The sequence below is a fragment of the Squalius cephalus genome, assembly GCF_949319135.1.
Source record: "Squalius cephalus genome assembly, chromosome: 7".
Classification (NCBI taxonomy): Eukaryota; Metazoa; Chordata; class Actinopteri; order Cypriniformes; family Leuciscidae; genus Squalius; species Squalius cephalus.
The window spans coordinates 15,982,291-16,204,499 of record NC_137128.1 but is presented as its reverse complement, the minus strand read 5'-3'; the positions used below and the strand labels follow the sequence as shown (position 1 = coordinate 16,204,499).

General features: G+C 38.3%; 13 protein-coding genes across 28 annotated transcripts; 6 read left to right on the top strand and 7 right to left on the bottom strand.

Annotated features, from left to right (window-relative positions):
- Nucleotides 1–1,423: 1,423 nt before the first annotated feature.
- phb2a (prohibitin 2a) lies at nucleotides 1,424–17,859 on the bottom strand. The gene is made up of 10 exons (XM_079875673.1): nucleotides 17,633–17,859; nucleotides 16,760–16,889; nucleotides 16,490–16,574; nucleotides 11,907–11,986; nucleotides 11,554–11,738; nucleotides 9,972–10,101; nucleotides 7,951–8,054; nucleotides 7,294–7,371; nucleotides 4,120–4,196; nucleotides 1,424–2,859 (listed from the first exon to the last, which is right to left on the bottom strand). Exons 1-10 carry the CDS (start codon nucleotides 17,651–17,653, stop codon nucleotides 2,841–2,843), a joined length of 909 nt encoding a protein of 302 aa, XP_079731799.1. The 5' UTR covers nucleotides 17,654–17,859; the 3' UTR covers nucleotides 1,424–2,840.
- Nucleotides 17,860–24,442: 6,583 nt separating this feature from the next.
- Nucleotides 24,443–77,585, top strand: pex5lb (peroxisomal biogenesis factor 5-like b). 2 transcript variants are annotated; one of them, XM_079876696.1, is made up of 14 exons: nucleotides 24,497–24,816; nucleotides 42,874–42,966; nucleotides 46,300–46,411; nucleotides 46,755–46,967; nucleotides 50,002–50,131; nucleotides 52,575–52,665; nucleotides 56,583–56,669; nucleotides 62,134–62,253; nucleotides 66,474–66,617; nucleotides 69,064–69,134; nucleotides 69,744–69,962; nucleotides 72,450–72,612; nucleotides 74,244–74,401; nucleotides 75,275–77,585. In XM_079876696.1, the coding sequence occupies exons 1-14, from the start codon at nucleotides 24,796–24,798 to the stop codon at nucleotides 75,462–75,464; spliced, it is 1,812 nt and encodes a 603-aa protein (XP_079732822.1). In that variant the 5' UTR covers nucleotides 24,497–24,795; the 3' UTR covers nucleotides 75,465–77,585. The 2 variants fall into 2 exon arrangements, with proteins under 2 accessions (XP_079732823.1, XP_079732822.1); XM_079876697.1 differs by lacking the exon at nucleotides 42,874–42,966 and having other exon boundaries at nucleotides 24,443–24,816.
- A 4,573-nt stretch (nucleotides 77,586–82,158) lies between these two features.
- On the top strand, nucleotides 82,159–103,936 carry gnb4a (guanine nucleotide binding protein (G protein), beta polypeptide 4a). 3 transcript variants are annotated; one of them, XM_079877351.1, is made up of 10 exons: nucleotides 82,159–82,316; nucleotides 85,300–85,397; nucleotides 87,751–87,789; nucleotides 88,158–88,264; nucleotides 88,720–88,783; nucleotides 89,548–89,710; nucleotides 89,799–89,865; nucleotides 96,940–97,141; nucleotides 97,284–97,500; nucleotides 101,769–103,936. In XM_079877351.1, exons 2-10 carry the CDS (start codon nucleotides 85,341–85,343, stop codon nucleotides 101,873–101,875), a joined length of 1,023 nt encoding a protein of 340 aa, XP_079733477.1. In that variant the 5' UTR covers nucleotides 82,159–82,316; nucleotides 85,300–85,340; the 3' UTR covers nucleotides 101,876–103,936. The 3 variants fall into 3 exon arrangements, with proteins under 3 accessions (XP_079733477.1, XP_079733476.1, XP_079733478.1); XM_079877350.1 differs by lacking the exon at nucleotides 82,159–82,316 and adding an exon at nucleotides 83,165–83,338; XM_079877352.1 differs by lacking the exons at nucleotides 82,159–82,316; nucleotides 85,300–85,397 and adding an exon at nucleotides 85,672–85,678.
- A 616-nt stretch (nucleotides 103,937–104,552) lies between these two features.
- Nucleotides 104,553–122,601, bottom strand: mfn1a (mitofusin 1a). Of its 2 annotated transcripts, none has more exons than XM_079877337.1 (18): nucleotides 122,403–122,601; nucleotides 122,175–122,298; nucleotides 118,771–118,906; nucleotides 118,336–118,498; nucleotides 117,443–117,567; nucleotides 116,904–117,012; nucleotides 116,279–116,386; nucleotides 115,539–115,692; nucleotides 115,170–115,237; nucleotides 114,511–114,632; nucleotides 114,116–114,242; nucleotides 112,977–113,081; nucleotides 111,654–111,756; nucleotides 111,320–111,540; nucleotides 111,122–111,238; nucleotides 110,826–111,022; nucleotides 107,874–108,008; nucleotides 104,553–106,249 (listed from the first exon to the last, which is right to left on the bottom strand). In XM_079877337.1, exons 2-18 carry the CDS (start codon nucleotides 122,287–122,289, stop codon nucleotides 106,180–106,182), a joined length of 2,175 nt encoding a protein of 724 aa, XP_079733463.1. In that variant the 5' UTR covers nucleotides 122,290–122,298; nucleotides 122,403–122,601; the 3' UTR covers nucleotides 104,553–106,179. The 2 variants fall into 2 exon arrangements, with proteins under 2 accessions (XP_079733463.1, XP_079733464.1); XM_079877338.1 differs by having other exon boundaries at nucleotides 122,175–122,335; nucleotides 122,403–122,573.
- A 1,542-nt stretch (nucleotides 122,602–124,143) lies between these two features.
- On the top strand, nucleotides 124,144–137,237 carry LOC307161339 (erythroferrone). Of its 2 annotated transcripts, none has more exons than XM_079875978.1 (8): nucleotides 124,144–125,426; nucleotides 126,437–126,553; nucleotides 126,801–126,915; nucleotides 128,070–128,197; nucleotides 128,457–128,568; nucleotides 136,030–136,120; nucleotides 136,242–136,320; nucleotides 136,780–137,237. In XM_079875978.1, the coding sequence occupies exons 1-8, from the start codon at nucleotides 125,280–125,282 to the stop codon at nucleotides 136,876–136,878; spliced, it is 888 nt and encodes a 295-aa protein (XP_079732104.1). In that variant the 5' UTR covers nucleotides 124,144–125,279; the 3' UTR covers nucleotides 136,879–137,237. The 2 variants fall into 2 exon arrangements, with proteins under 2 accessions (XP_079732104.1, XP_079732105.1); XM_079875979.1 differs by having other exon boundaries at nucleotides 128,079–128,197; nucleotides 136,780–137,236.
- Nucleotides 137,238–140,290: 3,053 nt separating this feature from the next.
- On the bottom strand, nucleotides 140,291–148,929 carry LOC307162188 (dual specificity protein phosphatase 18). Of its 4 annotated transcripts, none has more exons than XM_079877363.1 (2): nucleotides 145,896–145,975; nucleotides 140,291–141,141 (listed from the first exon to the last, which is right to left on the bottom strand). In XM_079877363.1, the coding sequence occupies exon 2, from the start codon at nucleotides 141,131–141,133 to the stop codon at nucleotides 140,567–140,569; it is 567 nt and encodes a 188-aa protein (XP_079733489.1). In that variant the 5' UTR covers nucleotides 141,134–141,141; nucleotides 145,896–145,975; the 3' UTR covers nucleotides 140,291–140,566. The 4 variants fall into 4 exon arrangements, with proteins under 4 accessions (XP_079733489.1, XP_079733492.1, XP_079733490.1 ...); XM_079877366.1 differs by lacking the exon at nucleotides 145,896–145,975 and adding an exon at nucleotides 148,738–148,929 and having other exon boundaries at nucleotides 140,315–141,141; XM_079877364.1 differs by lacking the exon at nucleotides 145,896–145,975 and adding an exon at nucleotides 145,655–145,719 and having other exon boundaries at nucleotides 140,315–141,141.
- sft2d3 (SFT2 domain containing 3) lies at nucleotides 147,645–148,731 on the top strand. Its single transcript, XM_079877361.1, has one exon. It carries the CDS (start codon nucleotides 147,804–147,806, stop codon nucleotides 148,479–148,481), a length of 678 nt encoding a protein of 225 aa, XP_079733487.1. The 5' UTR covers nucleotides 147,645–147,803; the 3' UTR covers nucleotides 148,482–148,731.
- Nucleotides 148,930–152,469: 3,540 nt separating the features above from the next.
- Nucleotides 152,470–172,256, bottom strand: wdr33 (WD repeat domain 33). Of its 7 annotated transcripts, none has more exons than XM_079877273.1 (23): nucleotides 171,757–172,256; nucleotides 169,245–169,457; nucleotides 169,090–169,158; nucleotides 168,898–169,002; nucleotides 168,679–168,774; nucleotides 168,416–168,567; nucleotides 166,795–166,892; nucleotides 162,940–163,066; nucleotides 161,093–161,247; nucleotides 160,928–161,006; nucleotides 160,686–160,796; nucleotides 160,314–160,408; nucleotides 160,139–160,225; nucleotides 159,896–160,035; nucleotides 159,636–159,788; nucleotides 158,775–159,512; nucleotides 158,601–158,664; nucleotides 157,661–157,901; nucleotides 157,485–157,556; nucleotides 157,066–157,211; nucleotides 156,876–156,977; nucleotides 155,870–156,064; nucleotides 152,470–153,604 (listed from the first exon to the last, which is right to left on the bottom strand). In XM_079877273.1, exons 2-23 carry the CDS (start codon nucleotides 169,446–169,448, stop codon nucleotides 153,435–153,437), a joined length of 3,399 nt encoding a protein of 1,132 aa, XP_079733399.1. In that variant the 5' UTR covers nucleotides 169,449–169,457; nucleotides 171,757–172,256; the 3' UTR covers nucleotides 152,470–153,434. The 7 variants fall into 7 exon arrangements, with proteins under 7 accessions (XP_079733399.1, XP_079733398.1, XP_079733400.1 ...); XM_079877272.1 differs by having other exon boundaries at nucleotides 172,049–172,256; XM_079877274.1 differs by having other exon boundaries at nucleotides 157,661–157,898; nucleotides 172,049–172,256.
- Nucleotides 172,257–173,037: 781 nt separating this feature from the next.
- Nucleotides 173,038–174,933, top strand: dusp28 (dual specificity phosphatase 28). Its single transcript, XM_079877369.1, has 3 exons — nucleotides 173,038–173,364; nucleotides 173,607–174,207; nucleotides 174,554–174,933. The coding sequence occupies exons 2-3, from the start codon at nucleotides 173,863–173,865 to the stop codon at nucleotides 174,677–174,679; spliced, it is 471 nt and encodes a 156-aa protein (XP_079733495.1). The 5' UTR covers nucleotides 173,038–173,364; nucleotides 173,607–173,862; the 3' UTR covers nucleotides 174,680–174,933.
- Nucleotides 174,934–175,078: 145 nt separating this feature from the next.
- On the bottom strand, nucleotides 175,079–185,506 carry proca (protein C (inactivator of coagulation factors Va and VIIIa), a). The gene is made up of 10 exons (XM_079877346.1): nucleotides 185,408–185,506; nucleotides 185,062–185,117; nucleotides 184,827–184,910; nucleotides 184,292–184,449; nucleotides 184,152–184,176; nucleotides 183,962–184,072; nucleotides 179,236–179,376; nucleotides 178,842–178,963; nucleotides 178,575–178,692; nucleotides 175,079–177,011 (listed from the first exon to the last, which is right to left on the bottom strand). The coding sequence occupies exons 3-10, from the start codon at nucleotides 184,894–184,896 to the stop codon at nucleotides 176,452–176,454; spliced, it is 1,305 nt and encodes a 434-aa protein (XP_079733472.1). The 5' UTR covers nucleotides 184,897–184,910; nucleotides 185,062–185,117; nucleotides 185,408–185,506; the 3' UTR covers nucleotides 175,079–176,451.
- A 3,601-nt stretch (nucleotides 185,507–189,107) lies between these two features.
- LOC307162193 (uncharacterized protein) lies at nucleotides 189,108–190,903 on the top strand. The gene is made up of 4 exons (XM_079877372.1): nucleotides 189,108–189,415; nucleotides 189,510–189,590; nucleotides 189,780–189,860; nucleotides 189,959–190,903. Exons 1-4 carry the CDS (start codon nucleotides 189,262–189,264, stop codon nucleotides 190,882–190,884), a joined length of 1,242 nt encoding a protein of 413 aa, XP_079733498.1. The 5' UTR covers nucleotides 189,108–189,261; the 3' UTR covers nucleotides 190,885–190,903.
- Nucleotides 190,904–192,348: 1,445 nt separating this feature from the next.
- Nucleotides 192,349–201,114, bottom strand: saga (S-antigen; retina and pineal gland (arrestin) a). Of its 2 annotated transcripts, XM_079877349.1 has the most exons (15): nucleotides 200,972–201,114; nucleotides 200,572–200,632; nucleotides 199,208–199,268; nucleotides 199,072–199,116; nucleotides 198,780–198,979; nucleotides 197,396–197,455; nucleotides 197,149–197,216; nucleotides 196,773–196,908; nucleotides 196,515–196,599; nucleotides 194,852–194,924; nucleotides 194,632–194,769; nucleotides 194,454–194,531; nucleotides 194,321–194,335; nucleotides 193,163–193,215; nucleotides 192,349–192,851 (listed from the first exon to the last, which is right to left on the bottom strand). In XM_079877349.1, the coding sequence occupies exons 2-15, from the start codon at nucleotides 200,617–200,619 to the stop codon at nucleotides 192,802–192,804; spliced, it is 1,110 nt and encodes a 369-aa protein (XP_079733475.1). In that variant the 5' UTR covers nucleotides 200,620–200,632; nucleotides 200,972–201,114; the 3' UTR covers nucleotides 192,349–192,801. The 2 variants fall into 2 exon arrangements, 1 of the variants encoding a protein (XP_079733475.1); XR_013821872.1 differs by lacking the exon at nucleotides 194,321–194,335 and having other exon boundaries at nucleotides 193,163–193,251; nucleotides 194,450–194,531.
- A 2,742-nt stretch (nucleotides 201,115–203,856) lies between these two features.
- Nucleotides 203,857–209,122, bottom strand: cldn15la (claudin 15-like a). The gene is made up of 5 exons (XM_079877362.1): nucleotides 208,724–209,122; nucleotides 207,438–207,602; nucleotides 207,244–207,325; nucleotides 206,474–206,587; nucleotides 203,857–204,912 (listed from the first exon to the last, which is right to left on the bottom strand). The coding sequence occupies exons 1-5, from the start codon at nucleotides 208,938–208,940 to the stop codon at nucleotides 204,831–204,833; spliced, it is 660 nt and encodes a 219-aa protein (XP_079733488.1). The 5' UTR covers nucleotides 208,941–209,122; the 3' UTR covers nucleotides 203,857–204,830.
- Between the last annotated feature and the right edge of the window lie 13,087 nt (nucleotides 209,123–222,209).

Here is a 222,209-nt window from a genome sequence, read left to right as displayed (position 1 = left end):
ACAGCATGATCGAAGAACGTTGTGGTGTTGACCTCCAAAAATAGCAGCAAAGCCGCTATTAGGTGCACCTTGCTATAGGTAAGGGAGATCAAGTCTAGTCTCCTGGCGGACAGCCATGGTGACTGGCCCAGATCTCTCGTCCCAGCATGAGGTCAGCGTTTCCATGGAGACGGACCAGCTGAGTGGTAATCTGCTGTTGTTTATGCATAGGCCGGGAGGGGAGGTGCAAGAGACAGGATTGAGGAAAGGGAGGGCTGATCACGTGACCGACATCTCCTCCACTCGCATTTGCATACCAGAGCGTTCACCGCAGCACGTTCGGCAGATCAAACCGGAACCAGTTTGGGATTACACGCGCAAAAATGAGGTCAAAAGAGCAGCGGCACCAGATCCCTCTTGTGGAAGATGTTACAATAACACAGATGCCACGGGGAAGCTATGAGACAAATGCAGCCACTCACTCACTCAAGGCTTTCTGCATTCAAAAAACACCACTGACTTCTATAGGCTGAGGGGAAATGGGGGTTTGGCCTTATGCAGCACTTCACCGGCTCCACCCTTTCCATACTCTCCTCCTCCACATGAATAGAGTGGGATAACGCATTAAGCCCCTGCACACCACTCCTGAAGAGAGCACACTTTAATCCAGAGAGATTTGAACAGTCACAAGAGACTCTATTGCTGAGGATCAGGTTGAAACGTGCTCTCGAGCGTTCAGTAAATCTGAGGTTCAGTGTTGTGTACAGCAGAACACTAGCAGAACAGTCCCTCTCTCTCTACATTACGAATCACCTTCATCTCCATGGATGCAGGATTCCAAGTAAAGGACGAGGAACTACTGGCTTTGTATTTGGTGCCACCCACTGACTAAACATCTGCTTTACTGAAATCAGTCTGTTACTCATAATCCTATTTAGGTTTTCCTATAAAGATTACTCAGTGTTACAACCTCAAAAAGTCCCCAACTTGAGAAAATTTAAAATAAACTATAAAGTAGGAAACAAAGGTCTGAGACTTCTGTTTTTATAGTTTAAAACTGGTAAATAACTGAAAGCACACATTTAAAATCAGTCAATCGAGCATTATTTAATGACAGAACCCAAGTAATTGGAACTAAAACGTGTATGAATGAACCATGTATGAATGAAAACGTATGAATAACGTTATTTTAACAGACCTTTGGACTGGTGGGGGTGGTGCTTGAGACATCTACAAGATTACAAAAACATTTTCCTAAATAGGTTTGTAGGTGACTGCATTTACTTTGAGACTTTAATTCTACATGATATCCAGTATAATATGAGTAAACAGGAAAACGTATATAGTTTGGGTACATGAGCCTTATTGATGGGGCTGCGGAGGCTGGGAAACACTGGCTATAAACAAAATAAACAAGAAGTTAAGGATGACAGAATACTTGCACCAGGCTAGCTTATATAAATTTTATTAGGGCATGATACATTTGTAGAGGTTTATTTCAGGCATTGTTGTCAACACTGCAGTCACCGAATGACAACTAGGTAGGCTACTAATCAAACTATTCAAATAAAATTTAAAGCCTCACAAATAAATTAAAAAAGCTCAACACATCAAAGAGTAAAACAAACAAAACTATTAGCCCTGACTAGCATAGGTCACTCGCTCATTGATTACTCTGCTGCGTCCTTTTTATCTGAATGCCTGTAATCAATCAGTGAGTCTAAACAGCTCAGACGATTTATCATATTACACAAACTATGCATTGTTTTGAAAATGTGAACGGTTGCAGTTGATGCTTAACATTTCTTTTTCGAAATTTTTCGAAAACTTCATTACTTTTTCGAAATAATCCATTAAACAATTTACGATTTGAGGAGAGTGTGCTAATATTTTCAGTTCCGGTCGTTTGCACACTGCGTTGTCTCAAGGACACGCCCACAATAGGGCAAATATCATGAATATTCATGTTTACTCCACCCACTGGAACAGTTTTTCACAGGAACAGAATATTACACAATACCGACAATGTTCTTAAAGGCTGAATAATTCCAAATTAATTTCCTGTTATTTTGACAGGAAAATTCAATAAAGAATATCATTTACATGTACAGCGTCAATTTTATGCAGTGTGTAAGACACTCTCGCTCTAGCGCTCTCTCTATCTTTGCGTGTGCAACTGAGTGCATCATTCATCGCTTGATGGAGAGCCAAATGATAGACATTACTATATTTGCATATAGCATGAAAATGTACGTGCATTGTAGAGGGTTGAATTTATATTTATATATATATTCTGCACTATTTTTGGAACACATACCAAATACTAATAAATTCTGGAAAGTCAAATGAATATATAATATATTTTTGTAATAATAATCAATAAAAGTCCATTTTTCCAAAAGAAATAAATATCCCCACAAATAGTCCTGAAAACACATTATTTAATCAAAATCGCTGCAAGTCCTTTTGTATCAGTCAACACTTTTTAAGTGGAATCCAACAGCAGAAAATATAGATGGTAAACGGGTATAATAATAATAAATGAATAAGTGACCATTAATTGTTTGCAATGTATATTTTTTGTAATCACCATTAGTATTTAAAGCCACCTGATTCCAAAATTCCAATTCTTGAGCTGAAAATAATCCAAAAGTCCTGCTGAATGACAAACAACGGTGTATAAATGGATATGTACGTGTGAATCTGTAAGGTCGCCAGACCCCTGTGTAACCTGAGCCCGAGCAGAACTGTACAGTGAGAGAGGCTCTGCTCAGTCACGTTTAGGAGGAGAACAGAAATATAGTGGCTCGGCAAACACTGCTTACATATGGAATGCATATGTTCTTCATGGATGATGCTCCTCATTTCCCCAGTGACAGCCTGCCAGAGAAGACAAATGCACAGATTAACCGCTGAGGGAACCATGCTGACATATGGGCGTCAATATAAACAGAAAAGAATACTTAGTAACAGGGCTGAGGGCAAAACTTGAAAATGAGTTCTGTGCACTGAGTAATTGTTTAATAATGTTTGAGAGAGAAAAAAAAAACCTGTGAGAATGGTATTCGCACCAAGAACGATTACTATTAACTATAGCTTTGGACTAGTGGTCGACCGCTATTGGTTTTTCAATGGCCGATGTATATATACACTTTATATTTATGTGAATTAATAATTAATAAATTAGACAAATTATTTAAAAACTGAATAAAAAAATAAAATTACAAATAAAGAAATTGATTGAAAAAAATAGGTTATAAATAAAAAGGAAATAACACTGTAACCAACAGGCACTCAAGGCTAATCTGGGGTGCGTTTCTCGAAAGCATCGTTGGCCAACTATGGTCGCAAGTTCCGTCGTTACCAATAGAGTTCAATGGACATTGCGATGAACTTGCGACCATAGTTGGCCAACGATGCTTTCGGGAAACGCACCCCTGGTAAGTTTGTGTGCACTTGGAATCATATTTTTTAAACAAATTTTAATTACAGCACAGTGTTAATTGCATGAATATGATATCGTAGGAAACTGAATATAGCACAGCATAGTTTAAAATCAAGGTTTCAAAGTTTGTCGATTGTGCGTCTCCAGTGAAGCATCTGATTCACACGAATATCTGACAGAATAGAATAATTTGACAGAATAGAATAAGAATAAAGATTTGTTTCAATTATATAAATGCGTATTTGCTGAATGCTGAAGGTAAACATATAATAGTGTTTGCCTTTCTGTTACTAATAATATAAAAGCAAACGCTATAATACTTTTTCATAATACAGTTTACTTTCTTTGTTTAACAGTTCAATCTAGCAACGTATTAGACAAAACTGTTAAACAGAGAATGAAGACAGAGAACGAAGACTGTGTGCTCAGGCCGCTTCCAAACAGAAAAACTTATCGGCCGATGCCGATATTTAAAATCGAAAATCTAAAAATGCCAAATATAGGCTAATATCACATCCTTGTCCTGCACTGCTCTCAGATCACAGAATACAACATTTCATGAGGGGATTTTCCCTTTTCATAACTACAACTGGGAAAGTTTCAGTTAGTTTTGAAGATCATGCTTGATTGAGGAAAGGAGACAAAATGTTTATTGTTTTAGTACATTCAGTATGTGAGGAGTGCTAGGATCTTACTTGTCAAAGTAGTCGTCCTGGAGGTTCAAAACTAGGCTGTCTGCACTCAGGTACACCTTGTTCTGAGAAGTTGCCACCTGGTGCAAAGATATAAGATTATGAGCCAAGGGCTTATATACACATACATACATTATATTAGACACACACATACAAAGTCATGTGAAATAGAAAGTACACCCTCTTTGAATTCCATGGTTTTACATATCAGGACATTATAAAAAAAAAAAAAAATGAGCTGGTCTTGAGCAGGTCTTAAAATGAGCTAAAAACAACCTCAGGGGAACATCAACACATGACATATTACACTGTGTCATTACTTATTTAACAAAAATAAAGCCAAAATGGAGAAGCCACAAGTGGCAAAACAAGTACACCATATGATTCAGTTGCTTGTAGTGTCATGTTTAGCAAATAAATTTGAATTTATCATTTTCTGTATGACTTTATCAGTCTCTCACATCACTGTAGAGGAATTTTGGCCCACTATTCTTTACAACGTTGCTTCAGGTCACTGAGGTTTGCGAGCATCTGTTTAAGCACAGATCCACTCTTAAGGTCCCGCCACAGCATTTCAATCGGCTTGAGGTCTGGACTTTGATTGGGCAATTGCTATAGCTATTCCGTTGTAGATTTGCTGGTGTGCTTGGGATCATTGTCCTGTTGCATGACCCAATTTCGCCCAAGCTTTAGCTGTCGCACAGATGGCCTTTACTCTAGAATACTTTGCCATGAAGAGAAGTTCATGGTCGGCTGAAAAACAAGCCAAAAATCCATCAACCCTCCATCAGTGTGATGGACAGTTGGTGTGAGGTGTTTGTGCCGATATGCTGTGTTTGGTTTTCACCAAATGTGACGCAGTCCATTATGGCCAAACATCTCCACTTTGGTCTCATCCGTCCAAACGACATTGTTCCAGAAGTCTTGTTTTTTTTGTTCAGATGCAACTTTGCAAACCTAAGCCGTGCTGCTGTTCTTTTAGGAGAGAAGAGGCTTTCTCCTGTCATCATGAACGAACATTTTACATGTTAACTGAGGCCTGTGGAGACTGAGGTGTAGCTTTTGGGAATTTCGCAGTTTCTCTGACCAGTGCACAGTCTGACGTTGGGGAGAATTTGCTGGGACGTCCACTCATGGGAAGATTGGCAACTGTCTTAAATGTTTTCCACTTGTGAAAAATCTTCCTCACTGTAGAATGATGGACTTCAGATCGTTTGGAAATGGCCTTATAACCCTTCCCAGATCGATGGCAACAACAACTGCTTTTCTAAGATCATTGCTGATGTCTTTCCTCCTTGGCATTGTGCAAACTGTCAAAACTTCTGCTTTTATAGAGTTGATCAGGCTTGCTAATGATCAATTAATCAAGGGCGTTTGATTAGCAGCGACTGACTGACACTTACCCTCTTAATTCATATGGAAACAGTAAGGGTCAAACTTGGTTTTTCACCCATGGCTTCTCCATTTTGGCCTAGTTTTTGTTAAATAAATAATGACACAGTGTAATATGTCATGTGTTGATGTTTATCTGAGGTTGTATTTACCTAATTTTAAGACCTGCCAAGGACCAGATGTTTTTTCATTATATCCTGATATGTAAAACCATATAATTCAAAGAGGGTGTACCCATGGGTAAGGGTGTAGCAATGCAAAGTGATAGAACAATTTATTAATCATAACCTGCCAAATTGGCAAATGCGTTGATATGCTATACCCGCCACAGTGTATTTTCACCTGCATTTATCAAGTTGGCGGGTGTTAATTGGCCTTTTTATGGCTTTATTAGATAGGACAATGTCGAGATCAGACAGGAAAGTACAGGGAGGAGAGAGAGAGAAACGGGATTGGCAAAGGACCTCGAGCCAGGAATCAAACTCGGGTAGCGCAATGGAGTGCTGCCCACGAGGCTATCGGCTCCTACGCCTTTTTTTATTATTATTGCATACTAACATAGTATATAGTAGTATGTATACTGTGCAGAGCACACATGAAATACCCAATTACCTACTAGGTTGGTTCAACTTGACCTTCCATTACTAGTGAGATCAGATTGATCAGTGATTTTTATCTCTATTTTTAATAGTTATATGACTGGACTTCCAAAAGTGAAGACATTTTGAAAATGTATTTTTAAGATAAAAATACCCTAGTTTTCATGCGTGGCTCATGTAAACTGTGGAACTGCCAGTAAAGTACTAAGCTGTTAGTATGTACCCTACCGTCCAAAAGTTTGGGTCGGTAGTACGTTTTTTTTTTTTTTTTTTATGTTTCTGAAAGTCCCATCCTATAGGCTTCATTTATTTTTTTCAAAAATACATTAAAACAGTAATATTGCGAAATATTACAATTTAAAATAACGGTTTTCTGTTTGAATATAATTTAAAAATGTAATATATTCCTGATGCAATTAAGCAATAAGCCCCGCGAAGCCGTGTTTTACAGTGGATTTAGAACAGTTATTAGGCACGACGCGGAGCGGAGTTTTTTATAAAACGGTTACTCCATAAAAATATTCATTTTAATATTTATTTTATTCATAAAATAAACACCAGCAACAAAAAAATACGCTATAGCACATTTATTCCTCCGCAAAGCAATGTAGTTCCAAAGAGGTTGCTAAGCAAGACATGCAACAAAGCATCACAAATGGCAGTTGCGCAGTAATACTAATGTAATGCGGTCACAGGTGTGTGTTTGTTGAGTAATTTACAACGGCTTCGAACGCGGCTCAACCAATCAGAATCAAGGACTGGAACTATCCGTTTTATAAAGCTGAATTTTCACCAGCTATTACTCCAGTCTTCAGTGTCACATGATCCTTCAGAATCATTCTAATATGCTGATTTGATGCTCAAGAAACATTTCTGATAATTAATGTGCAATATTTGAATATTGCAAATATAAAATATTTGTGCTGCTTAATCTTTTTTTCAGGATTCTTTGAGCTATAGTTCAAGAGAACAGGATTTATTTGAAATAGTAATCTGTTATATTTTGCTAAATCTTTACTGTCAATTTTGATCAATTCAATGCGTCCTTGCTAAATAAAGTATTAATTTTGATTTATTTTGTTATTTCACACTGGCCACAAACTTTTGAATGGTAGCGTATCAACATCTGCTAATGTGAGTCAGTGAAATTCAACCAATGATTTCTTTTGTTTGGAGAGTGTCTTACCGTTTTGGCGATACTTTGGGCTGCTCTGATACGTCTAAGTTTGAGGTATCCAGGGTTCTTCAAAACAGCTTGACCCAACTAGAGAGCACAAACACACAATAAAAACAAAAGCAAATTACTCTGTACCCTTGGTTGAGCCTTTGTTTACCGTCAGCAGACAGCCATTGACCTGCAGCCTGTTTTAGAAACAGAATTGCATCATATCAGCAGAAAACAGTGCAAAAGCAAAGTCATTTCTGAAGACACTACGACTGCAAACACCGGAACATAAACAAATCGAAAGAATGACTGAGAAATGTCCATAATGCACAAACAAAAGAGAATAAATGCTTTCAAGTGTGTTTTGGTTGCGGATAGCTTGTTGAGAATGAGGGGGCATCAGTTCAAAATAGTCTAGATGAATGACTGTGGCTTAATTATTACAGAAGCAGGATTCATTAATTATTTCTGATAATTACAGTCATTTGCCACTCACAGATCTAGAACATAATAACAGGGAATAATAATCATATGAAATGAGGTGCTTGCGGAAGCAAATAGTGAATCTGGGACGTTTGATGGTAACCAAGGAAACCTCTTATAATAATCCTGTATAAAACAGAGACATTGTTTCAATGATTGTCAATATGAGGGATAGAGAAAGCGGCAGTAGTTTACCAGTTTAGCAGCCTCAGCTTCACCCTCAGCCTGGATGATCTTCTGTCTCTGGTCCTGTTTGGCCTTCTCTACGTAGAACTGAGCCCTCTGGGCCTCCTGCTGGGCTACACGGCAACAAGAAAGAAAGCTTAGTGTGTTAGAAAATTGGCTCACACATAAATATTCTCCCTTTTCAGGCCAACCTACATAAACAAAAAATAAACATGCTAGTTCTTACAGAAATGGTTTATGCAAGATGTGTATTGTTGTTTGGTCAATAGGGAACACTGATGAAATAACTAGACCAGAGTGCCCTCTAGTGGAGAGCATTAAGATAAGCACATATTCTTTCAAAGATGCACCACTGTGGGTGATAATGTTCAAAATAATGGAGGGTTTTTTCAACAGCTGCAACTCAGATTTTCACAGGAATATATATTTAAAAATATTTAAACAGAAAACAGTTATTTTAAATGATATTTGTATATTTTAAATATTTCACAATATTACACTTTTTTATTAAATAAATGCATCCTTGGTGAGCATAAGTTGTCTTAACATAAACATAAAATCCTATACCAAACTTTGAATGCATTACTCTACCTTATACATAATTAAGACCATTTCTTCATGTCACGCAGAACATCCATATAAAACCAAAAAAAAAAACAAGAACTTATTGCAGCACAGGTGTCAAACTCAAGGCCTTATGGCCTGCCATGTCTCAGTTAGTGCTTTCCTTGTGAACATTATTTCTATGATGCGTATGATTGATCATACTGGTGCCTTTAGAACGTTCAGTGCGTCAAGTGATCAATGTGATCTGAGATGCATCCGAGCAAGAGACGGACTCAATCAGCGCTTGTTCAGTGTCTTCAACCAGTACTAGTAAAAGTATTTGTAGTTGTAAAAATGTATTGCAGTGTAGGAAACAGAATTGAAAATACACTGAAACCTTTGACCAAAATTTGTTTTTGTTTTTTTACATTTGTTTGTATATATATATATATATATATATATATATATATATATATATATATATATATATATATATATATATATATATATATATACTGCATATATTAGTGCTGTCAATTATTAATGAATTAATCAAAAAAAATCTGTAATTAATCACACCTAACATTAAAGTTTTTTAATATATTTTTATATTGTAATACTTTCACATTAAATCTGCAAAATAATGTAAAACAAGTACATTTTCCATATTTGTTTAATGGCATCTTTTTAACTGCCTTGCTAAAATGCACAAAAAAGATGTAACGCAGTGAGTGATTTTCTTTGATTAACAGTAATGACAGACAGCAGCGGGTTTATTAGGCTGCTGTCACTTAAGAGTCACACATCCAGTTTCCTCACAACTCTTTACGTTCATTGAACACTAACTAATTTAAGACTCTGCTTACGAGCATACTTGACAAAACGGGAATTGTGACAGAATTCTGTACGCGCGTTTCAAGTGTTTGTTCAGAGTCGCTTCATAGCCTACCAGTACAGATCAGAGTTCTTTTTTTTGCATCTTATCGCGTTTTAATGGTTTAAAAGCACTTGAATTATTGAAATATCACTTGATAGTATGATCATATGCAGTAATGCAGTCAGAGGATGACAGAAAATAAATGCATGCTATGTTATTTGCAGTACCGGTAAATACTATTATTATAAACTAAAAAATAAATAATCGCATGCATTAACGTGTTAAATTTGACAGCCCTATATATGTATATCATAAAATGTGCAATATCATATATAACATACAATGTGGCAAAACATCTGGCCCATCTTATTGAGTACTTTTATTTGTTGAAACCAAGACACAGAATGTGGCATTTAGACTTAGAATTATGTAATTATAAGGTATTGTGTGAAACTGACTTTATTACAAAGAGTCTCATATATCCATATATCATATTATAATGTGACTAGGTACAATATTTTTTTTAGCTTAGGCATGCTTAGTTTAGGGTGCTAGATTCACTGAATTCTGTTACGCATTAGAAAAGATGTATTTTGGTACAACTAACCAACTTGTTTGGCCTCCACAGCAGCGGTGTACTCTTTGCTGAAGCTGAGCTCTGTGATGGCCACGTCATCCAGGATGATGTTAAAGTCTTTAGCTCTCTCGATTAGATCTCTCCTTATGAGTAGTGACACCTGGCCACCAAAATAAAATGACACACAAATAAAGGCTAAGCTGATTTTCTCAGTAACTGATCACCTTATTTAAAGCAGCAACAGGCATGCAGATATGATGAGGTCCAAAAGTGAAACTGCTAGTTGCTCTATTTAATACAAAGTATGAATGTCTAAGAATTTGCCATGTCCTTCTTTTGCTTTATTGACAGCAGCATTTGAGCTGACATGAACTCCAGAAGTAAAACTCATGTTACCCAACATGACTTGGTAATGTTCAAAAGAGCATCTTGTGCTTCATTGGAATCCCAGATTTTCAATGTGGATATCTAATAAAACTGTAATACAATTTGGTCACAAGTTAATATGAATTATGTAATCGTGTGTCTGAGCTGTCGTCCCGAAGCATCAGGTGAGAGTGTGTGAAATAACAGCCCGTCGTCTTAAATAGCTCTTTAACTAGACAAAGCCTGAGCTTCTCAGACTTCGCAGTCTCACACCAGGCTTAGACTAGAGAAGCTGCTGGCGGTGTTAAAGTCAAAGGTCAGGGGAAGGTGAATTTAGGGGCTGGGACTGAATCTTATAACAAGATCAAATAGAATCCGCATTAAGATAAATACTTGATGCTATTGATACTATTCATTTGAGAGTATGGTCTCAGGCATCAGGTTATCTCTTCTATAACCACATCTTTCCAAACCTGTATATGACTGACTTCCATTCAAAACAAAGGAGATATTCTGAAGAATGTTCACACGGCTCTTTTGCATGAAAGCAAATAGGGACTGAGATTGCCAAGCTCCAAAAAATAGCACTATTTTTGCACCTTTTCTTCCAGAATTTCTGGAATTCACTGTTATTTACTCAAAATTGTGCCTGTCAGAGGTCTCAAACATTAATGCTTGTGCATATTCAAACTTGGCTCAAATTCAAACTTGGTTCAAGTCAATGACACCAAATGGCATAGCTTCTCATTTCTGCAAAATATCTCCTTCAGTGGTTGAGTAGGAAAAAAAGACAGTCATTCAGGTTTGAAACAACATGACAGAATATTTTGTTTTCAGGTTATTTATTACTTCAATACACTAATAGTACTTCAATCTTAATCTTTAATGCAAACCTGCAAACTCTGGAGTAGCAAAAAATAAAAATCTCCACGCATAGCTGTTTTTAAGTAATTAAACTCACAGCTTCACTATTTGTAAAGAGGCATTGGGCAAACGCAATATACACATGCACAAACTCTCTCTCTTTCTCTTCACTTATTAATTGAAATAAATGCTATATTACCGAAATGCTTTATCTCTGTCTGATTTAAAGCGAGCAGAAAGCTAGATCTAACAAAATAACTTGACTTTGTGAAGCATTTTCTTGCTTTTATGACTATGACTGTGTTTTTCTTCTCGGGCACTGGTTCACCTGAAGGCCGACTGTTGGCTCAGGGTGTCTCAGACTTCAGTCTTCATACTGTACCTGGGCTCTCTGTGTGATCAGTTGGGAGGCGTTGAACTTGGCCACCACGCTCTTGAGCACCTCGTTGACGATGGAAGGAAGCACACGCTCGTCATAGTCTTTCCCCAACTGCTGGTACAAGACAGGCAAGCTTGAGGCAACGGGCCGAGAAAGGACACGAAGACCTATGTTCACCATCTGAAGATCTGTGATGGACAGAGTCACATGAAGGGCACACTCTTAATGTGCTGGTCATTGACAAAGGCAATTGTGAGAGACAGGGTATGTTGCCCTAACAGCAGGCAACCTCTTTCAGGGTTTTATCATGCACATTTTTAACATTTATGACAATAAAACATCTGGTTCAAAGTCACCTTTGCTTCCAGTGAGAGATGAAATCTTCCTTGGCCTGGCTCGAATATCATAGATGATGGGGTACTGGAACCACGGTATCCTAGATGACGTAAGACATAGTTTACTGCAAAATGAAACTTTTGGCATCATTTGCTTTCCCTCATGTTGTTCTGACCAGTATCATCTTCTTTCTCATGTTGTTCTGACCAGTATCATGTTCTTTCTCATGTTGTTCTGACCAGTATCATGTTCTTTCTTTTGTGAAGAATGAAGTAAAATGTTAGGCAGAGTGCCCAAGGTCCTCTATTTCTATACATCTAAAATAGATTTATATTTTTAAAAAGACTTGCTCTGCTGAGCTCCAAAAAAACACATTTAAAGTGTCATAAAAGCAAGTTTCAACAGACCCCATAAAGAGTGTGGTGGGTTTGGTGGGGGGTAATTGAGAATGAATAAGGGAAAAACACATGAGAGGAGGCAATGCCTCCATCAGTGACTGGATATGATTGGTTATGATTGGTTTGTGCGATAAATCATGCCTCTTGTTTTAGTGCGCGTTCACGAATCAGTCTGAATTAACAAAATGAGGGCGTTATTGGGAACATGATTGTATCCAGCTATGAGGTCACCGAGGTCCAGACCTCTGTATTTTTACGAGGTGTATATAATAAAGGCTGTGAAATAATTGCCTAATATAGTATGATCTCTACTTTAGTGCTGCAAGGATAGCACTAAGATCTTCTCACCTGAGCTGCCTCAGCGGTCTGTCTGTCACCGCTAGCCAATGTCAAAATTTGAGATGACCAATCAAATCAAAGTAGGCGGGCTTTATGTTCACAGAAGCTGCTGAGCGTGAATTCCAGCGCAACACTTCAGTTGCGAGATAAGATGTAAGTAGCTAAACTAAACATTTCATATTTGACAGCAGTTTTAGGACAGAAATGTTAAACGACCGACAAAAATAATCATGCAAGCTACACTTTTGTCTTATTTCGCCATTTTGAATTGAAAATAGGCCTAATTTACATGATTCATGTAATGTATAGTAACTGGGGGCAAGAAACATTAATGAAGCCGTTTTCATCATATTATGCATAAGATTAATAATGAATGTGTACATATTGTGAATGAATTTAATAAACTAGCTTTCCTGGTAGCCTTCAGTAAATTCACTAATCTATAATGATTCATAAAACATAAATATCAGTTGACCCTATGTTTACTTTCTTCACTGACAAATGAAAAGACGTCAAAGCTCAGCTTTAGGAGGGGAAGAGATGGGGCAAGATAAGGAGATTGAGAGAAAAAAAAAAGAGTGATGGAGATGAGAAGAGAGAGCAGATATTGACAAATAATGCCCACTGACATGGTTTTAAAGCTATTGTTATCAAAATTTTTGGCCTTCAAACGTCTTAAAAAGCACATGTAGATCAGAGAAATCTACATTTTCTCAGGGGAGCCCCCAAACACCCCTAACTAGCTCATATTTGGGACCTCAGTGGTTATTAAACCCTGCAACGGCCCTGATTGGTAACACTAATTAAAAATAAGTAAACAACTCAGCCACTTGTTAAAATTAAACTTGAAATGGCCTGAAAACATGATGACTGTGTTTTAGTGAGCAATCAAATTAAAGGTGTGACTAGTGTTTACCGAGCATGATGACTGATGATCCAAAAATAAGTTTGTTAAAATAAGACTATTGAAAAAAGAACAGCTGAACATCTGTTCACAAATAAAATGTATTCTTTAAATTATTACTGCCTTTATTTATTAGTTTGGAATACATGTAAAAATGTTTAGAAAGACTAACTTGATGATATTTGTACTTGGGTTTTAATAAATAGAATATTAATAAGATTGTTAATGTAAAAATACAAAATAGAATTGTATCTGTTTTCTCTTTTGTTATGTAATGTTTATTTAACCAGAAATATGTGACACCATTTAGTGTAACTAATTTAATTAGCATTTAATTTACATTTGATTTATATATATATATATATATATATATATATATATATATATATATATATATATATATATATATTTATATGATTTATATATTTAAGACTTTGCACTCCACTGATTTATAATAAGACATCTTTCTTGAGCACCAAATCAGCATATTAGAATGATTTGTGAAGGATCATGTGACACTGCAGAGAAATGGCTGTGGAAAATTCAGCTTTGCCATCACAGAACTTAATTACATAAAATACATGTTAAAATAGAAAAAGAGTTATGTTTAAATTGTAATCAAAATACAGCAACGTGATCAAATAAATGCAGCCTTGGTGAACATAAGAGACAAAAACATTTAAAAAAATCTTTCCGAACCTAAACTTTTGAATGGTAGTAAAAACAGTTACCTTACGGCTTCAAAAGACTTCCAGTGCATGAGTCGTAAAAACTACTTTATGAAGCTTTTTGCCCTTTTTGAAGCTCGGCAGTACATCATCATCCACTTTTTTTGTATGGACAACAGAAGCTTGGATAATCTGCCTAACACCTTTTGGACTTTACAAAATGGAAAAATTTACATGGAGGTGACTAAATAGTGGCAAATTCCCTTTTGTAGTGTACTGTCTCTTTTAGGGAGAACACACAGTAGACACGGTTACCTTGTACCGAGACCGAGCATCAATAAGGTGAGAACCAGACTTGTTATAATATAAACCTAAATGTATTCAAATGAACTGAAAAGTATGCTATCCAAAGAGTAAAAAAAGATGTTTGTTGTTGTAATGGTGACAGTAGCGCACATACAAGTAGTGTTGTCAAACATACCGGTACTACCGGAACCAGTCGGTGAAAAAAAAAAAAAAAAAACTGACGGTACCAGCATTTCTGCAGTAACAGTAGCACAGGTGTATATATATAGTACAGGTAGTACGCTGATAGACGCTGCTTTTCAAATGCTCTTGTTCGCGTGAGCGCTCTGAGCATCAAAGGTTTTTATTCACAGTGTGTTTTTACAAGTGTTGAGTATTGTAGCCAATCGCAATCATATCTGTTAAGCGAATGAACACAATGGCCTATCAGAGGTGCTAGTCAGTAAGTTAGAATTAGAATTAGTCAGAATCCGCTACCGCTAAAAACACACACGCTTTTGCGAATCCTTTCATTGTAACCAACAAAGAGTAAACGTGATGTAAATAAGAGATTCATTCTACAATTAAGACACTTTTTATTATAATATAGGAGTTTTCGTGACTTCAATGAGCTTGTGCTTTAGATTGAAAGCCTTAAGGATGATTTATACTTCTGCGTCGGACCTGCGGCGGAGCCTCTACGCTCTACGCTGTGGCTACGCATTGGTTTTCATTTATACTTCTGCGTCGTTGTCTGCATTGACGTTCAATTACACATGCAGAGGGAGCATGTGAAACCCGAGAGAGGGGTTCTAGCAGACCAATCACAGCGCTTGCGTCCGCGTAGAATTGACGCATCGTTACATTTTTGGAGAGGTGCACGTCAGGGTACGCCGAAGGGTACGCGTGCTACACACAGGCTACGACCCAGAAGTATAAATTGGGCTTTAGCGATTATAAAGGGAGGCTCTTCTATTTTGTTCTGTTTATTACCCATTCACAATCTGAATACAAGTTTAGTTTTTCATGCTGCTAAATATGTACACTGTTTCTGGATTGACAACCATATTTAATATTTAATTGCGCGATTGAATCGGAAACTGACAGCTGACATTGAAAACTAACGAACGAGACAAAATGTGACAACATTTTTTAAAGTACTCAATTACATAGTTTGTGCTCTGGTACCGAAATTGGTACAGAGAACTAATGCTGTCAAAATGTCTGAAAAGCTAAATTCGAATTTCTTTCTTAAATATTAGCAAAATTCAAATTATATTTGATTTCTAAAGACAATACTTAATGTTAAAGGAAAAAAGTTGTCTTATTGTCATATTGTCTCCTATGCCCACAAGAGGACGCAAGCGAGCGCAATAAGCTAATATAATAAAATCAAACATCGCATCTTTTATTGAAATGAAATGACATTCACTTTTTAATGTTTAATGGTCAAGTATGTCGTTTTTTACCACCAACTGAGTGGGTTTTCGTCAGTAAGTAGCCTTTTTCCACTATTTTTCAAATTAACAACGCAGCCTCACTGCGCTGTACTGGATAAGCTAACAAAAACAAACCGCGTCACTTACGTCATAATGTCTCTCGCGCCTCTTGACACACCAAAAATTCAAATGCACAGTTTTTTCATTCGAATGTGGAGTTTTTTTTTTATTCGATGAATATTCGAAATTCAAATTTTATTTGACAGCCCTACAGAGAACTGCAAAATTTGACTGTTATTGGTACCAACTACTGACATTTTGGTACTGTGACAACCCTACGCAAAAGTAGAAGCCGTTCCTTTCTCCGGCACGGTTAGAGATCACACTACATGCCTGTAGATCTGTGCCCGAGCCCATCTATATAAACGGGCCAGGGCATGGTTCAGCATACACAAGTCAAACGAACTAGACTTTGGGGGTCACTAGGTGGTTCAGATGGTCTGGTGTGAGGACACTTATTATTAAAATGAAAGCCCATGGCTTGAATGACAGCCTTCATGTGTAATGTACCTGATGTGCAATCCTTCTGAAAGCACAGTGTCCATCTGCATCCCTCCAATTCTGTTGAAGATAATGGCTCTCTGGCCACCCTCAACTACACACACAAAAAGCAAAACACAATTAGTTATTAAACTCCCAATAAAGCATGCACGAGTTTAGAAAATGTGAGAGAGTAAATAATGACAGAAGAATTATTATTTTTGGGTGAACTTTCATTCATTATTTAATTTGCCCATCCTAACCATGTAATCCTTCTTTAGTTTTCAGTGCGTGTTTTACCTGTGTATGTGGCTTCTTTGACCCCGTAGGCAAGGGCTCCGGCACCGATGAGCAGCTTCACGCCCAGCCCAAGCCCTCGAGGGCCGGACCCCATCCTGCCAGCAATCTGCCTCAGCTGCTGCAAAAAGTTCTGAGACAAACAGACACATAAAGTCAAGACTTTTAAAATACACATTCAAATGGCTATTTATATTTTATGAATGATGTTGTCTTAAATCTAGGCAGCATGATATATCATATTCAACATGCTTGAACCTCCTCCAACTAATGCATAGGGATCATGATTTGAAGAGACTTGAAGCGGCAATGATAGAGGTGGGAACTGTGTAGATTTATAGGTCAAATACTTTAAAGCCATATAACTGATCTCAAGCCAGTTTTATTCAAACTCAGTTTAGAAAGAAAGACTCTTAAAAATGTTTTTTTGTGCAAGATACAAGTAGCCTGTTGAGCAGTGAGAATCCAGTAAATACATGAATGTGGGATACGAGTACAAGTAAGTTAATGCAATTCAAGTGTAACGTACCAAATTGACCTTGTGTAGGACAAATGAGGACCAACTTCAAAATACTGTTATAAATTCACCATATAACTGAGACATATTGTGATTTTAGAGAGAGCTACATCATAATAATTATATTTCAATGAAGGTCACACACATAAAGTTATAAAAGGTGCGTCATAGTGGCATAACTGAACCCTGCAAAGCTAGCACACTACTAGCATTGCTTTTTTAAAGACATAAATAAACCTAGACAATTAAATGCAAACTACTAGAAGCCAGTTATTTAAAATGCAGTTATTACCTGTCAACAAAATGTTCATACACATTTCCAATACGTTCTTTATATTTTTAAATATGATGTAACTTACTCCGGGATCTTTATTCGCCATGCTGCTGCTGTCCTGTTCTCGACTGTACGTCACCTGTGACAGTCCAACCACGTGATGCAGCACTTCCTGGTTTACCCCGTGGCACCATGGGAAATGTATTCTACTGGTGGAACTGTACTGCAGCAGTGAAATGAATGAACGTGATTAAACCGCGAAGATCTTTAACACAGCTTTCTTTAGAGCCCCGTGTAGAACCTTTTGCTCTCGTAGTTGGATTCAGCTTTCATTTTATACCACTTGTGGGTCTGTTTGTGAGAACACACGAGAGTAGCCTAATTAAACGTGTCGGGAGGTGGCAGTAGAGAACTCTTGTTTACGTAGAGAAATGCTCAACAATATTTCACACACATTTCCTTTTATGTCTGTTGATTCGCAGGTAACGTTAAATCTCATGAAAACAACTCTAAAGCTAAATATATTTATTAGATTCACATTATTGGGTAACACAATAGTAAGTACATGTAATTCATTAATATTCAGTACTTGAGTAAGCACTATTTAACTACGTCACCTTAAAATAAAGTGTAACCCATTACTCTAATGCAAATGTTTTAATTGAATGTCATTTTATTTAAATAAGCAAAAAGGCAGTGTGCAATTACTACCATGGATGTTCTTTTTATTTCTTTTTAATCAACATAAAGTCAGTACTGCCATACAGTATACTTGAAGGAGAATGATAAATAATAACCTTATTGGTCCAAATGTAATGTATTATTTCTTTAACATATTTAAAAATAAAATGTTACAGACATCTCAGTGTGTAAGCCCTTACATATTCCAGACATTTCTATCTCTCATTTCGTGTACTGGGCAACCGGCCTCAAAATTGCAGAGAGATCGACGACACATCTGTATCACACAAGTCAGTCAGTCTAATAGGTTTCCCACAGCTTGTGTGCCGTGGCACACAGTGTATTTGTTTCTATGTGTCAGAGATACCTGACATGATTGACTTTCCTGCTCCAAATCCTGTTCTGAATCTGTCACTTTTTATCCCTTCTTGTCACAATGGCAGATGGTGGATGTATGAATTTGACAAGGTGACAATAACACTCTGAACATCCATGTGATGTTCACTGTGCTGTCATTGTGTGACCTTTGACTAGTCTGACATCAGCCCATCTGGCATCTCCTGGGCTGAGGCATTCATTCATTGGCATTTACTTCAATGCATCCATGTCCTGGCCTGTTCACTAGTGTCTAAGCGACCTCAGGTCAAGTGGGTCAATAAAATAAAAAATAAAAAGTAGAGCCAAGATCAGCCGGCACATTAAAGTCCCCCTGTAGTCAATCATTTTTATCCCTTAAAACTCATCTTTGATCACCAAAATGACAAATTGAAATGTTTTTTCCATGAAAAACATTTATTCATACTTTAAAATAGTATGCGTTTCTCTCAATGCGCAACAAAAAACTCACGTGACTTTGCCTCAACAGAAGATGTGATTGGATAGCTGGACTAACCAGCAGACAAATTTCTTTGCAAAGCATCTCAAATGTTGGTTTGATCATTTTGAAATGCCTGAGCCAATATCTGTCATCAGAATGATTTGGTAATATAATGACCTCCCAGAAGTGTCTCACATGATTGCATTCTCAAACACCAGGGATCCAAATGCAAGATAACATGATGACAGCGTTTATTGCGTTACGTCTGCGCGTTCTGAGACGCAAGTCATTTATGATGTAGGGAAAAAAATTAAAACAGTTTCTTCTCCGATTGCAGCAGCTTCCAATTTTTATCAAGATATTTTGCGCCAATTTCCCAGGAAATTATGATTTTGTTCTCTTCAACACTTGAGATGGAAATGCTTTATTCACAATAAAGTATGTTTTCTGCGATATTCCAATTTTGCGCATAAGTTAAATTCGCAACTTTGGATGGAAACATATCTGATAGTCTATGCAGTTGTGGAGTTGTTTGTTACATTGTTTTGGCAGTAGGTGGTGACAAGTAACTGTTTTTTGAGTGAGTCATTGAATTATTAACTCAACTGAACTGATTTGTTCAACGCTGTGACTCATTAAGAAATAAAGAACAGTTAGTTCTGGCATGAAACTCTAGATGGCGCAGGCTGATCTTCTATTTCTATTCTTCTATTTCACCAAGACCAAATACATTAACATTGCCATATCCATTATGCCATTCTCTACTATTACTATACCAATCTCCTGAGAGTTGTCATGACAGAACTACTGTGTGTTGATGCTGAAAACGGTTTTCATTTGGGGAATAGAAAAACACAAAATAACTGGCAATTTCTAAAATGTAAATTACTCAACATTAACTTCTTTGTTTATTGAACTGCTTTATATTACACTCTCACTTCTGCTTTAGTACTGAATGTAATGGATTCCCGCGGTCTCGTGCCTACACCAAATCACAGCCTTTAATATCTGAAACAACAATACCCTTGCTCATATGATATTGCTTAATTACTTGATGCAGACTGGCTTGCCATGCTTTTATGACCATGTGTGCTCTAGAACTAATTTACATTTCAAATAGTGAAATCTTAAGGCATACTTACTCAAAGAGATGCTCATTAATTAAGGTTCATCAGTCTGCTCAGGGACAGAGGCTTCATATATATAATCTTTTCATTTCCAGCTTCAGTCTTGACTCAATTCGCACACAGGAGAACACAAGGACATCTGTGCCAAGAGTGCAGAGAGTTCAGGGTTGACTTTGATGACACATATTCTCCATCTTTGCTGTTCGTCACTTGAGAGTGGGTTGTGAAAAAGCAGATGTTAGGGTCATTAAGCATGAATGTCTGTCTCCAGGACATGGAGATTAGTTTTTGATTGTTTGTTTGTTTTTTTTGTATGATGGTTGTGAGAATGTGAGGTCTGAAACAAGTGACTCTTACAAGCAAGTGGCTTCATTTAAAAAAAAACTTGAAGAATGACGTATGGCGTCATGTCATGACGGATAAGAATTCAATGAAGGTTCACCAATTGTATGTGTGCACTTTTCAAACACAATGTTAAGCAGCACCCTGAAGGCCAGAAATTGTTTAGTAAAATTGATGCCTTTTGGCCTCAATGGAAATGCAAAATATATCAGGTTAAATAGTCGCAAATCTTATGTGTTATAATGACCTGAAATCTATATTTTTGTTATAGAAAACAAATAAATACATATGTTAAGTTTACACATCTTGCATATTATATTTTATTTAAGATATTTTGCATAATATGCAGTGATCTGCAATTTACAATAATTTGCATATCTTCATAATATGTGACAATAATGTGCATTTAATTCATATATTGTCATATATTCTCTGCGTGTACAATAGTCAAATGCATTAAATATAAATTGTAGAAAGCATTACTGTGCATCAGTCTGGTATGGATAAACTGAGGATATCCAGAATTCCCACTGCTAATATCAGGGCACACATGAGTCATTGCGAGGTCAAATCCAGCACAGAGAGCGACTGACCTGAACCGCTCAATCTGTTAACTGAGACCAAATGAGCAAATGCTTAATGGCATTGAATAATATCATAAAAAAAGATTTTCTCACGCAGAAACAGTTCTGCGCCTACAATACATGACCAGAATGAATTCCCAAAGAATTCAAGAATTAAAGGCCCCCTGAAATCAAAATTTTAGTTTTTTAGCTTTTAGTATGAATATGTTAGCCTTAAGGTTATGAATAAGCTGGTGTGTTCCAAAACAATGACAAAATTCACATTTAGGAGTAAAAGTCTCTCGCTTCCGTTAAAACGGATCAAGGATTTTTATGACATCACTGCGGACTTCAGCTTCTCATCACATCTTCTGTCCAATCAAATGCTCTCTAGAATCTAAAGCGCCCCGCCCCCTATGCGATAAACAAAAGCGACCATTGACACTTCAGGGAGCAATATTGGAGATGTGTGTTCGGTTGCTCAAACGTTCGAGATTTATTCTGTTTTCCAACTGTAGTTTGGTTAAGAAAGAAATGGCTAGAATATATTCACACCTCTACTATTGAATCTAACGTATCATCAGCGCTCAGATTTGCTTTCATGGTCCTGAGTGTCAAGTACGACTTGCAGTCTGTGAGGTAAACTAAATGCTGTTGGCTATTTGAAAAGGGGGAGGAGCCATTCAATATGTCCCGCCTTAGCTTCCTGTTTCAGTGGAAATTACGTCAACGCATTCACAGCTGCGCGTTCCAAGGTACTTCAGTGGGCCTGAAGTCAAGGGTTAACTACCATAGTTCAATACATCGTTGAAGAAATCAAGCTAGTCACGACTGTTTCCCTAAACCTTACAGTCACAAATTTGTCGTTCAGCCACATTGGTTAATGATTTCATGCAATGATGTGGAGTAATAACTTCTTTTGAAGAAACCATTTGAGATCGAATTAATGCTAGATTTTTTTGTTTTAAATTACGGACATGGCATCTGAGGACTTCTCTATAATTCTCTATTTTTCTCTGTCATTTTGCTTTATTTCCAGATTCAATCATAGGTTCGTTCTTACGCACGCACACGCACATTTCTGACGTCACAAACTACCTTGTAACCAATCAGGTCCAATCAATGTGTGATGGTCAACGAGTGGAACTCTGAGTGGAGGCGGGGCTAATTTGCATATTGCAAGTTTTCGAAAACAGTCTCCGTGTAAACAACAAGAACGCAAATTTCTGAATATGATGATGTCATGCACATGCGTATTACATTCAATAATGTTTCATCGCCATAGTGTTCTGGCAGCAGGATACAGCGTTTTTAATCGTTTTTGCGGATCCGTGTGAAAGGGGATCTTTTTGACAATGGTTTCGTCTGTATGCGGAAAACTCAAAGGAAAAACGTCTCCGTTTTAAGTATATCGTTGTCGTGTAAACATACCCTCAGTCTAGAACTACAGTTACCATCATGTTCACACAGTGCATAAAAACACCTCTGCACTTACTCACAATTACTCTCAACATGGGGACTGGTGGTGTCAGTCAATACATGGGAAAACAAAGTAACTTGCGTTACTTATTTGAAAAAGTAATTCAGATATTTTGTTGTAAATTTAAAAGTAATGCATTAGGCTACTTTAATCTGATTACTTAACTCACATTACTTGTAATGTGTTACCCCTAACACTGGTAAAAACTTGTTATATTTTATATATGTGCTTTCTTAGTAATGTATTAATTATTACTAGATGTTTGAAGACACCTTTTAGTTACCAAAGAAATTTCAGTTACTTTTTAACCCAAAAAACAATGTTCCTGAATGAGAACTGGCTTAGGTCTGTCCTAAATACTTGAATGTAAATAGGAACAGTTGAGGGCAAATGTAAATGCTTATATTGCACATCAAACACTTAAAGATCTTGATCAAGAAATTATTCAAATATTAAAGATAATGATCAAGAAATGAGATGCAGTCGTACAACAGTGCATTATTGTCACTGGAAAAATAAAGTCTACACGTATAATTATTTGATTTATTTTCTCTTTTTTGTCACATAATACTCACTAGGATGTGGATTTACTGAAACCATTAGAAATTCAGGAAAAAATCATAAGGAAGACTGAGGGTTTGCAGTTATTGAGGATTTCTATGTCCTGACCTTATTTGTCATGACTCAGGGAGGAGATTTGATTACATGTCAGCTCATTAATTTGAAGCTGACATACAGTGTAGACTGGATGACTGTGAGTGAATAGGTTGTTGTGTGTCTCACTTCTGATTAAGCTTGGACTGCTACACTGAACAAGAGACAATCAATCATAATGAATGCCTCCAATGAGACAGTGATGGAAGGAACAGGGGACTACCGCACTCAACAAAAAATCCATAAAAATAGGGCACAATGTACTGTATTAATCTGGAGGAATTTTCCAGAATTTTTTTTTTTTACAGGTATTTTTAATTTTACACTGCATTGCGTTGTGTTTTAGAGCTAACGGAAATGTCTTAAATGGATAATGTCTTAGTAATGAGCTGCCAGTACTTTTTCTGTTTCTTTACAATGTGGTCCAAGCAAGGAAAATATAAATTCATAAAGTATCTATTGAAACATCAAAGAAGAATAAATCAAATGCAGTTAAATAGCAGAATTATCTTTAGTCTATTTGACAATTGTGATTATTTTATTTAAAAAAAATAAGCCATTATTGTAATGCAAAATAATTGAATGAATGAATGAATGAATGAATGAACTTATAAAAATGCCTCTATTTCTCACCCTTTCTGTCTCTCTATTTATAATGATTTTTTTTTATATCATTGGTAATATTTGTAGTACTATAATTAATGCTAATTTAATTTTTTTTTTTTTGAGAATCAGTGACAATAATGGGTAATAAAAAACAATGCATAATAAAAATATAATAATAATAACGATAATAAGAAACGTCCCTAAACCTTGACATCCTAAAATAGGATGAAATGTGGCCTGGAAATGTTTTTGTGAGGTTTGACTTCAATCACAAAGCATTTATTGAGGAGTTCAATATGTCAAACTTTAGATTAGTGTGATTTTAGATTAGTGTACAGTATTGTAACATTTACTTTATTTAGTATATAATAAAGAAGAATGCTTTTGTTAATATCTACTTATTTTGTTGAACTATTTGTAAATACTCTTTGTTAGCTTGTAATAAATAAAATTAGCCTAGGCTATATTTAGAAAGTACATGTATGTGGAAGACTGTATATGGTTTCCAATTTCATCAGATTAACATCCTCTTATCACTCAGCAGTATAAAGTACACTAATAAAGTGTACTGTAGTGTACTTCCTCTTCCTCCAGCATCAGCAGCACATCTTTGAGTGTTGATGTTATTCATGGGAGGTGGCATTCTGCTCAATAAGGCGTTTCCGCGCTCAAGTGGGCTGGGACTCGAACGTTTCCACTGAGGAGTGTGTGGAATAACCCGAGGGGAAAAAAGAGGAAGACCATTCCTGCTTTACGAACCCTCTACCTCGAAGCTAACATGTAACATGAACGTCAGAAACTCGGATGCGCGGTCTCGTGAAAGGTCCTGTACGAGGAACCCTCACGTGGACGTAGCCGGAGCATGAAAACAACATCTCGAGACTCAGGGATTGCTCCGCTCATCTTTCTCCTCCACATTGACAATTTACAGTAGTGGGTACCAACACACGGCGGGTGTTTTCAGCACTTGGACTGAATATGTACCAGGGACATTCACAGGTAAGCTGGCATGCTTCTTAATGTATTATTGGCCAACGGCGCGTGAAGCATCTCTTACCGGCACGTGCGCATGTGAAAACTAAATCATCCTCAAATTGAGGAGTTTATACTATTCTCACCGGTCAAATCGCACTCCTTAAGCTCTATTTTAGCATGTGAGCAATGGGCAAAACACATTTCACGACACAAGCTTTAATTGCATGAGGAGGACGTTAACTCCGAAGAAAAGATCATTTCAAGACATTGTTTTGTCCCATTGAAACGTTTAACGTCTGAACACCATGTTCTGGTTGTATTTGTGTCATGCATTGAAAAAAACACCTTTGTTTTTAAAGGGCCTCAAAAAAAAAGTCCCTGTTAAGTTTTTATGTGTCATATTATTGTAAGATAACTTTTGAAAGGCTTTACTATACTATATGGTCAAATATACTTTCTTTTACTATAGTATTATAATTATATGGTATTTCCTCAATATCCATATGCAAATAGCAAAATGTATTCGTATAAATGTGTTGCACATTTTTTTGAAGAACTTTAAGCAGTTTATGCATTTATTTCCTTTTTCCTTAAAAAAACAAGACATTTCATCAATAAAAAATGGATTAAATGAGCATTGATGTCATTAACCCTTCATGACTGCAGGCTCAACGTCCATGTTTTGGACTTGGAAGGAATTTGACCTTCATAGAGTCAGATGAACTTAGATATTGCCTGCTGCTGTTCACATGACTGATGATGCTGCGCTTGCACTTCGGGGAACTGCCATCAAGTGTGGTTTGCTTCCGAGTCCTCAAGATAAATATGTCTTCTGTCTCACCAAGCTGTAAATCTGAGTAGGATGGTTTTAGACCACAGGTCTGTGTCACATTTCTCATGATCGGACAAAGGAAAATCCGTGTTTGCGATTTACAATTGTGTTTTGTGTTTGCAAGTAATTTGCTGCATCGCAATTTGAGGCTGCTTCTTTTCCTCATCGGTTTCTGTCTGATATTGTAGATGCAAAGGAGGAGGAACAGAGTGATTTTTTTAAAACATGTTTGAATATAAAGGCTTGAGTGGTGCTACTGTGGTTTATGGATGTTACACAATCTTCCCACTGATCTCTGCCACTCACAGCACTGGATTCTCTGAATCTGCATATAAGACTCTGTGATATATGCTTAGTTTAGTGCATTTCAATCATTCGACTACTTTGGTTCTCACTGATATAAGGAAGAACTTCAAATTTTCCTATATTCTCAGAAGAAAGAGAATAATGCCTACCTAAACCTTTTTTGGTAAAGCTATTCCCATGTACGAATAGCTTAGGCTTTGCCTTTTGAAGGAACATTAGTTCAGCCAAGACTAAAAAAGAGAAGGGTGAGAAAGCCCTTTGATGTGTTGTTCCCCTTTTATCATAAAAATTCACCTCCACTAAACTGTTATGTAGAGAATTTTAATACTACTGTTGTCCCATTTAGGTTAGCAGGCTGAGATGGGTGATACACATTTAAGATTAAGCATTTGAAAGGAGTAGAAATCAAGTAAAATATTTTTTTCTTATTTTTAGATATTCAATACATTGAGCTAGGGCTGGGCGGGATGATGGTACATAGCATGACCACGGTATAAAGTGTCTATCGTTAGGGATTTTACTATATTGTTTATTTCGCGGTATGTAAATATATCCGCGTAGCACAGTACTAGGCTATTTAAAGGAGAACTCCGGTCAATTTTAACATTGAGCTCATTTTTTTGTACATTTGGAGTGCTGTCAATACAGAGAACAACGACAAAAATCGGTGTTGCCTACACCGAGTTATTCTATTTTTAAAATTTGCACCCTGTTTACTTCAATGGGGCAAGTACTAAACCTGCTTTTAGCCTCTTAACATCCTTGATGTGTCATTACAAGTGCACAGAAAATGTGAGTGATTCCTTCTGAGTGAACAAGAGTGAGTCTGACTGCAGTAGATGTGAAAGATATGTATAAAAATGATGTTATTTAAGCCAGCGCAAATACCTTTGTTTACATCCTGTTTTTCGGTTGAAGTCGTCCAAAGTAGTCGATTGCCGAGTTCACGCGCGTGATCATAGGTATTAAACCTATGCGTGTGAACTCTGCAATCGACTACTTTGGACTTCAACCGAAAAACAGGATGTAAACAAAGGTATTTGCGCTGGCTTAAATAACATCATTTTTATACATTTCTTTCACATCTACTGCAGTCAGACTCACTCGTGTTCACTCAGAAGGAATCACTCACATTTTCTGTGCACTTGTAATGACACATCAAGGATGTTAAGGGGCTAAAAGCAGGTTTAGTACTTGCCCCATTGAAGTCAACAGGGTGCAAATTTTAAAAATAGAATAACTCGGTGTAGGCAACACCGATTTTTGTCGTTGTTCTCTGTATTGACAGCACTCCAAATGTACAAAAAAATGAGCTCAATGTTAAAATTGACCGGAGTTCTCCTTTAAAGTTATTTACACGTAAGAGTGATTACAAAACATGCATGAAAGAGAAAATAAAGAGTGATAAAGAACTCAATGCGGTTGGAAAGCCGCCTCTCTTAGACAGCATGCAATCACGAATTCGGAACGTGTATGATGTTTAATAAAGTTATTAAGCGCAATAAGGTGAAAAAGAGAAGTCAGCTGACAGGCTTTCTGTAAGAACTCCCAGAAAGCCGCCTCTCTTAGACAGCATGTGATCGCGAATTCAGTTCTCTTTCGCGTCTCATTGCGCTTGAATGGTCAGATAGACACAAAATAATGTCAAAATGCCCGTTGTGGGAAGTATTCACGTAAACATAGTCGGTTATGTCTTAAATGAATGTGAACATTTGGGTGAAAATTGGATGTTTGTCAGTAAATTGGATCTTAGCAGCATGATAAAATGTTAAACAAATCTACTGTAGCTGAAATATGTAAAGAATATTTACGAATATTTAATTCATATCTTTGTTCTATTGTATTTGTCCTATTGTTTATATTTTGTTTTTTTGTTCTTATTTTTAATAAGAAAAATAAAATAAAAACAGCTATATCAAGATATAGATAGTTATCGTGAAATAAAAATTTTCATACCGTGAAATAAGATTTATTGCCCACCCCTACATTGAGACACTCAGGGGTGCAATTCCCATACAACAACATAACTCGCTGCTTAAACTCTGAAGTGCGATGCATCATAAGATAAATGAACTAGCTTGTTTTGACTGTTTCCTGAAACTGTAGAAACATTAATGCATCTCCATCAAAAGAAATATATATATATATATATTTTTTAAATCGCATGACATTCAATTGGTGTAGACTTTACTTCCATTTAGCTACATGCGGTTCATTCAACTCAGGAGTGCTCTTTCCATCGTAATTTAATTTCTGTTACAGACATGCTACTGTATCTGAGGACTACTTCATTTCACTCGTTTTACTTTATGTGATGTTTCACTCCGGGGTTCCCTTTATTAATTTATGCACATGTGTACTCTTCATAAAGGGCACTGATTTATGCTAAAACATACTAAAATGCTGGGTTGTTTCAACCCATGCTTGGGTCAAATATGGACAAACCCAACTGTTGGGTTTAAAAATTGGTTTGTCCAGATTTGACCCAAACATGGTTTGAAACAACACAGCATATTTTAGAGTGAGAATAAAATGTGTTTATATATATTTAAATGGAATGAAAGATATAGCAATGTATTGCATGTTAGCTTGCTATTTAAGTCCACATGTCCCCTAGTGAAAATAAAATATATACCTAAATGTATTTGAAATACATTTATTTTATGCTAAGTGTACTACATTTGTATATTTATGTACTTAATATAAATACCCTACAATTGTACTTTTGGTATACTAAATTGATATACTTGAAGTCTGTTAAATTGGAACTAATTTTGTATGCACTTTAGTTATCTGAGGTCTATATACTTGAGTATATTTGATTGTGCTGAAGTGGAACTATTGCAAGTATTCTTTAGGTACACTTTAAATATCTTACATTTAATGACTGATATTATACAGTGATCTTACTATCCTTACTAATAGTGATATTTTAGGCTTAATATTAAGAAATGTGCATTGTGCTATAAAGAAGTAGTCCAAATGAAGTTTAATTGTAATATTTATATCAGTAAGTATCAAGTGATATGTCAGTTAATGTGTTAATGGTTTGTACTATACTTAGTGTGAAATAAATGTATTTTAATTTTGGTTTATTATAATTTAATTTAAATGAACTTCTAACCACAGGTTGAGCACTGTTCAAACCACACCAGTTTTTGTGATGCTGTTTGTGACTGTTCGTTGGTATTATGGTTTTGTTGAATCATTGAACTATGATGGTACCGATGGAACTTACAACCATACTTGGATAACAATGCTTTCAGGAAATGCACCCCATAATAGCACAAATTAAGCATAATGGAAATGAATGCTGAAAAATGCTGAACAGGAACATGAATGAATTCTGAATGATTTTTGTCATCCATATTACCTGTGTGCAGCCTTTTGCTAATTGTCTTCATATACCGTCTCCATAAAGTATCTCAAAAGAAACCAATTATTTAGTGTTACAAAATCCACTTTAAGCACACATGAAAGGAGCCATAGTTAATGGAAGAACATATTATATATTTTTTTATAATTGAGTTTAAAAGTTCTTGACTTGCTCCTGACAATTTTACCCTGAGAAGGAAAATAAATTGTAGTCAGAGAATATGGTGGGAAATTCAATTTTTGAGTTCAACCTCTGGAAAATAGCATGTATGGAAAAAACAACTAACCATGACAATGGGTCAAAACATTTGGCATAAACTCAAGGCTGAAAATGAACACATTAAATGAGTACTGTTGCCCTGGAGACAATTTTAAATGGATCTGAAGCAAAAATGTAGAAGCTAAAAAACTGATTTTAAGACAACAGGAGCACTTATTGTACAATTAAAACAGTGATTCTTTCACATAACAAGCAATATCAAAACCACTGTAAATGTCGAAAGCCTGATTAATGATTGGATAACAGCCCTGCAGATCAGTGTGGTCTGCACCGGAACATTAGAAATTAGATGACTGCCTTTGAAAGTCAATGAAAATCGAACCGTACCATAAAACATTGATCAACAGACATTGCTCACTCATTTAGCTCACAATGTTCCAGTAACCCGAGAGATTTTCAAACTGTCACTAATACCGAGCTCTATAGAAAGAGCACTAAATTGTGCTGAACTTATCAATTTCAATGTAAGCAAATGGATCAGTCTCATTCATGAATTCAACACAGTATACTTAAATGTCATTGAATCCTGGGAGAGTTGAAGGCAGGCCTCATATGGAATTCATCCTCTCCGGCCTTCAAAAAATGGGTCAGATGTGAACCCTAAGGCAGGTTGCTCTTCACTGCAGCTTATACTGCTAATCACTTAAAGCAACTGGATTCGGCTGATGACACTGCAGCTGTTGTGCCTCTTTTCCCTGAACCGGATCACACGCCACAGACCACATAACGCCATCTGACACAGCAGCCACTGTGGATGGCACACATATTCCCTGGTGAAAGTAGGTGCAAAACGCAGAGGATTATTGTAAATTGAAAAAAGCACAGTGCAAATAGCATAGGCTTTTTTTCTCTTTGACCTACAAGCGTATGCGGATTAAACTCACATCCTTGCCAGGCCTTCAAATAATGTCTGTCTACTGTCTTATAGTTTGTGTAAATATGTAACCAAACATTTTCCATTTGTCACTGTGAAGAGACAATTGCATGGGTACATATAAAACTGGGTCTTTTGTCTAACTTTGAATAGAGTATGGTTGCTGAAGGTATGATTAATGCTAATAAGCCTCTGGTGGGCCGCAGTGGAGCCGACACTGACCTCGCATATGAGCAAAGATTGATGGAGCCTGAGGCTACTTCATTCTCCAAGGTATTGCTTAGAGGATTTTCAAGGTAACTGAATATTCTTGTTCTTACCAAAAGCTGTGATCTTTGCTTGACATGTGTGGAGTAAGCTAGAAGTTTGGAATTATGTTCTCTTCTGGCTGCGCAAAAATCCCAAGTTTAGCATGTAGGTGTATAGCCTAGTCTGTTAAATATCGAATGAGTCATAAGTGTGATAAAGTAGAATGCAAGAATATGTGAAAACAATGGCATTATGGGATGCTGTCGTGAGGTTGTAAAGTTTTTTCCAAGAACAGTTACTTTGTCATTTTAAAGAGGTCCTATAATGCCCTTTTAGTGTTGATTTTATTTTTGGGGTGTACTAGAATTTGTCTTCATGCTTGATTGTTCAAAGAACGCATTATTTTTCACATATTTTACATCATTACAGCTCCTCTCCCCAGTCTGGCTAGAACGCGCCGTTTAGGTTCTGTTTCGATGAAGCCCCTCCCTTCCGAAATACAAAATGTGCTGTGATTGGTTAGCTGGCCCAGTGTGTTGTGATTGGCAGCACTTAGCGCGTGTTCGGGAAATGTCACGCCCCTCGTAACCGCGAGCTCCACTCAGATGTAAATATTAAGGATGGCGTCAATTGCAAACCAATTCGACCCCAATTCAGACCCTGACATTTTTTTAACCACTCTGAATTCGTCTGCCTTAGGACAAACTTTTTTCAGCGGTGGAAAAGACCGTGACAACACTCTTCATCTTCTACATTTACATTTATTCATTTAGCAGAAGCTTTTATCCAAAGCGACTTACAAATGAGAACAATAGAAGCAGTTAAACTAACAATAGGACAACAATATGCAAGTGCTATGACCCTTCCCAGTTTTTTTTTTATAAGATAATAGATATAGAATAGAAGATAAGGTGTTAGTATTAATGGATCAAGTGTTGCCAAAAAATATGCTTCTTCAGCCGTTTCTTGAAAATGGCCACGGACTCAGCCGCTCTGGTTGAGTTGGGCAAGTCATTCCACCAGCAGGGAATAGACCAGGCAAAGGTCAGAGAAAGAGATTTTGTGCCTCGTTGAGATGGCACCACGAGACGACGTTCACTTGCAGAGATCAAGTTTCTGGATAGCACGTAAGTCTGAGCCGTTCGTTGTAGTTCTTTAAAAAAGTAGATTCTGTAAAAATTCTCCCTTTGGAGTGGACTTTGAGCTTTGTAACCTTGCAGATTTGTTTTCATGCTTAAACAGCAACATTACCAACTAAAGTAAAAAAAGAATAATAATTGAAAAGCACAATAGGACTCCTTTAAATGTAGAAAACACTACTGTCACAGTGCACTTAGTTGTCAGTGCATGGTCTCATTGTTTATATGAAGGAATTAGTACTTAACATTTGCAGGTAAAGAAATCGTTTTTTTTTGTTTGGATAGATATTGAAGCGTATATGGATGTATTGACAACATATTTGCAGCTGTAGAAATGTAAAATATTTATGAATATTTTATATAATAAATATGTTTGATGTATATTTACATTTTTACCATTTATTAGATATATTTTAGATCCCTTAACCCTACCTCCAAACCGATACCACATTTATACTACATGAAACTTATTAGGCATAAAACTGTACAATGACCATTTTAGTTTCTATATAAATAGATATTTTTGAGTCACTAATTCCACTCCTATTTCTAAACGTAATTATAACCATTTAAAAAAATAGACTCTAAAAATATTGGGTTATTTTTTTCTACCCAAACGCTGGGTTGACAATGTTAGATAATATTTGGGGATTCTTTTTTTCCATGGTTGGGTAGTTTTTGTGTTACCCAGCCATTGAGTAAGTAGCTGGCTCAATCTCACTGACATTTCACACAAACAATACAATTTTGATGAAAAATTGATAACAAAGAACAGTTAATTACACTTGAATAAAAATGTACAATTTAAAAAAAATAAAATAAACCTAACCTAACTTTTTTAAATAAACCTTTAAATCTAAATAGTTTGGTAAATGAGTTTAATTGAGGTAATATTGTATACTTGAATAAACTGTATAAAATATGCTATATTTATGCTGTATTCATCCAAAATAAAGGACTTGTAAACACAGTGGTTGTGTATTGTATTTTACAAACTTTTAGAGGATTTAAATGAATCTGGAAGTATTCAAAACATACAGTCTCTTGGTTAGATTTTCTGTCCAATCAAATGCTCTCTAGAATCTGAAGCGTCCCGCCCCCTACACTATAAATAGACACTGAAGCTGCAGCTGAAATTTTAAAAAAGATTGCTCGAAATGTCCTGTCCTGTAATCCTGTTTCAGTGGAAATTACGTCAACACATTGAAAAATGCTATGCGTTTCAAGGCACTTCAGTGGGCCTTTAATGAGCGACACACCGCTCTCGAGTCCCATGGCGGAGCTCCGGAAGGATAAAAGGAGTGACGACAGTTGAGGACGAGAGTGGATCAAGACCTGGGACTCTTGTTTTACTATGTTTTTATGTGGCAGTCGTCAGTGAGTGTTTATTTAATGGCTTCCTGCCACGTGAGATCCTTTTATTTATAATCGGGGTTTGAAATTAACTTTTTGACTCTACAGCTAATTTGTCTACTAAATTTTAAGTTACCAGCCATTCAGAACTTCTACTAGGCCAAAACAAAAATATAATAAATATTTTTAAACATTGAATGGTTTTCAGTTTTACAACAGTCAATCATTATTCGTAGCCAAATTGGCTATAGTGAGTTGATATGTGTTTTCCGCATGGTTGATTTTGGCGGGCTAGTGGGGGTTAATGATTATGCATATGATTAGTCATAATATTCTATAAACCTTAACTCACTTTGTTTCTTAATTAGTTGTCTTATAACCTTTTGGTTTGGTTATGAAGTCAAAACCTTTAAGTGTAATTTGAGCAGCTATAGCAAAGTGGATAATTTGATATGCAAATATATAATTTTTTGTATAAATAGTTGGATAAACTGATTAGAAGTCCCAAAATCCATTTTATGTCCATGAAGTCTTAGACATAACAGAAGCTACAAGCTATGCTATTAAGCAGCTCTTAAGACTATAAATATGTTGTTCTGAAATTACAATCATTCACAGCTTGTGCTAGCACTTCCTACAATTCCCTCGCTTGCAGATCCTTTCTTCGGCGCGATCAACTTTCACCCAGTCAACACAACCTGAGTCCATCACCATGTGTGAGAACTGAATTTATCACCTCCCAGCATATTATTATTACGACATGACAATGCATATTCTTGTCTATAGTTGCTAATAAAACTGTCCTATTCACACAGGACATGTCCTTGAATCCATCTGCACTATATTTAAACTTCATCTATGAAAATATGCAACATCTTTGATGGGCGTCCCACACCATGTGCCACACGCAATGAGTGTTTTTAAAATGCTATGTCAGCAACTTTCACATAATAACTTGTCATGCATTTAACTATATTTGTAATTACACATTTGTAATAATGAAGTTGCAATTTAGTAAATTTAAAATATCATACATTTAAATGCAATATCAAATACCACTCTACAATCAAAATTATAATCATGTTCTTTACATGTGCTTTAGTATGCTATAGTCAATATCAAAACAAGTTTATTTTTTAAAATCATGACAAAAGATTATTTAATAAATTATTTAAAATGTACCTTTGTCACGCTGTGGCTGTTGTAGTAATCACAAGATGAAGTTGAGATGAGTATCCAAAACAAACATTTTATTCACAATTCCAACTAACACACAGGAATAATAATCATAGAAAACAACCACATAAAAACCTAGACGATAACAGACATATGCAAAGTGAAAATTAAGGGCTATAAATGCACATAACACACAAAAGAAACTAAACAAGACACAGGTGCAAATAATAAGTAACCATGGTAACAAACAAGGGCATTCGTGACAACTTTTAACTAAACTTTTTTTGATTTGACATTATATACTTTTTAAAGGTGTTAAGAAACAATCATGAATGTATACTCTATTAAAGTATAATTAAGTGGCCTTTTATTTAATACATTTTATATAATTCCAAAAAAAGTTTTAAGTTGTGAAGAAAAGTGCACATTCAATCATTCAATACAGTTAAGCACATTTCTTTTTCACAAAGGATATTAGTTTTAATATTTTTTTATATACCACATAGCAGTGAATAATGACATAAATGTACTTTCATTTGTTCATTACACAAGCTATCGTACAGCTTCAGGTGACTTGCAATATAGTATAATAATCACCCACCCAATATACAATAAGGTTTTTTGGACATTTTTGGAGCCTGTTAGTGTGTGTCGCTATGAACTTTTTAAGATTCTATCATTTTAGCAAATAAATAAATAAATAAATAACAGCATACAGGTTTGGAACATCCTTAAAGTAATTAAATAATGACAGAATATACATTTTTACTGGATCTATTTTATCTGTCAATAACCCATCTTCCAGACCTTTGTTTTCTATTTCATTCCACTGTGTTTTAGCTGTTTTTGACCACAAGAAATCATTTTGTTTGAGCGGCCCCTAAGATTACTCAAAAACCACCCTGACGTGAGGTTCTGAGATTTTTTATTTTTTTAATAAAGCTCACAGCATGGTATCTCTGAGATGTCCCAAAACAATTCTGGGAACCAAACTGGACTCCAAAATCCAATTAGGACCCTGTAGGGGCAAAACCTATAGGTTTGATTGCAGGACAATCCCATTGGTTCATTCGGTGCTGTGCAAGGACAAGGGGCATGCATGCTACTTCGGCTGTGTGTCTTGGGTCATCGGCCCAGACCTGAAGTTTCGTGATCCGATGACTTGCTGGGAATCAGCTCAAAAGATGATTTGTTCAAGAATCAGGCATCACTACTTATTACTCTATGCTTGTGGTTTAGAAGTAAATAATTTATCATAAATGTTTCAGTTTTTCGGACAATATTAGAAGTTTAAGGTGTCTGTTGCTGAGGTTGTATTATATTTGGATTTTTAAATGTAATGGGATGGCATGTCCTACGTGCATTCTGGTGCAAGACCTTCTTAAGGTCAAACATGAGCTTGATGGAGTAGTTGTCAGGATTGAAATGTCACTCAGTGTGGGGTTTGTAGGAAGACTACGTTAATAAAGAGGTAGATGGATGATCACAGACAGGCCTGAGAGTGACATTTTCCACCTAAATAAAGGCCATCTTTGCCATATTGTGTTTTCTACTTTAATGCTTAGTTCTCTTTCAAACACTGACTTATTAAACTGCTAAATGTGAACATATTCCTGACCTCTTAAGATGAATAATGTAGCCTAAGTGAAGACCAATTTACCTGTAAAACAAAGTTAAATGTTTGGCCTGTAATAGATAATACACAAGAAAAGAACGGTGTCCTTCACACTATTCACATATTTCTGGATGTCTTTGATGCAAAAATCTCCTCGAAAAAGAGAACACAAGCAGAGATAAAAGGACAGAACACAGCTGGTGATGGGCCATTTTTTTGGATATGCTAATATTGGGTATAAGGAAAACACAATTCTTCAAAAGACTGTTACTGACTCAACATATTTGCCATTTTACTTAAACTCAAAGAGCATACATATAATCTAATCTACAAGTCAAGTCAAGTCAAGTCATCTTCATTTATATAACGCTTTTAACAATGTAGATTGTTTCAAAGCAGCTTTACAGAGATAAACGTATAATTTAAGGTAACAGAGAATGTTTTGGCTTTATAGCGGTTCTTTAATAAAGTTATTTTCCAGCTAAAGTTAGTTTTGATTGATTCGCTTCCGTCGCAACGATCATTTGTTATTAAATTAGGGGCCGCCAAGACGACACCATTCTCTCTACACAGACTTTAAACGCGAACCTGTGAGAAACGCTGATGGCGGTCACATGCGCATTAAGAATTGGTTCTATAGTTAAGTGTGTTTGAATATATGTGTGCAGGTTTGTTATTCCCTACAAACCAAGCCTAAACAAATTACTGGTGTTTCCTTATAGTTTTGATTCAGAATTTTATTTTATTTTATCAATTCGGGGTAGATACGCAAATTTCCCGACAATGCTTTATCTGTAGAGTGGGAAAGGGATCCTCCATAGGGAGAGACTAGTTGGCACTTCAGCACTGCGTTGTCATCGGGTCCAGGCGAAGGGCCTTCGTCAGATCTGGATACGGCCTGGATCCGGCAGGCTGCGGGAAGACCTCGGGATAAACAAAGACACTAAAATTAGCGTAGATGCCATTCTTCTTATGATGTAACGAGTACATCAGGATTTATGGGAAGTGTTCCCGGTTCCAGCTGACCTAATCTATGCAGCCTAACACTGAATTATAGAAGTCTATAATGTATTATGTGAATGCTATGTCAAAGAGATGTGTCTTTAATCTAGCTTTGAACTGACAGAGTGTGTCTGCTTCCCGAACAATGTTAGGAAGAGTGTTCCAAAGTTTTGGTGCTAAATAGGAAAAGGATCTACCTGCCAGCAGTCGATTTTGATATTCTAGGTATTATCAACTGGCCGGAATTTTGAGATCGCAATAGACGTGAAGGACTACAGTATAATGCGTTAAGAGCTCGCTCAAGTACTGCGGAGCTAAACCATTTAGTGCTTTGTAAGTCATCAGCAATATTTTAAAATTGATGCGATGTTTAATAGGGAGCCAGTGCAGTTTTGACAGAACTGGGCTAATATGGTCATACTTCCTGGTTCTGGTAAGAACTCGAGCTGCTGCGTTTTGAACTAGCTGTAGTTTGTTTATTAAGTGTGCAGGGCAACCACCCAGTAGAGCATTACAATAATCTAGCCTTGATGTCATGAAAGCATGAACTAATTGTTCCGCATTTGTCAATGAGAGCATATGACGTAATTTAGATATATTTTTAAGATGGAAAAATGCGGTTTTACAGATACTAGACACGTGACTTTCAAATGAAAGATTGGTATCAAAGAGCACACCCAGGTTCCTAACCGACGACGAAGGAAGAAGAAAAGGTACAAAAGCTGTCACTGGGGCAGAACCCTTTCAAAAGGTACATCTTTGTAGCTTATTTATCCTTAAAGGGGGCATATTAGTCCTGGTGAATAAAATATCTGCTAAGTATACTTGCAGCCAGACTAATTTAGTATACTTCAGGTGTGTTAATGATAAGTTAACTATGAAGTGTACTATTTTGAAACAGTTAATTTTGTACTAAGTATATTTTAGTTGTAATTAAATTGTAGTTAAGCATATCTTTAAGAGTATTTAGTGTACTTTTGAAAATTGAAACAACTTCAAGTATACTTAAAGTATATGCCTGTGCAGGGACTAATTACATGCTTGATTAGTGATATTAAAGTGTACTTTATTTGTGTTACAAGTACATTACGAGTGTCTTCGAAACATACAAGCAATATACCATAAGTATATTTGTGTGTATATATATATATATTTTTTTTTTGTGTGTGTTTTTGCCTTTTATTAGGATAGGACAGTAGCTAGACAGGAAGTGAGGTGGGAGAGAGAGAGGGGACGGGATCAGGAAAGGTCCTTGAGCTGGGACTCGAACTCGGGTCGCCCGAAGCACAACGGCGCGACATGTCGGCGCACTTGCCCACGAGGCTATCGAGGAGTACTATATTTGAATAAAAAGTATATGCTCAGTAATAGCTTTGGCTTATTCCAAATACTACAAATTGCACACTTTGTCTTCAATAACAAATGCACATTAATAAACAAATAATACTTAGCTATACTTTGTACAAAATACTATTATTTACTATAATGTATTTTGAAAGTATACTTTCAATGCATTGTTGCAATGATCATTTCCAGCACAGTTAAAATATACCTTAAATATATTTTTAATAAAGTGCAAATAAATACACTTTTAAAAATAAACTGAATTTTCACTTCAAGTATATTTTTCTAAAATATATATGTTTTTTTAGAAAACATACTAAAGTACAATTATTTTAAAGTGTGTTAAAAGTTGTATTGTGAAAATAGGTAAAAGGATGATGCTAATATACTTTTAATATATTTAAAGATAGTACCATTTTAGTATATTTGCATTGTACTATTGAAAAAGGGAATATATTTCAAATTCAATAAAGTATACTTTTTTTTCACTAGGGAGTAGGGAGCCTTAAAGGTTCATATTAGTACCTAAATGGTACATATTGGTACCTTTTGAAAGGGTACTATCCCAATTATCCCTTTTTTCTGAGAGTGTAAATTATTATTATTGGGGCTGGGATTTATTGCTTTATTACCACTAATAAGTTTGAAATTTTCCACATCATTCATGCTATGAACATGAATGATACCTTGAACTGTGTGGCTTATAGAGGATGCATCGTCCCATATATTTACGTTGAAGGAGGGAACTGAGTTCTATAGTTGGGAATCTATAGTTGAACCAGCCGTTGGTAAAGTCATACCTTAATTGGGATGCGATTTTCACAATAGGGACTTGGTAAATACTAGTTTATCACTAACTCTATACTTAATTTGGCTGCACCATTTGTTCTTATGGCAGAACCTAGTAGGTCATAAACTCTCTTTAATGAATAGTCACATAATATGATGTTTATTCAATTATTCATTCATTACTTAACCCTCATGCCATTCCAAACCCATAGGACTTTCGTTCATCTTTCATCATTTTTGATGAAACCTGAGATATCTGTCCCTCCACTGACAAATCCATTCCACCAAAACTTTATGTAAAACTATGAATTGAGTTTTTTATTTACATATAAACATTTGAAGCATAAACAAATGAAAGAGGACACGTGCTGGCTTGACACGTGAGAACCAATGAGGATTGTTCACTTATGTCACACTTTCATGTTTGTGCTTCCATAAGGCCCAGTGTGTCTAATGGGTTTGAACGACATGAGTGTAAATTACATAATTTTCATTTTTGGGTGAACTATCCTTTAAATTGACGCAAGAAGAGACCTCCAAATTTGTAAGTATTTTTTTTTAATCTTGTTATGATTAATGTTTCAAACTTTGCATCGCTTAACAGTAATTAATAAAAGGGCCATTGAAACAATATTGTTTAGAAGTCTGAAATAAAGATTGAAGTCTGCCAGGTAAAACATGAGCTCATTGATGATTCAATCAGTCTGCTATTTTATTCTAAGTAATTCTGGTTGGATGTTTCTATAAATATTTGGTATAGAGATACTTTTCCAACAAAGTTTAATGGTGAACTCAAATATTTAAATTATTGCCCATTTATGCCACGAAACATGCTGGTAAAAGCTCATGAAGACGATGAAGAACGGGAAAAAGGATCTTTTAACAACAAAACTCAGGAAAATCACTGAATATACTTCACACACACGTGTTACCATTGACGAAGATGGATAAAGGGAGGGAAAACTGAAGGCTTAAGTACAGAGAGCAAACAAGGTGATTGACAAGGTACAGGTGAATGGGATAACTAATTAAACAGACAGGAAAATTAGGTCACAGGACAGAACCAAAAAACACAATGAAAACAACAGAACAGGGTATACTCGTTACAGTACGCCCCCTCTCGAAAAGGCGCATCCTCGTGCCGTAAATAGAACTGAGGCTCTGGAGGAGGTTGTGGAACTGAAAAATAAACACCAGTCCATGGGGGAGTGGAATGAGGAAGCAGCTAGGGAGGAGCTAAGAACAGGAGAAGTCAGGAGGTGGTCCTGAGGCCAGCCTGGACAAGGCCCCAGGGTGGAGTCGAAGATGGGAGGAGCCATGGTGACAATGACTTTATGGTAGATGACACCCTGGGGACGACCGACAGAGCTGGCGCCACAGATGATGACCCGCCAATGAGATCCGGCTGATTACAGTAAACCTCGGAGTAAACAGAAAAGACTAACATTAGCGTAGATGCCATTCTTCTTATGATGCAACGAGTACATCTGGTGATATAGGAAGTGTTCCAGGGTTCCGGCTAACTTAATTTATGCAGTCTAATAATAATTTAACTGATTTGAATAATAGGCACAGGCAGGAAGATGTCTGACCAAGGCGGAGCCAGAGGGACGAGGGAATGCCCGGTGAAGCCGTATGGCCGATGGTTTCAGGAGGAGCTGCTGAAGTGTCGACAGGCCGAGGTGGAGCGATGGGCCCATAGGCTGGAGGCGGAGCCAGGGGATCCTCTAGGCTAGGTGGAGCTGGTGTCTTGAAGACACTTGGCAGATCCCTGCTGTGTGTTGAATATGCAGAGGGGCTGAAGGACACCAATGAAGGCGGGGCTGAGGAACTGGCTGTATGAGGAGGTGGGAGAGGAAGATTGGGCGGGCATTATGGAGATACAGGGGGCACTGAAGAACCAGGGGACACTGGAGATACAGAGAACACTGGAGATTCAGGGGCATAGGGTATCACCTCACCAAACCAGTCAACCAAATCCTCCTCAAAAAGGTCTCTAAGTTCCTCCACATATCCTTCAGAGACTCAAGGCTCAACTCACTCACAGCGGCGGAAGTGTGGGTGCGGCTATCCTCCAAGCCATCCATCTCCACTAAAACTCCCTCTGCGATCTGCGGTGTTGCCGGCTCACGTGCCTGGTCAGACACATGCTGTGAAACAGGCTCCAGGGTGATGACTCGTTCCAACCTCTTCCCAAGTTAAGACTCGTCCATTAAGTTTTAACATGGCACAACCGACCCTAGAATATCACAGGTGGGCTTTGTAGCAGTCACCTAGAAACCACCCTGAACACCCTAGAATCTCCTTAGCAACTATTAGTGATGGGAAGTTCGGATCATTTTACTGACTCTCTTGTTCGATCTCGTTCAACAAAATGAACAAATCTTTTTTCGAGTTATTTCGTTCATTTAAGGGACTTTAAATGTTATACTTTTAACAGGCAAATTCCCCGAACACATCCACCTATGCAATCTTGATCATATTCTGAATTAAGAAATCATTATAATGCAGTCAAAAATTATTTACAGGGAACATAAATAATGACTTTACCTTCCGAGTCTTTCATTCATTTGTCACGTGACAGACGCAATGAACGGATCGTTCATAAACGACTCATCACTAACAACAATTTGGTTATCACCCTCAACATCCTCCTACCATTATAGGCTTTTTTACAAGGTTAAATAAGTTAAAAACACAAACTTATTGATAGCATCTGTTTTCAAAGTTTCTTTTGTTTCTTATGTGTCTCCAGAGTTCTGTTGCTGGACCATGGAGTGTTGCATTAGCGGTTCACTTCATTGGTCACGATAAAACAGCACAGTTAGATTATCTTGGATTGCAATGTGGACTGCAACAGTGTAGTTGTTCAATACATTGGGGTTTAAATGGCAGTTTGCAGTGTTAAACATCGCCAGTGAATTGATTCCACTCCAGCTCTCAGCGTCCCAGCGGTGGCTTAAGTGCTTAGATCTGTTTGAGTGGCGTGGAGGCAAACTGTTAAAAGCACAGTTGTAAGCCCCGTGTTTTTGGATGGTGTCACTGTATCCCTGAATTCTATGAAATGGTTTACTACTCTATGTACTGTTGCATGTCTTTGCTGAAGATAAGTAGTTTTTTGTTGTGGCATTGATAACAAAATTTTCCGTAACTTATTTATAGGGATGCACCGATATTATTGATACTATTTTCATGTTCTGGTTGATAACTTATAAATGAACAATGTTAAATTATATACTATTTACTCTAACTAAATTAAAAATAAATCACTAAAATCTGATCAACCATTGTAGACGCTACATGGGAATTTTGGTATCACAAGATTTGTAAAGGTTACTTTTAACATTGTTATTAAATTGTTTATTAAATGTTATTAATTCAGTTTTCCTAAAGATTAACTTATTGACTGATATTGATGAATAAAAAATAACTATTTGGCCAAACAAATGTCGGTATTTTATCGATACATGGTGCATCCCTACTCATATGTTTTGTGCTGTAGAGCTGATAGCATGCTAATCATGCACATTGTTTTGTGTCAGTTGGGTGAACTGTCATTTTTTTCAATTAACAAGAAATGGCTTTAAAAGCAAGAAAGAGGGATTTTTTTTCTTGAACGCCTGCAAATTGTCATTTCATTTGAATTGGTAATGCTTTATTAGTGTTTTTCAAGGAACCCACAGAATCGCTGCAAGAATTTGAACACAAACTGACTGACACAACTCACTGTTGATTTCACTGTTGTAGGAGAAAGACTCTAGGGCGGTTGCTTTGGTGCTGAAGGAGCTACCAAGTAAGGCATCCTCAGATGGAAAACCCCTGCTCACCGTGACAACCAAGGTGGGCTGAGCACATACACCCACCAACAGGGAACACCAAGCGTTAGTGTGACTGTGTGAATAAGTCAAGTAAACCCAAGAACAGGTGCACCCTGTTTTGAATATCCCTTAGTGTTACGTGACACACATGAGCCATGTGTGTGGAAGTGCTATAGTTGCTTCTTGTTGTCGAAAGCAAGCTGCTCTATGGGGTTCACACTAAATGATGTCATCAAGACCCATGGCAATGGGATGGTTCTTTGGGACCACTCAGTATTTCACGACACAAACGAGTGGCATTTGCTTTATGTGAGCGCTACTCTCCCCATAAACAGCTGCTGAATGTTCTGTTGCTTGAATTTTATTTCTGTTGTTGTCTTGGCTTTGATTCGCATGTTTGTGACCTGTTTTTTACTGAAGCCCGAGCTGCATGTTGATGTTACTTGCTGTTTGTTATTACATTGGGAATAATTTGTTTGTAGGAAGCAAATTAAATGTGGATTTTTGGGGATTTAGATTCTTGCTGCAATGTGGGGTGGCTTTTGTTATTTATTGTACCACCTCTCTGCAGTTACATGAAGTCAATAAATGGATGTCATTTTTGGCTGTCTATAAAAGGTTTACCCAAATGTTGAAGGATTTTGTTATTTGGAGGGCTTGGTTCTATTCCACTGAGGATGTGGCAGAGAGCCATGCATTTCTCAATACATTGTGATGAGCTGCTCAATGGGGAATTTACTGCCAGTTACTGCTGAGATTGCGTATTGTGAAAATGGGCTGAAAAACACATCTCATCCTTTACCAAAGACCAAGTGAAATTGAAAGTAATTGGTGAAGTCATGTACGATTTAGACTGAATTTTGGACTCACAAATACACATTTTCAGAATTCAATGACCTATTTACTTAAGGAACTATGAAAATCAAATAGCAGTGCAAACATGCACAAATCTTTAATGCTGAGCTTGGTTGTGGTGGATGCATCAAACTACCACAGTCTGACACACTTTACTTGAACTCCACCACTATATATATATATATATATATATATATATATATATATATATATAGCCTACATATGATTTATATATTTTTAAACACCCTTCTCAATCATTGGGTCATCACATGCACAAAAATCCCTTTTAAATCAAATTCTATTTACTGGCTTTTTTTCTGTGGGTGGTCACAGCACAGTTGTAATATGCCAGACAAATAGCATTGGGTTTTGGGAATAAGGCACAATCTATAGCCTAATTTGCATAGAAAAGAGGTTTGATTGTGCTGAAAAGAATGGCCATAAACACCTGTACATTTATTTAAACTGGGTTGCGTGTGGCTAATCAATAAATCAGTGATATACTAATTAAGAAACACTGAAATAATAAGCAGAAGTGGTGGAACTTTTTAGTGAATTCAACCTGGAGTGTTAAAAGATGGGTTTGGTGCTTGCAGTATCTCCAGATGGACCACATGGTGTTCTTTACTCATTACCAAGGCTGATAAATGGATTTGATTGTGTGCCCCCTATATCGATTCTTTATGACCTCAGTTATGAAGTGAGGGACACTCTTAGTGCTGACCTGTGTCAAGAGCAATTGTTTTCTAAGCAATTTAACCATTCTTGACAGCCATGAATTTTACCATTGTATTATTTCCAAAGAAATGTGTTCAAAATGTGTGTCACACTCACAACCTGCAACACAATAGAATAATAGATTCATTGTTATATGTATTGTACAAATTGCATGTAATTTTTTTTAAATCAATACATTATATTTATGAAAAAATATATGTTAAAAGTCTGTTACTGTATTGTATCACTGAGATGTATTATGCCTGATTGTACAGTGGATGTCTAATTTTTGGTTACTATTTAAACTGTTACTACCATCCACAGGTAATAAGACAAGCTGAGATTAGATGATTTACTGTAAAGGATAGAAATCTCAGTTTTAATTATTTCATTTTCTCACTGCAATGAGCATTTAATATAATGATGTAACATTTATGGAGATAACTGGCAATTATTGGATTGGAGACATGAAGGTGTTAGGGAAACTAAAGCTAAGAACTACTTTAAATGTACGAGTCTTTCAACGTCTGTGGATGAAACTTTTCTTTAACAGTTAGCGCTTTGCTAAGGCACTAGATTAAGCTTGCAAAATGAAAACTAAAGTGCAGTCGCGTTTACTGCTGTTCAGCGAATTGTCAAGGGTGAAATACAGTAATTTAAAATGGAATCCATGTAATTGGGAATTCTGCTTGAAGGCGAAAGTTTTCCCCACACAGATTTCACAAGTAGGTCACACGAATTGCCGCTTTGACTATTAGAAAACTACTTGATTTTTTACTTCTGTGTGAGCTGAGCTGCATATATAGCTACACTATTGACAATATTGCCTGCAAAAATTTTGCTAATGTGACCTTATCTGTTTAATTTGACCATTTTGAACTGTGAATATTGGCGTCGTCAGGGGGGCAACCAGGATCATTGTTCCGGGCCCTGTGATGACTTTATTTTACAGTGTCATTGTTACATATGTTACGTGTAGTTACTATAGTAATAACTATTAATTATGCATAATTACATGCAATAGTAAGTACATGAAGTTACTTAATATTACTCAGTACTTAAATGTATAATTACAGTGTAACAAAGACACCTTAAAGTGTAAGCACTTAATTTTAAGGTGTCCTTGTTACAATGTAATTATATAATTAAGTACTGAGTACCGTAATATTAATTAAAAACATGTACTTATTATGGAGTTAGGATTAGGGTTTTGTGTAGGGGTAGTTGCATGTAATTTGTACAATTTACTGTTAAGACAATAGTAAGTACTTGCAACGTGTAACAAAGACGCTATGAAGTAATGAATTATTATGAATATTTTCATGATTAAGAAAAAATACACAGTAAAGTGATTTTCTCTAACTTTCAATCAGGCACATATAAAGTACCTATTAAAAGCTCTCAGCCATTGGAGTCGCATGGGGTCTACTGCATAGCATCTTGCACAACAACTGTATCTACCAAAAGGGGCTAACTGGTCCATGCTAACCAGGCAATCTAGGATTTTTAGAATCAGGATCAGAATCAGGATTTTTAGGGAAATCAACCTACAAATGGTTTACTTATAGCCTATTAAGCAGAGAAAAAGTATTTTAGCAGTAGCTAAACAACAAAGATGGGAGGGATCAAGGAACAAGGACATGCGAATAATTAGAAATAAAACTGAACTTGACCAGAAACATAAAACAGGAAACAAAATAAAGATCTACAAAAATGTTACAAATAAGATAAATGCGGAAATGGGTGCACTTAAAGTGAAATATGTTTGTTTAATGTGTTACAGCTGTGCAGTGAGCAGCAAGAGAGCCGTCCGTTACTGAGCCCATCCATCGATGACTTCCAGAGTGAGAGCAAGAGTGATGGAGCCACACGGCCAGTCACCTCCAACACAGCAGGTTCCCTCATAATTACTGCTCTGTCATCTGTTCCTCCTCTCTCATCTGTTCTTCTTCTCCTCTTCTATCCCATAGCCGTTAGGCACCAAGTTTTCTGTCCCAGATTTCAGTGCTAGTTTGTTTACATAATGCAGTTTCACTGTTAGTGTTCCTTGGCATTTACTCTGTCAAAAAGCAGTTTTTTTAGGTATCAGGTAATCACTTTTTATGTTTGATAATTGCATATTAAATAAGAATAGAAGTTTTAAAGGAATATTTCATCCATAAATGTGTTCCTGGCTAATATAGGTTTTCATTTTGAGTGACTTTTGTTGGTAATGTTTTGTTCCTCCACGTGCTCTAGTCTTGTCCACAGCGCTAGACCTGGTGGACTTGAGCGAGCCGTGCGAGAGAAGGTGGAGCTGGGACAGGCGGAGTCCCTGTGGGTCTCGTAAGAACGGTTTCTCTAAGAGTAGCCTTCGCAAGAAGAAGACGGAAGAGACGGAGCTGATCCAGGTGGAGACAGAGACATCATCCCCCAGCCGTTCGAACCCTGAAAGAGTCTCATTAGATTCAGGTATTTTGCTTGTTAAATAAAGATTCTTTTATAATGTTGATGAAATTAACCGTAAGTCAATTAAGTTGTCAATTATGGCATGTTTTAAAAGGTTCCCAGGACTTCTTTTTGTTGTATACATATTATGACAGAAAAAAATTGTGTCTCTGAAGTGCAGAAACTTCACTTTTAATGGGATAGTTCACCCAAAAAGGAAAATTCTGTAATGATTTACTCACCCTCATGTCATTCCAAACCCATAAAACTTTGGTTTGTATTCAAAAAACAAATGAAGATATTTTTAACGAAACCCGAGAGATTTCTGTCCCTCCGCTGAAAGTCCATTCCACTAAATCTTCTGAAGAGTCACGATCGCTTTATATGATGATCAGATCATTTAGGCTTTTATTCATAAATATGGTGTTATATAACAATTATTTCATGATGTTTTATGTACTTTTTGAAGCATCAAAGTGTAGGTGGAAAGGAGGGATAGAGGGATAGAAATCTCTCAGGTTTCATTAAACACATTTGTGTTTCAGAGATGAACAATATTGTTTTTGGATGAACTATCCCTTTCAGGTGCAATTACATTAGTCAGAAGAATTTTCCTATCGTATTGACGTCACTCTCTTAATACTAACAGTCGAAGTGAAAAGTTGGCAGTATTGTGCCATTTCAAAAGGTATTTATATTTGTTATCTTTTCACAGTGAGTGCATCTCAATCAGCTCTCTAGTTCAGTAGTCAGGGCCCTGATCAGGAAGTTATAACTTTTTATCAGGTTATAGCATAGAACTTTTTATAAGACAAATTGTCTTTTCAAGACATGAAACTTTTTTTATCATGTGTCAGCATAAACACATATTAAAATAGACAGGTAGTGAACACATCCAGTCAATATTTATAATTAATATTCGTCTTAAATGTTGTAAGGATATGTGTTTACAAAGTGTTTACACAGCATAATAAAAATATCAAAAAGTAATGATCATATCATGTTGTCATTCTGCCTGTATTAATCTTAAAGGGTTAGTTCACCCAAAAATGAAAATTCTGTCAGTAATTACTCACCCTCATGTTGTTCCAACCCCGTAAGACCTTCGTTCATCTTCGGAACACAAATTAAGATATTTTTGATGAATCTGAGCTATGTCTCACTCCTCCATAGGCTGCTATGTGACCGAAACTTGCTGGCCCAGAAAAGTTATTAAAGAGATCGTTAATATAGTCCAAGTGACTCCAGTGGCTCAATCTTAAGTATATCAAGCGACGAGAATACTTTTTGTGCGCAAAAACAAACAAAAATAACGACTTTATTCCACTTTTCATTTCCTTCTCTCTGGGCCTCGTAGTGTTTTTGCGCTGCGCGTCTGTGTACACGTCATCACGCATCACACACATGACCGGCGTCGGCCAATAGTGAGCCTACGTGGTGACGTGTAACACAGACGCGCTGCGCAAAAAGACTACGCGAACCAACTAGAGGCCGAGAGAGAAGGAAATGAAAAGTGGAATAAAGTCGTTATTTTTGTTTGTTTTTGCGCACAAAAAGTATTCTCGTCGCTTGATATACTTAAGATTGAGCCACTGGAGTCACTTGGACTATATTAACAATCTCTTTAATAACTTTTCTGGGCCAGCAAGTTTCGGTCACATAGCAGCCTATGGAGGAGTGAGACATAGCTCTGATTTCATCAAAAATATCTTAATTTGTGTTCCGAAGATGAACGAAGGTCTTACGCGGTTGGAACAACATGAGGGTGAGTAATTACTGACAGAATTTTCATTTTTGGGTGAACTAACCCTTTAATGTGTGCTAAAGGATTATAGGTTCCCCAGTCTTCACTCAGAGGGTACTGAGACTGATTTATACTTCTGCGTCGGACCTGCGCCGTAGCCTGTACGCATTGGTTTTCATTTATACTTCTGCGAACTTCTGTTGACGTTCAATTACACATGCAGAGGGAGTATGTGAAACCCGAGGGAGGGGTTCTAGCAGACCAATCACAGCGCTTGCGGTCTGCATAGAATAGACGCGTTGTTACATTTTTGGAGAGGTGCACGTCAGGGTACGCCGAAGGGTACGCGTGCTACACACAGCCTACGACGTAGCTACGGCGGGAGATCGACGTAGAAGTATAAATTGGGCTTTAGTGTTGAATGTACAATCTGGTACGAAACAAATTTCTGAAAGATTGGGCAATATCATATTATTATGATTATGATCACCCTGGGTTACCCAGATGCCCTTGAAATTGTAGCTGTATGTTCCTACCATGAGCAAAACGTTAATTCGTGAAACTGTATAACCTATTAGGAAAGTTGTCCATTATAATCTATAAAAAGAGGCCTGGATTTGTGAAATTGATTTAAGTATAGAGTTATTTTAATCAGTTTAAGAGGTGCTTATGATTAAACTTACAGCTCATTTAATCCAGGCTCTCAGTGTAATTAGATTTTTGCCCTTTGTTGTCTGTTTTTTAATGCCCTCTGCCACTTCATCAGGAAGCAGTTACTCTACTCTTTAGCATCCGCATTAGCATATCATTGGATGTAATGTGGTGGAACTGAATTGGTGGAAAATCGTGGAAATTGTTTAAACACACCAAAACTGTGGATTTCACGACATTGCTGCCCCAAGTAGAAATGTATTCTTTTTTTATTTGTCTCAAGTTCATGCTAGAAATGGTTTAATACGAAACTCTACACAGGCTTATCTTAATCCTCTGGAAAGCATTACACAACTTGCACTGTAAAGTTCATTTCCAGTAGATTACGCATTAAGCTACTGTAAGCTAAACCATTGCCATGTTTTCCCAGTTGTGCTAAATTTATCACTCCACAGTCCGACTGCTTTATTCAGTTGCCAGCTGCAGACTGTAGCCTGGCTGAGATAAGCAAGCCTTGAGCTATAAGATGTATCCTTATCTGCCGCTGGTTAGCCTTAATCTACCTTTTTGCACCGATATGTTGTTTCATTGAAAACATAGTGTTTATGACAGCCTGTCATTTTTATTACCCATCTCACTGCATGCTAACCGCCCTGTCTCCAGTGAGCAGCTCACCCTTGGAGAAATGGGAGGAGGTGAGCCTTCACCCAGACAGTGCCTTGAACGGAGGGCGGAAGTGGAGATATGAGAGGAAGAGGTGCACATCCAACCATTCATCCACTGAGCTTTTGTGGTACGGTCAGGTTTGCATCTCATCGTTAATGTGTCATCTTGGTGTCCTAACCAGGCGATTAGCGATTAATGTTGAGTCACAACACATGCTCTTCTGGAGCCAGTACAGATCAACTTTATGCTGCTTAGTAGCATAAAACAAATAGTCGCCACATTTGACATTTTATTGCCCAAATTGCCTTTGAATGTCAGCGTGTGCTCATCATGCACGAACTAGATCAACTAAATCAAACAGTGTTTATTAATAATCCAACTAAGAACATGTAGGAGATCATAGGAGTAATACTGTTTATCTATCATAAACAACACAAAGTACTAACAGTAACCGACAAGGGACTGAACTACTCTGGGGGTATAAATACACCGGGCAAACAAGGGAACTAAACTAGACACAGGTGACAGCAATATGTAACTTTAGAAACCAATGAGGACACAATCAGTAACCAAGGAAACCAACGCTGCGTCCGAAATCGAATACTTCCCTACTATATAGTATGCGGAAAACAGTACAGCCATAGAGTAGTATGTCCGAATACATAGTATTTGAAAAACAGTAGGTGAAAAGTACCCGATTGACCTAATACTTCCAGCAGGATTCTGAAGTACACATTCAATGGACACTTTACTATCCCATGAGGCCACGGGAGAGGATTTATGCATGGCAGTGAAGCAGGTAGATCATAGGGCTGGACGATTAATCGAAAAGTAATCGAAACCGAAATTCAGAACCTCTAACCGACATGATTTTTATTTTTTAAATGCCATTTGACGCCGTTTTAAACTAATACGCTGATTGTAACACGCACACAGACAGTAGCTCGCACATCAAGTGCAGTTTGCAAGCACAATGAACGATTTAGGAGCTGTTATCTTTATTTATACAATCTGGATACTCAGTATTGCTATAGGGTGATTGCATGTTTTACACAGTTTGTTGTACAGGTAATTTAACCACCGTTCTTATGTGCTGCTACACACACATACAGACAGCACACTAGCCCCAGAGGCGAGATCACTTTTGCTTGTGTCCTCACGAAAGTTTGTCAATTGTATGTCTTTTGAGGCTTGCCAGTTTGAACATTCAAGACTATCAGATGTGTATCATTACATTGAACTACTGCGCGGATACATTATGGCACACAAACACTCGTACAGACAGACGTGAAAAAGATTGCGTGCACAGAGAAACATTCAGGAGCGCAAGAACTCATTGTCAATGCTGTCCTGTGATTTATCTCTAGAGTAGCTTAGAAACTCAACAGTTATAACATAGATTTTTATCATTTTGAAGTAACAACCCACAGCTTCAGAATTAAGAGAGGCGGTATGACTAATTCACACTCGCAATCGCTCTATCATTAATGCATTCAAATAAATGTACTGTGCTACTTTATCTGTATCTGATTTACAACGAGCAGAAATCTGTTAGAAATGTTATGACCCATAGACATATGAACTGCTGAAAGTGAGCTGTAATGTCGGAGCAAAAGCACTGTGGGCAACCATGACGTTTGTCATAGCTCTGCACAAGGCGATCCAAGTTCGAGTCCCGGTTCAAGGTTCGGGCTTTCTCAAGCTAACATAAGAGCTCGTTTCATTCAATTATTTTAAAATCACAAAGATAAGAAATGCACTCTTTCATTAGAAAAAAAAAATCCCACCTTTAATAGTTGAGCATATTTACAGTACAAACCTTGTCAGTGAACTACGAGGGCAAAAAAATTCATTAATTAATCATAATAGCTGTAAATTATTCAATTAGGCGAGATTTCGCTTTTAGGTCATATCGTCCTGCTCTTGTAGGTCACGTGACAGTATCAACATGGCGGATGTAGTGTGTCCGAATTTCATTCGTGCTACACATATTCATACTATAGAACATAGATTTTTAATGATTGTAAAGTTAGTTTTACAGTACGCGGACAGTACGCGATTTCAGACGCACCGCAAAACTAAACAGAGCGGGGAAACAGAAACTAAAGGAAACAGAACAGAATGTCAAAATAAAAGACAACAGAACGGAACATACACCTGATATTAAATTAGATTTAATGAGCCGTTTTAAAAAGATCATTAACATAATTAGACCTGAAAAAAAAGTTTGTACAGCTGTATCACTCACTGAATGCTGCATTATATATGAAATGTTTTTGAATACATCAAAAACATCAGCATTATAAATGGATGTGAATATTTAATATTCATTTGACATATTTTATCATTTTTTCCTCAAATGTTTTTGACACCCTGAGTTAAGGAGTTTAGGGGGGTAAATACATCAATTCGTTATAAAAGATAAGTCAACAAAATGCATTTTTAATAGTATCATCATTTATCATGGATATATAATTCAATTTAGATTGTTTAAATTGAGTTGCCTCTGTGCATTATTGTTATTAATGAAAGCAATAATATCATTATTCTCTGCATTTTGTCCTTTTCAGGTCTGCAGACTTTAAAACAGATTTCTCTAACAGGCATAGTGCCCTGGAGCTCAGCATGAGCACGGAGTCAGACCCCGGGCCGGCCCCTCAGGTACAGACTAATGATACTTTGATCTCATGTAAAAGACAACAGCAGCTTTCAGTATTGATCACCATCTCCTCTCACACACACTCAGAAAATGTCTCCTATGTGCACTTAAAATGGTACAAACCCTTTTCACTGAGGCCTTCTGGGGACAGAATTGTTCCATTAGATTAAAAAAAATCTAAAACTGGAGGTATTAAACTGCAAATAGTGAGGAGAGGCACCTGAGGAAAGGCACATACATCTTTGTATATGACAGGTACAGAATGATACTATAAAAGGCCTTCCGTGTTTCTAAGGTGCAGTTATTATGAAGGACAGGATTTTTACCATCATGTACCCTTTGTCTGGGTGTGCGTCAGAAATATGTTTTTGTCAGATTTGTCAGGAATGATTTCCTCTTTGTGTAAGAGTAAGACAGGCTCTGTTTATTTGTTAGATATTAGTAAGGATTCAATTATAGCAACACTACTAAACCATTATATTGCCCACAACTTTAATTCTGCCTATTGAAGTACTACTGTATACTGAGTGAGTACAGGGGTATACAGTGGCCCCAGAAAGTATTTAATAGCTAAAATTACTAAATGTCACTGCATTAGATAACAAAATCTTAATGAAATGCAGCACAAGTACACTTTTCAAGGAAAACATTTCACGAAAATATTTGTTAGGCTCTACATGATTAAACAATAGATATACCGTTCAAAATTAAGAGTATTTGGACACTATCTGCTTGTCTAACATAACAACTGTTTCACACCACAAGCATCAGCTAGGCATCCTTTTTCACTGCCCATGTTAACAAAATGAGCGTTCACATCGAAAGCATGACATTGAAAGATATACCGTACATCATATACATGCAAACACAGGAGAGCGAAATTGCAAGCGCATACAATGAAGTTTTGTCTTTGTATGTAAATGTTTCACTGCTTAACATTCACCTCTGATCATGGCCAAAAACATCTGACCAAAAGATTAACGTATATAAACGTCACAAAACCAAAAAATAGCCTTAATCAAAAAAAGTACGAACTTCAAAGCTGCGTATTTGCAGTGTTGTGGGAAATTGGTAGATAGAATAGTAGCACTGTTGGTGGCAACACATAAGTAATGTAAGTTACTTTGTTTTCCCATTTATTGACTGATAGCTCTCCTGTGCCCATGTTGGGAGAAATCAGGAGTATGTGCAGAGGTGTAAACATGATGGATATTTTCACGAGTTAACACTTACAAATAATCAGATAGAATGAAACGTATGCATACTTAGCATGCTGTCCAAGGGGAGGGCTCCGAGCTTTTCGAATCGAATTTTGTCCCGAACCCAGAGTGCCTAAAGTATATATATATACTTTATGTATTTAATCTCACTTTAGTACCCAATGTGTTTACTGCTGTCCTTCGATGATCCAATTCATGTTCAATGTTTGCCTTTTTTTTATTGCTAAAGTAAGAGTATTAAACTTTTTTTCTCCTGCATCCCTTTCTTCTTTAATCCAGAATGGCAGCACAGCTGAAAGATTTGTTTGAGCTGCGCCCTCTAATTTACAGGCTTGAATTTGCATTTCCTTCAGCCTGAGGCTTATTCATTTCACTTTTGATGTAAAAAGGCCTTTACATTTGCCAAAAATATAACTTTTGTTATTAAAAAACAACTGGGCCCAGGTTAAAAAGTAACACAAAAGTAACGTAATGCATTACTTTCTATAAAACGTAACTAAGTAACACAATATTTTTTAGGGAGTAAAGCAATATTGAAATGCATTACTTTTAAAAAGTATCTTTCCCCAACACTGCATAGTAGTATAGGTAGTAATTATATATACATATGTATACAGTGCCCTCCACAATTAATGGCACCCCTGGTAAATATGATCAAAACTGGCTGTAAAAAATAAATCTGCATCGTTTATCCTTTTGATCTTTCATTCAAAAAATTTGCAAAATTCTAACCTTTCATTTAAGTAAAAGAATTGAATGTGGGGGGGAAATCACATTATGAAATAAATGTTTTTCTCCAAAACACGTTGGCCACAATTATTGGCACCCTTTTATTAAATACTTTTTGCAACCTCCTTTTGACAAGATACCAGCTCTGAGTCTTCTCCTATAATGCCTGATGAGTTTGGAGAACACCTGACAAGAGATCAGAGACCATTCCTCCATACAGAATCTCTCCAGATCCTTCAGATTCCCAGATCCATGTTTGTGCTTTCTTCTCTTCAGTTCACTCCACTCATCAGGTCAGGGGACTGGGACGGTCATGGCAGAAGCTTCATTTTGTGCTCCGCAACAAATTTTTGTGTTGATTTTGATGTTTGTTTTGGATCGTTGTCCTGATAGAAGATCCAACCACGGCCCATTATAAGATTTCTAGCAGAAGGCGTCAGGTTTTGATTTTTTATCTGTTGATATTTGATAGAATCCACGATGCCATGTATCTGAACAAGAAGTCCAGGACCTCCAGCAAAAAAATATGCCCACAACATTAAAGATCCAATGGTATATTAAATTGTACACATGGGGTACTTTTTATCCTTGTGTGCACCAAACCCATCTAGCGTGTTTGCTGGCAAAAAGCTCTTTTTTTAGTCTCATCTGACCACAGAACCCTGTGCCGTTTGAAGTTCCAGTCATGTCTGACAATTAAATTTGTTGGAGTTTGTTTTTGGATGAGCGAGGAGGATTTTTCTTGAAACCCTCCCAAACAACATGTGGGGATGTAGGTTTTTTTTTTTTTTTTTTTTTTTTTTTTTTGGCTTTCTGACCCCAAGACTCAACTAATCTCTGCAATTCTCCATCTGTGATCCTTGAAGAGTCTTTGGCCACTCAAACTTTCATCCTCGCCGTGCATTAAGACAGTATAGACACACGTCCTGGCAGATTCGTAACATCTTTAGTTGATTGGAACTTCTTAATTATTGCCCTGATGGTCAAAATGGGGATTTTCAATTCTTTAGATATTTTCTTACAGCCACTTTCTATTTTGTGATGGTCAACAATCTTTTGCTGCGCATCAGAACTATATTCTCTGGTTTTACTCATTGTGATGGATGATTAAGGGAATTTGGCCTTTGTGTTTCCTCATATTTAAACTCCTGTGAAACACGAAGTCATAGCTGGACAGTTTCATATTCCTAGTCACCCTGGTGTACTAAAAAAGGTAAATATTAATGGGAATATACTTCAGAGATATTTTACTCGTAAAAAATTCTAGGGGTGCCAATAATTGTGGCCAACGTGTTTTGGAGAAAAACATTTATTTCATAATGTGATTTTACCCCCCAATTTCAATTCTTTTACTTCAATGAAAGGTTACAATTTTGTACATTTTTTGAATGAAAGATCAAAAGAATAAACGATGCAGATTTATTTTTTACAGCCAGTTTTGATCATATTTACCAGGGGTGCCATTAATTGTGGAGGGCACTGTATATGTATATATATTTTTTATATTGTAGAATTTATTTATTAAAAACATAACCCCTGAGCATGATATCTTGTTTTGGGGAGCTAAAAATAACTAGTACCCCTGTGATTACTCTGCTAGCACACCTGTGTTTACCTGTGAGGAACTGTCTTCATATACAGCCACTAAACATCACATTGAATCCAGATGGCTAAATTTAATTCCCAATATGCAGGTTTTGTTAGTTTTAGACATATTCCTTCTGAAAAAGGGTCTAGCATCATTCGTTTGCAGATGCCTCTTGGTTTGATAGTTTATCATCCCATATATATTTTAGTGTGGTCCATTTTAGTGTCCAAATACTTTTTGAGGCCACTGTATACTAAAAAATTAATATTGGCCATAACTTTAAGGTTGCCTATTCAGCATGATCTGAGGACAAAACAGTGTTAGTGAGTGACTGCTTGTTGACCTTGTCTGCATATGTGTGTATGACCATCTGTGTGCGCAGCGGCAGAGGCCCCAGCTGGGTGGCACTTTACTGGGGAGACAACACTCATTAGAGGAGGAGTTTGTTCGAGCCAAGGCTGCTGTGGAGGTGAGACCAAGTCCCTACAACACACACACACACGCGCGCGGTCACACAAGTAAAACACATATATTTATTTGAAAAGTTTGGAAAAAGTCTTCTCTGCTGCCACAGTAATCTTCATACCTCAGGCCTTATTCACAGCGTATCTGGCCACCTGGGAATTGCAGTTTCTTGCATTCTGTAAGGTCAGCCTCTCCCTGTAAGTTAAGACTGCATAATTGGTGTATTTTTAGCTGAAGAGTGCAGCATCAACACAAATGACATCTCTCTTTGTGATTATGTCAGCTCTTACCTCTCTAGTCTCTAATTCAGAGATGCTTATTGGGCCGTAATATTCATAAGACATCCATTTTAAAGTGATGTGCTCAGTAAAGTAGCTATATTTAACAGTGACACTGTCAATATCCTGATGCAAACTGTCTGAAGTTTTCTGTACTTCCCTTGCATGAAACTACTGTACCTTTTGTAGCAATCTCTACTGCATCAGCTATAAAATAGTAAGGTTAAATATTTGAAGCATATTTCTGTTGTGAAACATATATTTTATCAAACAATTCTTATCGTTATATTATATCTACAGTTGAAGTGCCTTTTTTTAGTATTAAAATGTTTTGAAGAAAAAAAGCCTCATTAAATTCCCTATTAGGAAAAACCTTAAGTAGTTTGGTATAATAATTTATTATTATTTCTTCTGATTTTAGCCGTTAATTCAGTCCTTGTTAATTTTTTTAAAACTTTCAGTTGACTGATATTTATTTAAGATATTGATCATTGGCAACAAGTAAAAAGGCTATATAACCCATAAATGGTACAAGGAATACCTACAAGAGAAGAGTGGTTTGAAATAGTAACAGAGAAATTAAAAAATGGAAAGATTCACATATATACTTAGGCTGCAAAAGAAAACCTTTGAGAACAAGTGGAGAAAATGGTCAGCTATCTCCTCTGCAAATTAGATGATTGCATTTGAAAGTGAATGAGTGTATTATGATGTAATGTACTGGTGAACTGACTGAAGGATTATATGTAATAATGTATGGCAACTTTGTGTTTTTTTATATGTATGTTGTTCCTCTGTTCTTTACAAAAGCAATAAATAATAAGTATTAAAGTATAAAAATAAAACAAAAAAAAGGTTCAGTTATATTTTTTATGTCGGAGTGCTCCCACAGGGCAATATCTCCAACAATATGCAAAAAACTTCAAAAATCAAAGTCACGTTTTGCATGTTGTGTGGTAACCAACATGTATAAACATGCGAAATACATAAAACAGGAAATGAAATCAAATAGAGGATCCTTAATAATGTAAATCATTTATACATATAAAAAATTATTTACAACTTAAAAAGAAAAATAATAACAATTAAGATGTGTACATACACTCACGAGATTTTGTAAGGATGTTTTGTAAGGATGCTATATTATTTTTCCTTCATTACACAATGCACGTGACATTTTTAGTCACTATATATTTAAACTTTTCTTAAAACTTGTGGAAAAGTTTTTTTTTTCGAAAATCAAACATGAAACCAACACAAATACAACACAAATAGAACTTGCACATGTTTTAAATTAGATTTTCAAAAAGATTTTCCTTATCCTTTATCAAGGACTCATAGCTCTTGAGTAATTGCTACTAAAGCTGGTGCATATTTTAAACTGAAACAGAGATTAAATCCTTTTAATTGTTAAGCTAAAGCACAGGCTGTCTGTGCCAGTGGGTGATTATTTGAGTACAGATGAATGACTCTAGAGATCCCTTGCGGTGTTGCATCTGCATGGCCTCTTCATCACGACGACAGAGCTGAAAAAGAAAACGCAGACAATCTAGGAAGAGATTGATCATCCATATTCTATTGGGCCATTTATTTATATGATTTATCCCAGTGTATCAATCATACCAATGGAAAAACATCAATGCGTACGTGACTGTCTGTTGTAACGTGGTCGTGTGCGGCTTGCAGGATTTTCTGTGATTAATTGTCCCGTCCAGCGCGTGCCTTCATCGCAGATGCAACACCCTCCCCTCATTTCCCCTTAATGCAAACACTCAGTGAATCAACTCTTGGACGACAGTTGAAGCCTAAGCAATTGTTTGTGCGTTGCAAGATTAATTTGAGCTGCCTAGAAACATAAAAAAACCCAATATACTCAGTAAGTTGTGCTAAGAACTGTGATATTCAAGCTGTACTGTTAAGGGAGCCAAAGTAAGCAAACAAAGAATGCTAGATGGAACACAGACTAGCAAACTATGCACAAATGCACAGATAGATAAACATGTCTTTTAGATCAGTGTCATGGGTGTGTTAAATAGGGTGTGAATAGAGTTGAATAGGGTGTGAATCCTCATTCTTGGAGGTGATGCTTGGAGGTGATACCTTTGTCATGATCAGAAGCATTTGGTGAAACATAAATGGGACTGTGACAGTGACTGTCTTTACATGCACAAGAATATCCCAATATTATTCAGAATTTGATCATATCCCAATATTTATATGTGATAACATGTCAATCCGTTAACTGATTAAACTGATATTCACGTTTCTAGAAATCTGAATAGAACAGGTGGCATATGCCAGAATTCTGTCATGTAAACACCTTATTCTGAATTATGCATGTAATTGAAGATTCCTTACTGTATCTGTGCAAGTTCAAACGAAAGTAATTCTTAGTCCTGTGTGATACTGACAGGAATCAATAGAGGAAAGACCATTTTTGGAGTATTTTGGAACTTTATAAGAATCTCATGATGGTCCAATACTTTGCTTTCCAGCTTCTTCAGTGTTTCCAGTAGAGAATAAGGAAACTAATGATGTGGTTTGTATATTCGGAATACGCTGATCCCATACTGTATATACAGGGATATTACAGTAACTGCGGATATAACCCACTTTTGCAAAATTATGTGATGTAAAATAAGGTGTGGTGTCTCAAAAGGATAAGAACATCTCACACACACACACACAGAGAGAGAGAGAGAGAGAGAGAGAGAGAGAGAGAGAGAGAATTTAGGGTCAGTAAGATTTTTTTAAAGAAATGAATATGCCTACTTTTATTCAGCAACAATACATTAAATTGATCAAAAGTGACAGTGAAGACAAGACGTACGTTGTTACAAAAAAAAAAAAAAATCTCTTTCAAATAAAAGCTGTTCTTTTGAACTCTCTATTCATCAGAGAATCCAGATGATAATATATGAATTATATTCGGTTCCAAAACCGATCATCCCGATCTCACAAAGTTCTGTTATAATCAATGAAGCTGTCTATATTGCTCATTGAATCTCTTATACATAATGTCTATGTTCTGACTAACTTAAAGCTACACTGTGTAACTTTTTTAGTTGATTATTAGCAAAAAACACTTAGTTCTTTCAAAAATATATGTGCTCATTAATGTATAATTACTTCTTTCAAGTAATAAAGTATTCTCGTAAGTTTATAATCTGCCATTGAAAGTACATACGGGTGAGGGGTTCAAATGCCGGTCGCCATGTTGCCCCTCCATCTTGAAACTACATTGGCCAAAGAGGGACATACAAGCTTCGCCTTTTGCGTTTTTACACGCAGTGGCACAGTGACGAATGTGAGAGGGAGATTACTCGCGACTGCCGGCAGATTTGAAATAATACGGCCACCGTAGGAGTTAAAATGCCTTTGGAATGGGAGGGGCTAGAAAGTAATATTTAGTTAGTAGTCATATACAATTTCACCGCTAGATGGGAGTAAATCCTACACAATGTAGCTTTAAACACCTCTGATTGGCCATTGCATTCAAGAGATCAACGGACATGTATGTGATTTGCTACAATGACTCAATGCGGCATCATAAATAGAAAGTTTGACATTCTCCAGAGCACAAACTGGAGCATTTGCAAAATCTGTTTTACCAATATTATATTTTTACAGTTTCAACTAAGGGGGCTATTGTTTTTGTTTGAGGGTGCTTATAGCACCCTCTAGCACCCCCATAGAACTGGAGTAAGACTGCTAAAAATTTAGTTTTGCCATCACAGGAATATATTACTTATTTATTCCTGTCTCCTGACGTGTTCCTGTTCTAAAACTGTCATTTTAAATGGTAGTATTTCAATGTCATTGTTCCTGTCTTCCTGTGTGTTGTAGTTCATGTTTTCCTTTTTCTCGTTTCAAGTTAATTGCTATGGTTACTAATCGTTTTCACCTGTGTCTTGTTTAGTTTTACCTGTGTATTTATAAGCCCTCATTTCGATCAGTGCTTTGTTTGGTATTGTCTTTAGTCAAGTCAAATCAAGTCACCTTCATTTATATAACGCTTTTAACAATATAGATTATTTCAAATAAGCTTTACAGTGATGATAGGAAATGAAAGTAACAGAGATTGTTTTGGCTTTACAGCAGCTCTAGAATAAAGTTGTCCAGCTAAAGTTAGTTTTGATTGATTCACTTACGTTGCAAAGATCATTAGTTATTAACTTAGGGGCCGCTAACACGACACCGTTCTAACAGAAAACCCTTAACGCGCTCTGGCCGTTCATTCGCACAACAACAGTGGCTGGTGGCTCGAGAACACAAACCTTGAAAATTTTAGAAAAAAGGTTATCTCTGCACAAACGCGAACCTGTGAAAACGCTAACGGCGTGCACATGCATATTACATGTTTAGTCTATAGTTATGCGCGTACTGTATATGTGCGCAGGCGTGTAGTGTTTCTTTACAAATTGACCTCAACAAATTACTTGTCTGGCCTTAAAAATGTATAAATACTATTTTTTTTATTGCTAATTATCTTTATTGTGTGTAAAGCTGTTATGTTTATCCTTCTCCTGACGTGTTCCTGTTCTAGTTAATTGTTGTTAAGAAAACTAAATGTAGATCATCTTCATCTCTTCATCTCTTCCTTGCCTGCCTATATATTATATATATATATAAGAGAGTCCTTTACGATACCTTTCTCTGCAGTCAATAATGGACTGTAACTGGAATCTGCTTTTAACTGATCATACCTGATCTGACACATAAAACTCAGAGTATAAATATACACATATCTATACATTGTGCACCACTTCTGCTGACCTCACAGATTGATAAGAATTAGATACTGTATGAAAGCTGAGAGGTCTTCTGGTAATGCAATCGCAAATGTGCTTCTGGCAAATGATATTCTGGTGAATCCATGAAGATGAATATAGCATGTTGACCTTTTGGCCTTGCTGCTTAAAATTACAGTGCAGCTTTTGTAACCAAAAACAATATGTCCTCATAAAACTGGAGCACGATTGTGTGCCTGGCTAGTCCTATGTGGACCAATTAAAAACACAGAGCAATTCATATGCTATGAAGTCTATCCTTTATATTCCCTGCTGGGACAAGAAAAAAAAATATATAGATGCCAAACAACATCTCTCTGTAATGCTGTACAGGGTCTTGTTTTGTATGATATTCCAATATTGGCTGTGTCCTAAAGGGCTGTGTAACTGTCTCCCACAGTCAGACACTGAGTTCTGGGATAAAATGCAGGCCGAGTGGGAAGAGCTGGCACGGAGGAACTGGTTGGAGGACGCTGACAGTGAAGGCCCGATTCCACCCAACTTCTCATCCACTGAAAAGGTATTCTCAGCCAATCAAAATGCTCTACATCAGTTGTTCTCCACCACAGGGCCAGGGCCCTTATACCTGTTTTCCACCAATATAGTTTGCGTTCTGGAGCCAGAGCCTATTCTCGGCCGTGCAGTGGTGCACTTCTTTGCTGTTCACGGTACCGGGAGTTATTCTAGCTTATATTGACAGGCAGCTCGCATAAACTGCCGGTACTATCATCTGTTGTTTTTGGAGGTATTTTGAAACCCGCTCTCTCGCACACTGGGCCTCTTTCGCGCACAGAGTTTTATATGTTTAGATATAAAGAGTAATGTAGTGCAACATTATTACATTTCTTAACGAGACTGCCAGGACTCCCAGAAGATTCTGTTGACTAAGTAACTTTGTAAGTACATGTCACGTAACTCTGTTTTAAAGGGACCAACAAAATAAAGTGAAACCGACTGCCATAGAAAGTGACAACATACACAAATCCCCCCCGCGCGCTCCATTCAAGACCAGCAAGTTTTTAGGGCCAGAGCTAAAACATTCTGTCTGGCCCAGAACCCCCTTTTCTACAGTGGAAATGCACAGAACTGTTCAAGAGCGAACAAAGGCCGGGAACCTGCACCGGGACCATATTGGTGGAAAAGGGGTTCTAGAGGGCCGCAGCAAACTTCCAAAGGGCCTTATGGCTCGTTTCCACTGAGCGGTACGGTACGGTACGGAACGGTACGCATTTATTTGCGTTTCCACTATCAAAAGTTGTGAATGGTACCAAAATGCCGAACCGTACCGTACCACTTTTTTGGTACCCTTCCAAGGTGGAGCTAGACTCACTGCAGGACGTTGATTGGTTGACAGAGAATCGTCACTTGCGCGGGCTACAAGGGGAATGACAACATAAGAAGCGCCATTTTTTAATACAGTTTAATATAATACTACTGTTACTGTGTCACGAAATGTAATTTTAAGAGTTTTTCAGGCGAGAATGTAGTTGTTTAAAGCTCAAATCTGTGGTTTATTTATAAAGATGATTTTTTTTCCCCGGTTGTGAGATCCATGCGATCAGCGGGCGCTCGGCGCTCATGTTTCCCGGCTGGATGAGCCTTTCCTCGGCTAGTTCTTCTGACTTTCGCCGCTGACTCCGACGGTAGAGGTTAAACATGAGATATAATTTGTCTTGTGTAGACCTAACGGGCGATCTTTGGTCTCGTGAATATATAATTCGTTCCCTGTCAATCGTTTTGGCTGAGGGCTAAGTTTAGTTTCATATTATAGGCTATTTGTATTTAACTTTACTGTTGTAATGTTAGACTAGAGCGCTGCATTTGGATATTTGACTGAATTGTTTGCTTTATTTCTTATTGTATAGCTTCTTATACCTTTTACTTAAACTTTTATATTGGCTATTATTGATAAAACTGAAATTTTACAAAAAGAAATATGGTTTCTTGTCATTTTTTTATTACAAGATTATCACTGATATTTATTGCAACATTTGTACAAATGCATATATTGCCTGGAATATGTGTACTTTTTTTTTTTTTTTTTTAACGAAAAGAGGTAACGTTAGGGTTGTGTTTTAAATTTCGAATAGAATAACGTATAACGTGCAGTGAATAATCAATATGCGTTGTGCATGAACCACATTTGTGTCCCTATAATGTTTTAATTTATTTAGATGAAAACGAAAATAGGCAGAGTGGTGTTTTAGAACATATTTCGTTTTATTGTTACTTAAAATGTACATACAGAGTAACAGAGATAACCGGAGTAGCAGAGCGAGCTGAGTGACGCTTTTAAGAACGCGCTGTACCATTTGCATGTAGGAGTCGCACATGGCAAGTACAAACTTTGCGTACTTGATATTGAGAAAAGCCTAATGTCGGCGCTTGTCTTCTTGTGACAAACATGTCGAGGAGCAAGAACAAGATCTGCTGTATGTCATCCATTGTAGTTTACTATGTTCTTCTTCGTGCGAAAATGACGTCGATCGAAACACCACGCCTATCAAGTAAGGGTACTGTTGGCAGTGGAAACGCTAGCCAGATCATGGTTAACAGACCCGAACCGTACTGTACTGTACCGTACCGTACCGTACTGCTCAGTGGAAACGAGCCATTAGACTGACTTAAAAGTATTTATATATATATAATTTTAAGTTATGTTTCTGGCCTTTTTGTGCCTTTATTGGATAGGACAGTAGACATTTTTGACAGGAAAGCATGGGGTAGAGAGAAAGGGGTACAGGATCGGCAAAGGACCTCGAGCTGGGAATCGAAAAAACTAAAATCTCCTAGCCTATATTGGGTCTTCAAGGCAAAAGTTTGAGAACCACGTTATGTTGCAGCCAATAAGAACACTTTAATTGTATTGTACACTGTAACTCTTAGTTCAATAGTTTAATAATCACTGCTGTGAGCTTGTAAGATCTGCTGCTGCATGATCAGACATACATAAATCCCATAGCAGATCTAGGCAGGTGGAGCTGGGGAGGTGGAGGCTTTCAAACACTGAACCAGTGCATTTAAATGCTCATTGGCTGCAGAATCAACAGAGGCCAATCAGCTTGTGTCATTTAGATGATACAATGATGTGATAGCTAGCAGATTGCTAGAGTTTCTTGACTGAAATAGATATTTATGTGGAGTAGTATTTTGGGCCAATGAGATTTGATTTAACACTGATTGTGACAAAAACTGGAGCATGGAAGAGGAGCCTTTATTGCATCGCACTTGGTTTGGACACAGTGTCAGTGAGTGGATGTAGTTTACAACACATTAACCGGCAGAAGCTATTCTGTTGATTGTTAACCAATCAAAGGTGCTGTTCCGCACCACCGCATGAATTTCAAAATGACTGCCCACTGTATTGCATTCTCTATGACGACAGAACTGATACAGGGGTAGATTATCACTTCAAAGGTTATAGACTCCAGATGTCAGATAATGTTCTCTTTCATCTAATATTCTCTCTTATGAATGATCCATGATTGTGTGATTCCAAATAGGCAGAGAATGTTCGGATATAGCCAAAAACTACTGTGCTTTCCTATTATCCTTGGCTTTTACCTGCAGGGTCTGATCATTGTAAGTGATATGTAGCATGACGGATTATATGACTGTTTGTTGTCTTGAAAGTGCTTTATAAATACATTTGTATTGAGTTGCTGCCTACTCTGCATCCCTTTTAGAGATACAGCTTGATTAATATAGTTTCTAGATGCTAGGGCATTTCTGTGTAGTTATCAACTACACAGAAATGCCCTATCATCTAGAAACTATATTAACCTATCAGGGTGCCAACAGAGTAGTGTGTCCAAATACATAGTATTCGAAAAACAATAGGCAAAAAGTACCTGGATGACCTACTACTTTCGGCGAGATTCTGAAGTGTGCATATAATGGACACTTTACTATCCCATGAGGCCACGGGAGACGATTTATGAATGGCAGTGAAGTGACACAACTAATGTGGCAGGTCATGTGACAGTAACAACATGGCGGATGTAGTATGTCCGAATTTTATTCATATTACCCATATTCATGATATAGAAGAACATGCTTTTTTAACTGTCGTGAAGTAAGTTCAAATTCATATGTAGTGCCTACTCAGACAGTATTCGATTCAGATGCACCGAATGAAAAATCATAATAAGTGTGCACACTGTTTTCGTCACGTATTTTAATGCAACGTTTAATATTTTAAATAGTTCTTTTTATATAACCTGTCTAACCCTAACCTGTTGCAATCATTTACGCTCCTTCTGTCATGGTTAATATTCGAAACAACACAATCCATTCATTGAAAACCTTTAGGGATTTAAGAATTACTTTTAAGAAAATTATTTTCTGGAATTCAAATTCTTCTGAAGTTTTTACTTTAAAACAATCTTAAGAAAAAGTATGAGCCACAATAAAAATAATTAAATTATTGTTTTTAATTTTCTTTCAAGCTTACAAAGAGTCTTAGTTTATTGTGTAGAGTCACTTAGTTTATTGTGTAGTGTGAGTTCCTGTGCCCTTTTCTTCTCCCCACGCCACTGATTAGTCCAACTGCACTTTTCACTGCAATATTAAAGACCACAGCATGATCCAATTATCAACACTCCACCGTCTGCCTCTCCAGATTTATGAAAGGATTAGTCTTGAGTCCTGCGCTCAAGTTTTCTATTAAAATCATCATGATATTTAATTGTGGTTTTGCTTGTTTTCTTTAAGCTTGTTCTTTGGTTCTGTTGCTTACAGGGTCACTGCTTCCATACCAACAACCCTTACAAAGACTACACCAATGCTTTTGATCAGGGGCTGCAGAAGTGCAAGGACGGGGATCTGAACAGCTCTGTACTACTGTTAGAGGCGGCCATCTTACAAGACCCTCTGGACTCAGAGGTAAAGAACCCCAATCTGGACAACCCATTTATTGAGCATTTGTGTGTTTTTTTTAGCTGTCTTACACATTATCTGTGTTCCTAAACCTAGCAAGCGGCCTACTGAGACAATCTTTTAAGACATGAAGACTTGAAGGAATCTATAAGATACCTTCGATTGACCAAAATCAAAGGCAGCTTGGCATCTTTTGCAATTAATGCAATCCCAGAATGTATTACACCAAGCAAAATGAAAAAGTGTGTTTGTGTGTGTGTGTGTGTGTATACATGTAATGATTGTCTCTTGAGCAGCAAATTAACATATTAGAATGATTCTGAAGGATCACGTGACACTGAAGACTGGAGTAATGATGCTGAAAATTCAGCTTTCTCATCATAGGAATAAATTACATTTTAAAATATATTGAAATAGAATGTTCTTTTAAATTGTATTATTTCACAGTATTGCAGTTTTACTGCATTTTTGATCAAATAAATACAGCTTTGGTGAGCATAAGTGTATACTCCTGTCTAGTTTGGCTTTGGTTCAGTGTCGGGGTTTGGACATTCATGCTGCACGTTTTGTCTTTTGTTGTGAGCGCACATGTGGAGAGTTCGCTCACTCGCCGTGTGCTCTTGTCTGATGTGTTTTCTCATGTGCACCTGGTCTTTGTGTTCATTGGTCAGGTGTTCTTGTGTTCTGTGTAGCACGCAGCTCATGTGTTCATTGGCTGTGTGCTTTCTTGTTGTCATGTTTTGTGTGGACATGCAGTCGGTGAGAGCTCTTATTGGCTGCGTGTTCGTGTCAGGTTTTTCTGGCTTTGTTGTAGCACGTGTCTTTGTTTTGTTAGTTTCCATGTGCCATGTGCTCCACTTTATTTATTCCACTTTTGTGTTCTGCCCTCCCAGAACACATCCCAGGCTGGCAGGATGTTAAGTTGCCACCAGAATCATCACCCCTTTGGATTATATGTACTAGATCTCCTTGAATTAGCCCAGGGGCTTGTTTTTTGGCAAGGTTGAGTTAATTGACTTTTACTTGTCTGACTCGATGATCCCATTCCCTGGGAGGAGTTAGAAAATCATGGACTTGGTTGACCATGTTTGCCATCTAAAGGATACAGAGATTCTGTAGGAGGAGTGGGCCCCTCTCCCAGTCAATCTCACTTAATCCCAGCCTAGTCCCACCAGGTTGTCTCGCTCTTTGAAGAAGAGAAAATTTGTCCTGTGGTACCAGCCACGGAGGCCACTCCAGAGCCCGCTCTAGACCAGGATCCTTCAGAATCTGCTCCAACCCCAGAGTCACTGCTATCCAGGTCCTGCCTCTCTCCGGCACTACCCTGGCCATCCACCAGGGTTCCTGTTAAGCCCGAGCCTCCCTGGTCCGTCCCCCCCCCGGCCCTGCCCTGGCCTTCTGCTGGGGTTCCCTAGTCTCCAGATCCTCCCTGGCTCTACGCTCCCTTCCCTCTCTGGTCACCTGTCTGGGTTCTGGACCATCAAGGCCTTTCCAACAAAGGCCTGGTTTCCCTCCCTCCCTCCACTACCTGTCATTGTCTGACCCCAGTCTGTCTTCTGTCGTTGTGTCGGTGTGTGTATCTGTCTTGTGTTTGGTGTTCCTAATTGGGGACGCCAGAGCGAGTCTCTTTTGAGGGAGGGTATTGCCGTGGTTTGGACATTCATGCTCCATGTTTTGTCTTTTGTTTTGAGTGCATGGGTTGAGTGTTCACTATCCATGTGCTCTTGTTTCATGTCTTTTTGTCGATCGCCTGGTCTTTGGGTTCATTGGTCAGGCGTTCTTGTGTTGTGTAGCACACAATACCTATTTGACTTTGAATACCTATTTTTCCTTGGCTTTATTTCAAAAACATACAAAAATAAAAACTGACCCCAAACTTATGAGCAGGTGTCTTGTAGAAAATGGGGGGGACCAATTGTTTAAGACGTTTAATAATTTGCTCTAAATCAGCCTCTTGTCCGCTTACTTGGATTTGGAACATAACTATTATGTCCTGTATTCAACTCAATCTACTCAGAATGTTTTATCACCTCACAAACGATGAAACCGCTTAGTGACAGACAGTGCAAATCCATGTCCTTCCTGCCTTCCTTTTATTATTGCCCAGTCAGCACCATCAAACATTTAATGAAATTTCCCATGCTTTATGAGCCACAGTGATGCCAGACAGATGGCGTAGACCTCTGGGATGGCTTATAAATATGATCCTGTTTAATTCTAAACAAAACCACATTAAAGTCAAATGCCAACGTCCCCAGAGTGACTGCACTAAATGCACTAGCCAAGCACATAATGAAGAGGGAACAACAATATGCTTTAGAAAACTGGCAGCTCCAATAATTGAACACTCTTTTTACAGTGCCCTTCGAGCAATTCTCGCCTTTTTTATTTCTGCTTTGCTCTAATATTTTTGTGATGTTTCAAACTATAGTGCTTTTTTTCCTCTACAAAGGCTTGGCAGGTTTTGGGCACCACACAAGCAGAGAATGAGAATGAACAGGCAGCCATTGTTTGTCTTCAGAGGTGAGTCGACAATAATGAGGGGTTTTGTGATTAATGCTTGAGTCTGATATATGCCAGAGGAGCATTAATGCTCTGTTCTCTGAGGGTGAATGATGTTGTAAATACAGAGTTTTAATGTCCTTTCATTGGGGATTACACACTTACTAGACACTCAGTCAAACCAGAATCTTCTTAACAAGTGCAATGTTCAGGATTTCTTGCCTAAATCCACTAGTCATTGAAACATCTTTTAGATGAAAGGCTGCAGAAATAGTCACATTTGTAGTTTCAGGGTTTCTGCAATTCTTAATTTGTAAAAAAAATTCATTTTAAAATTAAGGCCATAACAATCTCAATCAGAGCAAAAAGTCTAAAGTTCACAAACGTATTAAAATATGCATGAGGAAATTGCATTAAAGCTTTATGGGCTTCTGCGCAATTAGTGGTAACAAATGGTATTGCACAAATAGTTTTTCGAAACGCTCCCCTTTTGCACCATTTATTGGACTACAGATAGTGCCACCCCAAACTCACGTAGTTGGTTTAATCAGAAGTGAAAAAAACATGTTGGACCAACTCACTCCCTCACTTATTTTGCCATGTTTTGTCTGTGTGTCTTTGTTCAAATAGATGTTTGGAGCTGCACCCAAACAATCTGAAGGCCCTGATGGCTCTGGCGGTGAGCCTGACCAACGCAGGGCAGCAGCCGGAAGCCTGTGAGGCTCTTCACCGCTGGATCAGATACAACCCCAGATACAGACACCTGCTCCAGAACCGCAGCCCTCTGGATGGCTCTCCACTGCCCAGCCGCAGAGGGTCCTCCATCTCCCCCATCCCCACTCTCGGGTGGTACGATCCACATTCACTCACATTAATCATTGTCTACATGCTGCATATATAAAGCATATGCATGAGGTCTGTTTTGTGAGATGGGAGTAGTGTGGCATAGATCACGTAATTTTATTTCACTGTAGATTCTTCATTCTGCATTCTTCATTTTCTCAGTCATTCAGGTTTCTTTATCAACATGTCAATAACTTAATGCAGTCACGTCTTCTAAAAGATACACAGATATGTACATACTGCGACAGAAACAATATAGCAAATTCTCTATTGTAAAGGATTATTCTTTCTCTCATAGAAGGCACCTGTTATGTAGAAGTTTTTACTGGTGGCACCAAATTAATAATGCATTTCGTTCACGTCACTTAAGATGTGTGTGAGAATGTCAGATGACCTCTTACTCCTCCTACTGTACCTCGGGGTACCAGCTAAGGAATTTCGCCTTAACAGTAAAATAACAATCAAAAATGATTGTTGAATAAATAAAATTGTGTAAACTGAAGGGAGTTTGTCATCTGACCAATCTGAAGGATTTGTGAGATATCGTTAACTTGTAGAGCCGCTTCTGTATTATCAACACAAGGTAGACACACGTGTAATGAAATACATTTTATTAACAAAAAGATAAACTAGTAATCAACACAACTGCAAAATGAATACCATGAATGATAAAGGAAAAGGTGCATAAAATGCAAGCAATTAAGTTGGGTGTGGCTATGGCAGAGTTACGTTATTTTATGGGAAGATACATTATTTCTCTGAAACTAATAAGGTGAAGAACCTTATGCATCAAAGAAAACAATGAAACATTATTTGTTATTGACTAGCATCAGCTATATAACATCTAATGCAAATTAGAGAATCATATACTGATAATATACAACAATGCCAAGGTCTCTAAGAGGATTGGTAAAGTGGTCGAGTGTCCGATGGCGGTGAAGTCTTCCACTGGTTGTACTGGGTGACGATGCAGTCGGGAAAGGAGCCGGAATACGTTTCAACAGCCTTGAACACTAAGCTCTGCGGGATGCTGATCTCCTGGAGCACCAAAAAGGGTTCCTAAAATCTGGAACATGCAGATGAGGCCCTGAAGTGAAGGATTGTCCTCCTTAGCTTAACCTTGTTGCAAATGTCTGTTTGTCTTCTGCCTCTCTGGGCCAGACACGCTGTTTGGACGAAGACTCTGAACGTAGTTGTTAATGTCTCTTTCCTCACAGACTGGAGGCTCAGACTGTGGTTGTATCTGTGGCTGCCTCACAAGCTGTAGACTTGGAACATGAGAGCATGGAACCTGTTGTTGTCTCTTCCTTCACAGGCCAGAGTCTCAAAACGTATCTGATTATGTCTCACCTTTGTAGATTGGAGATTTAGAACTTGGTGTATCTGTTGCTGCCTTCCCTGTAACGGGCCGGAGGCTCAGAACGGCGTGTCTGTTAATGTCTCTTCAGATGGGAGATTCAGAACCGGTTGATCTGTTTCTGTTTCTCCTCTTACAGGCCTGAGACTCAGAACAAGGAGTGTCTGTTGAAAGGGTACATTTATCCCTTTCCGATGAGGAGGAGATTGCAATTTGCTGCTTCTCCATTCCAGTGCATTTCTCACTTCCCAAACCACCACCTGAATACCTTTGGAAAGTTTTTGCCTTTTTGGCAAAAAGATTGAACTGTCATTCATGCATTCATTGATACATTAACAGCTGCATTTAGTGCTGGGCAACGATTAATCGTGATTAATCGCATCCAAATTAAATCGTACTGTGTATATATAAATACACACATATGCATGTATATATTTAAGAAATATTTGCATGTATATACTGTATATATTTATACATCATTTATATTATATATAAATATAAACATTTTATATATTAACACATTTTTCTTAAATATATACATGCGCGTGTATTTATATATACAAAATAATTATATACAGTACACACACACACACACATATTATGTAAACACAAACTTTTATTTTGGATGCGATCGCGATTAATCGTTGCCCAGCACAATTTTTGACATTAATTTATATTAAATGAATGTGTTTTAGTTTACATTAGTTTTAAGGTTTCCAAACATAGTTATGAATGGATTTGTTATAATTGATAACAATTATCAATTATGATTGATGCTGTTGCACCCAAAATGTCCTAAATAATTGTTATGGCGGTTGGCTTAAACCTTAGGGATGAGTCTAGATGAGTGCAGGGCAGAAACTGCCTGTGGACCAATGAGGAGTTCTGTCCTTCCCGTGCTTGAGGTGTCTGTCAGTCCTAGCGTCCTTATCTGGTGGTGTTGGACATTTGTTTGTGCTAGTCCACCAAGATCCAATCTAAATGTAGCAAAGCTTTTTCCACTGTTGCAGAAAGAGAGGGGCCATAAAACCTGGCCCTGGAATGTGCTATCAACTGACAGTTTATATCTTCGCCACGATATATGTCCTCATATGGCCCTGCCCTTGTTCATGGTGTGTGTTGTGTGTTGTGTGCAGCTCTCAGCTGGTGGAGGTGTTGGAGCTGTATCAGGAGGCAGTGCAGAGCGCTGAAGGGGTGGACCCTGACCTCCAGACAGGCCTGGGTGTGCTCTTCAACCTCAGCTCAGAGTTTGACAAAGCTGTGGACGCCTTCAATGCCGCACTGTCTGTTCGACCGGAGGTAAGCCAGAAGGTCCTATTCATCATTTTTAATGCTACACATCTTTTAGATTCTCAGAGCTGTCCTGACAGCACTGTGGGTGTTTTTAAGCTTGCTAAAAAAAAATTAATACAGCAATCTGTAATGCATATTAATTTAGTAGTTCGCATTGATTTGGGTGCAGGGTTCTGTTTGTGTTTTTTTAACAATGTTGAAAATAATTTATTATGATGCGCCATTGTGGTGCAAGATCCCCCCTTCTTCAATGCCTGACCAAAAAATGTACAGTTTAATCGTGATTTCCTAATCAAAACTGCTTTTCTTAACCAGTCAGTTAGTAGGCTGAGCTATTACCTTGATAACCAATGGATAACTGAAAATGTTTAGTTTCACCACTTTTAGCTTTGTTAATATAATGTGGTGTGTGATATGTAATTTAAGTAAGGAATAATCCAAGGCTAGCTGTGCATTAAATGATTTTAATGCACGATGTGAAGGCAAAGAACCGCCTGACGCGAAGCGGAGTGCATTCAAATCATTTAAAACACAGCTAGCCGTGGATTATCCCGCTTATACCAAGGCGTTGGATCCGAGCGCAGTGGACATTTATTAACACAAGACAATAGAAGTAAATCCAGTCGTAAGAGAACAAAAAAGCTGCAGCAAACACACACAAAAGATTTTGTTGATAGTGTAAAAAAAAATTATATCCACTGTTCAATGTATAAACTTTAATAGAAATATTTGCAATTCAAATTGAAATATTTATGGAGAATAGATTGCCTTACCAGTCCTAGTGAGCAAGCTAAATGCAAGAAAAAACAATAAAAATACAAAAAGGATGAATAGATGAACACTTAGAAATACATGTTATATAAAACTAATGCAGAGTCTATTAAATCTTTCTTACTTATTCTTTCTTACTTATATAATATAATATAATATAATTGATTTTAAGGTCCTCCTCCTCACATACAAACCCTGTAATGGGCTAGGACCAAGTTATAGTGTTAATTCATTTGTAAATGATGTGCCTGCGAAAACACTGAGATCATCTGTTGCTTTTTTATTGGAGGTTCCCAGCAACAGTCGAAAGACCATCGGGAATGCAGCCATTGACAATTATGCCTGAAATTAAGCTCTGGAGCACATTAACCAATAGATTCAAGGAAGACGGCTTATTCAATATTTTTTCCAATGAAAGTTAAAAATTACTTTAGCTTTTATTATTCATTTTAATTAATATTAATTTCCATTTGTTTTTGCTATGCATTTTATGTATAATAGTTTTATCTTATTTTATTATCATTATAAGGCAAGTTTAATTTTTAAACTTATGTTATATCAATTATGGTAGTTTTGTTTTTATGTATGTTTATGAAGTGTTATACTTATTGTAATGTTTTGCTTTATTGTAGAACACTTTGAGAAATAAAGTTATAGTATATTATACATAATATAATCTAATAAAAACAGTCCTTAAAATGCAAAATAAATAAAACAATTAGTTTACATGTTTTTTTTTCTCTGAAATTTTCCTGTAGACCGCATAGTAGTACCACCTTGCGACCCCCTGGTGGTCCTTGGAACCCCGCTGGAAAACCCCTGTCTGAGATCGCCTTTTACTCTGACAATTCTGTGTGTTTTCATAGGACTATCTCCTGTGGAACCGGCTCGGGGCCACACTGGCGAATGGGGACCGCAGTGAGGAGGCGGTGGAGGCCTACACCAGAGCTCTGGAGCTCCAGCCAGGCTTCATCCGCTCCAGATACAACCTCGGCATAAGCTGCATCAACCTGGGGGCACATCGGTAATGAACCAAAACAATGAGCAAGGGTTAATGGGAACTGTATGTCTCCTTACTGTAGACACTAAAGCAGACTGAACAAGCAGAAGGTTAAACAAAATAAAGTCTGAAACTCCAAATTTCAGGGCCTTATTTTAAGGATCTAAACGCATTGTCTAAAGCGCACGGCGCAAGTGCACTTAGGGCATGTCCGAATCCACTTTTGCTAGTTTAACGACGGGAAAATGGCCGGCGCGCATGGTCTAAAAGGGTTGTCCCTATTCTCTTTTTGGACGTAACATGCAACAAACCAATCAGAGTCTCATCTCCCATTCCCTTTAAAAGCCACTTGCGCTCGCGCCATGGTGGATTCGCTATTTACATGGCGGAATTTGCAAGCGGAAAAACTAAATGCTTCTCCGGAGAGGAAATGGGACAAGCCGTATTCCACCATATCTTTATGTACACAATAATAATCCTTTAGATTTTAATCCTTTTATTTTTTAGATTTTTGGCATGTTTGTGTGCTGCTGCCCTGTGTGTGTAATATGCAGATTGTACGCGCGTTGTGCACCCGCCTATAGGAGCATATTACTAATGCACCCTTTAAATAACAAAATAAATACTACGCCATTGACTTTAGACCAGGTTTCAGTTGGTCAATGGCGCAGTCTATTTCAGTTGCCTCAAAATAGCAACGCACCAACATTGCACCTGAACACACCTCGTTTTCAGACCAGCCACCCATGGGTGCACAAATGCATTTGCTATTTAAACAACGTGACACAGGACGTGAAAATGATAACTGCGTCAGGCTGAAACTAGCAAAAAACACTTGCATTCCGCCAGGTGTATGATAGGGCACTCAATGTTTTACCTCTGTCTTTTCTCTCACAGGGAGGCAGTGAGTAACTTCTTGACCGCTCTGCACCAGCAGAGGAAGAGCAGGAGTCATCAGGCGATGTCCAGCAACATCTGGGCCGCTCTGCGGATCGCCCTCTCACTCATGGACCAGCCAGAACTGTTCCAGGCAGCAAGCGTGGGAGATCTGGACCTCCTAATGAGGGCCTTCAACATGGACATGTGATCAAACTCGGACCTGTGAAATCTATTATTCACTAACAGTAGGCACAAAGTTTGGCTCAAATGAAAACGGGATGTCAATTTAATATGCAGAGCGTGCACAGCTATTTTTGTTGAATTTATGGGCAGCCTTTGCTTTCTTCAGAGGCGCCTGAAGACAGCGTTTATATTCTATAGAGCACAAACAGAACCGGTAAGTGAAGGTTTTTGAAACTAGAGGAATACATGCCAGAAAGTGAGAGCAAAAGCACCTTTTCTTGATGTTAGTTATATTTCACTAATATTTTTAAGCTTATCTAACTTTGTATACTTGAGAAAAATGAACCAAACCTCGTTGGGGAATATAGGAGGAATTTTGTTTAGTTTATCAAATTGAATATTAATCTTCAAAGAACCTAGTTATCTATCATGGCCAATTCAGATCTCAAGAACCTTTGTTCAACCTGTGTTTTTCATGTTCAATTCACAATGTTAGTTCACAACCCTCGTCACAAGGTGGCGCTGTTTTTCTGCTGAAAAGAGTGTAGCCATACAGCCTCAGTTCAGGCATGACACTAGGGCTGCATCTGAAATTGCATAGGTGCTTATTTTTGAAAAAGTAATTACTTCACGATAGCTAAAAAAAATAAGTTCTATATAGTTTGATTGTCTGTAGTATGAATGTAATCAGGACATACTGTACTACATCTGCAGTGTTGCCATTGTCATGTGACCTGCCAGTGTAAGTGTGCGTCACTTCACTGTCATTCACAAATCCTCTCCCGTGGTCTCATGGGATAGTTAAGTGGCCATCGAATGCACACTTAAAATCTCACCGGAAGTATTCGGTCATCCAACTTTTTGCCTACTTTTTTTAAAACTTAGTACTGTTTTTCACTTACTATATAGTAGGGAAGTATGCGATTTCGGTTGCAGCCTAGCTGAATTTGACTCAGGGGGATCTATACCCAGGTGTGCAGGCAGGGCGTGTTCCCCAGGCCATCTGTCTTCCAGCAAGCCCAGTTTAATGCTGTGTGCTCCGGGGCATTCTGGATCAGGGCTCGGCGGGGAGCAACTTCAAAGCCTCTGCATGAAAGGTCACAGCTAAAGCAGTATCATGTTGAAAGTGAGCGAGTTCATTTAAGACTGTTAGCCCAAACGTTCAAAGGGGACCGAATACATTCACAAAATCTACGAACAACAACATCTTGGCCATACAGTTGAGTCGATGGGCCTGGTAAGTTTGAAGTGCATTTCATGAGACTGAAATCCCTTTATCGTTCATATTTACAGTATATAGTTTATAGTGAAAAAAGCCATGTGCTAGAACATTATGATTTCCGCTCCTTTGTATCGTTTTAGGCTGGATATTTTCTTTGAAGAAAATAACTATGCAAACCAGCATTGCTGTTTTTTTTGTTGTTGTTGTTGTTGCTAAATTTACCAAAAATCTTAGTGGGTGTCCTTATTCAGATTTGTCTATAATTTTAACACTATGCATTATTAGTTAACGTCAAAGCAATTGGAGTGAGCTGAGATGATTGAAGGGCACTGAATGAGACAATGTTTAAAGACATAAATAACATTAATAACCTTAATTATTTTGTTTGGGCAAAGACTAAGAAAGTTGCTTCATTAGATGCATCTACAATTTAAATATTACTGAAGATTTGGAAAATCTGATGATTGCATGTGATACAGAAAACAGATTTTCATCTCTTCATGGTCCCATATTTTAACTTAAAAGTGAATGTAACTACTATTAATGTACATTTTTGACATAGAGCAAAATTCCAACACCAAGCATACTATATATGACAATATTTAAAATCATATGCCATGTACGAGCACAGTATGCGGGCATTAATGACACTTGTCTTGTAGAAAATCACACTAGTTTTGCTATGATCAGAGCTGTCATGTAACTATAAATATAATTACTGGCAAAAAAAAATTGTAGAATAGCAGAAGGAAATGTATTTAATTTTTATTCATGTAAAATAGACTATTTCATGGAATGAACAGTCATAAAATGTATGCATGTCTACCCATCAAGTATCATCTTTCAGTCTCTCCTACATTAACAGTTAATATAGCCAAGATGCATTTATAACCTATTTATTAAAGCTGTATTTTAGAAGAACTGAAATATTATGACTCTTTTTTCATTTCAAAACTAAGCACATGGTGGTCCCTGACCTTTAAATGATCTAGAAATGGTGATACCAGAGCACCCCCCACAGGCACATGCTGAACACTGCTTTCTTCTGTCTGAAGAAATGCAGTGTTACAAATGTCACCTTTAACCAATGTTGGGGAAAGTTACCTTTAAATGTAATACATTACAAGATATATATTACAATATATACATATACAATATTGCATTACTCCCTAAAAAAGTAACTAATTGTATTACTTAGTTGCTTTTCTGTTACTTTTTCTTATCTGGGCTGGGTTTGCTTGTTTGATTTTGATTTTTAAAAAAGTTGTATTTTTGGCAAATGCAAAGGCCCTTTCACACCAAAAGTGAAATTAATAAGCCTCAGGCTGAAGGAAATGCAAATTCACGTCTGTACAGTAGAGGGCGCAGCTCAAATATACCAAAAATACATTTCAGCTGTGCTGCCATTCTGGATCGCAGAAGAACAGGACGCAGGAGAAGAGAGTTCAATACTCTTAGGCTGGATCCCAAATGGCACACTTCACACTTCGGTCTCGTGGCCTTAAATTGCGCGTGCTCGCCAAGTGAATGGGTCCGTAGGGTGTCCCATTCGGCATTTCAGCGCTCAGAAGTGTGCTGGCAAGCGCCGCCTTTGTGCCCTCGAAGCGGACTTCGGCGAAGCCCGCACTTTTGCACCCTCCACACGAGTTACCTATCCAGGAATCGTTGCGAACGCCCAATCAGATGAATGAGGGGAGGAGTTTCGTGGCTGTTTGACTATAGGTGGCATGATGTCATCAAGCCTGTCCCAAAATACACTCTCGCGTGCCCTCGTGGACTCGAGGCCAGCGCCCCTTAGGTCTGCACTTCCTGACGTCACCAAGTGTGAACTCGAAGGAGGTCCACAAGGCCGGAGTGTGCCATTTGGGATCCAGCCTTAGGCCCTGTCGCAAATGGCACACTTCATATGCACTTTCGTTCTTGTGGACTTACAATGGCTGCCGCGTGCGCGCATCCATTAAGTCCATGAGACCGTAGGGTGTCCCATTTGTTACTTTAGGTCTCAAAAGGGTGCTCGTTAGCGCCCCCTTTGCAGTGATATGTGCCCTCAATTCACACTTTTGCCGAGCCCGCACTGAAGCGAGTTCCGCAGCACACTTCTTCCCGACAGTCAAAGCGGCATTACGTCACGAAAATGCGGATTCATAGGAAGAAAGCGAGTGTTTAGGGTGCCATTTGTGACAGGGCCTTAGCCTGGAAATCCAGACCTAAATCTGACAGATTAATGGTCTGGCATCAATTAATGAAAATCGGCCAGCTCGAGGGGAGGCACCAAGCATGTATTTGAAAATCTCACTGCACGCAATTGGATAACACTACGACCAATCACAACAAGTTATCGCTTAGCTACCAGCGGAGCTAACTGGTAGATTATACTCTTGCCGTATCCGGTCGGCAAAACAGCAAAAACACCCTTCTTGCAAAGGAACGATTCAAGCGCCGTCTTCTGTTCCTCTTTTAGATAAAAAGCCAAGTCTAACTCGTTCATTGTAGCGGCCAAAGCCGTTTCAAACAACTGGTGTTCATCCATAGCCATCTTGCAATGTTTACTAATGACTTCAACGTTGCAGCACTGTCGTCATCTCGCCTCTGGCCCGCCTATATCAGATAACCCGATGTGATTGGTGCAGCTCGGATACTAGGGCATATTTAATGAGCATCATTACTCAACGCCAGAGTAAACTCGCTGAGCAAATTCAACTTGTGCTCTAGCGAGAACTCTGGATTTCCAGGGTAACAGGGCCTTACTTCAGCAATGAAAACAAAAAAAAAAGGAACACAATATGATGTTTATCTAAAGTCATTTTTGCTTATTAGTATGCATGAATTGGATCATCAAAGGTCAGCTGCAAATTGCTTAGTTAAAGAATTGCTTTAATAAAGTGAGATTAAATACATAAAGTATATTTGTGCAATTTAACATATTTAGGCTAATTATTGCTGTTGTGCGTAATATTTTGAGTTTGCTTTTCACTGTTTTTATTCATTTAAGGAAGTGAGATGAGTAAATGCTCACATTTAGTCTATAACTAATAGCCGTCATGATTGCCCAGCCAAACACTTACAGCGCACACACTTACGATTTCTCTCAACATATGGACAGGAGAGATGTCAGTTAATAAAAGGGAAAACAAAGTAACTTGCAAAAAAAGTAACTTGAAAAAATAACTCGGATATTTTGTTGTCACGGTTATATTCAGTTAGTTTCACTTTCATGAACTGTCATGGATATTCATTTAATTGTCACAGCTGATCATTATTGAGTTTGTTATCATTGAGTATTTAAGTTCCTCATTTCCTTTGTCTTTGTCCGGTATTGTTGGTGTTTGTGATGCAAACTGTTCGTTAATGTTACCTCTTGTTGGATTACCTGAGGCTGCTTTGTTTAATAAACAACACCTTTATTTTAATATACTTTGTTTATCTTCATCCTTGGACTAAATTGTGACAGTTAAGTCAAGTCACCTTCATATATAACGCTTTTAACAATATAGATTGTTTCAAAGCAGCTTTACAGTGATAATAGGAAATTACAGTAACAGAGATTGTTTTGGCTTTACAGCAGCTCTAGAATAAAGTTATTGTCCAGCTAAAGTTAGTTTTGATTGATTCACTTCCGTTGCAAAGATCATTAGTTATTAACTTAGGGGCCGCTAACGCGACACACCGCTCTAACAGAAAACCCTTAACGCGCTCTGGCCCGCTCTTTCGCACAACAACAGTGCCTGGTGGCTCGAGAACACAAACCTTGAAATAGGTTCCAAGGTGCAAGCCTTAAAAAAAAAAAAAAAAAAAAAAAAAAAGGTTATCTCTGCGCAAACTTGAAAAAACGCAAACCCGCGAAAACGCAGACGGTTAATGTTTAGTCTATAGGTATGTGCGTTTGAATTTATATGTGCGCAGACCTGTAGTCCTTCTTTACAAACCAACCCTCAACAAACTGCTTGTCTGGCCTTATAAAATTTATAATAAAGAATTATTTATTGCTTCCGCATAGCCATGTGTACCGGAATTATCCCGACAACGTTTTATCTGTACAGAGGTAAAGGGAAGGGAAGGGGGCCTTCACAGGGGAGAGACTAGTTGACACTTCTGGACTGCGTTGTCGTCGTATCCAGGCGCAGGTCCTTCATCAGATCTGGATACGGCCTGGATTCGGCGGACTGCGATTAAACCTCGGGATAAACAGAGAAACTAATATTAGCGTAGACGCCATTCTTCTTATGATGTAACAAGTACATCAGGATTTATAGGAAGTGTTCCCGGTTCCGGCTGACCTAATCTATGCAGCCTAACATTGAATTATAGAAGTCTATAATGTGTTATGTGTATGCTAGGCCAAAGAGATGTGTTTTTTTTCCATTACATTTAAAAGTAATGCATTACTTTACTTGTTACCTATGTAATCAGATCACTTTTTTAAGTTGCATTACTTGTAATGTTGTCCCAAAACTGCCATTATATTATTATATTATATTATATTATATTATATTATATTATATTATATTATATTATATTATATTATATTATATTATATTATATTATATTATATTATATTATATTATATTATATTATATTATATTATATTAAAATATGTATGTATTAAATATTTGTGTATTAATATACAAAAATTAAGACATAACCTTGGATTGCCTAACATACTGTTAGCCGATTAGATATTTCAAGTCTTTTCACCATGACTTGAAATGTTAGACACCTTACAAGGCTCTGAAAATAAAGCCATGTGGTTGAAAATGAGACTGGCTTAAATTAGTTTATGGATTTCTTTATGATTTTAGGTAACAGTGAGGATGTGAGGTGGATGTCTTAGCAGGGTCATGTTTCATGACCTTTCATATCCTCAGATATATAGTGACTCAAAATACTTCCTTTGTAACCGGAATCACTTTATTGCTGTCAGAACCTTTGGATGGACTCATGCAAGGAAACTCTCATCCCCAAATTTGACTTTTGACTTTCAAGGTTGTCTTTCTTATGCAAGCATTTTTGATCGAACAGTTTTCATTGAAATGCAATAAATAAATGCAGATATGATGCTTATCCAGTGGAGCAATGTATGAAATCAAGCTAGCAGGCATGTTTTGATCAGCAAATTCAACAGAAATTCATCGGTAAACATGAACATAATAAACAGTTAGCGATTCAATGAAGCACTTGAAATGACAATGTTGACAATGGTACTACGTAGAAAAGCCTTCCATTTTAATAAATTATTGACAGCCCTTCATTACATATCCTACATTCAGTAATCATTCCTTCTTTTTGTGCATGTGCCCAGATAATGTAAACAAATGGTAAATAATTAAATGCACAGGACAGTCCTTGTTTGTTTTGTTTAACACATAGGCCTGCTCGGTTGCGACACTGACCGAATGAACAGACAGTGACAACTGCTGTCTCTTTAAGACCTCATCTTCCCACTTTCAGTATTCAGCCTCCCCCATCCAGCCCCACCTTGTCACCACCAGCAGCTCTCAGTGTAGATGTGCTGGCCATTAACTAAAGTCCCCACTGCCTATCCCGGTGCCAGTGCTCCCATCAGCACAGGCACACACACACACACACACACACACTACAGAGGGAGCCACGCGCTTCCACTGACCAACCTCTCACTGGTGGACTTCAACATACTAGGTAAGACTAAATGTCACTTAATTCTGGTTTTGTACCTTAATTATATTTCATTTGACTGGGTTTATAGATCAGCAAGTGTGAGATGATGAAGCAGTGAGTGTGGGGATTGCATTTCTTAACCCATCGATTGCCACAGATGATTTCATTCTTGCCACTATTGCCTAATGCTTATTTGTATATTGCTCCAAGATCACATGATAATTCACTTTAAAATTTAATTCCAAATAACTCACATTAGCCAAATAGGTTTTAAACAAATTGGCTCTGAAATTGATACTGTAGTCTCTCGGAGTGGCAAACTGGCAACCACCCAGTGTATCCTGTGGCTTTAAATAGGTGGGAATCTTATGCTGTGACGAGGTTCACTTAAAAAAAAAGAAAAAAAAAGAAACTTTGCTAAAATAGTAACTAATATCATAGACATTAATTTTTCATATTTATGGAAAGTAGCTAATTGTAAACACATTTATTTATTTATTATAATATGTGTGCCTTTTAAAATGGCAGAGCACTCTGTTCTCATGGATATTTTACGAGTCTAATTAATGCATGCGTATTTTATTATTACAAATCTGTGACTGCATCCAAATGTATCAAACTACTTCAGTCATTTTGATAATTGAGGAAGCTGATAGCCAGAACCATTTCAAGCGCGGGTGACTTGATTAGGTAGGCGTAGACAAATGGCAAACTGTTTTGATAAAAATAAATTAGCTTCATAATAATATAGTATATAAAACAACAAGAGACACATTTGACTCATTTTTACGCAGGTACACTGAATATCTTCTTTTAAAAACTCTGAACTGTTTCGTTCCCCCCCTCCATCCAATTGTTGCCATGCTCTCAATATCAGTATGGGTGTGGTAATCGCTGTGTGAATTGCCTTGAATCTAGTAAATTTGGCGCCCGATGCCTTGTTTTGGATGTTAACGAAATGACCGCGTTAACATTTTGAAAAAGAAAACAAGTCTGCTAACCCTTACACGCGGCAGGAGGATTTTGTAGTGTTTTTACATCAGGTAATGTGTCAGTGTTTGTGTGGTGGTCTGGAGTAACTGACATGATACAGTCACCGCTCGCTAGCCACCGTGCTAACCAAACTAACCAAATCATAATAACTCTGTGATTAACTTTGCGGATGACAACTCCGCAGAGAAAGGGTCTTTTATACCTTTTGTCGCATAAATAGTGGTTTATATAGAGGTATCTGCCTCGTGCAACATGTGGTATTGAATTTGTTGTCAAAACAGTTGGCTAGCTTCGATTAATATGAAATGTACGTTACGTGAACACCATTATTACACTACGTTTTTATCGCATTAAACCCGGTGACCAATACAAATGTAACAATTAAAATTTCGTCACTGTGTGGATATTTAATTTACAACTGCGTTTTTCGAGTTTATCGCGACCAGTTTTAACGAGCTTTTAGTGTCACAGGTTAAATGGGAGATTAAGTTAGCACATCTGGATTAAGGATTAAAACCCCCCGGATTTAACGTTACATATTAAATTTCGGATTAAAATGGATTTCATATGCCCGAACTAGCTGGATTTACTTTTTCCCCCTCTCTTGAGAAGATGCTCCATTATTTAAATCAACCTGAGCTTTTTGTGTGTTATTAATATTTCATAGTATAATGTTGTCAGTTAATGTGTACAGTATCTTATGATGGAAAGCTGGTTGTTTAAAATGCACACAGATCATTGCTTTTCCTGTAATTTGGCTGCTAGGGTTGGGACAAGCAGTCTTCCTGTTTTTAGCAACATTGCTTGCAATCATGCTACTGTGCTTCCCTAAAAAACAAACAAAAAAAAAAACCTTATGCTGAAATGTAGAGATTTCACCTCAGGGTAGTCCTGAACAATCTCTAGGGGTGTTCCCATATTGTATCAAACCATTCAGAGTCATATTAAGTTACTCAGCGTTTGCTGTTAGCCTGCAATAAGACTGAAAGCTGTAGATAAGGTTGGGCATTTTAAGATTATAATGTCCAAACCTTAAAAGGCAAAGTCTGAAAAAGTGTTGAAAATAGAAGTTATGCTCAGCTCTTAAATAATCTGGCTAGAAAGAATTGAGTTTGTGTTAAATCTTTATTCTAAAAGTAGGCCTAGTTTTGTTTTATCATTTGTAATATTACTACTATTTGCTGTCAAAACAGTTGGCTAACTTCAAATAATGTGGAATCTACGTGAACATCAGTATTACACACTATGTGTTATCGCATTAAACATGGTGACCAATACAAATTTAACAGTTAGTCTACATTTTCGTCCCTGTGTGGATAGCCTATTTAATTTACAACTGCTTTTTTTGAGTTTATCGCGACAAGTTTTAACAGGCTTTGTGTCACAGGTTAAACGGGAGATTAGCACATCTGGATTAAGGATTATAAACGCCTGGATGTATATATTAAATTTTGGATTCAAATGGATTTCATATTCCTGAACTAGCTGGATTTACTCATTTCAAGATGAAAAATGTACAAATATTTGATACATTTACATATCGCCTTTGAATGAGTGTCGTTTTGTTTCCCTGGCTGTTGAGTATCATACTGTATATAACCTCTTAATGTTTAAAAGAATTTGATTAGCTGTCATTTTTTGAGCTGACGTTAGCTATATCTTTAGGGAAATGAACTAGTAGGCAGTGCCAAGCAGTGTTGCCCCTCATTAAACAAAGGAGCGCAGCGTGCCCAGCTCTTCAGTTTGCAGTGCTAAAGCTGGAGGGTTTGGTCCCATTATATGATTCAACCGCTAGTTCTATTCACTATAGTGAAAACATTGATGGACCACTTTCTGTGTTCACCACAAATTGTATCCAAAGGCTCCATCTTACTGTCTTGTGTGACCTCTGACATGACTTTCTAATGAATATTGTTTGTGTGAGTGGCTTGAATTATTGATCCAGCATGAGTGCTCTGTTTTACTTCCTTTATTGACTACTTAATGTGACTTTATGTTTGTGTGTTTTCAGTATTATCAACGCTGGGAAGGGAGTGAAACACCTGGAGGACCATGAGTGAGCTGGAGCAGTTGCGGCAAGAGGCCGAGCAGCTGCGCAATCAGATCAGAGTAAGATCCCATAACTTTCTGCTCAGCCAATCAGATCAGAGTAAGATCCCATAACTTTCTGCTCAGCCAATCAGATCGGAGTAAGATCCCATAACTTTTTGCTCAGCCAATCAGATCAAAGTAAGATCCCATAACTTTCTGCTCAGCCAATCAGATCAGAGTAAGATCCCATAACTTTCTGCTCAGCCAATCAGATCAGAGTAAGAGCCCATAACTTTCTTGCTCAGCCAATCAAATCAGAGTAAGATCCCATAACTTTCTGCTCAGCCAATCAGATCAGAGTAAGATCCCATAACTTTTCTGCTCAGCCAATCAGATCAAAGGATGGCTTCTAGGGTCATGTCAGCATGTCGGGATGGGCGATACCACTTATTTTGTTTTTCGATACAGATACTTTAAAAGGCCAGTGTGATCGATAACGATACCTCTAAACTGAACTTTAAATTATTACATTTATTAAATTACTAGGAGTAAAATGGTTTATGATACCCACTTAACATGATATATATAAATATATTTGAAATTCATTTTAACATTCAATACACCTTAATTGCAATTTATTAGATTATATTTTTGTTTACATATGGTTAAAATATGGTTACTGTTGTGGTAACCATGAAAATCTACACATACTATAGTTGAGCTATGGCCACTGTAGTAAAACCATGGTTCATTTACAGGCTGTTGCACCCATAAAATGCAACCCTTCAGTGTATGATTTATATTAACATTAGTTACAGAATAGAACATGATCAATATGAACTTTTAACATTCAATTTAAATAAATGTAATTGCACAAACTATGTCGTCTTAAATTTTAATTTGTTTATTGTGAAATACCTCAAAGATTTTTCTGTCCTCTGATAAGCATTGTTTTGGGCTGCATTTCCCCAAAAGCATCAATGGTTTCTTATGATACTTCTGGGAAACGCATCCCTGTTTGAACACTACGTCAGCAGAGAGCGATTGATTGGTTCTGTCTTGCAGCGTTTGCGTGTGTTCAGATGAGGAGGAAAATGGTTCTACTACACAATTATTATTCGCTATAGTTTATTTGTACAATTCAATTCATATTGTAGCCTACGCATTACATTTCTTGTTGAACAAAATCACTGTTAAAAAAAAAAACCTTGAACAAGTATCGATATTTTTTTATTTGAGTATCGCTACTTTTGATACTCACATCAGTATCTATACGCCTATCCCTAATCGACACTTCTTTACACAACAACAACATACACATTAGTACACACACTGCCCTTCGAAAGTTTGGGGTCAGCTTTTTTTTTTTTTGTTCAGCAAGGATGCATTAAATTGATTATTGTTGGCAACAACTTTTACATGGTTACAAAGAATTACATTTCAAATAAATGCTGTTCTCTTAAACTTTCTATTCATTAAATAATCCTGTGCAAAAATGTATCACAGTTTCCACAAAAATAAACTACATATTAAATAATTCTACATATTTGAATGATTTCTGAATGATCATAAGACACTGAAGACTGGAGTAATGGCTGCTGAGAATTCAGCTTTGCATCACAGGAATAAATTACATTTTCAAATATAATAAAAGGGAAAACATTTTAAATTGTAATAATATTTAACAGTATTATTGTTTTTACTGCTTTTTTGACCAAATAAATGCAGCCTGGGTGAGCAGAAGAGACTTTTTTTCAAAAACACACATTTTTTACCAACCCCAAACTTCAGAACGGTGGTGTATAAGTAAGGCGGGAGTGCTGATTAATTATTTGCAGATTAATTAATTGATCTGCAATGGCCACTGATAATGGTGCCCGTATAGCTGATGTACTCAAGTGGAAGCTCTCCCTTGTGACAGATTCAACTATCTTTTGAGAAACCATCTAAATCAAGGATTTTCAACCTCTTTTGGACTGTGAACCAATTTTTTTTCTATTCTTAAACTCCTATACGTAATTGCATAACTGCCAAAATACATTGAGAATAACAACACATTTAAATATGGTACTGTTTAGTAGTAATTTTAGTTTTATTGACTGATTTCAAGCATGAGACACATATTTTATTTATAGCTAGGTGTTGCCCACGGCTATAAAAAATATGCTTAACCTCTTTAAAAATATACTTATAAAAGAAGATTAATATTAATGTCCTGTTTCCTCATTGTTGAAGGAAGTATTTTGTTAAATTATGTATACATCTGTACCCCACCTCTTATATTGGTTGCCCTGCTTTGCACAGTATTTTTGGTTATTTTTGAAATGTTGAATACGAGCTTCGTGTGGACCCGAGTGCCAGCGCACAGATGTTCTTCTATATACGTTTCCTCTGCCCTGTTCTCTCTGACATGCTGCTGTTCTCATTGCAGGATGCCAGGAAAGCCTGCAGCGACTCCAGCCTGTCCCAGGTAAGCAGCTCTGCTGGGTCCCCCGCCATCATAAGAGTGGCACTGGTGTAACCCCGCTCATCTGTGGAGGTTCCCGCTCTCCTGTTCTCCAAGCTCAGCACAGACATGCAAAATAGCCACTGACGTACATGCTGAACACGCTCTTAAGTGCACTGAAATATTAAACATCCTCGTACATGCCAAGTCCTCCATCAAAATTTAAACGTCCAACCCATGCCCGGGCTTTTTTTGTGATTTATGATGTCATAATTTCTGCTTGCCTTCATCTAAAATTAACAGCACTGACTGAAGTGATCACTATAACTCTGAAATGTCGTCTGCTTGCTTTTTAGTGTCACTGTAAATGAAGATTTCTTTTGTGTGTTTAGATTACAGCTGGTCTGGATTCAGTCGGAAGGATCCAGATGAGAACAAGGCGGACCCTCCGAGGCCATTTAGCCAAAATCTATGCCATGCACTGGGCCACTGATTCCAGGTCAGTTGACAGAGAGATTGAGGGGGCTGGAGGATGGGCTCTCTCAGAGGAACCCTGCAGCTCTGTCAGTGTACACTCAATGAATAATACAGCAGGCCTCTCTCAACCCAGGGGTGTTCTGGGATTATGTAGGCTGCCTTCTGCTCCTGTCTCTCTTTTCCTCTCTCTATCGTTCACCTTTTCTCCATCCGTTCTAGTGCTTTAGGGAGGAGACACAATTGTTAGGGGGAAGGAGTTTGTATCCATAGTTGCCTGCAGTGTGTTTGTCATTTAAAGAATATTATCACACGCATTTAAATGCCACGATGTGTATTAATGTTATAAGTTGCAATCATTTCCCACATATTCTCCTTGTTGAATTATTAATCTGTGACATTTTGGATTATCAACAGCGGTTTACTCTTTAACCCTTTTTCTGTGTGTGTTTGTGTGTTTTTTCTTTTTTAAACATTAAGGTTACTAGTTAGTGCCTCACAAGATGGCAAACTCATCATTTGGGACAGCTACACCACAAACAAGGTTTGTTCAGCCCAACATGTGAATATAGATATAAAAAGCACAGTTGTTAAAGGATGTTTGAATGAGATCTTCCTTTGTAATTGATACTTTGATTATAAAAGGATAATAAACTATAAAGTCAGAGTTAAAATTAAAATCAGTTACCTCTTTTATGTGTTTAACAATAAAAAAAAAAGCAAATATTAACTACAAAAGCCATCAAAATGGAAGGGTCTGCACAAAAAATAAAGTTCTGTCATATACTTATTCAAGTGGAATGGGTTTATATTGCTCTTTTCACAATACACATTGTTTCAGTGCATTTTCTGTAAAGCTGCTTTTCGCAGATTAGGTTGCTCGGTGATAATATAGTTTACATTTTGCAAGAAATAAAAAAATAATTTTTCTTACTAAAAAAAGAAACACTTTATTTTAGTGTTCTGTATGCATAAGCTGTGCGATAATACAAGTTATATTTTTGCAATGATATAAACAATCATGCAGGCCAGATTTGCTATAAAGTATATGTATCTTTACGTGAGCATACTGTATGTACGCAGGTAAAATAGGATGTGCTTGTATATCCAACTTAGCCTCTTGCTGCTTCAAACCTGTGGAACATCCTAACTCTTGTCCTGAATTCAGAATCATCTACTAGCATTACTATTTTTACCACATCGTTACATGGCAGAAAGAGCAAGAGTAGTATGCTGTTCCAGATTCTGCATTGGTCTCATTCTGTATAACAAAAGGGAATAGCAACTTTATTTTGTGATTCTTTCCAGATGCATGCCATTCCATTAAGGTCATCATGGGTGATGACCTGCGCCTACGCTCCCTCAGGGAATTATGTAGCCTGTGGAGGCCTGGACAACATCTGCTCAATCTACAGCCTTAAAACCCGTGAGGGCAACGTCAGAGTCACCAGAGAACTGCCTGGACACACAGGTGAATCTTGTCAACAGCAAGATTAGCATCATTAATCGCTATATCTGTCATGCAGTGGGATGAAGCTCGTGTTTTTTTTCCACACCAGGTTATTTGTCATGTTGTCGCTTTTTGGACGATAGTCAGATTGTCACCAGTTCTGGAGATACTACATGGTGAGTCCATCACAGCTTTGACTGACCATTTTAATAGATTATTTACCCTCAACAACATATTTTATTCTATCATGAATGCATTACATTTATCACATGATGTATCGCTGAGCTATAGTCTAGATGGGAAGTGCCCAAAAAGTGAAAGTGAGGAGCATTTATGGGTACAAGTCGGGAACCGGCCTACCTTACATATTTCAAGGGTGCTGAGTCCAAAAAAACTGGTTCCCAAGCAACATTTTGAGTTTTTGACCTTCTAATTTGCATATCAAAATGGCCGCCAAATTGCCCATCTTGCTCAGTCGTTGGACCATTTTCCCCTATTTTTTTTGTAAGTAGGCAATCAAGATGAGGAAATTAAGTTTCTAGATCGATAGTCAAGGGTCAGAGCAAAGATATAATGGAGGCTCATTGCCTTTTTTATGTATATATTTATGCAAAATACCAACTTTTAAGGTGAAATTAAGCATTATTTGTGTCATTTTTTAAGGCCGACATACATATTCAATCAATATCACTCTTAAATGTTCCCAGTGTATATATGATATGTGATGTATTCCATATTACATAATAACTAAGAAAAACACCATTGCAAGTTGTCTGAGATTTCATTTTTTATGCAAATTAAGGCGAGACACTACAGGTGAATAGGGTAACATTTTTAACTAGCAGATATCACCATGAAACTTTCACAGTTGATTACCTACATTAAGATGAGAAAAAAATGTATTACAAGTTTTCTGTAATTTAATGTTTAAATATGCAAATTAGGCTATATCTAATCAAATGTGCACTAATTTGCATATATTTAAAACAACGAAATCTGAGTATTGGATAAAGCCAGGTTAAAAATGATTTTTTCATTGTGTTCACATATTAGATGGGAAAAAAAATACAGAGGGATTTATGGATATCTACTTTTGTTATCCTGTAAATCAGAAAATACTGTCAATAGCAATATTTTCGCCATGTTTTTTGGAATAAAATGTTATATAAATCAGGCTAGGAATAATATATTTACAAATCCCTCTGTAAATGTCTTCATAATATAACTAGGTACAAGACTGGAAAGTTTGGTGTATAGGTGCTACTGAAGTGGAGCGTCATCCATGTGGTTTCCTTAGTCTGCTTCCGAAGCCTTCACCGGCCCCAAGCAGGAGGACGGCACCACCCGTCTCCGCCCCTTAGCCCGCCAAAACGCCAGGCTAAGCAGCACTCCTGAGATGGGCAGCTTGGAGTTAGGGCTCAGTTCTTCTCAGGAGCTGGTAGCAGGACCACTCCTTCCCCCGGTGGAGGGCCGGGGGAGAATCTTTTTTCTAAGAACTGATGCCCCTTCCTCCGAGCCCCAAGAGGCCATGGATGGCAGTGTGCGACGCTCTGCCTCGCCACTCTTGTCCCCCTCTGTCGCCAGACCTCTGTCAGAGCAGGCCCCCCATGGAACACTGGTCCTTCCCTGGCCTCCTCTGTCAGGATGCGGCAATGACCGTGCCCCCACACCGGGTCGCTACGCCGCCCACGTCCGGACCGTTCATTCCACTTCGCTGCCCTACCGAGGGTACGTCTGTGGTTCCCATGACCCCGCTGGTTCAGTTCTTGGGAGCCTGGCTAGAGTTTCCCAACCTGTCCCGCTGGGTTGAGAGAACCACCAGGCTCGGCTATGCGATTCAGTTCGCACAATCTCCTCCCCGCCTCCGGGGAGTCCGTTACACTATGGTGGGTGGCAATGCCCCTGTTACTGGCGAAAGGTGCAGTCGAGATTGTCCCTCCAGCCGAAATGAAGTCCGGGTTCTACAGCCCTTACTTCATTGTACCAAAGAAAACCGGTGGGTTACGGCCAATCCTGGACCTGCACGTCTTCAACCGATCCCTTCACAGGCTTCCGTTCAAGATGCTCACGTGCTTTCGTGGCTTCAGCCTCTCCCTGGAGAATGGAGACTCCATCCAAAGACAGTTCAGCTGATTTGGGATCAGTTCGGGGACGCACAGGTAGACCTGTTTGCCTCCCACGACTCGTCCCATTGCGGCACGGACACACTGGTGCACAGCTGGCCGCGGGGCCTTTGCAAGTATGCATTTTCCCCAGTGAGCCTTCTTGCACAGACCCTGTGCAAGCTCAGGGAGGACAGGAAGAAGGTAATTTTGGTTGCCCCTCATTGACACAACCGGACCTGGTTCTCCAAACTAGTCCTCCTCGCGACAGCACCTCCTTGGCCAATCCCTCTGAGGAACGACCTGCTTTATCAGGGACGGTGCACCCTATGGTACCCTCATCCCGATCTTTGGAACCTTCACGTGTGGCTCCTGGATGGGACGAGGCAGGTTTGAGTACCCAACCACCAGCGGTAGTGGCTACCATCACTTCCGCTAGAGCATCGTCCACGAGACATGCCTACGCGTTGAAGTGGAACCTCTTCGTCACCTGGTGCTCTTCTCGCAGAGAAGACCCCAGAAAATGCCCGATCAGTGTCGTGCTTTCCTTCCTGCAAGAAGGGTTGGACCGAAGGCAGTCTCCCTCCACCCTGAAAGTGTACGTTGCCGCTCCTCGGCGAAGAAACATATCTGCATGTTGCCAGCATACTTCCTTATATACCCATGAGGTAAGGCGGAGTTACGCAATGCAAATTCCGCAGACCCATGGCATTTCTTTGCCAATGGCTCGTTTTATTTCTCGAAGATGAGAGGCTTTCTAAGCGAAACCCCATTCGTCGTCATGATGTAACGTCTCCGTTCCCTACTCAGGGAACGAGGGTTACATATGTAACCGAGACGTTTTACACCCCCCTCTCAGAAGCCTTGGACATTTGGGACAATGTTTCAAAAAATATTTTCTCTAACCTCAAACCCTTTCTCCCATATTGTATGTAGTAGCAGCAACCATGTGTGGCCCACTATAGTCTTCTATCAAATAGTAGTTTTCATTGGTTCCATGAGAGTGGGGCCAGCCCATAAAAATATCTTAAATTTTAACGTCTAGTCGGTCCACAGTCTAATTCTGCTCTTTTTGGTTTTCAGCTATTGTTTTTGTCTGACTTATATTATGAAGTTTTGTCTGTGGGTCATAATTTGTCATTTTCTTTGCAGTTTCGTCTGAGATGCATCTGAAATCGGTCACAAGTTCACTTTTTCATTATAGTGAATGGCACATGTACTTTATGGAGAAAAGAGAAATGAAATTGAGTGAGCAGCTTAAGATGACGGAATTTGTGTGTGCCAGAAATAACTATTTTACACCTTAAAAAATAATGACGATAATAACTTTATATGGTATAATGAAAATAAATAACTTGTTCACTTGTTCTCATATTCATGTCATATTTAATAGATAGTTCATTCATTTTAATAGAATAATAATACAAAAACTACAAAAAAGAATTAACACAATGATATAATTTTATTATTTTTACTTATAAATTTGTCATAAAAAGCAATAAATAGAGCACATAATACATGAAAGCTGTATTCCTTTCAGGGTTATCTGGTTTTGTTTATTTTTAGTTTTCTCCACATGGACTCTGTTTGTGTTTTCACCTTGGTTAGCTTATCTTCATGGTTGTTAATTTGATTCATTACTCAGTTCAGGTATGTGTTGTGTTCAGGTGTTCATGTCTCATTATCCTCTAACTACTTAAGTTCAGATCAGTTTGTGTTTCGTGTTGAGTCTCGTCTATGTGTAGTTGTGTTTGGATGTACCTCTTTGGAGTACTCTGTTGGAGCATTAAAGCCTAACTTTCGTCGTCGATTCTTTGGTGTTTTTGTTTTCCGTCTTGTTTGTGTTTTGCTTGGGGCTGGTGAATGCTTCGGAAGCAGACTAAGGAAACCACATGGATGACGCTCCACTTCAGTAGCACCTATATACCAAACTTTTGTACTTGTACCTAGTTATAGTTATATTATGTTATATTATGAAGACATTTACAGAGGGATTTGTAAATATATTATTCCTAGCCTGATTTATATAACATTTTATTCCAAAAAACATGGCGAAAATATTGCTATTGACAGTATTTTCTGATTTACAGGATAACAAAAGTAGATATCCATAAATCCCTCTGTATTTTTTTTTCCCATCTAACATGTGAACACAATGAAACATTTTTTTTAACCTGGCTTTATCCAATACTCAGATTTCGTTGTTTTAAATCTATGCAAATTAGTGCATATTTGATTAGATATGGCCTAATTTGCATATTTAACCCCTTAACTGTCACCCCCCTTTTTGAAAATGGACATTAAAATGCACTATTCAAGCTTAAATGGTTGTAATTCAAGAATGCTTTGGAGTATAGACCTAAGTTTGGTCTTGTTTTAAAGGTAAAAAATAGCAGATTATTGCTGAAGTGAAAGCACTTCAAAAAATTTAAGTATGAAAAAGTTATGGAAGTTTAAATTTACATTAAATCAAATATAATTTATTTAATATTTTTATTTTATATAAAATATATATTTTACAAAATATGTTTTACAAAAAAATTACTATAAAATCAAAGCCAAATATCTAACCAAGTTGTGTTCCAAATTTGAAGTTGATATCACAAAAAATGAAGTTCCCATGAGATTTTGTTTAGGCGTATTACCAAAAATAGCCACCGGGTGTCATTGAATTCCATTGAATTTTACTGTATGCATTCTACCATAACAAATTAATAAATTTCTGTCCAAATATCACTTCTGTCACAAAATATGGAACCTTGAGACTCAGACCTTTCTGACAATATGTGTTTTGTCAAGATTAGAAAATATTTTGATCATAAATTATGAAACATAAGGATGCCCAAAAGGGGAGGAGCCTGATAAAATAATTTAGAGTACCGTTTCTATGGTAACACAATGTCCAATTTCAAAACAGTTTTCACAGGATGAATTCTGAGATCATAAGCTTTCAAATGATACCTAATTTATGATAACTAATAAAATATGTAATATAATAAAAAAAAAGCGATAAAAAAATATAATACAATATTATAGAGGATAATATATATTATACTTTTTAGAAGATAATATTATTTTATAATTTTTTATTGACAAATACTAGATTATATATTTTCCAAAGAAATTTTAGCATAAAAACCAACATATCAATTATTAAAAGTGTGTGCGTCAACTTTTTGTGACGAAGGTCAGAACTCCTGTTATTATGTAGATTTTTTGAGGTGCACTCTTGTCATAAATTCATCTATTTCTGTTCCTACATAATTTATAACAAAAAAACAGTCCTAAATATCTATTTAGGAGTCTTAGAACTTTCCAACGATATATAGTTTGTCATAATTAGATTAGGATTAAATAGTAATATAGGGAAGTAAAGTTAGGCGTCCCGTATACGGGACGGTGACAGTTAAGGGGTTAAACATTAAATTACAGAAAACTTGTAATACATTTTGTTTCTCATCTTAATGTAGGTATTCAACTGTGAAAGTTTCATGGTGATATCTGCTAGTTAAAAATGTTACCCTATTCACCTGTAGTGTCTCGCCTTAATTTGCATAAAAAAACTTGCAATGGTGTTTTTATTAGTTATTATGTAATATGGAATACATCACATATCATATATACACTGGGAACATTTAAGAGTAATATTGATTGAATATGTATGTCGGCCTTAAAAAAATGACACAAATAATGCTTAATTTCACCTTAAAAGTTGGTATTTTGCATAAATATATACATAAAAAAGGCAATGAGCCTCCATTATATCTTTGCTCTGACCCTTGACTATCGATCTAGAAACTTAATTTCCTCATCCTGATTGCCTACTTACAAAAAAACTAGGGGAAAATGGCCCAAAGACTGAGCAAGATAGGCAATTTAGCGGCCATTTTGTTATGCAAATTAGAAGGTAAAAAACTCAAAATTTCGCTTGGGAACCAGTTTTTTTGGACTCAGCACCCTTGAAATATGTAAGGTAGGCCGGTTCCCGACTTGTACCCATAAATGCTCCTCACTTCTTATAGAAGGCCATTTTTCAAAAATCCGTCTAGACTACTAGAGGCAATGAGTAATAATTGAAAAATTTCACAGATGGGCATTTTTCATAACATTGTGTGATAATTGTTTGAATGATGCTGATTTCTAAGTCAACTGAAACAAATTAATTTGGTCTAAGGGCAGGAACTGTTTCTCAGTGTTTAGTAGTACTGTTAAAATAGCTATTTTATTACCTGTGTGTCGAGCGCAATAATAATTCATATGTTTATGTTAATATGTAGGTTTAAAATCTTCATGTGGCACAAGTAATTGTATTTTTATCATATCATAATGAGGCAAATCAAATGTAATATAACTACAGTTAAAATGAGTGAATGTGTGTTAATGTTTTAGGCTGTGTTTGTTTTTATTCTTAAATCTAGTTTAGTTTGCTTTAGATTATAATGTTTATTATAATGTTGTTTTGCACATAAATTTATACCATAGCCTACATGGATACATTCACTCTATTTGTTTTCGTAGCCTTCAATTTGCACATTGTTTGGAGGAAAACATTGTGCAGTGTGTGGTGGTGTAACACTTTTTTTAATATTATAATTTTTTCCGATAAAAGAAATCGATTAATCAATTCTGAAAATAATCATTAGTTGTGGCCTTAGTTGATTTACTTGGAGATTATTCTGATTTAAAAGGTCTGATGAGCAGCAAGACCATTTCATCTGTAGAGAATGTCATAAACACGTTGCATCCAAAAGCAGACGTACTTCAAATCCCAGCATTTGCGACAGCACCATAAACTGCAGTTCGAAGAGTGTTAAACTTTGCATTGCTGCTGCAAACCCAACCACGAAACCTTCACAGCCCGAAGTCTTCTGCCCTGAAACAAAGGGCTTAACAAGCTTCATTTACCCAAAACAAAACTGAACATTTAGCCCTCTTCGTAGAAGTACCCAGATGTATAACGTATATCTTCATTAAGCTGAAAAATATATGAAAGATTGGTCCAAATCGCCCAGCCCTACTCTGTGCCCTAGTTATTGTTCAGCTCTGATAAAAGAGTTGATACTGCTAAGATAAAGAGTTGAAAACCCTTTTGTCAAGGTCTGTTTGATCTTGTACTGAATGTGAACCAGCTGTCCTTCCTCTCTGCAGTGCTCTCTGGGACATTGAGACGGGTCAGCAGACCACCACGTTCACAGGGCACAGTGGGGACGTGATGAGCCTGTCCCTCAGCCCTGACTCGAAGACCTTTGTGTCCGGTGCCTGCGACGCGTCCTCCAAACTGTGGGACATCCGAGACGGGATGTGCAGACAGTCTTTCACTGGACACGTGTCTGATATAAATGCTGTCTGTGTGAGTGTCAGAGAGGAAAAGTCCTCCGCAATGTCTGATGCTGGTTTACTTCTTATTGAGCCTGTGCAACGCTTTCATAATACTTGTTCAAAATTGTGCAAATGTTCATATCATCCAGTTTTAATTGTGCTCGTTTTTTCAGTTCTTTCCAAATGGTAATGCGTTCACCACGGGTTCAGACGACGCGACTTGTCGTTTGTTTGACCTTCGTGCGGACCAGGAACTCATGATGTACTCGCATGACAACATTATCTGCGGCATCACCTCCGTGGCCTTCTCCAAGAGTGGCCGTCTGCTGCTCGCTGGCTACGATGACTTCAACTGCAACGTGTGGGACACGCTTAAAGGAGAGCGTGCAGGTCAGTACTTCACACGACCCTTTGACCACACGGAAAAAAACTCATTGAAAGTTGTTCCAGATCACAAAATCTGTGGGACCTGATTGAGTTCTACTGAAGCTTTTCTGCTTTAAAGCACAGTAGAAAAAAGTCAAGCATCTCAAGTGGTCTCATCTCAGACAGTCCTGACTCTCTAAACCACGTCGACACAAACAAAAGCACCATTATGGCCATTTGTCATGGTTTTACTTTAGTAACAAACCTCTGTGTTTTCACAAATGTTGTTAAAGAATCTCTTAAGAGAATGAGGCCTTCTACTGATATTAGAGGAGAAACTGTCTTTGTTTGCATTCAGATATTCCAGGAGATGACTTAATACCCTGATGCGAAAGCAAAAAACTTGAGTTCGCACCATCTGTGCTCGGGCCCTAATAAACTAGATGCTTAGATTATGATGATCCCTATGCCAGGAACCTTCCTAGAATATATATCAGCAGCTAATGTATCTTCATGTATAAAACCTCAATTATAGAGACCAGCTTTCAAAAGTAAATCTTTTATTTTGTCATTGTATTAAAATGCAATGAAATTATGAAGATATTATCTAGAAAATATTTACTTAAGTTAACTGTACACCCCCCCCCCCCCCACCACCACCACCACCACCACTATTACTGTTACATACATTTGCATGCAGTTTTCATGACACTTTTTACAGTACTTTTTGTTCTACAATGGTTATGTAACAGTGGTGAGGAAAGTTTGTTTGTTGCAAGAAAGGGATTATTTCCCACAAAGTGAGAAATATATGCAGATTTACTGTAAACAAACAAGCAAAAAATAAAAAGCAGTGGCTATTTGCACTGTGTAAATAGAAATTAGATGCTATCTATCTACACTGTGCAAATAGCATATTTTCTTAACAATAGATGCTATTTACACTAAGTGACAATAGCGATACCTTCTATTTACACTATATATAAGTAGTTGTTAGATTCTATGTATACTTATAAATGGTGGCCAATACTGTTTGCACCTCAGTATTGTTGTACATTAACAAGATGCAATATAACACAGTGTAAATGATTTATATTTATAAAAATTATTAAATGGATGGCACCTTATTGGGACAATATTCCCTCCCTACAATAAACAATACTGCTACTGCTATAGTTGTTATATATAAACAACTAGTATTTCCTAGTCGAATAGCAGCAGCAGTATTGTTTAATCAACTGTTCGAATTTTGAATAGTTTTTCATCAACATTATATAACTTCTCTAAACTCAAATGGTTTTTACTTGTGGAAGTTCAATAAACTTGCATTTTTAAGTTAAATTTTTTTTGCATTTCTAAAGGTTGTAACAGTTACGCCCGTTTCACACATACTCCATGTGCAGTGAGTACAGTGCGTGTTGCAGTGCGTATGCGGTGCAGGAGCAGCATGCGCTATAGTGCTTTCACATATGATGCGTTTGCAGTGCGTAACTGATCCACGGCTGTACCACAAAAACATACTCATTATTTGTATTTCAAATCCAGAAGTTATCATCAACTTTTAAAAAAAAGAAAAAGTTTTGTCAGCATTGCGATTCTCTTTGTACACATGTACACTATTTAATAGACATTTAAACACAACTTAAACAACGCATTATTCAGTGCTACTTCTATATAGATTTATATAGGCTAAGTTGCTCAAGCAAGTGGTAAAATATTTAACCATGTAGCCTACTTATATTAAAATCGCAAACATTTTAAATTAAAACTTAAAATTGACAAAAACAGCCAACTCTCGTGCCTTTTCTCTTGCATTTAAATTTTAATACAATTAATCTTCACAAAGAACTTGTTTTTCCACCTCTACGACTGAGACGAGTGTTGTTCATTATGTCGCCTTGTTGAGGTAAATTGTAGTTTTCCTTGCTTTACCCCGGTCTTAAAGGGGGGGGTGAAATGCTCATTTTCACTCAATCTCCTGTTAATCTTGAGTACCTATAGAGTAGTATTGCATCCTTCATATCTCCAAAACGTCTTTAGTTTTATTATATTTAGAGGTGAAAGATTGGCTGTACCGAGTCTTTCCGGAAAAAACCGAGCGGCTGGGGGCGGGCCGTGTGGGCGGTGTGCTATAGCTGTGCTAACTGATCTAACAACAACACAGAGAGACATTTGAAGTAGTTTACTCACCGTGACTGCTCGATCCTTAAGCATTAGACGATCTGCAAATAAGTCGATCTGGGCTTTGTTTATAAAACAATCATCGTCGAAATGCAGGGAACAAAGAGTCGTGCACAACCTCCGTTGATGCTTCGAAAAAACAAACTCCATCCACTATTCCCTTAACGCTGGGTTCTTTGGGAATCTGTGCAGGGTTGTCTTGCCCTGCCAACCAAAAACCCACTTCTTTGGTGACATTGACTTCCCTAAAAGCCGAGCATAGCGCTTTGAGGTAACGTACTGCTTTCGCTCTCTTCTCTCTCTGGTCTGCGAGTGCGCGCGCGGCCGCGGAGAAGTGCCCTTAGGACCCATATAAGGAAATTCCGCTCTATCTTACGTAAGACAGAGCCATACTCGAAAAAAACTTTCCGAAACTTGTGACAAACCGGAAGGAGTATTTTTGGAACAAAAATACTCCTTCAAACGTACAACTTAACTTTTGAAACTTTGTCCATGTTTAGCATGGGAATCCAACTCTTTAACAGTGTAAAAAACTCAGTATGCATGAAACAGCAATTCACCCCCCCTTTAAAGTAAAAAAGATGACTGTGAAAAAGTAGAATTAAATTAAATACATTTATGATAAGATTACTACATTTTATTTAATTAAACGCATTTATGGTGAAATTACTACATTTTCAGGTCAATCTGTGTTCATTTTGACCACGAACCATGCGCTGTTCACTTTAATTCAGCGCGTGCAGCACAGCAAAAATAGACTCGGTGCGGAAACGATCGCTGCACTGCTGTATACGCAACGCTCCTGGAACGGATCGACGGAATGCAACCGCGTGCAGTGTGAAAGCTCTAACCTGTTAACATGGGTACGGAAAAAAATACGCACCGCATATGCACTGCAAACGGAGTATGTGTGAAACGGGCGTTACACCAAAACACAGTGGGTCTCATTCATGAAACACGAGCAGAACGAATTTTTGTGTAAATCGTGTGTAAAGTGGTTCTGGTGTAAATTTTCGGATTCATTAAAATGTTCGTATTTTCCAAATGTTAGTTGGTACGAAAGAAATCTACGCCTGCTCCCAGCCACGCGTAAATAGTGCGTTTAACATCCGAACGTTTTGCTCATTAATAAGGCTGCATTTTAATTCACCTTAATCGGGTACATATTTACACAGCATTTTGAAAAAATATTATATATAGTAATTACATACGGTTTTTCTTTTTACTTTTATTATGAGAGCCAGTAATAGCATCTGCAAACGGAACACAAGTACGCAAGTCACAAGTGTTGCAGTCAAGCTTCATGTCGAACCATTTTCTTTTCACTTCTGGGACTGTTCGATTAACAGATGAAACTCCATTAACTGCATCTGTAATATGCTGCCAAGCTTCCTTTTTTTTAGGACCTGATACACCACTATGTACACTTGAAAATAAAATGTGGCGTTTTTGAATGAACTTCTGATAATAAAACTTAATTTTCTGCATCTGAGAAATTTCTCTTTTTCATTCGCTTTTGAGAAGACATGTTGAAATCCTTCGTTTGGTGCAATAATATGATGCCCATATATAGTTGTCAGTCGGATTTAATGGGCGGGATTTATGGTAATTGAGAATGAGCGTGCGTCCCATTTACGACTGATTGGGATTCATTAACACACACACACATTTAACTATCACATCTGACATTTACGAAGTATTTGTGAATCAGGAGAAGAGTTTTCGGGAAGGTCTCTTTACGCGCAAATCACTCACATATTTACTCATATATTTACGAATGTTTCATGAATGAGACCCAATGTGTACATACTCGTTGAAATCAAAGTTCACTGAAGACTAATCACTTTAATGGAGACTTGAAATATAACTAATTTTACAACAAAGTGTAATCAAAAACTCTACATACAGCTAAAATATTTATTAATTATGAATAACAAATATGTATGCCATAATTCCCCATGCTTTAAACAAAGAACACAAAGAATTGACCTTTTTCTGAGCCTGTTTGTTGGACCTTCATTGCTTTGCGTCCCATGCGTTTGGGGGTCTGTTGCTAAGCATCTAACCGTATGTTATTCACCCCTGTGTTTTGTTGTTGTTGTGTTTTGAAGGCGTTCTGGCTGGGCATGACAACAGGGTCAGCTGTTTGGGGGTGACCAGTGACGGCATGGCTGTGGCCACCGGTTCTTGGGACAGCTTCCTCAGGATATGGAACTGACCTCACTGGACGGGACTTCGGGGAGCCACTCTTTCTGATCACAGAGTCACTGTAGTGCACCACTGCCACACAGGACCCCTCCCTCTCCTTCCCCTCCTTACAGACAACCTGGTTTTCTTCTCTCCGCACTATCCCACTATCCTACAGTCAGTCAAAGAGGTGAGGACCAGCAGCGAAGAGCCTCCGCTGGCTCTCTCTGTCTCTCGGGCTTCACATCTCGACTCGAGAGGTGCGGAACAGACTGTGTTGTATATATCCGCCATTCTTTATGCTTGTATGTATAACATATGCACTTCTGACAGTGTTTGGATGTTCTGGTGTGTGGATACTCGTGATGGGTGTCTTAGCTGTGCCTGTTTTCTTTTCCTGCGTAAAATATTTTTTTTCTTAGTCCCCAATCACAGTGCTATTTGCCACACACAATGGTCACACCGAAGGATGATGCTGCCACAGTGTTGTAGGCCATCAGTGTGTGACCTTTGACCTTAAGTTTAGATTGCTTTGGCTAGTGTCGTCAGTGTTGGCCTGTTCTGTCATAAATGGTTCAGGCTCAGGTTGGTAGAGTGTAGTTGTGTGAGAAACACTGATGTCACTGAGCTTGTGTTTGCCATCCTCGAAGCCTGACAGAAATGTTTGGCATGTTTCATGGTATTAGACTGTATTACTGACCGCACAGAAGGGCTTATCATCAGCCTGTCTGTCCCTTCTGTCTTTACTATCACTAGATATACTCTCTGAGATTTGCTGCTTTCCATACTGATCCAGCTGGACATGCGTGACACATTTATGGTTAAAGGGATAGTTACCCACAAGTGAAAATTGATGTCATTTACTCACCGTCATGTTGTTCTGTTCATGACTTTGTTTCTTCTGTTGAAATTAGAACAATTCTGAAGAAGACTGTGCTGTCCTTTGTTTTCCAAGCAATCACGATAAATGGGGACTCATGCATTTACGCTTCAAAAACAGGATATATGTGACTTGTGCTCTACATTTTAAGTCTTCTGAAGACGTACGAGAGACGGAGTAAGAAACGAACTGAAATTTAATTTGGTAATCTACATTTAACCTCTGCATCCAATTCGAGTGGGTTGAAAGTTGAACTCAAGAAATGAATCAGCACAAAGCAATTCATGAACGTTCCAGGAAGACTTAGTGCATTTGCGATTATCAGTCAATAACAGCTTTGGTCTGTTGTTCCTGTTTGTCGGCTTGTACAGCTTAAGAAGACTCAAGTTGGTGCACAAATAATTTGGGCCTCGTTCATGGTGCTTTTAAAAGCATGCAAGCACAAAAAATATAATTATTTGGGTTTGGAACAGTTTGAGGGTGAGTAAATGATGCATTTTTAGCTGAACCTTTTCTGGATGGTTTGGTTTAGTCATTTGTTTGAATTCAAACACCAAGCATGGCCTTGATGCTTTGTGACACTTTGCCATTGGTTAGCAGGCTGGAAGTGCAACCTAATACCTAACAAGAGGCCTTGGTCACTGCCACTCTGACATTGTCTGCCTTCCTACACACACTATGAGCATCTGCCCTTCTTAGATGAGGAACTAGCTAGGACTGTATGCTTTTGCACTAGAAAATAGTCACGCAAAACAGCACACATTGGTGTTTCTGCATGTATTTGAATAAATGTGCTTAGATTCCATGACAAGAAAGCTGAAAAGCTGTCGTGGACCACGAGCTACACTGTGTATTTTTCACAAATGTGAGAATTGATGGTATAGAGCCCTACCAGTTTCTGTAAAACAAAGAAAAAACAAAACCTTAACGTCAGTAATCACCTTAATTTTGTGCCAATCAGTATGAATGAATTTACAGACTGGCTTTGTGAGCATAACAAAATGGTATACGTTTTGCTTTTACTTATTTTTGGGCATTGTTTTGTTTTGTTTTTTCTGATATATCAAGAATAATCATCCATTATTGCATTCAGTATTCTGAATAGATTTGTTTCTTTTTCACCTTCAATTTATGACATTACTGTTCATCAGGTAAACTTTTGTAAAGCAATTATTTAGAAATTTCAGTTGAATCGTGCAGTTAGTTATGATATGCAAGGATATTCAACAGATATGGAAGTGATGTTCCTTTTTTGAGTGTTTACAACATTTAGACTGTTGTATTAAGGTCCATGAAGAACGTTGCATAGCACAATGAAGGCAAAAAGTGTTTTAACCTAAAATGATTTAGTAAAACCAACATAATTCATATGAAGTCCAACTCCCATCAAAATATAGCCATTCCTTCCTTTAATTGACTTGAAGGAATGTTCCAGTCTCAATAGAAGTTTAGCAATACCAACAATGCTAGCTAAGTAATTTTGGCTCATGCCTTTTTTCCGGGGTAAAATAGGGCACTTGCAATGAAAATAAGGACAGGATATTTTTATAGTTTAAGAAGCAGAAATTTGTGTTGAAGCACTTGTTAATCCATCCTTTAAAAGATGTTTATTATTTGGGTTTTCTAAATCATCTTTACCAACATCATTCCTGTGGTGGTTTTTTTTTTTCTTCTTTTCTATAAAAGTCCTCTTCATTGAGGACTTTTCATAACCATGACAGGAATTGATATTGGTTACATTTTGGAAAGACAGCTTACATTTAATCTCATGTTAACATGAGTATATGCTATACTTTTGAAATTGTATTTTTTTTTTTTTAACTGCTCGATTTAAACTTGTTGCAAGTGCCTTTAACCACCATGCCTCGACCTTAACTTGCATTGAGCCCGGAACATTCATTTCAGATTCAACCCGAACTTCCCAGTTAGTCCATACATGAGCATGACCGTAAGGAGCAAGCTACATACTATCCTATGGATATTTCAGCTAGCTTACTGAGCCTTATCCTATGGATAAGATCAAACACTGTGCTAGCGATACCACAGTCCGCTGACTCTGAAGAAATCAGCTTGCTCCTTCAACAGTTCACAAAAGACACCTGAACGGTTTCTGATTCACTTGCGTTCATGCAAAGCTTTGCGAAGTTACAACTTGAGAACTGAATCATTATGAACAGTTACCAACTGTGAAAATCATTTTAAAGCTTAAGTTTTAGAACTATCATATTTAAATGATGCGGCTTCTGCGATACGATAAGCACTTGGTGCATTACTTATGACGTGAGCCTCCAATATTTATATTTTCTGAAAACGGTTTCCCTCGCAACATTTGGTTTTCCAAGTGTGCTGGCCTTGTCGTTAGAGGAAGTGAGCAAGAGCTGCATTTTTCTGAATCGGAACTAGGCCATGGTTGTTTTTGCTGAGGTGGTTAGGCTGCCAAACATCGAAATTACTGCGCTGATTTCCTTATTGCAGCGGTTCACATCAATCACATGACACAATACTACACAGAAACACCCTGCCTTCAACTCTAAAAATGAAAGTGTATCAGAGGTAGTGCAATGTTTGCTGTATAAAAGGTGTTAACGTCGGTTGGCAAAACTTAAAGCAGTGCACCACCTTTACAAAACAGTGTTTGTCGTGTGATGGCTTTTTCACTTGCTACAGTTCAGACATAGGAGGAAGCTTTTTTTTGTTTCCATTTGTAAACACACAGGACACAGATAACCCAAGTGCAATCTTTCAAGCACAGTAACAGTGACAGACTGTGACCAACCCTTAAAACAAATTGTGGCTCACCAAAAAGCAAGCGCGCGTGATTCATAGTGGTTTTGATGTATTTTATATAGCCTAGCGATAGATCCACTTATGGATATTCTGTTCATTGTGCAAAATAAATGATCCTGGATGGTCCTGCATATGTCGTAACTTTCTGATTAAAGACCAAATGATTTCGTTTTTAATTCACTTTAGTAATTCTGAGTTCTGCGATTCTGTCCCTCACTGTGTGTGTATTTCATGGACAAAACCAGCAGACATAAACTGCCTTTTGATTCTAACACACATTCCTCTTAATTCACTTTAACTGCTTTATTGAAAACCGATTTGTATTATTTCATGTTGGTTCAGAAAACAATGATCACTTGCTGTGGAATCTTTTTTTTTTATTGTTGTTATTTTAAAAAATTTTAACACCCAGAATTTATTTGTATTTGTGCAGTGGCAGTGACACCTGTTACTATTTGTTCTCATAACCAATAAAGGCTTTTCATCAAGGAGGTTGTCTGCATATTATTAACTTGCATATTATAAGAGTTTTTATCAGTGAGAAATCTGGCTTCCCGAGGCTTGTATGAAATACTTAAATGAAATAAATGTAGACTTCATTCGGCAGATTTGGGTTGTTCCAGCGCTGAACACTGGAGGACAGTCTTACTCCTTTCTTGCTGCTCTGGTTAATGTTGAATCTGCAGATACTGTGCTGAAAAAGACTCCAGTTGTGACTCCAGATCAGTGGCTTTGTGCCTGAGAATAAAGCGAGACCAGTATTATCGTTTAGACCACTTAAAACAGAAGTGTGTAATTTTTTAACAATAGTGTCTCCAATTTTATTTTCCAGATGAGATTCCCGAACACTCCCCTCAGTCTGTTTGTGAAACTTACATCAATGGTTGAGCCAGTGTTACGGTGTTGGAGTGGTTGGGAGAGCCATCTCACAAACCAGGTTTAAAGGGCAAGAAAAGTTTTTACAGGCATTTATTGTCATAGTGACTAACGCTAAACTGGTTGGGAAAGTTTTGTTCTTGGTTCGAGATTGTGAACATACTGAATGAATCAGCTGTGAGCACAGTGACAGATCTCTGATGTAATAAAGCCCTGCCCCCTGAATCTCCAAATTAAACTGCACTTTAATGTTAATTAGCAATATTTTAACAATTTACTTTTTTATAGTGTATTTACAGTATTGTGTTTGCAGGAATTTTAAGCCGCATTCTAAAATGTTCTTTGCAGGTTACATAGTTAGATACTGAGAACAAGGGTACCTGTTACCAAATAAAACTTTGACTTTATTATTTTTGAAGCATGTGAGAATGTATTGAGGTTTACAAATACTTAAAGGATTTGTTCAGTGCAGAATTAAAATGTCCTGATAATTTACTCACCCACACGTCATGCAAGATGTTCATGTCTGTCTTTTCTTCAGTCGAAAATAAATTAAGGTTTTTGAGGAAAACATTCCAGGATTTTTCTCCATAGAGTGGACTTGCAGCTTCAAAGGGCTCTACACGTATCTTGGATGACGTGTGGGTGAGTAAATTATCAGTAAATTCATTCTGAAGTGAACTAATCCTTTAATGCATCTCAGGAGCTGTTTACATGACACTGTTTTCAACTAAAAAGGGCAACACGTTTTTTTTCAAAAAAAAACCTTTTACACGACAAGAGCGTTATGGGGGCCTGAAAACGCACACTTTTGAAAAAGGGTTTCAAAGTGCAAGTTTTTGTCCTGCATGTGTATTTATGAGCTCAGTCCATAGGTGCGTAGTGTTGACATCGCCAGCTACTGTTTAGGCATGCATAATACAGCGTTTATAGGCGTTTTTGCTGATCGTCTTGACAATGCCGTCTGTATTCAAAAAATGCAAAGGAAAAACTTTGTGTAACTGTGTTGTTGTGTAAAAGTACCCTTATACACAAGCAATTATTTTAATAATTTATAAAACGTTTCAACATTAAATTTAAAAATCTTTAGAATTAATATTTTTAAAGCATTTTTTGGACCAATATAAATTCACTTGCAATTGTACTTGAATAATGAATCTTGATCTTTAGCAGAGAAGTGAATCCTGCTGGGTTCACTTCAGGAATCAATCTCCAAATGGCTCACTTTGTCTTTGTATGTTAAGATGGACAAATACTATTTTTAGTATTTAAGAAATATTATCTTTAAGTCATAAAATACAATTTCAATTTCTAGTGTTGTAGAAATTAAAAAGCAAGCGAACATGCAATGTTGTTATACTGTATGATGCTGCCGCACCTTTCCTGTGCTTACAGAATTAACAATTGACAAGGATTATCTTCCAATTAAGGGTAATTATCTACAGTGAGCTGTCGGTCTCTCTCACGCACACCATGACTCTTCTACCTGAGGGTTTTGGAGCGTCTCTGGACACTCTCCAGGCGCTGGATCCTGGCGCTCAGTCTGCGGATCTCAGTTTCAAGCTCCATCTCGCTCTTGTCAACCTGTTGGCACATGCGGGCAAAGACGGCCACCATCTCCCTGCAAGAACGCAGATAAGCATATCCTTCACACATCACCCGCACACCCTCATCCATCCTACAGATCGCATAAACCAATAGTTCAAACGTCTCAGTATGTTTGTATGCAGGTCCGCCGTTGTCTTCGTTTCAGCTGTCATCGGCCTGCAGATGAAATATTTACTTAAAATCACTGCCATGATTAAGTGCTGCAAAAGCCAGGTGATGTCTGTTATTTACCTTTTATTAAGCCCATGTCCTTCAGTGTGCAAAGTTGACAATTTTAAGGGATGGCTCACCCAAAAATTAAAATTAGCCCATGATTTACTCATCCTAGGTGTATATGACATTTACCTTTCAGACGAACAGTCAAAGTTATATAAAAAAAAATGTCCTGGCTCTTCCAAGCTTTATAATGGCAATGAATTGCTGTTTTTGTTCATATTACAGACCCTTTCCAAAAAATTAGAATATCATGGAAAAGTTTATTTATTTCCATAATTCCATTCAAAACGTTAAACTTCCATAAATTATAGATTCAGGGCCCACAACTTAAATGATTTCAAGTATTTAGTTGTTTATTTGTACATAATTTGGGCTTCCAGCTCATAAAACCCACGAAAACAGGTTTTAAAAAAAATAGAATATTACATGAAATCACACAGTAATTACACAGTGATACCATGGTCATTGAACCAGGTTTTGGTTCTTTTGGCAGTGTGGGCAGGTGCAAATCCTGCTGGAGAATGAAGGAAGCATGAAGTGCTCTGAAAATGTCCTGGTAGACGGCTGTGTTGACTCTGGATTTAATAAAGCACAGTGGACCAAAGTCCTCTTTTCTGATGAGAGCAAATTTTGCATCTCATTTGGAAACCAAGGTCCCAGAGTCTGGAGGAAGAATGGAGAGGCACACAATCCAAGATGCTTGAAGTCCAGTGTGAAGTTTCCACAGTCTGTGTTGGTTTAGGGAGCCATGTCATCGGCTGGTGTTGGTCCACTGTGCTGTCCACTCAACGCAGCCGTCTACCAGGACATTTTCAGAGCACTTCATGCTTCCTTCAGCAGACAAGCTTTATGGAGATGCTGACTTCATTTTCCAGCAGGATTTGCACCTGCCCACACTGCCAAAAGAACCAAAACCTGGTTCAATGACCATGATATCACTGTGTAATTACTGTGTGATTTCATGTAATATTCTAATTTTTTGAAATCCTGTTTTCGTGGGTTTTATGAGCTGGAAGCCCAAATTATGTACAAATAAACAACTAAATACTTGAAATTGTTTAAGTTGTGGGCCCTGAATCTATAATCTATGGAAGTTTAACGTTTTGAATGGAATTATGGAAATAAATAAACTTTTCCATGATATTCTAATTTTTTGGAAAGGGTCTGTAGTGCATCTGTCCATCATTAAAGTGCTCCACATGGCTCCGGGGGGTTAATAAAGGCCTTCTGAAGCGAAGCCATGCGTTTGTGTAAGAATGTGTAATTTCTTAATGGTAAGGTATCTGGTTTTCAATAATTTTGGCTTGAAGTGGAAATTCAAAGAGTAGATTCAGCTCTAGGCTTCTGCTGACCTTTCATACAGTTTTTGTGGCATAATAAAAGCCAGTAGTTTCAATACGAGTTCGCGCGATCTGGAATTTCGCATGAGAGCTAAAGATTTCCCCTCAGGTTTGGTTCAAGTTGGCCCACATGAATTTGACAGATGCTTGGTTTGAAAGTGATGTCTGTGTGAACTGTCCTTCATTCAACATTGCACTATTCACAATAGACAATGGACCTTTTTTGCTTGCTTATGAAACTGCACACATTGATTTGATTCAGATGACCCCTAATCATTTCAATAGGAACCTATGCAATTGGCAATTTCGAGTGAGGTAAAAAAAAAAAAAATTTCCTACGCAGATTTTTAAAAAAATTTGAAAGTGACTTCAAGCATCGCTACACTATTGATAATAGACATGAATTTACCTTTCTTGCCCCTGAAATTTCTCCGATGTATCCGTATTTTAGGAATAATATTTTACAAAGCCCAGAATATCCCATTTAAGATTCACAACGACTTAAAATCCCCCTGTGGTGAAAATCAAGTTTTTAATGTTGTTTATATGCCTATGTGATGTTTTTAACATGATTTAAGACAAACCATGTACAAATTCACAAGTCAACACCATTGCTGAGTATTTTCTCCTTAAAACTGCAGTGAACCAAAGACAGTCACAAAAACCTCGCTGGTAATTCTGACGTCACAAACTACCTTGTAACCAATCAGGTCAACGTGTGATCGTCAACGAGTAGAGTTACATTCAAGCTATTTTAAGGCATGAAGATTTTTTTTTTTTTCATAGAAAAAACGCTTTATGTCATTTTGGTGATCAAAGATGAGTTTTAAGGGATAAAATGATTGATTGCAGGGGGACTTTAAGACTGTGGCTTATGTGCTTCCATAGAAACTCACTAAAGATGTCCTTGGTAGAGGACAAAAATTAGAGAACAAAGGCGGACATATGGAATTTTGCAAGCTACTGCTTCTCTTCTCACTTTTGTCTGCGAATTGTACACTTGCCTGCAATCATCCAGGTGTGGTTCATAAAACTAAAGGAATAGTTAATTTTCAATACTTCAATGTTCTTTTCCTCATAAAATGTTATTCTGTTCCTTAACTTGACTTCAGAATACTTTGAAAAACAGAACATGGACCACTTTGCATTTGATTTGGATGCCTTTTGAGGCTTTTCTATTCACTGTAATTTGACAGGAAAGAACCAGAACATTCTGTTAAACAACATCTTTTGTGTTATAGGTGAGTAAATGATTTGTTCAGCCGGTCACTCACTGTTGCACCTGCTGTCCACAGTCACTGCTGATGATGTGTGAGACGGCCTGCAGTCTTTGAGTGGCGTAATCCACAAACTGCTGCTTCAGGGCCCTTTCTTTCGAGCTGTTGGTCCAGGTGAGCCTTTCATACAGGTAGAGCAAACCATAGAGACTCACAGAGAGTACAAAAACCCTCCATCCCACAGAACGCCACACCTGTCCAAAAATGCCATCACAAAATTCAATTTTATTTACTCTACAATGTTTTTAGATGAGCTTACTGGTATGAAAAGCTTTAAATCAAATATGTCTTACCACTCCAGCAGTGACCAGCATGCCCACTGATGCTCTGGATGTGAGAGAGACCAGTCCTGTTGCCATGGAGATAGCCAGCTCGTCCTGGGTCTGGGTCTGAGCAGAGGAAGAGGTGACCTGTGCACGAAGCATATCACGTCACTTTAGGCCTGTTCACACGTCATACGTTTGTCATTAGACATCATTAAATCAAGTTACTTTCAAATTGTGGTTCAGCAGACTCAAAGCTTGTCTGGCTTTATCAGGCCCCAGGAAACGATTCACCAAGGATGTTAGACCCAGTGAGAAGTGAAAGTCGATGTCCTCCACAAAATGTTCACAGAGGCTAGCGAGGTTCAGGTCATAGGTCATGGTGAACCTCCTGTGGGGGAGGTGCAGGTGACCTCGGGCAGCAGGGGGCAGCAGAGGACGCAGGGTGTCTAGTGTGAGAGTCACAGGAGGGCGCCGGTCAATGCTAAAGTGTCTTTTGCCAGGGAAAGCTTGTTTACTGGAGACTTTATGTCTGAAGTGAAAACTGTGCATGAGTGTGTACCCATGATGTCTCTCTGAGACGACAGCACACAGACGTTTATAGTGCTGGAACAGCGCAGGTCCAGATTCTTGGCCATTCTCTCCTCCACATAGGCCATAAGCTTCTGGAAAATGCACACAGACATGACTATAGCCTATTACATACTGAAAAAACTTAAATAAATATTCTTAAACCAAGATACATACAGATTATTATAATGTCCCCCTGTGGTGAAAATCAAGTTTTTAATGTTGTTTATATGTCTATTTGGTGTTTTTAATATGCTTTAAGACAAATGTGCAAATTCATAAGTCAACACCATTGCTGAGTATTTTCTCCTTAAAACTGCAGTGAACCAAAGACAGTCTCAGAAACCCGTTTTGAAATCGCTGGTAATTCTGACGTCACAAACTACCTTGTAACCAATCAGGTCAATGTGTGATCGTCAACGAGTGGATCTCTGAACTGGTGTGAGTGAGTGGAGGTGGGGCTAATTTGCATATTCATAGAACCGCGTATACTAAATGAGGCAAGATTGTAGTTACATTCAAGCTTTTTTAAGGCATGAAGAAATGTTTTCAAGGAAAAAACATTTAAGTATGTATTTTTGGTGATCAAAGATGAGTTTTTAAGGCAGAAGATTACTGACTAAAGGGGAATGTCTTGTGATGCACCACGATTTTCAAATCTTGTAGTGCATGATGCACCCAGATTTCACAATCGGTTAAGATTAAAAAACTTGGCTTTACATGCTTAATATTGAAATAGTCTGATTCATTGTTTGTCTGTAAGCTAGTTCTGATTGATCAGATTTCCTCCACCTGCCTAGATCTGCTATGGGGTCTGGTCCACCAAGACTAAATACACTAACATTGCCATATTCATTAACATGCCAAAACTATTTAGAGAGTTGTCATAATTGAAATAAATTAAACAGGAGTTATTATAATATTTATAAAATAATAAACTTTTCACGTTTTAGGATGACTTTTATGCACCATTGTGTCTTTAAACAGAAGTTGAAGATGGCACAAAACTGTGTAAAGACCTGTAGATTAGTCTCATGATGAAAGAACAATGTATCTAGTCTTAAGTAACTTTTCTCTGTGCGCAGTGACCAGCAGGACATTAAGACACCAGCTCCTCAATCCTGTTACGCTGATCACACAGACAAGCTGTCACTCAGAGTTTATGAACGGTGAACAGAACATGACAACTAATGCACTGCTTTAACCAAGCTCATGTATTTAGGTATCTTTGGTACATGTTTCATCAACTCTCCATGATTCTTTCTAATCTGACTTAAAATAAAATAACTTTTGTAAGGAGTTTAACAGAACTCACCATTTTGTATGGGGCTAAGGCATTTGGGGCAGGGCTAAAATCAGTGCAGAATTCATCCACAAGAACAGACAGGCAACAGATCTCTTCTGCCAAGGCACTGGACACCTAGAAGAACAGCAGGGAGAAGTCACTGGACCTTTTTAACACCATAGAAAACATGAGGTTCAAATATTAGCTGAGTCTGACAACTTTTTTTTTCACAGGCTAGCAGCTACTGTAATTTGGAGGGAAATGTACCATCAGTTTTACAAATTACGAAATGAGTCCCCTAAAATAGGAGGAAAATACATTTTGAACAGAAATTTTGTATTTTAGCCAACATTTGAGTGACCAACATTTCAGTTTGAGCATTTAAACGGTATCTCGTATGATTGCATCCATGGTAATTTGGCATTTAAAACCATACATATATACATACATACAGTGCTGGGTAGATTACTTACAAATTGTAGTCAGTTATGTAAAATTGTAGTTAGTAATGTAATCTTGATTGCTCATTTTAGGTAATGTATTCTGACTACTTTTAGATTACTTTTGACTTGACACATGTATCAAGTTTTTGAGTATCAAGAATTTGAATATGATCATCTTATACCATATTGAATAAAAAAAATATGAAGAGAAAGAAAATATGTTCCATTCTTTGTTAGACAACAACATGTTAAATTAATATTATATTACGCCAGGGTTTCTTATAGACTGTGGTTTGTGACTAATGAAAAGCTATTATGTAATTAAATCTTATAAATTTAAAATAAAACAATCAAAATAAAATATTTAGTAAAAAATATATTTAAAAAAATTTGTTTTGCTGTGGTGGGTCTCAGTTTTCAGTGATCGGCTTGTGACTAGTGTCTGGTCTGTGTGTGCAATTCCACAAACCTGGAAGACCTTCTGAACGTATATACTGTAAGCAGTATACTTTCTTTTTTTTAGAAAGGAACATTTAAAACATAAAGAAGTTAAATAAATGAATTATGAATAATTTAATGCCATTGTGAGAATAGCATGTAATCATTTAATCAAAAGAAAAATGTTATTTAATCTAATTACTAGTACTTAATTTTTGGAATCTGATTACATAATCAGACACTACGATTGCCATGATACGTTTTGTAAGGGGTGATGATGCAAGTTACCTTGGCAGCCACTTCGTCAGCGATGGCCTTTATCTTGTCTTTGATGTCCTCGGTCAGGAAGTTAAGCTGATTTCGCACAAACTCTAGCCGGTCCATTTGAGCCTCACGCTCTTCCAGTGAGAACACTCTACAGATTTACAGAACACTCCAATGGTTACAACAATAACGTTTCAACACAACAATGAAGAATACCATACTAAAGAACAAATGGTTTCACTCTGAACTATAAGTTGATTAATGAAAGTTATCATAATTAATGGTTAATGGAGATGTTTTATTCTGTTCATTTGTTTGTACTTCACTGCCCTTTCCCCTCACTAGTGGGACCAATTATAGTCTTTGGGAGCTTGGACAGAGACCCTCCATTACAGAGCAGACAAGGTTTTGGAACTCACTTCTTTTCTGCTGAAGAAATATTGATGGCATCCATGATAGCCTTGACCGACTCAATGATCTGCCAGGCTCTGATTGTGTGCTGCTCAAACTTGGTCTTCACGGCAGACTGGGATATAAATTCCTGTGGAATCCATGAAGCGCGTTCTTGAGCCGTCATTGTGCCACAATTATCTGGGATCACGTCATGATTAAAACAAGATTCCAACGGTTCGATTTTTATCTGTACCCATCAACATGCTTTTCACTCTCGTCATCGGTCGCTTGCATGGCTGAATCACAACAGACCCATCTATTAATGCCATCGTAGATTACTGTGAATTTTCATCCCTGGTTCCCAAGAATGTGAGGTACGCTCACCTACTCAAATCCGCTAACTTGGCCACTACGGTAAACGGCTGCCTGGAATCTATGAGGAACACCAAGTATCTCACACATTTGGGAGCCAGCAGCAGATGGCCTGAATCAACGCAAAAACAGCTTGCTTAAGGAGACCGTCACCACGTCAAGCTGTCATAAATTCTCATCTAGTCTAAACAGCATACAGACAGGGCTAAGACTCAGTTTCCATCAAGCTCCTCTTAATCTTCATTGTTTTCAGCCTCGTTGTCAGACAACGATTATCCTGGAGCCAGTGACTACAGTTTGAGAGCATTCTCACCTCAAATGTTCTTTCAAAACTCTGGAACTCCATCAGTCGCTCTTGGAATCCTTCAGCCAAAGCCCCGCCTTTAAATAAAAAGCATATGCCCCATTTGGTTCCTACCAGCCAACAAATTAAATCTGAAATGATGCATTTTGCGATGAAGCATCATTTGTGCATATTTTTTTCACACTTCAGGTCACACCTCAAGTATCACTCTCAAAATCATTGGGCCACTTTAAGATTTAATAGCATCTGCCTCTGAGTGTTTTATGGTTGTTTCACTCGTTTTTAACTTGGCTAGGCCTCGTTTTTCCTGGTCTCCCTCCAGAACTGTGTCAAAAGCAGTAGACTCTGCACTGTGTGACCCAAAGCGCTGGAGCCTACCAGTCTCTGGCATTCCCTGGGCACGGTGGATCCTGGCACTCAACACCTCCTTGGCAGAGACAAAGAAGATGCGGTCAGGTGCCTTGTGAAGGTCCACTACCTTCAGCTCCTCCACTAAGAAACTGACACAGCGATCCATGTGCTGTTTCCGCACCTAAAAGGGCAGTGAAGTGCAAACAAATGAACAGAATAAAAAACCTCCATTAACTAAACTTTCAATAATCAACTTATAGTTCATAAACCTATGCAATACATTTTTATATCTTTTCATCTCTTAAAGGGATAGTTCACCCAAAAATTAAAATTCTGTCATCATTTATTCACCCTCAAGTTGTTCCAAACCTGCATGAATTTCTTTCTTCTGCTGAACACAGAAGATGTTTTAAAGAATATGGGCAACCAAACAGTTGATGGGCACTATAGACTACCATAGTATGAAAAAAAAAAATTCAATGGGGCCCATCAACTGTTTGGTTGCCCATATTCTTCAAACCATTTTTTTCATTTTTGGGTGAACTATCCCTTTAATCTACATGAACTTCTCAACTGTTAAGGTCTGCATTATGTTTGTGAATGACATATTAATGAAACTAAAGTGTTGTTAATCTCATTTCCTTGAACCTTTAAACCTGAAATGGATGACGGAGGAATGATAAATGTTACAGAAATCTCACAAATCTCTGTGGTGGTTTTAAATGGTGAATCACTTGAGACTTATAAATATAGGTAATAAAACTTACGTCTTCCAGATACTCTGGCTCTAAGACAGATGCGTCCCAGCGATTGTTTAGGATGAAAATGTTGGGCTTTGATATGCGCTCATTCACTTTGTGGAAAAAGTGCTTCTCCTTTCAAAGAAGAGAGAAATATTGAAATAAACAAAAGGGAAAATAATGAAAAACTGCAGAAAAAAATGCGACAAGTTTGGTAAATAATAAAAGTAAACCTTATAGGGATGCAGCAATACTACAATTTGGTCAATAATTTGATAGTTATCTTTACAATAATATCTGAACATTTTTTGCTAAATAAATTATTTTAAATTGTACAAGTTTAAGTATCACAACATTGTAATGTGCACTATGAAAAAACGGATCTTTATTTTAAGATTTGCTAAAAATGACATTTAACAGTTTTATTTAATCATTAGTGCTTTTAAACTTAAGTTGACTGCAAATGTAGTCTAAATGAGCATGAAGCATCTAAATATAGGAAATATTGGAAGTTTGAAGGATTAAATATCCAACCGATACCAATAAATGAAAAAAAAAAGAAAAAAAAAAAAACTCTAATATTGACTGATAACAGATATAACACGGATTTATTTTGTAAATGGAGTTCTGAAAGTGCTAAGTTTCTACTCACAGTGTTCATTATGGTGGACTCAGAGTTGGCCACAAGCACAAAGACATCAGCATCTAAACAGAACTTGTCAATCCAACTGTCCAGCTCTGATGTGACGTCTGTGCCTGGACTGAGGAATGTGAGGACATTAACATTACATCAAACTACACATAATGTTCTGTTCTTTATTGCTAATCTGAGACCAGGCAATTTGGTGTCTGTTTTTTGTTTCAGCTGTTACCACCCATGATATCTCTAGAGCAGCACTTCCAAAACCATTAGTGCTTTTACTTGCCCCCCTTCACAACACCTCAAACCTTGTAGAGTTCCTTGTAGAACTCCATGAATCAGATTCAGCATGTATGTGCACCGATTCTCCAGGGTTGCATATCCCAAAATGATTGTGAGCTAAGTTGTTTGTAGCCAATGGTTTTATGATCTCTGTAGGCTCACAAACTTTTGAGAAACGCAGCCCAGGTCTGTTGTTCATGTGCCAAACTATCCTGCTGAACCTTTATTCAGCTCTGACAACCCTGTAGCCTGTGTGGACAGGTCCATACCTATCCATCAGAACCAGGTCATCTCTCAGCACCGCACACTTAGTTTTGGGCCAAAACACTCGGACTAGACAGCCTGAGTCTTGGTTCCTGTCCATATGTAGAGCATGGGCCAGATGATTGACTGTCTGTAAGGTAAAGTCAAACTTTAAGCTTCAACAAGATATAAAATCACACAATATTCATATCACACCACAATATGGAAACACCTGTTATTTATCTTTTTAAAATGTCAAAATGACATAAGGAGCTTTCCTGTGGTTCTGGTTGAAACGTTGCATTGTGTAAAAAATAAAGTTAGTTTCTTGAGATGTGAGATAAAACATGACGGTATCGCTTTCAAAACTCATTTTCAAAACTTGCACTTTGAAACCTACTTCAAAGTTTGCGTTCTTAGGCCACCAAAACACCGTTGTCATGTAAATGAACAGCCAGAATGCATTAAAAGTTTTCTGTTGTGTAAGCGGCCCCTAAGTTAATAACTAAGGATTTTTACAATGGAAATGAATCAATTAAAACCTTACTTAAGCTAGACAATGAATTTATTTTAGAGCTGTTGTAAAGCCAAAACAATCTTTGTTCCATTAATTTCCTGTTATCACTGTAAAGCTGCTTTGAAACAATCTGTATTGTAAAAAGCACTATATAAATGAAGGTGACGTGAGGTGACTATTGCAGCCTCTCCAAAATTGTCTGCAATAGCTTTAACTGTAAGTAATTGTGATTATATCTTCTCACAACCATGATGCAAACTTAAGCATCAAAGAAACTATTTTTTTTATTTTTAAACTGGTTTGTCCCAGTACGTAAGAAGAAGAGTAATTTCATTAAATATAATAATCTCAAATGAACACCAGTTTACAAACATAAAGAACCGCATAATATATGCGTCATACTTCAATGCTCTTCCTCTCTTCAGAGTCCTCAGTGGTAAGGTAGGCATGTTCCCCATCTGTGCCCTCCACACTCAGGAAACAGTTTGTGGTGTGGCCGATTCCACTGGGCAGAACCCGTTCCCTTAGCATGGCATTAATTACTGTACTCTTTCCATTACTGGTCCTGAGAAACAACATATAGCATCCAGTAACAAACTCTCCATTTACGCTCTTGATTCAAGAGTAGCTCAAACCCAAATGAATGAGGAGGGGGGAAAAAGAGAGCGATCCCTGTACGCAAATACTCAATTTTTGGCGTCTTGCTTATTTGTATAAATTAGCAATGCATACAGCTGAAGAACTAAAACAAAAACATTATTGATCCATTTCATTCTGCTGGCCTGTTGTCATTGTTTGGTTTACATACTAGTAAGTTTAGACCACTTGTTGTGTTACCTGCCGAAGAAGGCCACCTTCATGTGTCTGCGGGCCAGCACATCTTTGATGACACTTAGTTTCCTGGAGCAGGCCTGGATCTGCAGACACTGTTCTTCCTCCGCTACATGCTCCAGATCCTCACTCTTCCTCGTCTCTGGGCACCACACACAAACACATACATATCAAATACCGTCATACAGTAAAGCGCAGGACCAGACTCAGCTGATAAAGAGATAGGTCCATGTGAGAGTTCATCAGTCTACGCTCCATACCCCATAATGACAAAGCAAAAGCCAGATTTTTGTGATAGCTTTGCATATTATTTATTGTTTAATCCTGAAATATCACATTGCAAATGTATTCAGGCCCTTAACTCAGTACTAGTAGGATAGTTTTGTGCTGCATTCAGCTTTTCCTCCATTCCCTCAGTCTAAAAGCACCATGTTTCACCATTGGGATGGTATTGAGCAGTGCCTGGTTTTCTCCAGACATGGTGCTTGGAAAGTCCTTAAGGTGCTTTTTTAACACTTTATTTTGATAGTCCACTTTAGACATTCAAGTAACTTTGCTATAAGTAACTATACCCTAGTAACTATAAGCACATGTCAACTAGAAGTCATTAGAGTATTAGTAGACTGTCTGCTTAATATTTTATTTTGATGGTCCCCAACAGACATTCTACTGAATATAACTAACTTTGGAAGTATTTCAACTAATTCTACTAACCCGAACCCCAACATTAACAGTCTACTAATACTCCAATGAGAACAAGTTGTCATTTGGTTGCAAATTAATGAGTTATTTGACATGTAGTTTCAAAGTTACTTCTGTAAGTGTAACCTTGTTTTTTGAAAGTTCCAAGTGGGATTCATGTGTCATGGACACATAGATAGGTTTCTATTGGGCAACTCTCACTTAATACCAAGATCAGTGGAGTTTTTCAGTGATGTTTGTCCTTCTGAAAGTTTCTCCCACACGATTTCTGGACCGCGACCATAATGACCACTGGGTTCTTGGTCACCAAGGCCCTTCTCCCCCGACTGCTCAGTTTGGTCCGAGGTCCAGCTCTAATAAAAGCCCTGGTTGTTCCAAACATCCAATATAAATTAGAGAGGCCAATGGGTTCTCAATTGAATTTGCCACATGTGCACACCTGAGCTAAATTCCAAATGTCATAGCAAAGGGTCTGAATACTGATGTTAATGTGATGTTGCAGTTTAAAAAAAAAAAAAAAAGTGTTTTACGAAGTTATTACAATGTCCTTTTTTTTTTTTTTTTTGCTTTGTTATTATGGGGTATATGTCACGGTCATGTTTAGTTTCTGTCTTGTTTAGTATTTAGTTTTCAGTGTCACGTTTACCTCAGTTTGTCATTTATTAGTTGTCATCTATTAGTTACACACCTGTTCCCTGTTTCATTGATTATCACCCTTGTGTATTTAAAGTCCCCATGAAGTCATAATTGAATTTTTTTGGCTTTTAGTATAAATATGCTAGCCTTACTGTTATCTAAGCTAGTGTGCTCCAAAACAATGACAAAATTTGCATGTAGAAGATATAAGCATTTAAAACTTAAACATGCAATCTCTCACTTCGGCCAATATGGATCAGTGACTTTGGTGACATCACTCTGCACTTCAGCTTCTCATCAGATTTTCTGTCCAATCAAATGCTCTCTAGAATCTGAATCTACATTATAAATAGAAGCTGAAGCTGCGGCTGAAATCGGTCACTTGTTCACACATTTACTATTTTCTACATGGTGAATGGGATGTAGTGCACTATATAGGGCAGGGGTGGGGAACGTTGATCCTGGAGGGCCATTGTCCTGCAGAGTTTAGCTCCAACCCTAATCAAACACCTAATCAAACACACCTGAAGCTAATCAATGTCTTCAGGATTACTGAAGTTGCAGGCAGCCAAATGTTTTATTCAGGGTTGGAGCTAAACTCTGCAGGACAATGGCCCTCCAGGATCAACGTTCCCCACCCCTGATATAGGGGATAGGGAACGATTCAGACAGTGTAAATATACTTTGCATTGGGGCGAATGAAGTTTGGTTTCACGTTAGTGGCCGCAGCGCGCACAGTCTGCTCCGGTCCAGAGACACGATACAGAGCGGATCATATGCGCGACTTGGCGCATACCAGAAAACGTATCGGACCCATTTGAATTCTGCACAGGATGCTATATTTTAAAACAATATGGAGGAGATTAGGAGAAACGGTTAGAGATTTGGAACTGCAGCTTTACTGAGCTCAACGGCTCTGGCCAAGCTGTGATAAACACATTAAAACGCATTAAAAGTATAAGCGGCCCCTAAGTTAATAACTAATGATTTTTACAACAGAAATGAATCAATTAAAAACGTACTTAAGCTTGACAATGAGTTCCTTCTAGATCTGCTGCACAGCCAAAACAATCTTTGTTGCGTTCATTTCCTATTATCACTGTAAAGCTGCTTTAAAACAATCTGTATTGTAAGCGCTATATAAATGTGGTGACTTGACTTGATAAATGAAATGCTATTGGCTATTTTTTTTTAAAAAGGGTTTTGTCGCACCGTCTTCCGGTTTCAGTGGAAATTACGTCAACACATTGAATAATGTTGCGCGATTCAAATAACTTCATTGGGCCTTTAAACCTTCAGTTCTTCTCTGTCCTTTGTCTTTTGTTAAAGTTATGTTATTGGTGTTATGTTCTTCTCTGTGCTTGTTAAACTGTGCTTGTCTTATATTATCGTTCATTCTGTGTCATGCATCTCTCTTGGACACGCTAACCTGTGACAGTATGGACTGGAGTGTTTTGATGGGAAAAAATTCTTTGCATTTTAGATTATTAGATACTTTTATTCATCCCGAAGGAAATTATAAGGCTTCTATAAGATGGAAATACCATGGGGCTTTAATATATATATATATATATATATCATGGTACTAAATAATTAGCATACTAAGAAACCATAGTATTTACATGTTGCCATCAGTTTATGAGTCTAAATAGATATTTTCAAGTCCAAAAGTATACAATGGTCTACACGTAAAATGCTGGGATTTTAAATCTAATTTAATGGAATTTATTAAATTAAAATTAAGTTTTACAATTTTGGAAAACTGAAACAATGGAACGTTATCGCTCCTTGCTCCCACTAAAGCATAAGCTGTTCTTTGTAACATATAAACATTTTCTTAAAATATTATGCTGATCCTATCATTTGTAATTAATAAAACTCTACATTAAATGATAAGCCAAAACTGAAGTTTTTTCACTAGTGTTCTCCAATTTAAAACAACAACAACATGGTAATACCATGGTACCTTTTTGTAAATTAAATAGATTAATTACTAAATATATATAATTTAAACAATAAAAGAGCAATATATTTATCAATCACAAATGCAATAGTTAATCATTTCTTCTTACCCTCTACAAAATCTGATCCCTCTCTAACAAACTCCAACAGCTGTTGAAACATTGCACTTATTGTCCTCTTTGCCACCACAAAGTGCTGCAGTGGCGAAACATCATCCTGCTCCATGATTTAACACTGAAAGTACAGTGAGTATAATTCACATTTCAGATGACTAAAAACATGGTGACATAATGTTATATAAGCAGTGCTAGCCTATATATTGAGGCTTTGGTACTCACCCGCTCTGACAACAGAATTACAGCAGTACAAGTTCAAGTGGTGCCGTTTCTCAAATGAGGTCAGAGAGCATATTCATTAACAGGGACATGAAACCTTCTCCGAAACATCTTTTCCGGGCCTCCTTTAGCCATCGGAGAAGTCTGTCTGTGTACAGGATATTGAGATTGTCTGATGAGATTTGGTAATACTGAGAAAGTCTTTACAGAACAGGACTAGTGACCTCAAATCCTCTTATCCAGGACTTAATTATGCAGACAGCTTCCACTCACCTTTCTCTAACTACAAACTTCTATTTCCAAAATCATTTAGATAGCATTGTCTATGTTGTTTGATTTTCAGTGCATACTTTAATGATTTGTAGCAGTGGTTCTAATTTAATCATTTTAAAATTGCCTCTATTCTATACTTTACTCAAAACACATTGATCCAGGATGAAAAATATTGTGCTGATTTTCCTGATCGCTCTGGTGCTTTTCGGTCATTTTCGACCGAAGAATTTTACATTTGTTTTTTTAAGAATTTTTTTCTTCATCAGAATGGTACGAAACTTGGTAAAGGTTTTGGCACTGGCCTATGTGAAAATAAAAAAATAAAAAAATTCATGGACATGATTCAGGTTAAATGGTCCTGAAAAAAATAGTCACACTAGTGCTCCTCGCGGCCAAAAATAAGCGCATTGGAAATGAATGGGGGACGAATTTCATCTAGTGGAAACTTTTGGTACTGTGGCCAAACAAAATCTTACTGAAAGCTAATTTTTTTAGATATCAGGCTCAAAGTTTGTAGGCTGAAGGCTGAAGTTTAGATTTATGGCTTTGATTTTCTCACAGTTTTCGAGTAAAACGTGTTTTTGAAAATATATATTTCATATATATATATATATGAAAATCTATATATGAAATATATATAAAAAATTCATAACAATACACAAAATTCTGTAACTCTTTTTTAAGTTCCCTTTTTAAAACTTTTTTTCACTTAAGCAATAATCTGCCAAGTGTCGTCTTTGAAAAGAGATCAGACTTAAGTCTGCGCTCTAAAGCATTCAAGATTTACGACAGTTGAAGTTGGAAATTTTAATTTTCAGGTCTATGCTCAAAAAGTGAATAAATGGATTATAAATACAGCGTAAATATAATTTAGTACAATAAAATCCCCTAAAAATACAAAATATTAAATAAAATACATTATCGATAGTACATTAATTCCATTGGGGAAAGAAAACACACAAAAAAACATTTCTGTCATTTTTGACCGACACACGAAGAGCACCAGAGGGTTAAACAAAATTTGCCAAAAGACTGTGCCAATAATACCTTGTTTGAATTTTGAAAATAATGACATTTAATTAGGCTCACAGACTCCAGCATTTTTAAAGCTTCATTAGTTTCATGCCCAGTTGTGGTCTAGTCTAAAAACCACACAGATGCTGTACTCTCAGCCAGGAAAAAGCAAGAGCAGAAGACTGATAAAAAGAGAGGTGTGGTGGTTTGCTACAAGAAAGTGTGCAACTTTCATCTCAACTGTCATCATTTTTCCCAGTACATTTTTGCATATCTGCAATGCACATTTCTGCCACACCCAAAGGTCTCTCACTGCTTGCAAATTTAGGATAGAGACTAAATTAACACTATCTTTGTCATATTTTGGACATTTTAAATTTGTTAGATTTCCATCACTGGAAATCATCTGTATAAACTGTATAAACCCATAAAAGAGGCACTAGGACCCTGCAGCTGAGGATGACGGAGAGCGAAAGGGCTGGCAGAGACACACGAATGAGCTAAACACAAGACAAACGAAAGAAGGGACCAAGGAACTCAGTGTAGGAGACAGAGAGAGATCAGATAAATTGAGAGTTCAGATAAATAGCATGGAGGCTGAAGAGAGACAAAGTGACAGGTCAAGATCCAGCGACAGATATCAGGAGGAGATGACAAACTAGAAGAGGAGGAGGAGGAGTCTGGACTGAGAGGAAGCTAAAAAGAGAGGAGCGCGAAAAGGAACCCTTCAAAACAGAAAAATCCTTTCTGAGAGGGCCACTGACATAGATGTGGAATAAACTGGAGCCTGGCAAAGGGGACCTCGACCGGCAAAAAAGAAAAAAAATTATCATCACTGAAGGAATTACTGAAAATATAAACAGACGGAACTGTGCAAAGGCACCAGGGAAAAGCAGAAGACAATCAAACACTATTAAAACAGAGAGAAGAAGTGGAGATACCACCCACAGAGAGAGACTGAGTGTACCACACACACAGGGTTTATCACAGGTAATCACACCGCAACTCAGCAACAGACACTAACAATCAACAAATACATTCACATAACCACACACATGTATTTATGGAATACACACCTACACACAGTGGGTGACTATAACACACACGCCTGAACATCCATAACTCAGGCTCAGACAGTTTAGACTATAACCAGGAGGCACAGAGAATCTTGGCTCTCACAGGGGACAGACTGACTGTGAATGGGTAGAAGAGTAGTGAGGCCCTATGGACAACTCTCATGGATCTCTGAACTCTCCGTGCTGAGGACAATCAAAACATGAACTAATCTGAGGACGGATTTTCTTCACCATCTCAAAAAAACACCCTGGAAATGAAAGTAGAACATTGATAGATCACAGACCAAATCATCAAGTGCCACTATCAGCTAAAGGACTCTTTTCAAAGCGTGTTCACTTTGAAGAACCAGCACTCTAATTTCTCACCTCCACTTTTTGGATATCCTTGTTTTCTAAGGGCTGATTCCATTGTGTTACCCTCAGGACTTCTGGTCACCTCTCTGGTTTGGAATGGAAATTGTGCATTGAGATACTAAGAAGGGGTTGAGTGAGTTAGACGTGAGTTAGACACTGCAGGATGAAGCTCAGGCGTGGGACGAGAGGGGCAAGAGGGGCACTGCTGGCCTTTCTGCTGAGTTTACTGCTGACCGCCTGCACCACACAAGAGAGTGAGGAGAGTCTGGAGCTCCAGGAGGAGAACAATACAGTCAGCACTGAGAGCCCTGTAAGTCAAATGCCATACACACACCTGCTGTACACCTGTCAAGGCTTACACAATGACACTGTGAAATCTTTGAGTTTTACTTTATGGGTGTGAAAACCATTAGACATGAGGGAATATTTATAAAAAAAAAAACTTTATACAAACTCAGTGTAAACTTGTGTTTACAAACTCAGCAAAAAAAAAGGGAAATATCCTCTCACTTTTGACTTTTTTTCCATCAAATTTCTTAACGTGTAAATATTTGTATGATCATAAAAAGATTCGACAACTGAGACATTAGCTGAACAAATTTCACAGATATATGAGCTTGAAAAATGTAGCAGTCACCAGCTGCTTTAATACTACAGTGCATCTCATCCTCATGGACTGCACCAAATTTGCACCAGTTCTTGCTTATGGTTACATGTGGTTTGGCACTGCAAAGACATTCAGATCCGTTATCCTTCCTGTCTCCCATTTGCACTGGCCTCTTACATTACGGACATTGCAGTTTGTGAACTCTGCAGTTCTCATGTCTCCTGCAGCAGAAATATTCACGCAGGTGATCAGGGACTCTGGCCATCTTTCTCCTGGTGCTTCTCAGAGTCTCTTTAGTGTCCTAAGTTATTGTAACTGTGACCTTAACTGTCTACCACCTGTAAACTGTTAGCGTCTTAAGGACTGTTCCACAGGTGCATGTGTTATAATTGCTTGGGGTTCACTGAACGAGCATGAAAAACATTGTTTAAACCGTTTCCAATAATGATCCCGTAAAGCTCACTCGGTTTTTGCAAAATATAGTATCCTGAAAATGGGATGTTTCTTTTTAGCTGCTATATATATATATATATATATATATATATATATATATATACACAAAATGACATGGAAAGTATATGTACAGTATAATGATAGGATGTATGTAGAATGATAATAAAAACTGATCCCTTTCTACAGGAAGAGTTTGCATATTTGCTCTAGTGAAAGTTTGCTTACATAGTTTAAAGCCCTGAGATGCTTAACTTTTACAGGAGACTGTATACTCTGACATAACCATCGTGAGCCCCCACAGGACATGGAAAGTCTTTAGGGACAACTCCAACAAGGGTGGAAATAAGAAACCAAAAGGAAATAAAAAACTCTCCAAGGTAATCTCTGCTACTTACACACCATGTGAATATTATTAATATAATATAAGGTCATTGATATATTGAACAAAGGCATTATAAAGTCTAGTGCATCTGTATGAACACAGATGTAGCACAGCACACACAAATAAACCTAATGAGGCCTATGTAATAACATGTCTACTATGAGAATGTGTCTAATCCTTCACCCCTCCAGATGGATTTCTCTGATTATGCAATGTAACTTGAACATTTTCTACATGTCTAGCATGGCCTTCCAGGTCCACCAGGCCCTCCTGGTCCCCAGGGGCCTCCTGGTCCTCCAGGCCCTCTACTGCCTCATCATGCAGAGTTGATACAGGACTTCCAAGTCAAACTGAAAGGTATACTGGGATTTTTGGCCCATTCACACACCATTACCAATTGTACCATACAAAACAGAAAAGAAATCTCATTATACATTAATCTGGGAGACCCGAGCAAGATCTAAAACTTGTTAAGATTCCATTTGATAAGTGGATTCAAATCACCAGCTTGTCAGGAGAAAGTGTCAGATAAGACAAACATGGAAAATGTACAGAGAGGTGGGTCTCCAGGACCAGGATTGACAACCACTGTTCATAGTGTTCATAAACACTATTGTGACTTTGTAGGTTGTAGGTTGTCCCTTTGGTCTACACCGTGCATCATCTAAAGATTCAGTGCACTTGTATAATAGTTTTTTCAGAGTGATGGATTCAAACTACACAAAGACTCCAGATGCAGGTGCACAAATTAGTTATACTGGTATTAAGTATTAAGTTTTGACATCAACACCTTTCAAAGAGTTTGTTAAACATTGGAATATGTCGGTTTTAGTGGTCTTTAACAGCTGTATGTGTTTTTGTTTTGGCTAGATCACTTTCAGCATTGCTTGATGTTTGGGATGTGTGTTGTCATGCTCATTTGTTGGGGCGGCTGCAAGTCTGTTTGTGGGCTGGCCTGATCTCTTAATAGGTGTAATTTTCCAGGACGTGGATTTGACTTGGCCTGGCCAAAGAATTCCACGGATTCCAGATTTTGTGTGTGTGTGTGCATGTGTGTGTGGAATGAGTGTTGGAGCATTGCCAGGAAAGCAGACACAGGTCTGTTTGTGCTCTGGTGCAGTGAGCTGCAGGCTGTTCTGACAGCAATATAAAACATAAAGGCTCTTATTCACACAGAAAAGTGCAGTGGCGCCGCACGCTTATACATTCTAGCATTCTCATTCCCTCACACTTCCATCCACTCTGTCTGCTCATACACACACTCAAACACTCCAAATATTTACATCTTCTATTCACCGTGAGATTGTTTAATGAATTTTTTTGCAGCCAAGTGTCGGTCAAAGACAATCTCAACCATTTTCCACTGGCTGTATTTCAGTGTTTTTGTGTCTGAGAAAGTGCCTAGTCTACTGGGTTATACCTTGTCCCGTGTTAAACAATGCAGTCAGATGGGAATTAATTGTGCTTTTGACAAAGGAACATTATAATCCTGCTATTATCTTTCAACTCAGAGATGGTAGGGACTCACTGTTTGCTCTGCGATCAACCTCCTCGTGTGGCCACGGCTTTCCGTTGCCGACTGCACCACAACCTGCTGGTCCACCGTCGCAGTCTGCAGGAGCTCCAGCCCTTCAACACTGTGAGTGTTTATTTATTAACACTACTCTATTTATTAACCATGATATAGCATATCCCAGAGCTGAGAAATTAAATTTAATCTCTTAATTAGGCTTTCCTTTGCCTGAAGTAGCCCTAACTTCTAGATATTGGTTTAGCAGCAATGTTAGCGTTGGCTGATGGTGAAACAGACTGGTAAAGCAGTGGAGAAGGGTTGGCGAAGGAAGAGATCGGCAAAGGCATATTCAATAATTTCATTTCTGTGTGTTTTCCTCAAACAGCCCTCAAACACAGAGCAGTTCCATCAGAGAGGACAGGGCTTTAACGCCAGCAGTGGCCGGTACACGGCTCCAGTGTCTGGGTTCTATCAGCTCACAGCTAGTCTGCTACTCGGTACGTAGTTCATAAATCTCCCCAATATTCAGATTTGTTATCAACCAATATGGTTAAACTATGGTTAAACTTCATGCTCCTGAACTTGAAAATATGGTAACAGCCTTAGTTTATATTAAAACTTTGTGCTTTTGAGAGAAAATCGACATCACCAGCTCTAAACCTTAAAGTCCTAAAACAGAGATTGCATCTACATTTCTGTATACTAAGTGCTTTCTTTATATTGTCAGATTGTGGCATTTTTTTAACCTTTAGACTAGCTTTTCATGGGCAGTTTCTTCAAAACTTCAAAAGGACTCCCACTGTACTTATTTACATGAAATGTATTTGTACCCTATCTAACAGAGACGGGCAACTCCGGTCCTGGAGGGCCACTGTCCTGCAGAGTTTAGCTCCATCTCTAGTCTAACACACCTGAAAAATCTAACCAAAGTCTTCAAGGATTACTTGAAAATTACAGGCAGGTGTGTTTGATTTGGCATGGAGCTGAACATTGCCCTTCAGGTTAAGAGTTGTCCATCCCTGCCCTAAAGGGTATATATTAATACCTCAAAGCTAAGCACTTTAGTCTCTCTATTGCCATCTGTGGTTGAAACATAAAATTGTGTGTTACTTGCAGAGTAGTTCTTTAACGTAAGTTGTGGTTCAGCACTGCACTTCTGTGCAGATGAATCTGATGGTTTAAGGAAACCACATGGTTATGGCTGATCACCATATCAGATATCGGATCTGTTGCTGCACCAAGACAGTAAGAAGAATTTAAAAGTCAATTGAGCAAGTATCATATCAACCATTGTGGTATGGATCTTGTTTTGGCACAGGATCTGGTGCTTTCCCTTTTTGAATGCAAATTGTTGACCGTTTGAGATTTCTTTGTTTTGACAAATGGTGATTCCCCAGAGGTCAGTGAGGGTTGCTGTTTTAACTGTCCATATTACATGTTAGCTAGCTGACTAGTTATTTTCTACACAACAATACTATTTATTGCAGAAACAAGCTACAACTACTCCTCAGCACACACAATATAGTAGCTGGACCTTCTTTTGCGTTTACTGACATGACGTTAACACGCAAGAATGAATAACGTAAGCCTGGAATTTCCTGTGAAATCTGACTCGACAGCTCAAAATTGAATTTCTATCTATCTATCTATCTATCTAATCTATCTATTAATTAGGGCTGGGCGATATATCGTATGACATTATTTTGCGCATCTCGTCAGTAACGCCGGTTCCTTGATTAGTAGTAAATCGCCATCACCTGCTTTCAGATGGAGCGGCATTTACTACATAGAGCAGTTGTTCACTGACAAGCTGAGCCATATCACATTAATTATCGCAGGCGATACGTCCGTGATAATTAATGCGATAAACCGGCTTTATTGACGAGATGCGCATAACAATGTCATGCGATATATCGCCCAGCCCTACTATCTATCTATCTAATTTATAGCCAAACAAAGCTTCATAGTGCAGATTTAAGGTGTAGGGGAGGTGCAGTAGGTGTACTTTTGAGGGAACTGCCCCATTGACAAGCTGTTGTACCCCTAAAGGTATGATTCCCAGCCTTGAACACTGGCTTGCAGTTTTTTTTTAAATCTGATGGCTCCCCAGCTCTCGTGGCACATTGGTGTCCATGGACACAGTATGTCATGCAGCAGGGGTTCTTATCTCTGGAGTCTAGCTCCAACCCTGTTCAAACTGACTACCCTGTAGCTTTCTAGTAATCTTGAAGACCTTGATTAGCTTGTGTTTGATTAGGGTTTGAGCTAAACTCTGCAGGAAAGTTGATCTTTATTAAGTAGTATTAAGTCATGAATATATTGTGTTTTTAGGCATCCAACTCATTTGACACATTGTTTCTTTGCATATGTAGCAGTATGCAAGGAATGCATGTAACTGTAAGCTAAACAATATGCATTGGCAGGTAATTAAGTTGTTCCATTTAGCAAGGGCGTAGGTTTGATTTTGAAATCAAATGTTTGTCACCATGGTAACTAATTGATTAGGTTCCTCAGTTCAGGTGTGTCTAGTTAGTTTCTCCCTCTGTTTGCTCTGTATTTAAGCCCTCTGTTTCAGTTAGTTCCTTGTTTTGCATTGTTAATGTATTTGAGTAATGTGGTTGTGTTTCTCCTCGGTCTACTCCTGTTTATTATTTAATTAAAAGACTATTTTGTTTAATTCCTCGTTGTGCGCTTTATTATCAGCCACATACCGTGACAGAACACAAGACCCAGACAAAGACTGAGGTATGGACTTGCCAGCAGTCCAACTAGAACTTCCTTCTGTCTTGAACAGCAAGGAATAACCCTTAAGGACAACACGAGGAATTTGGCGTGCCTGACGTAGTTTCCCGACTGCTTATTAAAGGTATTTTACCACACCAGCCTTACTGAGCAGACGAGGGCATGCCTGGCCATTGATGGTCCTCGGGGGACCTTTGCAGACTTCATGAAGTGGGTTCTGGCGACCTGTGGATCTCGTCTCCTGAGTCCATCCCAGTGAGTGAAATTCCCGAATCCGTTCCAGTGAGAGAAATTCTTGAGTCCATCCCAGTGAAACAAATTCCAGAGTCCGTTTCAGTGAGAGAAGTTCCCGAATCCATTCCAGTGAGAGTTGTTCCCGAGTCTGTTCCAGGTAGAGAAGATCCCAAGCCTGTTCCAGTGTGTGAAATTCCTGAGTCTGTTCCAGTGAGAGAAACTCCTGAGTCTGTTCCAGTGAGTGAAATTCCACTGTCCTTTCCAGTGAGTGAAATTCCAGAGCCTGCCCTTCCTGTCTGCCCATTTATGTTGCTGCTGTTATGTGTGTTTGGGCCACACACACATCCACTCCAGCCCCTGACCATAGTCCAGTGATGGCTCCAGCTCCTGACCAGAGCCCAGTGATGGCCCCAGCCCTTGACCAGAGCCCAGTGATGGCTCCAGCCCCTGACTAGAGCCCAGTGATGGCTCCAGCCCCTGACTAGAGTCCAGTGATGGCTAGGCCAGGCAAGGTCATGGAGGCCGATCCTCCCTGGCTTCCTGAACTACCGGCGCCTCCCTTGTTTCCTGTATTGCCTTTCTGGCTTTCTGGCTTTCTGTCCCGCCTAAGCCACCTCATTTCATCTTCCTTTCCCTACCTGTTTGTCACCATGGTCATTATCAGCCACATACTGTGACAACATCCTCAGAAGCTGAGGGTTCAGGAAATTAATAAGACAATGTATTAAGGTTTTTAGTCTATATTGACCTTAACAGTATGTTTATTAATGAATTCTGTAATGTTACAGGTAACTAATAATGACAAGGAGGCAGTTTAACCAATACTTACCTTTACTCTGTTCATAGTGCAATGCAATAGTTAATGCCAATGTGTGTACTGTCTTGTTCCTTGCTATTTGAAGAAGCTAAACACATGTCTACATCTGTCATTAACAGAAATGAACTGTTGGCATATTTGTTTCACATCAACAGTGTCCAGTTTGTCCTGATGGACATGGCACACAGCAATACTGTTAAGTCTCACTTGTGCCATTCTTGTTCTGGGCCATGTTTTCAGTCTCCTAAGAGCACTGAAACTTCTTTCAGCCCCAGTTGATGAGATTAGGATGACTAAAATCAGCCTGACAAGGGTTTCAACTTGATCCAACAGGACAAGACCAAGCCTTCAACAGACCAAGCCCCACCCCTGAACATTACCCTCACAGAAACCTGTGCAAAACACTAGATTTAAAAAGAAACATGATTTGCCAGATTTGTAAGCCTTTTTAACTAGTGATCACACATAAAATAACTGGTTGTCACAATCTTTCACTATAAGTGCCCCTCAAAAAGAAGTGTGTACACACACACTAGCGTTTAGGTTTGCCAATTATCCTGCAGTTGTCATATATTGAAAAACATGCACTGTCCCTGAATCAATATGTGACGCGATTTGCCCCTTATTTTCATGCACAGAACTGTTGATTTTTCCCTCAATTACCGCATCTAGGTTTCGGAGGAGCTTTGCCGCTTCGCACAATCAAATGTAGCTACGGCCTCTCACAAGTTAGAAAGAAAAAACAAAGCCAATCGGATTAGCGATGTAGGTTCGGGAGACAGGACTCAGATCTATTAACCGTTTGTGTACCAGGAACTGCGCATTTTTCACAGAACACTCTTGTAAAAGATTTTTAATCACAATTGACATTTCCTGGTTAAATAAAGGTTAAATAAAATAAGTAATACATAAAAACAACATGACACAATCGGACAACATGGGTTATACACTCACTTAAAGGATTATTAGGAACACCTGTTCAATTTCTCATTAATGCAATTATCTAATCAACCAATCACATGGCAGTTGCTTCAATGCAGTTAGGCGTGTGGTCCTGGTCAAGACAATCTCCTGAACTCCAAACTGAATGTCAGAATGGGAAAGAAAGGTGATTTAAGCAATTTTGAGCGTGGGATGGTTGTTGGTGCCAGACGGGCCGGTCTGAGTATTTCACAATCTGCTCAGTTACTGGGATTTTCACGCACAACCATTTCTAGGGTTTACAAAGAATGGTGTGAAAAGGGAAAAACATCCAGTATGTGGCAGTCCTGTGGGCGAAAATGCCTTGTTGATGCTAGAGGTCAGAGGAGAATGGGCCGACTGATTCAAGCTGATAGAAGAGCAACTTTGACTGAAATAACCACTCGTTACAACCGAGGTATGCAGCAAAGCATTTGTGAAGCCACAACACGCACAACCTTGAGGCGGATGGGCTACAACAGCAGAAGACCCCACCGGGTACCACTCATCTCCACTACAAATAGGAAAAAGAGGCTACAATTTGCACAAGCTCACCAAAATTGGACAGTTAAAGACTGGAAAAATGTTGCCTGGTCTGATGAGTCTCGATTTCTGTTGAGACATTCAGATGGTAGAGTCAGAATTTGGCGTAAACAGAATGAGAACATGGATCCATCATGCCTTGTTACCACTGTGTAGGCTGGTGGTGGTGGTGTAATGGTGTGGGGGATGTTTTCTTGGCACACTTTAGGCCCCTTAGTGCCAATTGGGCATCGTTTAAATGCCACGGCCTACCTGAGCATTGTTTCTGACCATGTCCATCCCTTTATGACCACCATGTACCCATCCTCTGATGGCTACTTCCAGCAGGATAATGCACCATGTCACAAAGCTCGAATCATTTCAAATTGGTTTCTTGAACATGACAATGAGTTCACTGTACTAAAATGGCCCCCACAGTCACCAGATCTCAACCCAATAGAGCATCTTTGGGATGTGGTGGAACGGGAGCTTTGTGCCCTGGATGTGCATCCCACAAATCTCCATCAACTGCAAGATGCTATCCTATCAATATGGGCCAGCATTTCTAAAGAATGCTTTCAGCACCTTGTTGAATCAATGCCACGTAGAATTAAGGCAGTTCTGAAGGCAAAAGGGGGTCAAACACAGTATTAGTATGGTGTTCCTAATAATCCTTTAGGTGAGTGCATATAAATTAAATTCATATATATAAATTTTTGATCTAAATTATTGCTAGGGACAAATCAGTGGTCACTGGATATTGGTAGGGACATGTCCCTGGCATCCCTATTAAATTCTATGCCTTTGCCATTTAGACAGATAGAAATATAAAATATAGCTGCAAGCAGCAATCTGGGGCCAAGCCCCGAAGGCATTGCAAGTACAGCAAGTACAGCAAGCAAATAGTACAGCAAGCACAGCAGCACAGCAAGTTCTGTAAGCAAATCAGCACATCAAGCACTGTAAGCACCACAAGCATTGTAAGCATAGCAGCTAAGCAAGCACAACAGCACTGCAAGCATTTAAGCACATATGAGAACAAACACAGTGACAGTCGACTTCAGAAAATTATTTCTCGGGAACGGTAGCAAATGTCAAAAATCTGTTCAGTCATTTCTGTGTGGCTCGGTCCAAAGATCATCTGAGCCAATTTCCGTAAGAATTAGCAAAATTTGAATAAGAGGTAGCGAAAAAACTGAATACTGTACTTTTAAAAATGGCCACTACTGTAATGGGCAGAGTCTTAATGTAAGATGTTGGATGTGATTAGCATGAAGAGAGGAATCAGGTATACTAAGTTTCGTTTTTCTAGATCAAATGGTTTAAAAGTTATTAACCATTAGAAGAGTTAATTTTTCAACCGGTGGTGGCACTACACAGTTGGTCCTAGAGAAAAAAAAACTGTTTTTCATTTGCTTCAATATGGCAGACAGTCACAATGTTGGAAAATGACAAATGAGATGTCGTCAGAATTGGCATAAACCAAGGAACATAATGACATAAAGCAATCAAATTGCAAACAATGTTTTCAAATGTTATAGGTGTTTTTGCAAAAAAATGTATATCTTTGGAACACTAGGTGGCGCTCTGTTCAAACTTATCATGTACCTTCAGGACATGCTGTTGATGATCCATACCAATTTTTTTTTAAATATATGTCAATAGTTTAAAAGATATTGCAATTTATAACAAAATTCAAATGGCGGACACGTGGTACATCTAATCCAGGCAAAATTGGTATCCACGGATTCGGCATGGCACAAGGAATCCATGATTTTCTGACAAACTGTTCAAAAGTTATTGGCCAAAATAGCCATTTTCCAGATCTCATGACCTGTAGGTGGCGCTGTTCTCGAATTTGGCATGCGTACCAATTTTCGTTTTGATTGATCAAACTTTGGCCGAGATACAGCCTCTGAACCAATTTTGGGTCGACCTCGTTAAGTTTGCGACACCATAACTTTTGAACAAAGATGAATAAAAAAAAATCTGTTCAGTCATTTCTGTGCAGCTCAGTCCCAAAGATCATCTGAGCCAATTTTCATAAGAATTGAACAAAATTTGCACGAGGAGTAGCAAAAAAACTGAAAACTGTACTTTTCAAAATGGCAACTACTGTAATGGGTGGAGTCTTAATGTAAGGCATTGATTGTGATCACCATAATGAGTGCAATCAGGTGTACTAAGTTTAATTTTTCTAGATCAAAGGGTTCAGAAGTTATAACCATTTCAATGTTGAATTTTTGAACTGGTGGGGGCACTTTAGAGTTTGTCCTAGAGACTCCAAAATTGGTACAATTACTACTCATTACCATCACTACAAATGTGCCTAATTTCATCATTTTCCTATGTTCCGTTGATAGGGCTGCCATTGACTCCCATTCGGGAAAAATAATAATTAGAAAATTAACAGATACAATACGGGCTATCCCCTTCTGGGCTTGGCCCCTAAAGATAAGCTTCATAGCATAATTCTGCAAGCTGAAGCACATGCAATGACTTATTCCTTATTGCATCATGCTGTCTCTTAGAGAGTGTGTGGTAAATGTGGCCCTTCCAACAGTCTGTCCCTTAGATAAAGCTCAGTGGAACAGGGGTGGGGTGCCTGTACTACTGAGAATGGAGTTTGCCTGTCACAATCCCTCAAACTTTGCATCATGTATCTGTGTTTGTGTTTTCTTAGAATCCAATGAGTCTCAGAAGAAGCCTAATGCCAGGCAGAGAGACAGTGTCAAGACCTCCATATGCATAGAGTCTCTTTGTCAGAGTAATGTGTGAGTAGTAATGGTCCATGATCATGAATAGCACTGACCGTTTGAACTGTTATTATAACACCACACATTCAGTCAAGCAAATTAATCCCAAACCATGATTAATGTGTTTTTAATGATGCAGGTCTCTCGAGACTGTGACTGGAGTGAGCGCCACAGGAGGAGTATTCAGCATTCTCCTGACCGGTACTCTTTACCTACAGGTACGACTGATTGACAAGCTTAACACAAATCATAAAAAGCATATTTAACTGAACAAGAATTATACAGATTACTGGAATCATTTTTGCCAATGATGAACCCTCATGATTGTGAGTCCAGGTCAATAAGACTTTTCAAAATATCTTAATTTGAAGTTTTTATGACAATGTTAGGCAAAGTTAATTCAGCTTGTGAAATGTCATGTGGCACAACCACCCACAACCTAATGATTTATAAATTCATACCTTTTTACCTTGAAAAATAAATTTAAAATCTTTGTAAGTAAAATAGGTTATTACTTTATACTTGACGGTTAAACCACATGACAATACACACTCTTCATGAAAATGGTGAACCAACCATAGCTACAAAGAGCACATATCTAATAACTTTTCTTCTTCATCGTGGACCATAAAATAAACAAAAAGCTTCATTAATGTATATCATTTCTTTTTTCACAGGCTGGAGAGTATGTGTCTATTCTCATTGACAATGGGACAGGCTCAGCCCTCACAATTCTCCAAGACAGTCTGTTTTCTGGCATCCTTTTTGGAATATGAGGACACCAACAAAGCACAAACCAATAAAAAACAGGTTTCACTGTCCTGACAAAATACACATCTTTATTAGATGAGGTATTCAATTATAATAATAATAATTTCATAATGAGCATCTAAAAGAGACTCTGTGTATAAGGATCTTTACCATTGTTGCAAATAGCAGCAGGGTTGCACTGCTGCATTTCTTTCCAAAATAATAGCAACTCTAAACTGTTCATAGAGGTGTATGTATTTTTTTCATGTGGTATGTTTACGCATTCCATTCTTAATAGGGTTGAAGTTTTATTTATTTGCATTTGCTTTTTGAAACAGTATTGATATTTGTGTATATTTGCAATAAATACTTCTATAACTGCTTAAACCGTCTCTGGGAATTTATTTCAGCGAATACAGTGATTTAATTAATCAAAGAGACTTTGTTCCTGAGGAAGTGTTTCAACATGCATTTTAAGCTGAATAAACCATTTTCATGTTTTGCGATTCTAACTGAACTTTTTGGAAAACAGAAACATTTTCGTATAAATATTGTTATTATTCAGCTGAAGTCAGTTCAATGTTGATTCAGTTCTGTTCTCTTCAATCTTGAGAAAACCCTAAAACCAGCAGCAACTTATTTAGGTCTCGTTTCCACAGCATTTTAGCAATAAAAACAAAGCTACATTTATTACACAATTAACATACAACTCTTAGTATTATTTGGTAATGCTGGTGAATTTCATTGTGCATGAAACACAAACACTACATTCAGCGATGATGAATGTAGGCGATATGTTCCAGTAGTGGATGGGGATGAGGTCATCATAATGGAAGAGTGGCGCCTGGTGTTTGGCACTGTGCCCTTTCTCTCTCTCTCTCTCTACTACACACAGACATACGCACGCGCACGCACACACACCATCCAAATGAATGTTCTGCTGTACCTTCCAGGGAAACATCTAACCTATCATTTGTGGTCAGACTGCAATACCTTACAAGGACGGATTGCTGTCAAATAATGTGCCGAAAGATAAATGAGTGTGTGGTAATGACATGCTTATTTATCCCATGATGGGTTCACTGAAAGCAGTGACTCATTAACAAAGAGACAAAGAAACACACGGGCCGGTTCACACAAACACTTCACTTTTTCCCAAAACATAGTTGGCCAACTTGTTTCCTGTTAATTGCACAAGATGGCAGGCTTTTAGCCAAAACTAAATTACATTTATTTTTCAGGATAAATAAGTGCCTTTTTTTTTATCCAAGACATTTCGACTCTCCCCCCTCTCCACGCTGTCTTTCTCAGCTTTCAACACATTCACTCCCCCCCCTCCCCCCTTCCCCAAAGAAGCATGCCTTCTCTCCCCTCATTCAGCACCAACACAACATTGCCAAAAGCACTAAACACACATGATTAAAAGAGAGATTGTGAGGGATCAACCTGTATTATAAAGGTGACGAATGATAACCTGAGACTTTTTTCATTGAAATGCTCACCTTGTGTCACAAGGCCAATTCTAAAATAAGCTATGGAGATTTAAAATAATAATAAATGTATAAATATCTATCAGGGGTTTTATGGAATGCCAAAGCTGGCAAAATAAGAAATAAATAAATACAAAAATAAATAAATATACAAAGTACTGTAAAAAAAATATATTTTTTTTACACAATTTATTTGTTTATACATTTATTTCCACATTTATTTAGAAATGTATGTATATGTCTATATTTATACATTTCCAAATCTATTATTTATTTTCACGTTTATTTATTTATACATTTCTTTGTCCATATGGTAATGAGGGAGGCGAGTTTTACTTCAGACAGAGCAACCGAGCTCTGGGTGGAAAGAGCAAAGCTTTGAGGCTTTGATTTATTTATTTGTATATTTATTTGTATTATGTGTGTGTGTGTGTGTGTGTGTGTGTGTGTGTGTGTGTGTGTGTGTGTGTGTGTGTGTGTGTGTGTATATATATTGGTACAGTAGTCAACATTTGAAGTGGATCAAAAAGAGTTCATCAAAGTTGTCCCAAAACAAGAACGGGTATTGTTCAAAATAATGTATAACTTTGATGAAAGGTTATATATATATAGTACCAGTCAAAAGTTTGGAAACATTACTATTTTTAATGTTTTTGAAAGAAGTCTCTTATGCTCATCAAGCCTGCAGTTAAAAAAAACAAAAAAACAAAAAAAAAACAGTAATATTATGAAATATTATTACAATTTAAAATAATGGTTCTCTTTTTTAATATACTTTAAAATGTAATTTATTTTTGTGATGCAAAGCTGAATTTTCATCAGCAAGTACTCCAGTCTTTGGTGTCTTATGATCCTTCAGAAATCATTCTAATATGCTGATTTATGATCAATGTTGGAAACAGTTGTGCTGCTTAATATTTTTTTTATAACCTGAGATACTTTTTTCAGGATTATTTGATGAATAAAAAGTTAAAAAGAACTGTATTTATTTAGAATAGAAATCTTTTGTAACAATATACACTACCGTTCAAAAGTTTGGGAACAATAACTATTTTTTTTTAAAGAAATTAGTACTTTAATTCAACAAGGATGCGTTAAATTGATAAAAGGTGATGGTAACGATTTGTTAGAAATGTTTTTATTTTGAATAAATGCTGTTTTTATGAATAAATGCTGTTAACGTTTTACTCATCAATGAATCCTGAAAAAAGTATTCCAAAAAAACATATTAAACAGCACAACTGTTTCCATCATTGATAATAACTGAGTATCAAATCATCATATTAGAATGATTTCTGAAGGATCATAAGACACCAAAGACTGGAGTACTTGCTGATGAAAATTCAGCTTTGCATCACACAAAATAAATTACATTTTAAAATATATTAAAAAAGAGAACCATTATTTTAAATTGTAATAATATTTCATAATATTACTGTTTATTTTGTTTTTTTTTGGCAGGCTTGATGAGCTGCAAGCTGATGAGCTTGATGCAAACTGCAGGCTTGATGAGCATAAGAGACTTCTTTCAAAAACATTAAAAATAGTAATGTTTCCAAACTTTTGACTGGTACTGTATATATATATATATATATATATATATATATATATATATATATATATATATATAGTAGTCAACATTTGAAGTGGATCAAAATGTCTTTAAAACTTTTTGAAACTTTCAAACAAGACTTTGTCAAACAAATATTACAATTACATTTTCAGTTCATTTTAATTGCACTTTTAAAATTTGAAAAAGGTTAAAAGTCTTAAAAGGTTAAAAGTCTTAACATCATGCACATCATACTGTAGAAATCCAAGCAAACTTAGCTTTAGATTAATTGAGATAAAGATGTTCAGAGCAGACCTCCCATTCATTAGCCCTGAGCCCATGTGAGTCTGATGCTCCAACAGTGTCCTCTGTTGGTTAAATAATGCAACATACTACAACATTTCAACATTTATTCACGGAATTCCAACCAGGCCACATCAAAAACGAACAAAAAAAAGTTAAATGCATTAGAAACCAGGAGGAAATGGCAATTAAGACTCTTAAAATCAAATGCTGGCAGAAAAACAAAACAGTCAAGCTGAAGTACTGATATGGTCTGTTTCACAGCATAAGGTCCTGTCCATCCAAAGTGATACTTTCATTGCCCTTACAATATGAAAATGGGACATTTAAAGTCCACTTTTGGCAAAAAGATCAGTTTGCTATTGTTGATTAAAGTGCCAAAGAGGTGAATCTTCTAAGCCGTCTCGGCCTCGGTGATGGAGGACACTGTCTCATGCTGTTCTTGGAAGGTAGTTTTGGTGTTTTGGGCATTGGCACTGGATCCAGCGGTTCTGCTACTTTCACAGTATTCTTACCGTAGAGTTTCTTCTCATAGTTCAGAAGTTGAGTCCAGAATCCCGTGTTGAGGCGGATGTAGGGTCTGCTGTCTTTAACCCAGTTGTGTGCCTGTCTCAGAGTCACTCCTCTGTACTTCATGAGGTAGGCCATTATTAGAGCCGGTGAGCGACTCATGCCCGCGGCGCAGTGCACTAGCGTTCCTCCATCTCTGTTGTTGTGGATTCGAGCTGAAACGTGCTCAAAATGATCCCCCAGACGGGCATTTGGGTGGTCGGACACTGCAACACGTATGCACTCCACACCGGGGTACATGGGGCAGGTGTGGGACAGGGTCACGTTCACAATGAGTGTAATGCCTTTGCGGGTCATTAGTGCCTGATTCATAGGAGCATCAGCCCCGCTCAGGAAGAGGGTCGGCGTTATCTGTGATAGTGACATGATACTGGCTGCATGGAAAGAAAGAATATTAGTTTTTTAAATAATAATAATAAACAACCAACAACAAGACAGTTTAGAAACAGTTTGGGCATTAAGCTATTCTTGTTATGCTTTATTATTATTATTCTTAATATAATATAGTAGGCTATTTATACTTTTTTTTTTTTTTTTTTTTTTTTTTTATTGCTCCATGGTAAAAACACAAAACATTTCATTTTCTTCTTCAGATAATTTAAATTCCCATGAGCAAAAGGGAGCAGAAAGATTTTATGATTTTATCTTATGACATTTCTCGAGGTCCACTTTCCTGCAGAGCTTATGCTGCATTCACACTGTAAGACTTGAGAAATTAGAAAATGCGGGGCCATCTGGTTGAGGAACGATCACTCCCCAAGAAGACAAAGGACGTTTCTGGAAATGAACATTTGAACTCTCTCTTGAGAAACTAGCATCCCCATGCAAGACGAAATCATGATGTTCAACAAATAAAAAAACAAATATAATACAAATGAGCAAATGATAAAGCACTTATTGTTAATGATATGATTACAGACTATAACCTATATGTGACTATAACCTCGTGTAAACTTCATTTAGCCAAGGCTGCAAAGTCGACTCTGTGTTACAAATATGTTATACCTATCACTTCTGCCACTATTAATAATCTTCCTGATCAGTTTCATCATCTCAGCATCCCAGATAGCTTAGAAGAACTGGATATTTCGACAGAAACTTTTAACTCTCTCTTTTCCAGCACTTTAGACACATAAACTCTTACACATTACTCCTTTGCGCTTAAAGAAGATTAAAGAAAATAGTCCAACGCCGTGGTACAACGAGCACACTCAGGCCCTTAAGAGAGCAGCCAGAAAAATGGAACGAAACTGGAAGAAAACAAAACTAGAGGTATTTCGCATTTCATGGAAAGAGTACGATTGCAGATAGAGAGGCTTTAAAAGCTGCTAGATCTTCTTATTTTTCAACCATATTAGAAGAAAATAAACAAAACCCAAGATATTTATTTGAAACAGTGGCTAAACTAACAAAACATAAAGCTTCAAGCCCAGATGGTTCCAAGCAGCACAGCAGTAATGTCTTCATGAACTTCACTTATAAGATTGATAACATCAGGGAGAAAATTATTACTATGCAACCGTCTACTACAGTATCGCATCAGGCAGTGCATTGTAGTCTCCTTGAGGAAAAAATGTATTCATTCATTGCTATAGAGAGGAAGAATTTTCTAAACTCGTTAAATCATCTAAATCGACAACATGTATGTTAGACCCTATACCGACTAAGCTACTGAAAGAGATGCTTCCAGAGGTCATAGATCCTGTTCTTAATATCATTAATTCATCTTTGTCATTAGAATATGTACCAAAAACTTTTAAGCTGGCTATGATTAAACCGCTTGTTAAAAAACTGCCAATCTCGAATCTACCTTTTCTGTCAAAGATACTAGAAAAGGCAGTATCTTCACAACTATGTTCTTTTTTTAGAAAGAAATGATATCTGCGAGGATTTCCAGTCCGGATTTAGACCGTACCATAGTACTGAGACAGCTCTCATTAGAGTCACAAATTATTTGCTCTTATCATCCGATCGTGGTTGTGTCTCTCTATTAGTGTTACTCGATCTTAGTGCTGCATTTGACACTATCGACCACAACATTCTTTTAAATAGACTCGAAAATGATGTTGGCATTAGTGGAATTGTATTAGCATGGTTTAAATCATACTTATCTGACCGTTATCAGTTTGTAGCAGTAAATGAAGAGATGTCTAATTGATCACAAGTTCAGTACCACAAGGCTCAGTACTAGGACCGTTGCTTTTCACTCTGTACATGCTACCCTTGGGAGATATCATTAGGAAACATGGCATTAGTTTTCACTGTTATGCCGACGATACTCAGCTCTATATTTCTTCACACCCTGATGAAACTTACCAATTCTCAAAATTAATGGAATGCATAGCTGATATAAAAAACTGGATGACTAGTAATTTCCTACTACTTAATTCTGAAAAAACAGAGATTCTAATTATTGGACAAAAAACTTCCTCACGTAATAAGCTAGAAAACTGTCTAACACTTGATGGCTGCTCTGTCAAGTCTCCGTTGTCGGTTAGGAACCTGGGTGTGCTCTTTGATACCAATCTTTCATTTGAAAGTCACGTGTCTAGTATCTGTAAAACCACATTTTTTCATCTTAAAAATATATATAAATTACATCATATGCTAATAGTTGGCACTAATTCAAGTGTACTTTTACAAGTATAAAATTTCCGTTTAGGACAGCAAAATGCTGCTCGACTAACCTAAATAGGGTGAGTCTGACCTCTGTTTAATGTAACGTTATTTTAGTTAAGTGTACGTGGGAAACCATGGCATGACCAAACCAAAGCTACTACCAGAGAGGTAATATTGGACGGCTTATATCTGTAGTGGTGGTCATGACCTCTGTCTAAAGAAAACGTTACTTTAATTCAAGTGTATACAACCAAGGGGGCTATACAAAATATCTTAGAGTAAGCGTGAATGTGACCGTCTAAGATACTAGCCAATTACCTCTGTTTAGTGACCCAAAACTGATGAGCTTGTGATCGTGGGCCCACATAATGTGAACGGCCGGTGTGACACTGGCACCCGAATGAACGAGGATAATAAAAGTAAAGAGTTAAATAGAATAATCAAAAATGCTGCTAAACTATTATATAAATGACCAATAACTAATTGGCATATAACCTAAATTCGAGGTTGCGATAAAATGGAGTCAGATAAAAGTTTAATTGGAATTAAATGACTTTGCCACACGGAAAAGACAGTAACATGCAGTAAACCTTCACCTGCTTATCGGAAACTGTCATTGGACCGATTGGGCCGGCCTTACAACACCATGTCGTAATCACCACGTGGCGTTCTTACCAAGTTGTAATTATGAGCTCTATGAAGATGTGAATGCTTTTTACAAGTTGGAATCTCATAATTATGCTAATTACGACATGGCGTGAACGTGCCTTTAACCCTAATCAAACACACCTAAACAAGCTAATCAAGGGCTGTGTCAGAAATCGCCCCCTAGGGCATTATTTGAGGGGACAGCCATTTGTAGTGGTGTCCGAAACCATAGTGAAGGTTATGATGGAAAAGCGGCTATGGACTTAACTGACAAGCGGCGCACATGGCAGCCATTGTAAGTTCACAAGACCGTAAGTGCATATAAATTGTGCCATTTGGGACATGGCCCAACTCAACAGCTAAAGAATACCCATAATGCACCGTGAGAGTTGTGACAAATTAATTCCCGAATCTCGCCAGAAGATGGCGCCCGCAGCTGAATCATCCATCCGTTCATTTCCCAAACCGCTGGTCCAATGTGGGTACAGTGTAATATCATACTTTTCAATTGATTATTAAATTGTTTAATTAAGGTTTATACATGCTAGTTTCCATGACAGAGTTCAAGATAAATGATCAAATGAGTCAAATGATTATCAGCAAGCACAAACTATGCAAAAGCGGCAGCCGTCCAACAGCACACTCAATGTCCGAATTCACTCACTTGGACTATATTAGTGGAGTAATGTAGGGAATAGTGAATGAGGATAGGGGGCGATTCTCGAAGTTACAGACAGCTGAGTGAGATTAAGGCTGGAGCTGAACTCTGCAGGAAAGTGGACCTTGAGAGACCGATTTGAGAAGCCCTCTTATAAATAGTTGACTGCAGCTTCAGTTGTTCTCAAAAAATCACAAATATATATACAGGTCAATGAACATATAAGATAAAGGAAGTAAAAAATCTTTTAAAATCAAGTTTAAAACACATGTGCCAATTTCTTAGAAATGTTTTCATGTTAGATATATATGGTTTTGTAAAACTTTCAAGGAAATTTCGGTAACACTTTATTATAAGGCTCATTAGTGAACATAATGTTAATTTCAACATTTGCAAATACATTATTCAAATCTTGTAAACATTAGTTAATGCACTGTGAACTAACATGAACAAACAATGAACAGCTGTACAAAGATTAACAAATACTGTATTACATGTATTGCTCATGGTTAGTTCATGTTAGTTAATACATTAACTATTGTTAAATAATGAACCTTATTGTAAAGTGTTACCGAAATTTCAAGGAAAAAACTTGCCAGCAATGTTTCAATCCAAGAGATTTGTGCTTCATCAGGCACAAAACTACAGGCAACAATATCGTTAAATACCTTTATGTATAGTCAAAGATGCTCATCATAGAAGATGAGTAGGCTATTAAAGTCAATGTGTATGAACTGCATTTTGAATGTGTTTTTTAAATAAATTGACCTGTAAACGTGTTAGAATGAGTCTGTAAATGAAGAGTCGATACATTCATAGCAGCAAAAACGGTAAACTGCAGAGGAATATGTCAAAAACAAAAACCCACAAATCAGCAAAAGCCCAAACTGCAGAGATATGACAATTAGTTTTGTTTTAAATATGAGACATACAAGACAACACTAAAAAAGGCATTTTCCTACCAGCTGCTGGCTACAAAACAACAGTCGTGTGCAATAAGCTAAAAACAGACACGTGAGTGTTTCATATGCACTTTCCACTACCGTGTGGAACATGCACATAAGTCACATGCATACAGTCTATGAATACACAGTCTGTCAGGACACTATTTGTTGACATTTCTACTTATACTGTTCAAGTATATTTAAAATAGTATCAATCTGTGTTTATTTATTGTGCCCAGTGTTTTAAGGCTAAACTGACCTGGTCCCTTGGTGCGTGTGTCTCTCTCTCACACTTGTGCTGGACACTAGAGTGCAGGGATATCCCCCATTGACACGTTCAAACCCCAAAAAGGCTTTGAAGACAACTGGCCAATGAAGAGAGAGATTAATTTTAACCTCCCTCTGCATCCTTCGCTTCTGTCTGTTTATGAAACCAAACAAATAATTCAAACTTGGACTTTTATTAACTGATGTCAAGGTTTGGAAATGTAGAACAAGAAGACATGTGTATACTTAAATTCAAACTTGAATGCAATTCAGTCCTTTATGAGATAGACAGATCAAACGCTGAACACATGTAACAGAAATATAAATGAAGCAAAATCAAAAATGAAAACATTTTCTTACATGTAGCACTTTCTTTTGCTGACAGTTCATCAACAATAAGAACCATAACAAAATGAAGACAATTAAAAGGAACATATCAATATACTAAATGTTTGTATTTGTTTATTATATATTAAATTAAATATTTAACTATTTTTTTATTCATGCTACAGAACATGAACAATACAATGAGAAATATTCATCCAAAAGTTAAATCAATAAATATAATAAAACAGTGCCAGAGAACAATACAATACAAAATATATAAATAATAAATAAAAGGAAAAGGGTGCCACTTTATGCAACATCATACCGCTTACCATGTTATATAGGCTCTAATTGTCTTTTGACCTTTACAATTGCGTAAATCAATACAATAAAGCTTGAAATCATTTTGAAAGTGAGAAAAATTTGGTTTGGAGTCAGACCATTTCATTTCACCAGATTAAAATTAACATTAATATGTTGAATCTACTAATTTCTTCTTAATTAAACTTCCATATCAATCCAAAAATGTCTGTGCAATGGGGAAAAATAAATAAAAAAAGGTTTCTCTTTCACCTTTATACAGATATTGCAAGAGTAGGGCCTAATCAATATTTCGTTTTCCAGCACGTTTTAGGGTTGTTTTTCTCATGACCATAGATGGCACAAAATCTCATCTCAGCACTATTGGCTACGCTATTTTTAATTTTGTCATTTCATCTAAATATTCAAATTTGTCAGTCGAAACAGTTTTGAGGTTAACTGATCTAATTTGGTGTCTCTGGAAAATAGTGAACTATGACACTGTATTATGTTGAATATCAAATATTATCCCTGGTAGCGGACCAACTTACCCCTCTTTTAATATTTGCCATGTTGTGCTATAACAAGCAAATTTGCAAATGTTTCTTTATATTTCCTATAATAACACATTGGCTGATGCATCATCATCCTGCACGTGCTTAACCTAGCATAAATATGTTACAATTTTAAAAAAGGCTGAATCCACATCTTCCCCCATCATACCCCATTTTCATTATTTTATAAGAGGCTTCTTTTACTTTGTTATTAATGTAGAATTTATCCACTATTCGACCATCTTTGCGCCAATTCTAATCTCCAAACACACACACACACAAAAAAAAAATGAGCTGGAGGATAAACAATGCAAGTATATTTCTAATGTATTTAAGCTATTTGATTAAAAATGTACTTCTATTTGTACAGATACGACATTAAATTGTGTAGCATATAAAGAGAACGAATGCGACTGATAGAAGAATTAAGTTTGTTGAATAGGCCTATTGCAAATGCAACAAGAATGCTTCAGCACAGTATATTATATAAGTATATTATGCAATTATAAACATTTGAAAGAAATAGGTATAATAAATTGGATTTAAGGTCATTTTGTAAAGTAGATATACATTTTTTCCCCTTCGTGCTCCACACTCCAGTCCAGTAGGTTTGCCAACCGCCATTAAAAACAAAAGAAGAAGTCCAGAAACGTCACTGTGAGACGTCATCACAATGCCACAACAACTTCCTGTTTTCGTTCCACATATCCTTCTTAATAATGGCAGAATTAAACCGAGAGCTCCAGGAATATTTGGCTCAGTCTAAAAGCGGCGCGAAGACGATATCCCAGTCCAGTTCCAGCACAACCATAGACTTTAATGAGCCGGAGTCGGTGCCCGAGAGCTGGTTCGGCCGGTGGTCGAGTCCGTTCTCCAGAGCCAGCAGCCGCGGAGCGTCATCATCGGGCCCGGGCTCGAGCAGCGGCTTCTCGTGGCCCTGGTCATCGGAACCGGACCCGTGTTTACCGGGCCTGAGTCGATCCCAGCGGCTGGTCGCGTTCGGGACGTGTATCTTCTTCTCGGCTCTGTGCTTCGGGCTGTCGGCGCTGTACGCCCCGTTGCTCCTGCTGAAGGCGCGCAAGTTCGCGTTGCTCTGGTCGCTCGGCTCCGTGTTCGCGCTGCTCGGCGCGGCGATCCTCCGCGGACCCAGTAAACTCATCGCGACCCCGACCCCGGGCGGCGCGGTGTACCTGTGCTCTCTGGTGGGCACCCTGTACGCGGCACTCAGTCTCCACAGCACCCTGTTCACCGCGCTCGGGGCCGGCCTTCAGATCGCCGCTATCGTGGGTTATATTGTGGCTTTGTTGCCGGGTGGGAGTGCAGGGATGAGGTTTGTGGGTGGCATGGCAGCGTCTGCTATTAAAAGGACTATAACTGGTAAGACCATGCCTATATGACCACATGACCACGGACTAAACAACACACATTTTACCATGGCAACTTTTTTTTGGAGAGTGACTGGGTCTGGTAGATTGTGAAACTCTGGCTGGCTCTGGCTTGGCAATACAGTGTGAGCAGCACTCTCTGGATGGGGATCTATACATTTTGTAATTTTCACCACAAGGACCATATATATGACCAAGGCATCAATTACTACTTGACTTTTAACATTTCTGAACTGCTTTTGAAACTGAGCTTTATAAATAAACTTACTGAATGTATCTTGTTCTGTGTTCTCTACACATCATGCCCTTTGGTCCGAAGGAAGATAAGCCATTTATTTCATGACAGATCACTTTTGTATCGCATACAATGATCAAAAATGTATAGTAGTGGTTCTCTATCCTGGTCTTTGAGCACAGATGTTTCCCATGACACACAGTATTGGTCAGGGTTCCTCAAATCCAGTACTAGAGGGCCACTCTGCAGAGTTAGTTCCAATCCCTAATCAAACACACCTGAACAAGCAAATCAAGGTCTTCACTCACTAGGGATGAATCCGAAATCGCCCCCTATAATAAATAATAACGTCCACTATGGTTTCAGACACCACTACAAATGGCTGTCTTCTCAAATAACGCCCTATTTGAAGCGACAGCCATTTGTGGTGGTGTCCAAAACCATAGTGGACGTTATTGAGTGCACCCATTCAATCCCACAATGCACAGCTGTGACGAGTGTACAACTGATGTACACTCAACAGTTGTCCGAATTCGCTCACTCGTTTTTTATTCACTCCTTCAAGTGAACAGTACTAGTGCATAGTGAATGAGGGTTTAGGGGGCTTTTTCAGAAACAGCCTATATAGACAATTGCACATAGGCATGTTTGATCAGGGTCTGAAGTCAAGTCACATTTATTTATTTAGCGCTTTTTACGATAAAGATTGATTCAAAGCAGCTTTACAGAGATAACAGGAAAATAATGCAACAAAATTAGTGTCCAGAAGAAAATAGTGTCACAGTCACGCCTAAGTAAGTTCAGTGACGTTTCATTTTTGTTGTAAAAAAGTTAGTTCGTTCATTTATATATACAGACCCTTTCCAAAAAATTAGAATATCATGGAAAAGTTTATTTATTTCCATAATTCCATTCAAAATGTTAAACTTCCATAGATTATAGATTCAGGGCCCACAACTTAAACGATTTCAAGTATTTAGTTGTTTATTTGTACATAATTTGGGCTTCCAGCTCATAAAACCCACGAAAACAGGATTTCAAAAAATTTGAATATTACATGAAATCACACAGTAATTACACAGTGATACCATGGTCATTGAACCAGGTTTTGGCTATTTTGGCAGTGTGGGCAGGTGCAAATCCAGCTGGAAAATGAAGGAAGCATCTCCATAAAGCTTGTCTTGCTGAAGGAAGCATGAAGTGCTCTGGAAATGTCCTGGTAGTCGGCTGCGTTGAGTGGACAGCACAGTGGACCAACACCAGCCGATGACATGGCTCCCCAAACCAACACAGACTGTGGAAACTTCACACTGGACTTCAAGCATCTTGGATTGTGTGCCTCTCCATTCTTCCTCCAGACTCTGGGACCTTGGTTTCCAAATGAGATGCAAAATTTGCTCTCATCAGAAAAGAGGACTTTGGTCCACTGTGCTTTATTAAATCCAGAGTCAACGCAGCCGTCTACCAGGACATTTTCAGAGCACTTCATGCTTCCTTCATTTTCCAGCAGGATTTGCACCTGCCCACACTGCCAAAAGAACCAAAACCTGGTTCAATGACCATGGTATCACTGTGTGATTTCATGTATTATTCAAATTTTTTGAAATCCTGTTTTCGTGGGTTTTATGAGCTGGAAGCCCAAATTATGTACAAATAAACAACTAAATACTTGAAATGTAAGTTGTGGGCCCTGAATCTGTAATCTATGGAAGTTTAACGTTTTGAATGGAATTATGGAAAAAAAATGAACTTTTCCATGATATTCTAATTTTTTGGAAAGGGTCTGTATATAGCCGTTCTGGAGAAAACAGTGATGTCATCGTCCAGCTCAGTTCAGTTCTCATATAATGGTGTCAATGCAGGCAGATCAATATTATTGTTAAATATTAAATTAAATGTTAAATTTAATGTCCCCAACTAAGCAAGCCAAAAGCCAATGGCAACAGTGGCAAGGAACCAAAACTCCATCAGTGACAGAATGGAGAAAGAAACCTTGGGAGAACCCAGGCTCAGTCGGGGCCAGTTCTCCTCTGGCCAACGAACGAACAGTGTATGATTATGATTCAGGCAGCATTACAGGTCAGAAGTCAGATTGGATTAGATCAATCAGAATATTATCCAGTAAACTCAGAAGTAAATTCTGCAGGACAGTGGCCCTCCAGCGCTGGATTTGAGGAACCCTGGAATCGGTTCTGGAGCTTTTACTAATGAGCTGATGAGTTGAATAAGGCGTTTGAAATAAGGGAGGCATCCAAAATTTGATTTGTGTGAACAACGTGAACACTAGCGAAATCTACATTGAGAACGTTTCCTTTCCACCCTCACACAAAACTCTCGATTGCTTGAATTTCTATTGAGATGCCTGGAGTTTGCTTGTGAAGTTTCGCTGGGCAATGGTAAATGTGGCTGCACCTTAAGATCCACTAAAATAACTTCCCTCCATTTAGGAAAGAAGCTTTTACGCCACGCGGGCACATTTATAATTGCTCTGTGAAATCCAGTCATAATTCACACACTCTGGAGTTTCGCTTGAGGGTGATACAAGTGAAATCTGCACCTCTGCAACTTTTGTTTAAGTGGGTCAAGCAAATTAGTTACGTTGACCAACAAAGTGTTGAAATTGAGCGGTTGACAATGGACCTTTTCTTGTCAAATAATGTGTAAGTCAACACTGAAGGCAAAAAAAGCTGTGGGACATATAACAAATCACAGATATTCAGATACAGTGTGGTTGAGATCTTTGTTTGCATGCTCTCAGAATGCATGACTTCCATGATGGCTCTCCAGACAGCAATCATTGTAATGGTTTACCTTTTGAATCTTCAGAGATGTGTAATATTCAATATTTCTCTCCTACTCATTCTATTTGATGATTAATGTTCATGAGGAGCAGTTCTCTGGTCAAGTGTGATCAATGTGAGCAGTGCCGTGATGCTGCAGATGTAGAACCAAAACAGAATTATCGACTGGAAAAAAGTGTAGTGTTGCACAGAGTCGTAACCAGGCCCGAAACAACGATCCCAGCTGCAAGAAATTTGTCTGTTCACACTGAATGCAAAAATGGATGGGGTATGATGAAAACATGGGGATACAAAACAGCCAATCAAAACGGTTTTCCTTCTTTGCGCATTCTCCCACACTTGCAACACGTGTAACGTAAAACACATACCTTCTATTTATAACTTCCAATGCTTCGCTAGATAAAATGATTTTAATTGTTTTTTCATGAAAAAGAGTTTGTGTGTAGGCAGAGCTAAAAACCCACAATGTGTACTGTTCTCTGTGGTTAATTAGGACAAAAACTATGGGAGAGAGAGCTTGAGAGATTTATTATCACTTTGTCAAACCTGGTTAGGACAGGGTCAAAGCTGGGCTGATCTGTTCTCCTGGTGATCTACCTTCCTGCCAAGTTTAGATGAACTCGAAACACACCTGAACCAATCAAGGCTTTGGAGGTAGTTAAAAAATACACATGCATGTAAAGGTGGGTTGAAATGAATGAGCAGTCTTTTCGCTCCACTGACTTCCTTCCAATCATACCCATGCAATTGTGGGAGACTGGAAAAGCAAGCTCATGAAAAAATAAAAGTTTGTGAACTGACTTGCACATTCACAACGAGAAGACGTGACTAATAGAGGATCTCAGTCTAGCGTGACTTCGCTTCTGTAGGGAACATGGATCTCCAGAAGCAGGACTGACACTCCCACCTTCAAGAGTTCATATCAGTGTAATAAAAACACACAAAGGAGTGGGTGAAACCAAAGTAACGACAAGAGCAGAGAGAGTTTACATAAATTTTGCACATTCTATTATGGTTTCATACAAAAAAAGGACAAAACAATATGACAATTTTGTGACAAACTGTACACATAGGAACAAAGTCTGCAGCTTCGTCTCTCAGAGTAGCCTGGTAATGTTACAGAAATATTATCTCCATTATTTTACATAAAAATGAAATTAAATAAACATTGCTGAGTCACTGGGGGAACGCAACATTCAAAAGACCATTTTTCTCTAGTAATAGACATAGTCCTCAAGACGATGCCTAGAGGCCTTTTACCTAGATTGAGTTGCATTTGCTGGCTGACAGAATCTGACTGAGGAATTCAATGGTACACAATATGTTTTGTGTTTGATACATCAGAATCATTGAGGCCAAAAGAAAAAAAGGAAAGACACAGGGGGCTCGGGTGCTGGTACAAATTCAGTTGCCATTGTCCAAGTGAACCACAAAGCAGGTCAGCTGCTCAGTGCAGGGAAGGGATTTCTCTTAAGCATCTACAGAGAGTTGTACCATGCATCACAAATACAGTTTCCTGGACCACAAACACAAGTCCATTACAAGAGATGTTTCTTGTCACACCATGATGTGTCCCCAGTTATTATTCTCACAATTGACGTAAGGTCAGAACAAATCCCACGTGTCACAAGTACACCAATCAGGTGGCAAGAGGCATCATAAGCCAAAACATTTGGCTCTGGATAACTGGTACCCACCACCTTCCGTCTGATACATCATAGAGAAAAAGCTAAGCCTTAGCCACCAATTAAGGGTTCCACGCTGATTTATACTGAAGTGCTTCCAGACACCTGTCCAAGCCTGGAAGCACCTGAAAACTGTTCAGACCCTCAAGGAAGCTGATTTTGTAGCCATGTGTGGTTCTTTGATGTCCCGTGTCCTCATTGTGGTTTTGCCTCAGTGTTCCCAGAGAAGCAGGCGTGACCATTACTACCGGCCGCGACCGCCCCTCATAACACCGCGTGGAGCCCCTCGTCTGACATTTGGACCCACATTGGGACCAGGACCCCCTGGGTTAGGCGGCCCACCACGGCCCCATCCACCTCTTCCTCCCCGTGATGGAGGCCCATACCCACCTTCCTCTCTTGGTGATGGCCGACCTATGGGGAGTTGAATAATATTAGTATGCAGAATGCCATATTATGTATTTTACTTTAAAGGGGTCATGAGTTGAGAAATCAAATTTTCCTTGAGATTTTGATATATGAAAGGTAATCGTAAAACGAGGGATCTGCGAATTGGCCTACTTGTGACGTCAGAGAGCAGTGAAACACCGCCTCAACAGAAGACCAACGCCTAATTCTGTAGCCCTGCCCACCAATTCGCACATGATTTGTAATAGGTAAATAACATAGGCCTACGTGGCGCTAAACCGAATCGAGCTACCAAGCAATAAAATGCCGCTGAGGATTACAAAATATTGTGCAGTGCCTGGCTGTGGAAGAACACAGTCGCTGCATAAGCTCAGATTCCAATTTTAGGAATGCGTGGTTGAACTTTATTCTTAAAGGGCACCTATTATGCAAAATTCACTTTTACATGGTGTTTGAACATAAATGTGTGTTGGCAGTGTGTGAGCAAAACCACCCTAGAATGATAAAAATCCACCCAGTAGTTTTTTTACTATCTCAATAAATCATAAGCACTGTCTCAGAACACCCTGTTCTAGATTTTCCTCACTGTGACGTAGAAATGAGCTAAGCCCCACCGACGTGATTTGATTGACATCTGGTTTTGGCATAGACCCCGCCCTCGGTGATCTGCATCCTCCATTGTTTCAGCGACAGCCGGTAATGTCTCCTAAGAAGTGTGTTGTGGGATGTAAATGGACATACTAGTCTTCACTGACATCAGAGCCACTGAAAACGCAGCGGATGGATTTTATTTATGAAGAAAAGGCACCACTTAAACTTCCTAAATACGAGATTCATTTTCTGACTGACTGTTAACGAGGGTCAAAGTTAATCCTAGAGTGTGGATCGTTGCCTAATTCGCGATCCAACGTCACCTCCAGAAAAAGTAAGTGTATTTTATGATTTTTGAGCAAATAGTCATTTCAATCGATGTCAGCCAGTTCAACAACAAATGCGTCTAAAGCTATTTATTGTCGTCATCATAGGATGTCTCAACAAACAACGTCAGACAGTTTTATGTCACGTAGGCATTTTTTTTGCAGCATTAACAAATGTAAATAAATTAAGGTCTGCTCTATCTCCATAGACAGTAGGCTATATAAACGTCTATCTCCCTCCCCTTAAGAAAAAAAAAAAAAAAATTCGTTTGTACTTCACAGTAGTGTGTGTGTGTGTGTGTGTGTGTGTGTGTGTGTGTGTGTGTGTGTGTGTGTAGTTTCAAAAAATTGCGCGAACGTTATCACAGTTCGTGTGTGTGTGTTGCACATCCATAATGGCAAAAGGGACGCGATTAAAACATTGTAAGTACATAAATGTATCAAATAACCATTCCGAGACGTTTAGTCCATTCTCATTCGTGTTTATTCTGTGCCGGAGTCTCTTCATCATCTAGGTCCAGCAGCAGGGCGGGGATATGCAGCTCATTTACATTTAAAGTGGTAGACGCCAAAACAGCTCTTTTTAAAACAGGCCCCAAAAATGACATTTTCAAATGGTTATAATAAATGAACTGTGGGGTATTTTGTGCTGAAACTTCACAAATACATTCTGGGGACACCCAAGACCAATATTACATCTTCTAAAAAGGGGCATAATAGGTGCCCTTTAAGGAAGTTCCAGCTCACATGGGTAAGCCATTGTGCATTTAATCGCTTCATTTCACCGCGGATTCGTACATAAGACACGGGTCAAGGCTGGATTTGCAGACAGAATATGATTTAAAAACGATGCTGTGCATTGCTGTATATATATGCTGTATATTGGATCCGGCAGGAATGGTGCAACACACTTATTTGAGTAAAAAATATTTTTTATATGTGCTAGAATTACATTGTTACAGATCGTTTGATATCTACTGATCCTGCGATTCGTGATGAGACTCTGGGTCGAACATGTATGGGCGAATCATTCCGGTTGCCATTTTTCCACATGGGAAGTTTTCAAACAATTCCCCACGTGAAACTCATTTTAATATGCAAAACTGTTATCCAATCATAGCAGTGGGTTTTTACTTCCAAGTCTTCAATGCGGCACGCCCATAAAAACCGGGCGTTTCAGGAGCTAGGCGCAAAACCGGTAGAAAATAGCCTATTACTTACTCATTATGATGTTTTTGAATGTAAAAACCACGCGGAACGTCATAAGTTGACTTCAGACAACAGTATAATTTTTTTTTAAAAGCCAGTTCATTACCCCTTTAAAACAAATCATTGTCACTTATCCATCACTCACCTGCTCTGTCATCAGGCACTGCACCAGGGGAGTCCATGTCACCAGTGCCTGGTCCGTCATGCCATGGGCGTTTGCGTGGGGGCAGCGAGGCCATATCCATGCCCTGTAGAGAGGAGGAACGCTCTCGACTGGCTGGAGACGGACTGTCATGTATGTTGTGGTCTGGCCGCTGACCATCCCGATAACTCTCATGACCTGAACACACACATACACACCAACATGAATTTGATTGGATCTTTGATGTTAAGATTGAACTATGCCTTTACATAAAGCTTAAGTTAAAATTACACTACGGGACTAAGAAAAAAAAAAAAAAAAAACTGCTTTACTGTTTATATTATGCAACATCTGTTTTCTTGAAGCACATGTGGACACACTATATCAAGTGTAGATGATGTTTCAAAAATATCCACCTGAATAGAGCTTTGAAATTTACTGTGTAATAAGTTTTCTCATGAAAACATAAAAAAAAGTAAAAAAATAAATAAAACTTCAAGTGGCCGACACAATAGCAGTTTTAGGCTCCATGTATGTTTTGATTTTTTACTTGGTGCTGAAAAATGAATCTGAAAAACAAAGAAATGAAATGGAGCAAGACAATAATTAAGACAGAGATGGGCACCAAGGGCTTTCCGTTCTTCATAAAGAATTCCAAGTAAGGTTACGGGCTGCCCACAAACTATACCCTGTTGTCACCTAGTCTAATATTTAAGGTTTTAAACAGACCCCATCCTGTCATCTCCTCATTGGTCATTTCATGTCACTGCTCTCACTACATTGCTTACACTAAAAGATGTCCTTGTTTCTGAGGCAAGTTAGAGACTATGTTGAAATCCACACACCTAACTGGCCCGTCATCCAATTTGGCGTTGATCTGACTTTTTTGTTGTTGCAAAAAATGGAAAATGTGGGCTAAAATCATTTAGTGTGCACTCAGCTTTATGGCCGCACGTCTTACTGCACTGCAACAAGAACATTTATTGGCATCCCCTTCATGCACTTCTACCTGAATCTCGCCCTCCCTCCCAGCCCTCCTGGTTTCTTCCTCCTTCATAGTGAGAGGGATAATCATCAGGAGTTGGGAGAAGCCCCTTTCTTCCTACACCACCTAAGAAAGATGTCATGTTCAAACCTGACACCTCAGTTTTAATAGACGCAACGTGAGCTCAAGGACTGGTGAATGGAATAGGATCTACCTCCTCTTGGTGGCCCACCACGTGGTCTTCCTCTTCCTCCCCATCCTTGGCCCATGTCTTCTTGGGAATCAAAGCTCTCATCTCCGCCATACTCCTCTTGGAAGCCGCCCATTCCACCACGCCCACTTGGGCCACCTCTCCTGTATCTGTACATTCAGAGAGAGACAAAGAAAAATCAAGTATTTATCAATCAGTGGACAATTCTGGTCAAAGATCAGAAAATGTCTGTACAGGCTCATGCTAAAGAGTATACTTTGAAACGGTTGAACGATCGACAGGCAGAAAAGGAAGCATACCTCAGACTTTAGTGTCATGTTTCAGTCTTAAGAATCATTTTGAATAATTTGTATTTCTTTCTTTCTGCCAGAACACAGTAAAGCTAATTCTTGGCTAAATCTCAGGTTGCACGCAACACTTACGAATCATCTCCATGCGGTGGCCGTCTCTGCCTCTGGTCAAACTCCTCACCAGAACCCTCATACCCATCATACCTGTAAAGATGTCACCAGACACAAATTTCACATTCTAATCCATATAACTCAAGACATTTAAGAAAATCAGAATATATATTCATGTTGTGCTGAATGTAGCATACCTGTCGTGTCCCATGTACTCTCCATCATGTGAAGAAAACCTTTCCTGGCCCTCCCATTGGCCTCCTCTGTGACCTCCAGAGTATTCCTGTCCCGAACCCCCAGGGCCTCTTCTCCAGCCCTCTTGATAACCCCCATCATCACCCCAGTACTGGCCTCCATCAGAGCCCTGACCAGCTCCTCCTGGGCCTTGTCGCTCCGATGGGGGTCCCATGTGATGGTTAGGTCCTCGAGGAGCATCTCCTTATAAAAACAGACAAGGAGAGCACAAACAAGTCATTATTAACTTTCACACACTAGTTTTGATTAAATCATCTTGCATATGTGTTATTAAACCTTAACCATAAAATCACACCGGAACATTCAAATCTGTGTTGGCGTTGACCCAGAGAAAGCATTTATCAGCTTCACAAATATTCTTTTCAATCACAGTATCATTATTTCTGCTACAAATATTCATAATCACAGAAGTACCAGGATAAAAGTTTATAGTTTGGATAAAAACACTGATGTCTACAGAAGCAATCAAAATAGAGCAAATCACCTTTTGAAAGTAATTTGGTGCTTTAAATAACGATTGTATAGATTACATTGTTACACCACCAGGTGGCGACAAGTGACTGATAAAATGTCATTGAATCATTCATTCAAAAGATTTGTTCAAAAACAGATTAATCCAGTAATGAAACAAGTGAATTATTTATGAGTGAGCCATTGAATCATTCTTTCAAACCAAGTTTTTAAAATAATTCAGATAAATTGCAGCAATCAATATTTTATCAGTACCTCTAGTAAATCACGTTATTTTGTTTAGTTGTCTGTTCGGAATCATGGGAGAATCGTGATCTCTGTTCGAAACCAAAAATCGTGATTCTCAATTTTTCCAGAATGGTGAAGCCCTAATATGAGTAACATTTCTTCCTTCAAGAGGCTGAGCATTACCTTTCCCATTAGGACCCTGTTGTCCCATTCCATGCATCATTGACTGAGGCCCAGGATTCTGTCCCTGAAAGACATGCACAAAATTTCAGCAATAGAAGCTACACTGACATTTATTCAGTTACATCTCTTTGTCCTAAACATTCACAGATGTGTTCATTCCAACGGTTTCTTCACCTGGTTGAACTGTCCTCGGTTTCCATCACCCATGTGTGGTGGTTTGCCTTGCATGTATGGTGGAGGGCCCTGCATATTGCCTGGAGGTCCTTGCATGTTTCCTGGTGGCCCCTGCATGTTGTTTGGTGGTCCATGCATACCCCCTGGAGGAGGCCCCATTCCATGCATATTTCCCATGCCCTGCATATTGCCATGAGTCCTGGGTGGAGGCCCCATCATACCCCCTTGCATGGGTCCCTGATGGCCCATCATGTTTCCATGAGGCACAGGCCCCCTCATGTCCTGATGCATCATTCCACCCTGTGGAGGCCCCTGTCCTCGCGGTGGTGGTCCCATCATACCGCCTGGAGGTCCACCAGAACCAGGGGGCATTCCTCCAGGGGGGGGTCCTTGCATACCTCTGGGGCCTGACATGCCAGGAGGACCCTGGGGTCCCATGTTCCTGTGAGGGCCAGGATGACGTGGAGGTCCCATCATGCCCTGTGGAGGAGGACCCTGGTGCATAGGTCCTGGTGGGCCCATTTGGCCGGAAGATATGAATGGACCAGGTATTCCACCTGGTCCCACTGGAGGCATGTTGTGCGGCATTTGTTGTGGAGGCATGGATTGAGGGAAGCCTTGTGTTGGAGGGGGCATCGGACCACCCTGCCCTGGAAAGGGAGGCACTGGCCCTGACTGTCCAGCAGGGGGAGGCATTCCCTGCTCTTGTAATTGTGCCATTCGATCCATCTTCAGTTGCTATAGACAAAAATATATTTTTTAATAAACATTAATTAACCAGTGTTGATATGCATAACATAGTGATGATTCACATGCTTACAGCATAATGCTAAAGCTGTACATGTAAGCATATTAGCTGACCTCGAGCAACATTGGGTTTGTATACTGCAGGGCAGCCATTTCCTGCTCAATCTCTGCTTGCGTCTTCTTCTTGCCATCTACTTTCTTCTCATCCTTCCTTTCTTTTGGAACCTCTCCAGGAGCCATTGCTGGAACCTTATTCTCTGCCCAGGCCTATTGAATGAGATAAAAAGTGAAGGACAGACAACTAGCCACAAGATCCAAACCACAGTATGTCTGGCAGTGCTACTAAAACATATGCATAAGTCCATCATACTGACCTGTTGAAACTGAGCTGGAATAGGTTTTGCATAAGGAACTTTTTTAGTCGGGGGCTTTTTTTGGTCCTTCAGCATAACCTCTTCCATTCCCCAGTCCAGCCCAGGGATGCTCATCTCAGGCTCTGCTACCATATCTTTTCCTAAGCACACAATCACAATTTATCAATAACCAACCAATTACCTATACATGAATGCATTGAACGTCAATAAATATTGACTGTGATCATGTATGTGTGTGCGAACCAGTTTGTTCTTGTTCCATGGCAGCCTTCAGCGTTTCTGGGATCCCCATGCCCGGAATGGCAGCAACATTATTGGTCTCCATGTCATCTAGAATTACCCCAGGATAAAGCATTATGAATTCATATGTACATCCTCTATAAGGCTTCCAAATTGCAAGAGGTCAAGGGACACTAACCATATTCCATCCCATCTTCTGACATTCCAGGCAACAAGTTCAGATTGTATCTGTCCCGCATCTTGTCCCCTGGCCGATTCCTTGTCCAAAATTTGCTGAGGGAGTGATCGCAGAGCAATGAGCTAAAATCTATGCATTGTTTCTGACGGTTCACTTAACTGTATGGAATTTATTTAATTTATCAATGTATTAATTTAAATCTTAATAAAGGAGTGTGGTAAATAGCATATTGTTTGCTGCAACAAGAAATGTAACAAAAATGTTAGCGAGAATTGGGAACTTCACTGTTATTGGTATTGGCAACTGAAATTTTGGTAAATGTAACAAACAACCCTGTGCCAACCACATGAAAGTTTTGTTACACTCACTCACCTGGTGTGGTCGTTAGACCCAGAACACAAGATGTGGCCCAGTGGATGCCAGGCTAAACTCCAGATCATTCCTTCATGAGCCATCTCCATTCCTCCCACTTCTTTCTCCACACTAGCAAAATATTTCAACCACATTAGCAGTCAAATAACATGCGATAAAGTAAAAATTTTGACGAAATTCAAGTTTCAATTTTGACTAAAGCTACCATATATGGATACAGAAAGCATCTGAACGGAGCTTACCCTACATTCCAAAATAGCAGCGATCCATCAGAGCCTCCACTGGCAAACATGCCTTCATGAACTGGGTGCCAGGCAACAGCTGCAAGTCGAAAAACATGAGTATAGTACACACTGCTTCACCACCACAAGAGCCATTCATACACTTTCTCATTAGGATTATAATACCTGTGGCTTCTTTCTTGTGTCCTCTAAAAATCTGTAGCTCCTCTTTGAGGTTGCGGATGTCAAACAGTTTGCATAAATGGTCACGCGACGCCGTCAACAGCCAGTTGCCATTGAGGTTCCACTTCACCTCCATGACAGTGTTTTTATGCGCATGTCTGAGGACAAAACAAAACCGAAAGATTAATAGCCCCACTTAATCGCTTTTAGTTGATTAAGTACGCCAATCCTTTAGCATAAAAAGTTTTTCAATGCAACTACAATTAATGCTAAAACAGCATACCACTTTTATTGTTAAATGGCTTAATACATCGAAGTAGCTCTTATCAAACCATTTGCGGTCTAATTTAGTATATTTTTTAAAGTTTATTTTTATTAAACATATAGGCATGGTTTAATTTCTCAGTCTACAGTGTAAAACTCAGAAGGCCTCAAGTCATAGAGTGCACTGTCTCCCTTTTAGTAGCTCTGAGCTAGGACTGTGAAATTAATCGTAATTAATTTTTTATTCTTGCTTCCAACGATTATGAAAACAAGATAGTCAAGGTAAAATGATTATTGCACCTTTATTTCATTCACAGCAGTGTGCTTTCTTTGCTCTCTAAAAGCCTAAACGTAACATCCAAATCAGCCAAATAAGTGAGCGTTGTAAAATGCAGTCTACTGTTGCTATTACTGCTTACTGTTTGATATTAAACAGATAAGCACATTAAGCCACAAAGGAGACACTGTTCCCCAGGTGGCGGTTCAAGATTGAGCCGAATGCGTATAAGCAAATGGGCTTCAGATACGCACCTAAACATGTACACAAAAATGTCAAAATGCCTTTTTGGATAGTATTCACGTAAACACTGTGGGTTAATGTACGCAGTAAATGAGTAAATGTACACAGTTGAGAAAGAACACATGTGTAACAGTATATAGGATCTGTGCATCAGCTCTTAAAGTGACAGCAGACTAATATACCAGCTGCATTCTGTCATTAATGATAATCAAACAACAAATGACAAAAGGTATTCAGTCAAGATCAGTGAGTGATTTTCCTAAGTAGCTTTAATAAAAATTAATCTATATTCAATATGTACAGTGAGACTATGCAGTGTTATTTTACATTTGATTATTCAATCTTTTTTTATAGGCCATTACATACTGTATCTGAATACCACGGTTAGTGCATCTTCCTGAAATTAAAACACTGTTTATTTAATTTGTATTTTCATTCTCTTGTAAGTATTTGTAAGTTTTGTTTGTAATTAGTTTCTTTGTTCTTATTGTATTGCTGACCGTTTTAATTAAGTAATTGTTTTGAGGACCCTTTTCTTACATTAGTTTACAATAGTATTGTTTTTTTGAAGCATTGATAATTGTGAAATTTCCCCGATATTTAAAATTACTCATATTGTGAAATAAGACTTTGATCACATCACCCACCAATAATCGTGTTAAATATTCTTGATTATGATTTTTGCCATAATTAAGCAGCCCAGACTGAGCACCAAATGCAACAACGATAAGGAGATGCTTTTGTTGTTGTTGAGATGTGTAAGTGTCGGAGGATTCATGCAAGAAAGATTAAGATGTGCACCTGTTATTTTCCTCTGCTTTAAGAACAGGAAGAGGATGGACTAATACAAACCAAAGATAACCCAACGAAAGACCATTTGTTGAGCAAAGTGTAAACAGGTTGCAAGAGACTGTATAAGAATGAGTTTTGAGTAAAATTGTTAGATAATCAGCTGGCATCGCTGCTTTGTTTATTGAAACGAAGTATATCTTTTGATACCTTGAACTCCTGACTCGAGAAGTTTCTACAGAGACAAAGATTGACTTCTGCCACCACACTAACTTACAGTGTTGCCAAACTTTGTCCAGTCTTTGGGTCCCAAAATTTGATAGGTTGCTGGCTGTCTTTGCTGCCGGACACCACCAAACCCTTTGTGGGATGCCAATCAACACACTTCACGTCTGCTCCATGTCCTGGAAACATATGTAGGTTTCGAATGAGTTTGTGACATAAAAAGAGAAACATATTGTGTATTTGCATATATTTTTCTTTAACATTTCAGAAAAACATTGTTACTCAAGAGTAACACTTTTATTGCTTTTGATCCCAAATTAAGCATTATGTTCCAAATATATGTGCCATAATATTTTACTACTCATTAATAAGCAAAGCCAGAACAAAACACATTTTATTGGATTAAACTCCATTATTAATCAAGTCACATGCCACTGAATTAGCAAAATAATAAATCTCATAAAATTCATAGACAAATGGGACACTTTGACTATCAAATAATGGCATTATTTAAAAGGGCACATCATGTGATTGTCACAAAAACATAGCTCAGAATAATAAAGTTAGCATGAGCTTGTTTATTAATTTATATTAATGTCTGGGTGAAGCTGCATGAATCCTTAGCTGCATTTTTAGTTGACAGATGAATGAACACTTGTGTGAGTTCTGTTGTTATGCAAATCTGTGAGATCTTTTAAAAGTAACTTCAAAAAGTTAACTAAAAAAAAAAGTTAACTAATAAAAATAGGACTCTTGCTTTTTTTTAATGATAAAAATCAGGCCCATTCTAGATCACTGTAACAGGGATAGTGCTATATCTTAAAGACACGTAGCATTCGGGAAAACAAACAACAACAAAAAAATGTGGAGAAGAAAGGTCTTACAATGTATGAAACCTATGCTAATCACATTTTTTCATGCAATACTTTATTTGTTTACAGTCCTAAGTCTGAACATTTTACTGCCAAATTGACAATATTGTGCCTTCTTTAATTCATTATTATTTCAATCATATGGAGATCCAGTAGGTCATAAATTGGGTGAAAGTAATCTCTTCTCTTTACTTAAATTTCAGGGCACTTTGTCACTGTCTTAACTGGTACACTATTGAAGTGCACATAGATGCAAATTTCAAACTACCTTCCAGCAAACTAGCATAAAAAAGTATATGCATCTTGTGAGGTTGAAATATTTGACCTCTCAAAAGTACACAAAGTACTCGACTTGAGTTGTTACAGGACAAAGGTTAAAAACCTAACATTAAGCACAAGCTTTATTTTTTATGTTTTATTTTATCACAAAGCTTCCATACCCAGTCACATTATTTTTTTGCATTAATCACACATTGAGTTTTCATGTTTTATGACTTTCAATAGACGTAGTGGTTTATATACTGTACAAACTGTATTCTATCCCCTTACACTAAACCTACCCATCACAGAAAACCTTCTGCATTTTTACATTTTTTCAAAATGTATAAGTTGTTTTCCTCATGTAGATAAAAAAAAAGTTTAGGATAATGCCATCTTTGTGGGGACATTTTGTCCCCATAACGCAGGACACACATACACACAAAAGAAAACATCTGAGATGAAAAGGACTGGCACTGTCATTGAACTGAATATTACACAACAACAACAGACTAAAATCCATAAGTCCCACCATGGTCATCATGTGTCAACTAATGGCTTTTTTTTTTTTTTTTTAAGTAGTTTAAGGTATTACATGTTCTTCAGTTTTATTACTTTTCAAACAAGAAGCCCATTACCATGTGATGATGTCTGTGCATTTAAGGTGGAATATTTTTTCCAAAATGGTGAAAGGTCAGGTTATACATTTCTCGCATACATAAATAAGTATGTTGCTGGTATTGAAAGAGACAAATGCCTCATCTTCACTACATTGTAATAAACACAAATATTTCAAATTATGCCAGAAGGATCAACTCTTTTTAAACTATAAGTCAACAGAAGTGAGCAGCAATTTTTCTTAAAGTGCTGAAACAGCAAGTACATTGTAACGAGCGATACAGGCAAGTGACGGTTTATTGGTTTGACGGTTGAAATGCTACAGTGCGTGCAGAATTATTAGGCACGTTGATTTTCTGATAATTTTTTTTCCCAGGCACATTTTACCAATTCCAAACCACATTAATCTTAACTACTATTACTTTTGTATTTTATCATTTGTAAGTGATAATTGTTCATGAAGGCTGGAAATAAAAAACGGCTAATATGCAGGTGTTACAGATAAAATAAGCCAAAAAATTGATTAAACTCGGACTGAAAAGTAAAAAAATATGAAATGCCCATGAGGAGGATGCAATACTAGAAATTGCAGTTAAGGCATGACTATTGGACAATGAAATGCTCATTGGGTCAGACAAAAACAGGTGGAGAAGAAAAGATGTTCACTGCAAAAGAATTAAGGTGAAGAATTAAGTGTGAAACCATCAGGAACCCTTTAGTCTCCAGTGCCACCATTTCCATTTTCTGGAACTGCAACCTCTCTCCTAACCTGAAGTCCGTTTTGCAGAGATGGACTATAAATTAACTAAAAAAAAATACTGCCAGACTCTGGAAAATGAATTCTTCAAACAGTGGTGCGAGAGGATGTGGTGCTGGTCCTTCAAGAGTCACTCTCAATCTGTCTGTCTATAAAGTCTTCATGTATTTTACTACACTTCAGCTTGTAAATCTTATTAAGTGGGGTCATTTTTTAGGATTCTTTACCCAACCGAAGTCTCTGAGATCCTGCCACCTTACACTTCTGGAGACTCCAGGTAAATTATTTTGCAGTGAACATGTTTCTTTACTTCTCCACCAGTTTTTGTCTGACCCAATAAGCATTTCACTGTCCAATAGTCATGCCTTAACTGCAATTTCTAGTATTGCATCCTCCTCATGGGCATTTAATAATTTTCGACTTTTCAGTCCGAGTTAAATCTCTTTTTTGGCTTATTTTATCTGTAAAAGAAAATGTGCCTAATAATTATGCACACCTGAATATAAGGCGTTTTACATTTCCAGTCTTCATGAAGAATTATATATCATTTATACATGATTAAATGCAAAAGTAATAGTAGTTATTAATATTAATGTGGTTTGGAATTGGTCAAATGTGCCTGGAAAAGAAAATGCTCAGAAAATCAACGTGCCTAATAATTCTGCATGCACTGTATACGCTAACCTAACTCAGCAAGTTTAAATTTGATTCTGTACTAGTGTGATTTTCAAAAGCAATACATGATGAGAGATGGCTTAAAGCTTATTCTGTTTAGCTATAAGAATCTTAAGTCATAGGAAAAAAGGTTAGAATTTTAAAGATAAAAAAAGATTGAGAAACAAAAATATTTAAACAATATCTTAACCTTTCTACTACAAAATGTTTTTTTTTTTTTTTTTGGCAGTAGTACTGCAGCAATAGTGCACCACATTATTAATGTTTTTTTTTACACAAGACTTTAATACCCAAAACACAGGGTTATTAGACGCAATAGTTTGCAGATACAAGCAATAAAATGCTCATACAGAAAGCTTTTTTTTTTTCATGTTCATGTGCATTAAATTTCCACAAGAAATTAAATTCCTAAAAAAAAGGTGTAAAAAAGACTATTAACAGAGAAATATATATATTTGGCATAAATAGATATCATAAAAAAGGATTTATCAGTAAAATATTAGTTATAATCTCAAATAAATAAATCTCTAATAAATATTTAAATTGCAGACCCATGAAAACTGCCAAAACATTGCAAGAACATGAAACTGATACCGCCAGCCCATGGTAAAGTGTGCAGATTTGTGTAAGAGACAACATGAAGACTTGTGTTTGTGAACCCAGATGACAGTGTAATTTTGTTCAAAGGAAAGCGTTTGTGAATATCTCCACATCTTATATAACATACCTCTCAGAATTCTTTCCTCATGACAGCGCAGAAAGTCCCAGATGCGTACAGTTCCATCATCAGAGCAAGTGGCAAATTTATTATCCGTAGGAGAGAAACTGAAGACACAGCAGGGAGAGAATCAACAATGAAGGACAACATAGCAGTTCTCTGTGGGCTGGACATCTTACAGGGGCGCTTTGAGTTGATCTGACAAGGAACCATCCATCTCTTTAGCAGACAGCTCACTCTACAGAACAGTCTTATCATACTCTCGCTTATTTATTTTTTTTCACATCTCTAATTTAAAAAAACAAAAACAATCAGATGCTAAAACTATGTGGGCTGCTCATAGACAGCACACAAGCTAAAAGGATTGCAATAGTTGAAACTGCCCACACATTTCCCTGAATTCTGAGCCCTGTCATACAACATCAGAAATAGGAATGAGCATATTAAAATTATTTACTTGTTTGGTTCGATCAGTGAACACAATCATCTCTACACAGACCACTCTTCCTTCCAGAGGGCACACAAGCTGGTTCAAGCATTTGGCAAAACTGAGCCTGCCTCAGTTTACCAACTCACTCTTTGACCTCCAAAAACACACCATTACTTTACTATTTCTACAGACAAATGAAGCAGAATTATCACACCACCTAACACCATGAAGTACTAGTGTTAACCACAGTGCTCAAAAGTTCTTAAGATTGCCACTGAAGTAAGCAAAAGCCTCTCTTCAGCAGGTTTTAATTCAACCCATGAGCCATTTGTATAAATTGATTACACTGGCTTTAAATTTGTGGCTTCCTTTTTTGTTTTTAAATATTGTAGGTGAAATTGCATTTTATTGCATCAGAAAGAACGTTACATGCCCTGCATTGTGTCTGAGTTAACAGAATGAAAAGGAGAGTGCCAGTGAATAAAAAAAAAACCTGGATTTCACTGTGAATGAAAATGTTGCCATGTGCATTTATACCCGTAGAGTTGCATCGAAGTGAAATATCTGACTTATTTATTCTTAAAAATCTTTATTTAGAGGCAGTATTTTTATTAGGGAAGACTTGTTTTATGGGACTGACTGAAAGTGTGGCACAGGCTCTGATGGCCAGTCGGGACAGCACAGCTCCTGTCTCAGTGTTAAACCATTGTGAACTGAAACTTGAAGTTGTGTAGTTTTCCTACAATTACACCAGCGCAAGGACAAGACAAGAGTCCAGCACCTCCAATACGGAGGCTCCATAAACCCTTCCAACAAACACGTTAGTCCCTGAGGGTCTTTTTAACGGACGTGTTTTTTTTATTTATTATTCTAGACTGCATGTTTCATCACCTTAGAATATAAATAATTGGAAATACTTTATTTAAAAGTGTGAGAAATACACCTTTTCTGTACAAAGTAATTATGTATATAAAAGATAAGGATACATAACTCATAAGCCACAGGTGACAAATAAATGCAGTGTTGCAACAACAACACACACACGTGTCAATAATAAAGGACATGAACATTGAGCAGCACAGGGAAGAGTATATCAGAACTGACAGCACTGAGGAGAGCCCCCTACAGGCAGAGCCCTGCCACTGCAGGGGCAGTAACAGGCTCGGGTTAACTACAGAAAATGGTAGATTTTGTATAGACCTGGCCTCTCTAATCGCCTCCTTGTGAGCCTGGAACATCTTGACGTTATTCATGTTGGACTGCCAGTACTTCACGTAACCTCCATGGTCAGCAGTCAACATCCACATGTCATTGTGAGACCAGGTCATTGCCCTGACAGGGCTGTCATGAGCCTATGAGAACAAAGAGAAGAAAAATTGATAAATAAGCAAGGGCCTTTTAGCAAGCTTATGAGGTTGAGGCAAGGTGATGTGAATCAAAACAAAAACATGGTCTCTGGTTACCTGCAGAATTGTCTCAAAGTTAAACGTGAGCCCATTCCATAAAGTGAACTCCCCGCTGGAGGCGCCCGTTACAAGCCGCCTGCCTTCAGGAGTCCACTATAAGAAGGGAAGTAAAGGATACAGAAATATTTAGAACAACCAAAGGACTTGGTTTTATGTGGAAAATTATGTATTTCAACTAGCATAACATACTTTTTAAAATACAAGCCTAACACTTACCCGCACAACAAAAACGGGGCATTTGACTTTGTTGGTGGAGGTTCTGACAAACTTTGTTGTAACAGCATTCATAGAGTTATTAAGCATACCAACTGGAGGAACAAGCTGCAAGAAAAGTAAGTATTTTATTAGATATATGAACTTGAAGGAAAAACATACAGAGCTGAGCAAAGTAGTAGTAGTAAAACATACATCATTGTAGCAGCCTGCATCTGGTTGAATAGCACGGAAATCTCGATGATCTCGCTGCCACAATCGATTCTGAAATACAGCAATTAGCCAAATATTAAGATTGCTAGAAGAGGGAGGCTCTGTTTATGTTAGTTCATTTTTTTTCAGGATTATACCTCAAGATATCTGATGACAGATGGATTATAGTCAATGGTCTTGCGGTTGACAGCTTTCCTCATGCGCTTGCCATCAAAAGTGAGCTGCTGCATGGCCTGCTGCTGGGCAAAGTCCGGCCTCTTGTAGAACAGCTGCCGAGGAGCCTGGTGCTGGAACCGGGGCATGTGGAAGAACCGGGGAGGGGAGCCGATATCGGTCGCCATGTTTGACACCTGGAGATGTGAAGGGAAGGACATTTACTACAGGTTTCGGCTCACTTTAAATGAATAAAAATTAACCAATTGCACAGGTCAATGGAAAATGTAACATACAGAGAGACAAAAGATCAAAATCACATCTGCACCATAAGACCATCAACTGGTGAATAAGAAACATCTAATTCTACAGCACAAGGAAACTGTGAACTGCATGTCATAACTTAAGCAACAACAACAACATAAAATAGATACTGCGATCAATCAATATGGTTCTTCAGGATGTGAAGAGAGTATTCAGAAAGAATAAACAGAGTAATTAAGTGAAGATAGACAACAGTACACAAAATAGGGTAAAGACTTTGTAATCAATCCAAAGAAATTATCATAATTATAAATGAAGCTATGGCATGGTGCAAGTGATATCAAAGCAACCCCAAGTTGATTTTAGAAACCTTTTCCGGGGCAGGATAATTTTACATGTCAGAGAACTAACATCAATGTTTGTTGGTGTTGAGTATCTGGAAACGGGCAATTCCACGCAAAAATGTCACATCCATAACGCCAACTAAATACCATTGCATTGTGTTGGTGTTATGGATGTGACAGTTTTGCACGGAATTGCCCAAACACACTCCATGCTCAAAATTAACTGAACCATGAGTAAAATATGGCAGCATCTAAAGCAGTTATTAATGTTATTAAAACACAGATGAAAACAGACATTTACCCTTAACAACTTTTAAGAAAGCAGCACAAAGAGAAAAATCAAAGGCCTCTGAGTGAGTTCACGTAGCGTAACAGCGCAGCGCTTCTGGGTTGTACGTCAGAACGTAGGCTCACTATTGGCCGACGCTGGTCATGTGTGTGATGCTGGCCAATAGTGAGCCATGTTCTGATGTACAACCCCGAAGCGCTGCGCTGTTACACTACATGAACTCACTCAGAGGCGCACACAGAAGAAAATAAATAGTTGAATAAAGTCATTATTTTTGTGTTTTTGCGCACAAATGGTATTCTTGTCACTTGATAAACTTATGGTTGAACCACTGTAGTCACTTGGACTATTTTAAACATTGTCATAACTAACTTTCTGGGCCGGCAAGTTTCAATAACATAGAAGCCTATGGAGGAGTGAGCCAGCTCTCAGATTTAATCAAAAATATCTTAATTTGTGTTCCGAATATGAACAAAAGTCTTACGGGATTGGAACAACATGAAGGTGAGTACTGACAGAATATTAATTTTTGGTTGAACTATCCCTTTAAAGGATAAAATACTTCACTCATAAGTATATAATTGTGTGTCAATAAAATTGTGCCATGGTCAGGGTGGCTTGAGTCCAATCCCATTCTGGACCCCTTCTTTGTCTATGGCTGGAGCAGTGATTCTCAACTGGTGGGTCACATCCCCCCAACAAATTAGAAATCAGTTCTGTATCCGTTCAGGGCTAATTAACCTGTCATTTGGTAGATACTAGTGAAAGTATGATGCTGGTTGAGGTTGGCACATAAAGTACATTTTTAGGTAAAGAAAAAAGAAAAAAAAAACATTTTCCCAGTGTGTTGTGTCACATCTTGATGTCTAATGTAAAATCTGCATCCTTAACCAATACCATTTGCGAAGCACTGCGAAGTACCCTAACCACCTTAAAACCTGTGCAAATGATTAATTATTAAAAAAACATACATTTTATTTCACCCTCACAGAGACCAAGAAATTCATACAGCTATTGTGCATCATCCAGTGCATTAATTATACATATAAAAGGCACTACACATACAATCAAAACCCAGTTCTTCTGCACAAAAGTAATCATTAACATTACCAAAAAATTGAATGAAAAAAAGTACGTTTAACAGAATAAAAGTGAGAACATTGTCTGTGACTAACGTGTATTTTGATATATGACAATATAGATGCTGTATATGTATGTAAGATTGATTATATATTCAACTAGTTTTTAAGAGTAAACTTTAGCAGTAGAAGGAACGAATTTAAGAGACAAACATTTTGTCCATCCAATGGCCTTTTCTCAAATATATTCCGAGTCGACTTAGAGCAATGTAACTGTTAAGAAATCTTCAGTTATGTGGGTAACATTGACGTGTTTGTGAAGACCAGTAAAACATTTTTAGAGTTAGTTTCATGTGTTTTCTTTAGGTGGCGTTACATCCCGCATTGATGTAATAACGCAGAGCTCAATTACAAACAAATTTAAAAACCAACAAATCATGAATCAAGTATTAAAGACATGTATCTCTTAAATGCAGACACTAAACAAAACGTGAATTGCTGGTTGATGCATCATTTATACCTGTAATCTCTTGTTTGAGGTCGTAAATGTCTCTTCAGTTCGAGGTCTGTTAGCTGTTAGCCGTTAGCCAGCTAACACACAATACCTGACGCTACCACAGGCCCTCACAAACACGGCACATTTCCGCCGTCTACCAAAATGAGAATAGAATCTCCTTTAAAAAGGCGTTTATTTGAGAGCAGAATGTGTCCACTGAAGCAGATAATTGTGTGCTGGCTGTGAGAGGTTATTTCTTTCCTGTCTCCCGCAAAGCGTGTTTAAATGGCGCCCGGTCAATACTTGAGAAACTCACCCAAAATATCCAGTGCTGACTGAGTCTATATACCTAAATTTAACACACGACTCTTCCTTGTGGAGACTGTTGTAGTCTCTTTCTGAAAATGAAATGTCAACTGTCTTCAAATTACGCGTCAATTTAATTTTTTTTTTTGCATTAAATTACCCCCCCTGCCTCCATCTCGAGGCTTCCTCTCATTCTCGTCGCTTTGAACTCCAAAACGACGTCATGACGTCAGACGTATCGGCGGGAGAACTGCGTCACGGCATGTTTATTTACCCCAGAGCTCTGATTTACCCATCAGTGAAACGCGGTGGAGAACCACACACATATATATATATGTAGTTGAACATTATATATATATATATGATTAATTATATGATGTTATATGTATATATATGTATATTTATTTATTTATATAATATAATATATGTAGATGAACATATTATATGTATATATGTATATATACTAAACGGGTTATTTATGAACGCATTATAAATAATGCATAGAGTAAATATATATATTTATATAATATTATATAATCATGATATATATATATATATATATATATATATATATATATATATATACGCATTATTTATAATAAGTACCTCTATTTTTACTTCTGCCTATTTTTGCCCAATTATTTTATTTATTTATTTGATTGTTTATGTGGGTTAGTTAACCCAAACATTTAAATTATGTCATCATCTACTCGCTCCCAGATCATTCTAAACGCATTTATTCAGTTAAAACAAATAAATTAAATAAATTAAAAGGAACAATGAGGAACATTGAATTTACATTCAATGACAATGAATGGAGACTTCTCCTTTGAATTCGTAAAGAACAGTCCATTGGGTGGCGCTATGATCAGATCAGATTACTATAAATAAACAGAAGAGCGCTTTTTTTTTTTTTTTTTTTTTTTTTTTTTTTTACATTTTTATCTTTGTACACTATTACCAACAAATCTGAGGTACAACTGCGGATAAAAAAATATTATCTGATTATTGAATTATCCGGACTGTGAAGGCCAAACAGTGTTTTCAGCGACAAAACGTCAGCAGAACAGGCATAAAATCTAGATTGGTACAGCTGGTTGTCTGGCAAGCTTAGATTTCAAGTAACTGATCTATTTTTAAGCCTACACTGGTGAGCTAGAGGACAGCGTTGATTGACAGTTAAATGGGCGGGGTCAGTCAGCTGCATGTGAGTTCACTGCACGTTGTCTTGTCGTTTTCTCTGCCATAGAGACTTTTGTGATGGAGGATGATGAGCTCCTGACCGACACATCCGCCTCGAGGATCATCCCTACGCTCAATCTGCAGGTCAGAATGCTTTCTTAATCTGATTTTAATGTTAATGTCGTGTTTTGAAAGGCTGAGCATATCCCTGCTATTAAACATAGTGTTCGAGCATGCCCAGTTAACATTTTAAATGATTACTGTACAGTAATAGTACTGTATATTTAGGTTGCTTTTCAAAATTGTTGTTCCATTTATTATTTTACCTTTGCATGTGTTTGTTCTAAACAGATATTGTTCTCTCTCCTCTCTGTTTTAATCAACAGCTCACCAGACTTGTCAGTGTAATGGCATTAGGGTGGAACATCAGACCCTTCTCCTTGCTAATGCATTAGCTATATATAATACTCTAATATCTGACATATGCACCTACCTCTGTTATAATAACACTAGTCTTTACTGAACTTAGTATATAAACCTATGTTAGTTGATGATGGTCATTCATAACTTATGACATTTCTTCAAGATACATACACAAACATATAGTCACATCACATATATGCAGGCACCATATAGCAAGAAATGCTGCAGTTGAGCTTAGTTACAGACTGTTTGCTAATCAGTAATGCCCAGTCAGCCTGTAACAATGATCTCATCCAGAAGGAGGCGGTCACTTTCTGTATCAATGTGTCAAAGCAGCAACCCTTTCCCACAATGCGGGTCAGCACTTTGCGTGTACCCGTCTATGATGACCCTAATGAAGACCTGTACAAGTATTTTGATCGCTGTGCTGATGCCATAGCAAGCGAGGCAGAAAGGGGAGGCCGGACCGTTGTGTACTGTAAGAATGGACGCAGTCGTTCAGCTACTGTCTGTGTGGCCTATTTAATGAAGCACCAGGATCTCACCTTAACAGACGCCTTCCAGGTATGAATAGTGTTTATGTCCGATTTAATTCTGATAGCAAACAGTTCTAGTTAGGATATGTGCAGTATGTTTTTTTATATTAAATATTTTTTTTAATGGGTATTTCATCCTTGATTTTTCCAGGCCATGATTGTTATTGATATTTTATTGGTTTGTATAATATAGAAGTATATTTTGCTCAAACAAAATAAAGGCATCCACAGGACATCAAAAATATTCATCACTCATCATCATAATCATTGTTAATAGTAGCCTAATTGATAATGGAAAAACCACAACATTCCAGATTTTTGTGCCAGAATATAGTGTTGTTTAACTCTTCTTTAATTCTTATTTGTTCTGACAGGCAGTAAAACATGCCCGATCTGTTGTTGAGCCTAACCCAGGATTTTGGACTCAGCTGGAGCGATATGAACATGAGCTGAAGATCAGGAGGTCAGCCAGCCGCAGATCCAACCCTTCTCCTGTTTAACTTCATACCAACATTTTCTGACTCTACATTCTCAACCTTTTATTGTTAATATTAGACCTGTTAACATAATGCTTGAATATAGTTAAGGCCTTAGACACTTCACTGTTAAAGCTTGCTGCAAATTATGAATCTCTTTAAATAAGGATATGTGCCTTAAATTATTTTATTTTTTTTAATTAAATAAAAATCCTCAGGTTCATATCCCTTGCTTGCAGTATGAGTAGGCTATCATCTAATTGCCTGTAAATTATGCTTCAGCCTTATTGTTATATTGATGTTTTTACTTGGACTTTTTTTTTTTCAATTTGGCTAATATATGTTTATAAATTATAATTTAAATAATATTTTTTTTTATAATATAATATCCTATATGAAGAAATATAATCATCCTAGCCTAGGTACAACGCTACATTTTGTCCAACAGGATGATTGTTTGAAGAAAGTAATTTTAGGTTATTTTAGCTGGATTAAGGCTCTTTGGAGGGCCTTTTTCTAGACTTTTCTGCCCTTTAATAAACAGAGAAAACCTGCAAATTGCTAGAAACACCACAATTGTACATTGTCCTGCTAACGGTTATCTCAGTATGATTTTATTTATTTTGCATAGATAAAATGAAAGCGAAATATTGAAATAATGTTTTATGTAATTGTGTGTGCTTTTCAGACCAAAACAACCAAAAAACCAAAGTAGTTCTTCCAGCTCACCCCTCAGGGACAGTTACTTAGAGGTCTGTTCATTTAAAAAGGATGTTTGTCTATTTTCTCAGCTTCCTTTTTCTATGCAATATCCCTTTACCCACTATGATTTTGTTTTGAATAGGAGTTATGTTACGGTACGTTTACACGACAACGATGTACTAAAAACTGAAGTTTATCCTTTGCATTTTTTTAAAGTTACGAGTACTACAGACAACAACTTTGTCAAAACGATCCCCTTTCAACGGATCCACGAAAACTATTAAAAACGCTGTATTCATGCCAGGCCAGTAGTTGGCGATGTCACTACACAACTATAGACTGAACACGTAATATGTATGCGCATGACTTCACCATTTTCACAAATTCATGTTTTTTATTTTTATTTTTTTTTATTTTTTTGTAATTTGCATGGAGGCGATAACGGTATCATTTAAAAAAACTTGCACTTTGAAAAAGTTAGTGTTTTCAGGCTCCCAAAACGCAGTTGTCAGGTAAATAAACGGCCAAAATGCATAAAAGTTTCCGTTTTAGTTGAAAACGGTGTCGTGTAAACGGCCCCATAGTATCTGTAACTGTCCAAACTCAGGAATATCTCCAGTGCACGTTGTTTTCTGGGGCGATTGTACACTGTGCTATTTCACTGATGTCTAGTTAAAAACTAAATATAAATTCATATTCATTGTCATCCTTTAAAATGTCTTAAATCATTAAGAAATCTACTGTAGTACTGTATTTTAGAATGTCTCAAATAATATAAATCCCTCTCATATAATACATTTTTCTTTTACCCAATAAAGGAATCAAATAACGAGACTTTACAAGTGTGTATTGCTTTTATTCCTTTTATATCCTCATTAACACATAATATGTAACATTGTTTAGTTGAACTCTTAATTTGACTGACAGCTTGATTTCCTTAAACATGCAGATAACAGGGAAATAAGAGCATCTTGCATTTATGTGTTTATTAACTGTCAATATCTATATCGGAAAAACTATAGTGAGTACATTGATTTTTCCGATTCATATTTATATTTTCTGTGATAGGCAGAACTGGATAGAAAATAAGGGGTCTAGACTTTATCCCACCCCTGACGAACACTGTTTATCCAATCCAAATAGCCGGACACTTTGGTGTAGATGCCAACCTTGTCTCTTTGCCCACAGCCTTCTCCCCAGGACACCAGACCTACGAGGAACCATGTATCATGAAAGAGTGTCATCATTGGACCCCCGCTGTCCCCCTCACAAGCATCTTTGATCTGTCCCAGCACTCCTCCACATAGCATGTTCTGAGTGATGTTGTTCTTCATATGCTTGGAACACTCGTTTTTGTCCATAATTGGAATTTCAATGTAGTTGAGAGTTGAACTGAAACGATGAGCAGTCTCGTTGTCCTTCCCCCAGCCAGTAACGACCATTATGGTACCGTTGCGATGCAGCATTCGTTCTGCCAGGTCCTGACTGGGGAGGCATGCTGGAAGTATGTATGTGGAAAATTTGGCTGGTGCAGCCAAGCGCAACAGAGCTATGTCATTGTCCACTGTGAAAGGGTTGTATTCAGGGTGGGTGATAGGTTCTTTGACAGGAAGGGTCATCTCAGTTTTTTCCATCTTGAACCTGTCATAGTCACCTGCAGAGACGGCCATCCCACTTGGTTAAAGGATTATTTAGACAGATTTACAACTAATAAACTTTTTAATAATTCATATTAAAGTATTAATAACAATACAAGCTTCACAGTTCGCAAAGTGTTTGTGTTCCCCTGAGAAACTTTCACAAAGGTTCACAAACGGTTTGAGTTCTTTGCGAGTGAACGTAAAGTTTTTTGTGGACGGCAAAACTTTTGTGAGAGAATGCAAAAGCCTTAAAATAATTTTCAACTTCAACTGATGTATGCTAAACGGCTAGAGAAAACCCATAATGCTCTGTGACGGTCACACCGAATTAATTCCTGCGTCTTGCCAGAAGATGGCACTCACAACTTCCAGTGCTGTCAGTACAGAGAACAACGACAAAAATCGGTGGTGCCTACACCGTGTTATCCTCTTTTTAAAATTTGCACCCTGTTGACTTCAATGGGGCAAGTTTTAAACCTGCTTTTAGCCTCTTACCATCCTTGATGTGTCATTACAAGTGCACAGCCATGTGAGTGATTCCTTCAGAGTGAACATGGTGAATCTGACTGCAGTAGATGTGAAAGATATGAATAAAAATGATGTTATTTCAGCCATTACGATTACTGTGGGCTTCGACCGAAAACAGGATATAAATACATGTATGAGCGCTGGCTGAAATAACATCATTTTTATTCATATCTTTCACATCTACTGCAGTCAGATTCACCCGTGTTCACTCTGAAGGAATCACTCACATTGGCTGTGCACTTGTAATGACACATCAAGGATGTTAAGAGGCTAAAAGCAGGTTTAAAACTTGCCCCATTGAAGTCAACAGGGTGCAAATTTTAAAAAGAGGATAACACGGTGTAGGCAACACCGATTTTTGTCGTTGTTCTCTGTATTGACTGCACTCCAAATTTACAAAAAAATGAGCTCAATGTTAAAATTGACCGGAGTTCTCCTTTAAAAAGGACAGGCTACTTGCTGTTGCTTTTGTTTTTTACAGAGACTAGGACTAGAAACAAAGTGGGATTTCTCAGGACACCTATTTCAGTGCTATCCGTCAAGTAGTTGGGACATTTTATGTGTGGAATTAAAGGGATAGTTCACCCAAAAATAAAAAATCCTGTCATCATTTGAAAATGGTGCAAACAGTTGATTGGCCCCATTCACTTCCATAGTATTTTTCCCCCACTATGGAAGTCAATGGGGTCCATCAACTGTTTGGTTACAAACATTCTTCAAAATATCTTCTTTTGTGTTCAGCAGAAGAAAATAATTCATACTGGTTTGGAACTAATTGAGGGTGAGTAAATTATCACAGAATTTAAATTTTTGGGTGAACTATACAATAACATTGTATAGCCTCTGTGTAAAATGTAATGGCAAATTTCTTGTACTTTGCCATTTCTTTTCACTTCTGAGGCCTAAGCTTAGTAAACAACATCACTCACCTTCTGTCCAAGGAACTGTCATGTCGCATGCAAGTTTTTGGCAAATTGCTATAGTAATGCATCTTCTAAAAATGTAAATGTAAGGGAGGATAAAAAAATACTTCAAAATGCATCACATACCCAATCTGACACTGAACCTTGTACTTGTCTCTAGGCAGTGAGCAGCAGTGAGAACCCAGTTTTCGTCAATCAGAACTCCACCACAGTGAAACTTGCCTTGATGGTTTAGTATAAGAGCCTGCAAAATACACACATTATTGTTTATACAGTGAAGCACAAAATATGCTCTGACTGAGTATTGGTATAACATATGACATCTGTCAGCTCTAATAAAACATTTGGCTCAATTACATATGATTACACAGATATTACATGAATCAAAAATACCTGCCAGGGACTCTCTCCCTTTTTGCCAACGGTACCTCCTACGACCCATGGCTGTAAACCTACTAAAGGCTTATTTTTATAGAATGACTTTACAATCCGAATCTGGCCACATGAAGCCTCATCTGTATATGAAAAATAAAATGCACATAGACCATAATTCATTTGTCAAATGGCTTTAGAAGATATTTCAAAGAACTTCCGCAAGATGAGATTTTTCTTGAGATTTATCTTTGTCTGAGTACTTCCCAGTATTATCCATTAGTGGGTATTTCTAATTATATCAATTAAAATGCATAAAGTACAATGTTGAGTACAAATGCAAATATGCACTGTGTATACAAAATCACCAGTGTCTGTATAGTTTGTATTTGTGCATTTTTTTGAGGTAACTTACTTTTGACAGTACATTTTCTAGAGTTGTCTTGGAGTTGGTATCCTTCAATACAACTGCACGTGCGAGCAAGACCATCCTTTCTCTCATGGCATTCATGATCGCAATCCCCATTGTTCACAGAGCAGTTAGAGGCTGTCGTTTCTGAGGACAAAACCACAGAACTGCTGTCAGGACATTTATCACCATGACCTCAACACACACCTGCTCTGTAACTCAAGACGTCCACTATTAAATGCCCCTAATCAGCTGTGACACAGCATATCAAAAAACACTGACCAAACAGACAAAATTGCAGTAAGGCCAAAGGGATTCATTTGCACCTGTCATTTGTGGTTGACTACAGTATAACTCAAATATCAAATCAATTAAATTATCATTAGTTATATGCTGCAACATGTATATAACATACGCAATGGCGGGTCTGGCTGGTGATGCCTTGCACATAATGGCTGTGCTGCAAGCATACCAGGCTGATCTGCTGAAAGATTTGGACCAAGGTCGGGGTCTTTCTCCTGACGCAGTGAAAACGAGCTGCGCCGCACTACAGATTAGCTCTCCAGGCCACCAAGCAACTTGAACTTGGATGACATTGGGGAGAAAGAAAGCTTTTCTTCTTGATGCATCAATGTCGCCTTCTGAACTTTTCGGCACCTCTGTCGAGACGGTGATGGGAAAGTTCAGAGAGGCGAAGGCACGCTCGGTTGCATTAAATCTTGCATAACACTGCGCTCCGAATCTGCACACTTCCTCACCCCAGGCGCTTCTTGCATCAGCATCTGAGGCTGGACCTGTGATGAGTGATTCCTTCAATTTGGAACCTTTTTGTAGCTTAGCGTCGGGTTTGGTAGTAATTGCGCTCTTTCGAGCTCTTTATGGTGATAGGCCTCCATTTTGTGAATGTCGTTTAGGCCATCTCTCTCGCAATAGGGCAGCAGGTTGAGCTCTGTAGGTTGAGCTCTGTAGGTCTCCTCCCTTTACGAGAGTTTTACGAGAGTTTTCTAGTAAGGTTGAACAGTAGACCTTGGTTCCCTGTTAGAAAGTATTAAGGGGTGTGTTAGGGTTTTTATAGGAGTAGAAATAGGGCCCTGAAGTTTCCATATACAGTATAGGTAGGCTATGCATACCCTTCCCATAGGCCTCTTCTGATTTAGAGTCATCAGGCTTATATAGTGGGTAGTGCAATCTGTGGTATTGAACAGGTTGGCCTCGAAAAATTTCTAGTCAGGCCACCGTTCATTCTGTCACCATTTCTGTGTGAGATGGCTTTCTCCCTGTCGGGAGTTTTTCTACTGAGGCCACTGCTCTGTCAAGCTCCAGATAAAACTACAAAATCAAGCGTTGGCCACGTCAGGCCACCTTGATAGGCACCTTATACTAGAGCAGTAGTTCTTCTCTCACTTTAGAGAGTTGTTTTGAGATTATAGAACTTCAGACATATAATATTCATGAGGGCCGCCTCGATATCTGACTTAGGCTTAGTATCTAGGATTTTTGGTGGCGATCTGCTAAGCATTCTCGCCTCAAGCCTCTCAGTATCTGAGTGTAGGTTCCTTAGACCATCAGGAGATTTTATTCCTGTATATCTAGTTTTTCCTAATACTAGCCTCCTCTTACTCAAGAGTCGTCTGGCCAAGGCCCGCCTTTTGCATTAGGTGTAAATGCTAGTGGTGTAACAGGCTAGAAAGAGTTTAGGGTTCCCTTGGGTTTAGTAGAGAATATAAAATCGGTCTTGTAATATTAAAAGATTATAGGCCTCAACCCTGACATCCTTCAGTGTCATGCTGATAGTGCTCCACTTGTTAGGATCATTAATTAGAGTACTTTGCTACCCATAGCTCATATGTTATCACCTTTCACCACCCAGGCTCACCCAGGTAGAGACAGATTAGTTACTCCCTCCCACTTGGAATGGTTGAGTATGCTCCCTTAGAGCCAAAGCACTGCCCGTGATGCCTGTGACATTCGAAGCTGTAGGCCTTACAGTAGGCCTCCTCGATACTCCGGTAGCGTAAGATTGTACTCTCCTTGCTTTAAAGGATCGATAGCCCTTTGCTGAGTACACTGCCTGTTGGCAGTGTTAAATAAGTATAACCAGGCCCACAGAAATGTCTGTGAGAGCACCTAGGCTTCTGATGGCTCTGCATACATCCTCGCTATCAAGTAGTTAGGCCTTAACAGGCCTCCTTAAAGGCGGCTCCCCAACGAGTTGGATGCTTAGCATTGCAAAGGCATTAAGTATCATGTTGCAGGCCCCATGGAGCCTCCCTGATTTTAGCCCAGAGCCTGGTCAGTACTTATCAGGTTTGAGCATAGTGTTCCAGAATCTATCTGAGGATCGCTCTGTTTGAATACTTAACTCCCTAAGTCTGGTCGGAAGGTCGAAGGACTCTCACAAGGCCTCCCTGTTAGATCAGCCCAAGATCTGGAGGCGCTCCCCTTATTAGGGTCCCTTTAGAGTGCCCAGCTTCCACAGGGCTTTGAAGCACTGTGTAGATCCAGGATCGAGTAGAGTTACTCCCCTCGTTTGCAAGGGTTATAAAGCGCTATTCTGAGTTCTACTCTCCAGGATGCCTGTCTCTATGATCCGGTTTGTGAGTGAACTACAGCAAATTTTAATTGCAGTTTTTCCCTATTGGATTTTGTGAGAGACTGTTTAGGAAACCGACAGGTTGTTGGCAAGACTAGGTCAGTAATTTGACCAGGTCAGCCTCCCTGGTGGCATTTGGGGTTGACTTTATGTTCCCCTCAGAAAGTGACTGTATGGGACTCCTTTCGGCCCCCCCAGGCCATATTCCCTTAAAGGAACCCCTTCCACGGAAGCTGTTGGTTCCAAGCCTTTGGGCGGCCTTGGTAGGCCTTACATTGTTCGGAGGCCACTTTGAGGCTTATAGCTTGGGCAGTGTGAACCGAAGGGGGAGTGTTTCTTGGCATTTTCTGTGAAAATAACTGCCATTTCTGATGTTTTTGTCACAAGCCATAATTGGCATGCACTCCCCTCAGCATGGTGGGATTGTATATGGTTCCCCATACGATATCCCGTGTCATCAACGCAGTGTGAGTTCGCTTTCGAAAGGGAACGTCTAGGTTACGACTGTAACCTCTGTTCCCTGAGAACAGGGAACGAGACACTGCGTCGCTCGCCATGCCTCGGAGATGCCTGCTGAACAGTCCCTTCAGAAGATAACTGGATGACATGTTCTCTAGGCGCTCCTTTTATACTTCCGGGTCGCTCTAGTAGTGACGTCATAGGCTGTCGCTGGTCAATATTGATTGCCGTGATTGGGCAGCTTTTCAGACACTGGTTCACGTGGAGGGCGTTCCCCATTGCATCATCAACGCAGTGTCTCCGTTCCCTGTTCTCAAGGAACAGAGGTTACAGTCGTAACCTAGACGTTTTGAACCTGTCTTTATCCAATGTTCAGATTTTTGTTCTGGAAATGTGTGCAAATAAGTTATTATTTAATTACACAATGCCTCGTTTGCATATTTAACATAACGTTTCCGAAAACTTGTAATACAAAACAAATGTCTTTATTTATTGTGATTAATCAACTGGGAAAGTATAGTTATATCTATTATTTATTACATGGCTCTGTGAAAAACTTCCAGCTGTATTTCATTCTCCGATAACAACTGGTAAAAACTGATAACACAGGCTCATCCGAGTAACCAAAGTCAAATAATTTATTTCGTGTCTAATTATTTACTTATGTGGCAAGTTACCATATAATAAGGATATTGTACAGGATAATGTACATCCAGCCGGTTGTTATCATAGAATACATAACAATCCTTATCTGCTTCACGCTGGGGTCCTGATCATCCAGGTTTATTCTGCAATAACAACCTGCTGGATGTACATTATCCTTTACTTAAATGTTTTACCTTATTCAAAAAGGTTTAAGATTCTAACAAGGAAACATGATGACAAAAATTAATTAAAAATATTGAGAAAAAAGATTCTGTGCTATTGTAAAACTTATGCTCAGTTGGTCTCATTTTCACTGTGTTCTGTTCCTGTTTTGTCAGCCTTAGTTCTCTGGTTAGTTTTCCTTTGTTCTCATTTTCCCACCACTAGTTTTTTTTCCCATGGTTATTCATTACATGCTTAATTAGATCCCACCTGTTTGCATTCAGTTTGTCATCTTGTGTATTTAAGCTCTCTAGTGCTTTCTGTTCATTGTCTGGTGTTTGTGTTTTGAGCACACTGTTACGCTGCTACTCAGTTTGGAGTACTGCCTTTGTTTTCTTTAAGTTATTTTAATATTTGTACGCTAAACTTCTTCCTTATCTTCTTCGTGGACCAAACAGTGACAGCTATGTCACTGATCAAATTATGTAAATTTAAATTGTAACATTTTGACAAATGGACAGATTTTTGAACATGTAAAATGTACTTATTTATTTAATGTATTTAATGTGACTTTTTTCCCAGTGAAATGAATGTACTATATTTTAGTGTAATCTTTTATATATATATATATATATATATATATATATATATATATATATATATATATATATATATATATATATTGTATTTTCAGGGGATTTTATGGTATTAAATTATATTTATGCTGTAGTTATAGTCCATTTATTACCTGTTAACCACTTTTTGAGCATTTTACCATTCCGAGGGTAAAACATTCAACAAAACAAAATGCTAAATGTTTTGGTCAAAAAATGACTGAAGAGCACAATAGGGTTAAGAAAGCAAGAGCCTCACGTAGGTCACATCGTCTCCCTTCAAATCCAGAGTTGCAGGTGCAGGAGTAATCCTGTAACAGATCCACACACTGCCCATGTACACATGGATTCGAGTCACACTGGTTTCCATCTAAGGGTACAGAACACCTAATGAGTGCCACCAGTTATGATGCCCTAGAAAGCTATTTCACAACACAGACCTAACCAACCTTTATACGCTGTCCAGAATTCCAACTGCAAGACAATTTGTACCATTCCGAGGAGGTAAAAAATTGCAAGACAAACAATTAGTCAGTGGATCATAATTTAGGGGGGGAAATGTTTACAGGTAAAAGCTGACATTACCAACCGTGGCCTCCCTTGTTTTAAAGATTTCCCTCGCTTCTTCAAAATCGCACAGTTCCTCCCTACACTCCCGCTCCAATGAAGGGGCCTTCACTTCCTCCATAAAAGTGTTGGCTCTTCTCGACCGCAGGAGCATGTGTGCTTTTGGGCTGTTAGAAAATACTGACCAAGATAGACACAGGGTTAATAGGCAGAACACTTGGAGTGGGTTTCCAAATTGCTTTTAAGCCCAATGTGAGCTACAAATCATTTTATTGAATTGTTTTTTTAAATTTTTTATTATTTAGTTTTATTAACGAATTTAGTTGATAATTATTTATTAATAAAAAATAATTTATTGTGCCCACTGATAGCGCCATTTATTTGCACAAGTTATGCGTAATCAGGTAATGGCATGATGAGTACGCAATTACGTGCCAATGTTCTAATGTGGCACAAATATTTAGAGAATTCCCCTAAATTTTCAAAAGGTCACTAGCTTTTAACAAATTCATAAGAATAATACAAACGCTTTGCAATAAGGGATATTGACCTCATACCTGACTTGCAAAGAGCCCTATCAGACCAGATTACAACCAGCACTGAGATACAGAGGAAGAGGCTCCTCATCGTGACAACAGATCCTGTAAATAAAGCAAGAAAGAAATCTCAAACTATACCTGAATATTTTTAAACTAGAGTTAAACTGATAGTTTGGCTAGAGATATGTGGATGATTACTCACATTCAAAAGTCTGACAGTTGACTGTCAATAACAGAGAAAAATCATTCTTACCGTATTCCAAAATATGAGCAGGGTAGTTAGAGGCCAGATTTGTCCTCTGATGAGAACTACATTGGAAAACACATGAAACAAAAACTTTGAAATGTTCTAGCTTGAATTAGTCTCTGCTCAATTCTGTCATTCTGCTTTGTCTCCAATCCAACAGGACAGCTCAGCACAAACAGCCTTTAAGTTAACTGAACTCCAACAAACCTTTCGCTGAACAAATAATGTTGGCTGATATAAATCCTAATAGGAATTTCATTTGCGAGTTCATTAATATCATCCACTAATGAAACATCATAACTGCAAGACTTAACTAACCCTCAATAATTATATATATAAAAAGTTTACTTACATTTTGAACAATAAGAATGGAACAGGAATGGAGGATGTGGTGTTTTAAAGTGTGTTAATGACTAACTTTATGTTTACTGAGAGTCCACAGTCTGAATGCTGCTGCATTCTCATCTGCTGTCTGTGTCCACATACAGCTATCTACTCATGTACAGCTTACAGTTTAATCACCTAACAATTACATTTGTGATTTAATTACTTATGATTGGTTAAATATCTAAATTTCACCTGGCATTTCTCTCTTTGTCACTGATATGATCTGTAATGATGCATTTTCAATTATGAGCCTTAGCTTGATGATAAATTAATTTTATTATGTCCTTATTGCATTCGACAAGAAATACAATCCCATTGTAACATTGATCTACAGATTGTTGATAGGTATTTGTATATACACAGCCTACAAAAGCATTTAAACTGATCTTATTTCTTTTGCATAAAAGGTCAAACAGTATTGCTCTCTCTCTCTCTCTCTCTCTCTCTCTCTCTCTCTCTCTCTCTCTCTCTCTCTCTCTCTCTCTCTCTCGCTAACATATGAATACTAGAATCTGCATACAGTAGTTACATGATACTGATCGTGAAATAAAAGCGGCCAGCACACACCTCTTATTGGAAACATAAACCAGTCTTAACATCACAAAGGGACACGCATGCATCCAGAAATGTAGACATTGTATCAATCAGCTTTACTAATTTACAGTGCAACAATAATATCTGTGATATTGGTATTCCCATTTAGTGTTCAACAAGTTTCCTGCTTTAAAATCTCATTAATAATAATGTAGAGCTTTATTTATTGAAAAAAATAGGAAAAAATAGGTTAGGTGCCTTTAATAAATGGAAATATGGAATTGTCTTGCTAGTGTAGCAGCAGGTTGTTTAAGAATATATATATATGTATGAAAGAATGGGTCGCTCTCAGGAGCTCAGTGAATACAAGTGTGGTACCATGATAGGATGTCACCTGTGCACATTTGTGAAATTTCCTCACTACCAAATATTCCATGGTCAACAGTTGGTATTATAACAAAGTGGAAGCAATTGGGAACAACAGCAACTCAGCCACGAAGTGGTAGGCCACGTAAAATCACAGAGCGAGGTCAGAGCATGCTGAAGTGCACACTGCGCAGAAGTCGCCAACTTTCTGCAGAGTCAATAGCTACATACATCCAAACTTCGTGTGGCCTTCAGATTAGCTCAAGTAGTGAGCATAGAGAGCTTCACGGAATGGGTTTCCGTGGCCGAGCAGCTGTATCCAAGCCTTACATCAGCAAGTGCAATGCAAAGTGTTGAATGCAGTGATGTAAAGCACGCCGCCACTGGACTAGAGCAGTGGAGACGTGTTCTCTGGAGTGACGAATCACGCTTCTCTGTCTGCCAATCCGATGGACGAGTCTGGGTTTGGCGGTTGCCAGGAGAACGGTACTTGCCTGATTGCATTGCCAAGTGTAAAGTTTGGGGGATTATGGTGTGGGGTTGTTTTTCAGGGGTTGGGCTTGGCCACTTAGTTCCAGTGAAAGGAACTCTTAATGCTTCAGCATACTAAGATATTAAGTCCCAACTTTGTGGGAATATTTTGGGGATGGCCCCTTCCTGTTCCAGCATGACTGCGCACCAGTGCACAAAGCAAGGTCCATAAAGACATGGATTGAGTGAGTTTGGTGTGGAGGAACTTGACTGGCCTGCACAGAGTCCTGACCTCAACCCGATAGAACACCTTTGGGATGAATTAGCAGAGACTGCGAGCCAGGCCTTCTTGTCCAACATCAGTCCCTGACCTCACAAATGCGCTTCTAGAAGAATGGTCAAAAATTCCCATAAACCTTGTAGAAAGCCTTCCCAGAAGAGATGAAGATGTTATAGCTGTAAAGGGTGGGCCAACTCCATATTAAACCCTACGGATTAAGAGTGGGATTTCATCAAAATTCATGTGCATGTAAAGGCAGACGTCCCAAAACTTTTGGCAATATAGTGTATATATATTTAATTTTGCTGCATAAGAAGTTTCAGTAGGCCAGCCATAGATCAAGCCAGCACACGGGTAAATTATCTCAGTATCGCTTTGTAGCTCTTTATCCTTACTGTTTGACAGCAATTGTTTTCTTTGTCTTCTGTTTGTATTTTTCCTAAAGAATTTTAGTAGTACTTTTGAGAAAAGGTTGCTATTATATGTACCAACACATGTTCACCTACACAGAAGCATGTCGCTCAGGGTGTGGAAATTAGGGCACATAATAGGGTTAGCCATTCATCTTGTGTCGTGCATGGATCAGTGGCTTCAGTGTCCAGTGTTAGATTCATAATGAATTGTATGAATGAAGTAGACTCAGGTTTCATTAATATGTGGAAAAATGAGCTGTTGCCTAACAATTTTCTTTGTATTAACTGTTTGACACTATGAGATAAAACTGAACACGTTTGTCTGAACACGTGAGAATGAGTTTGTATGGCCTAACGCTAACTGTTCTGTAGAGGCTGATGTCAAGCCATGATGAGCTAAAGTTTGTCTCACTTACTTATTGAACCACTACAAAGTGAACAAGCCTCAATTTTCCTAATTTCTTAGTGTCAAGAATAAAAGTTCCTGTTTTGCATTTTCTATTGAAAATCTTATAAAACAAACAAACCAAACTAAAAAGAAATGTGATTTAAACTTATTCATTTACCATATTTGTTTTTGTGGCACTGTTGCAATACTTTGAAAATTGATCATCAGACACAGGCACTTTTTTTTCTCACCCATATTAAAGTCCTGTCTGAATGGAGACAAAAAATATGCGGTCTTGCAACAGCAGTCTTCTCAAAAGGATGCAATTTCTTTCTGGAGCATCTTATCTTAACATCAGCCAGATTCTTTTAGGAACAAGGAAGAGATGAAAACAATGAGGTAGGCTTTTGTTGGTTCGCTATTATTTTGATTATCATATTCCAGACATGTTGTCAGTCACTAATGAGGTCATTTTTCATGCAGGAGTCCAATGTTGGGAATAATGGGATATTATTTCCAGCCCCTCTGCTTTGTTTGCTGGCCTATGGGAGAGAGTCAGGTTCCCAAAGACCACTTATAAATTGATCTTTGCTTTAGTTGCACTGTTCAGTCGACAAGTGCTTCAACCAGATGATGGGTCAAGACTTCTTCCAAATTGTAAGTATGTTTGATTGTCGCAAGAATGATTTGTGACAATATTGCTTTATATGCTGTTGTTTATTCATCACTTGAAAAATGTATTAGAAGATTTTTTTTTAGAAGTGCTGTTAGTTTGATAGACAAGGTGTGATTGGCATTCAAATAAATTATGCTTTAAAAAAAAGATATGTAGAAGATGAATAGTTTGACAATAACAATTTTACACCCAATGATATAAACGATCAATACAATATTATGAATAGCATCACATGTTTTCCGCATTGCTTATGCCTGGATATGCTTTCGAGAGTAATGTTCAGCTGCGATGCCTCTTTAGTGTTTATTATCTGTTCCCTCCATCCCTTTTTTCTCAGATGATAAGAATAATTACAGGAGTCCTGGTCTCATTAGCCTTCTCATCTGGGATGACTATCGACCGAAGGGAGCTCCTAGTACCTCCACCCCCTGGCTCTCCTGATAGCCCCATTCCTCCTGATGACTACTTTGATGACTCTGCTGCAATTAACAACCACATACCTATATTTGCCTATGATAATTACCCTATAGCAAAAGGAGGCAATCCCATAGCCAGAGGAGGTCAGATTATGCAATATGACAACTCATTAAATGGATATCCTTTACCCATGTTACCAATTCCGCCTGATAGGTATCCCATTCTACCAAAACCTCCGTTTGGGAACACAACTCAAGGATCTCGCACAGTGCCTATGGGACAAAAGCCCGACCTTTCGTACTGTGACATGCTGCTTGAGGCACCAGTGCCTCCACCTGTAGATCAAACGCCCTGGTTCTGTGTTTGCTCACATTGTAAAGGGGGTCCCAGTGGTCCAAAGGGGGACAAAGGAGATAGGGGACTGCCAGGTTATTAATTTGAACCAATTCTTAGTCACCCCATTGTATATGTATAATACAGCAGGAACTGAAGAGTAGATTTTCTTTTATTTCTTTGTTTTAGGTCTTCCCGGTAGTCCAGGATTAAGAGGCTTGCCAGGATTTCAAGGTCACCCAGGGTTTAATGGTCATCAGGGACAAAAGGGTAAATACAGTCACTTTACTTCTATTCTAAAGACTCATTAAACCTAGTGTTACTGATACAGTTTACTTACAATAGAGTCACTAATCTACCTCTGAGAGTGATCTTGACGATTGAGTACAAAACTTAATGGAGTGTTTACATTTGATAAGAGGAGCGTTGTCAATCATGCTTCCTTTTTTCTTCCAAAAGGCCAAATAGGTGATATTGGTGAAAAAGGAGATCTGGGTCCATTTGGCTTTACAGGACTCAAAGGACAGAGAAGCCCCAAGGGTAAGTTAGTAAACAGTTTTAGAAATTTAACAAAATAAAAAAAAAATAAGATCACCAAACATTTGTAACTTTGCAACTTTTTAAACATTTTGTCCTAGGTGATAAAGGGGACAGTGGTGTGGATGGAAATCCAGGACAGCAGGGCTCACCTGGTGAGTCAGGACAGTGCCCAGCAATTTGTTACTCAATCCAGGGACCTCCAGGAGAACTTGGCCAACCTGGTATGACAGGGGAAAAAGGACTTCCAGGGTTGGGAGGAAGTCCAGGGTCGAAGGGCCAGAAAGGGGATTTGGGGGATGTTGGTCCACATGGAGCTCCAGGTTTAAATGGGCAGAAAGGAGATCAGGGAGAAACGGGTGAGTGTCACTGCAAGGATGGGGTAGACGGTGCAAATGGAATGATCGGAATTCCAGGACTAAAAGGTGGAAAAGGGGACACTGGCCAACAAGGTGCAGCAGGGGTAAATGGAGACAAGGGGAAAAAGGGGGATCCTGGGGTAATGGGTGCTCCTGGCCCTTGCTCTCAACCAATTCAGTCTGCTTTTTTAGCAGCACTAAGCAGCAGTTACCCACAGCCAAATTTGCCAGTTCCTTTTACTAATGTCTTTTACAACAGAGAATTTAATTTTGACCCCTTTAGAGGCATCTACAGGGCTCCCATCAATGGTACCTATGTCATTAACTACTACTTGGTTGTCTTCAGTAAAGTGCTCAAAGTGGGGCTCTTCCACAACTTCAGACCTGTCCTCAAAAGTACAGGGTCAACAGATCTTGGAACAACTTCTCAACAGGTGGTCCTGCATCTTAACATGGGTGATGAAGTTTGGCTACAGGTGAGAGATGCCGATTCCAACGGGATGTATTCCAATAGTGAGTGCAGCAGTACCTTCTCTGGCTTCCTGCTCTACCCAGACAGCTGTGATATCCCAATGTCACGGGATTTACCAGATCCTATAACCGGAACATACAGCTGGGGTGAATTAGAGGAACCTACTACCTCTCTTGCTCCAGATGTCCAGTCTTGATGTAACCTAAGCCCAAGCACCTCCCTAGCATATTTGGTACATTCTAAGTAAATGTAATATAGTAGGAGTTATAATAATAATAATAATAATAATAATAATAATAATTATAATGATAAACATTTAGACAGTCACATGTTTAGTCCAGAAAGGGATAGTTCACCCAAAAATGAAAATTTTATTATCATTTGCTCACCCTTATGTTGTTCCAAACCTATTTGAGTTTCTGTCTTCTGCTGAACACAAAATAATATATTTTGAAGAATGTCAGTAACCAGACAATTGACAGTAGCCATTGACTTCCAAAGTATTTTTTTCCTCCTATGGAAGTCAATGGCTACGTCAACTGTCTGGTTACCAACATTAGTTCAACAGAAGAAAGAGATTCATACAGGTTTGGAACAACATGACGGTGAGTAAATGATGACAAAATATTGCTTTTTGAGTGAACTATCTCTTTAAGTAAAGCTTTTGAAAGGTAAGCTTCTTCTACATATTAAAGTAATGTGCATGTTAAATTATATTAAATGGATTCTACATATGTGCAGTATCGCATCGCTACATTATATTTTTATTCAAATATGTGGTTTATATGGGGGCATTGCCTGCATGTGCTACCTCACGTTTTCAACATATATCATTGTGGGGAAAAAAATTTTTATTTCCTTTTGTACGAGTGTAAACTGTCTCCTGTTGACCTGCTCATGCAATCCTCGTAATGTTGAATTATGTCTGCTGAAATGACAGCAAAACATAGGCAAATTGTTTTGTAAGCATGTATGAGCAGATGCATCTTTTTAATTAATTGTACTTATGTATAATTAAAATTATATTAAAACTTTTAGTTATGATTTTGTTTACATAATGCATGAGTGAGAGAGGATAAAGCTAATGCTCAATGTACTTTATCTGAAAGATAGAGAGTAACAAACAAATGTTCTAGATGAGCTGCTCAACTGCAGTTGTTTGAAGCTAAGCTTAATGAGGTCAATAGGAGTACGAAGAGCCATTGTAAGCAACAGTGAGCAAGCTAACTGCTGTTGAAATAAGATATTTACAGATTTCTCCTTTATCATTGTGCATAGAGAAAATAAAGATATTTGTGATTTTATTTACAACTATCAGTTGACAATCAACTTTACCTGAGAAATTGTGATATTACATATCGTTATTGAGATTAATATAAAAAAGTATTTATTCAGTCATTTTGGTCTGTATTGACTCTATTGAACTTTATCTATTTTCAATAAATATGGATTAAATACATTTGTCCTTGCACCTTGCCTGTAGTCTGTAATGTTGAAAATCATATTTGGAAAAAAGATCCAGTTACAGTGTCTGTATGAATACTGTTATTTTATAAATAAAAACGAACAAGAACTGTTTCTTTTTTTTGTCCAAACCTTTGTGGTGTTTGTACGATAGAATTTACCTTCTTTATCATGCTTTCATAAACTGAACATAGCTACAGTACAGTATTTTATTATAATACACTACTTTATAACAATACATTTACTTACACTAAAGAATGCTGCTTTATATCACAAAGTGTGTAGCAACTAAAAAAAAAAAAAAAAAAAAATACACACACAGCTAGGACTTTACTATGTAGTTTTATACTATTGTTGTGTAGTCACCAAATTCCAGCAAAGCAGTTTCTTTCAAATTTCTAAAGATATACACCAAAATGTCTGCAGATTGGTCTCTAGAGAACTATATATTTGGAAATTGTTCAAATTGACAATAACATTATCTGCTAATAACAGTCCAGAGCAGTGCTCTATTTCAGTGATGCTCTCTATATGATTGTCTATTTTGAACAGCCTTAAATATGCTTCAAGAACTGGTTGACTTCTACATGCATTCCTCAATTCTCGGCAGGTGATACGTTTCCCTCATCCTCATCCTCGGCCATGCCTTTCAAGTAGGTACGCTTAAACTCCTCAAATACCACTTCATCCTCCAGTTCGCTACAAACAGCCACACAGTCACATAAAAAGGACAAGAAGCAGATACATTACACATATATTATTGAAGGTACATAAAAATGAGTTATTATTAAATAAAAAAAGATAATTTAAATTTGAATCCTAATTCTTGAACATGCAGAGTAAACTGTTTAAATCATGACTGACCTTTCTTTCACTTCAAGAGGCAATAAAGAGAAACAACATTTTTAAGGAGTTGCTTATATATAATTGTATGTGAACCACAAAATATTTAAGAGACAGATAAAAGAACATGCGTAAGGACACTCACGCATGTTCGTATTTAATAATACCTGCGTCAGGCTTCGGGTGCATAAGCTGGAAAGGGAGCTCCACTCCAACCTCACTGATATATCAAAACACAAAGCTTATATAAAGGGATCTCAATATAGTCCAAAAGTCTGAGACTGCTAGCAAAAAAGTTGGTCTCACTTTATATTATATTATATTATATTATATTATATTATATTATATTATATTATATTATATTATATTATATTATATTATATTATATTATATTATATTATATACACCTGCATCCTACCTCAGTAGCAGCAATACAATATGAACACAGTTAGTACATTGTACTTATTTTTTGTACATAGTACAAATGTAAATTTTGTTCAAAGTACATAGTAGTTAAGGACACCTAATATAAAGTGTGAACAAAATGTTTTTTCTACTAGATTTAAATAAGATTTTGGATCTCAGATTTTGTCATATGTTCGTTGGCTGCGTCCGAAATCAAATACTTCCCTACTATATAGTATGCGAAAAACAGTACACCAAAAGAGTAGGCTAGTATGTCCGAATATTTGGAAAAAGACAGTAGGGGAAAGTCCTACTTCCGATTTTCGACTTGAGATTACATTATTATCCCATTAGGCTATGGGAGAGGATTTATGAATGGAAGTGAAGGTCAACTGTGGCAACTGTGGTCAAGTGAGAGAGTAACAAAATGGTGGATGTAGTATGTTCGAATTCATTCATACTAAGTTCAAATGGACGCAGCATCTTGTTTGTTCATGAACTTTTGTTATACTTCCACTTCTGAATGCCATCTTTGTAGGCTTTTTTTTAGTTTTCCATGTTGATTTTCTCCCCCAGAAGTGTTTTGTTATCTAATTATCTTGTTAAGCTTGTTAGCCTGTGTGTATAGCCCTAGTGTTTCTCTTTTTGTTTTGTCAGTCAAAATTTCAGTTCCCTGCATTCCCTGGTTAACGGTTTGTGTGTTTATTGTTTTGTTTGTTGTACATTTTAACAAATACCCCTGTCTGCCATATATTCAGCTCCCTTGTGTTACATATTTTCAATTAGGTCTCAGATTTTTGGACTCCACTACATATGCACACACATTAAAGCTTTATTGATATGGAATTCTCTGACTCTAAGATTGAAGAAATTTATAATTATTTATATACATTTATATAATTTATAATAGAAATATTTACCTGGTTCCCATAATCCTATATGAAGAAGAAAAACAGAAAACATTAGTATGTATGTGACAGACAACAGGTAAAACATACATCAAGCATGTGTGGTTTTATACTGTAGTAGTATATTGTGTCTTGGGATACAAACCCTCCAACAATAAGCTTCACAACAATTCTGTAAGACACCATGATCCCCAGAACTTCCTTCAGGACTCCCTCTTTGATGCTGCAATAGAGCATTTAAACGTAGTAAACATTTGGAATGCATTAATGAACGTTTTTTTTTTCCAATAAACAGGTCTCATTATCTTCACATGGGGACTCACATGCTTGAAGAGGCTAGATTGGTGTCTTCATGCTTCAGTTTTCCATCCAGTGCGATGCCATGCTTTTTTCTGTTATTGGCCATGAGGGGAAGCAAGGTGTAAACTTTGTCCAGTTTGGCACCTGAATCAACAGAGTCCCTGCACCAAATAGGAATCTTCAATCAGATTAATATTTATGGTTTTATTGGACTACATCTACATATCTGTATAAAATGATTACCCAGAGTCCTCTGTGGCCACTGTCTCATTATAACTGTCATTGGAGTACAGCACCACATTGGCAATTTGTTCCACTAAAAGGCAAACAATCACAAGTGTGTTATTTTATATTTACAGCAGTCTGCTTGACTTATGACTCACTGTGTATACAAATATCGGTAACACTTTACAATAAGGTTCATTAGTTAACATCAGTTAATATATTAACTAACATGAACTAACAATGAGCAATACATTTGTCAAAGTATTTCTTAATCTCTGTTAATGTTAGTTAATGAAAATACAGCTGTTCATTATTTGTTCATGTTAGCTCACAGTGCATTAACTAATGTTAACAAATACAACCTTGGATTTTAATAATCTAATAGTAAATGTTGAGATTAATAAATGCCGAAGAAGTATTGTTCATTCTTAGTTCTGATCCACTAAGGTAGTTAACTAATGTTAACTAATGAACCTTATTGTAAAGTGTTACCCAAATATCTACATTTTGTCAATGAATTTGCCAGGATCAATAAGATAATGTAGATCATCTATTAATTAATATTTTTTAAAAACCACACATACAGTATATGCAACGCTATTGACATGTTATGAATTGTGGCAAACATATCAGGGTGGAACAACTGTGCTGATATCATTAAAAGAATAAAACTAACTCTTGAAAAGAAAACCTTATAGTTTGGCATAATCTTTAATCATCTAAAAATATTATTTCTCAGAAAAAAACAGAGAGAAGTTGCGTTAACATTTTATGAAAATTAGAAGAAAAAAAAAGTCTGCCAAATCAAAGTCATGTGGTACAACCAACGTATAGAAACATGCTGAGAATAAGAACTGTTTTATAGAGAGGACACCTTATGGGCCCTATCATACACTCGGTGCAATTTTTTGTGTTTTTTGCTAGTTTCAGCCCGACACAGTTATCCTTTTCACGTCCTGCACCACGTTGTTTAAATAGCAAATGCATTTACACCTATTTGTGTGCCCATGGACCAATAGACTGCGCCATTGACCATCTGAAACCTGGTCTAAAGTCAATAGCGCAGTATTTTTTTTTGTTATTTAAAGAGCGTGTTAGTAATATGAGCCTATAGGCGGGTGCACAACGCACATACTCTGCTTATTACACACACAGGGCACCAGCACACAAATATTAAAAATAAAAGGATTAGAATGTAAAAGATAATTATTGTGTACATAAAGATATGTTTGAATCCAGCTTGTCCCGTAGATGGTCTGCTTGAGAGCGCACCTGGCTTTTAAAGGGAATGGGAGATGAGACTCTGATTGGTTTATTGCACGTCACGCCCAAAACACACCCATTACTCATTAAGAGAATAGGGACAACCCTTTTGACCATGCGCCGGGTGCACCGTCTATTTTTCCCGTCGTTAAACTAACAAAAGTGGATTCGGACACGCCCTAAGTGCACTTGCGCCGTGCGCTTTAAACCATGCACTTAGATCCTTAAATTAGGGCCCTACGTGTCAAAATCAATAAGTCACTTTTTATAAAATGCCACGGTTTGTTCAGGTTGTAAAATAAATCAAACAAAAGAGTACATTTCAAAGAATTTGGCTCATTCATTTGAACTGAAATTTAACTTGAAACACTTATTTCTCGTGTCTACGATTTGTCAACACTTTCAAACTCGCTCTTACCAGAAATAATGATGTTCTTCACATTTTTGTTGGAGTCATTCCTGATTTTGACACTTAAGTTGATGGGTTCCCCATGATAGTAAGTCTACAAGAAAAAAGTCTAAATCATTTAATTTAAGAAAAACTATGGTGCAACATTGCAAACTGATTCATTATATTCCATAAAATGTCATTCTTCATTTAAAAAGCAGTATAAAACGTTGCTAACAAGAAAGAAAGATACATGCATGCTCGCCTAGTGGTCTGTTTGAAACCCACCTGTTTTTCTAAGTTTGCCTCCATATGCAGTGGTTTGTCAGACATGAGAAAGTCACGGGTGGTCTGCACACAGGGAGCTGGTCCGAGCTGCTCTGGAGCGTACTGGACCTTGCGAATCGTCAAACATACTGTGCTCCTGATGGTGGTGGAGGGGAACAAGACATATTATTGTTGAGATCTATACCAAACAATGGTCTTCACTGCTCCACAGACTACATGAGGGAACCTGTTCTGTCTTTTGACACTTAACTTGTGGTAATATATAAGCAAATCAGGATAATCAAAGTGGTACAAGCAGATCAAGGTAGGCCTGTATTCAACACTGTTTTTCCACCCGAATAGAGAATAAGAACAAAGAGTTGTAGGCTGGACTAACCGTTTGCGAACTTTTGCATTCTGGCTCTCAGCACAAAAGGCTTTCACCTCGAACTGAACAGCACAGTACTGTGAAAAAGTGTAGATATGAAACCACTCAAAGGGCATATATCACGTACATACAAAATAAACAACTGTCAGAGAAAGACTGATGACATATTTGATATAACATATGTTGCACCATATCTTAAAACAAAAGGTTCTTCCTAGTTTAGCAGAATAGTTTGATGTTTGACAGTAGATGTTACCTTTCCAGAATCTTTTGGGCTTGGCTGTATTCCTACTGAGCAGGGCAAGTTATCAGGGAACTAAAGAAACAGAAATATTCTTTATCAGGTCCTTCAATATACAAAAACATAAGACGTTGTTTTATATATCAAAATGAAATAGCACAGATGCACGCACACACACAATTGTCACAAATTATGTCATTATTAGGGTTTTAGGTGGCGATACTAAATTTCACCCGTAGGTGTGAGCGAGACTGTAAATGTATAGGCCTGTGTCTGTGGATGTTAGCCCTGCAATGGACTGTCTATGCATCCTACAGCCAGAGACGGTGGGATAGGCACAACGCACAAGCAGTTTAGAGAATGGATGCAGGTCATTATTACAACTGAATGCAAACAAAAAAGTATGACCTGATGGAGCTTGGGTTCCTTGCCAGTGTTGCCTCTGGGTTGTTTGAGGACACTTAAAGGGGTAGTTCACCCAACAATTAAAATTCTGTCATTAATTACTCACCCTCTTGTCGTTCCAAACCTGTAATCTTCAGAACACATATTAAGAGCTTTCTGTCCCTCCATTGACAGTTGCGCAACTTACACTTTGACGCTTTAAAAAGTTCGTAAAGAGATCGTAATCTATATGAATTGAGTGTTTTGCTCCTAATTTTCGGAAGAAACTTGAGCGCTTAAACTTGAGATTTAATTTAATCCTTTATTCACATTGATCAGCGAACATAAACAGAAGCTCAACCGGACCAAACCTCATTGATTCTTGCGGAAACATGCTGCGTTACTCGAGAATGATCATAGTTTTATGATCTCTTTATGAACTTTTTGTCAGCTGCGTAGCTGTCAATGGAGGGACAGAAAGCTATCAGATTTCATTTAAAAATATCTTTGTGTTCCTAAGATGAATGAAAGTCTTACAGGTTTGGGACGACATGAAGGTGATTAATTAATGACAGAATTTTCATTTTTGGGTGAACTAACCCTTTAACATTCAACAATATTGTTGATTTGACTGCACTGACTATTGGATGAGAACTGAACTGAGCTGGACGACGACATAACTTTTTTTCTGCAGAACTGCTTTATAGATGAAACTGACTAATTTAATTGATGATCTTTACAACAGAACTGAATCAACACTGACTGAAATGATACTATTGTTTGTATCATTTAATCATTTTCCTGATGTTCATCACTAGCTGCTTCGAAACAATCTGAATTGTAAGCTCTATTTAAATAAAGGTTGAATTGACTGTGATGGTACCATGGTCTTTGATGCACCTTGAAAAACATGTAAATACCATGGTACATGAATAAGGTGATGCGATTCAGTACCATAGTATCATTTCTAATTTTGCAAGGAAAAGGTCTAATGTAATCACTTGAAGATGCTTACTTCAAAGAAAAATGGGTAGGCATTGTCTCCCAGTTTGCGCAGTAGTTTATCCTGAACCTTGGTGAGAATGCCCTGCTCTTTGTCCTGCAGTGGGGGGTAGATCTGCCGGGTGGCCATGTAGATCTCTCGTTTGAACGAGATGCCCATCACGTCCGTATCATCGCGGCCGTATCGAAACACGCAGGACAAGCTGGCGTATGCTAGAGGGCGACACAATCACAAAGCGCTTCTCATTATAATACATCTGATTTATCCTCTGTTCAGTTTGTAAACTTTGAATGAATCTAGTGACCTTTTTTCCCTTTCAGCTGTTCAGGGTCAACGAGAAGGACGCCATCTGACGGAGAAGGGAAAGGTAAAAGTAAATGCAAGTTTTAAGAAAACTTGGTAAGTGCTTAAAATCACAGTAAAATGATTCTCTCACGTACCCACTGGATCCACTGAGTCAACACGGTCAACAAAGTCTCTCCTCCCCATATACACACCAACCTGATTCAAAAACACAACATATATTACTTAACAAGCCTAAAAGAGGAAAAGTCTTTTGTGTTGTTGTTCTTTTTCCCAGGTCCTCTTATCTAACATAAACAGACTAATAACCGATCACATCCTGTGCATGTTGAACACACACTTTCCATTGCTTCTGTAGAGCCACAAATCATATTTTGCTGTGGCCGTTGTCCAGTTGCGGTAAGACTTTACAATAAGGTCTCATTTGCTAACATTAGTAAATGTAGGCCTGATTTCTAACATGAACTAACAATGAGCAATACATTTGTTGCAATATTTATTTATCTTTGTTAATGCTAGTTAATAAAACCCCAACTGTCATTAATTGTTCATGTTAGTTCACAGTGCATTACCTAATGTTAACAACGAATGTATTAGTAAATGTTGAAATTAACATTAAATAAGATTACTAAATGCTGTAGAAGTATTGTTATTTCTTAGTTCATGTTAACTGAAGTAGTTAACTAATGTTAACAAATGAAACCTTATTGTGAAGTGTTACCATAAATCCTTGTCTGAGAAATGAGAAACACCAAAATATTTCTGCATGTCCCACAGATTTTCTGTCAGCCATTTAGAATCAACTAGACAACCACATACAGTCGAACAAGAAACCAAATGTACACCTGATCACACCTGCATGTGCAGCCTGTGAATTATTCTACTAAAGTAAAAAAAAATCCAATCAAAAGCATTATTATTTATACTGTATATATAGTGAACTCCAATAAGAAGATCCCTGGTTCGAATCCTGGCTGAGTCAGGAAGCCTTTATGTGTGGCGTTTGCATGCTCTCCCTGTGTGGGCTTGGTGGGCTCCCTGTCTTTCCCTTGGGTGCTCCAGTTTCTTCCACAATCCATAAACATTCAGGATAGATGAAAATGAGACACTGAATTGCCAGTGAGTGAAAGTGTCCATCCAACCAGGGTATTTTCTTGCCTATGGTCTGAGAAGCTGCGATAGGCTTCCAGCATTCCCTCAACCCAACATAGGAAGGGTTTGGAGAATAGATGGATAGTCAACTCCACATACATAGTCAACTCTAAAGGGGTTGATTCCTTGTATCAAAGTTTACTCTATTAATCAAGTCTAGTATTAAATAATTTTTTATCATCAATTTAGGCATTTTCTTTTAATGACCATTTGAAGAGAAAGAATAAAAGCATTTCAGGCTTATTTTGTACCCTATTCATGCAAATATATTCTCTTTATTACTATATTAAGGTACTATATCCACCTGTATAGTTTTGTTGATTATATTTTTGAAGTTGCCTTAACTTACCGACTTGTCCTTGGATATTTTCTTGAAGACGACCTGTTTTGGACTCATTGTTGTTTAGAGACTTAAACAAAAACAAAAACAAACAAACAAACAAACAAAACAACAATAAATGAATGCTTAGATTAATGTCGAGCCAGTATGCAATGCAAACCTAACTGCAACAATCATTGCATGTAAGTCACTAACTTTTATTACAGAAAAAATCCTTCAAGCTATACTGTACAATAATATTCTTCATATATCATCTAGTAAACCTTAATCAAGGCTTTCCAACATCAGAGTGACTTCAAAACTCAGATTATTTTTTACATTACAGTGACATAAAATCAACATTACTCATGTCCCACATAACACCCAACAGAAGGTCCTTTAAATTCTACATGCATTATGAATTTCATACCTGGCAGTGATGCTTCGACTAATTTGTGAGGTCTGAGGCTTGAGGACAGAGAAAGCAGTGACCCGTGGGGAGGAGATGGTATTTGTACTCAGGATGTGTATTGCCCAACTAATCAGGTTAGGCAGGGTTATAGCTAAAATCCCCTTCACACATTCTCCAGCTTTCCAAATAGACAGACGGATATGGATAGATAGCTTGCTGTGCTTTCTGCATGTGCTATACCTGCCTGAGCGGATTGGGTTGGTTCGCTTTAGTCAGCATTGGGGGAGATTACTAGGCACTGACACTCTGTGCACAAGCACTTTATTTGTCAGGGCAAGTCACGTGCCGAGAAATGTGGTCTCTCTCATGAGCTTTGTGTGTAAACAGCTCACTAGTTGTTTATAGGGTGGGAAATTTCAACTTGTATACAAAATCTGAGTTAAAAATACAATTAGAAGTCAGTCTATAAAACAAATGCATTTGCACATTTTAACTGCGGAACTAATAAATAATCAATGTAATCAATCAAATAAACATTATAAATAAAAGTTTTAGTTACAGTATATTAAACTTACTAACAGTATTCATTGGGTGGGAGTATCATTAAAAGAAATAAAACTCTCACTTTACACATTCTAGTAACTATAAGTAACTTTGCAAGTCTACTAGTACTAATACTCTGATGAGAGTTAGTAGACATATAGTGGATCATCGAAATAAAGTTTAACCTAAAACTCATGTATATATATATATATATGGATATATTCAAGGATATATAATACATCTATAGAGATTTAATCAAAGGAGGCGATGCTCAGAGGTATTAATCATTGATAGTGTCTCAGTTATAATCCCAGACTGTCAGTGTCAGCAGTGTAAACACCTAGGAAGCTGAGGAGGGATTACCACCATGAAAGAGATGAAGTCATATTAGTGCCCAAGCCCTGAAAGGGCAAAGGCCTTATTGTTTTCCGTAGGATTATTCATTCTTATTATTATTAGGGCCCAAGCCCCAAAGGCGCGGAGGCACGATTGTTTTTCTAAGGATTATTATTTTTTATTTTTTTTAAATAATTTTATTCTTTTGGGGCCCTTATCATGCTTAAAAAACTCATGAAAATTGGCACACATGTTGGAATCGTATTAGGGCCGAACAGAAGCTGGTACTTGGGCGTGGCCGGGGTGCTCCACAGCACCCCCTTGAATGCTGTCCAAAATCTTGGTTCACATATCATACACACTTGCACGTACATGTATGAAACTCAGTTAACCATAGCATGCAGATCACTTTCTGCATTTTAAAAGATTTGGTAACACTTTAGAATACTGTTCCATCATTAATGAATAACTACACAGGAACAATGAGTAATGCATTATTAACAGTCTAGTAACTGCTATTAACTAACAAGAAACTCTGATTAAAAAAGTAATAGTGTTGAATGAGGAAGTTCACTATTAGCTAATCAACAACTACTATTTTATCATATCTCCCAGAGGAGAACTACTATACAGGATAGGGAGTTGTCATGCTTTTCACTTTAGAATACTGACCCAAATAATTAGTAATTCCCTCTGAAGGATTTGGTAATACATTCAAACAGTCATTACTAGTGGGTTACCATGATCTTTACTTCAGAATTAATGGTCACACTTTAGTTTATAGGGTCCAATTATCACTATCAACTAACTATTAACTACGACTTTTGCCTCAATAAACCCCAAATTACTGCTTATTAATAGCTTGTAAGGTTTGTTAAGTTTAGGTATTTGGTAGGAATTGGGTAGAATATGGTCATGCAGAATAAGGAATTAATATGTGCTTTATAAGTAATTATAAACAGCGAAAATCCTTGTTATATGCATGCTAATAAGCAACTAATAGTGAGAATTGGACCCTAAACTATAGTGTTACCGAATTAATTATACATTATGCATTATTCATGTTAATTATGAACCTGTATATAGTGGTTCTCCTCTGGGAGGTATGAAAAAAATAGTAGTTATTGATGAGCTAATGTGAATATCACATTTGAGACACTATTACTTAATTAGTTCATCAAAGTTTCTTGTTAGTTAATGGTAGTTACTAGAGTGTTAATAGGGCATTACTCATTTGTTCCTGTGTAGTTATTCATTGATGATGGAACAGTATTATAAAGTGTTACCAAAGATTAATCTATATATATTCCAGTTTGTGGTCCTTTGTGTTAGGTTTTCATTCTGTTTTATGGACTTTTCGTTTGTATCTCCTTTTCCTGTGTTCTGTTCCTGTTTCCTTTGTTCCCCACATTACCGCTCTTCATTTGTTGTCATGGTTACTGCAGTTTTTGATAGACATAAACACAGAAGCTGTCTTGCTCCGTACACTTAGTTTATTGAACTCTCTCCACATCTGTGCTCTCTGTTCCACGTCATGGGAGGAGGGGCTGCCTTAAAGGGACATACATAACTCTACATTTACTAATGATGTTGCACACCTGGTTCTGGTTAAGTTTGTCATTTAGTCCTGCATATTAAGCCCTGAATTTGATTCAGTTCATTGTCCTGTATTGTTTTTGAGTTTAAGTCAAAGCTGTTATGTGGCTACTCCTGTGATTCCTGTATTTTTGTCTTGTATTCCTTTGTTTTGTTAATTAATAAAGTTTAATAGCTGATATTGAGATCCATCTATCTCTGCTCTTCCATCATCTTTGTCTGCATGGCCCAACGTAAGACTTTGATTTCAGTTTTGGTTCCATTTGAATCAAAACTAGTTTAGTTTTACAGGGATTACACTTTGAAAGATATGATGTGATGTGGTAATTGGCAACATTTATCCATTCATTTTCAGAAATCAGAACCATAAAATTGTCAGTTAAAAAATTATTTATTCACATTTCATTTTTGACATATTGTGTAGTTAATTGGGCATTGGACGGTCTCTACTCAAACTAAGCATGTTTAGAGGAGAAGGGCTAGTTGTTACATTAGGAAGTTGTCTCAAAGGCTATTTCTCAGTAACTATATGATTTTATATATTTTATTAAATGTTTTATTATAAATCATATTTTATATGTATTATATAAATTTGTGAAATCTGACGTTCTCCTAATTACATGTCCAATATCATCATATTTTTATGAACACATGTGGGATACATTATGATAATTGTGTAGAAGTCATTATTGTTTTATTTAAACAGCCGGTCCCAAATACAATGTGACAACATGCCCTGCCAACTATCATGTGATCACGTGTGTTTGTTTCCTAGGGTAATAACAGTGTAAATGTTACAAAGTGTTTCTGTAGCCAATGTGTAATGTAAGTTCCCATAGAGAAATTACATTTCAAAAATGAACCTACGAGGAGAAATATTCTCTGCAGTAAAAAGCTTTCTCCCGTCTCCCCATACATAAAAACACAAGTCTAAACACCATGGCCAAACATCTAGATAACACTTTACAATAAGGTTCATTAGTTAAAATTAGTTAATGTATTAACTAACATGAACTAACCATGAGCATTTGTTACTGTATTGGTTAATCTTTGTTAACATTAGTTAATAAAAAAACAGCTGTTAATTGTTAGTTAACAGTGCATTAACTAATGTTAACAAGATTTTAATAAAGTATTAGTAAATGTTGAAATTAACATTTAACTAACTAATGTTCACTAACAAACCTTATTGTAAAGTGTTACCAATATCTAGATATCTTAATTCACAGAACATATTTTATTCCTGAAGTTCAGCATTCATGACAATTTAAGTGATCTTTACATTTGCCATGATTTAGTCCTAAAACAACAACAAAACAAAAAAAAGTAGCAAAAACATAATTGAGTAAAACAACGTAACAAAAGTTCAGCCTTGTTAATATGGGTGGGTAATATGGGTGTCTCAAACGTAAGCTTTTGACGTCTCTGCAGTAGATGGAGCGGGAGTATAGATTGTCTTTGGCTTTCCACCTGGGTAATATGCCCTGTTAAAAAGAGAGAGAAAAAAAACATCATCAAAAGTTCACAAAACAGCAAGATTAGAAATATAAGGAGTAAAAAATACTATGAAAATATTTCCAGTTTTACAGAATGCCTGTTTATTACGTATAACAGTGTATTCTATTACGTGATATAATGTTAATATACCTACTTTATACCTTATACTTTAAATTATACCTACTAAGCAAAATCTGCATTTTTACCTTACAGTGTACTGATATCCACCACAATAATACAGGTGGCAGGTTTATCGTAAGCTGCCTGTTCATAGCACGGTCAATACTCATGTATAGACATTTACTAAATAGACTATTAAATATTACTGGCCCACAAATGGCCCAGCCTTCCCCAACACGCCTCCCCTCAAGTCGCGCTGCTCCCTCAGGTCATCAGACGGATCAGTGAGGACATCCTTCTGGTGGGTCCTCTGGCGGAACCAATCGTGGTTCCCAGAGTTAACACAGCTGCACTCAGCAGCCCCGTTGTGGGCCCTTCACCTCTGGCCTCTTGAGAGTCGTGAACAATATTTCTGAGGCTAGAACCCCGTCACAAGACGCCTCTAGGCAGTTTAGGCAGTCTGAGGAGCTCTTTGTGTGCTTCGGTGGCCGCTCCAAAGGTCATCCAGTCATGAAGGAAAGATTGTCCCACTGGATAGTGGATGCGATTGCGTTGGCCAACGCTTCGATGGGCCTATAGTGCCCAATTGGAGTTAAAGCACGCTCCACCAGAGGCATGGCCTTATCCTGGGTATGGTCCAGCGGAGTGTCTATTGGCGACATTTGTGCGGCGGCCGGCTGGTCCTCGCCGTCCACATTCACCAGATTCTATAACCTGGATGTCCCTTGTAAGCACAGGTACTGTCTGTGTAAGCTGGCCATTGACCTCTATGTGAGCTCAACCCACTAAAACCCCCCCATGCGAGTCCCATGTTGTTGGGCTTTATATTACCCTATCTTAGCCTTGGCACCCTTGGGCCCTTATTCATATGTCCAGGGCCCCAGAATGATTGTCGTTTTGTAGTTCTAAGCACGGCGCAATTGGACTGGGTTCCCATTGAATCTAGCGATGCAGTACGAGTGAACCATATCCAAAGGGAACGTACTCAGTTACTAATGTAACCTCGGTTCCCTGAGATAACTGGAACGAGTACTGCGTCACTAGCCATGCTTTCACGCTGCACGACTCAGTCAAATTAACCTGATTCCATATGGCAGAAGGGTAGGCTTTCTCCCCATAGGTTTGTGCAGCCCCGCTGCACAAACCTATGTACTTGTACATACTTGTATGTACATACTTGTATGTACACAAACCCGCTGCACAAACCAAATGTACTTGGTTACGTTAGTAACCAAGTACATTTTTCCTTGCAACAAAATCCCATACATTTGACAGTATTTTACAGTAAAATTACAAATAATGTGAGGTTAAACCATTCACAGTTTTTCCACAGTATATGGTAAGGTAACTTAAAGTTAACCAGTTAACTAATTTTTCTGGTAAAATTTTTTTTACAGTGTAGAGAATTGTCTTATGTGTGATATTTACCCTTTGTCTTTCGCTTGAGAGGCTCTTTTAAAGGCACTGCACTCGAATGCACCACCCAGGATACACAGCGCTGCACCAGCCCAACCTATATAGAGACCAGTACCCAGCTCAAATCTGCAAACAAAGGCAGATAGTTAGGTGTATGTGGCTACTTAACAATATATCTGGAACAAATTTGTATCCGAAAGTGTGCTAAACCTGACAATAGGCTACTCCGTTTGAGGATGTCCTAATTTGTAAAACACAATGTAGGCTACTTGATATATAATGAGTTGCCATCTATGTTTCTGTTGATTTCTTGGTCTGATGATTCAGTGGGGAGTCAGATGTGTTTTATAAGGGTTGGAGCTGAACTCTGCAGGACAGTGGCCCTTCAGGAGCGGAATTTGACACCATTACCCTAGAGCAGGAGTGTCCAAACTCGGTCCTGGAGGGCCACTGTCCTAGAGAGGTTAGCTCCAACTTTCCTCAACACACCTGCCTAGAGGATACTACTATGCCAAGTAAGACATTGATTAGCTGGTTCAGGTGAGTTAAATTGGGGTTAGAGCTGAACTCTGCACTACAGTAACCCTCCAGGAGCAGAATTGGATACCCCTGGTTTAGAGGGTCATAGAGGGTCAATTGTAGAAATGCAGAACGTTTTCTGTAAGTGTTACAGTTAGAATGTAGATTAGAGTTAGGTTATAGTAATTAGCTGTATGAAAACAGAAGTCTATGGAATGTCCCCATTTAGATAAGTAAATGTGTGTGCATTTGAGTCTTCTCACCTGACGCCTCCATAGAACGGGTCATTGAATTCTTGAACAATCCGTGCAGCGTACCAAGATACAGCCACCATAGTGCAAAGACCTATGGAGATATAAATATTTCTCAATTATTATAGATGGTAAATAGGTGGAAACATGCAGACAACTAAACAATAGAAACTGCATATTCATATGGACAATGTATATCTGTTTACCTGCAAGGGTGAAGATAATGCCGCCAATACCCATAGTCTTGCCTTTTGCCTCATCTGTTTTTGACCCAAACTTAATGCATTTTAGCCCCATGGTAGATAAAATTATACCAACCAGCCCCATGATCAGGGCGATGATCGTTAATGCTCGACATGCTTGAATATGAACTGAAAACAAGAAGGACAAAAAAACAAAGAGTTTGAGTTTAGAGTTTAGTCTTCTTTTATAGCCTACTGTAACTTTGGTGTGTGCAGGTTTACTGTTACAATATAGTTCAGACTTTCATTGTATCTAAAATTTGGTGAAGTGTTAATAAAATTATGCATATAAAATGTTATCATTAATCATTATAGTGGTCTTTGTTATGATTGGCATCACTGATCTATGGTAATGATAGGTGCTTTCATTAACACTGCATCATGAAGCTTCTAAACTTTTTTGAATCTTTTGTTTCGAATCAGTGCTTCAAAGCGCGCATCAAACTGGCCTATGTAGCCTACAGCAAACATAATATACTGTTTCAAAACGTTTTACAGTTTCAGTGGTTCTGCCGCTAGGGGCACTGAACTGGTAAACCCATGCATGAACTAGTGTATAATATGGTTTTAACTGATCTTGCGTCAGTTTTATTAATATAGATTAAGTTTTAATGACAAAAACAGTGTGTATGTGTTAGAGTGCTTCAAAACACTTAGAAAATAAAGATTCCAAAAGGAGGTTTTAGCAGCAATCTCATAGAAAAACCATTTTTGGTTCCACAAAGAACCTTTCAGTGATCAGATCTTAAAATAACTATTTTTATAGTGTGAAGAACATTTTAAAAATCGAAAGAAAAATTTTCCACAGTAAAGAAGCATTTGCAGATTCTAATAGTTCCATTGATATACAATGTTCTTCGCAGAACCATTATTTTTAAGATTAAATCATTTTGCAAAGCAATTGTTTCAATTGTTTCGGAGTCTCAAAAAGCTCTGTTTCTTCGATTACTAGTGTATATGTTTATCATTTAATAAAAGCCAGTAATACTTGAAAAATAAAATCAAGAGATAAAAGTGGATGTAGGTGGTTCTCCATATTGTTACAACACAAAATGGCCGCCAGAGATTGAACATGGAGAAAGAGTTTTACCAAGTTCCAGGTCCAAGTATAGTTCCTCAAAAATCCAATGCAAGATTCTAAAACAGTCTTGTATACGTTTATATTCATGATAGGAATTAATTACTCTTAAGGTGTGCTGATTTTACAGAGCAAGCCTAATAACCTGGTTTAATTTTAAATTGGTTCCTACCTGGCAAGGCTAACATGGATTGAAAGTCTTGGCAGTTGGCCTTTCCAGTGCTGTCCTCGCCGCAGGCATGCCATAGGTTCTCATAGAGGCGGTTTGAAACGATTACGGTGCCTTGAACACTAGATATCTTCCAGTAGTCATTAGCCACAGCAAGGCCAGTAACCACCCAGCCGATCAAACACATGAAGAATCCAGTCACCTCTAATGCTGTTGACATTTTTACCCTTCGCACACAAAGTGAGTGTAATAGAAGATGGATAGAAAATTATAGGCTAGAATAATGTGCTAGAATAGTCCTGTGAACCTTTCTCTACTCCAGATAACCAAGTTTGAATTTTTCTTCCGTTGAGCAGCAGGACTTCAACCTTTGTGGAGGGTCATAAAGCCATTGCCGCACCCAAGAACCCACTCAGCTAATGACAATGATGACTGTTGATGATGGGTGTGATCGTTTCATACAGTGAGACACACATTTACTCTGGTCACACCATTACCATATATAGTTATCATATGGTTGTAGTCTCTTTCTGTGATTATATTAAAACTAATGTAATAAATATTGCATAAAAATAGAGCCTACGACAACCTGAGAGTGTGACTGGCTCTTTTAGTCACCAAATTATTTATCCATCAATCCATTTTCCTAACTGATTGTCCAATGTATGATCGCGGATGCTGGGACTATCCCTGCATCTCGGGAAAGTCCATCGCCAGGATAACACAATAAATTTTACACACTCAGTCACCGATTCAGTGGAAAACTATAAAAAGATCCACTAACAGCATGTACCAATATGTGTTTAATATAATTTAAACATTTTTCAGAGAAATCTCATATCAGTGTAATACTGGTGCTAGTGGTATTGTATTGTATTGCATAATTATTGTGAGCATAGTGAGTGTGGTAATAGATCAAAAGAGAAACTGAAATGTCATTGCCAGTGACTGAGGGAACTGAAAAAAAAAAAAATCCCTTTATGGATGGGATAGCTCACTGGATAATCCCCTTCTACATTACTTAATGACAAAAGTTGCCAGGACGTACTTATGTAGGACGCAGAGTTTGTTTCAAACCTGAAAAACATTCCAAATTGATACCATATCAGTTCAGACAATATTGAAAATATTCAAAAATATTGTCTCATTGATCCACATTTCATGGACTGCTTTCCGGATGGTTTTGCTGGGACACAATATTAATGGTCTTCTCTATGTAATATTGATGAGCAATACAAAGGGTGTCAGTTATACAAATGCTCCCCAGTGTACATCAGTGTGTCAGTACAGACAGTAAGTGAGAGAACTTAATTTACAACAGGAATAAGCTTCAGGATTACACTTCAAGGATTTATTAATAAGTAAGTTTGTGGTAACTCTTTTAAAAAACAAATTTGTCAGTTTCCCTTTTTATTAATGGTAGTTGATGCTGTGAAAAAAGCATATTCATAAATATAAATTAAAATTATGTCTCTCTCTTTGGTTTCACTGTAACCTATTTTCAACAGTTAGGACCATATTTGGGTCATATATCTTCATGATTTTATGGCTTGCCAGTTAATGGTTGATTATCTTCAGAGCTCAAAGTCCAAGCTCTCTCAATAAACAGATGACTTCAGAGTTTCTTTGTTTTTCTCTCCCTCTTTTTCTCATTGCCAACCCATAATTTTTTCACTCTCTACCTCACTATCTATTGGAAGATAATAGTCTTAGTTTTTATTTTGTCATACAGATATCTATACTCATGTCCTCATAAAAGGCTATTAGCAGGTAGTACAACTGTGTCATATGTAAATGAGCATTCTATAATTGCCAGAAAATTGTCTTACAATTTTTTTTAAAAGCTTTTAAGCAATTGAACATAACACAGAGACCACTGAGCCATTGCTTTAAGGGGCAACTGGGCGACACACGATTACATTGTTATCCCAGCTAACAGGGAATGTTCCCAGAACATTCACTAACATTCTTTAAAAGTTGTGTAAATGTTAGTACAAAACATTATTAAAATAATGTTTTCGGAACGTTCATATAACGTTATTAACGTTCTTGTAACGTTGAGAGAAAACGTTCTTAGAACAACGTTCTTGGAACGTCTGTATGACGTTATTTGTGATTGATGAATGTTCTCATAACGTTGAAACGTTTTTAGAACAACGTTCTTGGAACGTCTTTTTGACGTTATTTGTGATTGATGAACGTTCTCATAACGTTGATAGAAAACGTTCTTAGAACAACGTTAATGGAACGTCTTTAAGACGTTATTTGTGATTGATGAACGTTCTCATAACGTTGATAGAAAATGTTCTTAGAACAAGGTTCTTGGAACGTCTTTATGACGTTATTTGTGATTGATGAAAGTTCTCATAACGTTGATAGAAAACGTTCTTAGAACAAGGTTCTTGGAATGTCTTTATGACGTTATTTGTGATTGAGGAAAGTTCTCATAACGTTGATAGAAAACGTTCTTATAACAAGAACTCTAGATTGCGCTAGATTAAACTGAGAAGGATCATAGCACTTGCATATTGTTGTCCTACTGTTAGTTTAACTGCTTCTATTGTTCTCATTTGTAAGTCGCTTTGGATAAAAGCGTCTGCTAAATGAATAAATGTAAATGTAATGTAAATGTAAACAAGGTTCTTGGAACGTCTTTATGACGTTATTTGTGATTGATGAAAGTTCTCATAACGTTGATAGAAAACGTTCTTAGAACAAGGTTCTTGGAACATCTTTATGACTTTATTTGGGATTGATGAACGTTTTCATAACGTTGATAGAAAATGTTCTTAGAACAACATTCTCAGAACCTCCTTATAATGTTATTAGTATTTTCTGAATGTTATATTTAGGCTATCATAAAACGTTCTGGGAACATGTTGTTTGCTGAACATTTTCATAATGTTAAGTACACTTGTTAACAAATGTGCGCTTCTTAACATTAGTTTACAATCACTGGATTTGTATGTGTTACAGAGCAGGCTCCTGCACCGCCTCCTCTTCACCACCGGAGGGAACCTTCCCCGGAATATTAACTTTACCCATTGAACTCCATTTCCCATAATACCGCTTACCTGGGACTGATTGCATTACACACCTGCAACTCATTTACACACACTCATATAAACCACTTCCACACACACATTCAATGCGAAGTCTTGATTCTGCCCCGGCCATCATTTCTGAGCGTTTATTCCCGTGTTTGATTTCTGTTATTGACCTTGGACTGTTTATTGTTTCTGATTCTCTGCTGCCTGCCCTGACCTGGATTGTTTATTGATTCCTGATTCTTGCTGCCTGCCTCGACCCTTGGCTGTTCACCTGGTTTGTCTCTGCCTAGCCTGCTTTGACCTGTCTGCTGTGTTTGACCCTGCCTGTCTTGACTACTCTCTAATAAAGCTGAAAATGGATCCCACTGTCTCTGCCTCATCACAACAGAAGACGTCGCCACTTATCCAGCAGCAGTCATGCAGATCACCACTGAACTATCTGCTCAAGCATCACAGTTATCTCTTCATCATCATCAGCTGAGTCGTCTTACCTCCCTCACTGAAGAACTCGTTCAAGCACTACAAGCTCTCCGAACTTCAACCAGTCACGCTCCCTCGGAACAAGCACAGAGTGCATCAGCACATCCCGTCAGTACTTCAATGAACACTCGTCTCGCCTTCCCGGAGAAGTATGACGGTAATCCCACTAAATGCAAGGGGTTTCTATTACAGTGCAATCTCTATATCGATCGGCAACCTTCATTATACTCTAACGATGCCGGACGCATCGCATTCGTCTGTTCACTATTGACTGGAAAGGCACTTGAATGGGTCACGGCAGTTTGGAGACCAGAGGGTTCGTCATTTTCCTCATTCGGCGCATTCCTTCAACAATTCCGAAATGTCTTTGAACACTCCACAGCAGAAGGAGGTCCGGGAGAACAATTGTTAAAACTCTCTCAAGGAAGGAACACCGCCGCTGATTACGCTCTCACTTTTCGCACTCTCGCTGCACAAACCAACTGGATAGAGGATACCCTCAAAACTCTGTTCAGAAAAGGTCTCACAGTCGAACTACAGTCTGAATTGGCCTGCCGAGATGAAGGTAGGAGCCTGAACGAATACATCGATCTTACTATCCAGGTTGACAATCTCATGTGTTCTCGACGCTGAGTCAGAACACCCCCATACACCACTCACGAATCCTCTACAATGCACGAACCTATGCAGCTGGGATTTACTCATCTTTCACCTGAAGAACGAGATCGTCGCCAGCAGAACCATCTTTGCCTGTACTGTGGTCAACCAGGTCATATGAAAGCTTCCTGCCCTGTTAGTCCTGTCAGCAAACCTCAATCGGTGAGTTCTCGCGCCAAAGAGAATTTATTCACATCCAGTATCCTGTTACCCATTCGCTTGCACATCAAAGACCGAACTATTGTCACTACTGCCATGCTCGACTCAGGAGCCACAGGGAACTTCATTTCTCATGAATTCACGTCATTACATCAAATAAAATTGAATCCCTGTGATTCTTCTCTGACAGTGGAGGCGCTAGATGGCCATCCCATCGGAGGAGGAAAAGTTCATCATTTGACTGAAGAGATCAAGATGCACGTCGGTACCCTGCACTCAGAAACCATTCAGTTTTTTCAACCTGTTTCCATCGTATCCCCTCCTGATAACCAAGAAGTAAAACTACCCTCCGAATATGCAGACCTCACTGAAGTACTCAGCAAAAAGAAAGCCTCTCAACTTCCTGAACATCGCTCCGCTGACTGTGCCATCGAACTCACTCCCGGTTCCACACCACCCAAAGGTAGAATTTTTCCCCTGTCTCAACCCGAATCTAATGCCATGCAACTTTACATCCAAGAGGAACTAGCCAAGGGTTTCATTAGACCATCAACTTCTCCAGCATCCGCAGGGTTTTTCTTTGTGCAGAAAAAGGATGGAGGTTTGAGACCCTGCATTGACTATCGTGGATTGAACGACATCACTGTCAAATTTCATTATCCTTTACCTTTGGTTCCAGCCGCTCTCGAACAACTTAGACAAGCCAAATATTACACCAAGTTGGATCTTCGCAATGCATACAATTTAATTCGGATTCGTGAGGGTGACGAATGGAAGACAGCATTCTCCACCAGTAGCGGGCACTACGAATATTTGGTTATGCCCTTCGGCCTGGCTAACAGTCCTTCAGTGTTCCAATCGTTCATGAACGACGTGTTCCGGGACATGTTGGACAGATGGGTGATTGTCTACATCGACGACATCCTGGTGTACTCAAACTCCTTAGAAGAATACATTCACCATGTCAGAAGAGTCCTAAAACGTCTGCTACAATACCAACTCTACGCGAAAGCAGAGAAGTGTGAATTTCATCGAACCAGCACTTCATTTCTGGGGTATGTAATCAGCCAAGAAGGGGTAGCCATGGATGATAAGAAGGTCAAGGCAGTGCTGGAATGGCCATTACCCCAAACCGTCAAAGAACTGCAACGCTTCCTAGGATTTGCCAACTTCTACAGATGTTTCGTCAGAAATTTCAGCATCATAGCCACTCCAACTACCATGACCAAACGCCACACGTCTCGTCTGACCTGGTCCCCTGAAGCTCAACAAGCCTTTGAAAAGCTAAAGACCCAATTTACCTCCGCTCCCATTCTTCGACACCCAGATCCCACACGTCAATTCATCGTGGAGGTGGATGCCTCCAATACCGGGGTCGGAGCCATTCTGTCTCAACGCCGAGGTAACCCAGAAAAGATGTTTCCCTGTGCCTTTTTCTCCCAAAAACTATCCTCAGCAGAAAGAAACTATGACATGGGAAACCGCGAATTGTTGGCCATGAAACTCGCCCTCGAGAAATGGCGACACTGGCTGGAAGGTGCTGCTCAACCCTTCATTGTCCTCACTGATCATAAGAACCTTGAATACCTTCGATCAGCTAAACGTCTGAATCCTCGTCAGGCTAGATGGGCTCTATTCTTCACCAGATTTCAATTCACTGTCTCCTATCGACCAGGATCAAAGAACGTAAAAGCAGACACTCTCTCCCACCAAGCAGAAGAACCCTCTCAACTTCTCCCCAATAACACCATCATTCCCGAGAGTCTCCTGTAGCCCGGTACAGTGGGACATAATCACAGAAATTGAACAGTTCAACCACCAAGCAGAACTTCCATCCGAATGCCCCGAAAACTAGGGATGTCCCGATCCGATCACATGATCGGAAATCGGGCCCGATCACGTGTTTTCAGACTCGATCGGAATCGGACGTTACCTCCCGATCAGGACTCGGATATATATATTCTCATTATTTTTTAACACATCAATATTTATGCGGTGGCACAGAGTTGCGCCGGTTTCACATTGCACGCGTTAGTAAGCAGCGCAGGAGCGGTGAGCAGGAGCAGGACACGTGCGTTTTGCTTTCACACTGGCAGCGTTTGTCACGCGCGGCTGAACCGCGGGTTGTGTAGGGCAGGCTACAGACAGAGTAACGTTACTCCATAATGGATAAGTTGGCATTGCTTTTTTTCGTTTTCAAATACATTTAAGAGAAAAGACTTGTCAAGAAGCTTATTTTATTAATAATTTCATTTATATAACTTTTGTTTCATCTTTGATTTTATTGTTATGGCAACAAGTTTGTTTTTGGACATTTGTTTTCTTTTTAAATTGCTGTTGGTCATTTGATTGACTGTTTAAAACACAATAGATATCATCAATGCACTTTTTGGATAAAACTGCGGTGTATTTTGGCCATGATCAATGTATTGTCACTTTAATTCAGCAAAAGCGGCGCAGCAAAAATAGACTCGGCGCCGAAACGATCGCGGCACTCCTGCTCTGCTCTGCTCTGCTATACGCACTGCCGCGCCGCCTCTGCGCGCGGTGTGAATGCTCTAAAGCCTGGTTTAATCTGTTAACATGGGCGGCGGAAAAAAATACGCGCTGCACGCTCTGCTAACAGTGCAGTGTGAAACCGGTGTAAGAGTTAGGAGTGCAGTTCCTAAAAGCACATTACTGGCTTTGCAAACACTGTAGCACTTTTATTTTTTATTTGTTTACATGCCTGCCGGGTATTTTAAGTTGAGGTGCTATTTGTTTATATATTAGACTTTTTTTATATTTACTGTTGCACTAAAGTCCAAAAGTGAAGAATTTATGTATTACTTGATTGTTCAAGCTACCTCACAGAAGTGCTCTGTTTGTTAACAGAGTTGTTGAATGTTAAAATAAGGTGAATTAAATAAAAAAATAAGGAACATCCTGGATCTGTTTTTTCGCTCTTCTTTATTCTTTTTTTATGTATTAAGTATCGGATCGGGACTCGGTATCGGCAGATACTCAAAATCAAATGACTCGGACTCGGACTCGAGGGCAAAAAAACCTGATCGGGACATCCCTACCGAAAACCTTCTGTACGTTCCAGAACCTTTGCGCTCAAGACTACTCGACCAAGTACATTCTGCACCCAGCTCAGGACATCCCGGAATCACGGCTACTATCCATCTACTTCAGAACCGCTTCTGGTGGTCAACTTTACAATCAGATACCATAACTCACATCAAGAACTGCATCATTTGTAATACCTCCAAGTCTTCCAGACGACTCCCAGCAGGTCTCTTAACTCCTCTGCCTATACCTCAACGCCCCTGGTCTCACATAGCCATCGACTTCATCACAGACTTACCACCTTCACAAGGCCATATCACCATACTCACCATAGTAGATTGATTCTCCAAAGCCTGCCGATTAATCCCTCATCCCAAACTCCCCACTGCACTAGAGACTGCTGAATTACTCTACAACCAGGTTTTCCGCTTCTACGGCCTTCCTGACGACATAGTCTCTGACCGAGGCCCCCGGGTATGGACATCCTTTTTCAAATACCTCAATGTCAATATCAGCCTTACCTCTGGTTATCATCCCCAGTCCAACGGACAAACAGAATGTCTTAATCAATATGCCATTCGCTTCCTGCGCTCCTATTGCCAACAACACCAAACCGAGTGGAGCAGGTATCTGTTCTGGGCTGAATACGCTCAGAACTCTTTGGTCAAACCCGCTACAGGCATCACTCCTTTCAAATGCATCCTGGGCTTCCAACCTCCACTTTTCCCCTGGTCCGGTGAACCCACTGATTTACCATCTATCACAGAATGGTTACAAAAGAGTGAAGAGGTCTGGGATCAAGCACACACTCATCTCCTCCACGCCGTCAGACGTCAAGAAGTCCAGGCTAATCGTCTGTTACAGAGCAGGCTCCCGCACCGCCTCTTCACCACCGGAGGGAACCTTCCCCGGAATATTAACTTTACCCATTGAAATCCATTTCCCATAATACCGCTTACCTGGGACTGATTGCATTACACACCTGCAACTCATTTACACACACTCATATAAACCACTTCCACACACACATTCAATGCGAAGTCTTGATTCTGCCCCGGCCATCATTTCTGAGCGTTTATTCCCGTGTTTGATTTCTGTTATTGACCTTGGACTGTTTATCGTTTCTGATTCTCTGCTGCCTGCCCTGACCTGGATTGTTTATTGATTCCTGATTCTTGCTGCCTGCCTCGACCCTTGCCTGTTCACCTGGTTTGTCTCTGCCTAGCCTGCTTTGCCCTGTCTGCTGTGTTTGACCCTGCCTGTCTTGACTACTCTCTAATAAAGCTGCAAATGGATCCCACTGTCTCTGCCTCATCACAACAATATGACGATATATATATATATCCATATAAACATTTTAAACATCACAGTAGTTTATAACACCACCCCAATAAACCAGTACTTATATAGCCTATTAATAAATTAATATTAACTAAAAATCAGTTTTTGTGAGTGTTTTTAGTAATTGTTGTTTTGGTGTGTTTGAGTGCTCTTTGTTACAATTACACAGGAACAATTCAGTGACATTTTTATTTGTGTATGGTAGAAAGCAAATAGTGATCCTGAAATAATGACATAAAATAAATGTGGAAAATTGAACTACAGGATGCAGGGAGCAGGCTACACAGTGAACTCAGAAAAAACGCTACGCTTGAGCAAAAACAGTTTGTGAATAGGCTATTAAAAATGATGCCCGTGAAAGAGATCGTGAACGCATTGAATATATGTTTTGTTGGTTAATAGCATAAGCTACTATTACACAGTAGCGATAACGTTAAGCGCACCAGAATGAAATATAATATTCAGAAGTAAACAGCATAGCTGACTTACAGATTCAGTTAACATCCATAAATGAATAAGTGCAACGATTCAGGGAGCAGGCTACATAGTGAACTCAGAGAAAACGCTACGCTTGAGCAAACAGTGTGTGAATAGGTTACTACAAATGATGGCAAAGTGCCCGTGCAAAATCAGTTTTTGTGTGTGTTTTTAATAATTGTTGGTTTGGTGTGTTTGAGTGCTCATTGTTACAATTACATAGCAAAAGTTAGTGACATTTTTATTTGTGCATGGTAGAAAGCACCAAGGAAAATTTAACTACATGATTCAGGGAGCAGGCTACACAGTGAACTCTGAGAAAAGCTGTGAATAAAATACAATATTCAGAAGTAAACAGTGTAGCTGACAGAGTGTTTACGTCAGAATGTTTATTTTTAAACAATTACCTTCTTTTACCGATTTATTTAACAATATATTTTGCATTTCTAATCCAAACAACGTCAAACTTGACACTGCACTTACTCGTGCCCGTAGCAAGAAACCTATCAAGTTTGAAATCCATTGGACTAATGGTTTGAGAGATATGTTGTTAACAGACAGACAGACAGACAGACAGACCTTCCTGTAATTTATAGATAGACTAGTGCAAAATGCCCGTGCAAAATCAGTTTTTGTGTGTGTTTTTAGTAGTGGTGGGCATAGATTAATTTTTTTAATCTAGATTAATCTCACTGTAATCTTGGAATTAATCTAGATTAATCTAGATTAAAATGTCTCATTTGAATTCTGCCGAAGGGATTCAGAATATGTGTGCTCTCCAAATAATGACTAAAAGGCACGTGTTTCTTAAATACAAAGTGACATTTAAAAGAACTTGTGAAAAAATGCCAGAGATTTTTTTTTATTATTATTAAAACTAACATAATAAAGTATGATTTTTTTTATTTTATTTTTTTTTTACTTTGAGCAATATTGGAGCTATAATAGACTCTTCTTATGAGCATACAAAACAAAACAGCTCCTTGGAAAAAATGAAATGTAGCCTAATATTGTAGTAGTTATAAACAAAGGTCTATTTTTAGTTCAGATTAACATTTAAGAGCAGCAATTTTATTCATAATGTCAACATAAAACCAACGTAATGTTACTTGAAAGCATTATAGCCTACTATTCCTGCCAAACGTACTCGGTTACTAACGTAACCTCGGTTCTCTCTAGAGAGGGAACGAGTACTGCATAAGTCTTACGCTAGGGGAAAATCTCTTTTCCGCGAGATACTGAAGCCAAAAACTTATCCTTAATTTTGAAATAATGTAAAATGCGTTGCGGCAGCATGCAGACACAGGCGAGAAGGCTTGCGCGCCTATTGGCTGCCCTGCGGCAACTGCAGCAGCCTATCGATAAGGCCCTATCGTGACGTCAGCTCCAATGGGGGCGCTTCGCGCCCAATACGTCACATCCCGCCGAGACGGGCATGGCCTAGGGCTATAACTATAGCTTCAAGAGGCTAGCTCACTGGTTTTTCATAGCCGGAGCGAACCAGAGCGTGTGCAGGCACGGCAAGATACGCAGTACTCGTTCCCTCTCTAGAGAGAACCGAGGTTACGTTAGTAACCGAGTACGTTCTCTTACGAGAGGTTCTCTCGTACTGCGTAAGTCTTACGCTAGGGGAACACAGTGTAAAACGCTGTGCATGCTAAGATCCCGCACCAAAGACCCAAGGGCAAGTGCACAATCACCTAGGGAACTCACAGGGAGTCCGGGAAGAGGGAGGGGCGGAGCCGCGCTCTTCCACATACAGCAGCGTCCCTCAGACGCAAATTACATCATACAGACAGGGCGGAGTTCGGCCTGAACTGATGGAAAATTGTGGGTCTTATTCATTTTGCCCATAAGCATTTTATGGTCAATCAGCGAGCAGTGCTCAGCGGACACAGTATTCTGAACCGATAGCATCAGAACAGACAGTACTGGTTTATTTAGACCGACAACAGCCTGGCCTGTAAGGCGGGAACCTCTAGGTTATAAAACCTTATAAATGTAGACGGGGAGGCCCAGCCTGCCGCCATACATATATCTTGCAAGGCAATCCCACTTGACCAGGCCCACGATGAAGCCATGCTTCTCGTTGAGTGCGCTCTGACACCCAACGGGCACTGGATGCCCTTGGAAGTGTACGCCAGCGCAATGGCGTCAACTATCCATCTGGATAGGCTCTGTTTCAACGCGGCTAGTCCCTTGGAACGCCCGCTGAACGAAACAAAGAGCTACTCCGTCTGTCTGAGGACAGATGAGTGAGACACATAAGCTCTTAATGCCCTGACTGGGCAAAGGAAGCTCGCGTCTCGTTCCTCGTCAGAGACCGGTAGGGCTGACAGGGAAATGACCTGCGCCCTAAATGGTGTGTTGAGGGATTTTGGAACACAACCGTGCCTAGGTTTGAGTATAACTCTTGAGTCATTCGGCCCAAACTTCATGCACGTCGCGCTTACTGAGAGCGCGTGTAAGTCCCCTATGCGCTTCACCGAAGCGAGAGCCAGAAGAAAACACTGTCTTGAAAGACAGGTGTTTAAGATCAATCATCTGTAAAGGCTCGAATGGGTCACCTTTCATGGCTTCCAGCACCGTAGAAAGGTCCCATACAGGGACTGAGGGAGGTCTGGGAGGATTCAGTCTCTTAGCTCCTCTAAGGAAGCGGATGACTAAATCGTTCCCTCCTATTGACTTTCCAAGCATTGTTTTAGAGAACGCTGCTATGGCCGCCACATAAACTTTGAGCGTGGAAGGGGTCCTGCCCTTATCCAGCAGCTCTTGTAGGAAGGAGAGAACCTCCGTCACCCCACAGTCTGGGGGTGACATGCCACGAGGTGTGCACCAGCTGGAGAACACTGACCATTTCGAGGAGTAGAGCCGTCGCGTAGACGGGGCTCTAGCCTGCGTGATCGTGTTTAACACTCCCCTTGGGAGGTCAGCGGGTACCCGTTGATGGCCCAAACATGAAGGGACCACAGCTCTGGGTGAGGATGCCAAATCGAGCCCTTGGCCTGAGAGAGGGGGTCCCTCCTCACTGGCACTGGCCATGGGGCAGTGCTCGCTAGCTGCATCAGAACTGGGAACCAGGGTTGGTTTTTCCAGAACGGCGCTACGAGTAGCACTGAGCATCCTTCTTTCCTGATCCGTTCTATCACTTGAGGCAGGAGAGAGACGGGAGGAAAGGCATAGAGCGGGCAGCGGGGCCATACATGAGCCAGCACGTCCCTGCTCTTGGAGAAAAATTCCAGACAGTGAGCGTTTACTTGAGACGCAAACAGGTCTACTTCCGCTCTGCCGAATTTCTTCCACAGCAGCTGGACTGTCTGTGGGTGTAGAGACCACTCGCCTGTCGGAACATTGTTCCTGGACAGTCTGTCTGGTCCTACGTTTAGGAGCCCTGGCACGTGCGCCGCTCTCAGCGAGAGCAGGTTGCGCTGAGACCACACCAGGAGGCGTTCTGTCAGCCTGTGCAGGTTTCGGGACCTGAGGCCGCCCTGCAATTTATGTAGGACACCACAGACATGTTGTCCGAGCGGACCAGGACGTGGTGTCCTTTTATTTGGGGACAAAAACGCATCAGCGCGTTGTCTACTGCCAACATTTCGAGGCAGTTTATGTGCAGAAGCTTCTCCCGTTCTGACCATTGGCCGAAGAACGGTCTGCCCTCGAGCAGCGCTCCCCATCCCGAGGTGGATGCGTCCGTAGACACCACTCTCACACTCGAGGAAGTCCCCAGGCTTACACCTGATCGGTACCAGTCGTTTGCTTTCCAAGGTTTCAGAGCTGCGATGCATTTCTGATTGACCTTGAGACGAAGCAGACCGGAAGCCCACGCTCGGCACGGTACTCGCGCTTTCAGCCAGAACTGTAGCGGGCGCATGCGAAGCAAGCCCAGCTGAAGTACTGATGATGCTGAGGCCATGAGACCTGGCATCCTCTGAAATTTCCTGAATGGGACAGACGCGCCGCAGCGGGAAGAGCTCGCTGCGCGCTGAATATCCAGTGTGCGCTGTGGAGACAGTCGCGCTATCATAGACAGCGAGTTTAGTTCTGTGCCCAGAAAAGATATTATCGTGTGAACTCTTCGCCCAATTGACTCTGAGACCCAGATTCTCGAGGTGATCGAGTAAAATGGTCCTGTGCTCTATGAGCTCTGAGTGAGATTGAGCTAGAATCAGCCAATCGTCCAAGTAGTTCAATACTCGCATGCCCTGGTCTGAGGGGTGCGAGCGCTGCATCCATGCACATCGTTAATGTACGGGGTGCTAGGGACAAGCCGA

Coding starts and splice junctions, on each gene's coding strand:
- LOC307161339 (XM_079875978.1), top strand. CDS start 125,280: ATGAAGCTCAGGCGTGGGACGAGAGGGGCAAGAGGGGCACTGCTGGCC. Junction 126,916..128,069: donor CTTCCAAGTCAAACTGAAAG/GTATACTGGGAT, acceptor CTTTCAACTCAG/AGATGGTAGGGACTCACTGT. Junction 136,121..136,241: donor TCTCTTTGTCAGAGTAATGT/GTGAGTAGTAAT, acceptor TTAATGATGCAG/GTCTCTCGAGACTGTGACTG.
- cldn15la (XM_079877362.1), bottom strand. CDS start 208,940: ATGTCAACAGCATTAGAGGTGACTGGATTCTTCATGTGTTTGATCGGC. Junction 207,603..208,723: donor ATCCATGTTAGCCTTGCCAG/GTAGGAACCAAT, acceptor TCTTGTTTTCAG/TTCATATTCAAGCATGTCGA. Junction 204,913..206,473: donor TCTCAAGCGAAAGACAAAGG/GTAAATATCACA, acceptor TCTTTTTAACAG/GGCATATTACCCAGGTGGAA.
- mfn1a (XM_079877337.1), bottom strand. CDS start 122,289: ATGGAGCAGGATGATGTTTCGCCACTGCAGCACTTTGTGGTGGCAAAG. Junction 114,243..114,510: donor ATTTCTTCAGCAGAAAAGAA/GTGAGTTCCAAA, acceptor GTAAATCTGTAG/AGTGTTCTCACTGGAAGAGC. Junction 111,023..111,121: donor TGCTGGTCACTGCTGGAGTG/GTAAGACATATT, acceptor ATTTTTGGACAG/GTGTGGCGTTCTGTGGGATG.
- pex5lb (XM_079876696.1), top strand. CDS start 24,796: ATGTACCAGGGACATTCACAG. Junction 24,817..42,873: donor TGTACCAGGGACATTCACAG/GTAAGCTGGCAT, acceptor TCACTGTTGTAG/GAGAAAGACTCTAGGGCGGT. Junction 66,618..69,063: donor AAGACCCTCTGGACTCAGAG/GTAAAGAACCCC, acceptor TCCTCTACAAAG/GCTTGGCAGGTTTTGGGCAC.
- wdr33 (XM_079877273.1), bottom strand. CDS start 169,448: ATGGCGACCGATATCGGCTCCCCTCCCCGGTTCTTCCACATGCCCCGG. Junction 168,568..168,678: donor ACTTTGAGACAATTCTGCAG/GTAACCAGAGAC, acceptor TTGTTCTCATAG/GCTCATGACAGCCCTGTCAG. Junction 160,226..160,313: donor AGAAGATGGGATGGAATATG/GTTAGTGTCCCT, acceptor GGGTAATTCTAG/ATGACATGGAGACCAATAAT.
- LOC307162193 (XM_079877372.1), top strand. CDS start 189,262: ATGGGACAAAAGCCCGACCTTTCGTACTGTGACATGCTGCTTGAGGCA. Junction 189,416..189,509: donor AGGAGATAGGGGACTGCCAG/GTTATTAATTTG, acceptor TCTTTGTTTTAG/GTCTTCCCGGTAGTCCAGGA. Junction 189,591..189,779: donor TGGTCATCAGGGACAAAAGG/GTAAATACAGTC, acceptor TTCTTCCAAAAG/GCCAAATAGGTGATATTGGT.
- dusp28 (XM_079877369.1), top strand. CDS start 173,863: ATGCTGCAGTTGAGCTTAGTTACAGACTGTTTGCTAATCAGTAATGCC. Junction 174,208..174,553: donor CCTTAACAGACGCCTTCCAG/GTATGAATAGTG, acceptor TTGTTCTGACAG/GCAGTAAAACATGCCCGATC.
- phb2a (XM_079875673.1), bottom strand. CDS start 17,653: ATGGCGAATAAAGATCCCGGA. Junction 11,739..11,906: donor ATCTCTCACTGGAAGCAAAG/GTGACTTTGAAC, acceptor TGTCCATCACAG/ATCTTCAGATGGTGAACATA. Junction 7,372..7,950: donor AAGCTGAGGCTGCTAAACTG/GTAAACTACTGC, acceptor TGTGCTCTCTAG/TTGGGTCAAGCTGTTTTGAA.
- LOC307162188 (XM_079877366.1), bottom strand. CDS start 141,133: ATGTCACTATCACAGATAACGCCGACCCTCTTCCTGAGCGGGGCTGAT.
- sft2d3 (XM_079877361.1), top strand. CDS start 147,804: ATGGCAGAATTAAACCGAGAGCTCCAGGAATATTTGGCTCAGTCTAAA.
- proca (XM_079877346.1), bottom strand. CDS start 184,896: ATGAGGAGCCTCTTCCTCTGTATCTCAGTGCTGGTTGTAATCTGGTCT. Junction 184,177..184,291: donor TTAAAACAAGGGAGGCCACG/GTTGGTAATGTC, acceptor ATTGTCTTGCAG/TTGGAATTCTGGACAGCGTA. Junction 177,012..178,574: donor AAGGTTCAGTGTCAGATTGG/GTATGTGATGCA, acceptor CCGTCTCTGCAG/GTGACTATGACAGGTTCAAG.
- saga (XM_079877349.1), bottom strand. CDS start 200,619: ATGAGTCCAAAACAGGTCGTCTTCAAGAAAATATCCAAGGACAAGTCG. Junction 198,980..199,071: donor ACAGCTGAAAGGGAAAAAAG/GTCACTAGATTC, acceptor GTCGCCCTCTAG/CATACGCCAGCTTGTCCTGC. Junction 194,925..196,514: donor GAAGAACATCATTATTTCTG/GTAAGAGCGAGT, acceptor TTTGCCTTTTAG/TGGAACAAATTGCCAATGTG.
- gnb4a (XM_079877351.1), top strand. CDS start 85,341: ATGAGTGAGCTGGAGCAGTTGCGGCAAGAGGCCGAGCAGCTGCGCAAT. Junction 88,784..89,547: donor ACAGCTACACCACAAACAAG/GTTTGTTCAGCC, acceptor GATTCTTTCCAG/ATGCATGCCATTCCATTAAG. Junction 89,711..89,798: donor AGAACTGCCTGGACACACAG/GTGAATCTTGTC, acceptor TTTCCACACCAG/GTTATTTGTCATGTTGTCGC.